Source organism: Theropithecus gelada, chromosome X (genome assembly GCF_003255815.1).
Source record: "Theropithecus gelada isolate Dixy chromosome X, Tgel_1.0, whole genome shotgun sequence".
Lineage (NCBI taxonomy): Eukaryota > Metazoa > Chordata > Mammalia > Primates > Cercopithecidae > Theropithecus > Theropithecus gelada.
The window spans coordinates 89,918,737-90,207,094 of record NC_037689.1 but is presented as its reverse complement, the minus strand read 5'-3'; the positions used below and the strand labels follow the sequence as shown (position 1 = coordinate 90,207,094).

At 41.0% G+C, this 288,358-nt stretch overlaps 4 protein-coding genes and 1 pseudogene across 5 annotated transcripts; 2 read left to right on the top strand and 3 right to left on the bottom strand.

Moving 5' to 3' along the window:
- Positions 1-7,914: 7,914 nt before the first annotated feature.
- Positions 7,915-24,355, bottom strand: AMER1 (APC membrane recruitment protein 1). Its single transcript, XM_025372957.1, has 2 exons — positions 24,181-24,355; positions 7,915-11,446 (listed from the first exon to the last, which is right to left on the bottom strand). The coding sequence occupies exon 2, from the start codon at positions 11,346-11,348 to the stop codon at positions 7,944-7,946; it is 3,405 nt and encodes a 1,134-aa protein (XP_025228742.1). The 5' UTR covers positions 11,349-11,446; positions 24,181-24,355; the 3' UTR covers positions 7,915-7,943.
- A 16,385-nt stretch (positions 24,356-40,740) lies between these two features.
- On the bottom strand, positions 40,741-47,206 carry ASB12 (ankyrin repeat and SOCS box containing 12). Its single transcript, XM_025373437.1, has 3 exons — positions 47,040-47,206; positions 41,381-42,227; positions 40,741-41,017 (listed from the first exon to the last, which is right to left on the bottom strand). Exons 2-3 carry the CDS (start codon positions 42,201-42,203, stop codon positions 40,884-40,886), a joined length of 957 nt encoding a protein of 318 aa, XP_025229222.1. The 5' UTR covers positions 42,204-42,227; positions 47,040-47,206; the 3' UTR covers positions 40,741-40,883.
- Positions 47,207-89,145: 41,939 nt separating this feature from the next.
- On the bottom strand, positions 89,146-202,334 carry MTMR8 (myotubularin related protein 8). Its single transcript, XM_025373436.1, has 14 exons — positions 202,221-202,334; positions 169,296-169,418; positions 166,051-166,213; positions 164,647-164,804; positions 159,831-159,959; positions 158,516-158,650; positions 154,923-155,055; positions 153,481-153,590; positions 147,063-147,188; positions 145,888-145,937; positions 143,369-143,569; positions 140,268-140,396; positions 92,030-92,156; positions 89,146-90,124 (listed from the first exon to the last, which is right to left on the bottom strand). The coding sequence occupies exons 1-14, from the start codon at positions 202,242-202,244 to the stop codon at positions 89,600-89,602; spliced, it is 2,133 nt and encodes a 710-aa protein (XP_025229221.1). The 5' UTR covers positions 202,245-202,334; the 3' UTR covers positions 89,146-89,599.
- On the top strand, positions 183,442-184,476 carry LOC112616462 (40S ribosomal protein SA-like). 2 transcript variants are annotated; one of them, XM_025373439.1, is made up of 2 exons: positions 183,442-183,638; positions 183,758-184,476. In XM_025373439.1, the coding sequence occupies exons 1-2, from the start codon at positions 183,636-183,638 to the stop codon at positions 184,391-184,393; spliced, it is 639 nt and encodes a 212-aa protein (XP_025229224.1). In that variant the 5' UTR covers positions 183,442-183,635; the 3' UTR covers positions 184,394-184,476. The 2 variants fall into 2 exon arrangements, with proteins under 2 accessions (XP_025229224.1, XP_025229223.1); XM_025373438.1 differs by having other exon boundaries at positions 183,446-184,476.
- Positions 202,335-244,383: 42,049 nt separating the features above from the next.
- LOC112615755 lies at positions 244,384-246,121 on the top strand (annotated as a pseudogene).
- The last annotated feature ends 42,237 nt before the right edge of the window (positions 246,122-288,358 follow it).

Sequence of the window (288,358 nt, the reverse complement as noted above, 5' to 3'; positions counted from 1 at the left end):
TCAGAATTCAGTTACTTCAAAGAAAACAAACGATGGCTGTTTCTTGCCCTAACACATCTGAGTCTGAAGATGCAGATGGATGCCCATCCCGTTTTCGGCCTCTTAAAGGACATAACAATACTTAGAGCATCCACTTCCTGTTGGTGATGGGTGCTGCACAGGAGCCCTTGGAAAGCTGCATGAAGTGCCCCACGGGCTGGAAGGAGCAGAGAAAATGTTCTCGGGCATCCAGAGGGAGCAAGTGGGAAAGTAGGAGAGAAACTGAGGGAACAAAGAGCAGCCTTCAAGAGCCCATCAGATAGCAATTATTCCCCCAAAGAAAGAGACTGTTTCCCACTGTGGCTATTAAGTGATTTACAATTAAGTAGCTCCTCATGAGGCAGCGCTCCAATTGATGATAAAGGTCTGAGCGGTGAAAGCTGAGTGGTGGGAGGCCCTGTCTCCAGGCATCTAAGTGCTCATGTCTATTGACTCACTCTGCCATTCATCATCTTTCCCAGGCCACTTATTGGAAGATTTAAGTGAGAGTAGTGTTGAGCTCACCTGGAGGGAAACAATTCTCAGAGATCCAAGACTGGGGGTTGGGAGGGGGATGGGAGTCCCACCCTGGACTCCACCAGGGCCACAGCCACCAAGCTCCCCTGCTGACTGGGGGTAGGGGCCTTGGAGCTTGGAGGCTGGGCTGGGCACAGTGGGATAGGGAGGCAGCTAGCAGTCCCTTTCAGCTTTTGGATGCTCTGACCTGAGGCCAGCTACCGGGACCATTGCTGTGAGTTATCCCTAATGTTCAGCTGAGAGCTTCACTAAAAGTGCAACGGTAAAAGCACAAGATTTGGAGTCCAGTGAGCTAGTTGGGTGAATTTTGGAAAGGGTCTTAACCTCTCTGAGTCTCAGTTTTCTCATCTGAAAATAGGGATAACAACAAATGTCAACGTCATAGGGTTAAGTTGAAGATTACACAAGAAAATGTAGTGTTTAGTGTCCCGCACATATCAATGATATTATTCATTCTGTGCTTGGAGAATTATTAGCAGTAAACTTTCTCTTCTACCACCTCTTCTAACCCAGCCTGCCCTACCATCTTTTCCACAGTGACTTGCAGTCAGTATTCTGTATAACCATGAACAAGTCACTCTACTTCTCCATGACTCTATTTATTCATCTACAAAGTGGGGATGAAATTACCTGCTCTTTTCACCTACTTTGTAGGGCCATTTAGAAGATAACAAAGATGGAAGGAGTTTGCAAACTACAAAATGTCACCCTCCGGTCACTTGCTCTTACTGGCTAGTTTTGGCTCCCAGAAGCCAGGCAGCTCAGCTAAAGCCTAGGAGTTGTTAAGCAAAGGAACAACATGATCAGTAGGGCCCACAGCCCAGTCAACCTCCTTGGGAGTGGGGCAGTGGGAAACTAGCAGCTTGCCCACAGCAGTTTCCAAAAGGCTTACAAAAAGCTCTCTTATCTGTTGGATTTACGTCTGCTTTAAACATTAACTGGGAACAAGGGCAGACCACTTGCTAGGCACAACCCCAGCCCTCAAGCAGGCCATAGAAAAGTGCTGGAGCTGACCAAAGTGAATTTCTTGATGATAAAAGGAAATTCTTAAGAAATTCCCTCCATTAATACCACCCACCCCTCCGGCCCCCCACCCCAAAAAGCACTGCAAAGCACTCCTCAGGGGACCACAGCAAAGGCAGCCATCTGTCATGGCAGAACAGGAAGAGCTCTTGTGCAGCAGGTTCAACACACCAGCATCATGTGGGTAAAACAATAAATACTCCCTCCCAGGCCACCTGAGTCAGAATCAGGGTGAGAAATCCTGCACTTAGGCAGTTGAAAATGTCCTGAGTCATTTGAGGTAGCCCAGTCTTCTGACTTACATATGGGAACTAGTCAAGTAAAATCTAGCCCAAGATTTGCCAAAGATGAGATTTGCCCACGGCCCAGTTGATTAACTGGGGGCAAAAATTGGGCAGAAACCCAGGCCTCTCAGACTCCAGGACCCCTATGAATTTCTAATGGATATAATGAGATTTTATGGACTTTCCCAGAGGTTCTTGCTCCAAAAGTTCCTTTAGCAACCATGCCTGCTCCTTCCCTCCCTGGACAGCCCAAGAGAGTTAATCCAATTTCTATGAAATATCAACTCCCCTCCCATAAGTTTCTCTTTTTTTGTCTTGCTAATTTGCTTTTAATTGCCTTTGCTTGATTCATGAAATACCGAGGGCCACCAAGCTTCTTTGTTGGTCTGGGAAGGGGCCCTAAGAATCCCTTCAATTATATCCATGGCAGCACTGCCCACAGCACTTTCAAGCAACTGTGGCTTGCTTAGAGATTGCAGTTGGGGGGAACTCAGGAATGCATCTACAGCAGGTGCCAGATGCCCTTGCTTGCCAGGGACCAAGGGTAAGAATCTGGATTAGAGAAACCAAAGCCATGAGCACAATCACCTTCTCTTGGTTGGTGGCACAGGTAGGCATTTGTGTGGTAACAGAAAGTGGCAAGTGATTCCTACCTAGGCTAGGACAGGCCTGGAAATAAGCACATGTCCCCAAGGTGACTGATTGTTGCTGTGGTATACCACTGGTGCTCACTGGATAAGATGTCCTGCAATAAGTGGCAGAAGCCACATTCCCCCACCCAGCCCAACAGCTGAATAGGTGGGGCAGGCAGCTATCTGGCCAGCATCTCTGCCCATAGGCCTGGATAAAAGATGCCATTCCTGCAGCTTGGCCTGCTGGTCCCACCATTAGACATAACCTTTTGATTGAGCCATCAGCAGGAGGTACACATCTTTGTCTCCTGGCTGGTAGGGAGATCGCATACTTGCAGAAATTGAGGCTAATTTTAGAAGTGCTAGCCAGCCCCTGGCAGTGCACAGGGACTTCAGGGGCAGGTCTTAGGGCATAGAGGGTGTGATAGAGTTTACCAATATGGCATCTGACTGGGATGTAAGGCATGGCTTGGATGAAAAACTGCAATTTCCTCTACTTTCAATTTTAGCCCTGGCTTCTGTTTCCCCTGCTAGGTTCTCCCCATTCCACCTCCACCCACCACCTCCTTGGTTTCTCAATTTCTCTCCAAGGGCAATCTCAACAACCATGGGTTACAGGCACGCTACTGTGGAACAAACCACAAGAGTGCACATTAGTGACTGAGGGGTTCCCTCTTGAACCCAGAAGTTTATTAGCATTCAGCAAAGATGTTGTTACAAACAGGCAGTGCATCCAGATATCCAGATGTCAGTGAGAGCTAGAAGTGGAGAGGTCAGAACCCAGGTGATTCTGTGATGTCTCAGGGATGGAGAAGAGGAAGCTCAGGTACAGCCAGGGGCCACACTCCCCTTTCTGCACTGGGAGAGAAATAACTCTTACACCTGGGGTGATGATGTACTGCAGTTCCTAATTTCTTCCCTCCTTCCTCCAGCCATTTTATTTAACATGACCTAAATATACATTCCTGTTTTATTCCCCCACCCCCACCCCCATATACAGCAGGAAAAATAAGCACCAATAATAATAACAATAATTAAAGTCCCACCTCTCAATAGACCCAACCCTCACACATATACATACCATGTGGATTTTCTTCTTTGGAGTGACTATAGGATTGGAAAGTTGGGGATCAGGCCAGCAAGCCATCACCCTGAAAGTCACTGTTCCCCAAAGTACCATCCACGTGTGAGCTGGAGCAGGGCAGGGGAGGGGGAATGGTGGTAGGGGAGGATATTCCCCCAAAGCAGCAAGAGGGATGAAGGAGTTCCCCAAAGCCTCTTCTGGGCAAATGTCACAATCAACTGAGCTCCTAGGAAGTCCTATGCAAAGGTTTCCTCAACGAGATAGTAAATTCCTGATAGTGCAAGCATCATTGTCATCTGTCTCCCACAGCTTCTCGGGGAAAGGGGACATGGTTGAAACCCCCTGCCTTCCCCATTGGGTGGAGAATGTCCCCAAAATGCTCCTTTGGAGAAACTCAACAAGACAAATAGCACAACATGGGCACTCTGATTTCAAAACAAAAGCACAAAACATAAAGAGGAAAAAAAAAAAAAAAAGGCACATGAGTACTCTCAGAAGGTCTAGACATGGGGAAGGAGGGTTCAAAAGAAAGAAAAACATAAAATAAAGCCAGAAAATGACAAGCTATCTACCAGGTCCCACACGCCTGAGTCACCTGGCGTTTGTCTTCAGTACCTGGGCATCTTCTGCTGTCCCTATCATGAGGGGAGGGAATGGACAGTGTGATACAGCTAACGTAGGGAGAGGGGAAAGAGGGAGGGCCCTAGGCAGTTGAGATGCCAGCCCTCTGCACAAGCAGCAGCAATTTTTGTGTCATCTTTGTTTTGTTTAAAACTGTAAACAGCACCGCTTAAAAATAAATCAGAAAAGAACAATTGATAAACATTGTTTTCCATGAATATAAAATGCAAACAATATAAAAATATATAATTGACTTTTGATATATATATATATTAAAAACAACTTGAATGCAACATACACATGGGTAAACTTGAAGTCTCCCTGCTAAACCCCATGCCTCCCTCTAGCAACTGGGCCTGGGGGCTGAGGGCAGGTGGGGTGGTGGCACTGGCACAGGTAAGGAAAGCTGCTGGCAGCAGGATGAAGGGTACATACCCAGCCTCCTGAGTGTGTGAAGCTACTTCCCTTCTTGTCATAGGACTAAGGAGGGAGAGAGACTGGTGTTTACTGAACCCATTATCCGGGCAGTCTTGTGGCCTGGTACCCAAGTTGAGGCCAGATAGGTAGGGCTGGCTTGAACTGGGCCCCAAGGCAGTGCTTCCTTGGAGACGCTAAAGCACCAAGAAACTGGCATCCTGGCCCTGGGAGAGGCCTACTAGGTAGCCTTCTCTATCCACATTCACTGGTTCTCCAAGGATCAGTCTCATCTGGGAATTCTCAGGATCACAGCTGTCTGGCACTAGGCCTACTGGGTAACAAGATTAAGGCAGCTGCTTTCACTAAGTCCCATTTTCCCTTAAAGTCACATCCAAAAGCGTTATTCTAGGACCTTGCAATGGAGACATGGTGTTCATTTAGTCATAGTCTTGGAGGTGTGGACATGATATCAACAGTTTTAGTGGTCTGGGGCGTATTTGCTGCCAACCAAGTCAGCACTGGTCTGTGTTTGGAAACAGGCCTGAAGCTTGGCTGGCTCTCCCAGTGTCACCTTGTGCTGTCATCACCATGGGTGCCCAGACAGGTCTTCCTTCCTCCTCTAAGCTGCAGTTGGATTTCAGCCATAAACTGCTGAGCGCTAGAGATTCAAAGGAACCTGCTTCTGCAGCCACATATCTTGGCTGCCCCACTTCAGGTGGTAAGGATCCTATCCCTGGGCTGGCTAGGGCAGTGAAGGGACTTGCAGGCAGCAAGGCTGTCCAAACCATGAACTCTCACTCAGCCCCAGGCCCTACTCTGTGGTGTGTGACCTTCCAAAGCCCAGCAAAGTGTGTCAGGGCCATGCCAGTGCCCCTCAGAGACAATGCCTCATGCTGCCTTCCTGACCCTGAGGGCAGCTCTCAGCCCTTAGCCAAAGGTTGACCACCTCCTTTTTCTCTTCCCAGATAGGCTGATGGCCCTTCTCCAGCAGGGTCCAGAGGCTGGTGATGGCTCTACTGCCTGCTGTGGCTGGCACAGTCCACATGTAGACAGGAGCTCAAGCTGCCCTGAAAGAAGAGGCAAGAGGTGGGTTTTTCCCTGTTGTAAAGGCATTTGGTGAGTGTTTACTTCCTGCCAAACAGCCAGGCCAATTTCAGCCCCACCATCCCAGAGCAGCTTTGGTAAGAGGCCAGAAAGTTGGAATTTGGGCACTTCTCTCTTGGAATGCTCTGCTTGGGGTAAGGAGGGCCTTCCTCACCCTCTTTCATTCTCCAGCTCCACAATAGACACATTTCTTCACAATGTATCTGTAGCCAAAGTCAGCTTGAAGAGCTGGTCTGGGTCCCTTGAGTGGTGGTGTTAGTGCCATGCAAATTCATGTGGTGCTTCCAGGGGTGCAGCTTCTACCAGCCAGACCTTCTACCAGGTCTGCTATTTGTGAGTAACGGCCAACCCCAATCTGAGAAATGGTGACAAAGACCAGCATGGACACATCTCCTGGCCAAGAAACAGTTTGCCCACAAAGTCACCTTGACTTAGAGGGCAAACAGCATCTGTTTCCAAGCTAAAATGCTCTATCTCAGGAATGGCAAGAACCCTGTTGACTTCTTCTCTCAACAGGCATGGAGATGGTGGGATGTGGGGGTGGGGGTGCAATAATCATAATTTGAGTGAACACAGCCAAGCAAAAAATGTTCCATATGCCATTTCCAATAAAGACATGTAAAAGGAACCCTCTCCTATAGGTGACTAATGAGAGGTTGGGCTTGGCAAGATTAGCCTGTTCCAGTGGCTTCCTGACAGCAAGCTCTTCCCCACCAGTATTTCCAACCTAGTTTAACATGAAAACTGCATGGATGCAGGAGAAGGGAGGGTGCCATTCATTCCATAAAGGGCTGCAACTGCCAAGAAGCCCTGTCCTTTGATGATGCTGAGGACTTGGCTAATTGGAAGATAAAAGCTCTTTAAAGGGCCTAGAACAGCAGCTGAGATGCCTTTGGTATCCTGTCTTGGGAGTGCAAAGCTGGGGCCTTATTGCAGAGTTCAAATGATGGGGTGGGCAAGGCTTAAGGAACTTTTTGTGTTGGGAGGCTTGAGAAGGGAGTAGTTTTCCCTTTTAAGAAACTGAGATACCTCAAGCTCTGCAAAGTCTGAAATCCCCTCTCTTGCTGGCTGTGATAAAAGGACCCTCATTTTCTATCTTTCCCCTACACCCCACAAAAACCCCAGCCCCTATAGTCAAGCCTAATTTAGGTTGCTTCTCTTCCCTTATCTCAATTAAAAGACCAAGTTCCTTGTGATGAGATTATGAAAACTTCCTTTAGAGGAAAAAAGAGCAAAAATTCAAAAGTTTCTGCAACTCAGGTAGTCACAGGCTTAAAAGAAAGAAAAAAAAAATCCTATCATTCCAGAGCTCAGGACTCTATGGCAGTGTCCACAACAGAACTTTGTTTTGTCTTCTGTTTGCAAATCGATGAATTTTATCGCTCCATCAAGGGGATTAGCGTTTTTGTCTTTAACCCAAGCTATGGCAGGACAGGTTAAAAGGCCCCCATCTGGTCATGATGCCGAAGTCCACAGTGATAGGCTGTGAGACACATGCTACTTGATCCTAAGGACAGCTAGCTGGGATGAATAGCTTATAGTCATCTGATATAATGATGGCAGCTATGCCAAGGCTAGAAGGAATAGGGGTGGGGAGGATCTGTACCATAATTTCACATTGCTAATAGCAAATAAGCCCCACTTCCCCAAGTGGGAGGCAATGCAGACTTGGCTGCTAATCAGTGGTTCATCATTCACTGGGGGAAACGGGCAGGGAGCGCTAAAGGTTTAGCCTGTGTCAAGGATGCATGCTAAATATGTGTGTGCGTGTGTGTGTGTGTGTGTGTGTGTGTGTATATACATATATATATGTGTGTGTGTATATATATATACATATATATATAATCACTAACTTGGCAACTGGAATAGGCACAAAATTACAGCATCCCAAACCCAGCATGGGGTCACAAGAAGAAACCTCAAAAGCAAAAACTGGAGTGCAGTAGCAGCAGCAGCCTCCCTGGGCAGATGCACTTGAGTTGAACGTGGCCATAGATGGCAGAAGAGGGAAGTGGGAAAACCAAGGTGAAAACTCATAGGAGTTTTCCTTGGCCCAAAGGGTTTTCAAGTTAAACAGCAACCCCCACCCCCCCACNGGAGTTTTCCTTGGCCCAAAGGGTTTTCAAGTTAAACAGCAACCCCCACCCCCCCACCCCTCTGCCCAACCCCTGATCCCCATTCACATGCTCAGGCCCCGTGCCCCTACTCCAGAACTGATGATAACTACTTGGCTAGGTTTCCATTCACGGCAGTGGAGGAGTAGCTGGTGGCAAGAGAGGCACCTTGCTCGGACCTCTCCTTTGACAGGTCAAGGCTGGAAGGTCCATAGTGAGTGGGCTGAGGCTGGGGGTGCTCAGGCTGGACCCTGGGCAGCTGAGGAATGCCATGGGTGATGCCCACAGGCTTGGCCTGTGGTAGAGGGCTGGGGCTGAAGCCTCCAGAACTGGAAGAGCAACTGGGCTCATCAACAGGCAGCAGCACATCTCGAGGCCTGGCCCTCACACTCTGGGAGGCCTGTGGCTGGAGGTTATAGCAAGGGCCCATGGGTAGGTGTAGGTGTGAGGGACGAGCTAGCTGAGGCCCGGATTCCCCAGGTGCCCTTGACTCTGGCACTGATAGTGACATTGACGTGGTCATAGGAGGTATGCAACAGGTTGCCTGCTCATATGGAGACTGGCTGGAAGGTCTGTCCAACTGGTTAGGGCTTACCCAGGCAGGACCTGGCCCCACTGGAATAGGGCAGGGAGCCCAAGCAGGCCAATCATAGGCCCCTGGGGGTTCAGTATAGAGGGAAAGGGGACTGTCTCGGCTCCATTCTCCTTCTTCCTCCTCTTCGTCTTCTTCATCTGAATCTTCCTGCTGGGCCTGCAGCTCATCAGACTCCAGGTAGCCCTGGGCCAAGTGGGAATTGGAGAGCTCCATCTCCAGGGTCTCTGCAGTGTCGAGAGAGCGGCTTCTCCTGTTGAGGGCCATAGCAGCAGGTGGAGGTCGAGGGTGCAGGCCAGGCAGTCCCAAGTATCGAGGGAGGCTGCTCACACCCCAGGGCAGGCCTTGGTAGAATCGACTATGGTAGTTGTTGAAGGCATGTTTGTGATAGTAGCCCAGCTCAAAGGCTTCCAAGGAGGCTGCAAGATCTTCATCATTGTGGAACTCAGGATTCTCTTCACACTTGCCTTCCCCATCCCGTTCCACATCAGCGATGTCAAAGGTCACCATGGGAGGCAGCTCAGGGAGGTTTTGAGTGAAAGATGAGTCAGAGTCAGAGCTGCAGGACATGCTGGAAAAGAGGTTCCCATTGCTGGTGAACTCTACCAGGGCCTGTGAGAAACTCACAGTGGCATTCCCTTCCTTCTCAACCTCCTCTTCCTCTGGATCTTCAGGGGGTGAATAAGTAGGGTAGGCCCTCCTGGGAGATCCTCCAAAATTTGCTTCTTGCATATCTGGCTCAAACATGGCATCACTCTGGAAGAGCTGCATTAGGCAGGTACTTTGATCTTTCTTGGAGCAGGTTCCTTCATAACGCTTCTCAAGAGGACGGAAGTCCCTCCAGTCTGGCTCGCTGCTCGCAGTGGTGGGAAAAGCTGAGGTAATTCCCCGGTGGGAAATCTGAGAGGTTCCTGAGAGCCCTGCTGCCAGGCCCATCACTGATGGGCCTAAGGGCCTCATCTGATACTCTAAGACGCGCTTCTCCTGCCGGGCCTGGGCCTCTCGGACTTGAGTCTCTCTAGAACGAGCCTCTCGGGCCTGGGTTTCTCGGGTTCTGGCCTCCCTGCCACGAGCTTCCCAAGTGTGTACCTCCCTGGCATAGGCTTCCCTGCCATGAGACTCTCGAGTATAGGCCTCCCTGGTGTGGGCCTCCCTGGCATGAGCTTCTCGGGCACGTGCCTCCTGGGCCTCAAGCTGCTCCCGCCGAAGCTCCCAATACAACAACTGTTTCTGGATGGTCACTAGCCGTTCTTCCTCTGTCTCCATTGCCCCAGGTGGCCGGGAGGAAGAAAAGGGCTCAAAGTTTAAGAAGGGGTCAAACATCTCAGAGCTTCGACCATGGAGGTCATAAAGGCAGTCATCTCCAGGTGGAGAGTTCTCAAGGCTGTCATCTGGCTCATAGAACTCATATAGGGCATCTCCACTGTAACTGTCTCGGGGTAGACAATCCCTGTGGACAAGCCCCAGGGCCTCACCTGAATCATCCTCAAATCCAGGTGTGGTGGAGTCATAATAACCTTCATCACTATTGGGGGCGGATTCTTGCTGGTCACTCTGAGGAGTCAAAAGTTCCCCAGGGGCTAGGCCAGGATAAGACCTAACTGGGTCAAGGAGCATGTAGCCGTGGTGGCCTGGGGATGTGGTGGGATGGTAGCCCAGGTTCATATTGGGCCTTGGATACATCTGAGCAGTTGCCCACAGATATTCTAAGTCATCATCTTCTTCCTCCTCCTTAACCTCCTCTTCTTCCTCCTCTAATTCTACCTCTTCTTCCTCTTCCTCCTCCTCGTCATCATCTGGCAAGGCCATCTCCTCCCCACCTCCCTGGTAGGTCACCAGGCAGGAACTTCGCTTGGTCCCATCTCGGTTTGCTCTCTGGCCCCCAGAGGCCATGCTGTCTGTCATACTGTCCATGTCCTGTTCTGCTATAATGTCACCACAACCTGTCAATGAGTCAAAGCTTTTCAGGGATGTCACATCCCCAAACAAGAGGCTCAGCTGGTCCCCCACAGGGCCACTGGGTGGGTTTACCTCTCCTGCTACTACCTTCTCCCCTGTTTCTGGGCTATGGGGTTCCTCTAGGCTACTGGATTCAGGGGCAGATTTGGGTTGCACATGTGCTGAGGCACAGACCTCCATGGGTTTTTCTGGATCTTTACAGGCCATTGTCTCAGTAGTTGGTGGAGAAGGCTCTGGTGTTGGAGAAACTTTTGGCCCAGGGGCATCTTGGGGGTTAGCATTTTCCTTTCTAGGGGCTTGGAAGGTCTCCTCAGGGCAGGGCACCCGAGGGGCTGAGCTCACGTGCTCATGAGGCCTGGCTTTGACCCTCTCAGGCCCCTTGGCCCCTGGCTCACTTTGCTCAGCCCCAGTGACCTTGCTCTTCCGGTGACGGCGGATACTGCTAAAAAAGCCTTTTAGGCCTTTCTTTGGCTTGGGCATAGATGGAACCTTCTCAGCCACAGCTTTCTCTGTGGCTCCAGCCACAGACGGCTTACATCTGGAGCCTGTCTCCAAAGCCCCATGGGCACTCTGAGAGCTGGGAAATCGGCAGGGTAATTCAGGCAAAGGCAGGGAGAAGCCAGTTCCTTCACTGACAACATCTTCAGGGCCATGGGCTGCTTCACTCAGGCCATCGTGGGTCTTGCTCTTGCTGAGACCTTTCTTGGAGCTGCCTTTCCCAGAACCTTTGCTCCGTCCCCCTCCAAAGAAACTAGGCAGAGTACAGATACCCTTCTTGCCACCAAAGAGTTTCATGGCAGTTTTCTTCAGCCTACCTGGGCCGGATGAGGATGGCTCTGATGTTGGTCCTTCTATCGCCTTAGCTGCCTTGTTCTTGGCTCCTTTTTCTGTCGTTTGTTCATGGGTACTCCCAGAGGCTGCAGCTCCCTTGGCCTGAGCAGCTTCATCCTTTTGGGTCTCCATGATGATGGGGACAACTGAGGTACGTCCAGCTGGAAATTCAGCCTCAGGCTTCCAGGCACTGTTATAACATTATCAGTCAGGAAGCATCACAGTGCGGTCTGGAGGAGATAGGAGAGACAAAGACAGAGAGACAGATACTAGTGAGCAAGCATCCAGGCTGGGTTTGCTTTCACCGGACATCAGGCTTGAGCGGAACGAGAAAGAAAGTAAGGGAAAATGTGGGGTAAATCTTAATCCACTCGATATGCTTGGCTTGCTGGGCCAGCTCCCTCTGGGCCCCAAGGCAGCAAAACTCTACACTGAGCAACAAGAAGCCTTCACCCACTACCTTCTTGCTGGGTCCACTCCCTTCAGACCATCCTAAGCTCAGGGGACCACTGGCAGGGGGACCTGCAGTTGTGTGAAAGGCCTAGTGGTGCTATTGGTTGCGGGAGGTATTGTCAATTATCAAAGGGGATGAGGATAGGGAGAGACAAGAAAGGAAAAAGGGATGTTGGCTCCAATATCACAGAATTTTTGAAAGGTATCTGGCAAAACAGTCTATTGAGTCCTCACAGGGTTCTGTTGGAGTCAAGCTTCAGTTTCACATTAGTCTGGGCTCTCACTGACATTTCATCTGAGACTGAAAAGTGGACCTGAAGTTTCACCTCCCATCCATAGCTTCCTAAATTGCCTACAGAACCATGCTCAGGCTTCAGAATCTCAGAACAGGAGCCTCACAGATCCGAAAACTAGGTTTGCAATCTAGGACCTGCTAAGACCGTGAAATGGGAGCCTCAAGAAAGGTACTCTCTGGGCTTCAATATTCGCCATCCAAGAGGCCTACCAACATCTCTCCCTCAGAGAGGTGATATGAGGGTGGGTCTAAGCCAGACCCTCTATTGGCTGTCCTGTTGGGAAGATATTTTAATGTGGTCAGCAATGGAACCCCAAATTCCCCCTTGAGAACCATGAGGTGGACTGTTTCTCCTCTACTCTCCTCCTCTTATTATTTTTGTCCCCATCTAGTTCTCTATCTAGGAAGGGAACTTCTTGAAGGCCCTACGTGTTTCATATTCCTGGTGTGTGAGCTAGGTTCCCAATAGCTTTTTAAATAAATAAATCTGGTGCAAGCCACACCCTTCTGGTTAAGGCTCTCAATCCTCCAAATGCCCAAATACCAACAAAGACGGAATAAAAACAAGACCTAGCCACTACCCACCACAATATACCTCTGCACCTCTGGTCATTGGCTAGCTCAGTGACCAGCCTGCTAAAACCCAATGACCCCTCCCTGGGAAGTCCCTCACCAGTGTGTCCCCTCTCTGTAGAGTGGCACCAGCAGATGGGGGATCTGGGAGGAGAGGAGAGAGGGGAAGGGGAAGGGGAAAGGGAGGGAAGGAAGAGGAAGAGAGGGGGAGAGAAGCAAGCACCCTTGGTTCAGGAACAGCTGGACAGTACACCAGGCCTGTGATTGCTTGCCACAGTAATAAGATTCACACATTCACCTGAAGTGGAAGACTGTGGACCAGCAATGAGCGTGGAAAGAGGCTGGCAGCTACACTCTAGCCTTGGAGCTCCTGCTTCTGTCTGGCAAACATTAATTTTGTGCCTGCTGCCTTGCTTGGCTTGACACTTGAATCATCAGTGTGATAAAGAACACTACATAACTGTATATTAAAACTGGAGGAAGGTAACAGCTGGTTATCCAGAAAAGAAAAGAGCAGGTGAAAAGGAAAGTTCATTTGAACCTCTCTCCGCAGAGATCTGCATTGCCATTTGCTCAGGTTAGAGATTTTTCTGTGACATATTTTGACATCACACTATTCCAACTCAGCCCTGCAACTGATAGTCCCACAATAGACAGCGCCCCCTCCCACCTCAAAATACACACACAATCATACCTAAACACACAATCACCCAGTTTTCTGCCCCTGGGTCTGGTGGGAATAGGAGTCCTATCATGTCTGAATGCCCCACTTTCCACAGCACATTTTTACCTCAGCCTTAAAATTACTGGTAAGGTTATCATCACGGTGTTGGGGATAGGGGAGTTGGGGTGGCAGTACTGGAGTTGTTTGTGAAATTCTATTCCTCTCTGGAATTCAGTGCTGCAGGGCAGGCCAAGAAGGGAGAACTCCCAGCCTTTGCTTCTAGGGAGCTCCTAGGCTAACAGGGAGAGTCCTACATGTAACAGTCTGTTAGAAACTGGACCACACAACAGGAAGTGACTAGCAGGCAGGAGAGCGAGGTGAGCATTACCTGAGTTCCGCCTTCTGTCAGATCAGCAGAGGCAGATTCTCATAGCAGCGTGAACCCTATTGCAAACTGCACATGCAAGGATCTAGGTTGCACTCTCCTTATGAGAATCTAACAAATGCCTGATGATCTGAGATGGAACAGTTTTATCCCAAAACCTTCCCCCTCTCCATCCGTGGAAAAACTGTCTTCCACGAAACAGGTCCCTGGTTCCAAAAAGGTTGGGGATTGCTGCCTTAAAGAATAGCCCGTTATTTCTTAAGCTGGTTGGTGGAGTATCATTCTTTATACCTTGTAAACATATTCAAAGATAAATGTGAAAGGGAGAAAGACACTTCTTGGACAGTAAGGCTGGGCCTCAAGGAAAACCTCAGAGTCAAGTGAAAAACTTTATGGACCTAGACATCCTTGTGAATCACAGGCTGACTTGTCCTGCTGGGTTTGGGGCTGGAGTTCCTGGGAACAGAGTGATCAGGCAAATTGAATCACAAAGAAGGCTGCTTTCCGGAGCCTTGATGCCCCAGTTGGAGGACAGTCTCTTTGGGCTTTCCCTTGCCCTTGCTCCTATGCTCTGTGGGGTAGAGGCCAGCCCACCCACCTCTCTCTGTATTGTCCCCTTTCCTGCCACAGGGAGCTGCAGTTTGTTGTGGAAGGAGCCATGGACCACAGGGCTGGGGTCCAGGCCATGTCAGCCTCCCATCTGCCAAGGGACCCTGAATGTGCCAATGTAGCCTGCTGAAACTCAGGTACTTGTGAGCTATTTTGAGATCAAAACAGCTCCTCTACCTATCCTTCTACCTGCCCACTACAGTGGTGTGACGATTTTATGTGATAATAGGCACAAAAAAAGCACTTCATAAACTGTATAGTACAGTGCAAATGAGAAAGACTGTCATTACTGTTGTTATTACTCCTTCTAGGTCAGATCCCAGTTTCTTAGGAAGCGACTGACCATGTGTTAAAGGCTGTTCATTTGGGAAAGCTATTCACTCACTGTGGGAAGCTCAGGGACTTGCTGCCTTGGTCCACGCTGAGAGGGAGACAGATATGAGGGGATTTTAAAGAGGCGTGTGTATCTACACAAACTCCTCTGCTAAGAGGTTTGAAAAGTCCTCTGTGTGTGTTATGGGAGATAGATGAATTAGGCAGGGTGTCCCTGGGATGGAGTTTCTCTCCCTCCAGTTCAGGCCCTTCTCCTAACCAAGTCCAGGGTCATCTTTGCTGGCAGGTACCAGCCTTAAACTAGTACTCTGCGTTCTCTCTCCCAGAGCCATGTACCCCTACAGCCATTCAGTGTCTCTGCCTATGTCACCCAGAACACTGGGAAGGAAGGTAGCAGGGTCTAGCTGGTAGCTCCCTAGCCTAGCCCCACCTAGCTACCTCTGCCCTAGGCCTCTTCTCCATCCTCTTTGCTATCCAAACAGGTGCCAAAGCTATCCTTCCTCAATGGGTTATGCTGCCTTTACTTAGGACCACAAGAGTTCACCAGGAGAGTCAGGTGGGGCAGAAAGTAAAGGAGACAGCAAAGGATAGACTCTGCAGATCCCCTAGGCTGGGACTGGCTTTCCCTGGGGGTCCTGCCAAGAAAGTGACACTGCCAAATGCAGGGCCCCACAACCCTCATGTTCCTTAACCAGTGTGGCTGAGTTTCAGGTGGGTTAGGGGTTAAGAGAACCCTCCCAAGCCACTCTGTGGTCCCTTGCAGGGGTTGCCTGCTGCAGTTGCTGCTATCATGGCAGAAAGCAGACTGTGGTAGAAAGTGCTGGGGCCATTCCAGCTCCCTGAGCCAGATTTAGGCCATTCTGGGGCGAGTGGAAGGCTGGCTACAAAGGAAGAGCTTCTTCCTTCTCCTCTCCACTTAAAACATAGGCAGGAGGCCAACCACATACCCGCCCTAGAGACCCTTCTCAAGGAGAAGGGACAGCTGCAACATGAGCCTTGCACATTCTGCTCCAAATCAGCTTCCTGGGGCCAGCTTGGCCAACTTAGAGAGGGCTGAATTGGGGAAGAAACAGAAGCATGTGGATTTATGCAGTAGCTCCAGAGACATGGCCTTGACCAGCCATAGTTCCTCAGGCCTGTTCTAAGCAGTTTTCCTGAAAGCAAGCCCACTTCAGGCCCACCTGCCCTTCTGTATGTTGGGGAGGGTTGGTTAAAGAAAAAATGGTGAGGATGGCCCTCCAGAGAGCTGGCCAGTTCTGCGCTGGAATCAACTCTGCCCAGCTAGGGGAAATCCAGAAAGTTTTTTTTCCCCATGTTTATGCCTCAGTTTCCTTAACTGCAAAATGAGGCCACTGAGAGTGCTTACCTCTTAAGGCTATTGTAAGAAGTAAAACCAGCCCACATAATGTACCAAATCAAGTGCATTACATAGCAGAAGCTCAAAACATTATAGTAACTAACTTTTATTCATATTTTATTCAAACTATGGTAGAACAATTTCTAGAAGTAAAATCATCTCAGGTTCAGTAGGGTGCTCCCTAGGGCTCTGTGGGTAAGTCACCAAACTTCTTTGGGGCTCAGTTTCCCCAAATGGCAAATGGTAAATGAGGATAACTGTATGGTCATGTCATAGGAGGCTTTACTTGCTCATTTAGCCAACTTTCAATATTTAGGAACCTAAAAGAGTCAGCTAGCTACTGGCTAGCAGCCCAGGATTATGTGGGACTTTCAACTAGCCAGGTTCTCTAGCCCAGGTCAAACTCAGCTAAAAGTACCAACATCAAAGGAAATGCAAATCAACAGACATTCTTCACTCTCAGGGTATTTACCACTTTACAAAGCACTTCCTACTCCCACACCCCGCATTTGCCCTCCTCAGCCACCCCATTAATCAGGCCTGGTGGGGGATGGCAACTCCTTGTCACAGAGAAGGAAACTGTGCCTAGAGTTGGGAAAAGACTTGTCCAAGGTCACATAGTGAAATGGTGACAGAGCCACACTAGTTCCCAGGACTGTTGAGTCTCAATTTCATGCCATTCTGCTGCACCGTGCAGGCTACCAATCAAAGGAGGAAGACTGAGCGAGAGAACTGCAAAGGTTCCCCTCACACCAGCAAGAACTATAATCTCCCACTCCCATCCCACCTCTGTACCAGCCCTGCTAAGCCTTCTTTGCCACATTTCCAGTCCTCACTGGTTGCCACTGTTTGGATCCTACCAAACACATTCTAGAAAGCCTGGTGACGTTAGAATCTAGGGGCCAACAACCCAGCCTGTGGCTGCTCTCCTAATCAGCAACCCTACCACCACTCCTCTCAAACTACAGGACATGTCACTCTACTCCCCTTTTCCTTAAGAGATAGGTTTGAGTGGCCCAAAACCCAGAAACCTGCCAACATGGACAAAGATGCAGAATTTGAGCTATTTAAAGAAAATGACTTATCAGATCATCTGGAACTTGAATGATCCATTTCTAACACCCATAGCCAAGTACTGCTCTCAAGCTATTTGGTCAGAGCCTGAAGGAAGGGCTGCTTGGCTTGGTACCCTCTGATGGAGTTGTAGAGGCAGCTGGCAGAGCCCCCTCAGCTACCCCTTCATTCACTCCTCCCCTAATTTGCAGCCTTCTTGCTGAGGGGCACCTCCTGCCCAGGGGGCATCTCACCAACTCCAGATTCAGCAAGACCCCAAACTGGGACTTCTCTCTCCTGTCCCTATTCCCCCACGAGCCCCCCTCAATTGACTTGTTCACATACTGAGCTTTGTGTAATTCATCCTGACAGGCTTTGGTCTGTTCATTCATCTCTCTCAAATGGACCCTCCTTCATCTTACAGTCACTACATCTAGCACATAGCAAGAGCTCAAACAATGCTGATTCAACTGAATTCTAATTCGGCTGAAGTTTCTTGGTCCGGAACTGGAATGCCAGTCTCACCTTCTATAGGCTGTGTGGTTTGAGAAAGTGACCTAACCTCTCTGACACTCAAATGCCTTATCGGCAAAATGAAGAAAATGCTATGTACCATGCAGGATTGTGGTAAGGATTAGAGATGACCAATGTAAAAGCAAACTGGTAACTACATACTAAGCAGATATTCAATAAAGGGCTCTTGTGATGAGGCCACTTGCAGGCACCTTTTCCCCTCCAGCTCCTCAATTGTCACTCCACATTCTCCGAAGATGACACAAGCCTCTTAGCTGAGCTCCCTCTAGTCCCTCCCTGTCGCAACACCCCCTGGCTCCCCTCTCCCATCTCATTCATCCTGTACGTTGTTGCCAGGTTCATTTTCTTACAACTCCTATTTCAGCACATCACTCCTCCACTTACCAAATTATTCTGCACTGCCTATAGGATAAGGGCCAAACCCCTATGTCTGACGTTCAAGGCTTGCTCTCCCTGAGTGCCCCTTGCAAGTTTCTCAGCCTTGTTTCTCTGCCTCTTGGCCCCAGCTCCAAATACACAGAGGTTTGCCCAGTCTGGGAGATGTGGTCACCCAGATACCACCTCTCCCTAGAAATGGGCTTTCCTGGTGAGTCCTCTCAGTGCCCCAGCTTTGTCCTCAGGCTCTTGAGGTCCCCTCCCTGCCCAGCTTGCCTTGAATGACAGGGGCTTTGGGAGCCACTTACTTGCCACTCCCATCTCAGGCTCCCAAACTTTCTTAGAGAGAAGTGTATCTGAAGTGGGTACCATGCCTGCCTGCATAGGCTTCCACTAAGTCAGTACTAGCCCAGCTAGAGTGAGATCAGACAGGTGCCAACCCTTCCCCAACCCCTGTTCAAATGAAGAACAGGAGAGGAGTTAACTCCAGAGAAACAGATGTGACAGAGCAGCCAAGGAAAGCCTACAGAGGAGCAGCTGGGTCAAGTGAACAACAGATACCTCTGACTTTCCTATGTGTCCACTCCCTTCTACTAACCATGCCCTGTATGAGAGGCTAAGTGAGGAAACTGAGGCTTGGGAGGGGACTAGGAGAGTGTAATTTGAGGAAGAACTCTGGAACTGAATTGGGGACCAGGAGCTTTGGACTTCTGAGTAAACTTGAGCAAATCCTTTCCCTGTTCTGGACCTCAGTTTCTTCATCTAGAAATGGGAGATTGGACCAGGCAGTCTGCTTGCTCCAGGTTGCCCTGAGAGGCTGGGGGAGGAGTGGTCCTGTGCCCAGTTTTCTAATGGTTGCTGAGTCAGAAGGCATAGCAGGGGGCACTGGATTGGCTTTGGGACCCTCGGTCTTACTGGTAGGCCTGGTTACCTAGCTGGTTGGACCTAGTTCACCACTTCAGGACAGAGGTGCACTGTGGCCCAGCCTCACTCCTTGCACCACCCCTCAACATTTTGCTCTTTCAAAATGCACTGAGTCTGGCCTGTGAATATTTCCAACATATCCAGAAAGGAGGGGGCCCAGAACTGGTCATGCCATTCCTCATTCCCCTGAAAAGAGCCACAGCCCCCAGCAAGAAGGACTGAGCAGATGGAGAGGGAGGCTTGAGGCATGCTCACTAGGGATGGAGGATTAGTATCCACTTGGAAGCCCAGCAGGGGGAAAAACTGTAGGAGATGAAACTTGGGAGCTTCATAAGGGGAACCTTTCACTCGTTTCATGTCTCTTTTGCCTCTTGGTCTTGGTCTGCAGCTTTGCCAGGACTGAATATTTCAAAAGGAGAGGAGGTAGTTGGAAGAATTTGGCAGTCTAATGATCCCCTCCTAGTATAGTGGAGGTGTTAAAAATTCCTTAAGGGCCAGGCATGGTGGCTCACACCTGCAATTCCGGCACTTTGGGAGGCCTAGCCAGGTGGATCACTTAACCCCAGGAGTTCGAGACCAGCCCTGGCAACATGGCAAAACCTCATCTCTACAAAAAATACAAAAAATTAACCGGGTGTGGTGGTGTGCACCTGTAGTCCCAGCTACATGGAAGGCTGAGGCAGGAGGATCTCTTGGGCCTGAGACATCAAGGCTGCAATGAGCCATGGCCACGCCACTGCACTCCAGACTGGGCCGCAGAGCAAGACCATGTCTCAAAGAAACAAAAGTCCCTCAAGAACTGTTACATCTCCACTCATAGGCAGTGTGTATGGGAGAAACAACCCTGCTCCAGCAGTGAAATCTCTATTTCAAAATACAGATCAACGGATCACAAAGGCCACTGCAGCACCAGTATGCCTGCCTATGACCACACCAAGCCCCTCAGGTCATTTCTCCATTGTTCATATTTTCCCCTGATTCCAAAAGGGGAGGTGGAGGGAGCAACGTACTCTTACTGGGCTAGCACCTGTACCTCTGTAGTGGTTCTGATTTCCCTGCCTGCCTTTGCTAGAAATAACACTTACACATGCACAGGTTTGAAAAATAAGACAAAGCAGAGGAGACGGAAGACTCTGAGATTATTTAATTCAGAGAACAGAAGTTGGGGGGTGGAGAGAGAGTTTAATGCCTATGAAATCTCCAATAGATTGTTAAGCAGAAGAGCAATGGAGGCCAGCTATTCGCAGCTCCTTCCCCCAACACACACACACACACACACACACACACACATATGCAAGGTTTAACTACAGCATGACAGGCTCAGATTAGCCCTGAGAAGAACTGGGCAATGAGGCAGGTGACCCAGGAATGAGTGACACAGAAAGGCTATGAAATACTGCCTCAGGGGCTTAACCCTTTATCACCCACACTGTATCTTCCCAGACAGGATTCAGGTAGGGAAATTGAAATAACGTTGGACATTCTTCTAGCCTCAGATAGCCTATCTGTTAAGCAAGGGGGCTGGAAACCCCTTCTCCCTCTTGGTTCTACCTGCCAGGCTTGCTGCTGTTTCCTAGTGGAGCAGGGTTGTTTCTCCCATACACACTGTCTACGAGTGGAGATGTAACAGTTCTTGAGGGAATTTTGTTTCTTTGAGACATGGTCTTGCTCTGCTGCCCAGTCTGGAGTGCAGTGGCGTGACCACGGCTCATTGCAGCCTTGATCTCTCGGGCCCAAGAGATCCTCCTGCCTCAGCCTTCCATGTAGCTGGGACTACAGGTGCACACCACCACACCCGGTTAATTTTTTGTATTTTTTGTAGAGATGAGGTTTTGCCATGTTGCCAGGGCTGGTCTCAAACTCCTGGGGTCAAGTGATCCACCCGGCTAGGCCTCCCAAAGTACTGGAATTGCAAGTGTGAGCCACCATGCCTGGCCCTTAAGGAATTTTTAACACCTCCACTATACTAGGAGGGGATCATTAGACTGCCAAATTCTTCCAACTATCTCCTCTCCTTTTGAAATGTTCAGTCCTGGCAAAGCTGTAGACCAAGACCAAGAGGCAAAAGAGACATGAAACGAGTGAAAGGTTCCCCTTATGAAGCTCCCAAGTTAACTCAGTCCCCATTTCCTCTTCGGGAATGAGGGAGGTAAGATGAAGGGGATGGTTAATGAAATCTGCATTGATTGGAAGCTGCTGTTTCCATGGGACACAGTGGAAAGAGTCACTGCACAGGAAGCAGGAGCCTATCCTTAAATAGCAGTGTGACCTTAAGCAAGCCCCTGATGCTTTCCAAGGCTCAGGATTCTCATCTGTAAGCACAGCAGTTCAAACTGGTGCTCCCCAAGGACTGCCTATCTGAGAGGAAGGTGTTCAGCAGAGGCCTGGGGAACACTTCTCGGTCCCAATCATGTTGGTATTTAGGCCCCACTTCCCACCTCTTCCTGCCCTTTCCCCTGCAATGCCAAAGGGAGGCTGACATAGTAAAACTTTCCTTTGGAGGTAGCCTGCCCACAGCTCTACTTCCAGATCCAAAGGTGGCCTCTTAACTGGCTGACTTTGCAGCATGCTTCTGATCCCTTTTTAAGACCCCATTCTACCACTCATTCAAAAACCTTGTTTGTATTACAGCATATTTATATACAAAAATAGCAACTCCCTGCCAATTCCCTACTCTTTGATGCCCCCTTCCCCTAAAAGGATCAGATTCCCATTCCACAGCCTGTCATCTGGGAAACCCCATCACTGAGCCTCAACCTTTTCTCTACCTCTGAGCCACACCATCTCAACCAGAATAGACTCATTCACTCCCCTCACCCTGCCTGTCAATCGCTTTCTCTCCTCCCATTCCTGGGTCTGCTTACCCTTTGCCTACCAAACCCCTCTACTTTCTGGCAGCTTCCAAGGATGATCTCCCTGCTTATACAGATCTTTCATCTCTCTTCACATAGTTTGTCTCTAGGCTCATGAATCAGCAACCAAAGATATGCATGGTCTGGGATCTGAGCATTCCAAATCCTGAGCCTGTTGTTGGGGGAGGATATATCATTATTTTTTTTTTCTTGTAGTTGCAATCATCCCCCTTCTAATCCATCCTCATTAGGCACACTCAATACAATACATATCTGAGCCTTGACTACCATTTCTCTAGTCACTTTGATATGAATCAGGACAAGCACAAGTTGGAAAGGTAAAGGTCTACTCGAAAACTCTACAAAGAGAGCAAGTCCTTCCGGAACAATCGTTAACTGCTCTGCACTGCTTGGCTTTGAGAGGGTTGTGGCTGAGGTCCAGGTTTTATTTACTCCTCCAAAGGGTTCTGAGAGAACCCAGACATCCATGATATCAGACAAAACAGAGGCAGGCCAACTTAATTATAGTCTGCATCCTATTATAATTTAAGCCTGAATATGCCCAGGAGAAGGAGGCAGCCCTGGAGGAGTTCCAAGAAGAAAGAAGTCATCATGGGTGGGCAAGAGCCAGGGAGGAAAGGCACCAAGGAAAAGGTAGGCCCAGAACTGGGGTCTGAGAAGGAAGAAGATTTGGACAGGTGTAGGCTGAGTGGGTTTGGGTGTGGGCAAGGGAGTTACATAGAGCAGATACATTAGGTGCCTGTTGGCCTAAGACAAGGCAGAGGGCAGGTCCAGCCCTGGGCTAGAGATGCCCAGCTGCAAGTAGAGGTTTGTGTTGGGGCCTAATCAAGGTGGGAGGAGGTGACTGTAGTGTGATATCTGTGGTCCTGGCTCCTGTCATAAAGATCCAGAGCTAGCCTTCTTCCAAGTGAGGAATTTACTGGGTCTCATTGCCCCTCCTCAAAGTGCCCAAGCTTTGCTTGGGCCCTGCAGCCCACAGGACTCTCCACAACAGACATTAATCAAAGGTCCAAGAAGAGCCTACCAAGTCCCTCAGTGGCTTTCTCTGTCCTATTCCTCAAAAAGGCCTAGAGAGCCCACTGCCAGAGGTGCACCGTGGTGCAGTGACTGTGCAGTGGGTGGGGCCGAATGAGGGGAGCCGCACTGGGGGAGGGGGCTCTGCTGGAATCCTGGTGGGGCAGGCAGTCCAACAGTGCAGTGCCCTCTGCCTTGCCCATGCCCACGCCGCTGCAGCAGGCAGGCAGGCAGAGCCGCAGAGAGAGGTATTTGTGTGTTGAACAAGGCTCGCCTTGACCCCGCAGCCCTTGCCAAGAGGAGCCTGGCCAAACGGAGACCAGCTCTGAGGGACCAGTCCAGCTGCTGCCTAGGCGCTTGGGCCGTGACGCATGTAGCGGGCGCAGCCCCTCACCACTGGGGGAGCCAAGCAAAGTCCAGCGTTCGGGCGGTCACCAGTGTCAGAAGTGTCTCCAGGAGACAATGACAGTGGCCTAGAGAGCTGGGTATGTTAAGTAACTGCGAAGTTGGAGGGGTTAGCCACCTCGATAGCTCTCCTGTACACACAGAGACGGTATGATACGTTACGTACTACAATGAGGGCTCCTTCGGCCTCAGGCAAGGAAATGCCCCCCAAACACCGTGCCTATCGCTATTTTTAAACGGGAGGCTGGAGAGAAAAACGCGGCCAGTATCCTCCAAGGGAAACGGAGGTGAGGCGAGGCGGGAGACAAAGCGGCCTTGCAGCTCTAACTCAAGGACTAGCTTGCGCCGCTGCTCTAACCCAAGGACCAGCAAGAGCCCGGCTGCCAGCCAGCCTGCCCGACCGCGGGGGCGGGCGCCAGATGCGCCGGGAGGCCCAGGAGGAGGGGCGCGGCTAGTTGGGGCCGCAAGGCCAAGGTTCTGAAGGGAAGTGTGCGACTGAGCTCAGCCCACAGGCCCAACTGAGCTCCTCTGGGGAGGGGGCAGTCTGTGGATGTCCTAATCCACGCCAAAGCCGGTTTCCGTCGGGCCCAAGCCAGCACGCCAGCTTGAGTCCGCAGAAAGGAGGGAGAGGCTGGAGATGCACAGGGGAGGGGAGGGGCGGCAGCCAGGCAGCCAGGGTGAGGGGTGAGCGGTACCCGCGTTACACAGCTGTTCCAGCAAATGTGCTATAACAAAGCTGCAGAGCTCCCGGCCTACAAATGCATGGCTTGGGGTGCTGGCTGGCGGCGCCCTTCCCGGGACTGTGCGGCAGCACGTGCGGGCCCATCCCCGCCCCCCCGAAAGCCGGGAGGCATGGCTCAGGCTAGCCTGCCTTCCTACCCTCCCTCCCCAACCTCCCCCCTCTCCCCAGCCGTGGTCGCTTGTGCCCAGGGGACTCAAGGCCGCTCGGCCTCTCCACCGGACACTCCGCAAAGCGGGTTCCAAAGGAGAAGGGCGAGCGACCGGGACTCCGATCCGCCCAGTCCTTAGCGCCCTTCTCCAGTTCGTAGGAGCAGAGCACGCGGGAATGCACCCGACCGCGGGCAGGCGGAGGCTCCTAGCTGTACGCAACGCTTACCCGGCCGGGTCAGGTTCCTAGCCTGGTTATTGTCCGCTGAGCCGCCCTGGGCCGGGCTGCAGCCTCGGCTGCCGCGGCTGAGAGCGCCGCCACCGCAGCTGCTGCCGCCGCCGCCGCGGCTCCAGTCACCTCCAGCACTGACTCCCCTTCCCCAGGCTTTGGGTAGCTCCCCCATACCCCCTCCCCCAGTACTCCAAGGCCACCGGGTGGGGCATCTGCGTCTTGATTGGCAGGCGTATGGTCCAATCGCTATGGTGGGAAGGCGTGCCCCGGCCCGCCCACTGTTTTCCTTGGTGCGTTTCTCTTTAAATGCAAATAAGTGCAGGCGTGGTGTTGGCAGGGGGCGGAGAGGGTGCGGAACCACTGGCTGCGGCTCCCCACTCCCGCCCCCATGCCGGGCTGGTAGTGGCGTGGCTGCACCGTGGCTTCAAGGAGCCGGTCCTGCCCGGATGGGGCTCGCCGGATCCCTGGAGCTCGGTTTCGGTTTTCACGCACTGCCATTTCCGTGGCCGCTGTGCATTCGCGTGTGCCCTGGACGCCAGCAGGCCGTTTATTCCTGAGCTAGAGGCCGGCGGGGAGTAACGAGGCAGAGAGGTTGAGGAACCTGGGGAGACTGCAGAAACCCTTAGCACCTCCGCCGGCCCTTCCTTAGTCGTAGAGACAAGGCCCTGCGGATCGCGCCGCCAGGCCACCCAGAGGAGGGACTCACCTGCCAGGAAAGCCAGCTGCAGCGCCTGCGCCCTAACTTCGTCCGCCTCTCTGGCACACCGGTGCCCCTAAGACCATAGAGGCAAACTTCCACCCGTTACCGACGGGCCCTCTGCTGCCCCGAGTAGGGAAAGCCCCTCCCCACAGTTACCCAGCCGGCCTGCGACATGGGCCAATTTGGAATACAGAGGCCCGGGCTCCCCTTCCAGGATTGCTTTCACTTTTCTTCTCTGAGATGATACCTGTTTTCCATAGATTGACCCTCACCCAAATTTCCCACCTTCTATGGAATGTGGAGGGAATCCCCAAGGTCTTCAGAGTCCCCCTTCCCCCTATCCTTTGTGAGCCTGGCTTTGTGCAGGCCTTTTTTCCTGAAAAGTCTAAATATCGAGAGGAAAATCTTGTCTGGGCCCAAACCGGAGGTCAGGCTGAGGACAAAATGAGGAGGCCTGTACCAGCCTTGTCTGCTACTGTGTGTGGGATGTGGCAGGGAGCCAGCCGAACTTGGGTCTCTAGCCTAAGGACATTAAGTGGCATCAGTGGCTGCCAGGGCCAGGTGAGCGGAGGCAACAAAGAATCTAGTTCCACCTCTAGTTCAAGAATATCCAGAAGGCCCAGCCCTAAAACTCTGTGCGTGTCTAAAAAGGGAGGTGGGTGGATTAAAGTTGAGGATAGAAAGAAGGATTAGAGAACAATGCGTGCTATTTTTGCATTGCAGGAGTGTTCTCTGCTGCTTCTGGGTCCTGACAGTCTTGAAAAGATCCAGCTGCTGAACTGGTAAGAGATGGACTTCTGCCTCTGCATGTGTAGAGCACAGGAACTGACATGGCTGCTAGGGATCTGACTCTAGCTCTACCTCAGACTTGCTGGACACCTTGGCCAATTAGTTTTTTTTTTCTCTGGGCCAGTCCATCACCCCGCCTCCACAAGGAGAGGGTAAGCATCATCAGGCTCTCTTGATATCTTTGAGATCTGAGAGTTCAACTCATTTTTTTTTCTATAGTATTCCATGACCTTCCACGGAATATTATAGGAAATATAGATGTTCCGTGACCTTCCATGACATTCTATACATTGCCAACAAAAATCAATATTGAACATCAGACTCCCTTCCTAGTACCGAGTCTAAATAAATGGTGAGGAGTAGGGAGCTGCTGCTGGCTCATTATGTAACTTTTTTCCCCATCTGAATGGCTGGACTATAAAAGTTTCCCTGGGGCTATGCTTTCCTGCTTCGCAAAGTCCTGATTCTCATTTGTAGGCCTGATTTGGAAGTTTATTTTGTTTTCCAGAATCTCCATTATAGACTTCCTCCCTACCTCGTGCCTCTGGTCACTGCCACTTGCTTGCATTTCACTCAGAACCTTGATTCTCTGAATTAGACCAAGATTATGATTTGGAGAAGGCAGTTTGCAAACCTGGGGTCCACGGAAACAAAGGGCCAGAGCAGTCTCAGTTGTGGAAGCAGGGAGAGAGGAGGTGTGCAAAGTAGTCAGGTGGCAGGCTTGAAATAGTCCCAGGCACTATTGTGCTTCTCCTGTCACAGGGACTAGTCTTCTATGCCTTCTGCCCAGTCACCAAACATTCTGTCACACCAGGATGGTCTTTATCTCCTGACCTCGTGATCCACCCGCCTTGGCCTCCCAAAGTGCTGGGATTACAGGCATGAGCCACTACGCCCAGCCGAAACCAGTTTTTAATATAAACACACATGAGCCTATGATTTCTTATGCACAGATTCACTTTATTGTGCAGACCTAGACCCAGTTTTCCAGGGCAGAATATTTTGTTCATCTTCATATCCTCGGCACTCAACAGAGAGTTTGGCACAAACTTGTCATGAGCATGTATTTACTGAACATAGTCAAATGAGGCATTTCAGGCCTAATATCAAGCTTAAGTGCCAGCATCCACCAATAAAGTGTGATGTTACCACTCATTGGGCATCTCCTTTGTGCCAGGCCCTGTGTTAAGTGACACACTCATTACCCAGAATGATGGACTACACACAGCTTCTGGTCTCAAGGGCAACCAGTCTAGTGGAAGAGGAAGAAAACTCCTGAGTTTCTTGCTTGGGCAAGGGACTGCTGGATGGTGTTGTCATCAACTGAACTGAGGAATATAAGAACACAATTAGGAAAATGTAATGATTCTGTTTAGGACATACTGAATTTGACTTGTCAGAAATCCCACCTCAGGGCCTTTGCACTGGCTGTTCCTTCTGCCTACAGTGTTTGTCCTCTGAATATTGGCATAGTTTGCACCTCATTTCCTTCAGGTGGCTGCTCAAATGTCATTAATAGTGACACCTTCACTGAACAGTTGATGTATAAAATAGCAATTCCCATTTCCACCCCCTTCACTCTCCAATTCTTTAATTGGCCTTTGTTTCTTATCCATAGCATTTACCACCTCTTGGTATATTTCTTATTGTTATTTATTTTAGAGTCATTTTTGAATTTTCTGTTTCTTATCATGAAAATGGAAGCTCTGTGAGGGATAGACAATGAACAAATAAGTACATAAAGTATACAATAGGTCAGATGGCAATAAATGTGATGGAGATCCTGGGGCAGTGGCACATGCCTGTAGTCCCAGCTACTTGGGAGGCTGAAGCAGGAGGATAGCTTAAGTCCAGGAGTTCTGGGCTGTAGTGCACTATGCTGATAGGGTGTCTGCACTAAGTTCAGCCTCAACATGGTGACCTCCCAGGAGCAGGGGATCACCAGGCTGCCTAAGGAGATATGAACTGACCGAGATCAGAAACGGAGCACATGAAAGCTTCCATCTTGATCAGTAGTGGGATTGCGCGTACGAACAGCCACTGCACGGCAGACTGGGCAACATAGTGAGACCTTGTCTCTTGAAAAATAATGCGATGGAGAAAAATAGAGCAGGGAATGGGTACAGGGGGTACTGAGGGGTGCTGTTTTAAACAAGGAAGTTGGAGAAGGTGATATTCTAGCAAAGACCTAGAGGAACTGAGAGAACAAACCATGAGGATATCTGGAGGAAGAGCATTCCAGGTAGAGAGGCCAGTTAATACAAAGTCCCTGAGATGGTGACATGCTGAAATATTAGAGGAGCATCTAGGCAAGCCAGTGCACCTGGAACACAGTGAGTGAGGAGGAAAGTGGTAGGAGAGGAGGTCAGAGAGGACATAGGGAAACACAATGTATAGTTTTGTGAGTCATTTTAAATACTTTAGATTTTGCAGGATTTTGAGCTGAGGAATTACATGACCTCAGTAAAGCATTTAGGGTGCTATAGCAACAAAGGAAGAAGCAGAGAGGCCAGGAAGGAGGCTCTGATAGTGATCCATATCAGAATAGAGGCAGTGGAGGTGGTGGAAACTGATTGGACTCTGGATGTATTTGGAAGATAGAACTGGCTGGACTTGGTGTTGATAACTCAGATGAATGATGTGAGGGAAAGAGAAGAGTGAGGAATAGAAGCCCACAAAGCCCTGAGACAGAGGGATTGGCAATGTGAAACCAGAGGAAAGAGAATTGGCTCTCCTAGAAGCCAAGTAAAGTACTGGGATTTTATACAAGACAGAGTTACCAAGAATGTATGTGTCAGATGCTGCCCAGAAACCCAGCAAGATACAGGCAGAAAAGATGCCACTGGATGGGCAAGTCACTGGTGATATGGGCAAGGCCAGTTCAGGACAGAGTTGTAGATATACACCAGACTGCGCTGGGGTGTCAAGAGAATGGTCTGTGAGAAAAGGGAGAATGTATACAGCTTCCTTGTTCTAGAAGTTTGACCACAAAGATGTGGTAGCTAGAGGGGGCCCTGGTGTTCAGGTTTGTTTTTACAAGATGGAAGGATGTGAGTTTGTTTATGTGCTGAGAGGAAAAGAAATCAATCAAGTAGAAGATACAGGAAACAAGATAATTGATGGGTGGGGGCTGCAGGTGGGAGTGGGGGATGGAATCCAGAGCCCTTACAGATGAATTAACCTTTGCTGGGATGAGGGATCAAGACAAGAGGGAAAAATGGGTGGATTCAGCAGAGTTTGTTGTTATGGAAGGTTGAAGATGTCACTCCTTATGACCTGTACCTGCTCTGGGAGGAAGGATGCAAAATTCCTAGTTGACAGTGAGAGGAAAAGCAGTTCTGGAGGGAGGTTCAAGGAAGTCTGTCAATATTGGACAAGGTTTGAAATAGCCACTGCAGACAATGGGCTAGTTGGTAAAGGTCCAGCTAGGCTGTCACCCAGGAATGTATAGCCACCCCACTCTGTAGTTTTGTGACATCCTGCTTCCTAGCTATGTGACCTAGAGCAACTTCACTTAGCCTACTTAACTTCACTGCACCTCAGTTTCCTCATCTATAAAATGGGCATGAGTAAAACAAAGCCATTGAAATAAATGAGTTAATCCATGTGAAGTAATTACTGAGGACACTGCCTGGAACATATAAGTGCTTGATGGAAATCAACTCTTTAGAGTTATTTTTATTTTTGATTGACAAATCATAATTGTATGCACTTATGGGATATAATATGATGTTTTAATATATGTATACAATGTGGCATGATTAAATCAAGCTAATTAACATATCCATCACCTTGTTTACCTGTCATTGTTTTATGGTGAGACATTTGAAATTTACTCTCTTAGTTACTTTGAAATAGATCATGCATTCTTATTGACTGTAGTCACCCTACTGTGCAATTGATCTCAAAACCTATTTCTCCTGTGTATTAGTCAGTGTTCTCTAGAGGGACAAGACTAATAGGATATATGTATATATGAAAGGGAGTTTATTAAGGAGAATTAATTCACATGATCACAAGGTGAAGTGCCACAATAGGCCTTGTGCAAGCTGAGGAGCAAGGAAGCCAGTCCAAGTTGCAACACCTCAAAGGTAGGGAAGCTGACATTGCAGCCTTCAGTCAGTGGTGAAGGCCCGAGAGCACCTGGCAAACCACTGGTGTAAATCCAAGAGTCCAAAAGCTGAAGAACTTGGAGTCCGATGTTCTAGGGCAGCAAACATCCAGCACAGGAGAATGATGAAGGCTGGAAGATTCAGCCAGTCTATTCCTTCCACGTTCTGCCTGCTATATTCTAGCCCAGCTGGCAGCTGATTAGATGGTGCCCATCCAGATTGAGGGTGGGTCTGCCTCTCCCAGTCCACTGACTCAAATGTTAATCTCCTTTGGCAACACCCTCACAGACACACCCAGGAACAATACTTTGCATTCTTCAATCTGATCAAGTGGACACTCGATTTTAACCATGATAAGTCCACCCTTTGTCGACTTGAACCCATACACATCTCCTGAAATCATATATAATCTTTAAATAAAGACAATAATAAGGTCAAAATTAAGCCTAACATAATACAGCTATCCTTTGTACAACCGGAAGCTGACTAGTCCTTAGCCTAAATGCTATTTCATAAAGATAACAACACTTAAATGCTGATAGGAAGTCAATAAATCTTATGTCACATGATGAAGGAAAAAGAAAGGAAATAAAATGGATATTCTCTTAGTACAAGTGTATACTTGCACAAACATGCTCTTAACGAAATAAGGAGGAAATACACATGACAATTACAGTCCTTATTTCTGCAACTGATCTGAGCTGTTATTGATGACTATAATCTTCTAATACCCATTTGGCATCCCCTTTGCCTTCAGCAAGCACCTCAGCAGGTCGTGGTTTTTTGCCTGATGGAGTGACCCAAACTTCCATTCCTGAAGTGTCTGGGCTCTTTGTAGTCCTACCTGGATTGTGTTGTTGTAGTTTCTCATTGGCCTTAATCACAGGATATGGTAATACTAAGAGATGCCCGAAGGGACCTCCCGTATTCCACACATACTCTTCCTTACCTCCACTGTGGAGTAGTAGATTGATTTCATCTTGATGGTCCAGGTCGTTCACACCAGCCAACGTTGGAACTCCCTTCTTAGCCTGTTGACTTAGGGGTAGGAGGAGCCCAAAGTGTCCAGGTGGCAATCTTAACTTCCAGTTTAATGGAGTCATTGTTGTGCCTCCTGGTGGCAGTATTCCTCCTTCTGGAACTAAGACCTCTGGGCCAGTAGAAAGTAATGAACAGGAAGCAAAAATTTTGTTAGTGGGTCATTAGGGGTAATGGTGAGTGGTGCCACCCATTGATGACTGGACCTGTGAATCCTGGCTATGAGAGGAACAGTACCATATACTGGACACTGATTCAGAGCATACACAGCATTCTGGAGAATTTTGCCCCAGCCCTGCAAAGTATTGTCACCTAGTTTGCATTGTACTTGTGACTTCAAAAGGCCATTCCACCGTTCTATCATTCCAACTGCTTCAGGATGATGGGCAACATGGTAAGAAGAGTGAATTCCATGAGCATGAGCCCACTGCTGCACTTCTTTAGCCATAAAGTGAGTGCCTTGGTCAGAGGCAATGCTGTGTAGAATACCATGACCGTGGATAAGACATTCTGTGAGCCCACAGATGGTAGTCTTTGCAGAATCATTGCACACAGGATATGCAAACCCATATGCAGAATAAGTGTCTGTCCTGTGGAGGACAAACCACTGCCCTTTCCATGATGGAAGAGGTGCAATATAATCAACCTGCCACAAAGTAGCTGGCTGATCACCCAGAGGAATGGTGTCATATGGAGGGCTCATTGTTGGTCTCTGCTGCTGGCAAATTGGGCACTCAGTGGTGACTGTAGCCAGGTCAGCCTTGGTGAGTGGAAGTTCTTATTGCAGAGCCTATGCATAACCTCCATCCTTGGCACCATGGACACTTTGTTCATAGGCTCATTGGGCTATGACAGTGGTGGCTGGGGAAAGAGGCTGAGTAGCATCCACAGAATGAGTCATCCTATCCACTTGATTATTAAAATCCTCCTCTGCTGGGGTCACCCTTTGGTGAGCACTCACATGAGATAAAAATATCTTCTTAATTTTAGACCACTTGGAGAGGTCCATCCACATACCTCTTCCTCAAATTTCTTTGTCACCAATTTTCAAATCATGCTTATTCCAAGTCCCTGACCATTTAACCAAATTATTGGCTATAACTCATGAAACAGTAAAAAATCGCACATCTGGCCATTCCTCCTTCCAAGCAAAGTGCGCAACCAGGTGCACTGCTCCAAGATCTGCCCACTGGGAAAATTTCCCTTCACCGCTGTCCTTCAGGGCTGTCCTAGAAAGGGGCTGCAGCTGTTCACTTTTGGGTGATGCCTGCATATCATGCAGAACCGTCTGTGAACCAGGCCCTAGTTTTCTCTTCCTCTGTTAACTGATCATAAACTCCCCATGAGGCCACTGGTGCAGGCTCGAGGAGAGAAGGCAGGGTGGCAGGAGTGGGGACCCTGGACATTTGAGTCATTTCTTCATGTAACTTACTTGTGCCCTCCGGACCTGCTCAAGCCCAATCATGTATATACTACCACTTTCATTTGATGATGGAATGCTACTATGCATGCCCCACTTTATGGCCAGATGGGTCAGAAAGCACCCAGTTCATGACAGGCAGTTCAGGTCGCATGGTGACTTGATGACCCAGAGTCAAACGTTCAGTTTCCACCAAAGCCCAGTAACAGGCCAGGAGCTGTCTTTCAAAAGCAGAGTAGTTGTCTGCAGAAGATGGCAGGGCCTTGCTCCAAAATCCTGGAGGCCTCCACTGTGGCTCACCTGTGGGGGCCTGTCAAAGGCTCCAAACAGCATCTCTATCTGCCACTGACACCTCGAGCATCATTGGATCTGCTGGGTCATATGGCCCAAGTGGCAGAACAGCTTGCACAGCAGCCTGGACCTATTTCAGAGCCTTCTCCTGTTCTGGACCCCACTCGAAACTGCCAGCTTTTCAGGTCACTCAATAAATGGGCCAGAGTAACACACTCAAATGAGGACTGTGTTGCCTCCAAAATCCAAATAGGTCCACTAGGCATCGTGCCTCTTTCTTGGTTGTAGGAGGGGCCAAATGCAGCAACTTATCCTTCACCTTAGAAGGAATATCCTGACAGACCCCACACCACTGGACCCCTAGGAATTTTACTGAGGTAGAAGGTCCCTGAATTTTAGTTGGATTTATTTCCCATCTCCTGGCATGCAAATGTCTCACCAATAAGTCTAGTGTGTTTGCTACTTCTTGCTCAGTGGATCTAATCAGCATAATGTCATCAATGTAATGGACCAGTGTGATATTTTGTGGAGCGGAAATGTGATCAAGGTCTCTGTGAACAAGATTATGGCATGAAGCTGGAGAGTAGGTATACCCCTGAGGTAAGACAGTGAAGGTATATTTCTGGCCTTGCCAGCTAAAGGCAAATTGCTTCATATGGTCCTTATGGACAAGAATGAAGAAAAAGGCATTTGCTAAATCAGTGGCTGCATACCAGGTGCCAGGAGATGTGTTAATTTGCTCAAGCAATGAAACCGCATCTGGTATAGCAGCTGCAATTGGAGTCACCATTTGGCTAAGCTTATGACAATTTGCTGTCAGTCTCCAAGATTCATCTGTCTTCTGTAGAGGCCAATTAAGAGAGTTGAATGGGGTTGTGGTGGGAATCACCATCCCTGCATCTTTTAAGTTCTTGGTGGTAGCACTAATCTCTGCAATCTCTCCAGGGATGTGATATTGTTTTTGATTTACAGCCCTCACCCTATCACCCAAGGAACCAATGTGGGAATTCTGCCAACTGGTAAGTATGTCTATGCCAATTATGCATTCATGCACTGGGAAGATGACCATAGGATGAGTCTGGGGACCCACTGGACCCACTGTAAGTCAGACCTGGCCTAAAACTCTATTAATTACCTGACCTCCATAAGCCCCTACTTTAACTGGAGAACCACAATGACGTTTTGGGCCCCCTGGAATCAATGTCAGCTCAGAGCCAGTGTCCAGTAGTCCCCCAAAAATCTGATCATTCCCCTTTCCCCGATGCAATTATTCTGGTAAAAGGCTGGAGGTCTCCTTGGGGAAGGATGGGAGAAAGATTAACAGCATAAATTGTTGGTATTGTAGTTGGGTCTTTCTTCAAGGGGATTCGGCTTCCCCTTCATTCAAGGGGTTCTGGGTCTGTAAACTGGTTCAAGTACGGAAATTGATTGAGGGGCTGTGATTCTGTATTTTACAATTCAAATTAGTCTTTTGTCCACTTGACCTCGAAGTTTTCTGCTCATACAAATTAAGAAAGAATGCAGTAGGCTTTCTATCAATTTCACTTCCAGGAACACCGTGTTTCCACGCAGAGCCAGAGCTCTGCACAAGTCAGACTATTATGATGGCTGCTTTGCCTCTGCTGTCCATTATGGTAACTACACCCATCTTGCCTTTGACGGTTGAGAGTCGCCACTTGACCCCTGCCACCTCAGGATCCAATTATTCCCACTGCATTTAATTTTTTCTAATTTAGTTACTGCAGTTCCCAGTGTAAGTTCTGGCATACAGAGAAGAGCAATCACAGAGCTCTTCAAGGATGCAGGTGCTCCCATCACAAATCTGTTTCACAAACTACTGGTGAAGGGTGTGTCTTCTGGATCCTCCCAGCTGGGTTGAGTAGGTCTAAAGTGATTAATCCACTCTAGCATTCCAATCCCCCTAAGCCTTTGGATCCCTTCCTCTATAGTAAAACAAGGGAGATCAGGCATTTCCAGCTTGCTCACAGTAGGCCATCTTTTGATCCATATTTCAGCTAACCAAGCAAATAAACTATTAGAATGTTTATTAACTCCCCAAGCTGCAACATTAAATGCAGGATCTCTGCTTAGTGGGCCCAGATCAATAAATTCAGCCTGATCCAACTTTATGTTCCTTCTACCCTTATCCCACACCGTTAATATCCATCCTCATGCCTGTTCTCCAGATTTCTGCTTATATAAATTAGAAAACACAAGCAGTTCTTTTGGAGTGTGTAGTGCACCTCCTTGTGTGTCACACTGTAAACCTCATCTCTAGGGTCCTGCCGGGACTTAAGTCTAGTTATAGGTCTAGAAGCAAACAGTGGTATTGCAGGTGGGTCCTGGGAGAATCAGCATTGTCTTGCCTGGCAACTGCCTCAAGGCAGGACATTACTGTTGCCTCAGGCAGTTCATGGTTAATCTCCTCAGACAAAGGTGGAAAGGCTGATGGCAGCGTGGGTAGGGAGGGGATCTTGCCACCACTGGGGGTAGGGAGGCTGTTTTCTCTGGCAAAAAATTGCTCATCAAAATTTAGGGGCTCAGTGCCTGCAGCCTCATCAGTGTCCTCCCGCATGTCCTCATTCCAAATTGCAGGGTCCCACTCTTTTCTAATCAATGTCCTCACTTTAACAGTAGACACCTGGTGAGGCTGTGCATGCACCTTTCATTGCAGGTCAGCCACTCGCATGACAAGAACTTGTGTCTGACTTTACACAATTTCAGCTGTTTCTCTATAGGAGATAAGACTCTCACTCAAGGCAATCTTAGAAGATTTGAGGATCAGTATGTACTTCTGGAGCTGGGAGTTACAATCCCTGAGTTCATCATTTTCTTTCATCATTTTGTCCAATTAACTTAGGAGCAACCAACCAACATTATTATATTACTTCGTTCTCCACATATGGTCAAAGGTATTATGTATAGTCACTAAACTCCTTGCCTCTCACAAGCAGTGAATCAGGAGTATCAAATGTGTTTATTTTTGCATAACTCTCCAAACAGTTCACCCCAAGGACTATCAATCTTCTCCATACTATTAGAAGTAGAGTCCTTAGCATTTGGGGGCCTAATCATATTAAGCAGCCAACTCCAGAAACTCCCAAACCACCTAAAGAACTCCATCCTTAACATTCTGTTTCTCTAGAACCACCCCACATCTGGTACCAAACTCTGTAATAGGGTTCTCTAGAGGGATAGAACTAATAGGATATATGTATATATAAAAGGGAGTTTGTTAAGGAATATTATTGACTCCCACAATCACAAGGTGAAGTCCCACAGTAGACCTTGTGGAAGCTGAGGAGAAAGAAAACCAGTCTGAGTCGCAACACCACAAATGTAGGGAAGCCAACATTGCAGCCTTCAGTCAGTGGCTGAAGGCCTGAGAGACCCTGGCAAACCACTGGTGTAAGTTCAAGAGTCCAAAAGCTGAAGAACTTGGAGTTTGATGATTGAGGGCAGGAAGCATCCAGCACAGGAGAATGATGAAGGCTGGAAGGCTCAGGCAGTCTATTCTTTCCATGTTCTTCTGCCTGCTTTATTCTAGCTGAGCAGGCAGCTGATTAGATTGTGCCCAACCAGACTGTGTGAGGCTGGGTCTGCCTCTCCCAGTCCACTGACTCAGATTTTAATAATCTTTTTTGGCAACAACCTCACAGAAACACCCAGGAACGATACTTTGCATCCTTCAATCCAATCAAGTTGACACTCAATATTAACCATCACATCCTATTTATCTGAAACTTTGTACCCTTTGATGAATAATCCCCCTTTTTTTTCCCCCAAAGTCCCTCAGCCTCTGGTGACCATCACTCTTCTATCGATTCTTTAGATTTCTATGATGATTAGTCATTTCTATTTCTTCTATGGTATTCCTTAGACCAGGCTTAGGAGAGGACAACGGCTTGATCCAAAGTTAGTGTGGAGAATGAAGTGATTGAAGACAGAGTCAAAGATGGACAGTGAGGGAAGGGAAGACAGGGGAAAGGGGAAATGCAGATAAATTAGGTTATGTGGTTCCTGAAATGCAGTTCCTGACACAGAATAGGTACTCAATAAATATCTGTTGAATTGATTCTGTGGAATCAAACCATAGAGTTCCAGGAATGTAACTTCTGGGAAAGCAAGCAAATCTGACTAGAAAGGGGAACCTGCATTTCCAGGTAAGGCCAAGGATACTAAAATGGGGAGTGAGGGGTGGTGTGAGAGTCAAGGAGGTGAAGGAACTGCAAGCCAGAGCATTGGAGGTATCAGTGGACCAGATTCTGCCACTAGCCTAGCCTCTGCTTTTCTCCTGGGAAGAAGCAGCCTACTTGGAGACTGGCAAAGTAGGAGCTGGCAAGTAGTCTAGTAGCTGGAAGCTAATGTCTTCTGTGCCTATAGGTGGATAGAGCTCAGAAGATACCAGGATGAAGCAAATGGTCATTGGCTTGACTGTTTAGGAACAGGGTTTCCTCAGGGTTGAGGGAAAAATGAAACCCCTTTAGAGTTTGGAAATTACCAGTAAAGTAGGATTGGGGCCCCTCTGAGCCCTGGGCAGGGAGAGGGAGGCCTCTGATCTTCCCATATGCCCAGCCCCTCACTGCAGGCTTACCCCAGCCCCTTTAGCTTATCCCCAGTCACTGGGGCTGCCACCTTTTCCTACCTCGCTACATCACTCCTTAGTGCCAAGCTCTGTCGGCGGGAGGGCGGGGACCCAGGCCTGCAAAATGAAGTCAGAGCTTGCAAACTCCATGCACCACCCTGCCTCAGTGCTAACATTCACACGTGAGGCAAAGCAGCATCTTGGGAAAGGACAGTGGCTTGGGTATCAGGAGTCTTGTGGGTTCAGTCCTGGCTCTGCCACTGCCTCACTGTGTCAAGTCCCCTCCCTTCTCTGGGCTTTAGTTGCGACATCTGTACAAAAACTGTTCTGCTTACTTCACAGAATTGTTCTAAGAAGTAAATGAAATTATAGGTGTGCAAATAACTTGTAAGTAGTAAATTGATATGTGCACACAAGACAGTGGTTTAGTTAATGCTAGCAGATATGTCCTGGGAAGTCAGGGAACATGTTCTCCATATGCTCAGGAAGTCATTCCTGCGACTGTAAGTGTCCCATTCTAAGAACTGAAACCTTCAACTCTAAAAAACTAAGGTATTCATGGCTCTCTTTGGTCTAGTCTGCAACCTAGCTCCTGTTCAAATTCACTGAACTGAAACCAAGCTGCCCTGCATTTTCCCACTTCTATGCTTTTGCTCATTGAGTTCCCTCCACTAATACCTTTTGCTTCCTCTCTGCTGACTAAATTTTTTTCCACTTTTCAAAGCAAATATCAAATACCCCTTCTCCATCAGGCTTTCTGTCAAGTTAGTAGCTGAATGGAGATCTCTCTGGTTTCTGGAGTCCCATGGGCCATTTTACACTTTGGATCTAGTCCTTGGGGGCCATCTTTTTGAATAAAGCAAAATAATTTTCCCATTGCAGGAGAGAGTGCAGACTGATAGTGGCATGTAGAAAGCAGAACCAAGATCTAGGATAATGGCAATGTCAGGAAGGAAGAAAGGGAGGTGTCTTAGTCTGCTTGCACTGCTATAACAGAATGCCTTACACTGGGCAATTTATAAACAACAGAAATTTATTTCTCTCAGTTTGGGGGGCTGGAAAGTCCAAGATCAAGGTGCCAGCAGATTTGGTGTCCGGTGAGGGCCCACTTTCTAGTTTATTAACAGCATCTTCTTGCTGTGTCCTCACATATGGTGAAAGGGGTGAGGGGTGTCTTTGGGGCCTCTTTTATAAGGTCACTAATCCCATTCATGAAACTGGAGCCTTCATGATTTAATCACTTCCCAAAGGCCTCACCACCTAATACTGTCACACTAGGGATTAGGTTCCAACATATGAATTTGGGAAGTACCACGTTAAGATGATAGCAGGAGGGAAGAAAGGAGGGAGAGAGGAAGGAAGAAAGGCAGAAAGGAAAGGGAGGTCAGGAGGAGAGATAAAAGGGAGATAAGGGGCCTAGCTTACCTGAAGTAGTTAAGATTTGGCCTTCTGAAAGCTAGTGACTGTGCTGGGGGTAAGGGAGATTGAGGAAACTGAGCTTTCACCTGGACAAGACACTAAAGGCCAAGAGGAAGATTTCACTCTAGGTACAGTAATAGCATCTCTGCTTTCTCCTCATACTTCCTAGGCAAAATTGCCTTGGAAAAGTCATCATCAGAATTTGAGGTGATTAATTCCAACTCCTGGCCCATTTTCTGGATGGGAATGATGAGGCCTGGGGAGGATAAAATATTAAGGCACCAGGTCTTAAAGTTGTCTCTTCTCACTAACAGCACAGGCAACCGGAGAAAGAACAGCTAGGAATGTTCTGAAGAGCTGGACCGTAAATAATAACATGGGCACTTACCTTAGTTGGGTTCTCAATTCCCTCATCTGGGAAATTGAAGCTAAGAGTTTTGGCCCTTCCTCTTTACCTAGAATTTTGTACATTCCTATAACCTCCTCAAGCGCATGAACTTTGAAATGCCTAAAGTGTCCATGTGCCTTCATGAGTCAACCAGATTCTGTGTCCCAGATGCCATGGAGGAGGCCACCTTGCCCAGACCCCATTCGAAGGGTGTACTTTCCTGGGGAACTATAGCAGATAGGGCTGCTGAGGTTGACTCAATCCCCAAGGGCCCTAAGAGAATCACAGGCAGGGCTAGGGGTGAGGTTTTGCACAAACTACCACTTAGGAGCCCAGATTGAAAGAAAGATAGAAGAGAGCTGAGGATGCCTACCCTGAAGCCCTGAGTTCTTTAGTTCTCATGCTCCTTGGAGAAAAACAGTTGCACTGTTTCCCAAAGTGCCTAAGAATGAAAATCTGAAAGCTGGGTGGGGTGGGAGCATGGAGATAGATATCCAATTTTCTCACCTTCTTTCCTAAAGTCTCTCAGGCAGCAGTAGCTAGGGAGAATGGGGGAGGTGAGAGAAGTAGGGGGCAAATCAGATTAAGACTCCGTGCTCTGTCTCCCTTTCCCAGTGATAGGGGAGCATGATGTAGGAGACCATCAAAGCAGCTCCCAGGAGGGGCTCTAAATATGTAAAGTGCTTCCTGGGTACAGATTATCTGGGCTCTCCTCCTCTACCCCTTAATCTTGTGTCCCTTTCACTGCTCACCCATGTTCTCACCCACAGTTGTACAGGAGAAATACAAGAAGGTCCTGTGGAGGGATTAAAATTTAGTAAAATGAATTTCCCTGGATTTAAGTGGATATCCTCGCTGGTCCAGGGTCTGTTTGCCTCCTTCCCCTGTTCTCCACATTATAGGGGGTCTGACCCCTACAGGCTGTGTTTCCCAGGCTCCCAAGTCAACTACCTTCTGGCTGGGTTTAACCAATAGAAGGCACTGGTGGGAAGGCAGGGAAAATGGAGAAGCCAGGGTACTTAGCCTCTGCCTTCTCTGCCTTGGGTGGTGCCCCTGCTGTGTCTGCTCTGTGGTTCCTGCTATCAGCATACTTCCAATTCTGCTGTGTGATTCCAGCTCCTGGTTTAGGTCATACTACCTCCTCCCATGGTCCCTCCATTCTTCACCACCCAAATCATGGGCAGGCCTGTGATTTCACTTTCAATCAGATGACCCCTGTCCCTCCTCCCTTACCCCTGAAGCCTAGAAGTTACGCTGGCTTCCTGCACTTGCTAATCTCTAGGTTATCTGCTTGTCTTACTTGAATTCCCAGCCTATCACCTATGTAACCAAATTATTTTTCACATTAGATACTCTGTCATAAATATTTGATAGTTTGCTTACCCAGGTAGATCTTGAACATAAACTGGACTAGCGGAAATGCAGCCTATGATTCAAGGTGAGTGAATGGGAGGCTCCTCAGTCACTTGACTCAAAGTAATATGAGACTAGGGGACAGCCAATGAAAAGGTGTCTTGCAGCAGCCAGAGAATTGAAGGGAGGCACAGGGCTGGGCAAGCTGATGCTACGCTTCTACCCACTTGTATTATTCAGGACCTTGCTTCCAGGGCAACACAGCTCCCAAAACTCTCTAAAGGATCTTGGTGTGGAGGTATAGGCCATTGGGTTATTTTCCTCTTTTGGTCTTACAGACTCCTGTGCCTGTCAGATACCAGACCATTTGCTATCCTTCCCCATGGCCAATCATACCCCTTCCCTCAATAACGCCCACGCCCCCATCCATGCCCACACACACCAGACACAACAGACACTGGGACTTATTTTCTGGATAATTTTATTGTGGAGGATAATACAGGAGAGCAACTCCAGGTAAGTGGATGAGGCTGTAATGCCCTCCAGCTACCTGAGTCCCCAGGTGGTTTTTGGAGGCATCATAAGTTCCTGGGGAGACTGCAAGATTACAGTTGGTGTTTTAGATAGCTAATCAACATGGGAGGAATATCCAGCTGGTTGATGGCTTGTGGCTGGCCAGCCTGGCACAGGGCTCTGCGGATGACTAAACGGGCCTGTGATAGAAGTGACCGTGGAGTGGCTACAGCAAGAAGAAACAGGTCATGAGGAGCAATTATCAGCATAATTCTCCCACACAAGCCTACATCCACCCTCCCCTGGCTACTACAGCCCTAATGCTCTATCCTTTCCAAGAAATAAAACAGTCATTGGCAGAGCCAGAGCCAGAACCAGAAATTGGGCTAGTGCTCCCCACCCCTACCCAACCTTATCTTAGTGACCTTTCTCTAACATGGAATACATAACCTCTTCTCTACTGGGGCCACAGGAGAGGGAGGAAAATGGAGTTTTCTCCATTGCATCTCAGAGGATTGGCTTTTACAGTGATTTGGGGCCCTGAGATCTCCAAGCCTTGTGACCCAAGGCTGGCCTGTTCACCACTCACCTCGGGCCTGTAGCAGCAATGCAATGCCTTTATCATCTTGTGAGGTCAGGTCAAGGGATAGAGATGGAAGGTAGATATTAGCACCAAAATCTATTAACAGCTGGATGTACTCTGGCTCACAATTATGGTGTAGGCAGATTTCAAGGAGGGTGCGGGGTCGTGGGACACGAGCCAATAGGCCCTGGTCAGTGCAGTTGTAGTCAGGGTCTGCCCCGTGGAGCAAAAGCAGGCGGAAACAGTCAAGGTGCCCGTAGACTGCGGCCAAATAGAGGGGGCCAGAACATGAAGCTATGTTTGATGCCCAGACTGGTAGTTTAGCTTTGACGTTGGCCTCTGCACCATGGCCTAGGAGCTCCTGCAGGATAGCAACAGCACCATCACGGGCAGCTGTGAGCACGGGAGAACAGTTGTTGTAGATGCTACCACCAGGGCAGGCACCAGCTTCCAAAAGCACACGTACGCAGTCCAGATGGCCATGACTGACAGCAGTGAAAAGTGGCGTCTGTGCCTTGACATCCAAGCTGTCAACATCAGCGCCATGTGCTAAGAGGACCTGCAAACAGCTCAAGTGGCCATAAGAAGCAGCCAAGCGCAAGGGTGTCCCAGGAACGCCCCAGCCACTCCTGCTGTTGATGAAACGTTTGTAACGCTCCTGGCGCAAAAGCTGGTCCAAGGTATAGGAGTCGTTGTCATACACTGCTTGATTGAGAGCCTGCTTCTCCTCCGTGTCGGTGTCCTCCTCCTCCTTGTCGGGCTGCAGGAGGGAGAAGATCTTGGTGATGTCCATGAGGTTCATCTTGGCTAACTGGAGAACTATTCTCATTATGAGCACAAGGAAATGCCAGATCTGTGGGTGACAAACAAGTGGGAGAGAATGAGGGTACCCATCAAAAGCCTGACCACACACCCTCCTTGAAATCTGCCTCCATTTCAACCCCTTGCCCCCTGCCCTTCACCATCAGGCTACTCATTCATGGGTCTCCTACTTCTCACTCCCAATCCCACTGTCTTATTTCAGGCCCCAAAGACACTGCCAAAACAGGTCAGGGCATTTTATAGTTTGATGCCTTTGCATATACTCTTCTGCCTGCCCCTCAAACTCCTACTTCTAGGAAGCCTTCCCTAATCTCTTCTTCCTGCTCAGGGATTCTGAAGGATCACAACTAAACTTCAGCTATGAACTTTCAAACCACATTTCCGCTTATCTATATTCCATTAGTGTATAAACTCCAGGGCAAGGACCCTGTATTCATCTTGTATTCCTCTACCCCTAGTAGGGCTATATCATGGCTGGAAATTTGGTAGATGCATTTTTTTCAGATCAGAATGTGTGGATTAGTAAGGTGGCTCTGGCCTGGCACTGGCTAGGCCAATAGAACCATACTTTGTGGTGTCAAGCTGTCATCCCTGAGCTTTCTGACATCAGTCTTTTGGGGCAAGCCCTTAACTCCATTTTCAGATAGTTTAACTCTTCACAGCCCCTCATATATGACTAAAGCTCCCTCACCCGAGTGTTCTGTAACCTTCCCTCAGATGAAGGCCCCACATTTCAGGAATAGAAGTATTCAGGAAATTGGTATCGAATGATATTTACTGATTAAATGAAGAGGTGGCGTTACAAAGAACGTATTTCAAGTAAAATGAAGACAAATGGCAGGAAACAGTCGCGGTTCCCAGGGCAAATTTCCTCTCTGATTACAACTAGATTCTCCCCCAGGGCCAATTTAATCCAGGAGTCCCTTTGATTGCCAACGCTGCCTCCCCATTCCTCTGGTTTAACCCTTTTTCCATCCTCTCTGTCTGACCCAGCCTAGAGCCTTTGACTCAACCTTCAACTCTTCTCTTCCCACAATCCTCAGGCCCTACAAAACCACTCATGGCTCAATGTCTGACTCAACCTAACCTCTGACCTTACCAGTCCTATTCCTAGTGCTTCAGTGTCAAGGTCACCCACCTCAGTTTGTAATGTCATCAGGGTGAGCTGGCAGGTTTCTCAGAGCTTAAGTTTCCCTACTCTCCCATACCCTGCAGCCGAGGTCTCAGGGCCTCATACCTCCTTTTATTCACTGTCTACCCCCACCCCTCTTTGTTAGTCTGGGACCTCAGGTACCTACCTCATAGAAAGAAAATTATGAGGTAGGTGGGTAGGGTCACCCTAAACTTTAGGCCCCTCCCCACCCACCAGCATCAGCTCCATATATGGTCTTATTATTTATTTATTCTTGGGGTGCAATGGGAAGGACAGGAGTTTAGAAATCCAGCAGACCCAGATTTGCAGCTCAGCACTCTCAGTTCCTAGCTGAGTAATCTTGGGTAAGTCTCTTCCCTTCTTTGGGACTCAGTTTCCTCATCTATAAGACAGAAATGAAAGTCCCTTTCTCATGAAGTTGTTAGGAGTAAGAGGGCTACTACATACTCTGTACCTTCAGCCTCCTCACACTGGCTCCTCCCCCTCAACCATCTTAGGAGACCAAACAATAAACTTCTATGGTCCTTTGTCTCACTCTAGCTATCTTTCTCTTCATCTCTCCCTTCTTAACCAAACATATCCAAAGAGTTTTCTACTATGTACTTCACCACCTTCCATTCACTTATCCAATCTCTGTAGTCTGGCTTCACCCACCTCAAACACACACCAAGAAAGCTCTTCAAAAGGTCATCTTTGTAGTTAAATCCAGTGGATGTCTTGAAGATCTTTTCTTCCCTGACTTTTCTGGAATATCTATCCCTACAGACCACTCCTCCCTACAAACTCCTCCATCAGCTTCCTTGCCAGCACACTCTCCTGATTTTTCTCCTTTCTCATTCTCCCCTGAAATATTTATGTTCTCTTCTCCATCCTCTTCTCTCCAGTCACGCTCACCTTTATTCTGATTATTTTAAACCTCTCTGTCCAAGCCCCCAGCTCTCTCTTTAGCTCCAGGCATGTATCTACTAAGTTTCTTCAAGCACTTCAAAGACAGCAGTATCACAGCACCACCACTACCACCATGATGAAACTTGATCCATATATCATTTCCTCACCATCTACCTGGTCAACCAAACCAAAAACCAAGACTCCTGTCAATCCTCTTGTGTCTTTATCTCACTCTCATCAAATCCCATTAAGTCCTGTGGATTTTACCTACTAAAGACCTCTCCAGACCATCTGTCCTCTTCAGGGACCATTCTCATTGACCATGCTTTATCTAGGCCCCCACTGCCTTTTGCCTCAGCAGTTATAGTGGTCTCATAGGTAGTTTCTCTTTTCATTATTTTCTCAACATTGTTGATAAAGAGGTAATTTTAAAATACATATCTGATCTCTGCCAATCATCTGTTTTAAATACTTTAATGGCTCCCCTTTCTTTCCAGCTACAGCCCAGATACTTTAGCCCAGCTCAGAGGTCCTTCATGAACAAATCTTGGCCAATCTCTCCAACCTCACTTCCTACTACTCCTTGACTTATACCTTGAGATCCAGTGACAAGAGACAAGAAATGATGGCTCTCCATATACACCATGTTTCTTTCTGCCACAAGCAACTCCTTCTGCCAAGTTAATTCCTCCAGAGAATTGTAACTCCTATATGGGTCTTTGTTTGCCCCCAATGCAGATAAAGAGGCCGTATGTGGTAGTGGCAAAACATGGGAGTTCTGCTTCTACCCCAGCTCTAGCATTTAGTAGCTGTGTGACTTAGGGCAGGTCACTTAATCTCTCTGTGCCCATTTCTTAATCTGTAAAGACAAAATAACAATAGTACCTGCCTTGGAAGGTTGTTAGGATTAAATGAGTTAGTACATAGTAAGTGCTTAGAATAGTGCCTGAAAGTAGTTCTCGGTAACTATTTTTACTATGAGGATGATTATTACTTATGTCTCCATTTTCTATGGCTATTGCTCCCTACTTAATGTTCTAGAACCTCAGAGCTGCAATGGACGTTGTAGATAACTTAATTTATTTTTTTCAATTTAGAGATGGGGAAACCAAGGTTCAGAGCAGAGCAGGGACTTTAGTAAGGTCACATGGTTGTTATTGTTAGTTGTCTCATGAACAAGAACTCAGAACACACTTATAATCCTGTACTTTTCAAAGCAATTTCATGTAACAAAATAGGTAATATTATCCCCATTTTTTGGATGGAGGAAACTGAGTCCAGAGAGGGTAAGGGGTTTGCCATATGCCTTACATCAAGGCAAGAGCAGAGTCAGAAACAGAATCCAGGTTTCTCTACTCCTCCTCCTGTTCTTTCTGTTACAAGATGAAACACAAACACATAACCCCCTCCCTTGACTCCAGCAGAGTCACATTGCAGCTCCCAGGATCTTCAGCTTTTCAGTGTCATGATGAATTCCAGGGTCTTCAGTAATGGAAGGTTCTTTTACAAATAATTTATTCTGAAACTGGTAGGAATTCCCTCCTTAGTATTTTATTTTGGGGACTAGGGTCTGGGGAGATAATGTGGCAGGGAGTGGCAGAGGAAAATGCTGAAGCTCTTGCAAAGGTCATACCAAGAGCCCACAGCAGAGCTCATATAATGAGCCTCCAGAGGGAGACCAAGCCATGCTCTCCAGCTGGCTTTGGCACTGGAGTGAACTGTGCCTCCGTTAGATAAGGACAAGAAAATCCAGCTAGCCTGTTGTCTAACCTCACTTTGCTGTAGTTTATTAATCAAATAGTTATTATGTGCCTCCTATGTGCACGGAGCTCCTTCCTGATCCTAAAGATGTAGGAATTTTAAACCTTTGTTTGTGATACTGGTTCCTGTGACAAACTAGTGAAGTCTGTAAACGCCTTTCAGAATGGTTTTTACTACATAAAACACATAAAATTAAAGGAAACCAATTATAATAAAATGCGACTGTCAAAATATTATTAAATGTATGATATAGTAAGAGATGTTCTTTAGTAACACATTAAATTAAAAGGTCTAGTAATAATTTCTAAGTGGTAATAAATGACATTTCAAGATATCTGCCACAACTGTAATATGATATGAAATATCTGTGGTTTCTTCTGGTAACCAAGTTACAGGAACTGGTTATGCTACTGCCATTTGCTACCTGCATTCATCCTTGAAGGAAATAGTAAATTTTAGTTAGAGGTTAGGGGAAAAAAAGGTAATTGTCTACTCATCCAAGTTTCTAGACCCCTTGAATTCTATCTAAGGTCCTCTTGGTGTCTGTGAATACAGGTTAAGTACTCCTACAGGAAAGTGATTGGTTTCTGTGCACCCTAGAGCACTCCTTCAGGCATTAGTAGAACGTTTTTAAGCCTTATCTTCCTTCTCCCACCCTTAGGAGTTCTGCCCTTATGCCCTTAAACCCACTCCAAGGCACCCATACACACAGACTAGCCAACACCACCACACAGGGACACAAAGACAAATCTCCACACTTCCTGTAGTGTATAATCTCAATTGCTCTCAAGAAGCAGGTCTGTTTAGACTCGAGGTCCTAGGCAGACATATCCTCTTGGGACACACAAGGCAGGGAGCTGGCATTATATCCCTCCTCTCTCCTCCTGGTGGGTTACCCTAACGACCTCCCAAGCGCCTCCCCCAACTCCCACCACGTCCCAGACCCAGCGGAAACAGCCTACAACGGGTAGTGGGTGATCACAGGTCTGCGGCCCGCAGTGGTCACTGTTCTCAAACCAGTCCTAGGCTCCAGGTACTCACCGGGCTTCAGCCTGAGGCCGTGCTGCCCGGGGTCACTGCCCCCACCCGTCTGTGAAACATTGGGGCCTTGGTGTCCTCTCCTTAGGGAGCCTCTACAGCCCCAGCCTGGAGCAGCTGGGGCTTTCGGTTCCCACTGTTAACAATGCCGCTGAAAGACTAGGAGTCAGCCCCTAGTCTTGGTCCAAGGGGCTAATTTTAGGCTACCCTCCACCCCCTCTTCCCAGGCCGTGTTATCTTACCAGTGCCATTCTGGGAGCGATTTCAGTAAGAGGAGGGGCTCGCCTGCGGGGAAGTCCTGGAAGGACTGACTGACAGATAGACAGGTGCCTGGCGAGGCTAGGGTTCCTGCTCCCAGCCTGTCCTCTTATATCCCTCCCTGCCACTCAAATGGGAGACAGGGTGAGGCCCCTGAGCTGTGGGTGTTCCCACACCTCCACCAGGAAGCACTGAGAAGGCCCAGCCTCAGCCTAGCACACATTTTTTTTTTTTTCTCTTGTGAACTGAGCCTCTCTGCATATCCTCCAACTCATTGCCCCTCTCCTTCCCCCACTGCTCAGAGTGAGGAGGAGGGTGGGAAGGAGAAGCCTCCATAACAGAATGTGTTCTCATTCAGCTTTTCTAAAGCTTAAGAAGGGCTTGGTCATTTATAAAGACCTTCCCAGTCCAGCAACCCACCAGGCTCAGCCTGAAGAAAATGCCCACAAACTCCCACTCTCCTCACCCTAAAGCATCACCATTAGTTTAATGTGTCCAGCACTGGGAACTTTGTCAAAAACTCAGCTCTCACTTTTTCTGCCCCCAAAACAGCCCTCTAGGGATCTGAACCCAGGTATTATATCCTCCATGTCACCTTGTTTCAGGGAAAACAGCCCCAGCTCCTTCATCTTTCTTTCAATCTGGTATCTATTTAGTTCCCTCCCCAGTCTTGTCTACCTCACTCATGAAGTGGTCAAGCAATCTGCTTGCACATTGATAGTGCCAGGGAGCTCGCAGAAGACCAGATCACTCCTCTGGGAAATGTTGGAATGTCCTAGTGTGATCAGTGACTCTGAAGATCAGAAACATCAAAAAGCATACCAGTTTCAGCTTAGCTTGAGCCAGTGGACTTTGAGGCCTCATGCAAGCCCATTTGCAGTCAACAAATAAGCTATTATGATCCTCAAGATGATAGAGTAAGGTGTTATTCTTGAAAAAAAGATTTGCAGGATTTTTTAATGTAAGCTTTTGTTGAGATAATTGTAATTCACATGTGGTTGTGGAATTAATACAGATTCCAAGTACACTTTACTGAGTTTCTCCCAATGCTAACCTCTTGCAATACTATAGTGCAATATCTCAAGTATGACATTGGCATTGATACAATCCACTTATCTTATTTAAATCTCCCCAGGTTTACTTTTACTTTTTTCTGTCTGTGTGTTTACATTTAATTCTATACAATTTTATTACATGCAGCTTGTGTATACCACCTTAGGCAATACACAGAATAGTTCTGTCTCAATTAGGATATTTCACATTGCCTTTTATAGCCATATCTACTTCCTTCCTACTTCCTTTCCATTCTTCCCACCTTAGTCCCTAACCTCTGGAAACCTCTAATCTGTTCTTCATATCTATAATTTCAAACTTATATGAATGAAACCATACATTATATAAACATTTGGAATTAGCTTTTTCACTCAGTATGTCCTTGAAATTAATTCAAGTTGCTGTATGTATCGTTTGTTTATTTTTATTACTAAATATGATTTATAGTAGGTATGTAGCATAATTTGTTTAATTATTGACTGATTGAAGGACATGTGGGTCCTATTTACTATTTGTCTACTATGAATAAAGCTGCTATGAACATCTGTGTACAGGTCCTTATCATTGTAGTTATATAGTAGGGTAGAGTGACTCCTTCAGCTTTACTATTTCATTTCAAGATTGTTTGAGCTATTTTAGTACCTGCATCTCTTTATATAAATTTTAGAATAAGCTTATCTATGCCTACAAAAAACCTCTTTGAGATTTTGATAGAAATTGTGTTAAATCTATATATCAGTTTGGGGAGAATTGAGTGCTTTGTTATACTGAGTCTTCCAGTGTATGCACATGGTGTGTTTTTACATTTATTTAATTTAGGTCTTCTTTGATTTCTTTTATCAGCACTTTGTACTTTTCAGCATATGGATTGTATGTTTTGTTAAGAAAATACCTAAATATTTCAATTTCTGTGGTGCAAATGTACATGGCATTGGATTTTGATTTGGGTTTCCATGTATTTGGTTCTTCTGTTCCAAATGTTTGTTTCTTCTTAGAAATGCAGTTGGTTCACATGCACTCGTATGTTTATTGCAGCACTATTCACAATAGCAAAGACATGGAACCAACACAAATGCCCATCAGTGATAGACTGGATAAAGAAAATGTGGTACATATACACCATGGAATACTATGCAGCCATAAAAAAGAGTGAGATCATGTCCTTTGCAGGGACATGGATGAAGCTAGAAGCCAAATCCTCAGCAAACACAGGAACAGAAAACCAAACACTGTATGTTCTCACTCATAAGTGGGAGTTGAACAATGAGAACACAGGGACACAGGGAGGGGAACAACACACACTGGGGCCTGCTAGGAGGTGGGTGGCAAGGGGAGGGAGAGCATGAGGACAAATATCTAATGCATGTGGGGTTTCAAACCTAGATAATGAGTTGATAGGTGCAGCAAACCACCATGGCACATGTAATAAACCTGCATATTCTGCACGTGTATCCTGGAACTTAAAGTAAAATTAAATTAGATTTTAAAAAAAGAAATGTGATTTTTTGTGTGTGTGTTGATCTTGTATCCTAACTGAACTCCTTAGTTACAGGAAAGATTTTGTAATTGTTGATTGTTTACTTTTGTTTTTGTTTTTTGGTAAGTTTATTGGGATTTTCTACATAGCCAATCATGCCATCTGCAAATGAGGGCAATTTTATTTTTCCTTTTCCAATCTGTATGCCTTATTTGTTTTCTTTGCCTTAATACAATAGCCAGAACATCCAGGACTATGTTGATAAAGAGTTGTGAGACAGGACATGTTTGCCTTTTCCCAGTCTTAGAGAATTAGTATTCAGTTGTTCACAATTAGGTATGATGTTAATTGTACTTGTTTCAAAGATGCCCTTTATCAAGCTTATGAAATTCTCTTCATAGTTTTCTGAGTTTATCAGGAATGAATGTTACATTTTGTTAAATGCTTTTTTTTCTCCATCAGCTGATGTGATCATTTCATTTTTCTTTCTTTAATCTCTTGACTAGTGGATTATGTCTGTTAGTTTCAAATGTTGAACCAGACTTGCATTCTTGAAATTAGCCACATTTGGTAATGGCATATAATTCTTTTTTATGCATTGTGGGATTCAGTTTGCTAATACTTTTGGTGAGGAATTTTGCATCTGACTTGATGAGAAATATTGGTTTATAGTTTTCTTTTTTTGTTCTGTCTTCGGTTTTAGTATCAGAGTAATAATGGCCTCACAAAATGAGTAGGGAAATGTTTTCTCTTTTTCTATTGCTGGAAGAAATTGTGTAAAATTGGTGTTAATTCTTCTTTAAATTTTTGGTAGACTTGTCCAGTGGAACTGCCTGGACCTAGAGATTTCTTTTTCCAAAACCTTTAAATAATAAACTGCATTTCTTTAATGGGTATAGAATTATTCATATAACCTATTTCACCTCTTTTAAAGTTTTGATAGTTTGTGGTTTTTGAAAAATTGGTCCATTTTTTCTAAGTTGTTGAATTTATGATGGTAAAGTTATTCCTAGTATTCTTATTTGTAATTAATTATTTTATTATGGCTATATATGTACACACACACATATATATTACCGATTTAACCATTTATAAGTGTACAATTCAGTGACACTAACTACATTCACGGTGCTGTGCAAACACCATCATTATCCGTTTCCAGAGTTTTTTTTAAAATCATCTCAAACAGAAACTTTAAATAAAAATTCCCCTTCCCCCTCCTCCTTTCAGCATCTTATAACTTTCTGTCTCTATGAATTCACCTATTCTAGGTACTTCATGTGAGTGGAATAATACAATAATTTGGTTGTGTGTGTGAGTGTGTGTGTGTGTGTGTAGCTTATTTCACATAGAATAATGCTTGCAAGCTTCATCCATGATGCAGCATATATCAGAACTTCATTCATTTTTAAGGCTGAATAGCGTTCCATTGTATGTATGTGCCATATTTTGTTTATCCAATAATCCTTTGATGGATGCTCAGATTGTTTTTTCTTTGAGGCTATTATGAATACTACTATGAACATTCATGTGTAAGTTTTTGTATGAACTTGTCTTCATACATTTATCTTGTGTATATACCTAGGAGTAGAACTGCAGGGTTATATAGTAGCTTTATAATTTTTTTGAGGAAAAGAGACACACTGTTTTGCCATTACAGGTGCACCATTTTATATTCCCACCAGCAATGTATGAGTTCCAATTTTTCATATCCTAGCCAATATTTGTCATTTTCCTTGTTTGTATTATAGCCATCTCAGTAGGTGTGAGGTGGTATCTTGTGGTTTTGGTTTTCATTTCTCTAATTACTAATGATGTTGGCCTCTTTTAATGTGCTCATTGGTCATTTATACATCGTCTTTGGAAATATGTCTATTCAAGTACTTTGCCATTTTTTTTAAATTTTAGAACATACTCATGTTTATTAGCTGGTTTATACTTGAGAAAGCAAAGGTAGGTACACAAAGAGCTGTTTGACAAAGTCTCAGTTATCAAAAAATAGTATTTATCTGTCTGCCCTACTCAGAGGGCACTTACGTCTACTCCTAGGTGACTGTCCTCTGGAATGCAACCATTCAGTTTATGACATTGCACTGCTGTTGTATTGCACACAGAATGCAGACTTGTGTGCATCTAGTGTCAAAGAACTGGTCCATTAAACACACTAAAAGCACTAGTTCTAAATGTCAAATTTAAATGTTAGTAACTACCAAACACTAATTATGTAATAGAATGGTCAGAAAAACAAGCTTTGAATACTGTGTAAACTATAGGCTCTTATAAAATATAGGCTCTCATGAGCTGCCTCCGACTTATTTCCTTCCTTGGCCAAAGCCTGTGCATTCACGCCAAATCAAGTACCTATAATGCAACACTTTTATTTAAAAATTGTGATAAAAACAAATAACATAAAATTTACCATTTCAACCATTTTAAAGTATACAGTTCAGTAGTGTTAAGTATATTTACATGTTGGTGCAACAGATCTCCAGAACTTTTTCCCACTTGCAAAATTGAAACTCTATATTCATTAAACAACTCTCCAACTCTCCTTTCCCCCAACCCCTGGAAAGCACTATTTTACTTTTTATTTCTATGAATTTGACTCCTGTAAATATGTAATATAAATGCAACCATGTGATATTTGTCTTTTCATGACTGACTTACTTCACTTAGCAGATGTCCTCAAGGTTCATCAAAGTTTTCATTAGTAGTATGTATTAGTCCGTTCTCACATTGCTATAAAGAACTACGTGAGACTGGGTAATTTATAAAGAAAAAAGGTTTAATTGATTCACAGTTCCACAGACTGTACAGGAAGCATGGCTGGGGAGGCCTCAGGAAACTTACAATCATGCCAGAAGGCAAAGAGGAAGGAGTCACATCTTACATGTCCAGAGTAGCAGGAAGAAAACAAAAGGGTAGGTGGTACACACTTTTAAATGATAAGATCTAATGAGAACTCACTCACTATCGTGGGAACAGAAAAAGGGAAATCCACCCCATGATCCAATCACTTCCCACTAGGCCCCTCCTCTAACACTGGTGTATTAGCCAGGGTTATCTAGAGGGACACAAGTAATTGAATATATATTCATAAATACATATATATAGAACATATATATATATAAAAATATATATGCTATATATATGTGTGTATATATATATATATATATATATATAGAGAGAGAGAGAGAGAGAGATTATTACTAAGTATTAACTCACACAATCACAAGATTCACACAATAGGCTGTCTGCAGGTTGAGGAGCAAGGAGAGTCAGTCTGAGTTCCAAAACTGAAGAACTTGGAGTCTGATGTTCGAGGGCAGAAAGGATCCAACATGGGAGGAAGATGTAGGCTGAGAAACCAGGCCAGTCTCACATTTTCACGTTTTTCTGCCTGTTTTATATTTGCTGGCAGCTGATTAGATTGTGCCCACCAGATTAAGGGTGGGTCTGCCTTCCCCAGCCCACTGACTCAAATGTTAATCTCCTTTGGCAACACCCTCACACACACACCCAGGATCAATACTTTGCATCCTTCAATCCAATCAAGTTGACACTCAGTATTAACCATCACAAGTCCACCCCTTGTCAACGTGAACACATACACATCTCTTGAGATCATACATAATTTTCAAATAAAGACAATAATAAGGTCATGATTATGCCTAACATAATACAACTATTCTTCCTATGACCAGAAATGCGCCAATCCTCAACCCAAATATGATTGTGTAAAGTTAACAATACTTAAATGCTGATATGATGTCAATAAAGCTTATATCACATGATAGAGGAAAAGGAAATAAAATGAAGATATTTTCTTAGTACAAATGTATACATGCACAAACATGTTTTTAGCAAAAGAAGGAAGAAATACTCACGACAGTTACAGTCTTTCTAGCTGCAGCTGGTCACGTGGTCATAGTTGGTATTGATGACTACCTTCTACTACCCATTCTATATTCCCTTTTCCTTCAGCAAGCACCTTAGCAGGTGGTGGTTTTTTTCCTGGTGGGGTGACCCAAACTTTCATTCCTGAGGGATCGGGACCATTTGTAGTCCTGCCTGGATTGGGCTGTTGTAGTTTCCCATTGACCTTAATCACAGGGTATGGCAATACTAAGAGACACCTTAATGGATATCCTGTATTCAATGATTCTTCCTTACCTCCATTATGGAGTAGTGACTGATTTCATCTTGATAGTCTGAGTCAATCACCCAAGCCAACACTGCAACTCTCTTCTTAACCTGTTGACTTAGAGGTAGGAGGAGCCCAAAGTGTCCAGGTGGCAATCTTAACTTCCAGTTTAATGGAATCGTTTTCACGTGTTCTGGTGGCAGCCTTTCTCCCTCTGGTACTAAGTTCTTTAGGCCAGCAGAACATTATATCGCAGGAACATGAAGCAAAAATTTTCCTAGTGGAGCAAGAGGGGTAATGGTGAGTGGTGCCACTTCCACTTCCACCCCTTGATTCCTGGACCCATGAATCCTGGCTCTGGGAAAAACAGAACCATATACTGGATGCTTATTCAGAATGTACACAGCCTTCTTGAGAACTCTGCCCCACCTCTGCAAAGTATTGTCACTTAGTTAGCATTGTACTTGTGATTTCAAAAGGCCATTCTACCATTCGATCAATCCGGCTGCTTCAGGATGATGGAGAACATGAAAAGACCAGTGCATTCCATAAGCATGAGCCCACTGCCACACTTCTGTAGCTGTAAAGTGAGTGCCTTGGTCAGGGGCAATGGCAACGCTATGTGGAATACCATGACGTTGGATAAGGCATTCCGTGAGTCCTCGGATGGTAGTCTTGGGAGAAGCATTGAGTGCAGGATAGGAAAACCCATATCCAGAGTATGTGTGTATTCCAGTGAGGACAAACCTCTGCCCCTTCCATGATGGAAGAGGTCCAATATAATCAACGTGCCACCAGGTAGCTGGCTGATCACCTCGAGGAATGGTGCCATATCGAGGGATCAGTGTTGGTCTCTGCTGCTGGCAAACTGGGCACTCAGCGGTGGCCATAGCCAGGTCAGCATTGATGAGCGAAAATCCATGTTGCTGACCCCATGTGTAACCTCAATGTCTGCCACCATGGCCACTTTGTTCATGGGCCCATTGGGCAATAACAGGGGTGGCTAGGGAAAGAGGCTGAGTGATGTCTACAGAACAGGTCATCCTATCCACTTGATTATTAAAATCCTCCTCTAGTGAAGTCACCCATTGGTGACCACTCACGTAGAATTCAAATATCTTCACAGTTTTTGACCACTCAGAGAGGTCCATCCACATACCTCTTCCCTAAATTTCTTTGTCACCAATTTTCTAATTATGCTTTTTCCAATTCCCTGACCATCCAGCCAAACCATTGGCTACAGCCTATGAGTCAGTATATAATCACACATCTGGCTATTTCTCCTTCCATACAAAGTGCACAATGAGGTGCACCGCTCGAAGTTCTGCCCACTGGGAAGATTTACCTTCACTATTGTCCTTCAGTGATTTCCTAGAAAATGGCTGTAGTGCTGCAGCTGTCCAGTTTTGGGTGTTGCCTGCATATCGTGCAGAACCATCTGGGAACCAGGCCCTAGTCTTCTCTTCATCTGTCAACTGATCATAGGGAACTCCCCATGAGGCCATCAGTGCAGGCTGAGGGGTGGAAGGCAGGGTGGCAAGAGTAGAAACCATGGACATTTGAGCCACTTCCTCATGTAACTTAGATGTGCCTTCGGGACCTGCTCGAGCCCAATCATGTATATACCACTTCCATTTGACGATGAAATGCTTCTGTGCATGACTCACTTTATGGCTAGATGGGTCAGAAAGCACCCAGTTCACGAGAGGCAGTTCAGGTCACATGGAGACTTGATGACCCATAGTCAAACGTTCAGTTGTGGAAACTGAAAGCCCAGTAAAAAATCCAGTAAAAAGCCCAAGTAAAAAGCTCCACCAAAGTCCAGTAAAAAGCCAAGAGCTGTCTCTCAATAGGAGAGTGGTTATTTGCAGAAGATGGCAGGGTCTTGCTCCAAAATCCTAGAGGCCTCTGCTGTAATTCATCTATGGGTGCCGCCAAAGACTCCAAACAGCATCCCTACCTGCCACTGACACCTCAAGCATCACTGGATCTGCTGGGTCATATGGCCCAAGTGGCAGAACAGGTTACACAGCACCCTGGACTTATTGCAGAGCCTTCTCCTGTTCTGGACCCTACTCAAGCTGGCAGCCTTTCAGGTCACTCAATAAATGGGCCAGAGTAACACACTCAAATATGGAATGTGTTGCCTCTAAAATTCAAATAGGCCCATGAGGTGTTATGCCTCTTGCTTGATTGTAGGAGGGGCCAAATGCAGAAACTTATTCTTCACCTTAGAAGGAATATGTCATCAGGCCCCACACCACTGGATCCCTAGAAATTTTACTGAGGTGGAAGGTCCCTGAGTTTTAGTTGGATTTATTTCCCATCCTCCAGCACATAAATGTCTCACCAATAAGTCCAGTGTTTTGCTACTTCTTACTCACTGGATCTAATCAGCATAATGTCATCAATGTAATGGATCAGTGTGATATCTTGTGGAAGCAAAAAGCGATCAAGGTCTCTCCGAGTAAGATCATGACACAAAGCCGGAGAGTTGATATACCCCTGAGGTAAGACAGTGAAGGTATAGTCCTGGCCTTGCCAGCTGAAGGTAAATTGCTTCAGATAGGACTTATGGACAGGAATGGAGAAAAAGGCATTTGCCAAATCAGTGGCTGCATACCAGGTACCAGGAGATGTGTTAATTTGCTCAAGCAATGAAACCGCATCTGGTACAGCAGCTGCAACTGGAGTCACCACTTAGTTAAGCTTACAGTAATCCACCGTCATTCTCCAAGGTCCATCTGTCTTCTGCACAGCCAAATGGGAGAGTTGAATAGGCAAGTGTTGGGAATCACCACCCCTGTATCTTTCAAGTCTTTGATAGTGGCACTAATCTCCACAATCCCTCCAGGGTTGAGATATTGTTTTTGATTTACTATTTTTCTAGGTAGAACCAGCTCTAATGGCTTCCATTTGGCCTTTCCCACTATAAGAGTCCTCATCGTACCAGTCAGGAAGCCAGTGTTGGAGTTCTGCCAGCTGCTAATTATGTCTATGCCAATTATGCATTCTAGCACTGGGGAAATGACCACAGGATGAGTCCAGGGACCCACTAGACCCACTGCAAGTCAGACTTGAGCTAAAACTCCATTAATTACTTCATCTCCATAAGTCCATACTTTAACTGGAGGACCACAGTGATGCTTTGGGTCCCCTGGAATCCACATCAGCTCAGAGCCAGTGTCCAGTAGTCCCTGAAATGTCTGATCATTTCCCTTTCCCCAGTGCACAATTCCTGTGGTAAAAGGCCCAAGATCTCCTTGGGGGAAGAATGGGAGAAAGACTAACAACATAAATTTTGGTAATGTAGTGCAGTCCTTCCTAAAGGGTCCCAACCTCCCCTTCATTCAAGGCATTCTGGGTCTGTAAACTGGCTGAAGTCTGGAAATTGATTGAGGGGCCATGATTCTCTGTTTTTATAATTCATATTAGTCTTTTATCCATTCGACCTAGAAATTTTCTACTTGTATAAATTATGTAAGAATTCAGTAGGCTTCCTATCAATTTCACTTCTAGGAATACGGTAATTAATTAGCCTATGCCAGAGCTCTACACGAGTTAAATTATTCTGATTGCCGCTTTGCCTCTGCTGTCCATTATGGTAGCTACACCCACCTTACCTTTAACAATTGAGTGCCACTACTTGGCCCCTGCCACCTTGAGATCCAATTATTCCTACTGTATTTACATTTTGTACTTGAGTAACTGTGGTTCCCACTGTTAGATCTGACATACAGAGAACAGCAATTACAGGGCTCCTCAAAGATGCAGGTGCTGCCCTCACAAATCTGTTTCTCAAGGCATTGGTCAAGGGTATATTTTCTGGATCCTCCAAGCTGGGATGAGTAAGTCTGAAATGACTAATCCACTCCACTGTCCCAATCTCCTTAAACCTTTAGATCCCTTCCTCTACATTAAACCAAGGGAGATCAGGCATTTCAAGTTCACTCACAGTGGGCCATCTTCTAATCCATATTTCAGCTAACCAAGCAAATAAAATATTACAACCTTTTTAAACTCCCCAAGCTGCAAAATTAAATGCAGAGTCCTTACTTAGTGGGCGTGAATAAATAAATTCAGTCTGATCAAACTCTGCTCCTTCTGCCATCATCCCACACCCTTAATATCCATTCCCATGCCTGTTCTCCAGATTTCCATTTATATAAATTAGACAACTCTCTTTCTTTTCAAATGTAGCACACCTCCTCATGGGTCACACTCTCAACCTCATCTGTAGGGGCCAAGTGGGACTTGAGTCTAGTTATTGGTCTAGTAGCAAACAGGGGTGTTGGGGGTGGCTCCTGAGGAGAATGAACATTACCTTGCCTGGTAACTGCCTCAGGGGAGGCCATCACTGTTGCCTCAGACAGCACAGCGTTTATCTCCTCAGACAAAGGTGGAATGGCTCATGGCAGTATAGGTTAGGGAGGGGATGTTGCCACTACTGAGGAGGGGGAAGCTGTTTCTTCTGGCAAAAATGTTCATCAGAGTTTACAAACTCAGTGTCCCAAGCTTCATCAGGGTCTTCCCATATGTCCCCAATCCAAGTTGCAGGGTCCCATTGTTTTCCAAATCAATGCCTTCACGTTAACAGTAGACACCTGGCAAGGCTGTGTGTGCACCTTTCGTTCCAGGTCAGCTACTCACTGATAAGAGCTTGTGTGTACTTTTCCACAATTTCTGCTCTTTCTCTACAGAAGATAAGACTCCCACTCAGGGCAATCCTAGCAGATTTAAGGCTCTGTATCTGCTTCTGAAGCCTGGAGATAGAATCCCTGAGTTCATTATTTTCTTTCATCACTTTTGCTACTGAACTTAGGGACAACCAACCAGCTTCATTATGTTCCTTGGTTCTCCACATATGGTCAAAGGTATTTTGTATAGAGTCACTAAACTCCTTGCTTCTCAGAAGCAATGATTCAGGAGTGTCAAATGCATTTATTTTGCAAAACTATCTAAACAGTTCAAGGGAAGAACTATCAGTGTTTTCCATAATATTAGAAGTAGAGTACTTAGTATTTTTGGTTTTAATCATATGAAGCAGCCAACTCCAGAACCTCCCCACTTCTGGTACCAAAATCTGTATTAGGGTTCTCCAGAGGGACAGAAGTAATGGAATATATGTGTATATATATGTGTGTATATATATATATATACACACACACACACACATACATACACACACACAGACACATATATACACATATATATGTGTATATATGTGTATATGTACATACATGTGTGCATATATATAGCAGATTTTATTAAGTATTAAGTCACACAATCACAAGATCTCACAATAGGCCATTTGCAGGTTGAGCAAGGAGAACCAGTCTGAGTTCCAAAACTGAAGAACATGAAGTCCTATGTTCAAGGGCAGAAAGCATCCAGCATGGGAGGAAGACGTAGGCTGGGAGGCTAGGTCAGTGTCGCATTTTCACATTTTTCTGCCTACTTTATATTTATTGTCAGTTGACTCAATTATGCCCACCAGATTAAGGGTGGTGGGTCTGCCTTCCCCAGTCCACTGATAGAAATGTTAATCTCCTTTGTCAACACCCTCACACATACACCCAGGATCAATACTTTGAGTTCTTCAACCCAATCAAGTTGACACTCAATATTAACCATCACAACTGGGGATTACAATTCAACATAAGATTTGGGTGGTGACAAAAATCCAAACCATATCATAGTATGTTACAGAATTTTCTCCCATTTTAAAGCTGAATAATATTCTATTGTATGTATATGTCACATTTTGTTCATTCATCCATCACTGGATGCTTGGGTTGCTCCCACCTTTTGGCCTTCATTAATAATGCTACTATGAACATTGGTCTACAAGCATCTAGTTGAGTTCCTGCTTTCATTCAATTCTCTTCGGTATATACCCACAGAAGTGAGATTGCTGGATCGTGTGGAAGCCCTATTTTAAAGTTTTTAGAAACTGCCATGTTGTTTTCTATATCGGTTGCAATATTTTAAAATCCCATCAATAATGCACAAGGGTTCAGATTTCTCTACATCTTTGCCAACATTTGTTATATTCTGATATTTATTTTATAGTAGCCCTTCTAATGGGTGCAAGATAATATCTCATTGTGGTTTTGATCTGTATTTCCCTAATGATTAATGATATTGAGCATTTTTTTTCATGTGCTTTTTTGCCATTTGTATATTACCTTTGGAGAAATGTCTATTCAAGTTCTTTGCACATTTTAAATTTATTTATTTGGTTTGTTTCATTGTTGTTTTGTTGTAGGAGTTCTTTATTATTCTGGGTATTAACCCTTTATCAGATATATAATTTGTAAATGTTTTCTGCCATTCCATAAGTTGCCTTTTCACTCTGTTATTAATTTTTGATGAACACAATTTTTAAGTTTGATGTATTACCATTTGTCTATTTTTGCTTCTGTTGCCTGTGCATTTCATGTCATAGCCATGAAATCACTTCCAAATCCCATGTCATGAAGTTTTGGCCTATGTTTTCTTCTGGGATTTTTATATTTTGAGGTCTTACATTTAGGTCTTTAATTCATTTTGAGTTAATTTTTGTATATAAGATAAGGGTTCTTTTGTATGTCAATATCCAGTTTTGTCAGAATCATTTTTTGAAAAGACTCTCCTTTTCCCCATTGAGTGGCCTTAGCATTTGTGGAAGATAATTTAACCATATACATGAGGATTTATTTCTGGATTTCTATTTTCTTCCATTGGTCTGCATGTCTGTTTTTATGCTAGTACTACATTGTTTTAATGCTAGTACTACATTGTTTTAATTACTATAGCTCTGCCTCGGACTTCCAGTACTGTTTTGAATAGAAATGGTGAGAATGAATATCTTTGTCTTATTCCTGACCTTACATGAAATGCTTTCAATCTTTAATCATTGAGTATGATGTTAGCTGTGCACTTTTCCCATTTTTAAATTAGGTTTTTGTCTATTTGTTGTCGAGTTTAGGAGTTCATATATCTGAGACACTAAACCCTTATTAGATAAAAGTCATCAAATATTTCCCACCATTTTGTGGGTTGTCTTTTCACTTTATTTGGTTCTCTTTCTGTGCTGCCATCCCAAGTTTCAATATTTGAGAATGTTTTTATCATCTCCTTGCTGGAATTACAGCGTTCTCTTAAGTGTGGTTTTTTATTGCTAAGGTCTTTCTTTGTGAATGAAAAGAGCATGAGACACGTCTAGTCAGCCATCTTGATAATGTCTCTTTCACTTTCTTAATAATGAGCTTTGATACATAAAATTATTTAATTTTAATGAAGTTCAATTTATCTATTAACTGCTTTGTGGTTTGTGCTTCTTGTGTCCTCTACAAATGCGTTGCTAAACCCAAGGACATGAAGATTTACACCTTTTTTTTTTTTAACAATAGTTTTACAGTTTTATCTATTATACCTGGGTCATTGATCCATTTGAGTTAATTTTTGTTTATGTTGTGGGGTAAACATCCAACTTTGTTACTTTGCATATGCAAATTCAGTTTTTCTAGTATCATTTGTTGAAGAAACTTCTTTTTTTTTTTTTTCACTCATTGAATATACCTTGAAGCTTTGTCCAAAAAAAAAAAAAAAGAAAGAAAGAAATGGCCATAGATGTGTTGGTTTGTTCGGACTCTCAGTTCTACGTCACTGGTCCATATGTCTATCACTATGTGAAAATCACACTTTTAAAAAATTTATACAAATGTATAGGGTACATGTGAAATTTTGTTACATATATATACTGTGTGGTGATCAGTTCAGGGTGTTTAGGGTTTCCATCATGTGAGTATAACATAGTTTTGTTAACTGTACTCACCCTACTCTGCTATCAAAAATTGGATATATTCCTTCAATCTAACTGTATGTTTGTACTCATTAACCCACTTCTCTTCATCCTCCTCAATTCTCCCATTCACCCTTTCCAGTTGATATACTTTGGATATTTGTCCTTTCCAATCTCACGTTGAAATTTGATCTCCAATGTTGGAGGGGGTTCCTAATGGGAGGTGTTTGAGTTATGGGGATGGAACCTTCATGAATGGCTTGGTTCCATCCCCATGGTAATGAATGAGTTGTTACTCTATCAGTTCATGGTAGAGTTGGTTGTTTAAAAGAGTATGATACTGCTCCTCACCCTCTCTTTCCTCCTCATCCCTGATCATGTGTTGCCTGCTCCACTTCACTTTGCACCACGATTGGAAACTCCCTGAAACTTTCACTAGAAGCAGATGTTGGTGCTATGCTTTTTGTACAGCTTGCAGAACCAGGAACCCAATAAACCTATTTTTTAAAATAAATTACCTAGCTTCATGTATGGTAATGCAAATGGACTAAGGCATCAGTCTCTGTTATCTATCTTTTCCCTCTCTACTTCCACGTAATCAAACTTTTTAGCTCCCACATATGAGTGAGAACATGTGATATTTGTATTTTTGTACCTGGCTAATTTCTTTTAAGATAATGACTGCTAGTTCCATCCATCTTGCTGCAAATGACTTCATTCTCTCATATAGCTAAGTTGTATTCCATTGTGTATACATACCACATTTTCTTTATCCATTCATTCATTGATAGACATATTGATGGAGTGCATGTATTACTTGATATATTTCTTTCCCTTTGGATAGATACATAGTAGTGGGATTGAATGGTAATTTTACTTTTATTTTTTTGAGATCTCTCTCTACTTCTTTCCATAGCGTCTGTACTAATTTACATTCCCACCAACAGTGTATAAGAGTTCTGTTTTCTCTGCATACGATTTTTTTCGTATTTTTAATAATAGCCATTCTGACTGGGGTAAAATAATATCTTATTATGGTTTTGATTTGCATTTCTCTAATGATTAGTGATGTTGAGAATTTTTTAAAATTATACTTTAAGTTCTAGGGTACATGTGCACAACATGCAGGTTTGTTACATATGTATACATGTGCCATGTTGGTGTGCCGAACCCATCAACTCGTCATTTACATTAGGTATATCACCTAATGCTATCCCTCCCTCCACCCCCACTCCACAACAGGCCCTGGTGTGTGATGTTCCCCTTCCTGTGTCCAAGTGTTCTCATTGTTCAATTCCCACCTATGAGTGAGAACGTTTGGTGTTTGGTTATCTGTTCTTGTGACAGTTTGCTGAGAATGATGGTTTCCAGCTGCATCCGTGTCCCTACAAAGGACACAAACTCATCCTTTTTTATGGCTGCATAGTATTCCATGGTGTATATGTGCCACATTTTCTTAATCCAGTCTGTCACTGATGGACATGTGGGTTGATTCCAAGTCTTTGCTATTGTGAATAGTGCCTCAATGAACATACGTGTGCATGTGTCTTTATAGCAGCATGATTTATAATCCTTTGGGTATATACCCAGTAATGGGATGGCTGGGTCATACGGTGTTTCTAGTTCTAGATCCTTGAGGAATCGCCATACTGTCTTCCACAATGGTTGAACTAATTTACAGTCCCACCAACAGTGTAAAAGTGTTCCTATTTCTCCACATCCTCTCCAGCACCTATTGTTTCTTGATTTTTTAATGATTGCCATTCTAACTGGTGTGAGATGGTATCTCATTGTGGTTTTGATTTGCATTTCTCTGATGACCAGTGATGATAAGTATTTTTTCATGTGTCTGTTGGCTGCATAAATGTCTTCTTTTGAGAAGCATCTGTTCATATCCTTCGCCCACTTTTTGATGGGGTTATTTGTTGGTTTTCTTGTAAATTTGTTTGAGTTCTTTGTAGATTTTGGATATTAGCCCTTTGTCAGATGGGTAGATTACAAAAATTTTCTCCCATTCTGTAGGTTATCTGTCCATTCTGATGGTAGTTCCTTTTGCTGTGCAGAAGCTCTTTACTTTAGTTTAATTAGATCCCATTTGTCAATTTTGGCTTTTGTTGCCATTGTTTTGGTGTTTTAGACATGAAGTCCTTGCCCATGCCTATGTCCTGAATGGCATTGCCTAGGTTTTCTTCTAGGCAATATGTCTGGGTTCTCTATTCTCTTCCATTGGTCAATGTGTCTGTTTTTAAACCAGTACTATGCTGTTTTGGTTACCATAGCTGTGTAATATATTTTCAAATTTGGTAATGTGATACCTCCTGCTTTGTTATTTTTGCACATGATTGCTTTGGCTATTTGGGCCCTTTTTTGCTGCTATAAGAATGTTGGGATTGATTTTTTTCCATTTCTGTGAAAGATGTCATTGATATTTTGATAGGGACTGTATTGAATCTGTAGATTGCTTTGGGTAGTATAATTACCTTAACAATATTAACTCTTATTGCTCAGCATCACTAGTTTGTGTCCTCTTCCGTTTTGCTTCATTGGTATTTTGTAGTTTCCTTGAAGAGGTCCTTCACCTCCTTGGTTACATTTATCATTTATTCCTAGGTTTTTTTTTGTAGCTAGTGTAAATAGGATTTTCTTCTTGATTTATTTGTTTCAGCTAATTCATAATAGGTATATAGAAACACTGCTGATTTTTGTATGTTGATTTTGTATTCTGGGACTTTACTGAGTTTATCAGTTCTAAGAATTCTTTAGTGGACTCTTCAAGGTTTTCTAAATATAAAGTCATGTCATCTGAAAAGAAGAAATTTTTGACTTCCTCTTTTCCAATTCAAATGTCTTTTATTTCTTTCTCTTGCCTCACTGCTCTGCCTAGAATTTCCAGTGCTATGTTAAATGAGAGTGGTAAAAGTTGGTATCCTTGTATTGTTTTAGTTTTTATGGGAAATATTTTTAGCTTTTCCCCATCTGGTATGATGTTAGCTGTGGATTTTTCATATATGCCTTCATTATGTTAGGGTATGCTCCTGCTATGCCTACATTGTTGAGAGTTTTTATCATGTAGGAATGATGAATTTTATCAAATGTTTTTTTCTGTACCTGATGAGATAATCATATGGCTTTTGTTCTTAATTGTGTTGATGTGTTTTATCATGTTTACTGATTTGTGTATGTTGAACCATCCTTTCATCCCTGGATTAAATCCCAATTAATAATGATATATTGTCTTTTCTTGTCCTGTTGGATTCAATTTGCTCTTTTGTTGAGAATTTTTTCAGCTATATTCATCAGGAATATTGGCCTATAGTTTTTGTTTTCTGTTGTATCTTTATCTGGTTTTGGTATCAAGGTAATGCTGGCCCTGTAGAATGAGTTAGGGAGAATATCCTCTTCAACAACTTTTGCAATACTTTGAAGAAAACTGGTGCTAGTTTTTCTTTATGTGTTTGGCAGAAATAGGCAGTGAAGCCACCCAGTACTGGGTTTTCTTTGCTGAGCGACTTTTAGTTACTGAATAAATCTGGTTACTCATTATTGGTCTGTTCAGGTTTTCTATTTCATCATGATTCAGTCTTGGTAGGTTGTATGTGTCTAGGACTTGATCCATTTCTTTTAGGTTATCCATTTTTTGGCATATAATTATTCATAATAGTCTCTTATAATCTTGTTTTATATGTGATACCAGTTTTAATGTCTTCTCTTTCATTTATGATTGTTTTAACTTTTATTTTAGGTTCAGGGGTACATGGGCAGGTTTGTGATTAGCAATGTCGAGCACTTTTTCATATGCTTATTGGCTGTGTGTATATCTTTTTTTTTTTTAAAGTGTCTGTCCATGTCCTTTGCTACTTTTTAATATTTTTTAACTTGTAAATTCGTTTAAGTTTCTTGTAGATTCTGGATATTAGACCTTAGTTCGATGCATAGTTTGTAAATATTTTCTCCCATTCCGCAGGTTGTCAATTTACTATGTTGATAGTTTCTTCAGCTGGGGAGAAGCTCTTTAGTTTAGTTAGATCCCATTTGTCAATTTTTGTTTTTGTTGCTATTGTTTTTGGCATGCTCATCATGAATTCTTTACAAGACCTAATGTCCAGAATGTTATTTCTTAGGTTGTCTTCCAAGATTTTTATAGTCTTAGGTATTATGTAATGTAAGTATTTAATCCATTTTGAGTTGATTTTTGTATATGGTGTATGGAAGGCATCCCATTGCAGTCTTCTGAATATGGCCAGCCAGTTATCCTAGCACTTTTTGTTGAACAGGAACTCCTTTTCCCATTACCTGTTTTTCTCAACTTTGTTGAAGACTATATGGTTGTAGGCCTGCAGCATTATTTTGGGGTTCTCTGTTCCAATTTTCTATGTCTGATTTGCTTTTTGTAATATGCTATTTTGTGTTTTGGTTAGTGTAGCTTTGTAGTATAGTTTGAAATTGGGTAACGTGATACCTCCAGATTTGGTTTTGTTTGTTGTTTTTTATATGTTTTTGCTTAGGATTGCGTTAGGTATTCGGGTTCTCTTTTGGTATAAACTTCAAAATAGTTTTTCTAATTCTGTGAAGAATTTCGTTGTTAGTTTGACAGGAATAGCATTGAATCTGCAAATTGCTTTGGGAAGTATGGACATTTAAAAAATATTGACTCATCCTGTCTGTGAACATGGATGGAATGTTTTTCCATTTGTTTGTCTCATCTCTGATTTCTTTGAGCAGTGTTTTATAATTCTCATTGTATAGTTCTTTCACCTCCCTGGTTAGCTGTATTCCAATATATTTTATTTTATTTTATTTTATTTTTGTGGCTATTGTGAATGAGATTGCATTCTTGATTTGGCTCTCAGCATGGTTGTTGTTGCATAGGAATGCTACTAATTTTTCTATGTTAATTTTGTATCCTGAAACTGCTGAAATTGTGTGTCAGATCAAGTTGTTCGTCAGCTTAAGCAGCTTTCGGGAAGAGAGTGTGGGATAGCATTATATCTAGTATTATATTCTAGGTACAGCATATTATCTGCAAACAGAGATTGTTTGATTTCCTCTCTATTTGGATGCCTTTTATTCCTTTCTCTTGCCTGACTTATCTGGCTCGTACTTCCAGTACTATGTTGAATAGGAGTGGTGATAGTGGACATCCTTGTCTTGTTCCAGTTCTCAAGTGGAATTATTCCAAGTTCTGCCCATTCAGTATGATTTGGGGTACTGCTATGTCATAGATAGCTTTTATTGGTTTGAGGTATGTTCCTTGAATGTCTACTTCCTTGGGATTTTTAACATGAAATGATACTGCATTTTATCAAAAGTGTTTTCTTCATTTAGTGAGATAATTATGTGGTTTTAAAAATAGATGTTTATGTAATTAATCACATTTATTCATTTGTATATCTTGAATCAACCTTGCATCTCAGGGATAGAGCTTACTTGATTGTGGTAGATTACCTTTTTGATGTGCTGCTTGATTCAGTTTGGTAGCATTTTGTTGAGGATTTTTGCATATATGTTCATCAAGGACGTTGGCCTAAAGTTTTTTGTTGTTGTTGTTGTTGTGTCTTTGCCAGGTTTTGCAGTCAGAATAATGCTGGCTTCAAAGAATGAGTTAGGGAGGAATCACTCTTCCTCAACTTTTTGGAATAGTTTCAGTAAGAATGCTGGTACCAGCTCTCCTTTATACACTTGGTAGAATACAGCTGTGAATCTGCCTGGTCCTCGGTGGCAGGCTTTTTATTGCTGAGTCAGTTTTATAATTCATTATTGGCCTGTTCAGGGATTCAATGTCTTCATGGTTCAATCTTGAGAAGCTGTATTTTTTCAGACATTTATCTATTTTGTCTAAGTTTTCTAGTTTGTTTACATAGAGGTGTTTGTGGCAGTCTTTGAGGATTTTGTATTTCTCTGGGGTTGGTGGTAATGTGCCCTTTGTCATTTCTGATTATGTTTATTTGGATCTTTTCCCTTTTGCTTATTAGTCTAGTTATCAGTCCATCAATCTTATTTATTCTTTTAATGAATCAATTCATGGATTCATTGACTTTTTTTTTTTTTTTTTTTTTTTCATCTCAGTATCTTTCACTTCTGCTCTGATTTTGGCTATTTCTTGTCTTCTTTTATCTTTGGATTTACCTTGTTTTTGTACTTTCTCTAGGTGTGATGTTGGGTTGTTAATTTGAGATGTTTCTACCTTTTTCATGTGGGTGTTTAGTGCTATAAACTTCCTTCTTAACACTGCTTTTGCTGTGTCACCAAATTGAACAAAGCTAAAGCAGTGTTAAGAAGGAATGTTGTATCTTTGTTCTTAGTGGTTTCAAATAATTTGTTAATTTCTGCCCTAATTTCATTATTTACCCAAAAGTCATTCAGGAGCAGGTTGTTTGATTTCTATGTGTTTGTATAGTTTTGAGTGATTTTGTTAGTATTGGTTTCTATTTTTATTGTGCTGTGGTCCAAGAGTGTGTTTGGTAAGATATTGGGGTTTTTTGAATTTGTTGAGGATCGTTTTATGGCCGATTATGTGGTTGACTTTAGAGTATGTGCCATGTGCTTCTGAGAATAATGCATATTCTGTTGTTTTTGGGGGTAGATTTCTGTAGATGTCTGTTAGGTCCATTTGGTCAAGTGTCGAGTTTAGGTCACAAATATCTTTGTTAACTTTCTGCCTTGATGACCTGTCTAATATTGTCAGTGGGTTGTTGAAGTCTCCTACTATTATCATGTGGTTATCTAAGTCTCTTCATAGGTCTCTAAGAACCTGCTTTATGAATCTGGGTGCTCCTGTGTTTGTGCATATATTTATGAAGGGTGGGTCTTCTTTTTAAATTGAACCCTTTACCATTATGTAATGCCCTTCTTTGTTTGTTTGATTTTTGACCATTGTTGGTTTAAGTCTGTTTTGACTAACAGTAGAATAACAACCCCTACTTCTTTCTGTTTTCTGTTTGCTTAGTAGATTTTTCTTCATCCCTTTACTTTGAGCCTATAGGTGTCATTGCATGTGGATGGGTGTCTTGAAGACAGCATACTGTTGGTCTTGCCTTCTTTATCCAACATGTCACTCTGTGCCTTTTAATTAAAGCACTTATCCTGTTTACATTCAAGGTTAATATTGATATGTGTGGATTTGGTCCTGTCATCAAGTCGTTAGCTGGTTATTATGCAGACTTGATTGTGTGGTCACTTCTCAGTGTCATAGACCAAGTGCATGGTCTATGCATTTAAGTGTGTTTTTGAGGTGGCTGGTAACAGTCTTCCCTTTCCATATTTAGTACGCCCTTCAGGGCCTCTTGTAAGGCAAGTCTGGAGCTAACAAATTCCCATAGCATTTGCTTGTCTGAGAAGGATCCTATTTCTCCTTTGCTTATGAAGCTTAGTATGGCTGGATATGATATTCTTGATTGAAATTTTTCATTAAAGATGCTGTATATAGGCACTAATTCTCTTTTGACTTATAGGGTTTTTTGCTGAAATGTCCTTTGTTTTCCTAATGGGGTTCCCTTTGTAGGTGACCTGTCCCTTCTCTTTGGCTGCCTTTAATATGGTTTCTTTAATTTTGACCTTGGAAGATCTATGTGTCCTGGGGATGATCATCTTGTATAGTATCTTCAGGGGTTCTCTGCATTTTCTGAATTTGACTGTTGGCCTCTAGCAATGTTGGGGAAATTTTCTTGAATGATATCCTTAAATATGTTGTCCACATTGCTTGCTATTTCTCCCTCTCTCCTAGGGACACCAATGATTCATAGATTTGGTGTCTACATAATACCATCTTTCTCAGAGCTTTCGTTCATTCTTGTGTTTTCTTTTTGTTGTTGTGGTTGTTGTCTGGGTTATTTTGTAGAACCAGTCTTCAAGCTCTGAGATTTGTTCCTCAGCTTGGTCTATTTTTGCTGTTAATACCTGTAATGGTATTCTGAAATTCTTGGAGCTTTCTGCTTTATCAGATCAATTTGGTTGTTTCTTAAAATGGCCATTTTGTCTTTTATCTCCTGTATCATTTTATTGTATTCCTTAGATTCCTTGAATTGGGGTTCCACTTTCTTCTGAATGTTGATGATCTTCATTTCTCTCCATATTCTGAATTCTATTTTTGTCATTACAGCCTTGTTAGGAACCACTGTTGTGGAACTAGTGCAGTCATTTGGAGGTAAGACACTCTGGGTTTTTGAGTTGCCACAGTTTTTGCACTGTTTATTTCTTATCTGTGTAGACTGTTTTCTTGATATTTGAAGCTGCTATCCTTTTGGTGTTTTTGCTATTATCTTCTTTGATGCCCTTGAGAGTTTGATTGTGGTATAAGGTCGGTTTGACTGTCTTCATTTGTGGAAGATTGTATGGGGCCCAGGCTCAGCTCAGCACTCCTGATCTGCATGCTCTGACTCTGGGGGCAAGTACTAGGCACCTGGCTTTCTTCTCCAGCTCCTTGCAGTTAGAAGCCTGCTGTGCTGGAGGGGGCTGAGGTGTTCCCACTCCACTGGGCACAACACTCTAATGGCTGGTGCCAACCAAAGCACTTCATTGGGGCAGTGACAGCACAAGCTGTGGCTGCTTGAATGTGCCAGTAGCTGTGGCAGCATGGTGGAGTGCATGTACATTGGCTGGGGTGGGATACTGGTAGAAGCGAGGTTGAAGCATTCCTGTGCATACTCCTGCTGGCGGTGGGCCATAGGCAGGGGAAAGGTTGCCAGTGCCTGTGCTTGCACTCATGCTGGTGGCAGTGGCAGTGGGGCACTGGTGGATGTGGGGCTGCTGGCCTCCATGTGTGCATTTGCACTGTTGACAGTGTCAGGGTATGGAGCTGCCAACATTCAGCACTTATTCATACCAGTTGTAGTGGCAGCGTGGGAGAGTTGTGATCACCAGTGTGTGTGCACATTCACACGAAATTGTTGCACAGCTGAATGCTGAAACATTAGTGGTGGTGGTGGGGCAATGGGTTACACTCACACTGGCAGCAGTGGTGGGGTGCATGCATACTTGCACACTGACAGAGGAGAGGAGGTGAGGTCCACTTGTACATGTGCACCAGCAAAGCAGTTGCAGGGTGGCCATGAGCAAGAGTGTCCTGGCAAAGTGGTGTGGGGAAGGCTGTAATGGGGAGGGTGTGTGGGGGAATGGTGTACTCTGTCAGTGGATGCTCTGCTGGGGACTTCCTGTGGTGAGGCACGGTCTGCTGGTGAAGGAGATATAATGACGGTCCCTAGGAAGCACCTTGGTTGGGCATCCAAGGCTGCACTGCCAGCAGGTGCAGTCAGGCTGGGGTCCTGGGAGAGGGCAACAGACAGGTGGACACTCAGATTGAACTGGCCTCATTTCACAAGCAAGACAGCCCTGTTCTGTCCAGGTCTGACATTCATTCTATGACCAAAGTATCCTAGAAAAGCATGGGAAGCCTTGGAGGATGGGCATCCCTGGCATTGCTCCCATGCAGATATTCCCACACCAAACCCTCTGGGCTCTGTGCAAGCTGGAGTCCAGGTCCTAGCACATCTCTAAGAAGTACTCCCTGCCAGCTTAAGTGTCCATGGGGGTCATGGCATTTCCTGCTGCCCAGATTTCAGAGGTCCATAATGGGAGCAGGCTGCTTCTTGCCTATTCCCCCCATTGCTCATCCCCATGAGGAATGAGTCCCAGTGCTTTGTATTCCCTTGCAGGGTTCCCAGATACCTACCCCTTCAGCCCAGCATCTGCTCCTTTCCTCCATCTACTCTTAATGCCTTCCCTCTGAAGATTTGCTTGGAATTTTCCAGTCTTCCTGATGTTCCAGTCTCTCAGTCGTAGATGTTCCTCCTGGCTGTGTCTAGTTGGCCATCTTTGGCCTATCACTCTCAATCTTGAAGGACAGTTTTGCCAGATACAGAATTCTCAATTTTCAGAGTACTTTTTTTTTTTTTTTCTTTCAGCACTTTAAATGTGTGAATTTTCTGTTTTCTGGTCTTGAAGGTTTCTGCTGAGAAACAAACTGATGGTCTTATTGAGAATATCTTTTATGTGATAAATTGCTTTTCTCTTCCTTCTTTCAAGATTTTTCTCATCCAATAATTTGATAATAATGTGTCTTGGTGTGAGTCTCTTTGGCTAAATCCTACATGGAATTTGTTGAACTTCTTATATTTACATATTCATTTCTTTCCTCAAATTTGGGAGGGTTTCAGACATTATTTCTTCAAATAACCTCCTTGACCCCTTTCCTTTTTCTTCTGGAAATTTTATGATGCATTTTTTTTTTTTTGGTCTCCTTAATGGTGTCTCATTAATCCATTAGACTCTATTTACTTTTCTTCATTCTTTTAAAATTTTTGCTCCTCAGATTTGACAACTTTAAATGATCTGTCTCCAAGTTCTGATTCCTTCTGTCTATTAGAGTCTGATGTTGAACCACTCTAGCAAGTATTTCAAAGGAGTTCATTTTTTTAGCCCACAACTTTTTTTAAAAAAAATTCTATCTTTCATTGATTTTTAAAATTTTGCTCACATACTGTTTTCTTGATTTCCTTTAGTTCTTTTTACATATTTAAAGAAGTGTGTTAAAGTCTTTATCTAGTACGTTTGATGCCTATGTCTCTTTTTGGATGATTTCTGTAGATTTATTTTGTTTCTATAAATAGACTAGGCTTTTGTGTTTTTTTCTATGCCTTGCTATATATTTTTTGAAAATTAGGCATTTGAAAAAAAAAAAAAAACAGTATTTTTCTGGTCTTTGCAGACTAGTTCCTTGCAGGTATAGACTTTTATTAATTAGCAGGGTATATTTTTGTCCTTGGGATTGGCCCAGGCAATCCCAGCCTTAGAAGGCCTTTTCTCAGCCTGTATTTTCCCTGAGCTCTTTTTCTCCAATTTCCCCACATATAGCCAACTTTTATGTGTCTTAGTTTCCCTGAGTCTCACTGTGGCTTTTTTTGGGGGACATGGCAGTTAAATTGTTTTCCCCTACCAATAATCTCCTCATCTTGGGGTCTATGGGTCTATAGTCCCCCTGTGGTTTTCATGAGCTGTACTCACTGCTTCTAATGACTTTTCTTAGCTTGAGATCTGAACCGTATCACTTTTGGCCATCTAAGCTCCAGTTTAGGTGACAGAAATCAATCCACCAGGTTGCCCTCAGACAGGTTAGAACATGGAAAATTAGTTCTACTCTTCTCTCTCTGGTCTGAAGGAGAGCTGGGGACTGAGCCACCTCTTCCCCAAAAGCATGTAACACTAGGGAAGGTGTGGGTCAAAAGTAAGTAACAATGCCATGAAATTTCCTAGCTTTTTGAATGTGACTTTTTCTTCATTGGGCATTTGCTTTGTTTCTATTAATCACTGACTGATTTCCAGAACTCCTATACAGCTATATAATTTTTAGTAGTTCCTTTTTAATGTTTTTTAATGGGGGAAAGATGGTTTGAATTTTCCTAGTTCACCATTTTTCTTTAAGCTTTTAACTTTTGAAGCATAATTTCATTGGACACAAATTTCTAGATTGGGGCTTTTCTACTTTTGATACTTTAAATTTTTGATTCACTACCTTCCTTCTGGCATGGCTCTGAGCAGTCCAATGTAATTCTTATCCTTGCTACTCTAAATTTAAGTTTTCTTCCCCCTCTAAAGCTCCTTTCAAGATTTTTTCTTTGTCTTTGATTTTCTGCAGTTTGAATATGATATGCCTAGCTATGGAGTTTTGGGTATTTATTCTTCTTGGAGTTCTTTGAGCTTCATAGATCTGTGGTTTGGTGTCTATCATTACTTTTGGGAAATTCTCAGTCATTATTGCTTCAAATTTTTCTTCTCTTCATTTTTCTCTTTCTCCTTCTTCTGGTATTTACATCTTTATGTAATGTTATGCTACACTACATAAAGTTATGTTACACATTTTCTAATTGTCCCACATTTCTTGGATATTGTTATGTCCTTTTCACTTTTTTTCTGGTTTCATTTCAGTTTAGGAGGGTTCTATTGACATTTCTTTAAACTCACTGATTTTCTTTTTCCTTGGCCATGTTCAGTCTAATAGTCTATTAGTGAGCCCATCCAAGCCATTCTTCATTTCTATTACATTATATTTGATTTGTAGCATTTATTTTTCCTTCTCATATTCTTGCACACTGTCCATTTTCTTCATTGGTTCCCTAAGTATATTAATCATAATTCTTCTAAATTCTTTCAGATATATTACCCTGTTATTATGCAAGAGCCTAACTGATGTGGCGGTAAGATATGGAGGAAGTAGAGATGTTCTATTGTCCCATGATAGGGTCACAGTGTTTTAGTGGGCTTGTGCCCCAGGGCTGTGACTTTCAGAAATGCTTTTTATACTTCTCCACCCGCTTTTTTGAGACAGAAAAGCTACGTATTTTCCTCCCCCACATGTGGAAGGCTAGAGAAGACTGGAGGTGGGTATTACTCTTCTCCCAGTTCGATTAGACTGTGGCAAAACTCAAGCCAGTTATGTTCCAGTGAAGTAGTTTGATGTCAGGTCTTTTTTTTTTTTTTTTTTTTTTTTTGAGACGGAGTCTCGCTCTGTCACCCAGGCTGGAGTACAGTGGCGCGATCTCCGCTCACTGCAAGCTCCGCCTCCCGGGTTCACGCCATTCTCCTGCCTCAGCCTCCCGAGTAGCTGGGACTACAGGCGCCGCCACCTCGCCCGGCCAATTTTTTTTGTATTTTAAGTAGAGACGGGGTTTCACCGTGTTAGCCAGGATGGTCTCGATCTCCTGACCTCGTGATCCGCCCGTCTCAGCCTCCCAAAGTGCTGGGATTACAGGCTTGAGCCACCGCGCCCGGCTAGGTCTTCTTAAGAAGAACAAAAAGCTTGGTGTATCTCAAAATGGTTACTTTCAAAATGGCTTTTTCTTTTCCACTGTGAGAATCTGGTAGCGCTCCTGGTGAAAATGCTCACAAAACAATGGAGTCATCCCTAAGATGGTCTCCTGGAGGGTTTGTTTTTTTTGTTTTGTTTTTTTTGTTGTTGTTGTTGTTATTAACCCTTAAATTTGTCCACACTGAGCCTCCAATAATTGTTCAATTTAAGTTTTCCCTACTCTTGTACTGATTCCTATTGCAGCGTTCTGCTCACGGATTTCTGCTCTGTTTGATAAATTGTGGTTCTTCTGTATTTACCTGTCTGCCTCTAATTTTGAGGGCAGCAGTTTGTCCTGTGAACTCAGTTCTCTGACAGATTTGAGAAAAGTTGTTAATTTTCAGATTGTTAGCTCTTTTATTGCTATTCGGATGGGAGTGATGAGTTCCAAACTCTTTACATGCTAGACTGGACAGAGGAAAGTTTATGGTGTGTTTTTAAATTTTGAGACTTCCTCTTTGTCCCATGGATTATTTAGAAATGTGTTGTCAAAGTGTTCAGCGAGTTTTGTTACTATCTTTTCATTTTTAATTTCTAGTTGTTTTACATTGTGGTCATAATGCAGTCTGTAATGATTATGCTTACTTTCAATTTGTTGAGGCTTGTTTTAGGGCCAGGATATGGTTTTTTTTTGTTGTTGTTTTTTGTTTTTTTTTTTTGTATATGCTCTATCTGAGCTTGAATATCTATACTGCTGTTGAGTATAGCACTCAATATATGTCAATTAGATTGTGTTGGGTGACTGTATTTTTCACTTTTATATTATTTAAGAGACAGGGTCTCTGTCACTCAGGCTGGAAAGCACTGGTATGATCATAGTTCACTGCAGCCTCAAACTCCTGGGCTCATGTGATCCTCCCACCTCAGCCTCCCGACTAGCTGGAACTACAGGCATGTGCCACCATACCCAGCAAATTCTGTTACTTTTTGTAGACAGGGTCTTGCTATGTTGCCCAGACTGGTCTCAAACTCCTGGCTCCTGGCCACAGACAATCCTCTCGCCTTGACTTCTCAAAGTGCTGGGATCACAGGTGTGAGCCAGCATGCCTGGCCTTTCAGTTCTACATTCTTGATGATTTTCTACCTAGTAGCTTTATAAACTGGTGAGAGGTGGATGTTGGAGTCCCCAGATATAATTGTGGGTTTCTCTCTCTCATTTCACTAGTTTTTCTTTTATGTATTTTGAGATTCTAGTTTGTACACATTTAAGATTATTATGCCACTCTGATAGAGTGATCCTATAATAATTATGTTATGTCCCTCTAATAATTTTTTTGCTCTAAAGTATATTTTATTAGATATTAATATAGGCAATGTTTTCCCACTCTTACTTTTAATCTATCTGTGTTGTTAAATTTGAAATGATGTCTGCTCTTCTCATCTGTCTTTTGATTGGTGTATTTAGACCATATACATTTAAGGTAGTTGGTGGTATTTTAGCACGTAAGTCAGACATTTTAGTATTTGTTTTCTACTCATTTCCTTTGGTTCTTGTTCTCAATGTCCTGTGCATTACTTGAACTTTTAAGGATTTCATTTAGATTTATTTATAGTGCTTCTGAATGTATGTCTTTGTACAGTTTTGTAGTGGTTACTCAGGGTATTAAAACATATCTATGTGACTTAGCCTCTGAGTATTAACATTTTACCACTCTGTGAAGTGTGGAAACCTTACATCCATTTAGGTCCCTTTATTTATTCACTTTTAAAATGCCATTGCCTTGCATACCAGATGGTGTTACAATTTGTTTTAATAATCAAGTTTGATCTATAAAACTTAGGAGAATAAGTCATTGTACATACCCATATTTCTTCTCTATTGTTCCTCTTCTTTCCTGATTTTTTCCTTCTTTATTTCCTTTCTGTTTGAAGAATTTCATTTAGCCAATCTCTAAGAGTAGGTCTGCAAGCAACAAATTATTTTAGTTTTCCTTCAACTGAGGATATCTTTATTTCCCATTTATTCCTGAAAGATAGTTTCGCTGATAATGCAATTTGAAGCTGATAGTTTTTTGTTGTTTCCTGTCAGCAGTTAAACACTTTTGTCCCATTTTTGTTTTCTGGCTTCCAGTTTCACATGAGAAATCCACTTTCATTTGATATTCTCCTGTCAATAATACATCATTTTTCTCTGGCTGTTTTCAATAATTTTCTTTCTTTTTAGTTGTCAGAAGTTTAATTATCATGTATCCTGATATGAGTCTTTTGGTGGTTTACTCCCTTTAGGGTTTGCTCAGCTTCTTGTATCTGTAGGTTTATATCTTTCACTGAATTTGGAAAATTTTCAGCCATTATTTCAGCCCTGCTCTTTCTCCTTTCTTGAACTTCAAATATATGAATGGTTTTTAAATTTAAATTTAATTATTTTTTATTACACAAGTCCCTCATGCTTGATTTTTTGTTTTGTTTTGTTTTCTCCTTTTATAAGACTGGGTAAATTCAATTTATATATCCTCAAGTTCACTGATTCTCTTATCTGTTATCTCCATTCCACTAGGAGCTCATCCAGTGAGTTTTTTGTTTCTCTTCTGTTATTGTTACTGGTGGAGGAGATCCAAGTTATCCCAAGTTACCAGTGGCATATTCGAATGGGTCTGCAGCAACTTCAGTCCTCCTCAGTAGAAATAATTTGACTGAGGGGCATAAAGCAGAAGAGACCAAGGCAAGTTTCAGAGCAGGAGTGGAAGTTTATTTAAAAAGCTTTAGAACAGTAAGGAAAAAAAGGAAAGGAAAGAAGGAAAGTACAACTTAGAAGACAGCCAAGTGGGCGACTTGAGAAACCAAGTGCACAGCTTGACCTCTTGACTTGGGGCTTTATAGGCTGCCATACTTCCAGGATCTTATTGGGAAGCTGCTGATCAGTTTTAGGTGTTTTCTATCTATTAGGAGAATGCCTTTCCCTGGCACTGGCTATGAACAATTATTACTTTAGAGAAACTGTTAACCACCTGACCATCAGCTGAAGGTCACCCAACACTCCTGGTGTGTGTGTGGTGGGGAGCCCTGTTCTGCCCTGCTCATACCTGATTAGTTACCTACTGTAACATTATTGTATCTTTCACCTGTACTATTTCCATTTCAGTTGGTTCTTTTTTTGTTTGTTTTTTGAGTCAAGGCCTCGCTCTGTCACCCAGGCTGGAGTGTAGTGATGCGATATCACAGCTCACTGTAGCCTCAACCTCCTCAGCTCAAGTGATCCTCCCACCACAGCTTCCTGAGTAGCTAGGACTACAGGCTCACACCAACATGCCCAGTTAATTTTTGTATTTTCTGTAGAGAAGGGGTGTTTTGCCACGTTGCTCAGGCTGGTCTCAAACTCCTGGGCTCAAGCAATCTACCTGCCTCGGCCTCCCAAAGTGCTGGGACCATGCCCCATGTTCATTTGTGTGTGTGTCTGTGTGTGTGTGTTTTGATGGAGTCTTGTTCTGTCGCCCAGGCTGGAGAGCAGTGGCATGATCTTGGCTCACTGCAACATCTGCCTCTCGGGTTCAAGCAAATCTCCTGTCTCAGCCTCCTGAGTAGCTGGGACTACAGGTGCACACCATCACACCCAGCTAATTTTCGTACTTTTAGTAGAGATGGGGTTTCACCATATTGGTCAGGCTGGTCTCTAACTCCTGATCTCAGGTGATCCACCCGCCTCGGCCTCACAAAGTGCTGGGATTACAGGTGTGAGTCACAGCGCCCAGCCTCATTTAGTTCTGTTTAAAAATAACTTTTATTTCTTTGCTGAAATTTTCCAATTTTTCACCTGTTTCAAATGATTTTTTATTCCTTTTTGAATCCTTTTTATGATGGCAGTTTTAAAATCCTAGTAATTCCAACATCTGATTTATCCCAGTGTTGACGTTACGTGATTGTCTTTTCTTACTTAAATTGTGAGTCTTCTATTATATCCTGGACATTTTGTTTATTATGTTAGGAGACTCTATTTAAACTTTCTATTTTAGCAGGCACTCATCTCGTTTAGCTTTAGCATGCAGATCCTCTCCTACTTTTGTCAGCTATCATTCCAGTGAAGTTTGGTTTTTGAAAGCTTTTTGGTGCTGTTTTGGTCTGATTGGTTTGTCTGCTGCCACTGGGGCTCCTCCTGTTTTCTGCTTGTGCTGCCTGAGGGGAGCAGACATGGTTTCCCTAGGCCTGTTGCCCAGGGTCTCTTAGTTGGTCATGGAACTTTCAGGCTTGCAATGACAAAGAGGCTTCCCTGCCTAGTCCCTGGTTTTGACAGGGTCCCCATCTGCCTGTGGAGATGAAGTAGTCGTCCTGGGATGAGCACTTGTGGCAGGGCCTCTTTTGCTGATGTCTCCTGCTTCCCATGTCTCTGAGCAGGGAAGGGTAGAGACGGAGAGCCCTTTGTCTGGCTGCTTATTGTTAGTGGGGAATGAGGGAGGTCTTGATGTCTTGATTAATCCCTCTTGATGATGCTGTCAGGCTCACCTCTTGTTGGAGGGAATCCTGCTTGATCTAGGGGAGGAATAAGCCTACCTGGGCTGCCTTCTCTTGTTAGGTTGGGGGTCAAGAAATACCCAGCCTGGACTGCCACTTTGTTGGGTGACAGGACATAAAACATCTTGCTGCTGTGTTTTTACTCTAGCCCTGGGATCCCAAAACAGCTCTCCTTCATACCACCTTTCAGAGTTCTCCTTTGGTTGCCACTTGTGTTATTTCCAGGCCTTATGGTTGTACTTAGTGGGAAGGAATAGTGAGAAATGAATCTACACTGTCTTGTCTGTACTGGAAGTCCAATCAATCAATAGGGTTTTAGAGTATGAAATTCTCAAGATAGACAATATTTTAGTCAGTCTTATGTTTCAGTAGCCTCCATACTAGCTTGTTGACTTTGAACAGGACTTCAGTTATGTCATTCACACAAAATATATTTAAAGCTCCCAGCCCAAGACCGGGCACGGATGAACCACTCAATAGGTATTCAGTCTTTTCCTAGAAATCATCTAGTTCAAACCACCTGTCTTAAATATAAGGTAACAGAGGCCTAGAGAAACAAGGTAGCCTTTCAAATGTGCTGTGCCTTACATATACCCAAGTAGCATTTTCCCCCGAAAGGCCAAAAGCATACTCCATTCATTCTTGATTTTGTTCCTTACTTCTAGAGGTAGTTCTAGTTCAGTTGGACAGGATTTGAAGATTGAAACTAATCATACCAATTTGTATTTGAAAAGTACTTCCAAATTTGCAAAGTGCTTTTGCAGTAACAATTTCCCTTGGTTGTCATAATCACAGCATGAGTCTGGCAGGGTAGAGATTATTCCTGTTTTGCAAATAAGGAAGCACAGTAAGTCAGAGGGCTGACAAATCCAGAAGCGCTTTCTCATTTAGGGGCTTCCTTTGACACCATCTCTCCTGTGAAACTAAGCCTTTACTGAATGACAGGAGGCTGTGAACATAGTTGATTTCAGAGTGCCCAGCTTGCCACACCCTCAGCCACAGCTAACACAGTGCATTACCTTGGGACTACAGAGTGAATAAATTCCAAGATCAGGCTTATGTTCTATACATAGTACCATGAAAATTTGGAGCTCAAATTACCCTTAGAGTTTGATATGGTTTGGATCTGTGTTCTAACCCAAATCTCATGTTCAATTGTAAGCCCCAGTACTGGAGGTGGAGATCCTTCATTAATGGTTTAGCATCATCCACTTGGTGTTGTTCTCCTGATAGTGAGTTCTTGTGAGATCTGGTTGTTTAAAAGTGTGTAGCACCTTCCTCTTCACTCTCCTGCTCCTGCTCCTGCCATGTGAGATGCCTCACTTCCACTTTGCCTTATGCTCTGATTGTAAGTTTTCCCAAGGCCTCCTCAGAAGCCAAGCAGATGCCAGCATCATGCTTCCTGGACAGCCTGCAGACCTGTGAGCCAATTAAACCTCTTTTCTTGATAGATTACCTACTCTCAGGTATTTCTTTATAGCAATGGGAGAAAGCACTAATACAGAGTTTGTTTGTTAAAAAAAAAACAAAACTCCTACCAGAATAGATGAAATTACCCATCTGTATAGGTCACCTCAGGGAAGGTGGTTACCTCAAATTAGAAAGCAGGTTGCTGAATTCTAACCAAGGAAAATAGGGTATAGCTCAGAAAGGCAAGATTGAAATTTGATATAGAAGGCGGCTGTAGCGTGTTTAACAATAGGAGCCTGGTTGAATAAACTATAGCTCATATAGTGAGATACTATGTGGCCATTAAAATAGCAAAATAAACCTCTATTTATAGAAATGGAAAGATGTTCAAAATTAAGTGAGACTATTACATAAGAGTGAACAGTACAGTCCTATTTTGTTCTCTGCATGTAGATTTCTCTCTGCATAGAAAAATTATGATGTGTTCTTTTTTGGTTCTCTATATTTTAAAAACATTATACAATGAACAAAGATTTGTTGGTTAATTCAGAATATATTATATTGGAATCTGACTGTATATAGACATTATGTGAAGAGTAGGAAGGGGCTGAATGGAGGTGAAAAAAGAGGCATAAGAGTGAGAACTTGTCAGTGTAATCAGCAGCATCAGGGCTGAAGGTAGGAGGAGGCTGACTAATGCTTTTTGACTTTTTTATGTGCCAGGGACTTTACCAGGTAGTACTTTACATGTTAGCTCTGTTAACTTGCATAACGACCCTGTGTGGTAGGTACAATTATCATTCCCATTTTATAGATAAGACGTCTGAGGCTGAGAGAGAGAAAATGACTTGCCCAAAACCACTGGGCTAGTGAATGGCAGAGACAGGACTAGAACCCAGGTCCCTCTGTGTTCCACCCACTGGAGGCCCAGATCACGTAGTCCCCAGAGAGGGAAGCTCTTTTGAGGCCTGGAGGAATAACCTCCAAATTCATGAGTGAGGTTGCTGGGAGAGGGGGTGGTGGGGGCAGGAGAGAAGGCCCTGAAAGGGGATGAAGAGCTTGGTCCGTAAACAGGTCTGTCCCCAATGTGAACGGACAAACTGATATACTGTCAGCACTCTTTTGTGAGTTAAGTTGGTGTCAGTCTTGCCCTCACAGCTGGTCACTGACAGTGCTCTTCAGAACCAGGTGCCCGGATACCTTTCTTGTCTTATTTTAACATCAACAGAGTATTTTAACCTACGTGCAGATTCTGTCTTTGTAAAGTGGTTCATCTGTTGAGGCTAGGTCAGTGTACCACTTTTGGAGGTATGCCATCTTTTCTTTTATTTGTAGCTAATACACAGGAACCTCACACATGCAAAAGACTGAAGGTTTTTAATTTTGGATAAAAAACACTGTATCGTCCAAACATTTACAAACTGTAACATAACTGCAGTAGAGGGCCAATGGGCTCTGTGGCACTGGACAAAACAACTGGCAGTGAACGTCGTCACTGGGTCACACATCCATATCGCAGTGGTGTGACAGGCTTAAGATAACACATGACAGGGGATTAAAGTCAATCATTCACGCTGTTGTACCTTGGCAAGTTCAGACTTGAGCTGCTGTGACAGTGTCAGTCTGTAAACCTGGAGCTAATAAAAAGTCAGGTTCTCAAAGAACCTATATAGTTCAATTCTGAATTATACATCAGTTGCATGATCTTCATGCAGGTATGTGGCTGACATTAACGTATTACAGATAACACTGGTCATATACTTGAATCTTACTTTTAAAGCTGCCTGATAATATATCCCAGAGAAAAGGCCAATTGCTTCACTTTGGTTTGTATCTCTGGCTTGGCATGTCCCAAAGTACTCATTAAACTTAGCTAGACAATATCAAAGTAAGAGGCTTAGCACTAAAAGAGTTTCTAATTTCTTGGACAAATTCTCTTCATCTGAATGCCCAAATAACCTATGAGACCAGATGCTACTAAAGTTCTAGTACACACACACACACACACACACACACACACAGCTACACTATGAGCTATATTCCAAAAGGACTGAACTTGTTAGCTGTTCCTATGCCAGAGGCATTGTCAAACTATAATATACAACATGCTCTGTTTCAGAAGTAGAATATGTGCTCTGCATTCTCATTGGCATTCACAAAATGAAGAAACCACCCTGTCTGCAAATGCAAGTGAAGTGGAGACTTGGAGACACTTTATGTGAACTGGTATGGCCAAATGCATGTGAAGTGGGACCAGAAGACAAGGGTCTTTGAACACTGATTATCTATGATTTTGGGGCATGTTTCTCACCTGACAGGTGAGAAATCCAATGTTGCTTCAGCAAAAGAAGCAAAAGAAAGCTAAGGACTGATCTGCCTCAGGGACATGTTAAGGGGGGAGAATACCACCCATCATCCTTCACTCTCTAAAAGAAGAGAAAACCTAGGACTACATATCACAACAGAAAAATGTTGACAAAGAAAATACACAACTCATAGCATTCTTAAGGAGAGTTTCTACCAGTGTAAAAGCCTTAAAAAGAAAATATAGTAGTCTCAGTACCACTTGGAAAAGACTTTTGGACCTTATTGTGAACAATTTAATCTCAAGGAGCACATGAAATTTTAAATAACTGGAATGCTGGTAATCATGGATAGGTATATACTCTTTTTGTTGAACTGGCCAGGTATGTTTCTGTATTATTCTCTTCCCCTGACCCTTCCCACCTCCTTCTCCACAACTGGGATTCTGTAAGGGCTGATGTAGAGCCCTCTAAAAAGTTAAGTATGAAACCATGAAAATGGTTGAAAGGTTAACAAAGCTGTGGAAGACAAAAAAGCTTTCAGGTTACCCCCAATGCTTTAAAAAGCACCAAGAGATAGGACACCAGACTTAACATGGAAGCCATTGGTTTCACACATGCCAACTTCTCAGCATATGTTTGTTCAGTTCCTGCAACATTCATGGGTCTAAATGAGACAGCTGTTTTCAAAGCACACTTCTCTTTTGTGAAAACAGTCACAAATCACAGAGAATGTAACATGCTTTTACTTGCATTGACATGTAAAGGAGACATGGGCTGCCAAGACTGGTGACAATCCTAGTACTTCCTATTTCAGGGGAAGGCAAAGACTGTCAGTCCCACAGCCAGGGAATCAGAGAAGACATGTTTTATAGGGCTTGAAAAGCACATTTTGCGTTTTTGTTTTTTGTTTTGGAAAAGTTTCTATGCCACCATCAAATACTCTGAAATCACAACTGCCTTTAAAAGGACGAGAAAACAAGAGTCCGTTATGACCTCACATCTTTCCATTTGTCTGTTACTGCCTGACACCTCAACCATTTCTTCACAGTATATTAAAACAAAAACAAAAACAAAAACATAGGAACAGCATGTAAGGCTTAAGCCTTGTCTTTTTGTTTTTAAATGTGTACATCAAAAGGAAGGTTTTGATTTGGCACTTAGAATAAAGCAATCAGACTTGGTTGGAATCATATCTGCCTGTATCATACAAACAATTCTGAGAGTGAGATGCCTGAAGGTGAGGTAAAAATTTAGTTTAGAGATCACTAAATCATAAACATTGGAAAGTAATAAAGTGAGAATTATCTTCCTAGGTATAAACCAATCTGGAGTACAGTAAGCCCCTTTTGAGAGGGATATTTTAATGTAAAGGTAATTTACGTTACCCTACACAATTGTTTAGAAAAAGTACACTTAATAAAATACTCTCATAGAAAGATTTCCCAATAGTATATCAAAGCCTAATTAACATCAAGAAGAGTTGGGTGTTTAATAAAAGCCAGTATGTAACAAAGAACTAACATGATCATCTTTAGTTATTAAACTTCTCTTTCTACTAAATTAAGGCCAAGCTTAAATAGTTACCAATTAGGTTTGAAAAGCACCTCTTAAAAAGACTTGGATTCCTTTTTGGCTGGAAGTGTTCTGAGAAAGGTCTCACTTCCAGTGAAGTGTGAGGGGTATCTCAGACAAAAGGTGTTTCATGTATGTTGGCAGGCAATGACAACTGACTTGCTGGTAAATGAACATAATTTCTAAGGGTACTTTCCAAAGATACACATGTCTAATATATTCACCATAAGCTTTAGATTCTTTTAATTAGTTCTATATAGAGTTTCAGGTTTTCTTTCATAGAGCAAACCTTATTAGTGAATTTCTTCTTTAAAAAGTCAAACTGTTAGCTGTTATTTAAGTTTGTTATTTAAAATTGTTTTATTTATTACTGTGATAAATCTGTCATTCCATAAACTAAGTAAATAATTAATGCATTTTTAAAACGGTGGCCATGGTAGACTCTGAGCATGGCCACAAGCACAGGGACAGAGCCTGCCTCATGCTTAGAAAAGATAAGCAGTAACCCCAGGCCTGTGAAACTTGTGTAGAAAGCAGGCAGAGGTCAGATTAGTGGATGACAGTGGCAGGTGGTTAAATGCCTTCCTATTTAAGTAGAGTAGTCACATGAGAATGGAATTTCTGCTTGGGGAACTGGAAAGGTAGGACAGTGGGGGAAGGGAGTCACATTTCTTTCACAGGATAGGTGCTATATCAGAGTATGAAGTGAAAGCCATTAATAGATCATCTTTTCTAGTACTCCTGGCAACTTACCTTCAAGAGTCTCCTCACTATTGCTGGGCTCCTACCTATAGATAGCTAATCTGCTTTTAATAGTGTATAAATACCTGGATTCCATCTTTTTCTTCTCAGATTTTTATTTTTTATTTATTTATTTATTTATTTTCCTATCTTGAACGCTTTGTTCTTCTTCTTTTTTTTTTTTTTTTTTTCCGTGGTGAACAGGTTTTATTTAGATAGAGTTTTCACGGCAAAGGGAAACAAAAGAGATGGATAAACAAAATCTTTTCCCTAATAGATAGTTCAGGTAACATTTTCAAATGTCTCATCTCTTGTTCCAACCAAACCACTGCAGAACATCTAAAAGTACAGCATCTGAATCCATAAATTTCCAATCTCATTCCTGGGGAAAGTGTAGAGTAGTAGCTGGTATTATTGGAACATATTAAAAATTTTGGGATTTTATCACTGTGGGAGAAATGACTTTTCCAACTCTCTTTTGCCATTCAGGTCTTCAACAATGACCTGCCTCTCAAATATTCCTCTCCAGCTGAAGTTACCCAACCTTCTAAGACAACTAATTAGCCAAGGACCAATCACCTGAGGGCTAAAGTAATTATCAAGACTATATCAACTTGTTCCATGTATTAAATTAGATCACTGGAAAGCTACAGATCCCAAGTTATGGCCTTCTCACTGCATGACTTAATACTCTGTTGTTGAACTTTGAAGTTTAATGGTAAAGATACAGCCATATGGAAAACATTGCATAAAACAACTGTGACATATAACTGCTTACTAGATAATCGGATGTCAAGAATATTAAGATATAAGAATTGTTGAAAGACAATACCTTAAAACTTTTTTTTTCTAACGAGCTGGTACAAACCTTGTCTTAAGTAATGCAATCCATGTAACTCCTTACATTTCTTCTTTTGTCTTATTTTCTAATTTTAACTGCAATTGCAGCAATCATCTTTACCTTAATTTTTCTGGAACACATATTTTACCCAACTGTTACTTGTATTAATTCTTATTTTAATGGTTCTTTTATATTTTTATTGGTTTTGATGAAGCCAGATCAAATCTAATTTGGATTTAGAAAGGTATAAATAATAGATAAAACCTGCCTACTTTCTTCTATGTTGTCTTTGAAAGTTGATGGAGGGTTATTTTTTGAATTAGAGTATTTTTCACATCAGGAAAACAAAATTAGCTAGGTGTCTGGGTTAGGATGGGGTATCATGGGTATAGCAGAGAAAGAATGGAATAGTTCACTCTAACTTACGCAGAGAGAGAATGGAATAGTTCACTCTAACTTACGCAGAGAGACAATGGAATAGTTCACTCTAACTTAGGCCAAGATTGATTTTCCGAAATGGCTTTGGAAATATGCTACCTTTCCAACACTATAGCTCCCTCTTCGGCATTGAAAAGTCTTAGGTTAACTTTATAAAAAGGTGACTTATACTCCTGGTTTAACAACAGCCTGTATATATATATATCTTTTAGGATTACTTTGCAGATGGGACATAGGTAAAAAAGCATGGACTGAAGTGAGGAGAAGATGAATGACAAGGGTGTGAACCCTCAGGCACCATTATTTTAGACGGTCTTTCAGTGATCAGTGACTATGATGAGGAAACAGTCTTAGCAGTGAGAGAGGTCTTAGAGAAGATTTAGGTTCTCTTGTTTCTTGTGTGTGTGTGTGTGTGTGTGTGTGTGTGTGTGTGTGTGTGTGATAGAGTTTTGCTCCTGTCACCCAGGCTGGAGTGCAGTAGCGTGGTCTCGACTCACTGCAACCTCCACCTCTGGGGTTCAGCGCTTCTTGTGCCTCAGCCTCCTAAGTGGCTGGGACTACGAGCACCCACCACCACGCCTGGCTAATTTTTATATTTTAATAGAGACAAGGTTTCACCATGTTGGCCAAGCTGGTCTCCAACTCCTGACCTCAGGTGATCCACCCGCCTCGGCCTCCCAAAATGCTGGGATTACAGGCGTGAGCTACCACGCTTGGCCTAGGTTCTCCTGTTTCTCTTTCTTCCTTTGTGGCCAGGCTCTTCTCAGATTTTTAAATCCAACTGTAAAACCAAAAGGTGTTTTGTGTTGAGAATAAATAGGTGATTTTCATGCAGTCTTTTTTTTTAAGTTCTGTATATTTTATATGTAAGTAATAATGTGGCATGTTAGGGAATAAAAATATCAAAGACCAAACAAACTGGCCTCACAGATTTTGAGACTGAGATCAATCCCATGGCCTTAGATAATTAACAAAATAATCCAGTCTTTTAAAAATGCTGTTTTCACCTTTGGAAATACCAGAGTTGTGGTTTACTACTTCTAGTATAGAATTATGTTGAAAAGACCTTCCTTTCACTATTGATTAATTTTGTTTTTGATCTAAGAAATAAGATTAGGTACTATGTACTGTACCTGTACAGATCTTTAGGAATAAATCAAGACTCTTCAGTCTTTTATAGAATTTGCAAAAACTACTACATCTTGTCATTTACCTTTTTACTTTCTCTGAAAACTCAACACACTCTATCCAGAACATCATGCTAATTAATAAACTGCAAAATGCAGATTGAGATATGGGAGAAAGATCTGGGAGCAAGATCCAGAATGGCTCACTGGTGGCAGATTGGTACTGTCATCCTTTTTGGCAACTTCCTTCACAAAGCCAGGAGTAGATGTAGCCTCCAGATCAAAATGGCGTGCACAAACCCCATTTTTTTTGTTCCAAAAGAAGTCAAATGACAACTGGCAACATCTGATGATTTAGGTTATATAAAGCAAGGACTAAATCATGGAAAGAGGAGGACCAGCGAGATAAAAAAAGGAAAGCATCTTGATGCTTTAAAATTACAGGATCAAGGTAGCTATCAAGAACATGTAAGTAAAATATGGCCTTTATTTATTAATGGGGAAGACCCAAATAAATTAAGACTTCTTTAAAAACAAAAAATTAAACATTTACCAAGAGGAAGTAAATAGAAAAATGACTCCTGTTTACATACAAAAAAAGACAACCAAGATGATTTAGAGTTCTTCCACTAAAGAGGATATTTTGGGTCTACAGTTCAGCTAGGGATAAGAAATCAAGGAGCTATCCTGGCACTCCTCTCCTACATTTAAATTAAACCCTTAAAAAGTTCCTCTTTCTCTCAAAGAAAAGCACCTAATGAGGTAATCCTTTAGATATTTCTACGTGCACAACTGGATGTGATAATCAAGGGATGCCTCTTTAAGTCATCTAATTTTTTAGCTTAAGCCAAATATAGAGTATTTGGAACAGACATTTTGGGTGAGGACCTGGATTCTGTTGGTATTAAGAGTTCTGGAATTGCTGAGAATATACAGAGCATGACCCAAACTGACTGAGGCCTATCCTACTCTCAGTATGTGGAAGTAGCAAAATCATGACTGAATATCCAATAGGACAGATGAAAAACCCATCAAGTATATCAACCCCTAGGAGAAAAGCTGGTGTTTAAATAAAAATACATCCCTTTCCCCAGGAGTATCTGGATCTGCTATCAGAATGGACTTTTTTCAAAACTGTACATTAGCACAAGGTGATAAACCCACCAGATTTAAAAGTAGTGCCAATTGTGTCTAAAAAATCCACAAACCTCATGAGATATCTAGATAAGCAAAACCATTGTCTTCATAAAAAGACCTAAAAAGGGTCCTATTTTCCACAAAACCAGATGGGCACACAGACCATGTCTCAGTCTGAGTCTGAAGCACTGAGATTTTCAGTTACTTCCTGAACTGATGCAATTAATGTTACTAATTCAAACCCCATTAATTTGAAATTTATAATTTTAGACTGTAGTGGATTCAAGTTTACCTATGGACTATCTATGAAAAAGGGAATTGGCTAAGTATTATAACAAGACCTAGCTGGGGTGTGGGTTGGGGAAAGCATGTGTTGTAACTTAAGCAAACTTTCCTTATATATTTCAAACCACCAAACACTCATGCACTCATGCTAACAATTAAGCATCATTTTGATTTCCTTTTCAGGAAAACATTATATGTCTCCATTGGCAATAATGTTAGCTAATATTCCATGACTAAGCATACCTGAAAGTAAGATTTTCTTTTAATATATTCTGCAATTCAGTTACCTGCTGTATACCATCTCTCCATACCCTCAAAAGGGTCATTATTGACCACTGTGACAATATTTCCACTTCACTCTCACATTACAGCAGTTAGGATAGAAAATAGGGGCGGTCGATCATTAAGGAAAACAGACAGTAGAACCAGCTTAATATGTGTCTCACCTGAGAGGCAACATTTCTATAGTTAAATCCCATTTTAGAACAATAACATATTCTTTCTCTTGCCTACACTCTGTACTGCTTAATATGAACATATTGGTCACTTAATCAGTGAAGTAATTCCCTTCCAGACTTAAGTGGGGAGAGGGATGCCTTGGCTTCACTCACTTAAACCAATTGGAAAAGCAGCATAGCCCTCTCTGGGACAAGAATCATTGTAGCTGCTGTAGGTATACCTAGCATGGAAGATGAGTAACTAACTCACTGATGCTTGGAGTAGTCTGCCTCCTTGGTGCTGGCCTTGGAGATGCTTGTGTCCCCCAAGAGGCCCATGTCCCCAGAGAAACCCCTGGCCTCAGAAATACCCGTGTTTCCAGATATGTCAGTGGCCTCAGAGATATCCATGGCCCCACAGATTCCTAAGTCTTCGGAGAAGCCCATAGTCTCAAAGGTGCTCATGTCTCCAGAGATGCCCATGGCCTCAGAGATGCCTGTCCCTCCAGAGATGCCCACATCCCCAGAGATATTTATGGCCCTAAGGCTGCTCACAATCTCACAATGGTTATGGTGGAGGTCTGCACACTGGGTTTTTACTTGATCCATCTGAGCTCGGAGGCCTCCTTCCCTGGAGAGGGTGCCATTCTCCATCAAGGTATTCAGGTCTCCATCGATACCCATAAAGCCAAGAGGATTGGTCAAAGGACTTCCCAGATGCTGGGATAATAAGTTTCCTAATTGAGTGCAGGTACAGATCTCTTCTGGTGGCTCATCACGGGCTTTTAGTTTCTGCCTCAGGAGCAAGAAAGGGTTAAGAAGAATTAGAAACAGGAGAAAAACTAGGCAAACATCACCTTGATCTGCAGAGATCCTATTGCTGTCACTTATAATGGTAGCAAATGACCTTTTGCTCGCCCCCTCCCCCACAACATCTTTCCCTCATCACATGCCATAGTACTTTAGAAGCCCTACCATTGAAGAATCTCAAAGGTCTTATATCTATAAAAGTCCTCTTTTATGATAAGTGCAATTTTGTTCATGGGATGGGGAGAGGGCGGGGGAATAGATCACTAATATTTATTGAATACTTCTATGTGCTAGGCACTTTACGCACAGTATTTCCGTTTATCCTTATAATAAACCTATTAGTTTAGGTATTAGCTATATTTTACAGATGAAGAAACTGAGGCTCAGAGAAGTTAAGTAAGTCACCCAAATTTGCACATGTACGAAGTAAACAACTAGTATCTGACCCTGCATCTACCTAACGCCAAAGTCTATGACCTGTCATCTACCTCATGCTACCTCTAACAGATATTTTCACTTTCAGAGATAATATAATGATTCACTGATACTTTACAACAGTGATTCTTTGGGGTCATAAGTCCCCATTGAAAACGTGATGAAAATTATGGACCTTCTCTTCAGAAAAATGCATACATTTTTCTGAAGGTGATGGGGGGAGTCTTTTAAATTTTCATTTTGTACCTTATTATATTCTGTATTTTCTAACTTTACACTTGTATTGTCTTTTAAAAAAAGTAAACAGGGTTATCTGGGTGATACTATCAGCCATTTTTGTTTTTCTGCTCTGTATTAAAAAAAGAAAGTTAATAACACACATACATAACAACACATACACACTTCAAAAAGAAGTCTTTCCAGAGTGATCTGAGTCTATGTGAAACGAATCTGATTCTCTCTCAGGAGTCAGGCAGGGATAAGTGAAAGGGCTGGGTCAAGAATAGGGCACCTTCCCTGAGGGCCTTGTGGAAGAATCTGCTAGTAGCTAAAAGAGGAGCCCTAAGAAGAAGTTTCTCTACTACATCTAATCTACTTAAGACTGGGCCTTCTCGGGGATGCATGCTTCCTACGATTTTAAGTTATGCTTTAGTTCGCCCTCCCACCTTTTTTTTAAAATGGAACCAAGTAACTGGCTGTTGCCTCCCAAGAGGACATTAAAAAGTTTGGGATCTGATGTAATCACAACACATTTATTTTCACAATAAAATGACATTTGTTTACTTACAGGAAGCAGAAAAGCTATGCCTTATCTGGCTTAAAGTGGGTTCACATCCAGTTCCTAAATAGCACACCATTTCCAATAATTCTTTTCTAAGAGGTACCTTTCCCCTGTCCTTCAAACAAACCCTTAGGGATCCCTACATTTCATAAGCAGCTCAGTTTATGAAATCAACAAGAAATAATTTTTGAGTTCTGTAACCTGTAATTAAAAAACAAGTGTCCAACATGGTCACTCAATAAGCTGAGTTTGCAGTCTACATGGGAAGGAAATAAGAACCTTCTTTTATAAGATTTTTAATTGGAAAACAGCAATTGCACTGTTCTTATCAGTATACCCAAGATGTTATATTTATTCTCTTGATGGATAACAAATGCTATGTGATTTCCCTAGTCATTCCCTCTTGTTCCTCCTACTCATTCCATCCAGATCCAAAAAGAGATAAAAAGAACAACTTTACTTGTTTATCTAGTTGAGTGACATATTTACCACATTTTGGGAAGTAAGAAAAGGAGTTATGCTGAAAGCTTTGTAGACACGGGACACATGAAAAGCCAAAGAGTATAAAAAAGCCAGTCAGGGAGCTTTCCACAAGTATCAATTCAACTCCAAGCAGGCTGGACCTACCCAGAATGGGCAAGAAGATCTCTCTTTGGGACTTTTCTCCTCACCTTTTCTAGTTCATGCACATCTGTCTCCAGCATTGCTCTCTGTTTCTTAATTTCCAGGAGGTTCTCTAGTATACTCTGCTTGGCCTGCAGCCCTTTGTCAAAGCGGTTATACATCCCACACCAGAACCTCAAATAGACAAAAAGGGTGGGGGGGGGGGGGAAGTGGGTTAGTTTAGCTGGAGTGATTGATTACCAATGTTTTCCTTGTGCCAAGAAAATATTAGCCTAGTAGGTGGGAAGATCTCATGAGTACTGTAATTTGATGACATTAAAAAGAATGGACATGCTCATAATTGGAAAGAGTAAAGATACCAGCAGAAAAATCTCAGGTGAAGGAGACACTTTAGACTTTAGCAAACTTGAGGTTCTTTTAAACAATCAAATTATGCTTTTACTTTGAGATAATTATAGACTCACATGTAGTTTTATGAAATAATAAGGGAGAGGAGTGACATCACCAAGATGGCAGAATAGGAAGCCCTGGACTCTCCTTCCCCCAATGGATACACTAATTTAATTGCAACACAAGGATCAATTCCCTTTATGAGAAATCCAGCAACTCATGGAGAGGCTTCTGCAGCCTGGATAAGTATGAAACCAACCAGATTGTAAATAAAACATCTGTAGAAAAAGCAGAAACATCCACTCATTATAATCCCTACTCCCAGCACAGTGCCATAGGATCAGGAGGAAACCCCCATTCCCAGCTTCTACCTCAGAATGAAAGAAGCTGGACTGCACATCTAACATCCCAACTTCTCCAGGTGCCACCTGAAAGACCGGCTTCTTTCTCACCTATTTCAAAGAGTTGAAAGGGTCTGGCATGTGATAGTATCCGGAGGGCTACAGAGAAGAAAGTGGCAGTTTCAACTAGCATGTAGGCATGTACCACAGCTCCTGTACCTGGCTCAACACAGGGTAGGGGGAAAATCCCAGTTCCCAGCTTCTCCCTGGGAAGGGGAAAAGTTGGAACATGCACCCAGCATTCTAAATTCTCCAGGATCTACCAAGGGAATGGCTTTTGTGCCACCTGTCTAGGAACATTGATGAAACTGGACGTACTCTGGATGCCTGGGGGACACTAATAACAAAGACAGCAGTTTAAACAAGGACAATGGGTTGAAAGGCCCACAGAAGCTCTGGCTTGGTTGGCTGGTGAATGTCTTCTCCTATACAAGGCCAATTCATATGACTGGGAGTGATAGTGGATTTTTCTAATGTGGAGAAAAAGGGTAACACAATCTGAGCAAAGAAAGAAACTAAAACTCCAGAAACTGACTCTAATGAAAATATATGAATGACCCGACATAGAACTCAAAGTATCCCTCATGGAAAATCTCAACAAGCTCAGGAGAACAATCCATAAACAAAGTGAAAATTTCAACAAAGAGACAGAAAATGTAAAAGAATAGGCAGATGTCTTAAAGCTGAAGAATACAATAACTGAAGTAAAGAATCCAATAGAGGAGTTCAACAACAGACTAGAGCAAGCAGAAAAAAGACTAAGCAGACTCAAACACAGATTATTTGTCATTATCCAGTCAGAGGGACACAAAGCAAAAAGAATAAAAAAATAAATAAAATAGCTTAAGGGACCTATGGGACACCATTAATTAGCAGACCAATATATGCATTATGGGAGTCCCAAGAGAAGATAGGAAGGACTAGAAATCTTATTTAAAGAAATAATGACTGAAAACTCTCTAAATCTGGGGTAGGAAATGGATATCCAGATCTAGGAAGCCAAAATGACCCAAATACGATGAATCTAAAGAAATCCACACTGAGACATATGATAATCAAATTGTCAAAAGTCAAAAACAGAATTTTGAAAGCAGTAAGATAAAACCAACTTGTCATATGCAGGAAAATCCATTAGGACCATCAGCAGACATCTCAGCAAAAAAAACTTTCAGGTCAGAATAGAGTAGAGAGTGGGATAATATATTCAAAGAGCTGAAGGAAAACTAAAACTATGAACCAATAATGATATATGTAGCAAAACTGTTCTTCAAAAACTAAAGAGAGAACACGACTTTCCCAGACAAACAAAAGCTAAGGGAGTTCATTACCACTAGACCTGCCTCACAGGAAATCTAAAGGGAAGTCTTCTCTTTAGATTGAAAGGGAAATGAAAATGAAAACAAAAATGAAAGAATGCTAAATAGCAACACAGTAGCATAAAAAAGTATAAAAGTTGTTGGTGAAGGTAAGTATATAAACTAATAAAGAATACTATATTACTGTAATGATTGTGGGTAAGTCACTTTTAATTGTAGTATAAACTTTTTAAAACGTATTAACATAATTATAAAGTATGCCAATGAGTATACAATATAAATAGATGTAAACTTTGACATGAATAACATAAGGGAGAAGAAGAAAACGTGTAATGTGTGCATAATTGAAGTTAAGTTGTTACTTGCTTAAGACAGGAGTGTTAGACTGTTAGATATTTTATGTAAGCCCCATGGTAGCTACAAAGGAAATACCTACAGAAGTTAAAAAAAAAAAAAAAAAAAAAAAAGTGAAACAAATCAAAGCATAAACTAAACAAACAAACAAAACAAACAAAACATAAAGGAATAGAGCAAGAAATGAAAAGAGGAACAACAACAAAATCCCTACAAGGCAAACAGAAAACAATGAACAAAATGGCAACAGTAAATCATCCCCTATCAATAATTACTTGAAATATATTCATAGATTAAACTCCTCAATAAAAATACACAGAAAGACTGAATAAGAAAAACATTCTATTATATGCTGTCTATAAGAGACTCACTTTAGATTTAAGGGCACACATAGACTGAAAGTGAAGGGATAAAAAAAGATATTCCATGCAAATTGTAACTTAGAAAAAGAAAAAATGCACGTGTGGCAATAGTAATATCAGACAAAATGAACTTTAACTCAAAAAATGTCACTGAGACAATGAAGAATTTTATATAATTATGGAAGAATCAATACACCAGGAAAATGTAACAATTATAAATATATATGCATTCAACATCAGAGTACCTAAATATGTAAAGCAAACACTGATGGAACTGATGGGAGAAACAGACAAAAATACAGTAATAGATTACTTCGATACTCTACTTTCAATTATGGATAGAACAATCAGAGAAAGAAATCAAAAAACAAATAGCAGACTTGAACAACTCTATGGAACAAATGGACCTAATAGATATACAGAATATTCAACCCAGTAACAGTACAATACACATTCTTTTCAAAAGTACATGTAACATTCTTCAAGGTAGATCACATGTTAGGTCATAAAATAGAGCTTATCAAATTTAAGAAGATTAAAATCATACCAAGTATTTTTTTCTGTTCACAATGGAATGAAACTAGAAATCAATAGCATAAAGGAAACCTGGAAAGTTAAAAAATATATGGAAATTAAAAAAACACACTCTTAAACAACCAGTGGGTCAAAGAAGAAATCAAAAGGGAAATTGGAAATTATCTTGAAACAAACAAAACCACAACATACCAAAATATGTAGGATGCAGCAAAGGCAGTACTAAGAAGGAAATTTATAAGCACAGCTATTACAGAAAACGGTATGGAGGTTCGACAAAAAATTAAAAATGGAAGTACCATATGATCCAGCAATCCCACTTCTGGGTAGAGGAACTGAAATCAGTATTTTGAAGAAATATCTGCACTCTCATGTTCATTCTGGCATTATTCACAAAAGTCAAGATATGGACTCAACCTAAGAGTCCATCAATAGATGACTGAATAAAGAAAATGTGATATATATATATAATGGAATACTATTCTACCTTAAAAAAGAAATAAATGCTGTCATTTGTGACAACATAGATGGAACTGGAGGACACTATGTAAGTGAAATAAGCCAGACACAGAAAGACAAAAACTCTGTTCTCACTTATACATGGAAGCTAGAACAATCAAACTCATAGAAACAGAGAGTAAAATTGTGGTTATCAGAGGTTGAGATAGGAGAGAATGGGGAGATGCTGGCCAAAGGGTAGAAAGATGCAGTTAGATAAAAGGAATGAGTTTTTGAGGTCTTCTGCCCAGCATGCTGACCATCGTTGACAATAATGTATTGTATATTTCAAAATTGAAGAGAGTAAATTTCAACTGTCTCACCACAAAAAATGATGGCTAAATGAGGTGATGGATATGTTAATTAGCTTGATTTAATCATTCCTCATTTTATTAATATATCAAAACATCACACTGCACACCTGAAATATATACAATTATGACTGGCCAATTAAAAATATTAATAAAAAGAGAAATTTATAGTGATAAATTATAGTGATAATTTACAGTGATACTAAAAAAGAAGAAAGATCTAAAATGAAAAACCTAACTTTATATCTCAGGAACTAGGAAAAGAACAAACTAGTCCAAAAGTAGTGGAGGAACGAATAATAAAGACTAGAGAAGAAATAAAAGAACTAGTGAATATAAAATCAAAGAAGCTAAGAGGTGAGGCCAGATGCAGTGGCTCACTCTTATAATCCCAGCACCTTGGGAGGCCAAGGCAGGAGAATTGTTTGAGGCCAGAAGTTCAAGACCAGCCTGGACTACACAGAGAAACCCTACCTCTACAAAAAAATTTAGAAAATAGCACATGCTTGTAGTCCCAGCAACTTGGGAGCTGAGTTTGAAGGACTGCTTGAGCCTTGTCCTGTCTGCAGCCAGGCCAGCAGAGTGAGTCTCTGTAAAACAAACAAACAAACAAACAAACAAAGAAACTAAGACGTGTTTATTTTTCAGAAAAAAAAATTCCAAAATTGATAAAACTTTAGCTAGACTAATAAATAAATAAAATCAGAAATGAAAAAGGAGACATTACAACTGATGTAACAAAAATTTAAAAGATCATAAAGACAACAATGTACCAATAAATTGGATAACCTAGAATAAATGGATAAATCCCTAGAAACATACAACCTACCAAGACTGAATCACAAAGAAAAACTGAACAGACTAATATTGACTAAAGAAATTGAATCAGGAATCAAAAACCTCCCAGCAAAGAAAAGCCCAGGGCTAGAGGCTTCACTGAAGAATTCTCCCAAATATTTAAAGAATTAATGCTTTTTAAATTGTGTCTATTTGATTCTTCTCTCTTTTCTTCTTTATTAGTCTGGCTAGTGGTCTATCTATTTTGTTGATCTTTTGAAAAAACCAGCTCCTGGACTCATTAATTTTTTTGAAGGGTTTTTCATGTCTATCTCCTTCAGTTCTGATCTGATCTTAGTTACTTCTTGTCTTCTGCCAGAATTTGTTTGCTCTTGCTTCTCTAGTTCTTTTAATTGTGATGTTAGGGTGGTGATTTTAGATCTTTCCTGCTTTCTCCTGTGGGCATTTAGTGCTACAAATTTCCCTCTAAAGGCAGGTTTAGCTGTGTCCCAGAGATTCTGGTATGTTGTGTCTTCGTTCTCATTGGTTTCAAAGAACTTATTTATTTCTGCTTTAATTTCATTAATTACCCAGTAGTCATTCAGGAGCAGGTTGTTCAGTTTCCATGTAGTTGTGCAGTTTTGAGTGAGTTTCTTAATCCTGAGCTCTAAATTGATTGCACAGTGGTCTGAGAAACTGTTTGTTATGATTTCCGTTCTTTTGCATTTGCTGAGGAGTGTTTTACTTCCAATTATGTGGTCAATTTTAGAATAAGTGCAACGTGGTGCTGAGAAGAATGTATATTCTGTTGATTTGTGTTGGAGAGTTCGTAGAAGTCTATTACTTTGGCTTCGTCTAGAACTGAGTTCAAGTCTCATTGCTCCGTCTAATATTGACAGTGGGGTATTAAAGTCTCCTGCTATTATTGTATGGGAGTCTAAGTCTTTTTGTAGGTCTCTAAGAACTTGCTTTATGAATCTAGGTGCTCCTGTATTGGGTGCATATAAATTTAGGATAGTTAGTTCTTCTTGTTGCATTGATCCCTTTACCATCATGTAATGCCCTCCTTTGTCTTCTTTTTTGACCTTTGTTGTTTTAAGACTGCTTTTTTTTTAATTTTAATTTTTATTTTTTGCTTTCCATTTGCTTGGTATATATTCCTCCATTCCTTTATTTTGAGCCTATGTGTGTCTTTGCATGTGAGATGGGTCTCCTGAATACAGCACACCAATGGCTCTTGACTCTTTATCCAATTTGCCAGTCTGTGTCTTTTAATTGGGGGCATTTAGCCCGTTTACTTTAAGATTAATATTATTATGTATGAATTTGATCCTGTCATTATGATGCTAGCTGGTTATTTTGCCTGTCAGTAATTTCTTCATAGTGTCGATGGTCTTTACCATTTGGCATGTTTTTGCAGTGGCTGGTACTGGTTGTTCCTTTCCATGTTTAGTGCTTCTTTCAGGAGCTCTTGTAGGGGAGGCCTGGTGGTGACAAAATCTCTCAGCATTTGCTTGTCTGTAAAGGAGTTTATTTCTCCTTCACTTATGAAGCTTAGTTTGGCTGGATATGAGATTCTGGGTTGAAAATTCTTTAAGAATGTTGAATATTGGCCCCCACTCTCTTCTGGCTTGTAGGGTTTCTGCAGCAAGATCCGCTGTTAGCCTGATGGGCTTCCCTTTGTGGGTAACCCGACCTTTCTCTCCCTTAACATTTTTTCCTTCATTTCAACCTTGGTGAATCTGACGATTATGTGTCTTGGTGTTGTTCTTCTCGAGGAGTATCTTTGTGGTGTTCTCTGTATTTCCTGAATTTGAATGTTGGCCTGTCTTGCTAGGTTGGGTAAGTTCTCCTGGATAACATCCTGAAGAGTGTTTTCCAACTTGGTTCCATTCTCCTCATCACTTTCAGGTACACTAATCAAATGTAGGTTTGGTCTTTTCACATAGTCCCATATTTCTTGGAGGCTTTGTTCGTTTCTTTTCATTGTTTATTCTCTAATCTTGTCTTCATGCTTTATTTCATTAAGTTGATCTTCAATCTCTGATATCTTTTCTTCCGCTTGGTCAGTTCAGCTACTGATACTTCTGTATGCTTCATGAAGTTCTCGTGCTGTGTTTTTCAGCTCCATCAAGTCATTTATGTTCTTCCTTAAACTGGTTATTCTAGTTAGTAATTCATTTAACTTTTTTTCAAGGTTCTTAGCTTCCTTAAATTGAGTTAGAATATGCTCCTTTAGCTCAGAGGAGTTTGTTGTTACCCACTTTCTGAAGCCTACTTCTGTCAATTCATCAAACTCATTCTCCCTCCCATTTTATTCCCTTGCTGGCAAGGAGTTGTGATCCTTTGGAGGAGAAGAGGTGTTCTGGCTTATGGAATTTTCAGCCTTTTTGCGCTGGTTTTTCCTCATCTTTGTGAATTTATCTACCTTTGGTTTTTGAAGCTGGTGAGCTTCAGATGGGGTTTCTCTGTGGATGTCCTTTTTGTTAATGTTGATGATATTTCTTTTGCTGTTCCTTTTTTTTTTTTTTTTTTTTTGACGGAGTCTCACTCTGTCCTCCAGGCTGGAGTACAATGGTGAGATCTCAGCTCACTGCAACCTCTGCCTCCTGGGTTCAAGTGATTCCCCTGCTTCAGTCTCCTGAGTAGCTGGGACTACAGGTGGGCGCCACCACGTCTAGCTAATTTTTTGTATTTTAGTAGAGACAAGGTTAAACCATGTTCATCAGGCTGGTCTTGAACTCCTGACCTTGTGATCCACCTGCCTCAGCCTTCCAAAGTACTGGGATTACAGGCATGAGCCACCGTGAACAGCCAATGTTGATGCTATTTCTTTCTGTTTGTTAGTTTTCCTTCTAACAGTCAGGCCCCTCTGTTGCAGGTCTGCTGGAGTTTGCTGGAGGTCTACTCCAGACCCTATTTGCCTGGTTATCACCAGTGGAGTCTGCAGAATAGCAAAGATTGCTGCCTGTTCCTTCCTCTGGAAGCTTTGTCCCAGAGGGGCACCTGCCAGATGCCAGCCAGAGCTCTCCTGTATGAGATGTCTGTTGACTCCTGCTGGGAGGTATCTCCCAGTTAGGAGGCATGGGGGTCATGGACCCACCTGAGGAAGCAGTCTGTCCCTTAGCAGAGCTCAAGCACTATACTGGGAGATCCACTGCTCTCTTCAGAGCTGGCAGGCAGGAATATTTAAGTCTGATGAAGCTGTGCCCACAACCGCCCCTCCCCCCCAACACTTCTCAAATTATTTCAAGAAATCAAAAAGGAGGGCATGCTTCCAAACTCATTTTATGTTAGCCAGAGTTACCCTTATACCAAAGAAAATTATAGGCTAATATTGCTGATATTGAATATAGATGCAAAAATCTTCATGAAAATACTAGCAAACTGAATTCAACAGGACATCAAAAGGAACGTATACCACCATCAAGCACAATTTATCCCTGCAATGCAAGGATAATTCAACATGTGCAAATTAATTAATATGAGACACCACATTAACAGAATGAAAGATAAAAATTACATGATTACCTCAATAGATGCAGAAAAAATGTGGCAAAATTCAATCCTCTTTCATAATTAAAATTCAGTAATTTAGGTATGGGAGGAATTTATCTCAACACAATAAAGTCTATATATTACAAACACTCAGTAAACATCATACTCAATGTTGAAAGACTGAAAGCTTTACCTTTAAGATTGGGAATAAGACAAGAAAGCCTGCTTTCACTAAACCTAAGCATGCAGGTAAGAGACTTATACACAATAAACTACAAAACATTGTTGAAAGAAATTAAAGATGATACAAATGAATAGAAAGACATTCCCTGTTCATGAATTGAAAGACTTAATATTGTTAAGATGTCAATACTACCCAAAGGGATTTACAGATTTAATGCAGTTTCCATCAAAATCACAATGGTGGTTTTTTATAGAAATGGAAAAAATACATCCTAAAATTTATATGGAATTGCAAGGCACTCTGAATAGCAAAAACAATCTTGAAAAATAAGACAAAGTTGCAGGTCACACACTTCTTGACTTCAAAACATATTATTAAGCTACAGTAATCAATACAATATGATACTGGCATGAAGACACACATATGGACCAATGGAATAGAACAGAGAACCCAGAAATAAACCATTGTATATACAATGAAATGATTTTTGATAACAGTGCCAAGATAATTCAATGCAGAAAGGACAGTCTTTCAAAGAAATGGGTGCTGGGAAAACTTTATATCCACATGCAAAAGAATGAAATAGAAATGAATAAATTCCTGGACACATACACCCTCACAAGACTAAACCAGGAAGAAGTTGAATTATTGAACAGACAAATAACAAGTTCTGAAATTGCAGCAGTAATAAATAGGCTACCAACTAAAAAAAGCCCAGGACCAGATGAATTCACAGCCAAATTCTACTAGAGGTACAAAGAGGAAATGGTACCATTCCTTCTGAAACTATTCCAAACAATTGAAAAGCAGTGACTTCTCCTTAACTCACTTTATGAGGCCAGCATCATCCTGATAGCAAAACCTGGCAGAGACACAACAAAGAAAGAAAACTTCAAGCCAATATCCCTGATGAACATCGATGCAAAAATCCTCAATAAAATACTGGCAAACTGAATCCAGTAGCACATCAAAAAGATTATCCACCACAATCAAGTCGGCTTTATCTCTCAGAGGCAAGGCTGGTTCAACATACACAAATCAATAAACGTAATTCATCACATAAACAGAATCAATGACAAAAACCACATAATTATCTCAATAGATGCAGAAAAGGCCTTCAATAAAATTCAACGTCCTTCATGTTAAAAACTCTCAATAAACTAGGTATTGATGGAACGTATCTCAAAATAATACGAGTTATTTATGACAAACCCACAGCCAATATCATACTGAATGGGCAAAAGCTGGAAGCATTCCCTTTGAATACAGGCACAAGACAAGGATGCCCCCTCTCACTACTCCTATTCAACATAGTATTGGAAGTTCTGGCCAGGGAAATCAGGCAAGATAACGAAATAAAGGGTATTCAAATAGGAAGAGAGGAAGTCAAATTGTCTCTGTTTGTAGATGACATGATCCTATATCCAGAAAACACCATCGTCTCAGTCTAAAAGCTCCTTAAGCTGATAAGCAACTTCAGCAAAGTCTCAGGATACAAAATCAATGTGCAAAAATCTCAAGCATTGCTATACCACCACCAAAAAATAGACAAGCTGAGAGTCAAATCATGAATGAACTTCCATTCACAATTGCTACAAAGATAATACAATTCCTAGGAATACAGCTAACAAGGGATGTGAAGGCCCTCTTCAAGGAGAACTAGAAACCACTGCTCAAGGAAATGAAAGAGGACACGAACAAATGGAAAAACATTTCATCCTCATGGATAGGAAGAATCAGTATCATGAAAATGGCCATACTGCCCAAAGTAATTTAGAGATTCAGTGCTATTCCCATCAAACTACTATTGACATTTTTCATAGAATTAGAAATAACTACTTAAAAATTCATATGAAATAAAAAAAAACAGCCCATATAGCCAAGACAATCCTAAGCAAAAAGAACAAAGCTAGAGGTATCACACTAGTTGACTTCAAACTATACTACAAGGCTATACAGTAACCAAAACAGCATGGTACTGGTACCAAAACAGACACTTAGACCAATGAAACAGAATAGAGATCTCGTAAATAACACCACACATCTACTACCATCTGATCTTCGACAAACCTGACAAAAGCAAGTAATGGAGAAAGGATTCCCTATTTAATAAAAGGTGCTGGGAAAACTGGCTAGCCATTTGCAAAAAACTGAAACTGGAGCCCTTCCTTATACCTTATACAAAAATTAACTCAAGATGGATTAAAGACTTAAATGTAAAACACAAGACCATAAAAACCCTAGAAGAAAGTCTAGGCAATATCATTCAGAAAATAGGCATGGGCAAAGACTTTATGATGAAATTGCCAAAAGCAGTTGCAACAAAAGCTAAAATTGACAAATGGGATCTAATTAAACCAAAGAGCCTCTGAACGGCAAAAGAAACTATCATCAGAGTGAACAGACAACCTACAAATTGGGAGAAAATTTTTGCAATCTACCCATCTGACAAAGTTCTAATATCCAGAATTTACAAGGAATTTAAACAAATTTACAAGGAAAAAAACAACTCCATCAAAAAGTGGGCAAAGGACACGAACAGACACTTAAAAAAAAAATGATATTTATGTGGCCAACAAACATATGAAAGAAAGCTCAACATCACTGATCATTAGAGAAACACAAATCAAAACCACAATGAGATACCATCTCACGCCAGTCAGAATGGTGATTACTAAAAAGTCAAGAAACAACAGATGCTGGCAAGGCTGGGGAGAAATAGGAACACTTTTATACTGTTGTTGGGAATGTAAATCAGTTCAACCATTGTGGAAGACAGGGTGAAGATTCCTCAAGGATCTAGAGCCAGAAATACCATTTGAACCAGCAATGCCATCACTGGGTATATACCCAAGGGAATATAAATAATTATATTATAAAGATATATACACACGTATGTTTATTGCAGCAGTATTCACAATAGCTAAGACTTGGAACCAACCCAAATGCCCAACAATGATAGGCTGGATAAAGAAAATGTGGTACATACACACCATAGCATACTATGCAGCCATAAAAGGAATGAAATCATGTCCTTTGCAGTAACATGGATGAAGCTGGAAGCCATCATCCTCAGCAAACTAACACAGGAACAGAAAACCAAATACCGCATGTTCTCACTCATAAGTGGGAGCTGAACAAGGAGCACACATGGACACAGGGAGGGAAAAAACACACACCGAGGCCTGTCAGCAAGGGCAGGGGTAGGGAGAGCATCAGAACTAATAGCTAAAGCATGTGGGGCTTAATACCTAGATGACAGGTTGATAGGTGCAGCAAACCACCATGACACACGTTTACCTATATAACAAACCTGCACATTATGTACATGCATCCTGGAACCTAAAATAAAATAAAATTAGAAAAACAGAGACAAAATAAAAAAGAATAAAGTTGAACCCTTACTTTACACCATAAACAAAAATTAACTCAAAGTGTATAAAAGACCTAAAGAGTGAACATTGTAAAATTATTTACATTGAACACAGGATAAAACGTCATGACACTGAATTCAGCAATCTTATATCACAGATATAAGACCAAAAGCATAGGTAACAAAATAAAAATGGATAAATTGGGCTACATCAAAATTAAACTTTCGTGTATCAAAATACACTATCAGAAGAGTGAAAAGGAAACCTGCAGAATGGGAGAAAATATTTGAAAATCATGTATCTAGTAAGGAGTTATTATCCAGAATATATTAAAAACTCCTACAACAACAAAATTATAAAGTGTGCAAAGGACTTTAATAGTCATTTCTCCAAAGAAATTAAAATGGACAAGACACACATAAAAAGATGTTCAACAACACTAATAGAGAAACGAAAATCAAAACCACAATGATATATCAACTCACACCCATTAGAATGGCTACTATCCAAATAAAAGGAACAAAGCACAAAGAATAACAAGTGTTGGTGAAGATGTGGAAAAATTGGAAACCTTGTCCACTGATGATGGTAATATAAAATGATGCAGCCACTATTTAAAACACTATGGTGCTTCCTCAACAATGTAAAAACAGATTTAACGTATAATCCAGCGATTCCACTTCTGGATACATATCAAAAGAGTAGGAGCCTGAACAACATAGCAAGACCCTGTCTCTACAAAAATAAAATAATTAGCTGGGCGTGGTGGCACATGTATGTAGTCCTAGCTACTCGGGAGGCTGAGGTGGGAAGATCACTTGAGCCCAGGAATTACAAGTTACAGTGTGCTATAACTGTGCCACTGCATTCCAGCCTGGGTGACAGAGCGAGACTCCATTGCAAAAAAAAAAAAAAAAAATTGGAAGCAAGGACTCAAGATACTTTTACAAACATGTTCCATTCAGTATTATTCACAAAAGCCAAAAGGAGGAAGCAACCCAATGTCCACTGCCAGATGATTAAAAAAAAAAAATACGGTATATACAACCAATTAAATATTATTCAGCCTTAAAGAGGAAGGAAATTGTGACACATGCTACAATATGGATGACTTTTGGGGACATTATGCTAAGTAAAATAAGCCAGATACAAAAGGAAAAACATGGTATGATTCCTCTTATATGAGGTACCTGGATTAGTCAAGTTCAGAGATAGAAAGTAGATTGGTGGTTGCCAGGGACTAGGTGGCATGATTTGTTTAATGGATCGGGTTTCAGTTGAAATGATTTGTTCAATGGGTAGGGTTTCAGATGAAAAAGTTCTAAAGATTGACCTAACACTACTGAACTAAAACCTAAAAATGGAACTAACCTAAAACCTAAAAAAGTGAACTAACACCTAACAATGGTCAAAAAGGTAAATTTTAAGTGTATTTTACTACACTTAAAAGTAAATTTAAAAAGAAATAATAGCGTTCCCATGGACTCTTTACCCAGTTTCCCCAATGGGTAACTGCAGTACAATATCCCAACCAGGATACTGAAACTGATAGTCAAGATACCAACAATTCCACTAGACAAACTCCTGTTCTCCTTTAGTAGCCACACCCACCTCCCTCTCATATCCACCACCCCCTCAGAGGGTGGACTCTGTCCTTAGCCCTTCGTAACCATTAATTTGTTCTCTATTTCTTTAATTTTGTAAAGAAATTTATGTAAATGAAACTATACAGTAGATAGCATTTTGAAATTGGCATTTTTCATTTAACATATTCTCTGCAAGGTGCTGCATATATTTAGTTTGTTCTTTATTGCTGAGCAGTATTCCATGGTACAGATGGACCACAGTTTGTTTAACCATTTACCTGTTGAAGGACATCTGGGCTGTCTTCAGTTTTTGAGTATATGAATAAAAATGCTATAAATATTCATGTAGAGGTTTTCATATAAACAGAAAGTTTGATTTTTTTTTCCGGCATATATGGCCAAGAGTACAATTTGTGCAATTGTTGGGGCATATGGCATTTGCATGTTCAGTTTTTTAGAAAACTGACAAACTGTTTTTCAAAGTGGCTCCATACTATTTCATATTTCTATTACATAAATGAGCCAAAGGTAGCCTCTGCATATGGACCTTATGTTGTTTATTTTTTCTGAGCATGCTGGGAACCCATTCGCTCAAAAGCCTACCAGTACCAAAATCAAATTTTTACACATCCAATTGTTTTAAATAGCCAAAGTAAGCATTTTTTAACCCTTTAGAGCCTTCCTGTCTTGCATACCCCACAAAACTGCACCCAACATCTGCTAACCAAAGATAAGATTAACCCTGGAGTAATAAAGACCTCACATCACTGTTGCCCTTCAGAACCCTCTGACCCAGCAACTTCCTGACATGCTGCCTAGTGATCTAGACATGTAAACCCCTCTGATATTCCTCTTTCTTGAAGAGAAGTTTTCTTGCCTTTCTCCCCTTCTGAGTGCTGGCCTCCACACTCATGCAAACATTCCTGCTGAACACCCTACACCCGCCCCCCTCAAAAAGCTTGTTGTGTGCTACGGCGGTCATATCTTTTCGTTTTCTCCTTGATCAGTCCTGAAATCCCTCAACTCATTACAAGTGGCAACAAGGATGGAATTTTAGTGATGACCAGGAAATCAATATGGGACCTACCAAGTCAATAGGAGGATTAATGTCAAAACAATCCTGGATGACCTTAAGTACTTAGGACTCAGAATTTGGAACACCTTCGCATAACTTTGGCATGGCATTCTTCTGTACTGAATTGCACTCTACATTTTCTATGGTCTCCCCCATGCCTCATGAGACTGGAGAAGTGGCAGTGCCAGTATTTGAGTAAATCCTCGCCATCAGAACTGACTTTTGAGAGAGAGGCACCAAGCTGCCCAGGGAAGGGCAGTCTGCTCACCTGGGTCTCCCACTAGAAAAGCACTAGGTCGGCACTTGTGGGCCTGAATAGAAAAAGGGAAAGTACACACCTATGGATCACATGTGGGTTACCCCAGATCCTATAATGGTCTATAGTGGGAGAGTTCCCCATGGCCAGACTGGTAATATGTGATGAGAATACTCTGAGATGAGAGAATATCCTTGTCCCTGGACACTGCTATGGCAGGCAAACAAGCTGATAAGGCAGAGATGTCAGTCTGATGTGGTCTCCTAAGTACAACTGGGAGAGACACTTGCAAGCAGCTAGTAGTCCTCTGCTATCATGACAATAATGCTTTTGATACTCTCATTCTAGTCCTCTGTTGGAAGTATATTGAGCTCTCCATCTTTTGGCTGAGCCGACTAAAGCATTATTTCAGTGACTAAATCAAGGAAAGTTATATCCCAGGACACCAAAGGAAGTGACTATCCTACTCAAGGGATGCTCCAAACCATAAAGTAGGTGCATGTTGGACCTCGCTGTTGGTTGCTTTTCACCAGGGTTTGCCCAGAGAGGAGGCAGAAACTCAAACTCCTGCAGGAGATGAGTTGGAAGGGAAGATCCTGGGGAAGAGAATTGGTGACCTCTAAAGAAGAAAGCAGCAGCATGGTGTCATCATGCTAGGGACTAGGGCCATTTACCCTCTGCTTTGCCAGTAACCACCAGCAAAGTCATAAAACAGAAAAACAAAAGAAGATGGCCACTTCTCTTTTGGAGCAGAAAATGCATCCTCTTTCTTGCCCTTACATCCAGTCTCTCCTTAAGGACCTGACCCAGGAACTGAACGAAAAAGGGGCTGTCTGACTATATATACAGAATATATCTGGCAGGGAGCAAACTCCACCTAATAGGGGAATTAAACAATTGGCTGCCATAGTACAAGATGGAAAAAAATGGTGTCACTGCTAAAGGATCCCACATAATAAGCATGGAAGGTAGGAATGACCCTCAAAAGAGGCTTTGTGCCTCAGTCCACATATACCTTGTTGATGTGGATTTTTATGGCTTGGTGGGCTTCCCATCCTATATTAGGCCTTATAAAGGCCTGGGAAGACTGTCAATGGAAAATGTTAACCAAGGCTAAAGATCTCCTCCATCAGCTGGGGATGTTGAGGTGGGTTTATCAGGCAACAGATGACCTGCAGCACGATGACTTGGCAAGTCCAGAGGAAACTGAATTCAGTCCCACGTCTAACGACTTATTTCTCAGGAGGGTTCCTGACAAGTGTAAGTCCTCCTTTTGGGCAATAATGGCTAATGCTAAAACAATTTAAGAGTTCATAGCTTCACTCGATTTAGTAGAAATACATGAAAGACAAACTCAAGTGTTGCCTGTTAATTTTATGAATATAACTCCATCTAGCCTAAATCAAAATTACTACCAACAGTTATGCTGCACCCTTCTAGACCAAGCAAACCACATAGAGCCAGGTCCATGGTTTAGCTTAAGCCCTGAGATAAACAAAAGGGGTTACACTGGACTCTAATGGACAAAGGGGCCCAAATCGGATGTTCTCTCATACATTGGTGAAACAAGTATTAACATTTACTAGGGTTAGATTACAATCTGCAGCAGGTATTCAAAGTCAGTCTCATTTGGGAAACCTGCTCCTGATCTCCTTCAGTGGCAGGGACCCACCCCCACATAGGGATCTGGTGGTTGCAGAAGGTGGCTACTTCCAGCAGACAATCACCCTTTTACCATATTAACTGTAGTTTGGCTCCACAACATTGGCTGGCTTTGTTGGACATCGGTGCCCAAATCTCCCCAATCCTAAGAATCACTCATGCTTTAAAGGAATCCCCTCAACCCTCACCCTGTCCAGGAGGATGATTATGTAAAGGAGCAATTATTTACTTAACTATTAAAACTGATCCAGTTCTGCTAAAAGATGCTTTGAATCTGGTTGTACCCCTGAGACTATCCCTTTTCCCATTATTTGAATAGACTTCTTCAATCAGCTAGTAACTCCACAGAACCTAATGCTTTTATGGTATTGGTGGCACTACCTGGTAGGAACCAATTAACTTTCCCCTACCAGTGCAGGTGGTAAATATGGCACAGAACAAGCTAAGGCAAGACCCTGAAAGATTATAGGCCATCATAGCTTAGTTAAATAACATGTACTGATTCTTACCATCTCACCTGTCAATTCCCTGGTAAAGCCTATGTGTAAAGCCACTATTAATAAAGAGAGGTTAACTACAGAGAGTTAAATAAGAGCACCTTTTTATTGGAGCACTTCTACCAGATATCATCACCTTAATGGACGACATTCAAAACAACATAGATAAATTGTACGGAGTTATAGACTTGCCTAACATGCTCCAATTGGGAAATATTTTGTAGAAGAGCTTATCACAATTTGCCTTCACTTTTGAGGGTGAAGAGTGTATTTTTTTCCCAGCAACCTATGGAATACTCAAATAGCCCTGTGATCAAACATGTGCAGACATGACTTAGATGCCTGCCCCATATTTCCACCAGAAATTCAGCTTTGGCATTATATTGATAAAATCCTCCTTACTAAACCTTGCCAAGATTCTGTCTCAGAGGCTATCACAACTGCGAGCAAACACTTCAATGAGAGGGGATGGTGTCTTAGTCCACTTAGGCTGCTATAACACAATACCATGGATTGGGTGACTTATAAACAATAGAAATTTATTCCTCACAGTCATGGAGGCTAGGAAGTGCAAGATCAAGATGACAGCAGATTTGGCATCTGGTGAAGGTCCTCTTCCTGCTTCATAGATGGTTGTCTTTTTGCTGTGTCCTCACATGGCAGAAGGAGCAAACAATGTCTCTGGGGTCTCATTTATAAGGGAACTAATCCCATTCATGAGGGCTTTGCCTTCTCGGTCCCAACTCCTAATACCATCACATTGGGAGTTACGATTTCAACATATGAATTTGGGAGAACATAAATATCGTCTACAGCAGATAGGAAACTGCCCCACATAAGGTACAAGACCTCTCTATTAAATCTCGGGGTTACCTTTGGAACTCAGAAGGCTGAACTATTCTCAATCTGGTAAGACAAGCTCCTAGTGCTCCAACCTCGCACACTGGTAAAGAAGATCCAACATTTGATAGGAATGTTTATATTCTGGCTCCAACACACTCCTCACCTCCAATATTTGCTACTGAGTCACCTGTAAGTCTCATTTTTCAGTGAGAACCTGGAGCAATGAGGTACTAGATAAACTAAAGGATGCTATCACTTTGGCTCTCCTGTTAGTGTACCTCAGATAAAACTTAAAATGAGATGTTTCTGACACACACACATACACTCTCTCACACACACACAGACACAAATTGTTTCCTAGATTCTCTGGAGGTAAACTTAAATGCAAGAACTAAAACTGTAAAATTCTTTTTTTTCTCACAAGAAGATTTAGAAGACTAAAACTGTAAAATTCTTAGAAGAGAACATAGAGGGAAATCTTCATGACATGGAAGTTGGCAATGATTTCCTCAATATGACACTAAAAGCACAGGAAACAAAGAATAAATTGATAAACTGTACTTTATCAAAATTTTGTGCACCAAAAGATACTATAAAGAGAATAAAAAGGCAATCAGAGAATGGGAGAAAATATTTGCAAATCATATATATGGTAAGGGATTGATATAACGAATATATAGAGAATTCCTAAAACTCAACCACAAAATCAAACAACCCAATTCAAAAAAGGGCAATGGACTTCAATAGATATTTCTCCAAAGAAGTTATACAAATGGACAATAAGCACATGAAAATAGGCTCAATGCCACTAGTCACAAGGAAAATGCAAATCAAAACTATGAGATACTACTTCATACCCACTAGGATGGATACTATCTAAAAAAAAGGAAAAATACAATTATTGGTGAGGATACAGAAAAAATGGAGCCTCTGTGCATTGCTGGTAGGAATGTAAAATGGCACAGCCACTGTGGAAAACAACTTGGAAGTCATTTAAAAAGTTAAATATAAAATTACCATATGATCCAGCAATCCACTTTTAGGTATATATCCCCAAGAACTCGAAGCAGGAAATCAAACAGACAGTTTAATACCAATGTTCATAGACAAATTATTGACCAAAGCCAAAAGATGGAAGCAACCCAGTTGTCCATCAATGGATGAATAAACAAAATGTGCTATATCCATACATTAGAGTATTTTTCAGCCTCAAAAATGAATGAAGTTCTGATACATGCTACAACATGGATGGACCCTGAAAATACTATGCTAAGTGACATAAGCCAGACATAAACACATACAAAAACAAATATTGTATGACTTCACTTACATGAGCTACCTAGAATAGGTAAATTCATAACGATAGAAAGTAGAATAGAGGTTGCCAGGGGCTGCTGGGAGGGGAAAATGGAGAGTTATTTTGTGATACTATGGAGTTTCTGTTTGGGATGATGAAAGAGTTCTGGAAATGGATAATGATGGTAGATACACAACTTCTGATTGCTGATTACACCGTACACTTAAAATGATTAAAATGGTAAATTTTATGTTATGTATATTTTACAAAAAGCAAAACAAGCAAAAAATACCATGGGACCAGAGGACAGACTGTTATATAAATGAACCACAGATAGCCTCTGTATATGGACCCTATGCTGTTTACTTCTTCATCATAGGTTAGGAACCCATTAGCTGAAAAGCCTGATGGTACCAATCTGAAAATTTTACACATCCAATTGTTTTAAATATAGCCCACATGAGTATATTTTTAGGCATTAGAGGCTGCCTGCTTTACATACACTACAAAACTTCACAAAACATCTACTACCCATAGACAAGAAAAACTGTAGGGCAATAAAGACCCCAAGCTGCTGCTGGTCTTCAGAGTTTCCTGACCCACAGACTCCTCGCTGTGCTGCCTAGCAACATCATATATTAATAGATATGTCAGCTCCCTCTCCTTCATGAGTTCCTTAGCCCTCCTCCCCTTATGGGTTATGCCCTCAGGCCTATACCAGAGAGTCTGGATGGCCTCGTGCTGTGAAGGATTTTCCCAGGTGCAAACCTGTCAAAGGATCACTTCAAGTTTGCTGTGTGTTAATGCCATCTCATGATTCTTATCAGAGGTAAAATCCTTCAAAGTCACTATCATCCCCACCAGGAAGGCAGGAAAAATTCAGCTTTTCGATATCTTTGACAGCACTTTGTACTGTCACCATGTTTTTTAAATTTTAACCATTCTGATAAATGTGTAGTAATACCTGATTGAGCTTTTAATTTGCATTTACCAAATTGGCTAATGATGTTGAACATTTTTCTTTTTTTTTAAGTTTTAATGTTTATTTCCCCAAGACAGCCTAGCTTGCACTCAACTTGGATAAATTTCATAAGCTAGTTTTCTGCTGTTACTAGTTTTAAACTTGAATTATATTTCTGATGACAAGACATGCTGCAAAAAATACTCTAGTTTCAACAGAGTTATGCTCACAAAACAATTTTTATCCATTCTACAGTGTTTCAGAATTACTAGTTGATTTTTAAACACAAAGTATATATAGAGGCTAATGGTGGTTAATGTGATATATTTCTTATAGCAAACTGTGGTTCACACAATACTTGTGCTCAAAGGGGAAGGCACAGGATTTCCTAAAATGAGCCCTCTTATAAAGAGCTCTTACTGTACAAATTACATCACATTTACTGTACGTAACCTCGAAACTGAGGTATTATTCAATTTATAAAAACCACTTGATCAGTCTTTATGAAGCAGTACATATGTGACAAATTCCATTTTAGAAGTTTCCACCTCATTCTCATATAAAACAAAATTTGAAAACAAGTAACATTTAAATACAGCATGGTATTCTACCACAACTGAAACTTTTTCTTCTCTATAGGACCCAACAAAATCCGAAAATGAATTATGCTGTAGATTTACCTCATGCAAAGATCTTTATGTTCTCCCGGAAAGTGAAAAGCATGGCCTTTTAAGTACATTTTAGTGTTTTATACTATTATGGCAACTTGTGTACTGCAGCACAGTCTCTTTTGAGAAAAAGTTATGTTTTTTTTCACGCAAAAATATACACAAATTAGCTTTGATAAGGAAAGGCTTTCATAGCATCAAACATTCATTCAGTGCAAATGCACAGGAAAACCTTCCTGAAATGTTTTCTGACTTGAGAGTCACCTAAGAAGAAAGTCATACTAGGTAAAGTAAATAAAAACTTGTAGGGGTGGGGAGGAAAAGGGGTAAGGGGAAATAGAAAACATAAGTTGCAGAGTAAACAAATGTCTGCTGCTGATCCGGTATTTGTTTTTATGTCCAGTGTACATTAACACTCATGATCACATTTTGACGATTTACTAGGTTATCAGCCACCTGAAGGCAAAACAAGCTTGCCTGTGTTCATATACAGCACCACTACCACACTCCTGTACATAGTCACTCCAGGACTAGGAGTCTAATTCATGAATGAGAGCCCCAGACTTTAAAGATGATCCTGACTGTCCATCACTGAGCCAGATATTCATTCAACATTTTCCATTCAGACACTGCTTCATAGCAAGGCCTAGGCTCATTTTCCTTTTACTTATACGGGCATCCAATTATCTTTTCTGCTTACAAGCCTTGAAGATAATAGTACTACACTTTCCCCTCAGTTTATATAGAGTAAGTCAATGTTCTTTCTCAGGCACTGAAGATCTGTGACCTGTAGCCCTTTTTACTATGAACAGCCTAAATAAGCATTCATGTAAAGTTTTCATTACATTTTGCCACTCATTCTCACTCATACCCATTCACCATCTTGACCACATTTGGGCATTTTCTGTGATTCCAAATGAAATCTTCACATTTTCTTTCCCAATTTAATGCAGAAGCAGATCCCATGAGCTACGCTTGATGGATCAAACATACATATACACATATATATATAATATTTTATATACATTTATATATACTATATATAAAATTGTACCTAACTTCCACAATACTGTTCTAAAACTGGAACTGTTCTACTGGTATACTGGCAGATAAACTGAAACCAAATGTTCCACCTTGAATTGCCTCTGGATCAAGGCTAAGATCTTCATCAACATCATTTGAAGAGAACTGAGCAATGATTTCATAGGCCAATTTGTAGATGTTTCCATTTTCATGATTTTGAAGTTTTTCAATTTTCTCCAATCCTCCACATTTTTCTATAAGATTGGCTATGGATTCTGCCTCATTTTTAGCCATTTTTAATATATTACTTAGTCCATCCAGTACTACTTGTACAACTTGTACATCTTTTACAGTCAGCTTCTGAGTGCCAATATCCCCTTATCCAAAAGGTTTATTATTCTTGGTACAATACTGGCATCAATTACTGCCTATATCTGCTGCTGATTACCTGCAGTAATGTTACAGAGGAACCATACTGCCTCTTTATTAATTTTCTCTTTGGGATGTGTCAGGATTGCCCACAAGTATGAAAGAGCATCATAATTCAAAACTACTTCTGTTTGCTCTTCAATTCCAGTGGCCAAGTTGCCCACAGCTTGAGGTGCAGCAGTCTGAACTACTTGGTGGCTGAACAGAGGAACCAAATGAGGAACTATTCCAGAGTCTATTACTATCTGTATTTGTTAATTGCCAGAAGTGTCTGTTCATATGCTTTGCCCATGTTTTGATGGGGTTGTTTTTTTCTTGTAAATTTGCTTGAGTTTGTAGATTCTGGATATTAGCCCTTTGTCAGATGAGTAGATTGCAAAAATGCTCTCCCATTCTGTAGGTTGCCTGTTCACTCCGATGGTAGTTTCTTTTGTTGTGCATAAGCTCTTTAGTTTAATTAGATCCCATTTGTCTATTTTGGCTTTTGTTACCATTGCTTTTGGTGTTTTAGTCATGAAGTCCTTGACTATGCCTATGTCCTGAATGGTATTGCCTAGATTTTCTTCTAGGGTTTTTATGGTTTTAGGTCTAACATTTAAGTCTTTAATCAATCTTGAACTAATTTTTGTATAAGGTGTAAGGAAAGGATGCAGCTTCAGCTTTCTACATATGGCTAGCCAGTTTTCTCAGCACCATTTATTAAGTAGGGAATCGTTTCCCCATTTCTTGTTTTTCTCAGGTTTGTCAAAGATCAGATGGTTCTAGATGTGTGGTGTTATTTCTGAGGACTCTATTCTGTTCCATTAGTTTATATCTCTGTTTTGGTACCAGTACCATGCTGTTTTGGTTACTGTATCCTTTTAGTATAGTTTGAAGTCAGGTAGCGTGATGCCTCCAGCTTTGTTCTTTTGACTTAGGATTGTCTTGGCAATGGGGGCTCTTTTTTGATTCCATATGAACTTTAAAGTAGTTTTTTCCAAATCTGTGAAGAAAGTCATTGGTAGCTTGATGGGGATGGCATTGAATCTATAAATTACCTTGGGCAGTACGGCCATTTTCACGATATTGATTCTTCCTATCGGTGAGCATGGAATGTTCTTCCATTTGTTTGTGTCCTCTTTTATTTCGTTGAGCAGTGGTTTGTAGTTGTCATTAAAGAGGTCCTTCACATCCCTTGTAAGTTGGATTCTGAGGTATTTTATTCTCTTTGTAGCAACTGTGAATGGGAATTCACTCATGATTTGGCTGTGTTTGTTTGTTATTGGTATATAGGAATGCTTGTGATTTCTGCACATTAATTTTGCCTCCTGAGACTTTGCTGAATTTGCTTATCAGCTTAAGAAGCATTCCCTTTGAAAACCAGCACAAGACAACGATGCCCTCTCTCACCACTCCTATTCAACATAGTGTTGGAAGTGCTGGCCAGGGCAATCAGGCAAGAGAAAGAAATAAAGGATATTCATTTTACTAATGAATAGGAAAATGGAAGTCAAATTGTCCCTGTTTGCAGAAGACATGATTGTATATTTAAATGTAAATGGACTAAATGGTCCAATTAAAAGACACAGACTGGCAAACTGGATAAAGAGTCAAGACCCATCAGTTTGCTGTATTCAGGAGACCCATCTCACACGCAGAGACACACATAGGCTCAAAATAAAGGGATGGAGGAAGATCTACCAAGCAAATGGAAAACAAAAAAAAGCAGGGGTTGCAATACTAGTCTCTGATAAAACAGACTTTAAATCATCAAAGATCAAAAGAGACAAGGAAGGCCATTCCAGAATGGTAAAGGGATCAATTCAATAGGAAGAGCTAACTATCCTAAATATGTATGCGCCCAATACAGGAGCACCCAGATTCATGAAGCAAGTCCTTAGAGACTTACAAAGAGACTTAGACTCCCATACAGTAATAATGAGAGACTTCAACACCCCACAGTCAACATTAGACAAATCAACGAGACAGAAAGTTAACAAGGATATCCAAGAATTGAACTCATCTCTGCACCAAGCGGACCTAATAGACATCTACAGAACTCTCCACCCCAAATCAACAGAATACACAGTCTTCTCAGCACCACATCACACTTATTCCAAAATTGATCACATAGTTGGAAGTAAAGCACTCCTCAGCAAATGTACAAGAACAGAAATTATAACAAACTGTCTCTCAGACCACAGTGCAATCAAACTAGAACTCAGGACTAAGAAACTCAATCAAAACCATTCAACTATGTGGAAACTGAACAACCTGCTCCTGAATGACTACTAGGTACATAACAAAATGAAGGCAGACATAAAGATGTTCTTTGAAACCAATGAGAACAAAGATACAACATACCAGAATCTCTGGGACACATTTAAAGCAGTGTGTAGAGGGAAATTTATAGCACTAAATACCCACAAGAGAAAGCTGGAAAGATTGAAAATTGACACCCTAACATCACAATTAAAAGAACTAGAGAAGCAAGAGCAAACACATTCAAAAGCTAGCAGAAGACAAGAAATAACTAAGATCAGAGCAGAACTGAAGGAGATAGAGACATAAAAAACCCTCCAAAAAAATCAATGAATCCAGGAGCTGGTTTTTTGAAAAGATCAACAAAATTGATAGACCGCTAGCAAGACTAATAAAGAAGAAAAGAGAGAAGAATCAAATAGATGCAATAAAAAATGATAAAGGGGATATCACCACCGACCCCACAGAAATACAAACTACCATCAGAGAATACTATAAACACCTCTACGCAAATAAACTAGAAAATCTAGAAGAAATGGATAATTTCTTGGACACTTACACTCTCCCAAGACTAAACCAGGAAGAAGTTGAATCCCTGAATAGACGAATAACAGGCTCTGAAATTGAGGCAATAATTAATAGCCTACCAACCAATAAAAGTCCAGGACCAGACAGATTCACAGCCAAATTCTAGCGGAGGTACAAGGAGGAGCTGGTACCATTCCTTCTGAAACTATTCCAATCAATAGAAAAAGAGGAAATCCTCCCTAACTCATTTTATGAGGCCAACATCATCCTGATACCAAAGCCTGGCAGAGACACAACAAAAAAAGAGAATTTTAGACCAAAATCCCTGAAGAACATCGATGCAAAAATCCTCAATAAAATACTGACAAACTGAATGCAGCAGCACATCAAAAAGCTTATCCACCATGATCATTGGGCTTCATCCCTGGGATGCAAGGCTGGTTCAACATATGCAAATCAATAAACATAACCCACATATAAACAGAACCAAAGACAAAAACCACATGATTATCTCAATAGATGCAGAAAAGGCCTTTGACAAAATTCAACAGCCCTTCATGCTAAAAACTCTCAATAAATTCGGTATTGATGGAACGTACCTCAAAATAATAAGAGATATTTATGACAAACCCACAGCCAATATCATACTGAATGGGAAAAAATTGGAAGCATTCCCTTTGAAAACTGGCACAAGACAGGGATGCCCTCTCTCACCACTCCTATTCAACATAGTGTTGGAGGTTCTGGCTAGGGCAATCAGGCAAGAGAAAGAAATCAAGGGTATTCAGTTAGGAAAAGAAGAAATCAAATTGTCCCTCTTTGCAGATGACATGATTGTATATTTAGAAAACCCCATCATCTCAGCCCAAAATCTCCTTAAGCTGATAAGCAACTTCAGCAAAGTCTCAGGATACAAAATCAAAGTGCAAAACTCACAAGCATTCTTATACACCAGTAACAGACAGAGAGCCAAATCATGAATGAACTTCCATTCACAATTGCTTCAAAGAGAATAAAATACCTAGGAATCCAACTTACAAGGGATGTAAAGGACCTCTTCAAGGAGAACTACAAACCACTGCTCAGTGAAAGAAAAGAGGACACAAACAAATGAAAGAACATTCCATGCTCATGGATCGGAAGAATCAATAATGTGAAAATGGCCATACTGCCCAAGGTAATTTATAGATTCAATGCCATCCCCATCAAGCTACCAATGACTTTCTTCACAGAATTGGAAAAAAACTACTTTAAAGTTCATATGGAACCAAAAAAGACCGCGCATTGCCAAGACAATCCTAAGTCAAAAGAACAAAGCTGGAGACATCACGCTACCTGACTTCAAACTGTACTACAAGGCTACAGTAACCAAAACAGCATGGTACTGGTACCAAAACAGAGATATAGACCAATGGAACAGAATAGAGCCCTCAGAAATAATACCACACATCTACAGCCATCTGATCTTTGACAAACCTGAGAAAAATCAGAAATGGGGAAAGGATTCCCTATTTAATATTTCCCATCTGGTGCAGAGAAAATAGGCTAGCCATAAATAGAAAGCTGAAACTGGATCCTTTCCTTACTCCTTATACGAAAATTAATTCAAGATGGATTAAAGACTTAAATGTTAGACCTAAAACCATAAAAACCCTAGAAGAAAACCTAGGTAATACCATTCAGGACATAGGCATGTGCAAGGACTTCATGTCTAAATCACCAAAAGCAATGGCAACAAAAGCCAAAATTGACAAATGGGATCTAATTAAACTAAAGAGCTTCTGCACAGCAAAAGAAACAACCAGCAGAGTGAACAGGCAACCTACAGAATGAGAGAAAATTTTTGCAATCTACTCATCTGAGAAAGGGCTAATATCCAGAAGCTACAAAGAACTCAAACAAATTTACGAGAAAAAAACAACCCCATCAAAAAGTGGGCAAAGGATATGAATAGACACTTCTCAAAAGAAGACATGCATACAGCCAACTGACACATGAAAAAATGCTCGTCATCACTGGCCATCAGACAAATGCAAATCAAAACCCCAATGAGATACCATCTCACACCAGTTAGAATGGCAATCATTCAAAAGTCAGGAAACAACAGGTGCTGGAGAGGATGTGGAGAAATAGGAACACTTTTACACTGTTGGTGGGATTGTAAACTAGTTCAACCATTATGGAAAACAGTATGGCGATTCCTCAAGGATCTAGAACTAGATGTACCATATGACCCAGCCATCCCATTACTGGGGATATACCCAAAGGATTATAAATTATGCTGCTATAAAGACACATGCGCACGTATGTTTATTGCAGCACTATTCACAATAGCAAAGACTTGGAATCAACCCAAATATCCATCAGTGACAGACTGGATTAAGAAAATGTGTCACATATACACCAAGGAATACTATGCAGCCATAAAAAAGGATGAGTTTGTGTCCTTTGTGGGGACATGGATGCAGCTGGAAACCATCATTCTCAGCAAACTATTGCAAGAACAGAAAACTAAACACTGCATGTTCTCACTCATAGGTGAGAATTGAACAATGAGATCACTTGGACTCTGGAAGGGGAACATCACACACCAGGGACTATTATGGGGAGGGGGAGGGGGGAGGGATGGCATTGGGAGTTATACCTGATGTAAATGATGAGGTGATGAGTGCTGACGAATTGATGGGTGCAGCACACCAACATGACACAAGTATACATACGTAACAAACCTGCACGTTGTGCACATGTACCCCAGAACTTAAAGTATAATAATTTAAAAAAAAAAGAGAGAGAGAAGGGAAACAAACAAACAAAAAAGAAAACCCCATCGTCTCAGCCCAAAATCATGAATATTCTTAATGGCATCTAGAATAGTGAATCATTCCCAGAAATTTATTTACTTGGCCCATATCCATTAGAGGAATGACAATCTATGGCAGCTATGGCCATACAAAATGTATTTCCTAAATAATAAGACCTGAAAGTCAAAATTACTCCTTGATTCATGGGCTGCAGAATGGATATTATGTTAGTGGCCATAAAAACTTTCATCTCCATGCAGATCTCCATAAGAGCTCCTGGATGACTTGGGGTATTGTCAGTGAGTGGTAATACTCTGAAAGAAACCTCTTCTTCTGTACAGTGCATCTCAACAGTGACCTTAAAATATTTAGTAAACCATGCCGTGAACACATATGCTATCATCTAGGCTTTTTTGTTCTATTTATAGAGCACAGGCAGAATAGATTTATTATAATTGTTAAGGGCCCTAGGATTTTTGGAATGATAAATGAGCCCCGGCTTCATCTTAATGTCACCAGCTGCATTAAACCCTAACAAAAGTTAGGTTGTCCTTTGGAACTTTGAAGACAGACACTGACTTCTTCGATTATGAAAGTACTAGGTAGCACCTTCTTCCAATAGAAAGCTGCTTCATCTATATTGAAAAATCTGTCATTCAGTGTAGCCATCTTCATCAATTATCTTAGCTAGATCTTCTAGATAACTTGTGCAGATTCTACATCAGTACTTGTTACTTCACCTTGCACTTTTGTGTTATGGAGATGACTCCTTTCCTTAAAGCTCATGAACTAACCTCAGGTAGCTTCCAACTTTTCTCCTGCAGCTTCCTCACCTCTCTCAGCCTTCAAAGAATTAAAGAGAGTTAGGAAATTTTATCAACAATAGGACTGTTTTGCTTTCTTATCGTTTGTGTTTTCACTAGAGCAGCACTTTCAATTTCCTTCAAGAACTTTTCCTTCACATTCACAACTTGCGCTGTTTGGTGCAAGAGCCCTAGCTTTTGGCCTTTCTCAGCTTTCGACACGTCTTCCTTGCTGAGCTTAATGATTTCTAGCTTTTCATTTAAAGTGAGAAACGTGACTCTTCGTTTCACTTGAACACTTAAAGGCTATTGTATGGTTATTAATTGGCCGAATTTCAATACTGTTGTGTCTTGAATCCAGAGGACTGAAAAGATGGAGCAATGATCTTCATTTCTTTCCATATTCTGCATTCTATTTCTGTGATTTCAGCCATCTTAGACTGGTTAAGAACCCTTGTTGAAGAACTAGTACTGTCATTTGGAGGAAAGAAGACACTCTGGCTTTTCAAGCTGTCATAGTTCTTGCACTGGTTCTCATTTTTATCAGCTGATGTTCCTTCAATCTTTGAAGTCACTGTCCTTTGGATTTTTAAAAAAATTTTATTCTATTTGATGACCTTGCGGTTTGATTGAGGCAAAAGGTGGGTTCAGTTGACTGGGTTCATTTCTGGAAGATTTTAGGGGGTCAAGCCTCAGCTCAGGACTCCTGAACAGGATGTGCTAACGCTGGATGACTGGTATCAAGCCTCTGCTTTGTTCTTTGGCTCCTTGAAATTATGAACCTGCTGTGCTAGAAGGGCCGAGGTGCTCATGGACCGCTGGTCACTACACTCTAATGGGTGGTAACAGTTAAAGTGTTTCATAGGGTGATGGCTGTGGGATTCATCTTTGTTTGCATGTGCCAGCAGTGGTAGCAGTGCCAGCACAGTGGGGCGCATGCTTGTTTGCTACAGCAGGGTGCTAGGAGGTGCCAGGGTGCCTGCCTCCATGAAGGCATTCACAGTAGTGGCGGTGGAGGCTCAGGAGGGCAGGGGCACGACTGGTGACTGTGTGTGTGGTCCTGCTGGTGGTGTTAGCATGGGGGTAGGGCACTGATGGGTGCAGGTCTACCCTCTGTGCATGTTCATGCAGGCTCAGGTCAGGGGAGAGTCTGCTAGTCTCCATGCCTACTTTCACTTGCAGGGGCAGAACTGCCTGGCTTTGTGCCTGCCAAGGCTCCAACTGCAATGGCAGTACAACAGCGGTAGAAGGTAGAGGGTTGTAGTGAACTCCTGCTGGTAGCAGTGGCAAAGCAGGGTTCAGTGCATGTATATGCTGGCCAGGCAGGGAAGAAGGCAAGATTGGCCCCATGTACACATGTGCTGTCAAGGCAATGTAGGAAGTGGCCCTGGGCCCAGGGGAAGCTGTATTGTGGGTATGGAGTGGGTGGGATGGTACGTGACCTAGAGGGCCACCCTACTATAGCTCATCAACAGTTAGGTGCAGTCCACCAGCTCAGGAGCTATGATGCAGACCCCCAGGGAACCGAAACTGCACTGCAAACCAATATGGCCTGGCTGGGGTCCTGAGAGGCCAGAAGACCAAGGGGTGCACAGATCAGACTGGCCTGTGTGATGGGCAAGACCACCCTGCAGAGTTCAGGTCCACTAGTTCCCCTAGAACTAAAGTATACTATGAGAGCAAGTCGAGCCTAGGGCAATGGGCATCCCTGGCTCTGCTCCAATACAGATGCTCCTGCACTAAACCCTCTGTGCTCTACAACTGGCTGGCATGCTGCCCCTAACACTTCTGTAAACTGCTCTCCCTGCCAACTCAAGTGTCCATCGTAGTCTGGGGGTCTCCTCCGGCCAGGATTCTAGAGGCCCATAGCAAGAGACGGTTGCTCCTTGCCAGTTCAACTCACCCATTCCCCCATTGTTGTTAGGAGCCAGTAACAAGTCCCAAGCATGGTGGCCCCATGCAGAGTCCCCAGCTTCCTCCCACTTCAGCCCAGCTTCTGTGTCTTCCCTCTGCCTACCCTCAGTGCCTTCCCTCTGAAGATCGGCTAGGAGTGCACCAGTTGTCCCAGTTCCCTTGGTGGCAGCTGTTCCACCTGGCTTTGTCATCAGCCATCTTTCCCAAATAAATTTCCTCTGAAGTCTATTTAATCTGATATTATGTGATATGGCCACTGCTGCTTCCATTTATGTTTTCATGATGCTTCTCTTTCCATCTTTTTTACTTTCAACTTGTCTATTTTATTATAATTGAAGTGTAATTCTTGTAGACAGCATATATTTTTTATCCACTCTGCTTAGTTTTGTCATTTAATTGGTGTATTAAGATCATTTACATTTAAGATTATTATATGTTAGAGCTTAATTCCCCATGTTATTGTTTTTGCTTGTTCAATCTGTCATTTCTGTTTTCTTGTCATGCCTTCCTGTGGGTTACTTTTGTACAATTTTATTTTGATTAATCTAAAGTGTTTTTGAGTGTATCTCTTTGTATAGGTCTTTCAGTGGTTTCTCTAGGCAGTATATTATATGCGTGCCTATACATACTTTCTCTGTGTGCCCGTGTATCATGGCGTACTGGTGTCAGCATTTTATAAGTTTGAATGAAGTCTACAAATCCTCCTTCCTTTTACATTCCTTTTCCCTCCCCTATTTATAATATAATTATCTTAAACATTTCCTCTCTACATATTTAGAATCATATCAGATAGCATTATAATTTTTGCTTCCACTGTCATACATTTGAGACAATTCAAGAAGAGATGGAAAGTCTATTGTATTTATACATATTTCTATTCTTTCCATTCTTCTTTCTTCTTTTCTGATGTTCCAAGCTTCCTTCTTTTATCATTTCCATTCTCTTTAGATAATTTCCTTAAGTCTTCCTTTTAGGGTAGGTCTGTTGGTGACAAACACGTTTTATTTCATCTGAGAATATCATCACTTCCCCTTCATTCCTAAAGAATATTTTTGGGCTAGATGCAGTGGCTCACACTTGTAATACCAGTACTTTGGGAGTCTGAGGTGGGCAGATCACTCGAGCTCAGGAGTTCAAGACCAGCCTGGACAATGTGGCAAAACCCCGACTCTGCAGAAAATACAAAAATTAGGTGGGCATGATGGTGCATGCCTGTTGTCCCAGCTACTCAGGAGGCTGAGGTGGGAGGATCACTTGAGCCTGGGAGGTCAAGGCTGCAGTGAGCCATGATCGCACCACTGCACACCAGCCTGGGTGACAGAGCGAGGCCCAGTCTCAAAAAAAAAGACTATATTCACCAGTTATAAGATTTTGCATTGTTATTTTATTATTATTATTATTATTATTATTATTTTGGCACTTAAAAATGTGCAACTTCCTTCTGGCTTCCTTGATTTCTGATGAGAAATCCACTGTCATTTAAACTGTTTTTCCCCTCTAAGTAAGGTGCCATTTCTCTCCTGCTGCTTTCAATAGTTTGTTAGGCCAGGTGCAGTGGCTCACGGCTATAATCATAGCACTCTGGGAGGCCAAGGCAGGTGGATCACTTGAGGTTAGGAGTTCGAGACCAGCCTGGACAATATAGCAATATCCCGTCTCTACTAAAAGGACAAAAAATTAGCCAGGCATGGTGATGTGTGCCTGTAGTCCCAGCTACTCGGGAGACTGAGGTGGGAGGATCACTTGAACTTGAGAGACAGAGGCTGCAGTGAGCCAAGATCATGCCACTGCACTCCAGACTGGGTGACAGAGCGAGACTCTGTCTCAAAAAAAAAAAAAAAAAAAAAAAGAATATTTTAGTTTTCATAAGTTTTGCTATGATGTATTTTATGTAAATTTATTTGGGCTTTATCCTGTTTGATGTTCACTCAGCTTCTTGAATCTATACATATAAGCCTTTTGCCATACTGGAATATTATCAGCCATTATTTATTTGAGTGCTTTTTGAGGTCTTCCATTTTTTCTCTATCCTTCAAAGTTTCCAACTATACAAGTGTTAGAACTTTCATTATTGTCCCACAGACCTCTATGATTCTGTTTATTTATTTATTTTTTCCAGTCAGTTTTCTCCCAGACTGGGTAGTATCTATTTTTTTTTCTTTCTTTTTATTTTTATTATTATTATACTTTAAGTTCTAGGGTACATGTGCACAACGTGCAGGTTTGTTACGTATGTATACTTGTGCCATGTTGGGGTGCTGCACCCATCAACTCGTCAGCACTCATCAACTCATCATTTACATCAGGTATAACTCCCAATGCCATTCCTCCCCCCACCCCCCTCCCCATAATAGTCCCTGGTGTGTGATGTTCCCCTTCCAGAGTCCAAGTGATCTCATTGTTCAATTCCCACCTATGAGTGAGAACATGCAGTGTTTGGTTTTCTGTTTACCAGTATTTTATTGAGGATTTTTGCATCGATGTTCATCAGGGATATTGGTCTAAAATTCTCTTTTTTTGTTGTGTCTCTGCCAGGCTTTCGTATCAGGATGATGTTGGCCTCATAAAATGAGTTAGGAGGATTCCCTCTTTTTCTATTGATTGGAATAGTTTCAGAAGGAACGGTACCAACTCCTCCTTGTACCTCTGGTAGAATTCAGCTGTGAATCCATCTGGTCCTGGACTTTTTTGATTGGTAGGCTATTAATTATTGCCTCAATTTCAGAGCCTGCTATTGGTCTATTCAGGGATTCAACTTCTTCCTGGTTTAGTCTTGGGATAGTGTAAGTGTCCAGGAAATTATCCATTTCTTCTAGATTTTCTAGTCTATTTGTGTAGAGATGTTTATAGTATTCTCTGATGGTAGTTTGTATTTCTGTGGGGTCAGTGGTGATATCCCCTTTATCATTTTTTATTGCATCTATTTGATTCTTCTCTCTTTTCTTCTTTATTAGTCTTGCTAGCGGTCTATCAATTTTGTTGATCTTTTCAAAAAACCAGCTCCTGGATTCATTGATTTTTTTGGAGGGTTTTTTATGTCTCTATCTCCTTCAGTTCTGCTCTGATCTTAGTTATTTCTTGCCTTCTGCTAGCTTTGGAATGTGTTTGCTCTTGCTTCTCTAGTTCTTTTAATTGCGATGTTAGAGTGTCAATTTTGATCCTTCCTGCTTTCTCTTGTGGGCATTTAGTGCTATAAATTTCCCTCTACACACTGCTTTAAATGTGTCCCAGAGATTCTGGTATGTTGTATCTTTGTTCTCATTGGTTTCAAAGAACATCTTTATGTCTGCCTTCATTTTGTTATGTACCCAGTAGTCATTCAGGAGCAGGTTGTTCAGTTTCCATGTAGTTGAGAGGTTTTGATTGAGTTTCTTAGTCCTGAGTTCTAGTTTGATTGCACTGTGGTCTGAGAGACAGTTTGTTATAATTTCTGTTCTTGTACATTTGCTGAGGAGTGCTTTACTTCCAATTATGTGGTCAATTTTGGAATAAGTGTGATGTGGTGCTGAGAAGAATGTATATTCTGTTGATTTGGGGTGGAGAGTTCTGTAGATGTCTATTAGGTCTGCTTGCTGCAGAGATGAGTTCAATTCCTGGATATCCTTGTTAACTTTGTCTCGTTGATCTGTCTAATGTTGACAGTGGGGTGTTGAAGTCTCCCATTATTATTGTATGGGAGTCTAAGTCTCTTTGTAAGTTTCTAAGGACTTGCTTTATGAATCTGGGTGCTCCTGTACTGGGTGCATATATATTTAGGATAGTTAGCTCTTCCTGTTGAATTGATCCCTTTACCATTCTGGAATGGCCTTCTTTGTCTCTTTTGATCTTTGATGGTTTAAAGTCTGTTTTATCAGAGTCTAGTATTGCAACCTCTGCTTTTTTTTTGTTCTCCATTTGCTTGGTAGATCTTCCTCCATCCCTTTATTTTGAGCCTATGTGTGTCTCTGCGTGTGAGATGGGTCTCCTGAATACAGCAAACTGATGGGTCTTGACTCTTTATCCAGTTTGCCAGTCTGTGTCTTTTAATTGGACCATTTAGTCCATTTACATTTAAGGTTAATATTGTTATGTGTGAACTTCATCCTGCCATTATATTAAATGGTTATTTTGCTCGTTAGTTGATGCAGTTTCTTCCTAGCCTCGATGGTCTTTACATTTTGGCATGTTTTTGCAATGGCTGGTACCGGTTGTACTTTTCCATGTTTAGTGCTTCCTTCAGGGTCTCTTGTAAGGCAGGCCTGGTGGTGACAAAATCTCTAAGCATTTGCTTATCTGTAAAGGATTTTATTTCTCCTTCACTTATGAAACTTAGTTTGACTGGATATTAAATTCTGGGTTGAAAATTCTTTTCTTTAAGAATGTTGAATATTGGCCCCTACTCTCTTCTGGTTTGTAGAGTTTCTGTCGAGAGATCTGCTGTTAGTCTGATGGGCTTCCCTTTGTGGGTAACCCGACCTTTCTCTCTGGCTGCCCTTAAGATTTTTTCCTTCATTTCAACATTGGTGAATCTGACAATTATGTGTCTTGGAGTTGCTCTTCTCAAGGAGTATCTTTGTGGCGTTCTCTGTATTTCCTGGATTTGAATGTTGGCCTGCCCTACTAGGTTGGGGAAGTTCTCCTGGATGATATCCTGAAGAGTGTTTTCCAACTTGGTTCCATTTTCCCCCTCACTTTCAGGCACCCCAATCAGACGTAGATTTGGTCTTTTCACATAATCCCATACTTCTTGCAGGCTTTGTTCATTTCTTTTTCTTCTTTTTTCTTTAGATTTCTCTTCTCGCTTCATTTCATTCATTTGATCCTCAATTGCTGATACTCTTTCTTCCAGTTGATCGAGTCGGTTACTGAAGCTTATGCATTTGTCACATATTTCTCGTGTCATGGTTTTCATCTCTGTCAGTTCGTTTATGTCCTTCTCTGCATTAATTATTCTAGTAATCAATTCTTCCAGTCTTTTTTCAAGGTTTTTAGTTTCTTTGCACTAGGTACGTAATTCCTCCTTTAGCTCTGAGAAGTTTGATGGACAGAAGCCTTCTTCTCTCATCTCGTCAAAGTCATTCTCCGTCCAGCTTTGATCTGTTGCTGGCGATGAGCTGCGTTCCTTTGGAGGGGGAGATGCGCTCTTATTTTTTGAATTTCCAGCTTTTCTGCCCTGCTTTTTCCCCATCTTTGTGGTTTTATCTGCCTTTGGTCTTTGATGATGGTGACGTACTGATGGGGTTTTGGTGTGGGTGTCCTTCCTGTTTGTTAGTTTTCCTTCTAACAGTCAGGACCCTCAGCTATAGGTCTGTTGGAGATTGCTTGAGGTCCATTCCAGACCCTGTTTGCCTAGGGATCAGCAGCAGAGGCTGCAGAAGATAGAATATTGCTGAACAGCGAGTGTACCTGTCTGATTCTTGCTTTGGAAGCTTCCTGTCAGGGGTGTACTCCATCGTGCGAGGTGTGGGGTGTCGGTCTGCCCCTAGTGGGGGATGTCTCCCAGTTAGGCTCCTCAGGGGTCAGGGACCCACTTGAGCAGACAGTCTGTCCGTTCTCAGATCTCAACCTCCGTGTTGGGAGATCCACTGCTCTCTTCAAAGCCGTCAGACAGAGTCGTTTGCATCTGCAGAGGTTTCAGCTGCTTTTTGTTGTGGTGGTGGTTGTTTAGCTGTGCCCTGTCCCCAGAGGTGGGGTCTACAGAGACTGGCAGGCCTCCTTGAGCTGCTGTGGGGTCCACCCAGTTGGAGCTTCCCAGCGGCTTTGTTTACCTACTTAAGCCTCAGCAATGGTGGGCGCCCCTCCCCCAGCCTCGCTGCTGTCTTGCCCTTAGATCGCAGACTGCTGTGCTAGAAATGAGGGAGGCTCCGTGGGCATGGGACCCTCCCAGCCACGTGTGGAATATAATCTCCTGGTGTGCCCGTTTGCTAAGACCCTTGGTAAAGCGCAGTATTGGGATGGGAGTTACCTGATTTTCCAGGTGTTGTGTGTCTCAGTTCCCCTGGCTAGGAAAAGGGATTCCCTTCCCGCTTGCGCTTCCCAGGTGAGGCGATGCCTCGCCCTGCTTCAGCTCTCGCTGGTCGGGCTGCAGCAGATGACCAGCACAGATTGTCCGGCACTCCCTAATGAGATGAACCCAGTACCTCAGTTGAAAATGCAGAAATCACCTGTCTTCTGTGTCGCTTGCACTGGGAGCTGAAGACTGAAGCTGTTCCTATTCGGCCATCTTGCTCCGCCCCCCCATAGTATCTATTTTTATATCTCGAGCTCATGTATTTGTTCCTCTTTCTCTTCCACTCTGCTGTTGAGCTGATCCATTTAGTTTAGTTTTCTTCATTTCTATATTATTCATTTGAATAATTTTCATTTGGTGCTCCTTTATATCTCGAATTTCTTTGCTGAGACTTTTTTGATTTGTTTCAATCATGTTTGCAATTGTTTCTTGAGGCATCATAATGATGGCATCCATTGACTACCTTTTTTCATTCAAGTTGATAGTTTCCTTGTTCTTGGTCTGATGAATGATTTTCAACTGAAACCTAAATATTTGGGGAATTTTGTGACGAGACTCTGGATTGCATTTAGATCTGCTGTTTTAGCAGGCTTACTATAACACTGTTTTGGCAGGGGATAATAAAGAAGGAGGAGTGCCTCCTCATTATTGCCAGGTGGGAATATAAGTCAAGGTTCTCCATTTAGTTTCCACTGACACTTAAGTTGGGGAGATGCCCCATAGTACCACTGGGTAGAAGTGGGGATTCAGGATTTCCACTTGGTCTATGCTAATAACACCCTAGCTGCATTGGATAAAAGTGGCTCATTGCTTTTCCCCATGTGACCTCCAATGACAACACAGGGCATGGCCATATTAATGCTAGGTGAATGTCCAGACTCTCCACTAGGCTTCTTCTGATCATATCCAAGTGGGGAGGGGAAGAGTTACCTTATTACCACTTAGTGGAAGTCCAGACTTTCCATATGGTCTCCACTGACACCTCAGGGACAGAAGTGTCTCTTTTAGGGATTTAAATTCCAACTCCTCACTTGGCCTTTTCTGACACCACACTGGCAGGGGGCCATTTGGGTATTTTGTGATAGCTCGATGAGGCCAGAAATCTAGACTCCTGACATGGCCTTTTCTGACCAAGTAGAGCCATAGTGTTTTCTGTAGTGTTTGACACAGAGCAGTTATTTTCTCAAGTTTTCTGTCTTACTAGGCTCTTTTCTGGTCCTTTGGCTAGAAAGAGATGACTTCTATTTGTGGTTTTTTTTCTGTTCCCATGTTATTTCTGGGTTGCCAGCTTCTTCATCTCCAAGTCTGGGTTATATGAGGCAAAAAGAAAACCCATGAAACTCACCATCGTGTTGTTCCTTAGGTCCTGTGGACCCTAGCCAATCTGCCTTCTACTCTGAATTTTTCATGATGGGTTAATATTTGTTTCATAATGTCCATGGGCTTTAGTTTTACTTAGTGGGGGGAGTAGGAAAAATATGTTGACTCCATCTTCCCCTAAATCTGATTTTTTGTTTTGTTTTGTTTTGTTTGTTTTTCTGAGATGGAGTCTCCCTCTATCACCCAGCCTGGAGTGCAGTGGCGCAATCTTGGCTCACTGCAACCTCCGCCTCCTGGGTTCAAGCAATTCTCCAGCCTCAGCCTCCCAAGTAGCTGGGGTTATTTTTGTATTTTTAGTAGAGACGGGGTTTCACCATACTGGTCAGGCTGGTCTCGAACTCCAGACCTCAGGCCTTCCAAAGTGCTGGGATTACAGGCATGAGCCACCACGCCCAGCCTAAATCTGGTTTTTATATCTGAAGGAAATGCAGAATTTCTGGCACTACAGTTGTCAATAAGTACATGTAAAATACCTTCACTTCACTGAGAAGTTCCCATTTGGAATACTCAAAGCTAAAAAGAATAATTGGTGGCAATGAAAAATACCTATCATTGGTGATAACACCAAAAATGGTGGAGTAGGGAACTCCATACCTCCATGAAAGCAATAATTAAGCAGGAAGAAACTGTAAGAATAAACATTTTCAAATTCTAGAATCTAATTTAAATAAACTTACACCAACTACAAAAACCAGGAAAATACTTAGTTAAAAAAAGAGACTAATAAATTTTGGTAAGAGGGTGCTACAACATGTCGACTTCCCTCTCTGCCATCCCCTATTCCCCAGCTTAGTGACGGCTTTGGAGATGGTAGACTACATTACTGATGTGGCTTGCTGCTGCAAGGGAAGCAATATAAATCTTGATCTCAGAAAACTATGGTTATATATTTTGGCCTGCCTGGTAGATCCCTAAGGTATAGGCTCAGGACCTTGACTTTATTTTTGTCCACTTTGGAACTTTCTCAGAGCTGGAGTGGCCTTTTTCATGATATTTGTTGAAAGCACTTAAAGGCAAATATACTAGCCACAGCCACCTGAGGCAAGGGATAATAGATGGAGCGAGCAGCAGACAGAATAAAAAGCCTGGGAAGAAAAAGGCTGGGGAAGCAGATACATAAGAAAAAAAATTGCTCTGGAAAGCTCTTGCAAATACCAGGGAATGTAGGAGGTCAGACACATGCCGAGGGCTGGACCTATTCTCAGAAAATATGTGAGGAGACCCTAAGCTTTCACCTGTGGCTTACTTTTAGGCTCCACAGAAGCAGGACATGGCTAAGATACAAGTGGCCCAGCTAAGCATTGAAGATAATACATCAACAAAAAGCCAACCTGCAAAGACTAGAATAACTATTGTTATTTTTCTGGAATTTAAGGAAATCTCTGTGAAATCACTATCTGAGAACTAAGCTAACTGACAGAGAATTCACTGACTACATGTGGCAAATAACACAATCTTTAAAAACATAGTTTAGAAAAACTACGAAACTAACAATTACAACCCACAACAAGGCGCAACAAAAAACCCTAGAGAGAGGTAAAAATCTGATTTCCACTACATTATAATATTGAAACTACCTAGTTTTCAACAATAACAACAAAAAAAATCATGAGGCATTAAGAAAAAAAAAACAAAAACATATGCCCCATTCATAAGAGAAACAATTAATAGAAACTGTTTATGAGAAAACCCAGATACTAGCTAGTCAACAAATTTAAATCAACTGTTTTAAATATGCTCAAACAGCTAAAGGAAACCATAGAAAAATAACTAAGGGAAACCTGGAGAATAGTATCTCACCAAATAGATAGCATCAATAGACAGAAATAATAAAAACGAAACAAAACAGAAATTTTGGATATGACAAGTACAATAATTGAAATGAAAAACTCACTAGAATAGTTAAACAACAGATTTCAGCAGGTAAAAGAATGAATTAATGAACTGGAAGATAGGTCCACTGGGGTTACCCTGTCTGTGAGACAGAAAGAAAAATGATGAAAAGAGCCTCAGGGGCCCGTAGAAGATTATTAAGCAGACCAATAAGTGCATAGAGAGAGTCCTAAAAGGATAAGAGTGATAGAAAGGAGGGAAAGAATATTCCAAGACATAATGAGAGAGTATGTCACAAATTTGATGAAAGACATGAATCTAGATAACTACAAAGCTCAATAAACTCCAAGTAGGTAAGCTTTAAACTTTTCCCTGTTGTTACCTGTGGGTTTGTCATATATGGCCTTTATTGTACTGAGGTACATATTTTCCATATATAATTTGTTAAGTTTTTATCATGAAGAGATATTAAATTTTGTCAACTACTCTTCCTTCACCTGTTGAAATGATCATATGGTTTTGTCCTTCATTCCACAGCATTCTGTATCACATTTATTGATTTGCACATGTTGAGCCATTCTTGTATCCCTGGGATGAATTCCACTTGATCATAGTGAATCATCTTTTTAATGTGCTGTTGAATTCTGTTAGTTTTTTTTTTTTTTTTTGAGACAGGGTCTTGCTCTGTGACCCAGGTGGGAGCGCAGTGGTGCAATCATACCTCACTGCAACCTTGATCTCCTAGGCTTCAGCCATACTCTTGCCTCATTTTTAAATTTTTATTTATTTTTTTGTAGAGATGAGGTCTCACTATGTTGCCCAGACTGGTCTCAAACTCCTGGGCTCAAGTGATCCTCCACGTTAGCCTCCCAAAGTAATGGGATTACAGGTGTGAGCCACCATGACTAGGCCCTGTTTCCAAGTATTTTGTTGAGGACTTTTGCGTTCGTGTTCGTCAGGGGTATTGGCCGGGGATATTCCTTTTACTGTTATGTCCTTGTCTGGTTTTTGTATTAGGGTATGCTGTTTTTATAGAATGAGTTTGGAGGTACTGTCTCCTCTTCAATTTTGTTGACTAGTTTGAGAAGAATTGGTATTCGTTCTTTAAATGTTTGGTAGAATTCAGCAGTGAGGCCATCGAGTCCTGGGCTTTTCTTTGATTGGAGACTTTCTATTATGGTTTCAATTTCATTACTCACTGTACATCTTTCTCTTACCATAACCCAAGCTGCAGCTATACAGTGCCGTCTTGAAACCAGAGCCACAGCTAGCGTGTATCCTGCTCCAGGAGCCAGCAATAACTGCATCTTTTCATTGCTGAAGCTGCACTGCCATTACACCACCTTAATGGTGGTGCACCATTCCCCAGCCAAGCTGTCACAGCACTCTATCCTCTGAGAACAAGCTGCCTAGGAAAGGCTCTGTCTTGCACATTTTGGTGACTGCAGCAACCAACCCTAGCCTCTCAGAGTCTAGGTCCACTGCTCCAGCACAAAGGCAAGTGGTACTCTGTCCCTAGAGGAATAGGTAATCTTGCCCAGTAAAGAAACTGAGTACTGCCCAGTGATGTGCGCACACTCACCAGCCAGGTTCACTGTCCATGTGCAACCCTGTGCACTCACTAGCCAGGCATATTGCTTCCAGGTGCCCCTGCCCCAAGTTGGTGATTTGGCCCCCATGTGACAATGGTATACCAGCCAGAAATGTTGCTTCCGTGGAGCCCTGCCCCAAACTGGCAGACCTCTGCTGCCTACATACTTACCAGCCAGGCATATCAATTCCAGGGGGTACCTGCCCAGAGTGACATGCACACTGAAAGTGAAGAGATGGAAAGTGATATTCCATGCAAATGGAAACCAAGAAAGAGCAGGAGTAGCTATAATCATAACAGATAAAATAGACTTTAAGGCAAAAGCTATAAAAAGAGAAAAGAAGGTCATTATATAATGCAAAGGAGTTATTTCGACAAGATGATACGAAAATTTTTAATATGTATACACCTAACACCAGAGTACCCAAATAAATGAAGCAATTATTATAGATCTAAGGGAACAGACTGCAATAAAATAATATAAGGAGACTTCAGCATGTCACTTTCGGCAATGGACAGATCATCCAGACAGAAAATAAAGAAACATCACACTTAAATGACACACTAAATCAAATGAACCTAGCAAACATTTACAGCATATTTGATCAAATTTTTGCAGAATAAACACTCTTCTCAACAGAACATGAAACTTTCTCTAGGACAGATCTACCTGTTCTACAGGTAGCCTGTAGAACAAGCCTTAACAAATTTAAGAAAATCAAAATAATTTCCAGTATATTTTTTACCAGAATGGTGTAAAACTAGAAATCAGTAACAACAGAAACTTCTGAAAATTCACAAATACATGAAAATTAAACAACGTGCTCTTATATGACCAACAGGTCAATGAAGAAATTAAAAGGAAGTTTAAAAATTTCTTGAGAGAAATGAAAATTGAAATACAACATACCAAAATTCTTGGGACACAGCTAATGCAGTTCTAAAAGGAAATATTATACCAATAAATGTCTACATTGAAAACGAAAAAAGATCACAAATAAAAACCTAACAATGCACCAAAGGAATTAAACATTTTAAAACCCAAGTAAACCTATAACTAGTAAAAGCAAAGAAATAATAAAGAGTAGAAATAAATGAAAGAGCCCAGGCACAGTAGCTCATGCCTATAATTCCAGCACTTTTGGGGAGGCCAAAGTGGAAGGATCACTTGAAGCCAGGAGTTTATACCAGCCTGGGCAACAAAGCAAGACCCCATCTCTACAAAAAATTAAGACTAGCCAGGTGTGGTTGCATGTACCAGTAGTCCCAGCCACTTGGGAGGCTGAAGCAGGAGGATCATGTGAGCTCAGGATTTTGAGGCTACAATGAGCTATGATTGCATTACTGTATTCCAGCTTGGTCAACAGAGTGAGATCCTATCTCAAGAAAGAAAGAAAATAAAGAAAAGAGAAGAGAAGAAAGAGGACGGACCTGGTGGCTCACACTTGTAATCCCAGCACTTTGGGAGGCCAAGAGGGAGGACTGCTTGAGGCCAGGAGTTCAAGACCAGCCTGGACAACATAGTGAGACCCCAACTCTACAAAGAAATTTAAAAACTAGCCAGATGTGGTGGCATGCACCTGTAGTCCCAGATACTCAGGGGGGCTGAGGCAGGAGGATCACCTGAGCCCAGGAGGTCAAGGCTGCAGTCAAACATGATTGTGCCATTGCACTGCAGCCTGGGTGACAGAGCAGGACCCTGTCTCAAAAAAAAAGAAAAGAAAAGAAAAGAGAGACTTAAAATAGATCAATGAAACAAAGAGTAGTTTTTTTGAAAAGATAAAATTGAGATGCCTTTAGCTGACCTAAGAAAAAACAGAGAAGACTCAAATAAAATCAGATTTAAAAAAAGAGAGATACTACAATTGATGCCACAGAAATAAAAAGCATCACAAGATAGTATCAGGAACAATTCAATGCCAGAAAACCCAGCTAACCTATAAAAAACGGATAAATTCCTGGTCATATACAACTTTCAAAGATAATAAAATACCTAGGAATCCAACTTACAAGGGATGTAAAGGACAACAACCCCATCAGAAAGTGGGCAAAGGATATGAAGAGACATTTCTCAAAAGACATTTATGCAGCCAACACACACATGAAGAAATGCTCATCATCACTGGTCATCAGAGAAATGCAAATCAAAACCACAATGAGATACCATCTCACACCAGTTAGAATGGCGATCATTAAAAAGTCAGGAAACAACAGGTGCTGGAGAGGATGTGGAGAAATAGGAACACTTTTACACTGTCAGTGGGACTGTAAACTACTTCAACCATTGTGGAAGACAGTGTGGTGATTCCTCAAGGATCTAGAACTAGAAATACCATTGGATCTAGCCATCCCATTACTGGGCATATACCCAAATGATTATAAATCGTGCTGCTATAAAGACACATGCACACGTATGTTTACTGCAGCACTGTTCACAATAGCAAAGACTTGGAACCAACCCAAATGTCCATCAATGATTGACTGGATTAAGAAAATGTGGCACATACACACCATGGAATACTATGCAGCCATAAAAAAAGGATGAGTTTGTGTCCTTTGTAGGGACATGGATGAAACTGGAAACCATCATTCTGAGCAAACTATTGCAAGGACAATAAACCAAACACCGCATGTTGTCACTCATAGTTGGGAATTGAACAATGAGAACACTTGGACACAGGAAGGGGAACATCACACACTGGAGCCTGTCATGGGGTGGGGGGAGGGGGGAGGGATAGCATTAGGAGATATACCTAATGCAATTGATGAGTTAATGGGTGCAGCACACCAACACGGCACCTGTATACATATGTAACAAACCTGCACGCTGTGCACACGTACCCTAGAACTTAACGTATAATAAAAAAAAAAGAAAAAATAACTTTTCTACAGAAAAAAAAGAAGAAATAGAAAATCTGAACAGACCAATAGTGAGTAATGAAATCGAAACAGTAATAAAAATCTCCCATCAAAGAAAAGCCCAGGACTCGATGGCTTCACTGCTGAATTCTATCAAACATTTAAAGAACGAATACCAATTTTCCTCAAACTAGATGACGCAATTGAAGAGGAGACAATATTTCTAAACTCATTTTATAAGGACAGCATTACCCTGATAGCAAAGCCTGGCAAGGACACAATTGAAAAAGAATATCCCTGATGAACACAAATGCAAAAATCATCAACAAAATACTATCAAACAGAATTCAACAGCACATTAAAAAGATTATTCACTATGATCAAGTGGAACTCATCCCAGGGATGCAAGAATGGCTCAACATATGCCAATCAATAAATGTGACACAGAACACTAAATGGAATGAAGGACAAAAACCATGTGATCATTTCAATAGATGAAGAAAAGGCATTTGACAAAATTCAATATCCCTTCATGATAAAAACAACATATTATGTATAGAAAGTATGTACCTCACTACAAATAAGTCATATATGACAAACCCACAGCTAACACCATATTGAACAGGGAAAAGTTGGAAGCTTTTCCTTAAGATCAGGAACAAGACAACAATGCCTACTTTTACCACTTCTGTTGTACTTAGTATCTGAATTCCTAGCCACAGCAATTAGGTAAGAAAAAGAAATGAAAGTTATCCAAATTGGAAAGGCAGTTAAACTGTCCCTGGTTGCAGATGACATGAGTGTATATAGTTGACCCTCAAACAATACCAGTGTTAGAATTGTCAGACCCTTGCACACTGGAAAATCAATGTATAAGTTCTCACTTACCAATAAACTTAACTACTGGTAGCCCACTGTTGACCAGAAGCCGGATCAATAACAAAAATCATTGATTAACACCTATTTTGTATGTTATATGTATTATATAGTGTATTCTTATAAGTTAAGCTAAAGAAAAAAATATTATTAAGAAAATCATAAGAAAGAGAAAATACATCTACTATTAATTAAGTGAATGTAGATCATCATAAACATCTACATCTTTGTCATCTTTGCGTTGAGTAGGCGGAGGAAGAGGAAAAAGAAGGGTTGTCTTGCTGACTCAGTGGTTGCAGAGGTGGAAGAAAATCCACATATAAATGGACTCACACATTTCAAATCCGTGTTGTTTAAGGGTTCACCGTATACAGAAAACCCAAAAGACTCCACCAAAAAACTGCTAGAGCTAATAAACAAATTCAGTAAAGTTGCAAGATACAAAAATCAGCAGTATTTTTATACATCAATAGTAAACTATCCGAAAAAGAAATCATGAAAACAATCCCACTTACAATAGTTACAAAAAACATATACCTAGGAATAAGTTTAACAGAGGAGGTGAAAGATCTTCACACTGAAAACTATAAAACATTGATGGAGAAAATTGAAGAGGACACAAATAAACAGAAGGATATCCCATCTTCATGGACTGGAAGAATTAATATTGTTAAAGTGTCTACACTATCCAAAGTGATCTATAGATTCAATGTAATCCCTAATGAGAATATCAATGGCATTCTTCACAGACATAGAAAAAAGAATCCTAAAATTCATATGGAACCACAAAAGATCCCGAACAGCTGATGCAAACTTGTGGGGGGGGGGGGGGAAGAAAGAAAGAAAGCTGAAGATATCACACTATCTGATTTCAAAATGTATTACAAAGCTATAGTAAGCAAAATAGCATGGTACTGATCTAAAAATAGACACACAGACCAATGGAATAGATACCCTAGAAAAACAAATGCATATACAGGCAAAGGTGTGAAGAACAAACATTGGGGAAAGTACAGTCTTCAGTAAATGATGTTGAAAAAAAAAAATGGATACCCATATGCAGAAGAAAGGAACTAGGTACATATCTCTCATCACATAAAAATATCAACTCAAAATGGATTAAAAACTTAAATGAAAGACTAAAAGCTATGAAATTGCTAGAAGAAAACATAGGGAAAACACTTCATAATATTGGACTAGGCAACGATTTTTTGGCTATGACTCTAAAAGCACAGGTAACAAAAGCAAAAGTAGACAAATGGGATTACATCAAACTAAAAAGCTTCTGCTGCACAGTAAAGGAAACAATCAACAAAGTGAAGAGACAACCCACAGAATGGAAGAAAATATTTGCAAACTATCCTTCTAAAAAGGATTAATAACCAGAATATATAAGAAACTCGCCGGGCGCGGTGGCTCAAGCCTGTAATCCCAGCACTTTGGGAGGCCAAGACGGGCGGATCACAAGGTCAGGAGATCAAGACCATCCTGGCTAACCCGGTGAAACCCCGTCTCTACTAAAAAATACAAAAAAACTAGCCAGGCGAGGTGGCGGGCGCCTGTAGTCCCAGCTACTCCGGAGGCTGAGGCAGGAGAATGGTGTGAACCCGGGAGGCGGAGCTTGCAGTGAGCTGAGATCCGGCCACTGCACTCCAGCCTGGGCGACAGAGCGAGACTCCATCTCAAAAGAAAAAAAAAAAAAAAAAAAGAAACTCAACTAAATAGCAAAGCAAACAATCTGATTTTAGAATGGGCAAAAGATCTGAATAGACACTTTTCAAAAGAAGACATACAAATGGCCAATAGGTATATGAAAAAAATGCAACATCACCAATCATTATGAAAATGCAAATCAAAACCACAATGAGATATCATTTCGCCAAGTTTGAATGGCTATTCACAAAAAGACAAAACATACCAAGCACTGACAAAGATGTGGAAAAAAGGGAATGCTCACATACTATCAGTGGAAATGTAAATCATACATTCATTATGAAAAACATTATGGACTTCCTAAAAATATAAAAATAGAACTGCCCTATGATCTATCTGGCAATCCCACTACTGGGTATATATCCAAAGAAAATGAAGTCATTGTGTCGAAGAGGTATGTGCACTCCCATGTTTATTGCAGCACTATTCACAATAGCCAAGATATGAAATCAACCTAAATGTTCATAAACGGATGGATTGAGAAGGAGAATGTGATATATACACACGAGGAAATATTATTTTAGCAATATAAAAGAAAGAAAAGCTGTCATTCACAGCAACACAGATGAGCTTGGAGAAATTATGTTAAACGAAATAAGCCGGGCACACAAAGGCAAATACAGCATAATCACTCTATATCCCATATGTAGTACAATTATTGTGTCAATTAAAATTTAAAATATAATAATAGCAAAAAAAAATACAATGAGCACTCAACTGGAAACAGAAGAGAACATCCGAAACATGAAAAAGGAAATTTGTGAAAAACCTACAGCTAACATCAATACTCAATAGTGAAAGACTGAAAGCTTTCCCCCTAAAAAAAAAAATCAGCAACAGGACACAGGTGCCTCTTTTCACTACTTTTACCCAACACTGTACTGGAAGTTCTAGCCAGAGCAATTAGGCAAGGAAATAAAAGACATCCAAATTGCAACTGAATAAATAAAACTCTCTATTCAGAGATGACATGATCTTACATTTACAAAATCCTAAAGAATCCACAAAATGAGCTATTAGAGCTAATAAATATATTAATGTCTGCTTTGCACTCTTTGTGAGTGCTTCAGCCTGCAGAAGCTTTGGAAAAATATAACAAACATTACCAGCACTCTCCTGGTTTCCTTTATTTTTCTTTTCTTTATTGGGTAAGGGACAGAAAAGTAGAAGATACAGAGGAAGAGTAAATGAATCAAACAAATGTTATCTTGACTGGCTGTATTCCTACAAATCAACTACAATTTCTTATCTATTTCCCTAAGCAGGTAACAGCAAAGCCCTGAAAATCAAAAGGAATTGGGCTCTTGTTTTCAGAAGCAGCAAGGTATGGGTGATATGAGGACAGAGTATCCTACTCCATAGCCAGGCTTGTACAGATGATGGCAGCTATCTAAGGAGAAGCAAGGAAGCTGAGACCCTGGGACCTGCTATAAGAAAGGAGGGAAAAACTTAAGAACTTACTTAATGTTGTAGGGCACAGTACTAGGATTGAGTACCCCATACATAGTGAAGCCTTTATAGAGAGGGTTCCTGAAGTCTGGTTTCCTCTGAACCAAGAAAGGCCACACAGAATGTGTTTTCTCATAGACTCTGTTAGAAAAGAAAAACAAGCCAAAAAATTAAAAGCAGTAAGCAAGTAATCTCAATAGTCCTGTTGAACTGATAAGCAGCAAATTTTACTAACAAGTAACCCAACTCAAGAAAGGAGGACAGGATATGACAGAAGAAAAATAAGTAGATAAAAAGTGTTGATGGAGTAACAAATTATCTGGGCTTCAATTTATCCATCTTTAAAATAAATGAGAGGCTAGAAAGAGTTCCATATTGGAGAACAGGAGATTCTAAGTCCAGTCTCTCTGTGGAACAGCTGTGTGATCTTAAGAAAATCCCGAGTTTTTTCTGGGCCTATTTTCCTCACTGTTAAATGTGACCTCTAAGTTATCTTCCAAATCAAGGATTTTATGAACTAATGACTTTTCTGGTTTTAAAAATTCTGGAATTGCTTTTAAAAGTCTGGTAAGTTAAGAGATAGGTTCTACGGGGTGAATTTGTGGCTCTTCTATTTTTCATTTTACTTAAAGCCAGCTTCTCCTCCCTTCAGAAGGTTTAACATAGTTAAAGACAATTGGAAATTTATACTAGAAAATGCTCATGAGCTATCCCAGGTGGGCAGCTAAAGACTATGGCATTTATATTACAGAACTGATTCTTATACTTTAGTTGAGACCATGGGGAACCTGCTTAACCAGTAAGCAAGTCCCTTAGTTAACACCTCAAAATACATGAGATCCACTGGTTCCCAAAGAGAGCTGCTGTATAACCATTCATGAGAAGGTCATTTGCACACACACCATGTCAAAGGAAGCTAAAGGAGAAATGAAGAGTGATATAAGCAGTAAGACCTAAAATTGTGGTCTTGTAACTTTTACAATTGTCAGAGCATTCCAGTGAGGCCAAAGGCTCTGTATATCCATCTTTCTCATTTGCTGTTGGTTTATAACAGAAAAAAAATTCCGTTGGTAAAGTAACTAATTTGTTGAGTATTTACTATGTGTTCAAACACTGTTCCAAACTCTTTACCTAAAATACCTCCTTAAATTTTCCCAATAAAACCTTTTGAGATATTTTAGCCCAAAATTACCGAGAAAATGAGGCTAAATATTATTTTGCTCAAGGTCACATAGTTAGTAGGTAACAGAGCCAAAGTTTGAACCCAAGTCTGCCTGATTCTAAAGCCCGTGCTTTTCCGTTCATGAATGAATGACACTTCTGCTTATTTTAAGTAATCACTATTTTAAAATATGTTAAAATGTTCAACTGTTATGTTTTTTAAATGGATATCCAGATTTGTGTGAAAAATACCACATATATTGACTTGATTTTAAGAGAAGGAAAAAGATTATGGAAAAGATTCTCGGTTTTAATGCATAGGTAAACAAAGACAGAATGAATATCTTAAAAGAATTTGGGGAGAAAGTGACAAAGGTCTAGTTGTAGAGAGAGAGAGAGAGAGAAACATGCATGGCATCAAGAGAGACACTACCAAATAAATACAAATGTTGAAACAGAAAGACTTATTATTGTTCTCTATGTTGACAGGAAAACCAAATCACAGAGAAGTAATGTCATCCTGGCTATGCTATAAAGGGCCCTGTGGGTTGGGCTAACTACTAACTCAGCCAACAGCTGTGAAATAGGAGTGAGTTGTGAAACAGCTACTTTTCTATTTCTTTTTCTCTGTCTCTAAAATAACGAAGATACTGTTCATAGGAGCTCTACCTTGTCAATTTCAAAAAGTACTTATGTCTCATATATTGCCAAGATGTTAGTTTAAGAGAGGGGTGCAAACTCAATTGCCTGCTAGAACTAGGCAGATAACATTAGAAATGGGCTAAGAGGCCGGGCGCGGTGGCTCAAGCCTGTAATCCCAGCACTTTGGGAGGCCGAGACGGGTGGATCACGAGGTCAGGAGATCGAGACCATCCTGGCTAACACAGTGAAACCCCGTCTCTACTAAGAAATACAAAAAACTAGCCGGGCGAGGTGGCGGGCGCCTGTAGTCCCAGCTACTCGGGAGGCTGAGGCCGGAGAATGGCGTGAACCTGGGAGGCAGAGCTTGCAGTGAGCTGAGATCCGGCCACTGCACTCCAGCCTGGGCTACAGAGCGAGACTCCGTCTCAAAAAAAAAAAAAAAAAAAAAGAAATGGGCTAAGAATAAACTATGGAGAATGGTAAGAACTGCAGTCAACAAGAGTGAGTTTGCCTCATCCAAATGGAACAGCTACTATTCACCTCTAGCTTATTATTATCATGAGAAAACACAGTCTAGTGTTGCCAAAGCTCCTGATTTTTCAGAATATTTATAAAAAACATTCTAAAATAACTGGATTTTTATGTGAAATCTACTGATATTTAAATGTTAGCAACTAGGCATAAGAATGACACAATGGACTTTGGGAACTCAGGGGGAAAGGGTAGGAAGCGGGTGAGGGATAAAAGACTACAAATTGGATTCAGTGTATACTGCTCAGGAGATGGGTGAACCAAAGTCTCACAAATTACCACTAAAGAACTTATTCATGTAACCAAATACCACCTGTTCCCCAAACACCTACGGAAATAAACAAAAATGCTGGCAACTAATTAGGAGTTTAAAAAAATACTCCACAGACTAAACAAATCATGCCTGTTGGGTTGGGTTCAGCCTATGAGCTGCTAGTTTGTGATCTCTGATATAAGTGAGAAAGGACTGTAGATAATGACTACTTGTACCTGCACAGCAATTAATTATTTGCAAAGGCCTTGTACATCCATTATTTTATTGGATCCTCATGATTGCTCTAAAAAGTAGGCATTATTATCCCTATTTTACAGATGGGAAATCTCAGGATTCTGAGAGATCTCTGTGCAAACATTGAGTGCTTTATGCTTCAAAAGTTCTTTTTATTATTGTTATCTCCTCCCCTTTCTTGACTGCTATGTCAAATTCAGGGTGGTAGGTACATTCTTTTTGCACTGACCCCCTTCTCCCTGTTCAGTGTCTTCTCACAAAGTAAATTCACCTTAGATCTTCCCGATCCTTCTGGCAGTTACCAAGGAAGTTTCCAAACTGGCAGGAGAAAACATGGTCATGAATCTCTAGCAGGAAGTTTTCATTAAACTCAAAGGCACAGGGAAACTGTTCCATTAATTGCCAGATACAGTCTAGGAACTGGGTGAAGATAGGGGACACTTCTTTAGAGTCCCCATCGAGGTGGCCACACCTGAGAGATGCAAATAAAGGTAAAGGAAGACACTAGTTAGCATTAAGGATTACACTGTTGGGAATAGGCTGTAGGAGGGTCATCTTTTGTCTCTGTTGGCAGCAGCAAGGAAACACCTCATACCAAAATGCCAGCCAGAATTTCAAAGCTAGTTAATCCCAGCAGACCTCTTAGCTGCTGGTGTCCTTCACTGTCATCTATACTCTAAACCCTTTGGTCATCTAGTCTATTTTTTTATACACCCTCTTTCCAATAGAACTTTCTGCAATGATGGAAAATTTATACAGTTGTGTTGTCCAATATAGCAGCCACTAACTGTTAAGCACTTGGAATGTGGATACTGTGACTGAGGAACTGAATTTTTAATTGTATTTAATTTTAATTAATTTAATTTAAATAGCTACATTCAGCTCTATGTGAGCAATGACCACATCTATATTGTTTACTGCATAGTGTCTGGCACAAAATTAGTATTTAAGAAACATTTATTAAAGTACATGAATGAAACCTCATCCTAGAACTGTTTAATGTTTCCTCCCATCTTCTGGTGAGTTCTACTTCCTGAATACCCTTGAATCTATCCCATTGCTTCTGTCTTTTTTCAGGCCCTCATCAATTCTGGTAGCCTACTAATTCAGCCCCTTGCCACCAATTTCAATCTTCTGCATGCTGTCAGAGGGATATTTGTAAAATATAGATCTAAACATCATGTCACTGCCTTGTCCAAAGTCCTCCGATATAGCTTTACTATGTACACAAAACACTCAAGTGTTTTAGCTTGTTTTTAAAAAAAAAAACAAAAACAAAAACAAAAAACCAGGGCTCTGAATGATCTTCTCCTCTGGCTCCGCTTCCCTGGCCTCATTTCCTCTATTCTCCCTAAACACCCTTTGACCCAGTCACACTGAATTGCTTGCAGCTCCTCAAACACATAATCCTGTTTAATGCCTTTATGGTTTAAAACACATCAGTAGCTAGAATGCTTTTTCCCTTTCTAAATAACATCTACTCATACTTTAAATCTCAGTTAAAATGTCAGCTATTACAGGAAGCCTTCTTTGCCACAGAATGGGTAAACTTCCTTAGTTTATGTTTTCCTCTGTCTTAAGCACTTACCATACTACACTGTCATCACTGATTTTTCTTTTCTTTCAAAGAAGAGATAGGGACTATATCTGATTCAACTCCGTCTTCTCAATACCTAACATAATGACTGGTCCAAAGTTTGTGGGTGAAGGAAGAATAAATACATGGACCCAGATGGCTAGAGAGTGGCAACCAAATGAAATTAAATGAACACATATTAATGGGGGAAAATAAGACCTGAATTATAATCTCCTTGGGGTAAAACTCAAATTTTTTTTTTTTTTTTTTTTTTTTTTAAGACAGAGTTTTGCTCTTGTCACCCAGGCTGGAGTGCAATGGTGTGGCCTTGGCTCACTGCAACCTCCACCTCCCAGGTTCAAGCGGTTCTCCTACCTCGGCCTCCCAAGGAGTCGGGATACAGGCACTCGCCACCATGTCTGGCTAAATTTTTGTTTTTTTAGTAGAGAAGGGGTTTCACCATGTTGGCCAGGCTGGTCTCAAACTCCTGACCTCAGGCAATTCACCCGCTTTGGCCTCCCAAAGTGCTAGGATTACAGGCATGAGCCACTGTGCCCAGTCAAATCTCAAATTTTATTTGCCTTTGGAATCAGCTTAGTGTCTGATATAATATACAGCACATTGTTAGGCATTTGACAAATATTTATCGATTGTTCTGATAACACAGATAAAGCCTTAGTGAAGCAGTTTGGTTTATGGCAGACAACAGATAAATATAAGCCCTTATCCTCACCCCTTAAAAAAGAACAAATCTGCACCTTTTATCTTTCAAAAGGTGCACCTTTTAAGGTGCATTATCTTGATATTAGTCCCTCTGAATGACCTCCTCATTCCCTTGTTCTTCCTATTAAATTTCTTCTCATTTCCAAAAATTCATCCTTAAATGCTGTGTACTCCTGGAAGCCTACCCTGACCTCTTCGTGCAATGTTAAGCACTTTTCCTTCTGTAGCCTGTGATGCCTTTTTCTTCCTTGAAATATTTAACAATTTGATATAATTACTTGTACTCCTTAAAAACAGGGATAATATTCTGGTTACTTTTGTCACCTTAGTGCCCTAGGATAGTATCTAGAATACTTGTTTCTTGATGAAAAGAGATTTATGCAATGTTCAACTTCCTCTTCCTTCTTTTACATGTACATACTGAGGTTTTGACATACTTCACCCTAATGAACTATCCTCAGCCTCTTCCTTCAAAATGAGTATATTTTTACCTTTGGGAAAACTTGTGGCCCATGGATATCCATTCCTTCTCTATCAAGATCTTCATTTTATACAAAAGAAAGAGTTTGCATTAGGAAAATCATAAAATGAATTAATTATACACACAAGAATGTCAAAACACTTTGCTGAAATGGTTGAACTGATCATAAAATAGTTAATTTCCTAAATGATAACTAAGTAAGTAACTTAGATTTCATTCACAGGCCTATACAGGGTGCCTTAAAATTTCAGATGCTCTCAGACATATCCAGAGTCAAATTTCCTTTGGCTTTCACATGATGTGTGACAAGCCACTGAGCCATAACTAAATGCAATCCTGACAAGCACGATATTAAACTGAAACTTTGAAAAACAGAAATCCAAAGGCAGCTCTTAGCTTTATACTAGTAACAAAACCATTTTTAACCATCAAAAAAAAATTTCCAGCCAGGCATGGTGGCTTACACCTGTAATCCCAGCATTCTGGGAGGCTGAGGAGGGCAGATCACATGAGGCCAGGAGTTTGAGACCAGCCTGGCCAATGTGACGAAACCCAGTCACTACTAAAAATACAAAAATTAGCCGAGCTTGGTGGTGCACATCTGAAATCCCAGCTACTTGGGAGGCTATGGCACAAGAATCACTTGAACCCAGGAGGCGGAGGTTGCAGTGAGCCAATATTGCACCACTGCACTCCAGCCTGGGTGACAGAGCAAGACTCCATCTCAAAAAAAAAGAAAAAGATTTCCAAAGAAATGAGAATAAACCACTATGGTGAGTTCTGTTTCTTAGAAAGATCAACTAAGAGGCCTTAGATTCAGCACTAGAAAACAATCATGAGTCTGACATTCAAACAGCTGACATGTTAAAGATGATGAGCCCCTTGGACAGCCTATTTAACAGTCATCCATTAAGTTTTGCAAACTTTTTGAGCTTTTCCTACTCTGTACAGTAGTCTATTACATATAACTTATGTTCTGATAGGTAAGAAGTATGTTGAACATACAAAAGAAAGTATACAGATAGTACACACCTAAATTTAATGAAAAGAAGCTAAATTGAAAAGGCTATTTTTGTAGACTTAGAGTTAATTCTGGCAAAAAAAAAAAAAAAGTTGTTTGAGAGTTCTTTTTATTTTGTCGCAATCTGTCTCTTACACAAAGTAAAATACAGCGTGCTCTCTTACCATGAGTCCTTTGAATGTCCTATAAAATGGATCTAGGAGGATGCTAGCCACCGAGCAGACTTGTGCTGTGCGGTCCCACCCATCAGAACAATGGACTAAGACACTGGCCTTTTCTACCTTCACTGCCTGTGAAGACAAGAGGCAAAAAAAAGTACCATAAGCAACCCTTGCATAGCTTGTTGGGTTAAAGAGTTGCCAAATACAGTCCCTAAAGCACAGAGAACCTGGTCTTATGGGCTACATTAATTTTTTCTCATAAAGTTAGCATCTTCTATGGGGAATGAAAAGGAAAACAATGGAGTACAAGAGAAGGATAGCTTACCAAATAGGAAAAGAATATCAAAACTAACCCATAATGCAGGGCAAAAAGAAAAATGAGGGGATTTCTAAATTCACTAAGCTTCTGAAGAAACCAAGGATCAATTCTCAGAGGAATAGGTGAACTGGAGGAAGAATTCACACTCAAAAACACAGACAGCTCTGCATTCTAGTCCCAGATCTGACAACAATCTCCTCTAGCTGTTTTAGTCTTACTAACACAAATGCTTTCAACATAAGATGGAGGTGCTCACCTGTCTTAGGTCACTTTAATAAGCGATTATATAAATACAATCAGAATGATGTAAAAATCTGGTCACTCAACCTGGGAAATTTTGGCAATGGTACATATTGACCATTCACTTATTCATTCTAACAATTTTGCGCCTCTATGTGCCAGGTATTAGAAATACAAAAATAAGACTCAGTTTCTGTTTTCAAGGAACCCACAAACTAGTCAGGGTGACCGAAGATAAATAAATAATTAAAATACAATGGAAAAACTACTGGTAATATACAGTAATGTATAGTAACAATATTCTTTTGCAGGAGCCAGGGAAGCTCGACCCTTGAAGAAAGAGTAGGATTTCCTTAGGTGAAGAAGGACATTAATTCACTCATTCATTCATTCATCCATACACCTAGCCAATAATTGAGTGACTGTACAAGAGGCACTATGATGTGCACTGGGAATACAAAAGAGACAAACACTTACATGCATGGCTGCAAACTAATGAAAAATAAAAGGTAAAAATCCATGCCAGGTATAACAAAGGCACAAAAGATAACCAGGGAGGAGGAGACAACTAAGGTGGGTCTGGAAAGATGAACAGGAATTTATCAGATGGACCAGGAGGAAAGGACATTTCAGGCTGGAGAATGATGTAACAGAGTGTACACTGCAAGGAGGCATGACATAGAGGAAGAACACTTAATGGCTCAGCCTAAGCTGGAAGTGAGAGAACAAGGAGTGATAGAGCCGGCTAGGAGGACAAGGGTCAGACAAATCAGGTATACATTTTATCTGATGGCAATAGGGAGTTGATAGCAGAGGAGTGCCATGATCAGATGTACATCGTTGAAAGATCCCTGTGGTGGCAGTAAGGAGAATGGATTGAGAGGACATGAGTTTGGATATAGGAAGACCAGTTAGGGAGCTACTAAAATCGTGAAAGTCCATATAGGCCTGAGGTAAGGTAGTAGCAGTGGAGCTGAAAAACAGAAGAGGGATTTTAATTATGAACATTTTAACAGGACAGAGTGAGAGACTAGACATGGGATGAAAGAGAAGGAAAACTTAAAGATAACTCTGAAATGTGTGGTTTAGCAACCAGGTGGATGGTAGTGCCATTAGACTAAATAATGAACACAAAAGAAAGTTTTAGGTAGTAGTGGGGATATGTAAGATTTCTGTTTTGGCCATGGTGAGTTTGAGGTAGTTCAGGGACATCTAATGGAAAGTCCAGTGGGACAATTGGACATGTGGGTTTAAAGATCAGAAGAGGGAAAGATCTGAGCCAGAGTATAGATTTCACCACTATCTGAATAGAGACAGTAGTATACACTGTGTGCATAGTTGACGCTGTCCAGGCAGAGACCAAATGTGACAAAAGAGAAGACCTTAAAAAGCAGTGACCCTTAAAGGGCATGTAGAGGAAGGAGGATTATCATAAGAGTCAGCCTGTTCAAAAAAGCCCAAAAGGTTAAAAAAAAAAAAAAAAAAAAGATCCAGGAGGGAGTAGTTGGATAAAAGTCAGGACTAAAAAGGGTTCAAAGTGAAAAGGAGTGAACAGTGCCAAATGCAACAGAAAGGTCAAAATAGAGTGAAGACTAACAAGTGAGTCTTAGATACGACAAATCAAAGGTCATAAGACCTCTGGAAGAGCAATATATGAAAATTGGATCATAGTGGGCTGAAAGGTGAAGGGAGATGAAGTACTAATAGGAAAGACTAACTACTTTTCAGAAGGTTATAACCAAGAGGAAAGAGGGCAGTAGCTAGAAGACTGAAAAAGTACTTTTTCTTTAGGAATGAGAAACCATTTGAGCATACTACTGAGGGAAGAAGCCAGTCGAAAATAATAGGTTGAAAATGTAAGACAAAGAGGGTTTAACCGATAGAGTTGGTTCCTTAAAGTAGGAAGAGATGGAATTTCAAATATAGGTGGAGTGAGTATCCTTACACAGAAGATGGGGCACCATGCCCTCTGAGATAGCGAAGAATGTGGTAAGGATAATAGTGAGAAGAGGTATTACATACATTTTTCCATGAAGGACATGTTTCAATATGGGCTTATAGAAGGGAAGTTACCATGATGTAGCCAGTTTGAAAGCAAGGTACAAGGAATATCTGCTTGGTGAAACAGGACTGGGAGCCAACCAAATACACATAAAACAACTGTTCCGTGGCCCTGCAACTACAGGACCTCAGCTAATACTATCAAGCATAAACCTGTGATAGTACCAACTAACATATCTATGGGATATATTTATTTGCAGCAATGCTTAGAGGTCAGGGTGTAAGAGCAGAGAATGACCGTGGCTAGCAGGGCAGGTAGAGTGGAAGGATAAGAGACAAGGTGGAATGGATGAAGTGCTATACTATCCGGTCTTGGTATACAGGGAAGAAAAAAGAAGTTTGGAAAAAGAGGAGTTAAAAGTGCAGAGGTTTCCATGAGATAGAAGAACTATGCTAGCTGGATTAAGGATGTGAAAGCTGGAATTATAAAAAGTCCAAAGAACTATAAGTGCAGAATGTTTGATAAATTGTACATTGACATTCAAATCTCTTCAGATGACGGGAAGAATCAGGATGGAAAAGAAGGTGGCAAGGCTGTTCCCAACATCCTTAATGGAGGGGGAAGAGTAACTAGGAGGTGTATAGGGTGGTATAGCTAAATGAAATAGATCTGAAAGGAGGAGGGGCTTTTGTAAGGAGCAAGAATAGTGAAACTGCCCTTGGTCATGTGGTTCATATGATGCGGGACAATGAATAATCTCTGTAATGGGGTACAAGAAAAAATGGTATTCCTAGAAAGGTAGTCAGGTTGCAGGTAAAAAAGGAGTTAAAGAGATCTGGAAAAAAGTTTTTCAACCTTTTTGACTTCTCAATTAAGCAGACACCTCAGGTAGTAGGCAGAGCATGATGGCAGCAACCATGTTCTTTGTTTAGGGCTCCAAACGGAGTCAAAAGTCACTGGTGGACAGAAAAAGATGCTGGATTTCACTAATGATTAAAGAAATACAAATTAAAACATAATATAAAATGTATCACCTATCACACTGGCAAAGATCAAAAAGATTGATGATAACCATTGCTGCCAAAATGGAAAAACAGGCACTGTTGATAGGAATGGAAACTGGTATTACCTACTTGGAGGGCAATTCGGCCACATCTATTAAAATTTGAAACATTCATACTCTTTGACTCAGAAAATCCACTTCTATAAAGATACATGTTTAAGAATATTTGATGCAGCAATATCTGCATTAGCGAAAAATTAGGAACAACTAAATTCTTCATCAACAGGGGACTATGGTAAATTACTACAATGGAATATAACATAGTTGCTGAAAAGAATGACGTAGTACTGACTGAACTGTCTTAACAAATGCTCATTAAATAGTATAAGTATAAAAGGTCAATTAAAGAACAGTATGGGACGGGTATGGTAGCTTACACCTGTCATCCCAGCACTTTGGGAGGTCGAGGCTGGTGGATCACCTGAGGTCAGGAGTTCAAGACCAGCCTGGCCAACATGGCAAAACCCCGTTCCTGCTAAAAATACAAAAATTAGTCAGGCATGGTGGCATGCTCCTGTGATCTCAGCTACTCAGGAGGCTGAGGCAGAAGAATCCCTTGAACCCGGTAGACGGAGGTTGCAGTGAACCGAGATCAAACCACTGCACTCCAGCCCAGGCAACGAGAGCAAAACTCTGTCTCAAAAAAAACAAAAACAAAAACAAAAACAAAACAAAACCAAAAAAACCCAGTATGCACAGTATGAGCTCATTTCACAAAGTATTAATATGTGTAACTCTATACGTTGAAAAATTCTATAACGGCACTGTCTAATATGGTAGTCACTAGCCACCTATATCTACTTAAATTTGAATTTGTTAAAACTAAATAAAGTCATAAATTCAGTTCCTCAGTCTCACTAGCCACATTTTAAGTGCTCAATTTCCACATGTAGTGGTACTGTATTAGACAGTACAGATAGAGAATATTTCCATCATCACAAAAAATTCAAATGGACAGTGCTGATCGAGGAACATAAACATTAAACTACTATCAGTGATGTGTGTGCACTGTGGGACAAACTATGGGGAATGTTTACATTTTATGTTATATATTTCTGAAATGTTTACTTCTTTGATAATATACATGTACTGCTTTTGTAATGAGAAAACAAGTAAATATAATAAACATTTAAAAAAGAGAGAGAAAAAGAAGTAACATAGTATGTTAGAGAATAGCAAGAGGTCCACTACAGCCAAGTTGGGGTGACATTGTGAAAGACTCTGAATGTCAAGCTTATGAGGTCTTATTGGCAATAGAATTGATAACCAATGGAGGATTTTGAGTTTAAAGTGACGTGATCAGACATGTTCAAGAAAAATAACTTTAGTAGCAATTTGGTTCCCAAACTAAAGAGTAACTACTAGAGCCAAGTAAAGCAGTTAAGAGGTTATTATACTGTGGGCAATGTGTTGTGGCTATCTTAACTAGAGAAGTAGCAGTGGAGACTGGGAAGAAAGGACAGATTTGAGAAACAGTTTTGAAGCAGTACACATGGGACTTGGCAATAGCCAGATGGAGGAGAAGAGGTAGAATTCAAGGCTGACTGAGGTTCTCAAGCTTGGGATACTGGATAGGTGGTAATAGAGATAGGGAACACAGAAACACTGTGCAATCCAAGCCTATCCTTTTGGTTCATTCATTTTAATTCAACCAATATTTATAAGGCTGTACTGTCTATCAGATCTCCCTCTTATCCATCCTCACTCTCTTTGGTCTAATAAACTTGGTTTCAGAAAGGGACTATAGATATATGGATGTAGAATCTATGAAAAAGGAACAGAACAAAGAATAGTTAGAATAGTGCGCTTGAAACAACTGACAGGGTCACATAGTGAACATCAGTAACAATGAAAAGTGCAGGCAACAGGACTAGGAAAGCAAAAAGCATTAGGGCTTGGATATTTAAGGCAGTTAATTACATACAATCTTCAAACCTTTTAAGCCAGAAGCTATATATAACATTGCCTTCAACTGAGAAAATTATAGCAGATGGATGAAAAGTCATTATCTCCTTTACTTTTAACAAATAATGGGGGTGGGATGAAGAGGGAGAGTTCTCATGTAGAAATACATAAAAACAAAATGTCAAAATGAGAAAATATACACTGAATTTTGTTTTTGTTTTTGTTTTTTGTAAGAAAACAAACCACTTAACAAAGGCTACAGAGCCTAGGGTCCTACAGATCAGAAAATAAATGGGTCAGCATAAATACAGGGTGACAAAGCCTACCTAGACTGCATTTGGAGGCAGATCTATACAAAGACGTTTAAAAAAATAGGTCTTTGTATTCAGAGTTCTGAAAACTCATAGATACGTAAGCTCTGCATTTATTTCACACACACTCTTGTACTTAATACCTTAGTATCAACACAAAAATATATCATAGAATAACTGAGCCAGAGATCAATTATTATCACTTATCGATTAGAGATCACCTAAGAGTTTTTAATGTGAAGTCCAGGGTTCTGTGGACCCTCTGAAATTGAGGTTCATTTTCTGTATGTACCATCATATGTTCATTTTTCCAGTTGGGGAGAGGGTTAATAATATTCCCAAAGAATTCTGTGGCCGCTTGAAAGTTACATCATTAGATTTTAGTTCAACCACCTTGTTTAAAGATGGAGACACTGAGACCCAGAGAAGAAAAGAGACTTGCCCAAGGGCACACAGTGAATTAGTGGCAGAGCTGAATCTAGAAACTAGATTTTCTTTTCAATATTCTTTCCATGGCACACTACTACTTCAACATATCTCATAATTAAAGTCAGTGCAATTTTAAAAGTCCTGATTATTACCTTTGTAATGAAAATTCCAGCATCCATAATAGCTTTAATGTGTCTTAACCACCCTGAGCTCTCCAGGCCGCTAAGAAATTCACTCATTGTTGGAGTTTTCAATTCACAAACTAAGGTAGAAAAGGAAGCAGAGATTGAAATTCACGATCAACTCGATTTATTCATTAAGAAAGGGGAGAAAGTGGATCTCCATATCGTAAGTGAGGAAGTTGAGGCAGAAAGGTTAAATGATTAGTTAGAAACCACACAGTGAGTCAGGGACAGAACTAGGTCTAAAGCCTACCAGATCTCTTAGCCTGGGCCCCTGCTTTATTACGCTGTAGAACCCACTCTCAAGCCCTTAGAAATCTCTCAAGAAGAGAGCCAGAAGACTGAATTAGCATCTACAGGAAAACATACCTCCCCTGATTAGAAAACATATTTGATCCCTATCCTAATCCCACCCACTTATGCTAACTCTGAAGGCCCTCAGCATCTGTCTCTACTCCCACATCCCCATCTACTCCCTGTAGCCCTGTTCTGTCAACAAGTTGAAAAAAAAATTACCAGTTAATTTTTATGCACTCTGCAATAATTAGCCAGCAGAGGGAAATCTTTTGCCTTAAAAATCTGTAAAACAAAGTCTTTTTCCATAACATATTCTGGGGCAAAAAAGAAAGGAGTAAGAGACCTAAGGAAGAGGGACATTAATATTTTAAAAGGGATGCAGACTGAGCAGATGAGATCTGGCAAGGGTGATGTAAAGGGGAGGTCATGGCAGACTACACAAGTAAGAAATTGAAGAAAGGAGAGGAAGAACGGGGAGTTCACTAAAGAAGGCAGGTTTTCACTATCTCTGCCTGAAGTGACATTGAACATCATGGAATCTGGGTAGTGGTTTTAGGAGAAATGTTCTACACCCAAGAGTCTTGTAAGGCCCCAATCCCACCTTGCCTCCTTTCTGACCCTAATCATTTTGTAGTCGATAACAGATCACCAAAACTGTCTGATATCAACTTTATTCTTTTGAGGTCTAAATTCAGCTTCATCAGCATAGTGATGAAATCAGACTAAATCCTTATACCAAATTAAATAAGGTAATTTCTTACCTTGAGGATGATAAAATCAACCCCAAATTTATTTAATACTTATGTTGGTTTGCCTATCCCTGAAAATCAACCTCTGTATTTCTATGGAGAGAAATAATTTTCATACCAACTAGACCAGACCCAGATGAACTTTATCGAATTATGAAACTGAACATCTTACTCCTTTTTCCAGACCAACACTGCTGTAATTCAGTACTATGTAAGCTAGATTCGTACGACAGTTAAACACCTAACCACTTACTGACTCTGCTCACCTGCTTGCTTTTATATTCCACCTCAAATCAGGCATGCTTTCTGCTTACATAATAATGCAAAGCTATGGCCGCTTGCCTAGCCAAGGTGAAATCCCTGTACCTTCCAAGAGTTTCTGCAGACTGTTCCGCATTACATGGATGTTCTCAATGCCCATGAATCTGAAGCGAATGTTGGCATAATTGTCTTCATTTTCATATCCCTTCCCAGCTGCTCGGTTGGCCATGGCATTCAACTGCAATAGTGGATAACATAATAGAGCAGATAGGTCAGATGATGAAAGAATGGAGTTCATCAATCTCAATGCCTCATTCTGAACAGTTTAAAATCATAATTCTTTTTAATCCCAATTAAAAAGAAGTTAAATCAGATGAGATACATTCTGGAATGGAGAGAATTTCACTAGTTTTTACATCAGGTACTTTTAGTAACAGACTCATATAGGGGAAAAATAGGGAGACATAGTGTTTTGTTTCATTATGAAAACCTTTCTTAAGAGATAAAGGATATAGCAGCTATGAGGATACCTGATCTAAAAAACTGAAATAATAATTTTGAGCTGCCTACCACAAATGTTTTCTCAGCTGAAAGGGTTTTATACTGAGAAACATGCAAAAGTTCAAAAATATTTACAACTGAGAAGCTCTAGAAAGAAGCTTAAGAGCTTTAGGATGAATTAATTGTATTTATTTTTTAAGAGACAGAGTCTCACCTGTCATTAAGGCTGGAGTGCAGCAGCACAATCACAGAGTTCCTTCCAGCCTCGAACTCCTGGGCTCAAGCAATCCTTTTGCCTCAGCCTCCTGAACAGCTAAGACTACAGGCGTGCACTACCATGCTGGGCTAATTTTTTTTACAATTTTTTTTTTGTAAAGATGCAGTCTTGCTGTTCCCCATGCTAGCCTTGAACTTCTGGACTCATGTAATTCTCTTGCCTTGGCCTCCCAAAGTGCTGGGATTATAGGCATAAACCACCACAAAAGCCCAATTAGTTTCAAATAGCTGTTCTAGAAAAATGTCTAAAATGTGACTGCATGAGATAAATGACTTTTACTCACTGACAAAATTGAAATGGAGACACCACCAATTGTTTTAACACTATGTTCAGCTTGTGGTAATCAGAAAATATCTAGGTCATATGAAGAATGCTGGGTGGGGTAGGGAGTAAATGAGACTTGCGGAGATATGAATAGACTAACTAGAAGGAAGCCAAGAGACTGTCTATGATAATGACCATCTTACTAATTAAGTGATTTTCTATTTTCTGGGCCTATTTTCTCATCTCCCAATATGGTGCATTTCAGAAGGCAGGAGGAGTATGTATGTGGACAGGGTATAATTTTTGTATTAAAAGAATACAAAAATCTCAAAGCACAAACTATTCAAGTTAGAACATGCAGAGGGAAAAAAGTCAGTGTGCTAAATATATTCTGTTTACAATGCAAGACATCTGTTAAAAGGGGAAATGTGATGGTAATTTTGATCTTTTATCACATTGATAGTGTTACTGAGCTTTCATTAAATTAATGACAAATGTCAAAGGAACACCTGTGGAAGCATAAGCAATAGTCACCTAGTAGCAAGGATGTTTGTTATGAGTGATGCCTCAGCAAAAATAACAATAATAATAATAATTACAGTAGTCACTACCCAGGTCTGGGTAGGCCACCTAATGCAGATAACGAGTTACCTCATACCAGTATTCACTCTTTAAAAATATGTCTGGCAGATCTGAGTAACAGATACCTATTTAATATTCAGGTGGCAAACTGAGAGGAAAATGGAACCTGTTAAAAGGGGCTTTTTGGTGTTGGATTTGAACAAAAGGCACCAACCCTTTTGTTTCTTCAAAAGTCTGCTGTAGTTCTCTTTACTATTTTAAGATTATTTAATCTTTAAAGATACAGACGCGATTAAACTCTTTCCAATTGCAGAATGTCAGATGTAATATTTATTGTAATGTAATATTTACTGAGCTCCTACTATGCGTGACACTGTGCTAAATCCTTTATGTACATTATCTCATTTAATCCTCATTACAGCCTCTCAAAGTGGGTACTAATATTATCCCCAAAAGAAAACAGGCTCAGAGAGATGAACCAATTTGCCCAAGATGATATGAATAAAGGCTGAAAGCAGGATTTGACCACAGGTTTGACTGACTCCTAGAACAAAATTTTGTCAGTATAATCTAGTTCCTACTAAAAGTACAGATCTAGCCATCCAGAAGAGAGGGAATGCCAGATATTTCTAGGCCTGTCTCAATTTGCTCAAATTGGAGAGAGGAAAATGGAACATAAAAGGGGCTTTTTGGTGTTAGATTTGAACAAAAGGCACCAACTGTTTTGTTCCTTCAAAGCTTGGTATATTTCTCTTTACTATTTTAAGATTATTTAATGTTTAAAGATACAGACGCGATTAAACTCTTTATAATCACGGAATTTCAGATGTGGTTATGGTTGAAACAAGACAGCAAACTTCTGAGAAACTGAAGGATGGACCTGAGCAGAAAGGGAAATTATTTTCTCTCCTGAGCTCAGTCAGTCCTAGGTAGCTCTGGAGAATAGCCACTGAGGGATCACAAAGATGGGGCAGAAAGCTGTCTAAGGCAACTATCTGGTTTCATGTACATCCAACTGCTCAACTCTTAAGTCACCACCATCTGGCATAGGCTTAGATGAAAATCACCAATTTAGTAATCACTAGAATCAGCAATGAAACCTTTTAGTCAGCCACACTTTACATACCAAATTATAAGCAAAATCATTTCTTTCTGGGGCTGTTTGTAAAAAGGACAACATTTAAGAATAGGGAATCTATTCTTTGTGGGACACAATGAGTTCTTCTACAGCCCATATAGAGCTAGACAAAACGTTGAAGGTTAAGGAATTAATGCAGAGAGGAGTGTAAGCTGACACTTAGGTTAATATGAGGACACTCTATTCAGCAATGTTCACATTTGAAAGAGACAAAGCCTGAGAAAACACATTGCAACAAATCATGCAGTATTAAATTATTGGAAAGATCAAAGGATTTGACTAGGTCTATCCATGTCCACTGCCAAAATCCATGGCAAATTTATGAACTTGGTCTTTTTTATTCTCTGGGACCAAGATTTAAACCGCACTGTAGTAAACTGGAAAAAATTTAACCAGCTAACAGTGCTAGATGCTAAAAAAGAATTACTGCCACATGAGCTAAAGATTTTTTGTTAATCGTATAGCAGTAAAATTTGTGAACCCTGGTGCTTTGGGAGAACCAAAGTATTATTAAACTACTGTGACCTAATACATTTACAGAAAAAAAATACGCTGGTTGTAGTAAGTTTCCAATGTCTAAGTTGAAGCTCTTTCTCGGACAGTAAATTTGGACCCCAGAATGGGAATACTGAAAATTCTGGTTAAGGAATAGACTTGGTAAAAAAGATGAGGGATGCTAATAAGCCTTCTATGCAGGACGTCACACTGAGGTGGCAAAGCCGGGTTGTTCGAATTACCCTCTCATAACCTCACTTGTCAGTGACCACCTTATAAAAGGAGCCCCGAATGACTTCCTGAAACGATTTTACACAATGTCCGAAGTAATAAACACACATACACAAACCTAACTTCCCCAATAACACTGCATGTCTCAATATATGAGGAGGAAGACTGCAAGAGGCAGAAATATCAAAGACATCACTGACAAATAGATACCTTTGGTCTTGTGTCTACAACATACATAAACTGGCTCCCTGGGTTTGTTTGGCTAATGGCCTCCAACAAGAGCTCATCATCTACACAGCGAGTGTAAAATCCAGAGAGAGGCTGGCTACAGCGGCAAATGGCAGCCTGTAAGGAAAAAGTGTGTTAGTTGAGTGATTATATACACAAATGGTCAAAAATCTTCCTTGACCCTGGCCAGGTTCCATGAGTAGAGGGAGAGGCTAAGCCAACTTAAGATAGTGTCCAAAGCAAAGAGAAATGTGATTCTAAAGTCATTCTCCACTGACATTGCGCTTAACCTCCTGCCTACCCTGGGCATGTGGCTCTAATTACCAACCCAGTCTTGGCAAATCAGACTACAGAAAAAAAAAAAAAAAAAGAAAGAAAGAAAGAAAATCACATCATTGAGTATTTCCTTAGTGAAATTCTATTCTCGATACATAATGGGCTATTTTTCTGAAACTGCCTCACTTTTTACAGTCCCAGTGATATTGCCCACATAAACCATAAGCTTGTAGAGGCAGCAGAATTCAAGATAGAGCAAAGATCTACAGCGTCTTAAGAGAACAGGGTTCACTAGTTTCAGAAGTTAATGCCAAATCAGAAGGGTGGTTTATTTCAAGCCACTTTAACACAAAACCAACGTAACTATTTAACATGAATGTCTGGTAATGATTAGTTAATGAAATTGATTACACTTTGATGTGGTTTTTAAGGGGTCGACTCACTTCAATAGTATGACACCCAATTGCATTACTATACTCTTTAGCACTTGAATGGCTGCCCACTTGACAACTTGCCTATTTGTCTAACCCCAGATCTCAGAGTGATTACAAGAGGTGATAAATATTATCACTTCCTACATAAGTAAGGGGACTGAAACACAGAGAAGTCAAGTGCTTTCTTACTACTACCTGAAATTACATGAAAAGCAGTAAGAAAGTATCAAGGATATCTGTATTCTACCGGGAGGCCACAGTCCCAAAAAATCCTGTATACAACTAATTTCCGGTCATTTCACAACTTTCCACCAAGCTGGATCCCATAGAAAAGGAAAAAAAGAAAAACAAATAAACACACTAAAATGCCACTTAATATCTGCATGACATTTTACAATTTACAATTTACAAGGTACACATATATTATTCCCTCCTGAGATCCTCTCAAAAAACTTCAGAAGTATGAAAGTCCAGAGAAGTTAAGGAACTTGCTTGAGGTCACACAGCTACTAAGTGGCAGCATGAAACTTAAAACAGGTCTTCCAGAGCCAAGTATAATTCTCATTAGAGAAATTTGCTTAACTCACATTGTTCTCTTTGTAGAGGTAGGAGAGCACAGGGACACGTTCTTTACTTCTGAACTTTGAACTTCCAACCACCGTTCCCAAGGTAACAGATTTAGGAACCACTATTTCAGGAGGGTAGGTGCTGCATATCTAAAAGAAAATAAACACAATATATAAAAATATATATTTATATATAACTCTCTCTTTGGAAATACGTATTTTGGTAACCACTAAAAGCTGATAAACTTGAGAAAATATGTCAGTCTTTTCATAGAGTAAGTCATACCTAAAATGCAACAGCTCTACCCCCAGACTAGTGTTTTAAAGGCCATCCAGATATGAATACTAGGAATCTAGTATGCAGTTTATGAAAGAGTACATCATATTTTCTCCTCCTTCACCTGTCTGCTTCATATTTGCATCTGTTCATATTAATTTACTTGTTTACAGTTATTGTTTTTGCTCTGATAGGCACACGCAGGAATTTCAAGATGGGGTTTTATATGTGTTTCTATGATTTTTGTTATTCTAATTCTAAAAGTACATTTTGTTTTTATATGTCTCAATCCCTTCCTTTCTAGAAAATAACAGCATACTTGGAAAAGCTTTTATACCAAGGATATTTTGATTTCTATTTCTGAGGAATAGATGATTAAATACCAGCTAGCTAATGCTTGAGTGATTGCGAATTCCAGCCTGTTGCTAGCAAGGGAAAAAGTTATATATGTAAACTGCATACTAGGTTCCTAGTATTAATATCTGAATGGCCTTTAAACCACTAGTCTAGGGGTTGGAGGTGTTGACATTTTAGGTGTGACTTACTCTATGAAAAAACTGATATATTTTCTCAAGTTTATCAGCTTTTAGTGGTTACCAAAATACATATTTCCAAAGAGACAGTGACAAAATATTATAACACCACAGACCTGACATTGCAAAATTAATTCTAAACACTCCCCTAAGTAAAGAACACCCCTAAACATTTAACAACACATGAAACAAATATAAACTGAACTGGCAAAAATAAAAAAAAGTTAAAGGTAGATAAGATCAAGAATGCTCTATGTAACTCATTAAAGTCAATGTCCCCAGAATGTAGACCATTTAAAAATGTTTTCTACCCACCCCCTTACCCGGACTTAAACTTTGGAGAAGACGGTCATACAAAGAAAAATAAATGGAGCTCCCCGTTCAGCTTAGAAGGTTATACACATCAAAAAGACCAACAAGAATATTTCAGACCTTCTTTGGAAGACTCAGACACACATTTGAGGTGGACAGATTTTACTTCCAATCTCTGCTCATTCCTCTCAAGCATGACCCTAACAAGTCACCTCACAGATGACCCTGCGAAGTCACAGCTCATCAATCCCCATACCTAGTAGACATTCAAAGCTATGTTACCATAAAGTCATTGCAATTACAGTCTTACTATGATAGTAAAAACACTGTTAAAGATGAACAATTCAGGGATATCACTTAAACACCAACGACTCTCTCTGCAGAAAAATTATCCTAGCAGGCCTGATTGCTACCTGTATTAGTCAGGGTTCTCTAGAGGGAGAGAATTAATAGGATATATGTATATATGAAAGGGAGTTTATTAAGGAGAATTGACTCACACGATCAAAAGGTAAAGTCCCACGGTAGGCCGTCAGAAAGTTGAGGAGCAAGAAAACCAGTAGTGGATCAGTCCGAGACCCAAAACCTCTAAAGTAGGGAAGCCGACAGAGCAGCCTTCAGTCTGTGGCAGAAGGCCTGAGAGCCCCTGGCAAACCACTAGTGTAAGTCCAAGAATCCAAAAGCCGAAGTACTTGAAGTCTGATATTCACGGGCAGGAGGAATTTAGCATGGGAGAAAGATGAAGACCGGAAGATTCAGCAAGTCTGCTCATTCCACCTTCTTCTGCCTGCTTTTTCTAGCTGCACTGGCAGCTGAGGGAATGGTGCCCACCCAGATTAAGGGTGGGTCTGCCTCGCCCAGTCCACTGACTCAAAGGTTAATCTCCCCTCTAGTAACACCCTCATAGACACACCCAGAAACAATACTTTGCATACTTCAATCCAATCAAATTGACAATATTAACCATCAGACTACCCTTAGAAAGGCCTACTTGCATTGTGTTTAAAACTGTTTGTACAATGTGGCTTATTCTGAATACCTGCTTTCCTTCTGGACATCTGGACTTCTGGCATACACTAGGCAGAACTTGCCTATGTGGGCAGGTCCCAATAGAAGCCCTGAGCACTTTGCCTCTAATGAGCATCCTGGTAAATAACATTTCATAAGTGTTGTCACAGTTTCTGCTGGAGGAATTCAGTGTGTCCTATGTCACTCTGCTGAGAGAGGACTCTGGAAGCTTGTTCCAGTTTTGTTGACTTTCTCCCCTGAACCTTTTCCCTTTGCCGATTTTTGCTTTGTATCCTTTCACTGTAATAAATCACAGTCATAAGTATGACTATACACCGAGTCCTATGAATTTTCCTAGTAAATCACAAAACCTGAGGAACGGTCTTTGGGACCTCCAACACATTCCCAGATGTCCATATTTGGCCCAGAGCTCTTTCTTGAGATCCAGACCCAAATGTTTGAAATCAAATACTTGATATCTGTTTAATCACCTTGAAATCAAGTGTAAAATTGAAGATACCATCTGCCCCTCTTCTTGTAGTCCTTATCTTTGTTAACATCACCACTACTCATTGGTCATCAAAGCCAGAAACCAGGAAAGCTGGGATGCATATTAAATTCCTCCACTTTTCTAGTCACATTTGATCTGTCACCAGTTGCTTTCAATTCTACCACCTAAATATCTTTCAAAACCATCTCCTTCTCTCCATCTGCAGCCATTGCCTTAGTTCAGGTTCTCATAACTTCACATATCATTCTCCTGCATTCTTAGCTCCAGCAAACAAATTCTCCACACTAATAACAGTTATCTTTCTAAAACACAAATATACATATGTTCCTTTTAAGCATAAATACTCTTGTGACTCACAACTGTCTTCATGATAAAGTTCCAATTCCTTAATTTGGCCATGAAGCCCTTTATGATATGGTTTCACTTCCTGACCTCCTTCCTTCTCCCCCTGTATAAATTAGGAGAGAAACTCAGAAATAATCCACACATTTACAGTTCACTCATTTTCAACAAAGGCACCAAGAACACATATTTGGGGGAAAGGAGTCTCTTCAATAAATGGTTCTGGGAAAACTGGACATCCATACGCAGAGAAACACTTCAGGATATTGGTCTGGGCAAAGACTTCTCGAGTAAGACCTCAAAAGCATATGCAACCAACCAAAGCAAAAATGGACAAGTGGGATAACACTGAGCTAGAAATCTCCATGGCAAAGGAAACAACCAACAAAGTGAAAAGATAACCCACAGAATAGGAGAAAATATTTGCAGATTACCCATCTGACAAGGGATTAATAACCAGAAAATATAAGGAGCCCAAGCAACTCAAAAGAATGAAAACAAATAATCCAATTAAATATGGAGAAAGTATCTGAATAGACATTTCTCAAAAGAGGACATACAAATGACCAACAAGTATATGAAAAAACATTCAACATCAATAATAATCATAAAGATGAAAACCAAAATTACAATAAGTTATCATTTCACCTGTTAAAATGGCTTTTATCAAAAAGGCAATAATGGATACTGGTGAGGATATGGAGAAAATGAAATCTTCATACACAATTGGTAGAAAGGTAAATCATATAGCCACTACTGGCCAGGCGTGGTGGTTCACACCTATAATCTCAGCACTTTGAGAGGCCAAGGAGGGAGGATCGCTTGAGCCCAAAAGTTCAAAACCCCCATCTCTACAAAAAATGAAACAAATTCACCAGGCATGGGAGTGGATGCTTGTGGCCCTGGCTACATGGGAGGGTGAGATGCGAGGACCACTTGAGCCCAGAGATTGAGGCTACAGTGAGCTATGATCATGCCACTACACTCTACCCTGGGCAACAGAGTGAGGCCTTGTCTCAAAAAGAAAGAAAAGAAAACTGTGGTATATATGCACAATGGAATATTACTCAGCCACAAAAAAATGTAATCCTGTCATTTGCAACAACATGGATGGAACTGGGGGACATTATATTAAGTGAAATTAACAAAGCATAGAAAGACAAATATTGCATAACCTCACTCACATATTGTACGAGCAAAAAAATAAAAATGAACTCATGGATAGATGATGGTTACCAAAGGTTGGTAAGGGTAGTGGAGTGGGGTGATAAAAAGAGGATCCTCAATGGGTACAAAAATACAGTTAGATAGAAGGAATAAGATCTAGTATTCAGCAGCAAAACAGGACAACTACAGATAACAATAATAAAATAACTGAAAATGGAATTGGAATGTTCCTAACACAAATAAATGATAAATGCTTGTGGTGATGGATACCCCAGTTACCCTGATCTGATCATTACATATTGTATGCCTATATAAAAACATCACATGTACCCTATAAATATGTACAACTATTATATATCCATAATAATTAAAAATTTAAAATGTTAAAAGTAAATTAGCCTTCACAAGGCTACTCCGCAAAGCATCAGGCTGTTTCTGGCTTCCTAGGTTGATTTTCATGCCCTGCACCTATGCTCACATAGCACCCTATGCTTTAGGCCATGAGATCTCTTACTCAGTCCCTATTGCACAGTAGGTACTCAATAAATGTTTGTTGAATGGCTGAATGTTGAATGGAAAGGAGAGAAGGATTATGAATCATTTCTCTCTTTTTTCAAAATCTTGTTTCCTGATATTCTGCCATTTTAAATGAATGCACCAAAAGGCAAACAACAAGGACAAAATTACCTCATAGTTTCTGTTGGCATCTGTTATGGTCCAGTATCTGTTGGGTATTCCCATACGCCCAAAGTCTGATATTGCTTCAATCAGTTTCCATCCACTTTCCCTCATCTCTTTTGAGGATTTGGGATTATAAGAAAAAGCATAAAGATCTTCAGGTAATGCTGGAGAAGAGAGATAGGCATGGAAAACAAAATGATGAATGAAACCTAAAAATCATCAAACAATGCAAATAAATGCTAGATTTCCTTTTCCCAAAGGGAATGTTTATCAAACAGTCCCAGAAAAAGACTGTGATGCGTGCAAGTTTGCCTTTATGTAAGGAATAAAAACTGGAATACTGTTTGGGTTCTTTTAAAAAATGTTTTAATTTTTTGTGGTATCAATACAAAGTGGGATCTTTCTGCCTGGCTTCCTATAAAAAAAAGAATGCTGGATAACTGACTGAACTGAGGCTTCAGGGTTTCACATGTTAGGAAGAGTCCTTACCAAAAGTTTTTAACTGGGCTCCCATGTCCTAACAGTACTGCTTATTGTAACATGTTGCACACATCTTCAACAATGTTTTTGCATTCTACTTGTCAGGCCAACAGCAACTTCTGACTTATAAATGGCCACTTCCTCTCTTTTCTCTGTCAGTCCTGCTTCCTCCCTTCACAAGATACAGCATCCAATCAAATAACTCATTTGACCAATTTATGTGGCAACAACTTCTCTAGAGATGAATGGAGCCTATCAGAGACTTGTAAAATGCTGGGTCATCCAGCAGGTAACTTTATCCATAAAAATCAGCAAATATTGAGGAATTATTTTGGGGGAATAGGGGAAAAATGGGGGAGAAAATGTAAGAGCATGATTAAAATCAAAGACTAAAATCAGAGGAAGCTGACGGTTAATTGCCAGGGGTGGGGGATGGGGAATGAAAGGGTGAAGCTGGAGGAAGCATTAAGTCCTACATTAATGAGGACTTTGATGAACTGCCTTAGTCTTCTAGATGGAATTAAAAGTAGGGGTGGACATCGTGGGCCAAACAAAAAGTCTGCAGGACAACAGGAAACAAATTTTGTTCCACAGCAGTCTTCCTTCCTGAACTGAGGAAACATTCACAAGTTGATACTTAAAAGGAGGGAGGGAGAGAGAAGAAAATATCTACTAAACATCTACTATATACTAATACATGAAGGTATTCAAGGCTCAAAATAACCCCCATTGGAGAGCTTTTACTCTCCTTACTTTTACAGGTAAAGAAAATGAGTTCAGAGGTTATATAACTTGTCCAAATATAATGGAGCTAATAAGGGGTAGAGTCCAGATCCAAACACTCCTCTGACTCCATAGCCCTGATCTTTCCATTATGCCATTTTGGAAAAACATTAAAATGGTTTTAGATAAAAATACTATCACAACCACCTGGCTGAGAAAGCTTGAGCAGTGAAATATAAACCTCCTGGCACACAAGGTCAGAGTCTAAAACAAAGTGGGCCACCCGGAAATTCTTGCAGCGGAGGGTCAGGGGACAGCCCAGGCTAGTGATGGGTAACTTCTCCACGGTGGCAATGTGATGGAGTGCAATCTGAAAAACATAAAAGAAGCAGCGTATACATACAGATGTGCAATATCTCTATCACTATCAGTATTCCTGACTCTCTGTAATGGTAACAGCATGACCAGATCTGTAGGCTACATCTATAGCCTACAACCATTCTTTGTAAGACACAACTGGGGTTCTCTCAAATAGAACTAAAGCATAATAGTGGTAAAGCAACAAGAAGCAGACTGCAGTGTTAGAAAACTTCTCTCTCCTTAAGGATACAAGATTACCAAGTTGTGGGACAATTTTGGTGGATCAGCTCAGAATAGATGACTTTTAGCATGCTGTGAGAGAGTTCACAATCACAGAATAATTGTTACAGAGGAAAATAAGAATTTCTTTTCTTATATCAAATTACTAATTAAGATAGTTATTAATAGCTGGTATTGTGCTTTATTATAAACAAAGTAGTCCATGACCGTTAGCTATTTAAGAAGAGCCATTTGACGTGTAATCATCCTATTTCAGGAATGAAAAAAAACAAAGCTCTGAGAAGTGAATTCCTCTTCAGATATCATATAGCCAAGAAGTGGCACAAACAGAATTTGAACCATAGCAGTCCGTATAAGGCCAGGATTCTTCTCTGGGAATTCTAAAAACTCTAGTTCTGGAATAAGGATTTAACTAGAAATGTTAGGGAGGAACTATTCCTCTACATTTTAAACTCTAGTGACAGTAAAGCAAAGAATGTAGGATGATTACTTCTGTTCATGCTGATGCCAGCAAAGAAATGCACAGAAAGGGAACTGATGAAACAAAATGTGTCCAAATAATATTAATTCTCTCTTAATTGATTCAAAAAGCCATAGAATCATGGTTTTGCATTTTGATCTTTGATGTTCTCCTCCTATCCCTATCTGATGTTTCTGCAACTATGGAGCCTGGATGTGCTCTTTCTATTATCTAGACTCCCTGTCCTGTGCCTGGAATGGTCTTGCAATCAATAGTGCCTTTTCTGCTCTCCCACCACCTCAATGTCCCAGTCCCTAATTTATTTGGAAAAGTCATCTCTTCAATGAACTCTTTCAATCATATCCACCATCTAAGAATGGAGCAAGTGTGGAAATGATTCAGATATTCCTAGGATAAATTTTCTATTTTTTTAAGGCAGGGTCTTGCTCTGTTGCCTAGGCTAGAGTGCAGTGGCTTAATCATGACTCATTGCAACCTCAACCTCCTGGGCTCAAAGGAGATCATCTTGCCTCATCCTTCTAAGTAAGTTAGGAATACAGTTGTGTGCTACCATGCCTGGCTAATTTTTTAACTTTTGTAGAGACTAGGTATTGCTTTGTTGCCCAAGCTGATCTCAATCTCCTGGCCTCAAGTGATCCTTCTTCCTTAGCCTCCCAAACTGCTGGGATCACAGGTATGATTAATTTTTATCTTAACTGTTTTGTCACACTCAGGTCCTGCCATGGCAGTTCTGGAGGTATTACAAAATGTAATATGAATTAATATATTCAACCTCAAGAAAATCAAAGATCTTCCAGTTAACATGAGAGATGTGTGTTTTGGTAGTACAATACTGATAATCGAGATCAGGGCCCAGGCAAACAATTGTGGTGAAACTGGGAAGGGTCGGGGGAAGGTAGGCAGACTAAGTCTGGGAAGAACTTCCCTAATTGGGTAAATAAGCCTCCTTTGACATCAGAAATAGTATAAGTCCTCCATTCCAGATATAGTCCCCTGGATTTGAAATCATACCCAAAAGGAACAAATCTGGAGACATCTGTACTGTCTATAAATGCAGGTAGATAGGAGATAGGCTCATGGCACAGTACTAAAGAACTGGTTCCTAAACTGTTAGAACTGCAAGAATCCTTACTAATTATATAATCTAACCACCTCATTTTACAGATGAAGAAACAAGCCCGGAGAGTAAGAATCACTTGCCTAAGGTTACGCAGCCAGTTAGCATCAGAGCTTAGTCTAGCCCAGCTCTCACACCTCTTTTGACATTCTTATCATCACAGCACAAAAAGCAAGATACATACGGGGAAAGTTCAGTTTTAAAAGGAGGTATTAAGATACTTTTTTCATATACATACTCAATTCAATTTATTTTATACTTTTATGATAGTATTTACCATGTTTCAGGCATTGTTATAAGCACTTATAAACATTCACTTTATAATTCTTGTATCTTGACTTTTTAAAACTCTTTAAAAATATTCAAGGTATTATTTTATCTCTATTTTACAGATGAAGGAAGCGAGACACAGAAAAGTTAAACAACTCGCCCAAGGTTACAAAAGTAGTAAATGTTGAAGCCGGGATTTTAACCTGAGCAGACTGGCTCTAAAGCTTTAATCACTAAGCTATGCTGTATAAAAGAAGCATGTTGTACTTCTTATAAATGAAGAGGTCTAAGCATAAATCTAATGATTAAGATTAAATTATGATCTTTAGGATGGGTAAGGCATAAAGTAATGTTGGGGTGCTGAAGTAATTAGAAAACATTACTTACAGGTGTAAAAATAAACACACACACATGCCTGTGCATGCACACACACACACACACACACACACATATATATATATATATATATACCTAGGTAAAATCCTGTCTTAGGACAGAGAGATGGTCTAAATTAGTGCTGCCCAAAGTAAAGTCAATAAGGCCTTAGCATCAGCATAACCTGAGCCCTTTTTATAAATTCAAAATCTTATGCTTAAGATTCTGCATTTTTATCAAGTTCCCATATGCTACAGATACTGCTGGTTCTTGAACTACATTTTATGGATAGCAGGCTTTAAATTACTTCAAGATGCTTACAAACATAGTTCAGGAAGTTAGCAGAAACTATTCTACCTAAAAATAATTTAGCTAATCCCCAGGAATATTACAATGTAGAATAAAATGACTACGATGACCAGAGTCAATAACTTGAAAAAAGAGGAGTAATACAATTCAGACCACAAAAAGATTATTACAATAGGTCCTTTGAAGAAAAGGTTTTACAGCAATTTAAAAATTATATTTGAAATTGCAAGAAACTACCATATAGACAGCATGTATGCACAACTCTTTAAGACCCTTTGATACTTCTTCTCATGAACATACCCATGTTTCTTTCCGGGCTGCACCAGAAGCCTCCACATAGATCAGGTGGGTTGCAGTAAGATAAAGAATCCCATTAGCTGGTTTCTTACTCACATAACGATCCACCAATTTCACATTTTCTACCTGTTATTGGAGTAAAAAATACTGATTAAGTTACCAACTCACCACCTGTGATTGAAGTGGGGCCATTCAAAGCAAGATAAATGCTGTTAATTTGCTACAAAACTTGAGTTTTTCCAGTTCCTACCAAGGTGGCAAACTAGTATGATCCGTATTACCTTTTCTGAAATCAGCACTGGAAAAACTATGAAAGTGAGAGGAAAACCTGTATTCTAGAAAAGATAAAAATTCTAGACAAAGTTTACAAGATGAGGTATGTATAACTGGAAACTATATAGAACCTGAGAGCTTGCTGAGGTACTTATCTTGTTGGAAGAAGGTACAGCTATTGTATGTGTAAAAAAATCAGTAAAGGTAAATAACATGAAGATAGATCTTACATTACAGGGCAAGAATAGAATAAAACAGAAAAGGAGAAAAACAAAACAAACAAACAAAAAAAGGAGTACCATAAATAAAACACATAAAAAGAAATGCCAGAATTAAATCCCAATATAAAAGTAATTGCAATAAATGTACATGAATTAAACTTACCAATTAAAAGAAAGACACAGACTAAAACAAAATATTCAACAATATTCATACTAGAAGAGATATACTTTAGAATCACAGACAAACTGAAAATAATAAGATATGCCAGGCAAATATAAACTAAAATAAAGCTGAGGTAGCAGTCTCAATATCTGACTAAATAGAATTTACATGACAAAAATCAATAGGACAAGAAGATACAGCCATCATAAATATAAACATATTGTATAATACAGTCTCAAAGTATATCAAGCAACTAGCAGAACTGCAAAGAGAAAAGGAACAAGTGCATATGGATACTTTAATACTCTTCTTAGGAACTGATAGGTCAAGCAGACCAAAAAAAAAAAAAAAAATCAAATGAAGATACAGAACACTTACACATTACAACTAAAAAACTCAAGCTATTATATACAGAGTAGGACTCTATATCCAACAAATCGAACATTCAAGACAACAACAAAAAAAAAATTCCAAAAAGAGACCATGATTACAGCCGTAAATGAAACATCAATAAATTCCAAACGTTGAATATCATACAGTTTAGGCTCTCCAACCACAATGCAATAGCACTGGAAATTAATAACAAAATAATAGCCAAAATTTAACAAATGTTTGAAAACACAATAGCTTATTATTAAATTAACCTTGAGTTAAAAAGAAAAAAGAAAGGAAACTAAAAAAGATTTAAAAGTGAATGATAATAAAAACACAAATAAAAATTGTAGGACGGAGTTAAACAAGAACTAAGTAGTAAATGTACAGCAGTAAGTTTATCATGAAATGAGAAAGGTTAACGACATACTAGTTAAACAGTCAATGTAATGGAAATAGCAAAATTACAGAGAAATAAGATGGTAAAGGACAGAAATTTAAAACCAGAGAATCCTCCTCCACAAATACACACACACAGCCTGAACAGAAAAGATTAACAAACCAGAATTTAATTATGTCAAAAGGTTAATAGGATAGATCGTTGCTAAAAAAGAGAAAAGATGCAAATAAAATACAGAATGAAAAAGGGAAAACATAAAAAGTTAAAACTATGAGTATTATGAAAAACAATATGCTAATAAATTGGAAAACTTACAAGAAATATTTTTAAATATCAAGAAAAAAATAAAATGGCAATGGTAGTTAAAGATTTTCCCTAACAAAACCCTCAGGTCCAGATGACGTTATAGGTTTACTCTACCGAACTTCCAAAATATAATTAATTACTACCTTATCCAATTGACTCCGGTCACTGGAAAAAAAATAAAGTTACTCAGTCCATTTTATGAGGGCAATTTAATCTTGATTCTAAAATCAAATAAAGACAATTATAAAGTAAGAAAGTTTAGGGCTATATTGAAATATAGACACAAAAAATGCTAAATAATGTTAATGAACCCAACAGTATATTTTTAAAAATACATTTTGATCAAGTGCAGTTTATCACAAGAAAGCATGGGGAGTTCAACATCAGAAAATGTCAATGTAATATATCAGCAAGACTAAACAGAAAAATTATATGCTTTATCTCAATTGATACAGAAAAAGCAGCATTTAATATAGCTTAATTCTATTTATAATGATAATCCTTAGTGAACAAGGAATAAAAGTAAACATCCTTAACTTGGTAAAAATTATATACAAAAAGCCTACAAAGAATGTTATGAATAATGAAGAAACTAACTGCATTAATTTAAAATCATGAACACGACAAACTTGACTCTATCACTGCTACTGTTTTAAATATCGTGGCTAAATACTATGAGGAAAGGGGGCGTGGAATTAAGAAATGCAAGGATCAGAAGGGAAGTTCTATATTTGGCACCACTTACAGAGAAGGTAATCATTCAACCAGAAAAAAAAAAATGAAAGAAAAGAATCAACCAAACTCTCAGAGCTAATATAAAAGAGTTCAACAAGGATACCAAATATAATATCAACCTACAAAAGTCAATAACATTTTCCTACACCAGCAATGACCACTTAGAAAACATAAAAATACCATTCATGATGGCAACAAAAATTATATAGAATCTAGAAATTAGCTTAATTAACCAAGCATATACAAGACCTTTACAGAGTAAACTTTAAAAGTCTAATGAAGGATATAGAATACAATCTAAAGAAATAATGTCTATGCTCTTGGATAGGACAACTTAATATAATAAAAATGGCAATTATCCCTCAAATTAATCTATAAATTCAATACAATTTCAATCATATTTCAAAGTGGATTTTCTAATAAACTTATTCTAAATTTACATAGAAGAACAAAACCCCACAAATTGCTAAATCAAACTTAAAACAAAGTAAAGAGGGTAAGATTTGCTCTACTAGGTATTAAAACATACTCCAAGCTGTGGGGAAAAAAAACCACCACCACCACCAACAACAACAACAAAAACCTCTAGTACTATTGCAAAAACAGAAAAATAAACCAATGGAAAAGGACCAGAGCTCAAAATCAGACTGATGTGAAAAATGGGAGTCTAACAGAGCACAAACATGGCACTACAAATTGACAGACAAAAGAGTATTTACTAGATGTGTTGGGGAAACAGTATTAGTACACGCAGTAAGATAAAGCCATATCCCTACCTAACACCATATACAAAACTAGATTCTAGATGCATCTATATGTAACTTTTACATAAAACTATAAAGTTATTGGAAAATGCAGAGTACCTTGGATCTATGAACAGGGAAAGACTTTTTAAAAATTAATAACAGAATGGGAGAAAATAGGTGCAACTCCTAAAACTAACAAGGAATTATTATCTAGAATATACAAGGGACTTTTGTAACTCAATAAGAAAAAGAGGCCCCAAAAGAAAAATATATGAAGCATAAGAACAGGCAAGTTGCGTAAGAGACAATCCCAGAAGCATACAACCATGAAAAGAAGCTTAAAACATTGGGAATAAAATAAAGTTAAATTAAAATAAGATATTGCTTTAAGACTACAAGATTTGCAAAAACTAGAAAGCAAGAAAATGCCAAGTGTTGGTAGGGTTGAAGGCATATAGGAATCCTCATCCACTATAACCAGGGGGTTACAGACAGGTGGGGTCATTCAGAAGGGCAATCTGGAACTACTTAATCAAAAAAATATATATATATGTTTCCTACGACTCAGCAATTCTATTCCTGAAAATGGGCCCAAAGAAATGTTCATGTAGGTCTACAAGAGGACATGTAAGGATGAATATGTCCATCACTTTGAGAATAGTCAGGTAACATAGTCTGGATACTTGTCCCCACCCAAATCTCATGTTGAAATATAATACCCAATGTTGGCGGTGGGGCCTGGTGGGAAGTGAATGGATCATGGGGGTGAATTCCTCATGAATGGTTTAGCCCCATCCTTTGGTGCTGTCCTCATGATAATGAGTGAATTCTTGTGAGATCTGGTTGTTTAAAGGTGTGTGGCACCTCTCACTCTTTTGGTCCTGCTCCAAACATGTGAGATGCCTGCTCCTCACCTACAATTTATGCCATGATTGTAAGCTGTCTGAGGCCTACCCAGAGGCAGATGCCTGTGTTATGGTTTCTCTACAGACTGCAGAACTGTGAGTCAATTAAACCTCTTTTCTTTAAAAATTACCCAGTCTCTTCCGTTCTAAGATGGCTGATTAGGAACAGCTACAGTCTACAGCTCCCAGCGTGATCGACGCAGAAGACAGTGATTTCTGCATTTCCAACTGAGGTACCTGGTTCATCTAATTGGGACTGGTTGGACAGTAGGTGCAGCTCATGGAGGGCAAGTCAAAGCAGGGTGGGGCATTGCCTAACCCAGGAAGTGCAAGGGGTGGGAGATTTCCATTTCCTAGCTAAGGGAAGCCATGACAGACTGTACCTGGAAAATCGCGACACTCCTGCCCAAATACTGCACTTTTCCAGCAGTATAAGCAAACGGCACACTAGGAGATTATATCCCATGCCTAGCTCAGTGGGTCCCATGCCCACAGAGCCTTGCTGACTTCTAGTGCAGCAGTCTGAGATCAACCTGCAAGGCAGCAGCCTGGCAGTGGGAGGGGTGTCCGCCATTGCTGAGACTTGAGTAGGTAAACAAAGCTGCCAGGAAGCCCAAACGTGGTGGAGCCCACTGCAACTCTGCAAGGCCTGCTGCTTCTCTAGAGCCCAACTCTCGGGGGACAGAGCAAAGCTGAACAAAAGGCAGCAGAAACGTCTGCAGACTTAAACATCCCTGTCTGACAGCTCTGAAGAGAACAATGGTTCTCTAAGCACGGTGTTTGAACTCTGAGAAAGGACAGACTGCATCCTCAAGTGGGTTCCTGAACCCTGTTTAGCCTAAGTGGTAGACACCTCCCAGTAGGGGCCAAATGACACCTCATACAGGTAGGTGACCCTCTGGGATGAAGCTTACAGAAGAAGGATCAGCCAGCAATATTTGCTGTTCTGCAATATTTGCTGTTCTGCAGACTCCGCTGGTGATACGCAGGCAAACAGGGTCTGGAGTGGACCTCCAGCAAACTCCAACAGACCTCCAGCTGAGGGACCTGACTATTAAAAGGAAAACTAACAAACAGAAAGGAATAGCATTAGCATCATCATCAACAAAAAGGATGTCCACACCAAAATCCCATCTGTAGGTAACTAGCATCAAAGACCAAAGGTAGATAAACCCACAAAGATGGGGAGAAACCAGAGCAGAAAAGCTGAAAATTCTAAAATCCAGAGCATCTCTTCTCCTCCAAAGGATCGCAAAATTGACCACATAATTGGAAGTAAAGCACTCCTCAGCAAATGTACAAGAACAGAAATTATAACAAACTGTCTCTCAGACCACAGTGCAATCAAACTAGAACTCAGGACTAAGAAACTCAATCAAAACCGCTCAACTTCATGGAAACTGAATAACCTGCTCCTGAATGACTACTAGGTACATAATGAAATGAAGGCAGAAATAAAGAAGTTCTTTGAAAACAATGAGAACAAAGATAAAACATACCAGAATCTCTGGGACACATTTAAAGCAGTGTGTAGAGGGAAATTTATAGCACTAAATGCACACAAGAGAAAGCAGGAAAGATCTCAAATTGACACTCTAACATCACAATTAAAAGAACTAGAGAAGCAAAAGCAAACGCATTCAAAAGCTAGCAGAAGGCAAGAAATAACTAAGATCAGAGCAGAACTGAAGGAAATAGAGACACAAACAACCCTCCAAAAAATCAATGAATCCAGGAGTTGGTTTTTTGAAAAGATCAACAAAATTGATAGACCGCTAGCAAGACTAATAAAGAAAAAAAGAGAAAAGAATCAAATAGACGCAATAAAAAATGATAAAGGGGATATGACCACCGACCCCACAGAAATACAAACTACCATCAGAGAATACTATTAACACCTCTATGCAAATAAACTAGAGAATATAGAAGAAACGGATAAATTCCTGGACACATACACCCTCCCAAGACTAAACCAGAAAGAAGTTGAATCCCTGAATAGACCAATAACAGGCTCTGAAACTGAGGCAATAATTAATAGCCTACCAACCAAAAAAAAGTCGAGGACCTGACGGATTCACAGTCGAATTCTACCAGAGGTACAAAGAGGAGCTGGTACCATTCGTTCTGAAACTATTTCAATCAATAGAAAAAGAGGGAATCCTCCCTAACTCATTTTATGAGGCCAGCATCATCCTGATACCAAAGCCTGGCAGAGACACGACAAAAAAAGAAAATTTTAGACCAATATCCCTGATGAACATCGATGCAAAAATCCTCAATAAAATACTGGAAAACTGAATCCAGCAGCACATCAAAAAGTTTATCCATCATGATCAATTCAGCTTCATCCCTGGGATGCAAGGCTTGTTCAACATAGGCAAAATAAACATAATCCATCATATAAACAGACAAAAATCACATGATTATCTCAATAGATGCAGAAAAGGCCTTCAACAAAATTCAACAGTCCTTCATGCTAAAAACTCTCAATAAACTAGGTATTGATGGGTTGTATCTCAAAATAATAAGAGCTATTTATGACAAACCGACAGCCAATATCATACTTAATGGGCAAAAACTGGAAGCATTCTATTTGAAAACTGGCACAAGACAGGGATGCCCTCTCTCACCACTCCTATTCAACATAGTGTTGGAAGTTCTGGCTAGGGCAATCAGGCAAGGGATGTAAAGGACCTCTTCAAGGACAAGTACAAACCACTGGTCAACGAAATAAAACAGGATACAAACAAATGGAAGAACATTCCATGCTCACGGATAGAATCAATATAGTGAAAATGGCCATACTGCCCAAAGTAACTTACAGATTCAATGCCATCCCCATCAAGATACCAATGACTTTCTTCACAGAATTGGAAAAAACTACTTTAAAGTTCATATCGAAACAAAACAGAGCCCGCATTGCCAAGACAATCCGAGGCAGAAAGAACAAAGCTGGAGGCATCAGGCTACCAGACTCCAAACAATACTACAAGGCTACAGTAACCAAAACAGCATGGCACTAACACCAAAACAGAGATAGACCAAAGAAACAGAACAGAGACCTCAGAAATAACACCACACATCTACAGCCATCTGATCTTTAACAAACCTAACAAAAACAAGCAATGGGGAAAGAATTCCCTATTTAATAAATGGTGCTGGGAAAAATGCCTAAGGATACATAGAAAGCTGAAACTGGATCCCTTCCTTACACCTTATATAAAAATTAATTCAAGATGGATTAAAGACTTAAATGTTAGACCTAAAACCATACAAACCCTAGAAGAAAACCTAGGCAATACCACTTAGGATATAGGCAGGGGCAAGGACTTCATGACTAAAACACCAAAAGCAATGGCAACAAAAACCAAAATAGACAAATGGGACCTGATTAAACTAAAGAGCTTCTGCATGGCAAAAGAAACTACCATCAGAGTGAATAGGCAACCTACAGAATGGGAGAAAATTTTTGCAATCTACTCATCTAACAAAGGGCCAATATCCAGAATCTACAAAGAACTTAAAGAAATTTACAAGAAAAAAACAAGCAACCCCATCATAAAGTGGGCAAGGGGAATGAACAGACATTTCTCAAAAGAAGATATTTATGCAGCCAACAGACACATGAAAAAATGCTCATCATCACTGGTCATCAGAGAAATGCAAATCAAAACCACAATGAGATACCATGTCACACCAGTTAGAACGGCAATCACTAAAAAGTCATGAAACCACAGATGCTGGAGAGGATATGGAGAAATAGGAATGCCTTTACACTGTTGATGGGAGTGTAAACTAGTTCAACCATTGTGGAAGACAGTGTGGCGATTCCTTAAGGATCTAGAACTAGAAATACCATTTGACCCAGCAATCCCATTACTCGCTATATACTCAAAGGATTATAAATCATGCTACTATAAAGACACATGCACACGTGTGTTTATTGCGGCACTATTCACAATAGCAAAAGCTTGGAACCAACCCAAATGTCCATCAATGATAGATGGGATTAAGAAAATGTGGCACATATATACCATGGAATACTATGCAGCCATAAAAAAAGGATGAGTCCATGTCCTTTGAAGGGACATGGATGAAACTGGAAACCATCATTCTCAGCAAACTATCACAAGGACAGAAAACCAAACACTGCATGTACTCACTCACAGGTGGGAATTGAACAATGTGAACACCTGGACACAGGGCAGGGAGCATCACACATGGGGGCCCGTCATGGGGTAGGGGGCAGGGGAAAGGATAGCATTAGGAAAAATACCTAATGTAAATGACGAGTTGATGGGTGTAGCAAACCAACATGGCACATGTATACCTATGTAACAAACCTGCACATTGTCCACATGTACCCCAGAACTTAAAGTATAATTTAAAAAAAATTATCCAGTCTCAGGTATTTCTTTATTGCAATGTAATAACAGGCCAATTCAGAAGGTCAAATGTGGTGGGATATTATGCAGCTATTAGAAGCAATGGGTTAGACATACATACAGCAAAATAAATATGACAGTGAAAAAAGTAACAAAGAGAATGACATACAGAAGGCATCACTATATAAACTAAAAATTCATGTGTATAAAACAACTATCATGTTTTGAAAGACACATTCTAATTCAAATCACATTAATCATATTAGAATGCTTGCCTGTGATGGGGGAGTGGAATGGGGAAAAAACAGGCTAATTAAATAAAAATGAGAGGTAGCTTTTCATGGACTAATGATGATAAGTACCAAGAATTGAGGAGTACGTGATGAACTCAATGCAATATACCTGAGGTTAGAAAAATAGAACAAAACAAACTAAAATACCACCTTTTCTTTTCAGAAACATGAGAAACAATCTTAGATATTTAAACGGTGTTGTATGATGTTGGCCTCTTTAACTCAGAGGTGAATGAGTGGTTCAGAACTCATGCTATTTACATGTATGTCCATACCCTTAGGTGTCATGATTTTCATTTACATACACACAAAAAAAGGAAAGGCAAGATGCCTGTGAACATAAAGTCGCCAGCCTAATGATCTTTTCATTTCATATATTCTCTTGTTGACATCCACAAGTCATTAGCCCAAAGTCTATCGGTGTGACAAATTATGTAGGCAAATTACATATAGCTAAAAGGGATAACACAAAAATGGCATCAGCTTTTTCCCTGAAGACATTTAAGAACAGGATATTCATTTATCTACTGAGGCCTTGATGCTTTCTCTTATACAGTCAAGTACCACATAACAACATTTCAGTCAACGATGTACCACAAATACAATGGTGGTGGGAGCAATAGATTATATACCATATAGCCTAGGTGTGTAGTAGGTTTGTGTAAGTACACTCTATGTTGTTCACGCAATGACAAAATTGCCTAGTGAAGCACTTCTCAGAACATATCCCCATGGTAAAGTGATGCATGACTGTAACTATAAATGTGCTCTAATTAGGGATCCTCAATATCCAAGACAGACCAGATATGGTGGATCAAGCCTGTAATCCCAGCACTTTGGGAAGCCAAAGTGGGAGGATTGCTTGAGCCCAGGAGTTCAACACTATCCTGGGTGACATAGCAAGAACTCGTCTCTACAAAAAACAATAAAAATAATTAGCCAGACATGGTGGTGCATGCCTGTAATCCCAGTTACTTGGGCGGCTGAGTCAGAAGGATCACTTGAACTCAGGAGTTTGAGGCTGTGATTGCAACATGCCACTCCACACCAGCCTAAGTGAGACAGCAAGACCCTATCTCAATCAATTAACAAATCAATCAATATCAAAAATATTCTCCTTATTATTCTTCTAAAGTATAAATAGCTTATTTACATTTATAAGAAAAGCATTACAAGCTCAACAGATGAAGGAGCCAAAGAACATGAACAGATAATTCACATATGAGAAAATAAAAATGTGATGAGTTAAATTTCACTAGTAATGACAGAAATGCTAAATTTAAATGACATGGAGCTACTATTTTATACATATTAAATTTGCAAAACATCAAATACTGCATGGTTGTGGTAAAACTGCTATGCTTATACATTGCTGATTGCAATGCTATATCACTTTTAGAAAGCAATACGGAAAAACTGTCAAGAACATGTAAGTATGAACCAGTATCCTTTGACCCAATACCCCATTCTTAGCAGTTTATCCTCTGAAGTCTATCCTTATACATTGCTGATTGCAATGCTATATCACTTTTAGAAAGTAATATGGAAAAACTGTCAAGAACATATAAGTATGAACCAGTATCCTTTGACCCAATATCACTACTCTTAGAAGTTTATCCTCCGAAAATCAAATTTATACACATGAGAATATTCCCTGAGATTCTGCCAATAATAGGAGAAAACTAGAAATACCTATATGTCCAATAATAGGGGAAAGGATTCGGTAAATTTAAGAACATTATATTAAAATTGACTATTAAGTAGATATATAATACTAAGGTTTCTAGATAGGTGCCTTTCACATATTAAGTGTCCAAAAAATTAATTAGATCTGAAATTTGGTGCCGTTAAAAATCTTTCAAGAACTGTATAAAAATACTTAACATAATAATAAATTTAAAAGTTAAGTAAAACTATGACAAATATGTTAAACAATGTCGGTATGCATACAAAGACTGAATGAGAACATAATGGAATGAAAACGGTAGCCTAAATGTAGAATGACAGGATTTGGTGTAATCCTTAATGTTAAGATTTTTAAACCTTATTTTTTATTATGAAATAATTATAGATTCATAGGAAATTGTAAAAAAAAAAATTTACGGGAAGGTCCTAAGGACCTTTTGCCCAGTGTCCCAAAATTTAACATCTTACAATAACTATAGTAAGCCATCCAAACCAGGAAAATGATATTGGTACAATCCACAGATCTTACTCAGATTATACCAGTTATATATGTAGTTATACATGTATACTATGTACAGTTATAAATTGTGTGTGTATGGCTATATGCAATTATATCACATGTACAGCTTTGTGTAACAATCACCACAATCATGATACATACATACATACCACAAAACTCCCTTCTGCTATTTCTTTAAAGTCACACCCATCCCTTCTCCATCGAACCCTTGGCAAACACTAATCTGTTCTTCATCTCTACAATTAATTTTTAAAGAATATTATACAAACAGAACCATTCAGTATGTAACCTTTTGAGATTGGCCTTATTCACCCAGCATAATTCTCTTAAGATTCATCCAGGTGTTTGCATATATCAATAGTTTACCTCTTTTCATTGATTAGCAGTATTGCAACTGTATGGACATATCACAAGTTATCTAACCATTTATTCACTGAAGGGACATATGGGTAGTTTCCAGTTTTGGGCTATTATGAATAAAGCTGCTATGAACATTAGTGCACAAGTTTCCGCATGAAAACAGGTTTTCATTTCTCTGGGATAAATGGTCAAGAGTGCAATTTCTGTAATGTTTTTCAATGACAAATTAAAATGCATACGTATGCACTTAAAGGAAAAGAGTACTTCATTGTCAGACAAATAACTCTAACAGGGCTGGGCCAATCAATCCACAGACACCAATAACACCAATCTAGGGAGTATGTCCAAGCCAAAAGTGGGAACAAAGAGAGATGATAAACACTGTGCTATACTCTACATGTGTTATCTCATTTAATCCTCATAATAACTATTTAAGATAGATGATATTGTTAATCCCATTTCATATATGTGGAAACTGGGTCTCAGAGAGGTAAATTAACTTATCGAAGACCACATGGGTGGTTAAGTGGTGAGGTAAAGGCAGGCAGTGAGAAGCAAGAACCCAAACTCTTAACCATTTGATATGGTTTGGATTTGTGTCCCTTCCCAAATCCTATGTTGAATTGTAATCCACAGTGTTAAAGGAGGGGCCTGGTGGGAGGTGATTGGATCATGAGAGCAGATTTCCCCCTGGCTGTTCTCATGATAGTGAGTTCTCATGAGATCTGGTTGTTTAAAAGTGTGTAGTATATCCCTCTCTCTCTCTCTCTCCTGCTCCAGCCATGTGAAAATAAGCCTGCTTCCCCTTCACCTTCTGCCACGATTGAAAATTTCCTGAGGCGTCTTCAGCCATACTACTTGCACAGTTTGCAGAACTATGAGTCAATTAAACCTCTTTTCTTTATAAACTACCCAGTCTTCGGTTATTTCTTTATAGCAGTGTGAGAATGAACTAATACGCCATTATACTATACTGCCACAGACTTATTAACTGTGTGTGCTTGGGGAGAGAAAGGGAACTGAAAAAAATCTTCCACCCCTATGGCCCACCCTCTAAAAGAGAAAAGTAACAAAAATGTAGTCAAGGCATGGAGGCTAGGGGAAGATGCCAAGATACCCGAATCTAAGCACACCACATTATATTTGGGCAGGGACAGATTAGAAGACCAGGTAGTAATAATGGGAACTTCCTGCCAAAGTAACTGAATCTGAAGAATACTGATCTTGTAGTAAGATGGTACAGCACTGGGCTCAAAGAAAAAAAGCCAAATGGACTCAGGAAGTTTTCTTTCAGCCAGATATCTTGATGTTCACTCTACCACAGAGTCAGACACCAGTAAAAATACAAACAACTAAAGCTAGATTTAATTCAATAATACTTTTTTGAATGCCTACTATGTACCAGATTCTGTGCTAAAACATCCTATGCAAAATAAAAGTAGAATGTATGAGACATTGTAAATTATAACTTATAAACTCTTGGGAGTTTATAATTTGTTGAAGAAATGCAAACATGAACCCAACTCAACATAACATAACCAAAGACACCCTGTGGTAAATGTCAAAACAGGTGCATGAGCAGAGTACTAGGGCAACCAGAGGTCCAGGTTTCAGAAAGATTCCCCTGGGAGACAGATAGAACTGAATATTCAAAGTATTCTTTCTTTAATTCAAGATTCTTGAGTATCTACTATTTTCAAAGTATGGAGTTAGGCATTTTAAGGGAAAATGAAATAAACAAGGCATGATCCCTCCCTACAACTATCCATTTAACAAACATTCACTGAGAATCTACTATATGCCAGGCACTGTGTCAAATGTTATAGAATTAAAGATGTCTAAGCACGCTCTTTACCCTAAAGGACTAACAGAGTTAGTGCTCACAAATCAGTCAAGGAAGTACTATCAGTATTTAGGAAACAGAATAAGGATTATACTCAGCCAAGCGTGGAATGAAAGTAGTTAAAGAGAAGTGGAAAAGGTTGCTGAACACCTATAGTGGGTTGAACGGCAGCCTCCTGAAAGACAGGTCTTTTTTCTAATACCTGGACCCTGTGAATGTGACCCTATTTGGAAAAGGGGTCTTTGCAGATGTAAGTAAGTTAAGGATCTAAGACGAAATCATCCAGGACTGCCAAGGCGGGCTGTAAATCCAATGATAAGTGTCCTTATAACAGACAGAGAGGAGACGGCACACAGAGAAGGCCATGTGAAATGGAGGCAGAGATTGGAGCGATGGATACAGCCACCAGGAATTCCGACAGCTACCAGAAACTGGAGGAGGCAATAAAGAAGGATTCTCCCTTAAAGCCTCCAGAGAGAGGGCAACCCTGCCAACACGTGAATTTCAGACTCCTGGGCTCCTGAACGGTGAAGGAACAAATTTCTATTGTTTTAATCCAAAAAAAAAAAAAAAGTAAAGGAATGGCCAGCTGTGGTGGCTCACACTTGTAATCCCAGCACTTTGAGAGGCCAAGGCAGGAGGATCATTTGAGCCCAGGAGTTTGAGACCAGCCTGGGAAACACGGCAAAATCCATCTCTACAAAAATTAGCCAGGCATGGTGGTGGGTGCCTGTAGTCCCAGCTAATCAGGAGACTGAGGAGGTGGGAGGATTGCCTGAGCATGGGAGGCAGAGACTACAGTGAGCTGAGAGCACACTAATGCACTCCACTCTGGGTGACAGAGAGAGACTGTCTCAATAGAAAAAAAAAAAAAGTAAAGGAATGGAGAAAGATATACCATGCTTACACTAATCAAAAGAAGTTGAGCCTTTCCACGCTACCTACAGAGGGGTCCATACGGCATTGTTCTGGATTCCCGTCATAACTTAAAAGGAAACTTTCACAATGTCCGGATCCCTTGATGTCCTGCAAATAAAGGAGTAGGATGTCCTTAAGTTCCTTGCAGCAGGAACCCACTTAGGTGGCACCAATCTCGACTTCCAGATGGAACAGTACATCTATAAAAGGAAAAGTGATGGCCTCTACATAATAAATCTGAAGAGGACCTGGGAGAAGCTTCTGCTGGCGGCTCATGCCATTATTGCCATTGAAAACCCTGCTGATGTCAGTGTTATATCCTCCAGGAATACTGGCCAGAGGGCTGTGCTGAAATTTGCTGCTGCCACTGGAGCCACTCCAATTGCTGGCCACTTCACTCCTGGAACCTTCACTAACCAGATTCAGGCAGCCTTCTGGGAGCCACGGCTTCTTGTGGTTACTGACCCCAGGGCTGACCACCAGCCTCTCACGGAGGCATCTTATGTTAACCTACCTACCATTGCTCTGTGTAAGAGAGATTCTCCTCTGCGCTATGTGGACATTGCCATCCCATGCAATAACAAGGGAGCTCACTCAGTGGGTTTGATGTGGTGGATGCTGGCTCAGGAAGTTCTGCACATGCGTGGCACCATTTCCCGTGAACACCCGTGGGAGGTCATGCCTGATCTCTACTTCTACAGAGATCCTGAAGAGATTGAAAAAGAAGAGCAGGCTGCTGCTGAAAAGGCAGTGACCAAGGAGGTATTTCAGGGTGAATGGACTGCTCCAGCTCCTGAGTTCACTGCTACTCAGCCTGAGGTTGCAGACTGGTCTGAAGGTGTGCAGGTGCCCTCTGTGCCTATTCAGCAGTTCCCTACTGAAGACTGGAGTGCTCAGCCTGCCACGGAAGACTGGTCTGCAGCTCCCACTGCTCAGGCCACTGAATGGGTAGGAGCAACCACTGAATGGTCTTAAGCTGTTCTTGCACAGGCTCTTAAGCAACAAGGAAAAATGGCTGATGGAAAATAAACATCAGTTTCTAAAAAAAAAAAAAAAAAGAAGAAGTTGAAGTACATATATTAATACAAGACATACAAGACTTCAGAGCAAGGAAAGTTATCAGGAATGAAGAGAGGTGGAATAGTCCGAATGCTGGTGTCCCTCAAAAATTCATATGTTGAAATCTAACTCCTGCCAATGCAATAGTATTAACAGGTGGAGTATTTAGGTGGTGATGAGCTCATGAGAGTTCTCTGCTCACAACTGGGATTAGTGCTCTTATGAAAGAGGCTTAAAGGAGCCTGTTTGCCCCTTCTGCCATGTGAGGAGGCAGCAAAAAGACCACTGTCTATGAGCCAGGAAGTAGGACCTCACCAGATACCAAATCTGCATGCATCTTATCTGGGACTTCACATCCTCCAGAACTGTGAGCAATAAATTCTATTGTTTCACTGAGTGATATGGTTTGACTCTGTGTCCCCACCCAAATCTCATGTTGAATTGTAATTCTCGGTGTTGGAGGACAGCCTGGTGGGAGGTGACTGGATCGTAAGGGTGGACTTCCCCCTTGCTGTTCTCATGATAGTGAGTTCTCACACAATCTGGTTGTTTAAAAGTGTGTAGCACTTCCCCTTCACTCTTTCCTGTTCCACCATGTGACCATGTGCCTACTTCCCCTTTGCTTCCACCATGATTGTAAGTTTCCTGAGGCTTCTCCAGCCATGCTTCCTGTACATACAGCCTGCAGAGCTGTGAGTCAATTAAACCTCTTTTCTTCATAAATTACCCAGTCTCAGGTAGTTCCTTATAGCAATGCAAGAACAGACTAATACAGAAAATTGGTACCAGAAAAGAGGAATATTGCTAAAAAGATACCTGAAAATGTGGAAGCAGCTTTGAAACTGGGTAATAGGCTTTGGGTGGAAAAGTTTGGAGGGCTCACAAGAAGACAGGAAGATAAAAGTTTGGAACTTCCTAGAGTTGTTGAATGGTGACCAAAATGTTGATAGTGATATGGACAATAAAGTCCAGGCCGAGGTGGTCTCAGATGGAGATGAAGAACATATTGGGAACTGGAGTAAAAGTCACTCTTACTATGCTTTAGCAAAGAGACTAGCGGCATTGTGCCCCTGCTCCAGGAATCTGTGGAACTCTGAACTTGAGAGTGATGATTGAAGGTATCTGGAGGAAGAAATTTCTAAGCAGCAAAGTGTTGAAGATGTGCTCTGGCTGCCTCTAATAGCATATTCTCATATATGTGAGCAAAAAGATAATCTGAAACTCTAACTTATATTTAAAAGGGAAGCACAGCATAAAAGCTTAGAAAACTTGCAGCCTGGTCATGTGGTAGAAAAGAAAACCCATTTTCAGGGGAGGAATTCAAACTGGATGCAGTAATTTGCATAAGTGAAGAATAGCCAGATGTTAATAGCCAAAACAATGAAGAAAATACCTCAAAGGCATTTCAGAGACCTTCACAGCAGCCCCTCCCATCACAGGTCCGGAGGCCCAGGAGTGAATCAAGGTTTTATGGTCTGGGCCCAGGGCCCTGCTGCCCTGTGCAACCTGGGGACACTACTGTGTCCCAGCCACTCCAGCTCTATCCATGGCTAAAAGGACCCCAGATATGTCTCAGGATGCTGCTCCAGAGACTGCAAGCTACAAGCCTTGGCAGCTTCCACATGGTGTTAAGCCTGCCGGTGCTCAGAGGGCAAGAGATAAGGCCTAGCAGCCTCCACCTAGATTTCAGAGGATGTATGGAGATGCCTGGATGTCCAGGCAAAAGTCTGCTGCGGAGCCAGAGCCTTCATGAAGAACCTCTACTAGGGTAGTGTGGAGGGGAAATGTGGGATTGGAGTCCTCACAAAGAGTCTCCACTGGGGGACTGCCTAGCGGAGCTGTGAGAAGAAGGCCACCATCCTCCAGACCCTAGAATGGTAGATCCACCCACAGCTTGCACTGTGCACCTGCAAAAGCTGCAAGCACTCTACACCAGTCTGTGAAAGCAGCCAAGGGGGCTGTACCCTGCAGAGCCACAATGCAAAGATGCCCAAGGTCTTCTGAATCCACCCCTTGCATCACTGTGGCCTGGATGTGAGAAATAGTCAAAGGAGATTATATTGGAGCTTTAATATTTAATGACTACCCTGCTGGGTTTCAAACTTGCATGGAGACTGTAGCCTCTTAGTTTTGGTGAGTATATCTCCTTTGGAGTGGGAGTATTTACCCAATGCCTGTACCTCCATTGTATCTTGGAAGCAACTAACTTGCTTTTTTTATTTTACAGGCTCATAAGTACACGAGATATGTCTTATCTCAGATGAGACTCTGGACCTGAACTTTTGAATTAATGCTAGAATGAAGTAAGACTCTGGGGAACTGTTAAAAAGGCATGATTGTGTTTTGAAATGTGAGAAGGACATAAGATTTGGGACGGGCCAGGGTGTAATGATATGGTTTGGCTCTGTGTCCCCACCCAAATATCATGTCGAATTGTAATCCGCAATGTTGGAAGAAGGGCCTGGTGAGAGTAATTGGATCATGGGGACAGACTTCCCCCTTGCTGTTCTCATGACAGTGAGTTCTCACGAGATCTCATGGTTTAAAAGTGTGTAGCACTTCCCCTTTTGCTCGCTCTCTCTCCTATTCCGCCATGTGAAGATGTGCTTGCTTCCCCTTCATCTTCTGCCATGATTGTAAATTTCCTGAGTCCTTCCCAGCCATGCTTCTTGTACAGTCTGTGGATCTGTGAGTCAATTAAACTTCTTTTCTTCATAAATTACCCAGTCTCAAGTAGTTCCTTACAGCAATGTGAGAAACAACTAACACACTAAATCTATAGTATTTTTGTTATAGCAGCCTGAACAGACTAAAACAACAAGAATTATATAAAAATAGAGGGGTCAGTTCTCTAAGAACATATTTTTTAATATGATCATGGCTCACTGCAGCCTCAACCTACTGGACTCAAGTGATCCTCCAATCTCAACCTCCCAAGTAGCTGGGATTACAGGCATGGATCACCATGCCAAGGTAATTTTTTAACTTTTTGTAGAGAAGAGTTCTTACTATGTTTCCCAGGCTGGTCTCAAACTTCTGGCCTCAAACGATCCCCCTGCTTTGGCCTCCCAAAATGCTAGGGTCTCAGGCATAAGCCACTGTGCCCAGCCTGACACGTGAATGTAACAACGCAGTTCTAAATAACACATGGATCAAACAAGTTGCAAGAAAAATGTTTTTAAAACATTTCAAAGTAAAAGAAAACACACCTTAAAAAAATTTGAAGGATATAGCAAAAGCAGTGCTTAGAAGAACATCTATAGCACTGAATGCATATATTAGAACAAAGAAAAATCTAAAGTCAATAATCTAAGCTTCTACTTTAGAAAACTAAAAAATACAAGAGCAAATTTAATCCAAAGTAAACTTCTGAAATATTACAGAGTAGAAATCAATGAAATTGATAACAGGAAATCAATAGAGAAAATCAACAAAACCCAAAGCTGGCTCTTTGAAAAGATCAAGAAATTGGTAAGATGCTAGCCAGGCTACCTGAGAAAGAGAGTGAAGACACAAATAACATCAGAAATGAAAGAGGGGTCATCACTACTGATCCCATGTACATTAAAAGGATAATGAAACAATATTATAAATAACTATATGTCTGCAAATTTGATAATCTAGGTGAAATGGACCAATACATCAAAAGACACAGTCTACCAAAACCCATACAAGGAGAAACAGATCATCTGAGTGGTCCATATCTATTAGAGAAACAAAATCCAAAATTAGTAATCTTCTAAAACAGAAAGGTTTAGGTCCAGATGGTTTCACTGGTGAATTTCATCAAACAATTAAGAACACAATTACAGCAATTATCTACCATCTCTTCAAAATAGAAGCAAAGAGAATACTTCCTAACTCATTCTATAAGGCCAGCATTACCCTAATTCCAAAACCAGAAAATACATTACTAGAAAGGAAAAGTACAGACTAATATTTTTCATGAATATAGATGCAAATATCCTCAACAATATAATGGTGTATTAGTTAGGTAGGGCTGCCATAACAAAGTACCAGAAACTGGGCAGCTTAAACAAGAGAAATTTATTACCTCACAGTTCTGAAGTCCAGACAACCAGAATCAAGGTGTCAGCAGAACCGATTTCTTCTGAAAGATGTAAGGGAAGGATCTAATCCAGTCCTTTCCCCTTGGCTTATAGATAGACATCTTCCCCCTCTGTCTTTTCACATCAGCTTCCCAATATGCATGCCTGTGTCCAAATTTCTCCTTATAACCCAGTCACATTGGGTTAGGGCTCACCCTAATGACATCATTTTAACTTGATTACCTCTGCAAAGTCCCCATCTCAAAAAAAGTCATATTCTGAGGTATGGGAGGTTAGGACTTCAACATATGAACTTTTTGGGGGACACAATCCATCCCGTAACAATTAGTAAATTGAATCCAACAATGTATAAAAATAATGAGGCCGGGCGTGGTGGCTCACGCCTGTAATCCCAGCACTTTGGGAGGCCGAGGCAGATGGATCACGAGGTCAGGAGATCGAGACCATCCTGGCTAACACAGTGAAACCCCGTCTCTACCAAAAATACAAAAACTTAGCCGGGCATGGTGGTGGGCGCCTGTAGTCCCAGCTGCTGGGGAGGCTAAGGCAGGAGAATGGCGTGAACCCGGGAGGCGGAGCTTGCAGTGAGCCGAGATCGCACCACTGCACTCCAGCCTGGGTGACACAGCGAGATTCCATCTCAAAATAAATAAATAAATAATAATGATACACCACAACCAAGTGGGATTTATTCCAGATATGTAATGTTGGTTCAACACTTAAAAATCAATTAATGTAATCCATTACATCAACAAGCTAAAAAGGAAAAAAATCACAGAGTCATACCACTAGATGCAGAAAAGCATTTGACAAAATCCAATCCCCATTAATGATAAAAACCTCTCAACAAACTAGGAACAGAGGTGCATTTCCTCAACTTGATAAATAACATCTACACAAAACCTACAGATAACATCAGTGGCTTAGCCTCACAAACACAAATCTCCTTTCAGTTAAACCAGGGAACTGACTTCACTGCACTATGCCAATTTCCCAATCATGCCTGCCACTGAGGTTATTGCAAACACCAAATGAATATGTGTCTGACTTCACTTTGTAAACCACAAGAGAGAATTATTCCAGAACAGTGTTACCCAGAAATGCTCACACATTTCAGAGTTCCACTAAATAATTATGTTATGGCTGTAGCAATTAAACTCTGCAGTGACTTAGCCTTACAACACAAACCTTCTTTCAGTTAAACCAGTGGTACTACCTGGGCTATATGCCAGGGGAGATTTTAAAAAACATATTCAGGCTCCACCCTCAAAGGTTAACTTAATTGGTCTGAAGTGAGGCATTTAAATTTTTTAAGCTCCATCTATTGTGTAGCCATTGTTGAGAACCACTGAATTAATCCAAACTTCATCTAAATAAAATTTTTATTTGAGAAAAATTAAGGACATGGAAAAATCCATTGATCCGGAATTATTTTTAAAAACAACAACAAATTTAGTGCAATGGCTCTCCTGCTTAGCTGAATATTGGAACTGGAGAACTTCAAGAAATACTGATTCTTGGGTCTCACCCCTAGATAGTCTAACATAAATGATCTCAAGAGTCTGAAAAAGTTCCCCAGGTTATTCTAGTATGCAGTCAAGGATGAGAACCACATTCATCCCATTAATCCTCTTATTTTCCAGGGCTAGGTTCCAAGGTTCACCCTTAAATACAGAAACAACAACAACAACTATAATAACAAAAGAGAGAAGTTACTATACACCAAGTATTGAGCTTTACATGTTATATTTCATTTTAATCCTTACGCTTCAAAGAAAAAAGATCTCTTTTGATCACCTGCCCCTAGGATTCTGTCCTTCAAAGTCATTCTTAAAACTGTTTTCCAATCCCAAGAAGTCTTATTTTCATGTACAAGCTAGGAAGGCATTCATTTTCCAGCATAGATCCATCCTTCCTGGAGGCATATAAATACAATTAGATATATAGATAGATATACATATATTTTAACAAAATTACTGGAGGCAGTATTATATATATTATATAATTTATAATTATATATATATAATTCCAAAACCAAAAATTATATATATGATATATTTAAAATCAAAATCAGAAATTATGTATATTATTATACATACATAATTTATTATATATAATTTGGCTCATGGTTCTGCAGGCTGTACAGTAAGCATGATGTTGGCATGTACTCAGCTTCTGGGGAGGCCTCAGGAAACTCACAATCATGGTGGAAGGTGAAGAGGGAGCAGGCATTCACACGGCGAGAGAAGGAGCAAAATGGGGGGAAGGAGCCATACACTTCCAAATGACCAGATTTCATGAGAACTCACTCACTATTATGAGAACAGCACCAGAAGGATGGTACTAAACCACTCATGAGAGATGCACTCCCATCATCCAATCACCTCCTACCACTCCCCACCTCCAACACCGAAGATTATAATTAAACATGAGGTTTGGTGGGGACAGATCCAAACTATATGAGTCTGCCCCGGTCCCCCAAATCTAATGTCCTACTCACATTGGAAAATACAACCATGTCTTCCCAATCGTCCCCAGAAAGTCTTAACTCATCCCAGCATTAACTCAAAAGTCCAAAGTCTCATCTGAAACAAGGTAAGTTCCTTCTACTTTCTAGCCTGTAAAATCAAAAACAAGTTAGTTACTTCCAAGATACAATGGGGTTATAAGCATTGGGTAAACATTTCCATTCCAAAAGGGAGAAAGCTGCCAAAAGAAAGGAGCTATAGGTTTCATGCAAGTACGAAACCCAGCAGGGCAGTCATTAAAACTTAAAACTCCAAAGTAAATAACATCCTTTGACTCCATGTCCCACATCCAGGGTACATTGCTGTGAGGGGCGGACTCTGAAGGCCTTCGGCATCTCTGCCCCTGTGATTTTGCATTGTTCAGACCCTGCAGCTGCTCTCACAGGTTGTAGGTGAATGCCTCCAGGTTTTTCAGGTGCAGGGTACAAGCTACCAGTGGATCTACTATTCTGTGGTCTAGAAGGTGGTGGCCTCCTTCTCACTGCTCCACCAGGTAGGGCCCTGGTGGAGACTCTGTGTGTGGGCTCCAACCCTACATTTCTCCTCCATACTGCCCTCGTAGAGGTTCTCTGTGAGGGTTCCGCCCCTGTAGCAGGCTTCTGCCTGGGTACCCAGGCATTTTCATACAACCTCTGAAATATAGGCAGAGGCCCCCAAGCTTCCTCTTTTGCAATCTGTGTCCCTGCAGGCCTAATACCATGTGAAAGCCACCAAGGCTTACGGTTTGAACCCTCTGGTGCTAGAATCCGAGCTACACCTGGGCCCCTTTGTGCCAAGGCTGGAGCCAGAGTAGCCTGGATTTGAGAACCAATGTCTTAAGGATGCCCAGGGCTGCAGGGCCTTTGGCTTGACCCACAAAACTATTCTTCCTCCTAAGTCTCTGGGCCTGTGATGGGAGGGGCTGCCATTAAGGTCTCTGAAATGCCTCTGAGGTCTTTTTCCCATTGTCTTGGCTATCAGTACTTGCCTCCTTTTTAGTTATGCAAATTTATCCAGCAAAGGAAGCTTATAACCCTGGTGGAAGGTGAAGGGAGAGCAGGCATCTCACATGGCAGAGCAAGAGCAAGGGTAGGCCGTGAGGTGCCACATACTTTTAAACAACCAGATCTCATAATTCACTCACTATCATGAGGACAGCACCAGAAGGATGGTGCTAAACCATTCATGAGAAGTCCATCCCCATGATCCAATTACCTCTCACTAGGCCCTGTCTCCAACACTGGGGATTACAATTCAACTTGAGATGTGGTGGGGACAAAGATCCTAATCACATCAGAGGCCATTGTTTTAGACAGAGCTCCTGCACTTGGTCCCAAGAGGCCAGACCAAACCAACAGAGAGTCACTCAAGTTAAATGTCTCATAATCAAACTGAAACTTTAAGGAAACATATAGATCCCCAAACGGACCAGTTTTTCCTGAAAACAGGAGACTTCAATCTACCTGAATCAGCTTAATAAGAAAGTCTTCTCTGCTTTAACCCTGACAAAAAAAAAAAAAGTAACCTGAAGTAACCTCATGTTAACTGATTAGTTTTTTTCTTCTATTGTTTTCTGGTTCCCACCTTACAAAATATACTGTTCTGCTAATGCCCAGTGGGAACATTCATTCTACTTTGTAAAATGGAGGTTCCCCAATTCATGAATTAGATCTATAACTAAATTTTGTTGTAATTTTGTCTTTTCACAATATAGAAGGTGGCTAAAGGGTGGCTGGAGAAGAAGAGGCAAGTGAAGTCAGCTACAAGGGGCCAGCTATAGAAAGGAGGGAGCAAGGTGGGACAAGGCCAGAGAAGGATTAAAAAGTTAAGTGAAAAGCCAGAGGGACCAGTGTAAGATAAATGCAAAATAACTCTCAGAATTCAGGGGGCACTTTAAAACCAAAAACCCACATGGGGATGAGAGGGGAAAAAAGAACTCACAGGGACCTTCAGGCACAGAATAGGCAGAACGCTCCCCCTACCCCCATGGAAAATACTTATGGGAAAAGCTGCAAAGAACTACAGCAAGAGAACCATGAGTACATACCATTTCCTTACGTAATGGGGAAGCTGCAAGGAGGTACTGTGCTAATCTCAATGCAGAAGGATATGTAAACATGATAGAAATAGTTTGGTGAAAGCATGTCATCAGTTCAGCCAACTAAGTCAAAAGGGGCCAGGTACAATGGCTTTCACCTGTAATCCCAGAACTCTGGGAAGCCCAAGCAGGATTGCTTGGGCCCAGGAGTTCAAGACCAGCCTGGGCAACATAGTGAGACCTCATATCTGCAAAAAAAAAAAAAAAAAAAGTTTAAAAATTAGCCACGTGTGGGGCCACGCTCCTGTAGTCCCAGCCACTCAGAAGGCTGTGGTGGGAAGGATCGCTTAAGCCTGGGAAGTTGAGGCTGCAGTGAGCCAAGTTCATGCCACTGCACTGCAGCCCAGGTGACAGAGCAAGGCACTGTCTCAGAAAAGGAAAGAAAGAAACTAGGCTTGCCCTTGCTAGACAAAGTGTAGTGTGATTAGATTGAAAGAAAAACAAATCAGTGTCAATTGCACAGGGGCTCACTCAATAACACTCAGGAAAAGAAGTCACACTTCAGGGGAAAAAATGGTTAAGGGATGAGTAGTAGGAATTGAAAAAAAACAAAGCATCTTTAGCTTTCCCCTGACTGTCCCAGAGATCCTTATGCAGTCCTGAATGGTAGGAGACGCTCAACAAGAGGAAAAACTGGCCACTCAGAAGAAATTCCCGCTAAGGCCCAGGGCACTACCTACCAAAAGGCTACATTATGCAAGTACAAAGAGTGCTGTGCGACGCTTGGAGAACAGTCTTTGAGGAAGCCTGAAGGGAGGGGAAAATTATTGAAATCCAGGCTAGACTTCCTATACAGTGTCTCCCCAAGGCAGGAATCCTGTGCCTATTAGTAGGTAGGACCTTCTAGGAGACTTGAAGTTACTCAGACCCTCCCTCTTTCTACTCAAGGGCAGCAGAGCCCCATCTATTTCTGACACAATGTTATAAGAGGGTTCCTCTACCTGTAGTGCTTTTACCTGGCAGAAACTGAGGTCTCACACAATATGTGTGTGGGGTTGGGGGTGAGGGGAAGAGAGAAAGAAAAAGAGAGACTGGGGGGAGAGAGAAAGAAAAGACAAAAAGGAACGGGAGAGAAGGGGATGCAAGAGAGAAGGTAAAAAGAGAAGGGAGGAGAGAGGAAAGGAGGGAGGAGAGAGAAGAAAAACGAGAAGAGAGGGAGAGTAAAGAGAAGGAGACAGAGAAAGATGAAAAAAGAAAGAAAAGGGGAGAAAAGAGGCTGACCACCACTAAGTATGGTACAGATTTTAATTCCCAGGTAGGCCACCCAATTGTTTTGTTATTTCTCCACTCCTGAGCTGTAGATAGAGCACTCTGACATTTATAAGATCTTTGCTCTTGGAGAAGCTGTGAACCATAATCCATGTTTGTTTGTTTTTCTCATTTCCTTTCTAGGAAGGGAGGAAGAGAGGAAATCAGGTGTACTTCAGAGGTCTCTGAATCCATCTACTGTCCTGATTTGCTACAATTATTGGTAACAACTTAGATGCACTGCAACAATAAATAAAAGAAGTGACACCTGGCTCTAGAATACCAACCAGTGTAATGATATTCATCAGTCACACCCATGTCCCAAGTAAGTCCTGCCCCTTGTGTCATTGCCTCCAACAGCAGAGAGCATTCATCATGAAAACAACCGCTGTGTCCTGTACGTATTAAAAAGGACAGGCTTTCATGACAAGCCTCTCTAATTTAGGTCTCTTCTTTAAAGTAGTAAGTGAGAAAATATGTAACAGGAGGAAGGAAGGGGAATGGTGGAATACTTTTGTGTCAAGACGTACAAGGTCATTGAAGGTAAGTGTTAAAAATATAATCCAGAATAGCTTTGAACTTATGCCTGTCCACACCCTACTTCTCCGTGTCCCTCCAACTACAGCAAATTTCAGACTTGGAAAGGAATCCTGCATCTTGTGGTCCCCACATCTATCATTTTTAAATGCTGAAAGCACTCAAGAGTTAGAATGAACCTTCCAGATTGATACCAGCATTCTTAAGGCATTTTCTATGAATCCTAGTTCCACAGGATGTTAACAGGCATGTACACACATGTACATACACAGTTCTGTGGTCAGCATAGGGGAACACTGGGTGAAACAAACACAAACAGGTTTATTGCAGGGCTTCTCAGAGTCTGTAATAGGTGAACATTCACTATGAATCTCCACAGTGTTTGTTGTGTTAATATATTTTACCTTAGAATCATTTTTTAAAACAAATTATCTTGTGGGACTAGTGTTCATCAGGAACATAGTTTAGGAAATGCTAGTATACCCACTCAGCTCATTTTATTGAAGCACTATAGTACATGGGTAAAGAGCACAAACTTGGGTCACAGACTGTTTGGCTTCACATTTCCAGCTCTGGGCAAGTTGCTTAAGCTTTCTGGATGCTTTCTTTATATTTAAAATGAGGATAACAGTATTGTTGCAAGGGTTAAATTAGTATATAAGTATGTAATATTTATTAATTCTAAGTGTAAAGCACTTAGAATAGTACCTGGCACATAGCAATTGCTCTATAAAGGTTAAATATTATTTTACTGATGAAGAAAGTGAAGCCTAGAGAGGTAAAAAGGCAGTCTAAGGTCATATAGCATGTCAGTACCAGAACTGGGGCCAGAATTCAGGTCTCCTAACTCTCTGTCTAGTATTGGTGTCTCGAATGATGAAAATGTCTTTAGAATTTAGCAAAAAATCTCTCTAAACCACTTAAGTATTTTACCACAAAAACCAGAAAATGATATCTAAAAAGACACAACCCTAAAACAAATCCCAGTGGTTTCTAGGAGTAACTGCTTAGTTGGGGTTTCCCAAGTACAAAGTGAGGTTGAAGAAGTGCGTTTTGGTGGCGAGGAAAATTATTCCAATGCCTACAAAACAGTGTCTAAAATTCCAGACCACTGCCACCAGGGCTTCCTAGGTAGTCTCTTTCCTTGCAATGTAGTACCAAGAGTCTTTCTGGATGCTCAGGCAAATCTCCCTGAGACAGGCTGATCTTTGAGACCTCCCACAACTAATGTATACTAAAACCTGTACTATTGTTTGGCTCTGATGGAGGGAGGAAAAAACACAGTTATAGAGCACTTATAATGTGCCAGGCCCTCATCATACCTTATCTTAATCTTCATCATAGTCCCAACAGACTCAGGGTGTTTAAGTGATTTGCCCAAGAACTCAGAGCTAATAAATAATATAGCTTGAATTCAAATCCAGCTTTGTCCATGCTTTTTCCATTATATCACACTATTTCCTAGACTGGAAGGATCACAGTGAAGCCAACTGGATTTGCAATTTTGGGAATTGGAAGGGGAGCACAATTCTCACCTCTAGAAATCTCATTTCTTTCATAATGAAAAACACTTCTTTTTTTTTTTTTTTTTTTTTTTTTGAGACGGAGTCTTGCTCTGTCACCCAGGCTGGAGTGCAGTGGCGGGATCTCAGCTCACTGCAAGCTCCGCCTCCTGGGTTCACGCCATTCTCCTGCCTCAGCCTCCCGAAAAACACTTCTTTACCCAGTTTTATCTTTCTTTATTTTGACGCTGCCTCTTGTCTAAATGCATTTCAGGTTGTTTATAATAAAAGACATATCTACAATTAGGTTATTAGAATAGAAAACCAAAGCCATGAAGAGGGGGAGAAAGCAATTATGCTAAGTACAAGGGCTAAGGTAGTTAACATGACTGAATATTTGGTCTTAGTTTCCTGGAAGTAAAGGCAAAAAGTATCTACTTTTAAGAAAGCTTCATACAAATTGTAATCTCCTGTGTAGTACTACAAAGTGCTACAAAGTGTTATTAACATACTAGAAAGTATTATTATTTTTTTTTATTATTACCCAAGATAACATTCTGTACCCATCTGGCACTCCAATTATTTTGGATGTTGTTTCTGTGATAACTCCACAATTTATTACAGTCTGAACAAGTTATGCATACAAACAACTAAAAGACAATGCTACCTCTGCTACTTGCTAGATGTTTAACCTTGGATAAAAAACTCTAGCTCTCTGGGACTCAGTTTTCACATCTGTGAAATGAGAGGCTTGGACCATCACAACACAATCCTTATTTATTAATTAACTTAAGTATTAGCAGCTTTATTGAACTATAATTTACATACCATAAAATTCACCCTTTTTTGTGAAACAGGGTGTCACTCTGTTGCCTAGGCTGGAGTGAAGAGGCACTATCAGAGCTCATTGCAGCCTCAACCTCCCAGATTTAAGCCATCCCCCACCTCAGCCTCTTGAGTAGCTGAGACCACAGGTGCAAGCCACCACACTCAGCTAATTTTTTTTTTAATTTTTTGTACAGATGGGGGTTTCACTATGTCACCCAGGCTGGTCTCAAACTCCTGGGCTCAAGAGATCCTCCCACCTGGGGTTCCCCAAAATGTTGGGATTACAGGCTTGAGCCAACCGGGCCCAGTCAAATTCACTCTTTTAAGTATACAATTCAAATAGTTTTAGTAAATTTGGAGTTACACAACCATCATCACAGTGTAATTTTAGAACATTTCCATCATTCCGAAAAGAAACTTCATCCCCATTCCTCATTTAGATAATCTTTTAAAAGATCCTTTCTAACTTTTCCATTTCTAGACTTATAAAGTTTTAGTAGCTCTTTGGCTATTTACAAGTTCAAATTCCTCAGTGTAACATTCAAGGTCCTTTACAATCTATAAAACCTTCACTGTCTTTTTTTTTACCCATACAAATGTAGAAATTACTTTTTTGTGTTAAAACATTCCTTAATGAGCTAGCAATTATTTATGTGAAGGAGAGTCCAGAAAACAGATTTTTGACTAAATTATCCTTGTCCTTGATTAAAGAGATTCATGAATTAAACACATAACGCTATTCTCTAGAGTAGTTACTGAGGTCTAAGAGGCTGTAAACTTGGAAGAGCTTCTCCCTGCCTGTCAGGCTGCTCCCATTAGATCACAAGACAGAATGGACATATTTCTCAGTCTCTTTCATTTTTGGACCTTATGCTTGGCATCTCATCACCTTACTTGATTAAGAGATCCCGGAGGGCAGTTGCCATATCTATATCCAATTATGTATCCTTAACTCCCAATGTGGGATTCTGCATACAATATTTAATAATGATAATAGTAACTGGTAGCTAAATTAAGCATCTACCATGTGCCAGACACTGTTCTAAGCACTTTACAGATACTAATTTATTTAATTCTTATAACAACCCTGTGAGATAGGTACTATTTTTAACACTGTCTTATAGATGAAGAAACTGAGGCAAGAGAGATTACATATTTGCCAAAATCACAAAGCTAGTTAAGTAGCAGAGTTGAGATTTTATTTCAGACAGTCTGGCTCCAAAGTACGCACTCTTAAACCACAGCAAATTGTCAAACCAGTTGAAGCTCAATAAATGTTAATTGCATAAAGCCTTATTATTAACGTTCCATCCCAGGAAAGAAAAGTAATTAAGAATTCTGGGTGCCAACTGACACAGATGTAATGAGGGTAGGGAAAAATACATAGAACAAATTCTGATTCAGACAAGAGAGTCACCAAACTTTAGGGTAGGTCTGAGATGCTCCAAAAAATAGTTGTTGAACCCTAAACTATATCTTAGAAAGACAGATCTGTTCTCGGCCGGGCGCGGTGGCTCAAGCCTGTAATCCCAGCACTTTGGGAGGCCGAGACGGGCGGATCACGAGTTCAGGAGATCGAGACCATCCTGGCTAACATGGTGAAACCCCGTCTCTACTAAAAAATACAAAAAAAATTAGCCGGGCGAGGTGGCGGGCGCCTGTACTCCCAGCTACTCGGGAGGCTGAGGCAGGAGAATGGCGTGAACCTGGGAGGCGGGGCTTGCAGTGAGCTGAGATCCGGCCACTGCACTCCAGCCTGGGCAACAGAGCCAGACTCCGTCTCAAAAAAAATAAATAAATAAATAAAAAAGAAAGATAGATCTGTTCTCATACATAGGTGGTGGGAATGTAAAATTGGTAGTGTCTAGCTGAACATGTGCATGTTCTATGACCCAGATATTCCTCTCCTATGGCATATACCAACAAAAATATATATTTAAATCTGTCAAAATGTACTACTGGTAATAGGCAGAACTGGAAATTCCCCATCAACAGAAGAATGGATAAATCGCATGTGGCATGTTAACAAAACATAATATAGCAATGAGAATGAGTTATAACTTCAAAAAATAATATGGATAAATCTTTCAAACAATGTTGAGCAAAAGAAGTCAAACACAAAAGGGACTGTATTAATCCATTTATATTAAAAACAAAAAGGTAAAATGAATGCATCCTGTTACAGGTCAGTATAGTGGTTTACCCTTGGGAGGGGTACTGACTGGAAGGGGGCATGAAGCAGACTCCTGGTAATGTTCTTTTGAGGGGGGGCGGTTGTTGTTGTTCTTTTTAATCTCAGTAGTGGTTGCACAGGTGCGTCGAGTATATAAGTTTATAGCACAATGAATACTTCCAATCTATACACTTTTCTTTACGTGTACTGTACTTCAATAAATTCTTTATAGTCTTTCTGAGTAGAGAAAAAGACTCAAGCAAGAGCCAAAAATAAAAGTCACTTTTGTACTTGACATGCACAACTAATGACTGACAAACTCAAAGTTATCCCTTTGACCTGAGATGGACAAGGCAGATGTTTCTCTCTTTTGTGGAAATAGTGAGTTAACAAAAGGGAGGCCATTTTAATCCCGAGCCATTAATGCAACCCTAATCCTTTCTAAAAACTGAGGAAAAAACAGATTCACAGCAGCATACCACCTGTGAGCACTCACAGCCCTGCCAGGCAACAAAACAAATACTAATTCTGTTTAAAGAATCAAGTCTTCATTTGGAGTTTTTATTTATATTTCAAGACTAATGACACTATCCATGCAGTACAAATGGATTCTGACCGTGATGCAAATTTAAGTTTTCTTGAGCACAAACCCTATCCCAGCGCCAGTCTGAGCACACCTATCTTTATTTATTAGGCAAGCATTCCACATCTATGGATCTCAGTTTCCTTATCTGTAACATGGGAATAATAATAGTATCTCCTAATAGGTTAATGTAAGGATTGAAGGCATATTTCATGTAAAATATCTAACACAGGGCCTGCCACATAGTTAAATATTCAATATGTATTAGTTGCTATTATAATTTTCATATGGGCCCATTAATGGTTTCTTCTCCCTTCCAATTTTCATGCAGCAAGCCCAGTTTATAGTTTCAATCCTTAACAGGGGAATTTTAATATTTTAACACTCAAGGACAAGGGCAGTTCTGCCTCCCCATCTCCCCCAGTTGTCAAAAGAGAGAAAAAAGGAGTATTCAAGTGAGCTGATTTTGAACTAGAGCTTAGGTAGGTTGGGAGAAAAGGGAGTCTGGACAACAGAAGTTCCTTTCTTTTAATGGTACCACCTTCTTATACCATGTCAGAGCACCTCGTACAAATGACATGATCTGGAAACAAAGGGACACAGAAAAAGGCAAGGCTGGCTGTTACACGGGATGTGGTTATCCTCCACAGAGAAAGGCCCTGAAGAGGAGGGAGTCAGAAAAAGAGGTTGAAGGTTGGAGTTTGTGCTTTGCCCATCAGGCAGCATCAAGGTCTTATGCTAAAAAGTGGGCAAAACATTACTAGTTACAAAAACTCTTTCACACACATCCTCTTATTTAATCCCACACCCATCTTGTGAAGTGAGTCAGGCAAATTTCATTATCCTCATTTGGTAGGTGTATCAGTCCGTTTTCAGGCTGCTGATAAAGACATACCCGAGACTGGGCAATTTATTGCAGGTTTATCGGACTTAACAGTTCCACATGTCTGGGGAAGCCTCACAATTATGGCAGAAGGCAAGGAGGAGCAAGTCACATCTTACGTGGATGGCAGCAGGCAAAGAGAGAGCCTGTGCAGAGAAACTCCCGTTTTTAAAACCATCAGATCTCATGAGACCCATTCACTATCACAAGAACAGCGCGTGAAAGCCCTGCCCCCATGATTCAACCATCTCCCACCGGGTCCCTCCCACAACACGTGAGAATTATGGAAGCTACAAGATGAGATTTGGGTAGGGACGCAGAGAAAACCCCTATCAAAGCTAAGGCTCAGAGAGGTTAAATTTGTCCAAAGTCATTAGCTAGTAGTTGGTGGGGGTGCAGTGGGCAGCACTTTAATTCAAGTCTTCTGGCTTCAAAATCCATGTTCTTTCCATTAAAAACACGCTGGATTTTTTACCAGGACTTTAATTAGCCTGGGCCACGTGTGTTACGATCAACAGGAAAAAATAACGACAGACTAGTTGTGAACTTTTTACTGTTCCCCAGCCCCAAAGAGGAGAAGGAAGGGAAGTGGATTTGAAACAGAAAGGGGCTGGCGTTGGGAAAGGAGGGAGTAGGATCTGGAAAGATGAGAGGAAAAAGTAGCAGAAGCAACTTTAACTCGGGGCTGGCTAAAAACAGGCGACAACTGGCTAGATAAACCTCTTGGGTTTCTCCTACCGGCTGAGCAGGGCCAGATCCACTCTGCCCCAGTCCCCTTCCTTTTCTATTGCCCAGCTTTGGCCGAAGAGATGCTGTAGCCCCACAAACCCTCACAGGCATGCCGTGGAGCTGGGGCGAGAGTGGGGGTCTGAGCAGCCCCTGGGGAAGGTTAGTGGCTGGAGGAGCCAAGAGGATGGTGAAGAAACGCTGGATAAAGGAAGTAACTCTGCAGGAGGCAGTGCCATGTGGGGTATTCGCGAATGGCGGTTACAAGTGCGGCTAGTATAAAAAGCTGAGATAAGGGTGGGTGTGAGGTCAAGGCTAGGGAGGAGCTGGAGTCAGAGGGCCAGAACAGGTGTGCACCGGGCGCGGGGGCGCAGACCACCTCTTTCCCGGCCGCCGACGCCCGCAAGCGGATCCTGAGAAGGGGTGTTTGGTTGAAAAGGGGTGTGGACCCAGAAAGAGAACCCAGGACCCCGCACGGGAAAGACGCGTCAAAAACGGCTGAGAAGGCTGAGGAGGTGTGTCTGGGCTCCCAGGTAAGCACCAAGAGGAAGCTCGCCGCTGTCAGCCTCGCTTAACTCTTCTCCTTACCTTGGGTACCGTAATATGATCCATGACCGCAGTTCCCGCCACCGGAAGATCTCAGTGCTACTCCGGATGCCGCCGCCACCGCTCTAGCCACCCCCTGGCCCAACCCGGGTTTCTACCCCGCCCTCCCGGTCGTATCTCAAACTCTCGTCACCTGATCCTCGGCGGCAGCTCCTATCGCGACACTTTGACCGCAGCCGTTTCCGCCATCTTGCTTCCTGGCAAGTGCCCTTTTCTTCGGGGAATTGATTATTCTGGTTCAGGTTCAACGTTTGGCCCAGTCTTTAAGTCCCAGATTCGAGTACTGCCACCCTTCTCACACTCCTTGATGCTATAAGGGCTCTGAACACAGATGTCAGTCCTTTACTCTAATATTACAATGATAGCATCCTGCAGTGGTAACACAGGCTGCCCCATGCTGGCAATTGGGTTTCTGAAGAGCTTCCTAGATGTGAGACCTTAGGCAAGTCACCAGAGAATATTTTTTGAAATATGGAAAGGTATATCCTCCTCTGTGTCTCTCCTTTATGTGTCTGCTGCCATCAACCTAGTTAAAATCTGAAATATTACAGTAACCTCATCACTTTTGCCATCATAGATATGGGAAGAGGACCAAGGAAGGGCCCACTGGACCAGTTATCAGATGAGGGGTAAATAGGTGCAGACCCTCAGTGATGTGCTCCAAGTCAGACTTGTGATGGGAAAAAGAACAATCTGAGAGTTGGGAAATCTGGGTTCTACTCCTCTCAGGTCTGCCACTAACTTGCTATGTGACCTTGGGGAAATCACGCCACCTCTCTGAGTCTTAAGTTGACCAAGGTTACAGTGAGGGTATTGTCCACTATCTCAGGGTAATTTCTAGCTCTACTATTGCAGTGTTATGGTTTGCAGTCTCACTGCCCCTACAAAATAATTTTGTTCTTCTTTGAGTTCTTACAACATTTGCTAGCAAAACTATCCGTTTATCATATTCTGCCTTTTTCTCTAGCCTGAAGGCCCTTCCCTCGATCCATGACACTATTCTCCCTTGTACCATCGTTCCATCATTTTCAGCCCTTTCACTGCCAAATATCTCAAAAGAATAGTCTACTTATCATCACCTTCACTTCTCCGTAACAACTCACTCCTCCCTACCACTCCACTCAATTGGCTCTTTCACATCATCCTGAATTCCAGCTGCTGATTCCAAACAGCTCTTCTCAGTGCTAATTTTCTGTTTGTCTTACAGCATTTAAAACTATTGATTCATATTCCTTTTTGACATTCTTTCTTCTCTTGACCTTTATTATAAAGCAAACTCACTGCCTGCATCCCCAGCTGTTCCTTCTCTGACTCCTTCCCAGCTCCTTTCTCCTTTTTTAAAGCCATTTTCCTGGCTTCTATCCTCATTCCTCTTCTGTTTTCTTTCTTTTGGTTATCGTGATCTCTTCCACAAGTGAAACCCTTACTCCCGGATATGGCCTGGATCTGTGTCCCCACCAAATCTCATGGCTAATTGGAATCCCTAATGTTGGAAGTGGGACTTGGTGAGAGGTGATTGGATCATGGGGGTGGTTTGTTCTGAATGGTTTAACACCAGCCTCTTTGGTATTGTCATTGCCATAGTGAGTGAGTTCTCACGAGATCTTATGGCTTAGAAGTGTGTGGCACCGTCCCCTGCCCACTTTCCTCCTGCTCTGGCCATGTGAAGTGCCTCACTCCCCATTTGCCTTCCACCATGACTGGAAGTTTCCTGAGGCCTCCCCAGAACCAGAAGCTACTATGCTTCCTGTACAGCCTGCAGAACCGTGAGCCAATTAAACCTCTTTTCTTTATAAATTACCCAGTCTCAGGTATTTATTTATAGCAGTGTGAAAAGGGGCTAATGCACCCTCAGTAGGGAATTCTCAACTTCATATCTCAAGTACCATGACCTTTTTCGTGAGTTCAAATTTAGAACTTCCAATTGCCCTCTGACAGTTCTACTTACGTGTTCCTGCTAGCACATTAAAGGCATCCTGGCCCAAAACAAACTCATCTTTCACACTCTCTCACAACCCCCTTGCATTTTCCTACCTCTACCACTTGCTCCTTCTCAATTTTTTCCTATCCCTACTGATTGCACCACCATATACCCTGTTACTCAGACTCAAAACCTTATTTCGATGCTGTTTAGGATAGTGGAAAGGGTGTGTGGACTCTAGTCAGACCAGGTTCAAATTTTGGCTTAGCAATATGCTAATAATACATGGCCCTGGGCAAATTACACAAACTCTCTGTGCCTTAGTTTTCTCATCTATAAACCTATTCTCATAAATTTCTTGTGGGAACTCAAAATGTAATGTATGTGAGGTTCCGGGAACATTGTAAAGACACAATGAATATTGATAGGTTCCTTCCTTTCCTCAACTTTATCATCAAATATCTCTGTTTTCTCTCTCAAATGCTTACCTTGCTTCCTAGTTTGCTGATAAAATAGAAACTATAAGAAGGGAACTTCCACATCATCCCACAACCAAATTTGCTTGATGCCTTGCATGTGAGCTCATATAATCTGTCTTCAATTAACGAACTCTTCCTGAGCATCCCTAAGGCAACCCTTCCACTTGTCCACTCAATTTCATTCTCTTTATCCTGCTCAATTGTTTCCTTGCCTTTATTACTAAATGTTTCCACTTTACTGGATCACTGCCATCAGCATGAAAGCATGCCATAGAATTTCCAATCTTAAAAAAAATCTTTTTGGATCCACATTTCTGTCCCCAACCTGCCATCCCCCCATTCCTCTTATACTTTATAGCGGAACTCTTCAAAAGATTTATCTAAATCCATTCTCTTCTATTCCTGTCCTATTTTCACTTTAAATCTCTCTAATCAGGCATTTCTTCCACCACTCCACCAAACTATTCTTGTCAAGGTCACCAATATTCTCCCCATTGCAAAGTCTATTGGTCATCCTCAGATCTCTTTTTGTCCTCTCAGCAGTATTTGATCACTCCCTTCTCATTGAATACATTTTGTTCACTTGGCTCCAGGGATAGGGATACCACTCTCTCTCCTACGTCACTGACTTCTCATTCCCAATCTCTTTTGCTGTTTCACTTCATTTTACCTATCTCTATATGTTGTAATGCTGCCAGAGCTCAGAATTATCCTGTTCTTTATTTACTCTTATTCCTTGGGTGCTGTCATCCAGTGCCATGGCTTTAAATAGCATCTATTTGTGGACAACTCCCAAAATTTTATCTCTAATCTTTATCTGTCCTCTGAACTCAAAACTTACATAATATTCAGCAGCCTACTGACATGTCTCCTTAGATATCTTAAAGACATCTCAAACTTATTACATCCAAAACAGAATTTTTGACTCTTTTATTTTACTTTATTTTATTTTTATTATACTTTAAGTTCTAGGGTACATGTGCACAATGTGCAAGTTTGTTACATATGTATACATGTGCCATGTTGGTGTGCTGTACCCATTAACTCATCATTTATATTAGGTATATCTCCTAATGCTATCCCTCCCCCCTCCCCCAACCCCACGACAGGCCTCAGTATGTGATGTTCCCCTTCCTGTGTCCAAGTGTTCCCATTGTGCAATTCCCACCTATGAGAGACAACATGCGGTGTTTAGTTTTCTGTTCTTGCTATAGTTTGCTGACAATGATGGTTTCCAGCTTCATCCATGTCCCTACAAAGGACGTGAACTCATCCTTTTTTATGGCTGCATAGTATTCTATGGTGTATATGTGCCACATTTTCTTAATCCAGTCTGTCACTGATGGACATTTGGGTTGATTCCAAGTCTTTGCTATTGTGAATAGTGCCTCAATGAACATACGTGTGCATGTGTCTTTATAGCAGCATGATTTATAATCCTTTGGGTATATACCCAGTAATGGGATGGCTGGGTCATACGGTGTTTCTAGTTCTAGATCCTTGAGGAATCGCCACACTGTCTTCCACAATGGTTGAACTAATTTACAGTCCCACCAACAGTGTAAAAGTGTTCCTATTTCTCCACATCCTCTCCAGCACCTATTGTTTCTTGATTTTTTAATGATTGCCATTCTAACTGGTGTGAGATGGTATCTCATTGTGGTTTTGATTTGCATTTCTCTGATGACCAGTGATGATAAGTATTTTTTCATGTGTCTGTTGGCTGCATAAATGTCTTCTTTTGAGAAGCATCTGTTCATATCCTTCGCCCACTTTTTGATGGGGTTATTTGTTTGTTTTCTTGTAAATTTGTTTGAGTTTTTTGTAGATTCTGGATATTAGCCCTTTGTCAGATGAGTAGATTGCAAAAATTTTCTGCCATTCTGTAGGTTGCCTGTTCACTCTGATGGTAGTTTCTTTAGCTGTGTAGAAGCTCTTTAGTTTAATTAGGTCCCATTTGTCAATTTTGGCTTTTGTTGCCTTTGCTTTTGGTGTTTTAGACATGAAGTCTTTGCCCATGCCTATGTCCTGAATGGTATTGCCTAGGTTTTTTTGTAGAGTTTTTATGGTTTTAGGTCTAACATTTAAGACAATCCTAAGCCAAAAGAACAAAGCTGGAGGCATCATGCTACCTGACTTCAAACTATACTACAAGGCTACAGTAACCAAAACAACGTGGTACTGGTACCAAAACAGAGATATAGACCAATGGAACAGAACAAAGCCCTCAAAAATAATACCACATGTCTACAACCATCTGATCTTTGACGAACCACACAAAAACAAGAAATAGGGAAAGGATTCCCTATTTAATAAATGGTGCTGGGAAAACTGGCTAGCCATATGTAAAAAACTGAAACTGGATCCCTTCCTTACACCTTATACAAAAATTAATTCAAGATGGATTAAAGAATTTTTGATTTCTACCTGAATCCTCAAGCCTGCTCTTTACACAGTATTACTCATCTCAGGAAATTGCAACTTTATCCTTCCAGTTTATCCTGGTGCATTTGTGCTGCTAAAACCAAATACTCTAGACTGGATAATTTGTACAGAACAGAAATGTACTTATCACAGTTCTGAAGGCTGGCAAATCAAGCTTAAGGAGCCAGTAGCTTCAGTGTCTGGTAAGAAGGGCTGTCTTTACTTCCAAGATGGCATCTTAAATGCTCTCTGGAGAGATGAACGCTGTATACTCACATAGCAGGAGATACACACATGGCTAGTTCCATCCAGCCCTTTTATAAGGCACTAATCCTATCCATAAGACTACAGCCCTCATGGCCCAATTACCTTCTAAATGCTCCTTAATCATTAGTTCTTAATACTGTTGCATTGGGGATAAAGGTTCAATACGAATTTTGAAGGAGACACAAACATTAAAACATAGCACAGTCATTCAGGACAAGAGTCTTGGAGGCATCCTTTCTCTCATATCCCATACCTGATTCATCATCAAATCCCATGAGTTCTCCCTTCAAAATTGTCTCCAAATTCAATCACTTCTCACTCCTATATCCTGGCCCAAGCCTCTATTTTATTTTATTTTATTTTATTATTTTTTGAGACAATGTCTCTGTCACCCAGGCTGGAGTGCAGTGGTGTGATCATAGCTCACTGCAGCCTCCAACTCCCAGGCCCAAGTGATCCTCCTGTCTCAGCCTCCCAAGTAGCTGGGACTACAGGTGTACCACCATACCTGGCTAAATTTTTTTCTTTTTAATTTTTTTTAGTAGAGACGATGTCTTTCTATGTTGCCTAGACTGGTTTCCAACTCCTGGTCTCCAGCAATCCTCCCACCTCCACCTCGCAAAGTACTGGAATTATAAGCATGAGCCACTGTGCCTGGCCCCAAGCCTCTGTTATCTCTTGCCCGGATTGCTGCCACAGCCTCTAGCTGGTCTGCATGTTTTGGCCTTGGTACCCCTAGAACCTATAATCTACATAGCATCTTCTATGGGACTAGAATCTAGAATCTAGAATGGTATAATTCCTTGGTTTAAAACTGTCTACTAGCTCCCCATCTTAGAGTAAAAGCCAAATATTAACCATATTCTGTAAATCCCTACATAATATCTAAGCCCAGTACAACTCTTATTATCTATTATATCTTCTATCACTCTTTTTTCTGTCTCCTCAAGTCATATTGGTTTCCTTGCTGTTTCTTAAATATACCAGACATACTTCTGCCTCAGGGCCTTTATGTTTGTTATTTCCTTTGCCTGGAATGCTCTTCCCTCAGATATTTATATGTTTACTCCTTCATCTCTTTCAGGTCTCTGATCAAATGTCTCTGTATCAATCCTTACCTACCTGAACACCATATATAAAATAAAACTATCACTAATTCTTCTCCAACATTCTCTACACTCCTAACTTTTTTCCTTCATAGTTATCAATACTACCTGATATATTATAGATGTATTTGTCATTTATTACCTCTGTCTCTAGTATGTCATCTCTATGAGGGCAGGGACTTTTTGTTCACTGTTGGATTTCCAAAGTCTGGAATAGTCCTAACCCATAGTAGGTACTCAATAAATATTTGTTGAATTTAAAAAAACAAATATTTTTAGTAGTAGCTCAAATTTTTCCCACCATTAATATTAGTGATTTCTCATAACATTCCCTTTTTAATGCAAGTTGTCATTTCAGAGTAAATTGATGCACACACTGACTTGCCAAAGGTTACAGAAGAACCACAAGTCAGAATGTACCCCCATAGGAGTAGAGAAAGCCTGGCAATAAGAGAGAAAATCTGGAAGAAAAAACTACTAGGCTAATAAAAATATTTTCATTGAAAGAGATACTAGTAGCATCTATTATTTGTTTCTTCCCTGTAGAATGTCAGCTCCATGAGGGCAGCAGTTTGTCTCTGTTCTGTTCACTACTGTACCCTACTGCCTAGACAAGTTCTTGGCAAATAGTAAATGTTTGATAAATAACCAAATGAATGACTAACAGCTAATGTAGGTCAGAGGGTAAACTAAAGGAAAGAAGTCTGGAGGCAAGGAAACCAAGAAAGAAGCTATTGTGATCATCTCAAAAGAAGTTGTGAACTGACAATCCTGTGGGCTTTTTGACTTTGTACCTAAAGCTCAGGTCTCAGTAAGATTAACCAACATATGAGATACTAATTGCTGCAGTAACTCTCACCTGTCCTATTTCACATCTAAGCCTTCAACTCAATTATGTTCTACTAAAGCCTTTCCTACTGTTGGGGGTTGGTATTTTTCCCATGGTACACCAGGGAAGTAAGTAAGTACACTTTGCACCCACTATCTTTATAGCTATAGATACAGCCTCAGAAAGGTACTGGAAGAGATCACCAATGATGTAGTTGATTATGACTCTTTAAAAAGTCACAGAACCTTTGTGACCTCACTCCTATTCTTGAGATAGCTTGATAAATCACAGCAGATAGCAGCTGAGGCACAACTTTATTCAAGTCACCAAGACCTCCTCTACCTTGCTTCTGGGGAAAGGCCATGAGAAATAGACTGTATTTTTAGTTTACTTCAGTCTCAGCTTATCAGACTTCTTGAGCCAAGTGCTAACAAGTTTCCTTTGAAGACCAACTTGCTAGAGACAGCTTACCTGAATCATGCAGTGGATACAGGATATCAGTGAAGAGGTCTGGCAGGACTGCCTCACTCTCTTTCTACCAACTGGTACGTGCTGTGATGCAGCAATTATCACCAATTCCCCACCTTGGTTATTAGCATCTTACTCTGAAGGCAACTTGTTCGAGTTGACCCAGGAAGAAATTCAGATTTTACTGGCAAGAGAGGGGAGAGAGAAGTTGTTTCTCCAAGGAGTCACCCTTGCAGGAACCAAATGCTTGTTGATTCGGGACAATCTGTACACTGAAGGCAACAACACCATGGACCTGCGCACCAAAGGCCAGAGTCAGGGCAGCAGGGCAGTGACGGTAGTTCAGATTGAGTCTGTATGTCTTGTGGTGATTGGACGAAAAGGAACAGGAGGAGGGCCTCTCAACTTCGAAGCTTTTGAGATGGCAGGTTATATCAGAGAGGCCATTCAGCAGCATGTGGCCCATTTATAACTAAATAAAAAATAATTGGTGTTTGACCTGTAGTTTGAATTCAGTGTTATGTGTTTCACCTACTAAATTAATATGTTCTTCAGGAAAATAGAAGATTCCAGACCAGGTTTGGAGGGGTGTGTGTGTGTGTTTGTGTTGGGAAGAGGTATGGGTTGGAGAGTGAGTAGTTTCTTCAAGGGTTTGGGATCTGGTCCATTATTTAAAAATTGTGTGCCCCTGGAATACTACCTCTTCTGTATTAGTCTATTCTTGCATTTCTATAAATAAATATGTGAGACTGGGTAATTTATGAGAGAAAGAGGATTAATTGGCTCATGGTTCCACAGGCTGTAGAGGGAGCATGATGCTGGCACCTGCTTGGCTTGTGGAGAGAACTAAGAAAACTTGCAATCATGACAGAAGGCAAAGGGCAGACACTTCGCATGGTTGAAGCAGGAGCAAAAAAGTTTGAGCACAGAGGTGCAACACACTTTTAAATGACCATATCGCATGAGAACTCACTGACTATTGTAAGGACAATATTGAGAGAAACGGTGATCAACCATTCAGGAGAAATCCAGCCCCATCATCCAATCACCACCCACTAGGCCCCACATCAAACATTAAGGATTACAATTTGGCATCAGATTTGGTAGGGACACAGATCCAAACAATATCATTCCACTCCTGGCCCCCAAATCTCATATTCGTTTAACATCGTGAAATACAATTATGCCTTCCCACATGTCCCCCAAAGTCTTAACTCATTCCAGCATTAACTCAAAGTTCAAAGTCTCATCTGAGACAAGGGAAGTCCCTTCCACCTATGAGCCTGTAAAATCAAAAACAAGTTATTTACTTACAAGATGCAATGGGGATATAAGAATTGGGTAAATATTCTTATTCCAAAAGGGAGAAATTGGCCAAAAGAAAGGGTCTACAGGCCCTATGCGAGTTTGAAACCCAGTAGGGCAGTCAGTAAATCTTAAAGTTCCAAAGTAATATTCTTTGACTCTAGGTTCCAAATCCAGGGCATACTGGTGTGAGAAGTGGGCTCCCAAGGACTTGAGCAGCTCCACCCCTGTGGCTTTGCAGGGTTAAGCCTCCACAGATGCTTTCATGGGCTGGTTTGAGTGCCTGTGGCTTTTAAAGGTGCAGAGTGCAAGTTGATAACGGACCAACCATTCTGGGACTGGAAGATTGTGACCCTCCTCTCACAGCTCCACTAGGCAAAGCCACAGTGGGTACTCTGTGTGGGGGCTCCAATGCCACATATCCCCTCTGCATTGCCCTAGTAGAGGTTCTTTGTGGGGGTTCCAACCCTGCAGGAATCTTCTGCCTGGACACCTAGGCTGTTTTGAACATCTTCTGAAATCTAGGCAAAGGCTTCCTAGCCCTAACTCTTTCACTCTGTGCAGCAGGAGGCTTAACACTACGTGGAAGCCACCAAGGTTACGGCTTGTACCCTCCAAAGCTGCAGCCCTGAGCTGTGCCTGGGCATTTTTGAGCTGGAGCTAGAGTGGCCAGAATGCAGAAAGCAGTGTCCTAAGGTTATGTAGAGCATTGGGGGCTGTAGGCCTGGCATACAAAATCATGTAGTTCTCCTAGTCCTCTGGGCCTGTGATGAGAGGGACTGCTGCAAAGGTCTCTGAAATGTCTTTGAGGACTTTTCCCCATTGTGTTGGCTATTAGCACTTGGCTCCTTTTTACTTATGCAAATTTCTGTAGCCTGCTTCAATTACTTCCATGAAAATTGGCTTTTCTTTTCTACCACATGGCCAGGCTGCAAATTTTTTAATCTGCTTTACACTCTGCTTTACCTTTACATATAAGTTCTGACTTTAGATCATTTCTTCACTCACACATATGATGATAGGATGTTAGAAGTAACCAGGACACATCTTGAACACTTTGCTGGCTAGAATTTTTTTCTACCAGATACCCTAAATTGTCACTCTAAAGTTCAAAGTTCCAGAAATCCCGAGGATGGGAAAACAATACAGCCAAGTTCATTTCTTAGGCATAAAAAGTAACCTTTGCTCCAGTTCCAAATAAGTTCCTTATTTTCATCTGAGACCTCATCAACCTGGACTTACATATTACTATCAGCATTTTGGTCAGAATCATTTGGCCAATCTCTAGGAAGTTCCAAACTTTCCCTCATCTTTCTGTTTCCTTCTGAGCCCTCTAAACTCTTGGCCTCTTAACCAATTCCAAAGCTGCTTCCACATGTTCAAGTATTTTTATAGCAATGCCCCACTCCTGTTGCCAATTTTCTGTATTAGTCTGTTCTTGCATTACTATAAAGAAACACTTGAAACTCAGAATACAAAAATCAATGTGCAAAAATCACAAGCATTCCTATATACCAATAGCAGACAAACAGACAGCCAAATCATGAGTGAACTCACATTCACAATTGCTACAAAGAGAATAAAATACCTAGGAATCCAACTTAAAAGGGATGTGAAGGACCTCTTCAAGGACAACTACAAACCACTGCACAACAAAATAAAAGAGGATACAAACAAATGGAAGAACATTCCATGCTCATGGATAAGAAGAATCAATATCTTGAAAATGGCCATACTGCTCGAGGTAATTTATAGATTCAATGCCATCCCCATCAAGATATCAATGACTTTCTTCACAGAATTGGAAAAAAACTACTTTAAAGTTCATATGGAACCAAAAAAGAGCCCGCATTGCCAAGACAATCCAAAGTCAAAAGAACAAAGCTGGAGGCATCACGCTCCCTGACTTCAAACTATACTACAAGGCTACAGTAACCAAAACAGCATGGTACTGGTATCAAAACAGAGAGATAAACCAATGGAACAGAACAGAGTCCTCAGAAATAGCACCACACATCTACAACCATCTGATTTTTGACAAACCTGACAAAAACAAGAAATGGAGAAAGGATTCCCTATTTAATAAATGGTGCTGGGAAAACTGGCTAGCCATATGTAGAAAGCTGAAACTGGATCCATTCCTTACACCTTACACAAAAATTAATTCAAGATGGATTAAAGACTTAAATGTTAGACCTAAAACCATAAAAACATGAGAAGAAAACCTAGGCAATACCATTCAGGACATAGGTATGGGCAAGGACTTCATGACTAAAACACCAAAAGCAACTGCGACAAAAGCCAGAATAGACAAATGGGGTCTAATTAAAGAGCTTCTGCATGGCAAAAGAAATTACCATTAGAGTGAACAGACAACCTACAGAATGGGAGAAAACTTTTGCAGTCTACCCATCTGACAAAGGGCTAATATCCAGAATCTACAAAGAACTTAAACAAATTTACAAGAAAAAAACAAGCAATCCCATCAAAAAGTGGACAAAGGATATGAACAGACACTTCTCAAAAGAAGACATTTATGCAGCCAATAGATATGAAAAAAATGCTCATCATCACTGGTCATCAGAGAAATGCAAATCAAAACCACAATGAGATACCATCTCATGCCAGTTAGAATGGCAATAAAAAGTCAGGAAACAACAGATGTTGGAGAGGACTTGGAGAAATAGGAATGCTTTTACACTGTTGGTGGGACTGTAAATTAGTTCAACCATTGTGGAAGACAGTGTGGCAATTCCTCAACAATCTAGAACTAGAAATACCATTTGACCCAGCGACCCCATTACTGGGTATATACCCAAAGGATTATAAATCATGCTACTGTAAAGACACATGCACATGTATGTTTATCGTGGCACTATTCACAATAGCAAAGACTTGGAATCAGCCCAAATGTCCATCAATGATAGATTGGATTAAGAAAATGTGGCACATATATACCATGGAATACTATGCAGCCATAAAAAAGGATGAGTTCATGTCCTTTGCAGGGACATGGATGAAGCTAGAAACCATCATTCTCAGCAAACTATCACAAAGACAGAAAACCAAACACTGCACGTTCTCACTCACAGGTGGGAATTGAACAATGACAACACTTGGACACAGGATGGGGAACATCACACACTGGGGCCTGTTGGGGGGTGTGGAACTGGGGGAGGGATAGCACTGGGAGAAATACCTAATGTAAATGACGAGTTGATGGGTGCAGCAAACCAACATGGCACGTGTATACCTATGTGTCAAACCTGCCCGTTGTGCACATGTACCCTAGAACTTAAAGTATAAAAAAAGAAAAGAAAAGAAAAGAAATACCTGAGAGTGGGTAATTGATAAAGGAAAGAGGTTAAATTCACTCATGGCTCCATAGGCTGCACAGGAGGCATGATTCTGGCATCTGCTCAGCTTCTGTGGAAGCAACCAGAAACTTACAATCATGGTGAAAGGCAAAGGGGAAACAGGCAGTTCACAAGGCCAGAGCAAGAACAAGCGAGAGTAACGGGAGAGGTGCCACACACTTTTATGTGACCAGATCTTATGAAAACTCACTCACTGTCATGAGGACAATACCAAGGGGGATGGTGCTAAAACATTAATGAGAAATCCACCCCCATGATCCAATTACATCTCACCAGGGCCCACATCCAACATTGGGGACTACAATTCCACATGAGTTTTTCTGGGGACACAGATCTAAACCATATCACCCCACTTCTCAACACCTGGTAAGCAGAGCAGTGGACTGGGAACCCAAAATCCTTAGTTCTTTTGTTTTTTTAAAAAAATTTAACTTATTTTAGGTTCAGGGGTACATGTGCAGGTGTGTCATATAAATAAATTTGAGGCCATGGGGGATTGTTGCACAGATTATTTTGTCATCTGGGTAGTAAGCCTAGTATCCTTTCATCACACATGTATTAAGCCCAGTACACAATAGTTACATTTTCTGTTCCTCTCCCTCCTCCCACCCTCTACTCTCAAGTAGAATCCAGAGTCTGTTGTTCCCTTCTTTATGTTCATGAGTTCTCTTCATTTAGCTCCCACTTATAAGTGAGAACGTGCAGTATTTGGTTTTCTGTTTCTGCATTAGTTTGCTAAGAATAATAGCCTTCAGCTCCATCCATGTTCCCGCAATGACATAATCTTCTTTCCTATGAATGCATAGTATTCCATGGTATATATGAACCACATTTTCTTTAACCAGTCTGTCATTAATAGGCATTTAGATTGATTCCATGTCTTTGTTATTGTGAATAGTGCTGCAATAAAGATTCTCATACATGTGTCTGTATGGCAGGATGATTTAAATTCCTCTGGGTATATAACCAACAATGGGATTGCTGAGTCAAATGGTACTTCCACTTTTAGCTCTTTGAGGAATCACCATACTGCTTTCCACAATAGTTGAACCAATTTATACTCCCACCAGCAGTGTATAAGTGTTCCCTTTTCTCCACAAACTCACCAGCATCTGTTATTTTTTTGGCTTTTTAGTAATAGCCATTCTGACTGGTGTGAGATGGTATCTCATTGTGATTTTGATTTGCAAATCATTCTGTAACGATCAGTGATGTTCAGCTTTTTTTATATGTGGTTGTTGGCCGCATGTATGTCTTCTTTTGAAAAGTGTCTGTCCTTGTTGTTTGCCCACTTTTTAATGTGGTTGCTTGTTTTTCTCTTATAAATGTACTTAAGTTCCTTACAGAAACTGGATATTAGACCTTTCTTGAATGCATAATTTGCAAATATTTGCTTTCATTCAGTAGGTTGTCTGTTTACTCTGTTGATAGTTTCTTTTGCTGTGCAGATGCTGTTAAGTTTAATTACATCCCATTTGTCATTTTTTGCTTTTTATATGGTTGCTTTTGATGTCTGTGTCATGAAATCATTGTCCATTCCTATGTCCAGGATATGTAGGTTGTCTTCCAGGGATTTCAAAGTTTGGGGTTTTTCATTTAAATCTTTAATCCATCTTGTGTTGTTTTTTTGTATGTGTTGTAAGGAAGGGGTTCAGTTTCTACCTTCTGCATATGGCTAGATAGGTAACCCAGCACCATTTATTGAATCAGGAGTCTTTTCCTCATAGCTTCTTTTTGTCAGCTTTGATTAGATGGTAATAGATATGCAGCTATATTTCTGGGTTCACTTTTACCTCCCTGGTTAGCTGTATTTCTAAATATTTTACTATTTTCATGGCTACTGTGAATGGAATTTTCTTCCTGTTTTGGCTCTTGGCTGGGTTATTGTGGTTGTATAGGAATGCTAGTGATTTTTGTACATTGATTTTGCATCCTGAAACTTTGCTGAAGTTGTTTATCAGCCGAAGGAGCTTTTGGGCCAAGACTATGTGATTTTCTAGACATGGAATCATGTCATCTGCAAGCAGGGATGGTTTCATTTCTTCTCTTCTTATTTGGATGCCCTTTATTTCTTTCTCTTGCCTGATTGCTCTGGTTAGAACTTCCAATACAATGGTGAATAGGAGTGGTGAAAGAGGGCATCCTTATATTGTGCTGGTTTTCCAGAGGCAATGCTTCCTGTTTTTGCCCATTCAGTGTGATATTGGCTGTTGGTATGTCCTTGATGACTCTTATTACTTTGAGATATGTTGCTTCAGTAACTGGTGTATTGACAATTTTTAACCTGAAAGTGTGTTGAGTTTTATCAACAGGCTTTTCTGCACCTATTGAGATAATCGTGGGGTTTTGCCTCTAACTCTCTTTATGTGACGAATCACATTTATTGACCTGCCTATGTTGATCCAACCTTGCATCTCAGGGATAAAGTCTACTTGATTATGGTGGATTAGCTTTGTGATGTGCCACTGGATTCGATTTTCAAGTATTTTGTTCAGGATTTTTGCATTGATGTTCATCAGGGATATTGACCTAAAGTTTTTGTTTTTTTTTTTTCTTTTTTATTGCGTCTCTGCCAGTTTTTGGTATCAGGGTGATGCTGGCCTCAAAGAATGAGTTGGAGAGGAGTGTAACCTTCTCAATTTTTTTGCATAGTTTCAGTAGGAATGGTGTCATCTCTTCCTTGTACATCTAGTAGAATTTGGCTGTGAATTCATCAGGTTCTGGGCTTTTTTTGGTTGGTAGGCTATGTATTACTGATTCAATTGTGGGGCACATTTTCAATCTCTTCAGGAAACCTATCTTTTCCTGGCTCAGTCTTGGGAGGGTGTGTGTGTGTGTCCAGGAATGTATCTGTCTCTTCTAGGTGTTCTAGTTTGTGTGCATAGAAGAGTTCACAGTAGTTTCTGATGATTACTTTTATTTCTTTGGGGTCAGTGATAACATTCCCCTTGTCATTTCTAATTGTGTTTATTTGGCTCTTCTCTCTTTTATTCCTAATTAGTCTAGCTAGTGGCCTATATATTTCGTTAATTTTTTAAAAACTCCTGAATTTATTGATCTTTAGAATTTGTGTGTGTGTGTTTCAATTTCCTTCAGTTCATTTCTGATTTAGGTTATTTCTTGTCTTCTGTTAGCTTTGGGGTTGATTCATTCTTGCGCCTCTAGTGTTTTTAGTTGTGATGCTAGGTTGTTAATTTTAGATCTTTCTAACTTTTTGATGTGGACATTTAGTGCTATGAATGTTCCTTTTAATACTACCTTAGCTGTGTCCCAGAGATAGTAGTATGTTGTATCTTTGTTTTCATTAATTTCAAAAAACTTCTTGATTTCTTCCTTAATTTCATTATTTACCCAAGAGCCATTCTGGAACATGTTGTTTAATTTTTATATAATTGCATGGTTTTTAGCAATATCTTAGTCTTGACTTCTATTTTGATTGTTCTGTGGTCTGAGAGAGTGTTTGATATAATTTAGGTTCTTTTGCATTTGCTGAGTATTGCTTGATGTCTAAATAGGTGGTCAATTTTAGATTATGTGCCATGTGGCAATGAGAAGAGTATGTATTTTGCTGTTCTTGATTGGAGAGTTCTGTAGAGGTCTATCAGATTCATCTGGTGTAATGTTGATGCCCAAGGCCTTGGAAGTGCACCCCTTGCATCAGCGTGGCGAGGATATGAGACTTGAAGTCAAAGGAGATTATTTTGGAGCTTTGAGATTTAATGATTGCCCTGCTGAGTTTCAAATTTGCATGGGGCCTTTGGCCCCTTTGTTTTGGCCAATTGGTCTCTTTTGAAACAGGAACATTTACCCAATGCCTGTACCTCCATTGTATCATGGAAGTAACTAACTTGTTTTTTAATTTACAGGCTCATAAGCACAAAGGACTTGCTTTGTCTCAGATGGGACTTTGGACTTGGACTTTTGAGTTAATGCTGGAATGAGTTAAGATTTTGGGGGACTGTTGGGAAGGCATGATTGTGTTTTCAAATATGAGAAGGACATGAGATTTGGGAGGGGCCAGGGGCAGAATGATATGATTTGGCTCTGTGTTCCCACGCAAATCTCATGTTGGATTGTATTTCCCAGTGTTGGAGGAGAGACCTGGTGGAAGGTGATTGACTCATGGAGAGTGGACTTCCCCCTTGCTGTTCTCATGATAGAGTTCTCACAAGATCTGGTAATTTGAAAGTGTGTAGCATGTCCCCGTTTGCTTTCTCTCTTCCTCCTGCTCTGGCCATGTGAAGATGTGCCTTGCTTCCCCTTCATCTTTTGCCATGATTATAAGTTTCCTGAGGCCTCCCCAGCCATGTGGAACTCTGAGTCAATTAAAGCTCTTTTCTTTATGAATTACCCAGTCTCAGGTGTGTCTTTATAGCAGTGCAAGAATGGACTAATACATTTGAGTTCAGGTCCTGTTTATCTTTGTTAATTTTCTGCCTCAATGATCTATCTAATATTGGCACTGGAATGTTGAAGTATCCCACTATTATTGTGTGGGAATCTATTTCTCTTTACAGGTCTCTAAATACTTGCTTTATGAATCTGGGTGCTTCTGTGTTGGACATATATATATATATTCAACAAGAAAGACTAACTATCTTAAATATGTGTGTGTATATATATATTTATATATTTTATATTTATATATTTAGAATTTTTTTGTGTGTGTTTCAATTTCCTTCAGTTCATTTCTGATTTAGGTTATTTCTTGTCTTCTGTTAGTTTTGGGGTTGACTCATTCTTGCTTCATATATATATTATATATATATTTATATATATTATATATATATGTATGATAGTTAGGCTTTCTTGTTGAATTGAACCCTATACTTTTATGTAATGCCCTTCTTTGCTTTTTGATCTTTGTTGTTTTAAACTCTGTTTTGTCTGAAATTAGGATTGCAACCCTTGTTTTTTTCTGTTTTCCATTTGCTTCATAGATTTTCCTCCATCTTTTTATTTTGAGCTTATGGGTGTCATTACATGTGTGATGGGTCTCTTAAAGACAGCATACCTTTGGGTCTTGCTGTTTTTATCCAGCTTGCCACTTTGTGGGGGCATTTATCCTGTTGACATTCAAGGTTAGTATTGATATGTTTGGATTTGACCCTGTCATTGTGTTGTTACCTGGTTACTATGCTGGCTTTAAGAATATTGAATAGGGCCGGGCGCGGTGGCTCAAGCCTGTAATCCCAGCACTTTGGGAGGCCGAGACGGGCGGATCACAAGGTCAGGAGATCGAGACCATCCTGGCTAACACGGCGAAACCCCGTCTCTACTAAAAACACAAAAAATTAGCCGGGCGAGGTGGCGGCGCCTGTGGTCCCAGCTACTCGGGAGGCTGAGGCAGGAGAATAGCGGGAACCCGGGAGGTGGAGCTTGCAGTGAGCTGAGATCTGGCCACTGCACTCCAGCCTGGGCGACAGAGCGAGACTCCGTCTCAAAAAAAAAAAAAAAAAAAAGAATATTGAATATAGGCCCCCAGTCTCTTCTGAATTGGAGTATTTCATCTGAGAAGTCTGCTGTTAGCCTGATGAGGTTTTCTTTGTAGGTAAACTTCCCTTTCTCTCTAGCTTCCTTTAACATTCTTTTTTTCATTTTGGCCTTGAAAAATCTGAGGATTGTGTGTCTTGGTGATGGCCTTCTTGTGTAGAATCTTGCAGGAGTTCTCTGTATTTTCTGAATTTGACTATTGGCCTCTCTCACAAGGTTGAGGAAGTTTTCACAGATGATATTTTGAAATATGTTTTCAAGTTGCTTGCTTTCTTCCCTTCCTTTTCAGGTATGCTAATGATTCTCAGATTTGGCCTCTTTACATAATCCTGTACTTCTTGAAGGTTTTGTTCATTCCTTTAAAAAAAAAAATTTTTGTCTAACTCTCTTCTTTCAGGGAGCCAGTCTTCAAGTTCTGAGATTCTTCTCTCAGCTTGGTTTATTCTGCTGTTAATACTCGTGACTGCATCGTGAAACTCTCGTATTGTGTTATTCAGCACTGTCAGATCCATTAGGTTCTTTTTTATCCTGGCTACTTTGTCCTTCACCTCCTGTAACATTTTATGGTGGTTATTAGTTTCCTTGGATTGCATTTTTCCATTCTCCTGAATCTTGATAATCTTTGTTCTCATCCATATTCTCAATTATAGTTCTGTTATTTCAGCCAGCTCAGTCTGGTTAAGAATTCTTCTTGGAGAACTGGTGCAGTTGCTTGGAGGACATACAACACTCTTTCCATTTGAGTTACTGGAGTTCTTTCTCATTTCTCTCTCTCTCTCTCTCTCTCTCTCTCTGTGTGTGTGTGTGTGTGTGTGTTCATTTAATTGTAGTGTTGATTAATTCCAGTCAATAGACTTCTTTTCTGGATGTTTTCACAGGGCTGATTCATTGTGAAGCATCTTTATTTTAAGCTGATTTATTGTCTTTGGTTTCAGTGGGGGGTATGTTAGCAAGGTATTTCTGGTGTTGAAGCTTTGGGGTGGCACTTAGGTGTATTGGTCAGTTGATAGACTTTTGCTCAGTTGTGTGCTTTCCCTAAGTTTCCTCACAGTTGCAGCCATGTTCCTTCTGAATGCTCTGAAAGTATGGATTCCTCTCCCCCTTGTGTGCTGGCTGTAGATTGTAGCATGGCACTCCTGGGCTGCCCACTGCAGCTCTGGAGTGATATCAGTGCTTATGTTCCTTTCCAAACCTGGAGGCAGCAGAGGAAGGGACCTTAGTAGTGGTTATAGCTAAGAGTCTTTTGCTTGTCTCCTGGAGACACCACCCCAGAGAGATGCAGGTAAGTCATCACTCACTGCAATCAGTCGAGGATAGAGGGTCTGTGTTCTGTGCCCAAACTGGGGGTTTCCTGTCTGGTGACAAGTAGTGGGGGTGGGTGAGACCTGTGGGAGATGGACTGGCCTTCTCTCCTTGGCTCGACTACAGCTTATTGCAGGTGTGGACTTAGGTTCTTAGCACCTTCATTAGTCCGAGGATAGCAAGGGCAATTCCACTGCATAGGTGGTGGCAGAAAGGCTTTCAGTTGCCCCTGGAGACTCTGTCCAGGAAGTTGCAGAGCTGCTACTGGCTCCACAGCTCTGGTGGGGACTGGTTGGAGACCCAGGCCTGGAGGACCTGCCTGATGAGGAGTTATAGAAATGGGCACTCACGTAACAGTCTGGCCAATTTTCCATAGAGCTGCTATGGTATGCTAGTGTATTTTCCAGTACATGGAGGTATATCAACAGTGAAGGCTGTAAAATAGTAAAGACAACAGCCTGCTCCTCCCTCTGCAAGCTCAGTCCCAGGGAGGTATGCACCTGCTGCTGGCTTGAACACACTTGTAGGAGGTGGCTGGAGACCCCAGTTGAAAGATCTTACCCAGTGAGAAAGAATGGGATCAGGGACTCGCTTTTAAAAACCAGTCTGGCTACATTTCTGTGGGGTAACTGTGCTATACTAGGGGTCTGCTTCAGCCCCTGGTCATATCAGAGACTCCAAAGCCCAAAGGCTGGAACAGCTAAGTCACCCAAACAGCAAGGATGGTGGCCCACCCCTTCTTCTGGGAGCTCTATCCCAGGGTGATTGGAAACGTTTCCTGGCTAGAGAACACTAGCAGGTGTAGCTGGAGAACTTGGTTGGGAGGTCTCACCCAGTGAAGAGGAATGAGATCAGGAACCTGCTTTAAAAAGCAGTCTGGTCACATTTTCATAGAGGAGCTGTGCTGTGCTGGGACTCTGCTCCAGCCCTCGGACACCTTGGACTCTCCCAAGTCCAAAGACTGAAACAGCTAAGTCACCCAAATAGCAAAGATGGCAGCCCACTCCTTACTCTTGGAGCTTCATTCCAGGGAGGTTTGAAACCTCTGTCAGCTGGAGAACACCACTGGGGGTAGCTAGAGACCTTAGTTGGGAGGTCCCACCCAGTGATGAGGAACAAGATGGGGAACTTTAAAAAGCAGTCTGGCCACATTTTCATAGAACACCTGTGCTGTGTTGGGGGTCTGTGTTAGCCCCAGTTCATTTTGGACTCTTCAAAGTCCTAAGGCTGGAATGGCTAAATTACTCAAACAGTAAAAATAGTGTCCTGTCCCTCCCACTAGAAGCTTCATCCCAGGGAGGTTTGAAATCTCTGCAAGCCAGAGACAACTGGCGGGGACGGCTGGAGACCTTGGTTGGGAGGTCCCACCCAGCGATAAGGAACAGGGTTGGGGACCTGCTTTAACAAGCAGTCTGGTCACGTTTTCATAGAGCAGCTGTGGTGTGCTGGGGAACCGGTTCTGTCCCCAGATGGCTTGGACTCTCCAAAGTCCTAAGGCTGAAATGGCTAAGTAGCCCAAACAGCAAAGATGGTGTCCTGCCTCTCCCCCTGGGAGCTCTGTTTCAGGGAGTTGCATCACTCCTACCAGTGGCTGGCTGGGATTCCAAGCCAGTGGGTCTTATCTTGTGAGGTGCCATGAAAGTGGGACCTGAAAACTGTTGCTACCAGCCCCTTGGTCTCAACTCCTTTCCTAGTGGTATGTACAGGGGTTTAACTTCCGGCTCTACTGGAGTTGCAGCTACTTTTGCTGAGAAGTCCAGAAACCCTGGGTATCTAAGGCTCCCAGATCTCTATGTGTGCCTGAGTGGCTGCCCTGCTGACACTCCATGTAGCTGTGTGTATCAGACTGAAGGCCCTAATGGAGTGGCTTCCAAGGAGATCTTCTGACCCTAGGGTTGCAAAGATCCATGGGAGAAGCATAGGTTTCTGGGGTTGCACAATTACTCACTGCTTTTCTTGAATGGGGGAGGTTCTTCTGGTTCTATGTCACTTCTGGGTAGGCTGTCATCTTGCCTTGTGTTTCTCCATTCCCTGTGGGTCAAGTTGTTTTCTTTTTTCTTTTCTTTCCTTTTTTTTTTTTTTTTTTTTGAGACAGAGTCTTGCTCTGTTGCCCAGGCTAGAGTGCAGTGGTGCAATCTCAGCTCACTGCAACCTCCACCTCCCGGATTCAAGCGATTCTCCTGCCTCAGCCTCTGAGTAGCTGAGATTACAGGCCTGCAACCATGCCTGGCTAATTTTTGTATTTTTAGTAGAGATGAGGTTTCACCATCTTGGCCAGGCTGGTCTCCAACTGACCTGGTGATCCACCCGCCTCCATCTGCCACAGTGCTGGGATTACAGGCATGAGCCACCACTCCCAGCCGAGTTGTTCTCTTGATTAGTCCCAGTGCATGCACCTGGATGTTTCAGTTAACGTTACTATATCTAGTCGCCCCTTGCATTCCTCTCTGTGAGAGCTGTGCGCACTAGCTGCTTTTAGTTAACCATGTTGGCAAACCCCCAAATAGTTATTTTTTTCTGATACTCCCCCTCCTCTCACCTTCCACTCCCTGATAGGCCCCAGTGTGTTGTTCCCCTCTATGTGCACATGTGCTCTCATCACTTAGCTCCCACTTATAAGTGAAAACATGTGGTATTTAATTTTCTGTTTCTGTGTTAGTTTGCTAAGGATAATGTCCTCTAGCTCCAACTACGTTCCTGCAAAAAACAGGATTGTATTCTTTTTATGGCTGCATAGTATTCCATGGTGTATATGTACCACATTTTCTCTACCTAATCTGCTATTGATGGGTGTTTGGGTTGATTACATGTCTTTGCTATTGTAAATAGTGTTGCAATGAACATACACATGCATATGTATTATGGTAGAATTATTTATGTTCCTTTGGGTATATGCCCAGTAATAGAATGGCTGGGAATAATGGTAGTTCTGTTTTTACCTATTTAAAGAATTGCCATGCTGCTTTCCACAATGACTGAACTAATTTACACTCCCACCAGTGGTTTATAAGCATTCCTTTTTCTCTACAACCTAGCCAGCATCTGTTATTTTGAAATGTTTATAACAGTCATTCTGACTGGTGTGAGATGGTATCTCATTATGGTTTCGAGTTGCATTTCTCTAATGATCAGTGGTATTGAGATTTTTTTCATATGCTTGTCAGTCACATGCATATGAAAAGTCTATGTTCATGTCCATTACCCACCTTTCAATGGAGTTGTTTGGTATTTTTTATTGTAAATTTGTTTAAGTTCCTTGTAGATGCTGGATATTGGACCTTTATCAGATGCATAGTTCATGAAACTTTTCTCCCATTCTGTAGGTTGTCTCTTTACTCTGTTAATAGTTTTTTTTGTTTGTTTGTTTTTGGTTTTTTTTTTTTTTTTGCTGTGCAGAATATCTTAAGTTTAATGAGATATTTGTCAATTTTTGCTTTCGTTGTGATTGCTTTTGGTGTCTTTGTCATGCAATCTTTGCCAGTTTCTATGTTCAAAATGGTATTGCCTAAGTTGTCTTCCAGGGTTTTTATACTTTTGGGTTCTACATTTAAGTCTTTCATCTATCTTGAGTTAATTTTTGCATATGGTGTAAGAAAGCGTCCAGTTTTAATCTGCTGCATATGGCTAGTCAGTTATCCCAGCATTATTTACTGAATATGGAGTCTTTTCTTCATTGCTTTTTTTCATTGATTTCATAAAAGATCAGATGGCCATAAGTGTGTGGCCTTATTTCTGGGCTCTCTATTCTGTTCCATTGGTCTATTTGTCTGTATTTGTCCTGGTATCATGTTATTTTGGTTATGGTAGCCCTGTGGTATAGTTTGAAGTCGAGAAACATGAAAAAAATCTTAGTACTAATCTTAACATTTTCCTGTGATTTTATTTCTCTCTGGGCCTCAGTTTTCTTATCTGTACAATGAGAAGTGCACTATGTCATGTAAGGTCCTTCAAGCTCTGGAAATCCTGGATCTTGAAACATCACACACGTTCTTCAAGGAATAGCTCAAGTACTACCCCCTCCAAAAAGCTTTCTCTGACTGTCTTAGCCCTTGGAGCTATCCCTTATTTGAACTCCTAGAGCACCAACTTTCTGGGTCATTTGTTTGCCTCTTAATCACTTTTTTCCCATCATTTCTTGGATGACTGTTCTTTATTCTTGTTTAACTTTTCACCCACACATGAGCTTCAGTTCCCCACTTTCTAATTTCCTAGAGGATAATTAGAAAACGTCTCTTACTTTTCTATTGCCTTTTTGGGATAACCCAGCATAAGGATCTGCTGCAGGAGTTGGTTACAGGCATAAAATTACCCATGAGGCAGAGATATATTTTCTGAAGTGGCAGATTTTGCAAGGTGTGGATGGTTCGGAGTGCTTGTGGCTAGATATTCTTCTTCCAATTTGTAGCTCACCTTTGTGCCATTTACGTGTGCTTTAATGTCACCATCGGGGAAACATAGGTGGGCAGGAGTAAGAAAGAAGGTTAAAAAAATGTAGCCATTTATTCTGGCTTGTGGCTATCAGCTCTGTGACAAGCTTAGATGACAAATGGCACAAGTGAGAAAGATGAGGTAGAGTAATAAATCATAGTACTTATTTGACCCTGCTGTCACCAGTCCCTAGTAGCAGTGATTATGAAGAACCCTCTTCTGTGTAAATTACAAAGAACTACCTCTACCACACACACACGCACACAAGCTTGTAAAGGTCACAGTTTAAACATGGAGGTGGTCAAAATCTCCAAAGCAGTGCTACTTAATACAGATATGATGCTGGTTACATACAGAATTCTAAATTTTCTAGTGGACACATTTAAAAAGAAAAAAGAAGCAGGTGAACTTAAATTTAGGAATATATTTTATTTAACCTAGTACATTCAAATTATTATTTAAATATATAATCAATAAAAACATGATTACAGAAATATTTTACATGTTTTTATGCCAAAGCTTCAAAATCTGGTGTATATTTTACGTTTGCAACACATCACAACTCAGACAAGCCTCATTCCAAGTGCTCAATAGTCACATGTATCTAATAACTACCGTACTGGGTGGTGTGGGTCTAGGCAAATCCCCATGCAATGTTTAAACCCCCCTGCAACATCATTGCCAATATATTCATCAATTTATCCAATACATACCAATTCAGGCATTGGCTAAGTAATTAGTGAAAATGTCAAGAAAGCCTAAAAAGAGGCTTCCTAGGTAAATTTCCAGCTGGCTCCAATATTTGTCAAGTATTGTTATAGACACAACAGTGGACAAAACACACAAAACCCTATGATAAGCGTACGTTCTACTGGGATAAACAGATAATTTGAATTAGAAGATTATAAGTGCTATAAAGATAATGCAGTATAAGAGAAGAGAGACAATGATGGGAGGAACTATTTTAAATAGGGGGTTTGAGGCAGCCTCTCTGGAGAAAATGTATCTGTACACAGGCTTAAGGAAGTAAGGGAGTGAGCCATGTCAAAAACTGCAGGAAGTGTTTTAGGCATAGAGAATGGCCTATTCAAAGCTCTTTAAGGCAGGAGCATTCTTGGTCTGGTGAGAAACCAACAGGAGGCCAGTGTCATTGCAGTCTCCCAGGACAGTGCCCTTTTTTCTTTCCATCTGCAGCATCCTTAATCATGGCGGTGAAGCAGCAGGCACTGCCTCCCAGGGTGGAGCAGCAAATCAGCATAAAGCTCTTGCCACTTTCCTTCTGGGCCCTGTTTTCTGATTAAATTGTATTAATTTTTTTGGCAGCCACATCACACTTCTGACTCATATTGAGCTCCTAGTTAACTAAACCCCTAAGGTTTTTTCACACTGGTGTTGTTAAGAAAAGAGCTCAAAACAGTGGTGAGACAATGAGCCGGAGAAATAATTTAATGTGAAAGTGCCTTCACTAGAGTCCTCATCTTGGACAGAGCATCAATATGGCATGACACAGATCCCTGGAGGGAGAGGGAGGTGAGCTGGAGAGAGAGGAAGATGAATTCTTAAGATAATTGAGCCTTCTACATTAGTATTTGAAGCCTGGATCTCTCAAAGAGACAAAAATAGAGCCACTGAAGAAAACGGACCTTGCCAGTTCACTGGAGGGGCCCAGCCAAATCATTAGAGCTCAAGCTAAAGCAACCAGATGCCCCATTGAACAAGAAACTTAATTGGTCCTAAGGCTGACTGAGGCTCACAGCTGGTAGGCTGGGAAAGGGAAAGGAGCCCAGGTGGTGGCCACCCAGGAGAAATTCTGCCTTTTCCAGCAAGAAAGAAGTACTTCACTACTGGACCAGAAAATGGCCCTAGCCTGTTTCTATGGTGAATTCGTTCGCTGGAGACTGAATGTTGTTTGTACAAATAAGCTTGAACTGAATATGAAGAGAAACCGATGAGGCTATCCTATGTCCAAAAAGTATCAGGGAAGGCTGTAATAGGAGGGGTAAAGGCCAGAATAGAAAAGCTTGAGTCTCACTGAGAGGACCCATCTCCTCTCTCCATCCACCATTAACCCATGGTGTTTTGGGTGCCCATAATGGAATTCAGGTCCCTTCAGAAGCTGCTCTTACCTTCCTCTGCTGCCTTGGCACCCACTTTTTCTCTGTAGCATTCTGCAGTCCAGTCACATCAAACTCTTCACTGTTTCCAGGACATGCATTTCAGTTTCTCCCATGGTGTTGTAAGAATTGATTCTTTCTGATTGCCTGTCTCTACTCCTCCTTTCATTCTTTAACGATCTCAAGTCCATGTCTGTAACCACCAGACGAGTTCTTTCTACTTGCTGCACAAACAAAGACCATGGAATTGCAGTAAAGGAAGTTTAATTGATGGGAAGTCAGGCATACCACACAGGAGATGGGGTAATTACTCAAATTAATCTCATCGAAGTCTGGGAGGTTAGGGGATTTTCAAATACAGTTTGGTTGGCAGAAGGCGAGGGTATGGGGAGTGCTTATTGGTTAGGTTGGAGGGGAAATCATAGAATGTCAAAGCTGTCCTCTTGCACAGAGTTGTTTCTGGGTGGGGCCACAGGAGTGGTTGGTGAGTCTAGATGGAGCTATTAGTGTCAGACATGAAAATAATATAAAACAGGTATCTCAAAAGCAGGGCAGGAGAGGGCCCCTTTTTCCAACCAAGAATGTCAGGCAACCATCAGGTGATGGTCAGGCGATTGATAACTGTCTCTCGAAAATAATAATTGATCATAGCCAGCACCAGGAAAAGACAGTCTCCCAATAGATAAGAACATCTGAACTTGGTGATCAGCAGCTTTTCAATAACATCTCAGGAGTTGCGTGAGTGGGCTCAAGCATGTGCACTAACAGGCAAAATGGCAGATGAACTTCTTTTAGGAACACTTGACTTATACGGGAAAAATGCCACAAGTGAGCATGCGTACAACTTTAGTAAATCCGCTGCACATGTGACCCCTCCCAAGTGCTGGCAGGCTACTGTGTATGTGGACAGCCCACTTCATGGGAAGAATTAGGGAAGAAGAAACAAAACCCTCTGGAAGCATGCCAACATATAAAGACCCAAGTCAAAGGTCAAACTGCACACACTTGATCTCTCAGGTTACCCACTCGGCCCTCTTTGAGGGTATTTCACTTCCTTTTATTCCTGCCCTAAAACATTTTAATAAACTTTCACTCCTGCTATAAAACTTGCCTTTGTCTCTTCTTCTGTCTTTTTTACCCCTCAGTTGAATTATTTCTTCTGAGGAGGCAAGAATTGAGGTTGCTGCAGACGCATATGGATTCGCTGCTGCTAATACTTACACATTACCTCACTAAAGATACATACTCTTTGCTAATTAAGAGTTCTACAAGTTGCATATTCACTTATTTATGTTTGTTTTCACATCAAATTGTCTACAATGGCATTTACAACTGAGTGAAAAGGCTTGAAATCTGAATCCTAGCCACGTCACCTCTCCTAGCCTCTGGTTCTTCACCTAGAATATGAAAATGTTCGTCCCTGCAGGGTTGGTATGGGGATAAAATGAATGAATGGAAACAAAGTACTTTGGAAAATGTAAAAATGCTGTAGGTATTGTAAATCCAAAATATTGGAGTCAAGTCTCAGTCAGCTAAGAAAGTTTATTTTGTCAAGTTTAAGGATGCACCCATGACATAACCTCAGGAGGACCTGACAACATGTGCCTAATGTAGTTGGGGTACAGCTTGCTTTTGTACAATTTAGGGAGACATGAGACAACAATTACTACATGTAAGATTTACATTGGTTTGATCTGGAAGGGCAGGATAACTTGAAGCAGAGGCTTCCAAGTCATAGATAGATTTAAACATATTCTGATTGGCAATTGGCTGAAAGAGTTATTATCAGTAGATAGGAATATCTGGGTTAAGATAAGGGGTTATGGAGACCAAGGTTTTATCATACAGATGAAGCCTTCAGGTAGCAGACTCCAGGGAAAATAGATTGTAATTTTTTTTTAAATTATACTTAAGGTCTGTGTTAATGTTAATGCTGGAGGGGTATAATGAGGCATGTCCAATCCCCTCTTCCATCATGGCCTGAGCTAGATTTTTAGGTTAATTCTGAAATACCCTTAGCCAAGAGGAGGTGGAAATTCAGATAAGTAGGGCAGGGCTTAAAATTTCGTTTTTGGTTTACAGTATCAGGTAGGGGGAAGGAGGCAGACTAAACTCCCGTGTGGTTGACAACAGAATCTAGAAACCTTGGATTTAAAGCTCCAATTACAGCAAAGGCTTTAATTGATATTGAGATGATAGGGGAGGGGTAGAATGAAGTGCTGCCTTTTGTGTAAAGTGTTGGGGCAGCTCTGAGGAGCAGCAGCAAACAGCCTCATCCTTGTGGCCTAGAGGGAAACAGAATGGCCATTTGTTAATGACAAAGCACGATTTAGCTGGTTGTGGTGGCTCATGTCTGTAATTCCAACACTTTGGGAGGCTGAGGCAGAAGGATGGCTTGAGCCTAGGAGTTCGAGACCAGCCTGAGCAACATATTGATACCCCCATCTCTACCAAAGAAAATTTAAAATTAGCCGGGTATGGTGGCACACACCTGCAGTCCCAGTTACTCAGGAAGCTGAGGCAGGAGAATCCCTTGAGCACAGGAGTTTGAAGTTATAGTGGGCTAATTGTGCCACTGCACTCCAGCTGATTGACAAGAGAGAGACCTTGTCTCAAAAAAAAAAAAAAAAAAAAAAAAAAAAAAGTTTGTGAAAGGAAAGTATCTTCGGCACCCAAAATCACTAAGCTAAAAGGAAAACTCAAGCTGGGAACTGCTTAGGGCAAACCTGACTCCCTTTCTCTTTAAAGTCATCCTTCTGCTGCTCACTGAGACAAATGCATATCTGATTGCCTCCTTTGGAGGCTTTGTCACGGGCACACATCTTCAACCTTGGTAAAATAAGCTTTCTAAATTAACTGAGCCCTGTCTCAAATTTTCAGGTTCACATTTGGTTACCACGAAGGGATTTGGAGTGGAGATGCCCCTGACCTTTGACAAATCTCCTATCAGTGCTTGGTACCAGCATGAGCTAACTTTATGGCTCAAACCAATAGGAAATTTTGCTGAGGTCTGAGAGAACACCCTCCAGAGAACCCCTGTTCTCCTCAGATTTGGTCAAGATCTAAAGTTTATTTTGCAGTACAACTCCACTTCCTTTTTGGAGTGTTACTTGCTTCCAACACAAAAAAGGCAAGTTTTTCCTGCTTCCATGACAATGGAAGGGAGTTAACTCCTTTATGGAGTTTGAGCTCACTTCCAACAGGGAAGATGAGGGTTCTTTTTCTGCTTCTCAGGTGGTAGAGTGCAGTCTTCAGCCTGAGACCCATCCCTAGGCAAGTAATTGAATTGGGGGTTGTCTTGGCTAAAGTTAAGTTTTACAACCAGTTGATATTAATTTCTCTTTACCATTAGAGCACTCAGTGATCATATAGTTGGGTTTTGTTGTTGTTTGTTCCAGTGTTTCTCCCATCAGATTTGACCAACTCTGCCTGACTTGGTCAAATCCGAGTGAGAATTCTAAATTGTGCGTAACAAGTCCTGTCTAGTTTGGCTAAAATTCCTTGCAGCTGCAAAAGAAAAAAAAAAAAGGAGAAAACAAAAAACCATGTGTTTGGTTTCTGTGTTTGCTTCCTGTCTTAAAATAATTCCATAATTGTCATTTTAATTTACTTTTCTTTCACCCTATACCTCTTTCCACCTTTGCCATCTGCAGTACCAAAAAATCTAGAAAGGGCTTCTAATGACTTGAACCCCTTTGAAGAATTCAGATTATTTTTAGGCTTAAACCTCTGTTTTCCTGTATTACATGACCTGACCTTTTTGGTTTTTGCATTGTGAGAGGATTTGACCTTGGCATGTATGATGGCACACAATAGCTACAAAGTTTTGGGTGACTGAGCACAGTTTACAGGAAGTGGTCTTGGCTGGGTTTTTTTTTTTTTTTTTTTTTTCCCCTTTTCTCTCCTAGGAAGTTGTTGTTTAAGGATCCTAATTCTTGTTCAGAGATACATTCTAAAGGGTCTTCTCTAGTGATTTTTCTCTCAGAATTAATCTTAATTCAATTTGTCTGTGCACATTTGCATGAGGAACTGAACTGTTGTTTTCATACGTTAATGATAGGCTGAGATTCTCGCAGCTCCAAAGAGAAAGGGCATTTGTTCTTCCCAGCTGAAAGGCACCCTTGGGTGATCAGGAGCCTTGTTGGAGTTTCTAGGGGGTTGACCCCCATGACATACAGTGACCCTGTAGGGAAATCCCCAAGAAAAATTAATTTTAAAAATGTCTCATCTGGAAAACGCATATAAGGGTTGATCATCTGGCATTTTGAGCCCTCTCAGAGTAAGGGAGGAGACCACCCCTCATATTGCCTTATGCCCAATTTCTGCCTCCAAAGAAACAAAAATTCAAAACTAAAAGGCAGAAATGAAATCTACAAGCAGACAGCCCCGCACCACACCCTGGGCCTGGTAGTTAAAGATTGACCCCTGATCTAATCAGTTATGTTGTCTATAGATTACAGACATTACATAGAAAAGCACTGTGAAAATCCCTATCCTGCTTTGTTCCAATCTAATTACTGGGGCATGCAGCCCCTAGTCATGTACCCCCTGCTTGATCGATCAATCACGACCCTGTCACACACACCCCCTTAGAGTTGTGAGCCCTTAAAAGGGACAGGAATTGCTCACTCGGGGAGCTCGACTCTTGAGACAGGAGTCTTGCCTATGCCCCTGGCCGAATAAACCCCTTCCTTCTTTAACTAGGTGTCTGAGGAGTTTTGTCTGCAGCTCGTCCTGCCACATTTCTTGGTTCCCTGACCGGTAAGTGAGATGATTGCTGGATGGTTGAGGTAGCTCCTTAGGCAGCTTCAGCCTGTCCTGTGGAACATCCCTGTGGGGGATTCCGACCAGCCTGAGCTACGTGGATCCTGAAAGCACTCACAGGTAGGCATTTGCCCCGGTGGGATGCCTTGCCAGAGCGGTGTGTGTCAGGTCCCCATGGAGGATCAAGGCAGTGGCTGAACACTGGGAAGGAACGGGCACTTGGAGTCTGGACATCTAAAACTTGGTAAAACTAGTCTTTGAAACTTGCCCACTCCATTTGAGTGGAAGTGTGGCCTGATCACCCATGGTGTGCCTTTATCAGTACTTTGGTTTTGGTTTTGACTTGGTTTGAATTGCTTGACAGGACCAGTCTTGGGAACTTGCCCACTCCATTTGAGTGGAAGCATGGCTGGATCACCCATGGTGTGCCTTTATCGGCACTTTGCTTTTGGTTTTGACTTGGTTTGAATTGTTTGACAGGACCTGTCTTGGGAACTTGCCCACTCCATTTGAGTGGAAGCATGACCTGATCACCCACAGTGTACCTATACTGGCACTTTGGGTTTTGTTTTTGACTTGACTTGGATTGCTTGACACTTTGGTTTTGGTTTTGACCTGGCTTGGGTTTCTGGATACTCTGATTTTGGTTTTGATTTTGGTTTGGTGCAAACTGCTAAAGTGTGTGTGTGCCCTTTTAACCCATTCTTTGTTTTATGGTGTGCGTGTGGTGTGAGCATGGTGTTTCATCTCAAAGAAGTGTAGGTCAGGCACAAATAAGCCCACCGTACTAGGAATTATGTTGAAAAATTTCAAAAAAGAATTTAAAGGAGACTGTGGAGTACTATGACACTAGGAAAACTTAAAACGTTGTGTAAGATAGACTGGCCAGCCTTAGAGGCAGGTTGGCCATTAGAAGGAAGCCTGGACAGGCCCCTTGTTTCAAAGGTATGGCCAAGGTAGTAAGCCAGGGAACCCAGACCAGTTCCTGTACATAGACACATGGTTACAGCTGGTTTTAGACCCCCCATCCCCAACACACAATGGTTGAGAGAACAGCAGCATAAGCGGCTGGCAGAGGCAAGGAAAGACCAGCAGAGAGAGAGAAAGGAAAGAGACAGAGAGGAAAAAATGGCAAATAGAGAGAGGAAGAGACAGAGAGGAAGAGACAGACAAAGAGGGAATCAAGGAAAAAGAGAGAGATATATATATACAAGTAGTTAAGAAAAAAAAAGTGTACCCTATCCCTTTAAAAGCCAAGGTAAATTAAAAACCTATAATTGATAATTGAAGTTATTCTCCGTAACCCTATAACACTCCAATACCACTTTGTTGTCAGTGTAAACAAGAACATATCCCAAAAGCGCTGAGGCCTTGCTATCAAAAATCCTTAACCCAGTAACCTGCAGATGGCCCAAATGCATTCAATCTGTAGTGGCAATGGCTTTGCTAACAAAAAAAAAGTAAAAAAAAAATAACTTTTAGAGGAAACCTCATTGTGAACACACCTCACCAGTTCAGAAGTATCCTAAGGAAAAAAAAAATGGAAAAAAAGCGGGGAGGGGGCGGAATTTATATAAAAAGAGTATTTATTATATGGCAATTCTTGTCGGGAAATAAACTAACTGGTTGTTTAAAGAAAGAAATATTTGTAATAAGTCAGAAAGTTGAGGCATGTCAAAGAATTGTTTGTGAAAGTCATGAAAGAGAAAAATGTTATAAAAAAGAATTTATGCAAAAAAGTTGTATAATTTAAAAGTAACTAGGCCTCCTGAATGTAAAACTATTGAAAAAAAAAGTTTATGTGCAAGGTGTATAAGAAAAGTAAAATATACCTTTGGTAAAAGGATTATAAGAAGGCATAAGAATCTACATTTTTACCTACATTAAAAAGTTTACAAAATTATTGTTTTGAAGGTTTAAGCAAGTTTTAAAATGTTAATTTTAAAGAAAATTCTGTGTGTAAACATATTAGCTAAAGTTAAAGAAGTATCATCCAGTTTTTCTGTGAACTCTACATTAAAGTAAAACCATAACAGGTTTTTCTTAAAGCACCAACCTGTTCTTTAGCAAAAATTATAAAAGGTTTAAAAGAGTCTATAAAATCTTACCTTATGGTCAAACATTAAAAATTAGATAAATATGTCTACAAATTTTATTAAAATTAGGTTTAACATTAATAACACACTAATATAAAGATAAAATTTAGCTTATCTGGTATAAAAGTCATACGAGAAGCATTGTTAAATGTACAATGGTATTTGGTTTTCTTTGGTTTAAAAACTAATAAAAATAGGTGCTAAAGGAAATTTCTCAGGCACTAAGGACTATAAGTCCACTCCCAAGGTCCCTACATTTAAAACAAAAGGTCAACTTCTTAAAAATTATATACTTGGTTTATCTTCCACTTTCCTTTCTCTCAAAAACAAAAAGTCTTTTAGCACATGTACCACCCCTAGAATTTCTGATAAGCCTGCACCAGCCTGAAGATCACATTCTCATCAAAGGGTGGAAAGAAGAAAAACTTGGGCCAGTCTGGGAAGGACCCTACCTTGTGCTGCTAATCACCAAGACTGCTGTTCATACAGAAAAAAAAAAAAAAAAAAAAAAAGGATGGACTCATCACACCCGAGTCAAGAAAGCGCCACCCCCTCCAGAGTTGTGGGCCATAGTCCCAGGGAAAACCCTACCAAACTAAAGCTAAGAAAAATTTAACTCTTTTCATCTATTCTATTACTCTTTTTTCTTTCCTCGTTCTATTGCTGACCATCTACTTATTAACATAATCAAGTCATTTTGCCTCAAACTATTGCATTTAATACTTGCCTTGTTATACCCTGTGAGGACTTACTAAGTCAAAGACAGCTTTCTACTTCAGAAAAGTACTTCTGTCCCTCTTGATTCTCCTCAGACTGGGCCTTAGTAAACTAGGACCATTTAATCCAGGGAGATTTTGATAAAGACCCCAGTGCCAACCAGGAGTCTTGCCCCCCAATGTAGAGCTTTCATGCCATAGTTAGTCCAAGGTTCTGTGGACCACTAAAGAGCAAGGATGGACTGCCCCAACCAGTTTTTGTAATTTTCTAAAACCATACATTCATTTTACTAGAGGATCATAGAAGTTAAAGACTTAAAAAAACTTCAGCAATTAAGGCAAGACACCAAGATGCAAATGCCTGGATAAAATGGATCAAATATTCCATCTGCACGTTAAACAAAAGCAATTGTTATGCTTGTGCACATGGCAGGCCAGAGACCCAAATTGTCCCCTTTCCACTAAGGTGGTCCTCCAGTCAACCAGGTGTGGGCTGCATGGTAGCTCTTTTCCAGGATTCTACAGCCTGGAGTAATAAGTCGTGCCAAGTTCTCTCTGCTATATCCCAAAGTCCAGCACCCTGTGGGTCAGCCCCTGAGGGCCATCCAGCCTCTGTCTCCCAACACTAAGTTCACTTCGTGTCTCTCATGACAGGGAGGAAACTTAGCATTCCTTGGAGACCTGAAAGGATGCAGTGAGCTTAAGTATTGTCAATCAGTCAGCTTATCAATCACTGCCTATCACTGCTTATCAATCAGTCAGCCTGTGTTCATCCCCGAGCGGATGTGTGGTGGTATTGTGGTGGACCTTTACTGGGTACTCTGATGAATAACTGGAGTGGCACTTGTATTTTAGTCCAATTGGCTATCCCTTTCATCTTAGCATTTCATCAACCAGAAGGAAAAAAAAATAAGACATCGTAAAGTGAGAGAAGCCCCTCATGGGTCTTTCAACTCTTATGTCTATTTATGCGCAATTGGAGTCCCATGAGAAATACCGGATCAATTTAAAGCTTGAAATCAGATAGCCGCAGGATTTGAGTCAATATTTTGGTAGGTGACAGTTAATAAAAATGTAGATTAGATAAACTACATCTATTACAACCAAAAGCAATAAACTTTTCATGAGTTAAAAGAAAAACTCATGTCGGCCCCAGCCCCAAGGCTACCTGACCTGACAAAATTCTTTACACTCTATGTATCAGAAAGAAAAAAAAAATGGCAGTTGGAGTTTTAACCCAGAATGTGGGGCCCTGGCCAAGGCCAGTGGCCTATCTCTCAAAACAACTAGACAGGGTTTCCAAAGGCTGGCCCCCAGGTCTAAGGGCCCCAGCAGCAACAGCCCTGTTAGCACAAGAAGCAGAAAAACTAACCCTTAGGCAAAACCTGAATATAAAGGCTCCCCATGCTGTGGTAACTTTAATGACTACCAAAGGACATCATTGGTTAACAAACACTAGATTAACCAAGTACCAAATCTTGCTATGTGAAAATCCCCACATAACCATTGAAGTTTGCAACACCCTAAACCCCACCACCTTGCTCCTGGTATCAGAGAGCCCAGTTAAACATAACTGTGTAGAGGTGTTGGACTCAGTTTATTCTACCAGGCCTATCTTCCGAGACTATCCTTAAACATCATTAGACTGTGAGTGGTACATGATGGGAGCAGCTTCACCAACCCCTGCAAAGTGACTCTGAAGAAGATGACAAGCCCTACTCCAGTCACACCCAGAAGCTGACTGGTCCACGCACGGCCAAAGCATGAGAAAACTCATTGCAGGACTCATTTTCCTTAAATTTTAGACTTTTACAGTAAGGACTTCAACTGACCTTCCTCAGACTGAGGACTGTTCCCAGTGTATACATGAAGTCACTGAGGTAGGACAAAAGGTTGCTACAGTCCCATTATTTTATGGTTATTATAAGTGTACTGGAACTCTAAAAAGAACTTGTTTGTATAATGTTATTCTATACAAAGTATGTAACCCAGGATATGACCAACCTGATGTGTGTTATGACACATCTGAGCCTCCCATGACCACAGTTTTTAAAATAAGATTAAGGACTGAGGACTGGTGGGGACTCATAAATGATACAAGTAACATGTTAGCCAAAACAGAAGAAAAAGGGGTGCCCAAACAAGTCACCTTAAAATTTGATGCCTGTGCTGTCATTAATACTAATATGTTGGGAATAAGGTGTGGTTCTCTTAATTAGAAAAGAGGTTATATGGCAAAAAATAAGTACATCTGTTATAAATTAGGACTTTCTAGAAATAAATGTAAATACTGGTCTTGTGTCATTTAGGCCAGTTGGATTAAAAAAAAAACTGAAAAGGATCCAGTCCACCTTCAGAAAAGAAAAAATGAAAGAAAAAATGGCCCTTCCTGTACTAAGGGACAATGTAACCCCTTAGAGTTAGTAATAACCAATCCCTTTGATCCTCGCTGGAAAAAAGAGGAGCATGTGGCCTTAGGAATTGATGGGCCAGACTGGATCCTAGAGTAAATATCTTGGTTCAAGGAGAAGTTTATAAATGCTCTCCTGAGTCAGTGTTTCAAGCTTTCTATGATGAACTAAATATGCCAGTACCAGAAATTCCAGGAAAAACAAGAAATTTGTTTTTGCAATTAGTCGAGCATGTAGCCCAGTCTCTCAATGTCACTTCATGTTATGTAGGTAGAGGAACTGTAATAGGAGATCAAAGGCCATCGGAAGCCCGAGAATTAGTACCTACAGACCCAGTTCCTGATGAATTCCTGGCTCAAAAGAATCACCCCGATAATTTCTGGGTCCTAAAAGCCTCAATTATTGGACAATACTGCGTAGTAGAGAAGGAAAAGAATTCACGCACCCTGCAGGACAACTTAGTTGTCTGAGACAGAAACTGTATAATGGTACCACAAAAACAGTCACTTGGTGGAGTTCAAATCACACAGAGAGAAATCCATTTACTAAATTCCCAAAGTTGCAAACTGTGTGGACCCATCCGGAGTCCCACAGGGACTGGACAGCCCCAACTGGATTATACTGGATATGTAGGCATAGAGTTTATGCCAAATTACCTGACTGGTAGGCAGGTAGTTGTGTTATTGGCACTATTAAACCATCTTTCTTCCTACTGCCCATAAAAACAGGCAAACTCCTGGGCTTCCCTGTCTATGCTTCCCCCGAAAACAGAAGCATAGCTATAGGAAATTGAAAAAATGATAAATGGCCCCCTGAGAGAATCATACAATATTATGGGCCTGCTACTGAGGCACAAGACGGCTCGTGAGGACACCGGACCCCTATTTACATGATCAACCAAATCATATGGTTACAAGCTGTCTTAGAAATAATCACTAATAAAACTGGCAGAGCCTTGACAATTCTGGCCAGCAAGAAACTCAGATGAGAAATGCTATCTATCAAAATAGATTAGCTCTCCACTACTTGCTAGCAGCTGAAGGAGAGGTCTGTAGGAAATTTAACCTTACTAATTGCTGCCTACATGTAGATAATCAAGGGCAAGTAGTTGAAGATATAGTTAGAGATATGACAAAGCTGGCACATGTGCCCATGCAAGTGTGACATGGATTTGATCCTGGGGCCGTGTTTAGAAAATGGTTTCCAATGCTAGGAGGATTTAAAATTCTTATAAGAGTTATACTAGTAATAGGAACCTGCTTTCTGCTCCCTTGTTTGCTACCTTTACTTCTTCAAATGATAAAAGCTTCATCACTACCTTAGTTCACCAAAATGCTTCAGCACAAGTGTACTACATGAATCACTATCGATCTGTCTTGCAAGAAGACATGGAGAGTAAAAATGAAAGTGAGAACTCTCACTATTGAGTGAGAGTCTCAAAGTGGGGAATAAGGGAGGAGACCACTCCTCATATTGTCTTATGCCCAATTTCTGCCTCCAAAGAAACAAAAATTCAAAACTAAAAGGCAGAAATGAAATCCACAAGCAGGCAGACTGGCGCCACACCCTGGGCCTGGTAGTTAAAGATTGACCCCTGACCTAATCAGTTATGTTGTCTATAGATTACAGACATTGTATAGAAAAGCACTGTGAAAATCCCTATCCTGTTTCGTTCCGATCTAATTACCAGTGCATGCAGCCCCCAGTCACATACCCCCTACTTGCTAAATCAATCACGACCCTGTCACACACACCCCCTTAGAGTTGTGAGCCCTTAAAAGGGACAGGAATTGCTCACTTGGGGAGCTCGGCTCTTGAGACAGGAGTCTTGCCAATGCCCCTGGCTGAATTAACCCCTTCCTTCTTTAACTCGGTGTCTGAGGAGTTTTGTCTGTGGCTCGTCCTTCTACAAGAGGTTATAGACCTCTGGAGTGAAACTGAGACATGTAAGAGGGTGGAATTGACTCAGCTGTGACCAACTGTGGAGTCCTGCCCACAAGCAGCACATATTGATCCACAACACAAAACCCCTAGGCCATAGCTCAGTTTCTCCTTCTAAGAAAAAAAAAAAAAAGTGGGAAATGAATAATCTGAAAATAAGGAGAATGACCCCCTTTTGAGCACTCTGTAGGTCTTATGGCAACTCTACTTGCCAGAGTAAAATAGAAGTAATATGGTTTTGGTGCATATTTACATTAAAGTAAAAGAGTCCCAAGGCTGACCTGCAGACTATAGAGTTTGTAGGTCCCAATTTTCCCTATTTTTCTTTTCTGCCTGCTTTAAATCTGCTGTTATTTTCTACTTAAATGAAAACCACTGTTTGGATCTAACTTTTTTTTTTTTTACAAGCTAGTGAATTTGTATTTATCTCATGGCTAAAGCACTGAAGTAAAAGCTACAGTATCTTTGTGTGTGTTTATGTGTGTATGTATATGGGTATGCATATGTGTGTAATAGACTACTATAATTTTATGTTCAATTGGCAATTAAATCCCTTTTAATTTCCCTCTAGCTCACCAGACAGTGTCTTTGTACCTTATAATGTAAATTTTGCTATCTGATTTTCACCAGAATTGTTTCCTTTAATATGCAGATTTAGGGCTATGTAGCTGACAACTGCCAGGGTAAGGAAACAAGGTATCAAGAGTTTGCAAGTTTAAGACAGGAAAAAAAGAGGAGGTTTTGGAAATCTATAAGATGTACTTCTATCAGCATGCCTAATACATCTATGTATTTATGTTTTGTGTACAAAGTGTTTCACTACTGAAAATATATAAAGAGCTCTAATGAATTGGCTTAAGAAAATAAAAGCACTTGAATCAAATACTTTGCCAAGAAAAAAGAAAAGATTAGTCAAATGCTTTTTCAAGTTTATGTAACTTAAGTTAAAATCTTTATTAAATAAGCTAGCTTTAAAATTATTGGTAAAGTAATATTAGAAATGTCTTAAGAATTGCCAGCATACCTTTTGTTTACATTTATTAATCAAGCAATTTCATACTTATTCCTGCCAAATACTGCAAGTTGTCAAAATTTGGCATAGGGATTACAAAATTATAAACCCAACCTTAAACAGAATAATCTTTGCTTGTGTAATTTTAATAAATAAGAGTGACATTGGTTTATAAGACTGATACTGGTTTAATGAAAAAAGTTGCATCTAGAATTTAGTAAGATTATTATAACTTCTAATCCTGTAGTTTTAGACAGTCTAGTTCACTGGCAATAAGCAGGTTTACTAAGTTCCCTCCCAAAGTTAGTTCAGCCTATGCCCAGGAATGAACAAGGACAGCTTGGAGGTTAAAAGCAAGATGGAGTCAGTTAGGTCAAATCTTTTTCTCTGTCTCAGTTATAATTTTGCAATTGCGGTTCAATAACTTTAAATGACGACTATCACAGTTTTCATAAATAATCTAGGTAAACAATTAAAATAAAATAAGTAAATGTAATGGGATAAATACTTGTAGACAAACTTCTCATAATTTAGAATACAAAGCTATATTAAATTAAATAGTAGACATTGCATTATTTGAGTATTTTCCAATAAAAATATATTGTAGGAAAACATTCTTGCTAAAAAAAAGTGTGTACTTTTTTAAAAGATGAAAAGTTTTGTGTAATTTGAAGCTTATTTAAAGGTTATATATAAAACAAGGAAAAGGAAGCAGGAAATAAGAGATGTAAAGAAAGTTATAAAAATAGAGGTTTTCTGTGGTAAGAAAGTTTAACGAGAAATAATTTTATATGAGAAAGAATTTTGTATGGTAAATTTAGACCTAAAATAAAATGACTAGTTGTTTTAGAAAGAGTGATATTCAGGACAAACCTGAAAGTTCCAGCGTGTCATGAGTGGTCTGTGTAAGTCATAAAAGAGGATTAAAAAAAAAAAAAACCTTTTATATGATCAAGTTGTATGTAACTAAAGAAAAAATATAATGCTCTTTTAGAGATTGGGCTTGATGTAAAAAAAAAAAACACTTATACACTAAATTATTTGTTAGAACAATGAAATTTTCTTAACAGGTTGATTTACTCATTATAAATTATAAGATATATTAATTTCTTTTAACCCAAAGTTCAACTTTTATTGCATCTCACTGTTTTTCAGCTTTCTCTCACTCCCATTTTAAAAGGTACATTTTCTTAAAGGTCTAAAGGAAATGTTTTCATCCAACATAATATTCTCTGCACTGCAGAAGGTCTTTTATTTTGCCTTTTGGTAACTGGCCTAATAAATTGTATGTTTTATCAAAATAATTTCTATGCCATTATTATTAAGTTTGGTTTGCTTAGGAAAAAAAACTGAGATTTAATTTTTTTTTACATTAATGTTATTACATTCATGTATCTTCCTGTATGTGCTTTTAATGTCATTGTGACATTGAGTTACAGGGCTTTGACTCCTGGGTGTAAAAGGGGCACCAAGTCTTGCTAGATCTTAAACACTGAGAGAAACTAAAGTCTCATCTTCAGGCCCCATAGAAGATACCAATCAAAATAAACTGTATCCCTGAGATACAGGCCAAAAATTGAAGCTGTGTCAACTCAAGGCCCAGAGACTATCATGGAAAAGTTGGACATGGGAGATTGTAAGGGCTGATTTTGAAAGAGAAAATAAATTCAGTTTCTCTATAAATTAATCATTAATTTCAAAGACACACTGATGCAAGACCAGCATATGGGCCCCTGTGTCAGATTAACAAGGTTTTCTTGAAGCATTAACCAAGTCCTTAATAAAAGTTATAAAGGCTTATGGAGGTTATATCTGATGGTCAAAAATTAAAATGCTATAGATCGTTTGTAAAATTTTGAGAAACAAATTTATTTGGCTTCATGCTGTTATTATTAGGAGTTATTTTGAAAATCAAGTCTCCTCCCACAACAAATAACGGTTTTTGCCTTTTTTTTTTTTTTTTGAAACCCTTGAGTTATCACTTTGGTAATTCATTTAGAATGACATATTTTACAATGACCTGTTATTCTATTTTGTAATATCAAGTGTTTTAAACCTTTTATATTTGACAAGGTTTCCAAAATGAAATGATAAATTATGTATTTGTAGACCTAATTAATTCTTTAAGATATTAGGTTCCAGGCCGGGCGTGGTGGCTCAAGCCTGTAATCCCAGCACTTTGGGAGGCCGAGACGGGCGGATCACGAGGTCAGGAGATCGAGACCATCCTGGTTAATATGGTGAAACCCCGTCTCTACTAAAAAGTACAAAAAAAAAAACTAGCCGGGCAAGGTGGCGGGCACCTGTAGTCCCAGCTACTTGGGAGGCTGAGGCAGGAGAATGGCGTGAACCCGGGAGGCAGAGCTTGTAGTGAGCTGAGATCTGGCCACTGCACTCCAGCCTGGGTGATAGAGCGAAACTCCGTCTCAAAAAAAAAAAAAAAAAAAAAAGATATTAGGTTCCCTAAAGTTCAAAAATGACATAATTTGGCTTATTTGGCGCAAAAAGTATACAGGAAGTGTTGTCAAATATGAAATTGTGTTTGGTTTTCTTTGGGGTGTATTTGTATAAATATGTTATTGGTATGTTTTCCAAAATTATGGGAAACTCCTGTAATTCTGATATGATTTAGTGTTCATTATCAGTAATAATCATAATTGTTATGTTAAAATTATTGTGTGTCACAGAAGTAACACATTTCCTTGTCAGTTGTATCTTTGAGTATGGCTGCCCTAAAATTTTTGTTATCCATGGACAATTGTCATGTTGTTTTGTCCTCTTTAGAAGGTGATTTTATAATTAGCTATAAAGTTCTTAACAAGTGCTCTTGAATGCAGGTTTCTGATAAGTTTGGAGATTATGACATGAGAATAGAGGAAACACTTTCAGGATTCATGGAGAAGCTAAAATTTTTGTGAATATCAAGCAAAACAGGAATTAGTGGCATGGACTGGACGAATCTTTTTGACTTTTCACTAAAAATGTTGCTGATCCTTTGTTTTGTTTTCTAGTCTTGAAACTTTTCTTTAGAGCTATTGACAACTTTTACCAATTTAGTGTGCTCCTATGAACAAAATTTGGAGCATATTTTTTCTCTCTATCTGATTTCTCCAGGATTTGGAAACTATTTTTAAATATTCTTAACTTATAATAATATAGTTATTTGCATAAAGAATCTGTTTTCATTTGTAACAGGACACAATTGGAGAAACTGATTATTTTACCAGGGCTTTGACTGGAATAGTGTGCTTTCCTTTAAGGAATAAAAACTGCCCTCATACCTTTGCTACACAACCCTTATACAGGGTTTCTGACCTGTGGTAGGTAAAGAATGCCATTTTCTGACAGGTTCAGGAGCCCCAGGTTTATCTTGGAACCTCAAGAGGAGAGGAAACTTACCCCACTTATAGGTATTTGGTGATACAAATCCATGGCTGGGCTCAGCTTTAAAACGTTTTATCTGAGGAAGAGGCTCCACATTGGTTGGGGATAGGACCCAAAACTGTCTGGATCTGAGCTGTGGAGCAGAAACCACTTATCCCTCTCATTCCCCAGGACTTCTGTGACTCCTGGGCCACAGAGGTCAGACCAGGCTAAGGGCCTGGGCATAATCCCTGCCTGGCCTCCTTGCCCAAACTGACAGAGGGGCCAGGCTGAGCAGTAGCCCCTCTCTCACCTCAGCTAGGGATCTCCTGCCCCCCAAGCCCAAGTACAATCCACTGTGGAATGAGTCTCTGTCATCACTGGAGGAGGGGCCTTCAGGGTCCACCCCGCCAGAGGAACTGCCTTCCCCATCAGCCTCATCCCTGGGACCCATCCTGCCCCCTTTGTCTGGGGACGATAGTCCCACTACTCTGTGCTCCTTCTTCCCCTGGATGAGCAACCAGAGGCTGGCCAATTGGGCCGGGGGACACCTGGGGCCTAAGGGGGAGCCAGGAAGGGCAGCCGATGATGGGGAGGGCATCATAGGGGCAGCCATGCCAGACTCATTCCCCTACCCCTCCTCCAGGACATGAACAAGCTGAGTGGAGGTGGTGGGTGCAGGACTCAGGTGGAAGCGGGCCAGCTGGGGGGTGAGGAGTGGACCCACCATGGGAGCTCTGTCAATAAGCCCATGCAGGGCTGGCTGCATCCCAATGACAAAGTCATGGGACCCGGGGTTTCCTACTTGATTTGGTACATGGGCTGTGTGGAGATCCTGCAGTCAATGAGCACTCTGGACTTCAACACCTGGACTCAGGTCACCAGGGAGGCCATCAATCAGGTGTGCGAGGCTGTGCTGGGTGCTAAGGGGGTGACAAGGAAGAGAAAGCCCTGTAGCCATCCACTCAGCTCTATCTTGGGAAGGAGTAACCTGAATTTTGCTGGAATGCCAATCACTCTCACCACCTCCACCAGCAGCCTCAACCTTATGGTCACAGACTGCAAACAGATTATCACTAACTACCACATGCAATCTATCTTATTTGCATCCAGTGGGGATCCGGACACAGCCAAGTATGTTGCCAATGTTGCCAAAGACCCTGTGAATTGGAAAGCCTGCCACATTCTGGAGTGTCCTGAAGGGCTTGCCCAGGATGTCATCAGCACCATTGGCCAGGCCTTTGAGTTGCACTTTAAACAATACCTCAGGAAACCACCCAAATCAGTCACCCCCCATGACAGGATGACTGGCTTTGATGACTTAGCTTGGGATGAGGAGGAGGAAGAGCCACCTCACCATCAGCACTATAATGACTTCCTGGGAAGAAACCCCCTCTTGGGCATGTGGTATACATGAGGCTTCGGGAAGCAGCCACTCTAGGGGCTGCTCAACCCTCTCTACCCAGTGCCCAGACCCCCAGCCACTTGGGAGCTACACTGCCTGTAGGATAGCCTGTTGGGGGAGATCCAGAAGTTTGCAAACAGATGTCACCTCCACCACCCTGTCCAGGCAGAGAGCTCTTTGATGATCCTTCCTGTGTCAACATGCAGAACCTAGACAAGGCCCGGCAAGCAGGGAGTGGTGCTGGGCCCCCCAATCCTGCCATCAGTGGCAGCACAACCTGGGACCTGTTTGACATGAAGCCCTTTGAAGATGCTCTTCATGTGCCTCCTCCTCTGCAGTTGATGTCATGGCTGAGCAGCTCTGAGGGGACCCCTGGTTCCATGGGAAGCTGAACCAGCAGGGGGCTGAGGCACTGCTGCAGCTCAACAGGGACTTCCTGGTGAAAGAAAGCATGACCACACCTGGCCAGTATGTGCTCACTGGCTTGAAGAGCGGGCAGCCCAAGCATCTGCTGCTGGTGGACCAAGGGTGTAGTTTGGACAAAGGATCACCACTTTGAGAGTGTCAGTCACCTTATCAGCTACCACATGGACTATCACTTGCCCATCATCTCTGTGGGCAGCAAACTGTGTCTACAGCAACCTGTGGAGCGGAAACTGTGATCTGCCCCAGCACTCTCTTCCAGAAGATGCCCTCCAACCCCTTCCACCCTATTCCCTAACTCTCAGGACCTCAGTTGGGAGTGTTCTGTGGGCATGGCCTTGTGTCAGAGCTGGGAGTAGTGTGGACACTGGGTTTCATATCCAGCTGAGTGAGAGGGTTTGAGTCAGAAACCTGGGGAAGAATCCTGCTTCTCCCCAAGCATTAATCGTCAAAGTATTAATGTACAGAGTGGCCCTTTACCTGGGTCTTTTCTGTGTCAACCTGATGCCCCTTCCCCAAGAAGGTGAGTGCTTGTCATGGAAAATGTCCTTTGCTGACAGGCCCAGTGGAACAGTCACCCTTCTGGGCAAGGGGGAATGAATCACACTTCTGGGCTTCAGGGTACCCCAGACCCCTCTCAACACCCCTACCCCTATGTTTAAACTTTGTGCCTTTGACCATCTCTTAGGTCTGAAGATATTTTACATAAAGAGTTATTGGGACCCTGAGTTCAATGACAGGGATGCCAGCACCTTCTTGGCTTCTGGGACCTGTCTTCTCCTTGCTCAGCACCCTCTCCGGTTTGGGTTGGGAGAACAGAGGCAGGAGTGGCAGCTGTCCCCTCTCTCTGGGGATATGCAACCCTCAGGGTTTGCCCCAGGGCCCCCTCCTGGCCAGGGAGGAGATGGATCCCTCCCTTGCTCAGTGGCTCCTGGCTGGGGGCCCCTCACCCCAAGGTGTCTGCATATACATTTCATAAGGCCCACCGTCCCATGTAGCATGCCTATTGTACTCTACAGCCAAAGTGTAGCCCTCCCTCCTGGAGCCTCTGCCCTGCCTCCCTTTCTGGGAGGGGGGTGGGGGTTATTGAATTTGGGCCTCTTGTAAGTTAACTCTCCCAGGTGGATTTAGTGGAGGTAGGAAAAGGGGCATTGAGATTCTAAAGCAGTAGACAATCCCCAAATACCATCTGTAGAATTGCAACTGCATTCTTTCAAAATTTTGTATGCATATATTTTAGGGCTGTAGACTTACTTTTCTAATTTTGTTTTCCATGGTTTATTCTTGAGCACAAAATGTTAATCAGTTATTACATTTATATATCACCTTTTTGACTTTTCCAAGCCCTTTTACAGCTCTTGGCATTTTCCTCCTCCAGGCCTGTGAGGTAACTGGGACCGGCAGCATTATCTTTTATACCAGAGACCTGAGGCAGATGAAATTGATTTCCAGCTAGGACTAGAAAAACTTGGGCCTCTTACCGCGAGGCTGAGAGGCAGAAGTTTGCCTGAATGCTGGTCAGTTTCACGGATGGGAAACGCAAGACCTACAATTCCTGAGTACCTTCTACAGGCCTGGTACAGCCTAGGCCCGGGGTGGCCACACCACAGCAAACAGGCTCCTCTCTTTCGGCCTTGTGGATAAGGGAGAGTTGACTGTTTTCATCCCACCCTCCTTTTGTTGTTATTTGGATGTTTCCACGGTCTCGCTTATACCAAAGGGAAAACTCTTCATTAAAAAGTCCGTATTTCTTCTAAAAAAAAAAAAAAAAAAAAAAAGTTTTATCTGAGATTCCTTCTATGGAACAAAGTTTCATCAAAGCCAATTTAAAAGTCTATGTAAAAATGATTATTCTTGCTGCACGGTATACAAATAATTAGGCCAAGTATAATAAAGCTAACCAGTCCTACCGTAATCTGTCTTTAGTTAAAATGGAAATCTGGAGAGAGAAAAGTTATGTTTCAAAAACTGTAGTACATCTGTTGTTAGATTCTAGCCTTACCTAATTTTTTAAAAATTTTTATTATTTTCTACAGTTTGAACCAAATTCTAATTTTTCTTGACTATAAGACTGCTAAATAATGTTTTTATTTTTTTTCCTTTTTCCCCATTTTTCCTAATTTGAAATTACTGGAAACTAAGCTGTGCTTTCATAAAGCCATGAATACTGAAGCTGGACAACTTAAACTTCAGAAGAAAATAATAGCATCCTATGTACATACGTAAGTGACTTTCATATCTGCCTACTGATGTATGAACTTCAGACTATGTGGCCTATATTGATTTTCCAAGATTGTTCTTTTGTTTGTTGTTGTTTTCCTCCCTTTTTTACCCCTATTTTCTCTTCACAGGACCTTCTAAAAATGAGCTTTCCTAATAACTCGGGGCCTACCTTTCTAGGAATAAAACGACCTAGCCATGAGAGATCAGATGAAACCTGAGACCAAAGACTCATTTTTTTCTACTATGCTTTCTCCAAAAGATTTTTAAAAAGAAAAGGGGGAAAATGTGAAAGAAAAATATCTTGGGCCCCCAAAATCACTGAGCTAAAAAGGAAAATTTAAGCTGGGAACTGCTTAGGGCAAAACTGCCTCCTATTCTATTCAAAGTCATCTCTCCTGCTCACTGAGATAAATGCATATCTGATTGTCTCCTTTGGAAAGGCCAATCAGAAACTTACAATAATGCTGCTATTTTTCTCTCATCTACCTGTGACTTGGAAGCTCCCCCTCTGCTTTGAGTTGCCCCTCTTTTACTTCAAATTGTCTCACCTTTCTGGATAGACCAATGTTCATTTTACATATATTGATTGATGTCTCATATCTCCCTAAAATGTATAAAACCAACCTGTGCTCTGACCACCTTGGGTACATGTTATCAGGACCTCCTGAGCCTGTGTCTTGTGCAGACATCCTCATCTTGGCAAAATAAACTTTCTAAATTAACTGAGACCTGTCTCAAATTTTCGGGTTTCATAAGATAAAGCATTGTGTAAGTGCTTCAGGGTTCATAAAAGACTTTTATTATTTATTAATTCAACAAATATTCATTGAGTGCCTATTATACACTTAGTGTGAAGAGATAAATTACAGTATTATGTAGTAAGTTACATTAGAAAATGTATTTATTTATTCCTTCAAATATTTACTGAGTGTTCACTATGTTTCAAGCACTGTTTCAAGCACTGACAACATAATAGTACACAACATAGGAAAAACAAAACAAAACAAAAACCTTGCTGTCATGGTGTAGCAGGACGAGCCGCAGACAAAACCCCACAGACACAGAGGTAGTGAAGGAAGTCACTTTAATCAGCTGGAAGCATCAGCAGACTAATGTCTGAGCTTCTTGAGTGCACAATTTCTGTCCCTTTTAAGAGCTCACGACCCTAAAGATTTTACATGAAAGGGCCGTGATTGATTGAGCACCCTAGGGGGTATGTGACAGGGGCTGAATGCACCGGTAATCAGAGTGAAACAGAACAGAATGGGAAGTTTCACAATGTCCTTCCATACAGTGTCTGGAATCTATGGATAACATCAGTTGCTAGGTCAGGGGTTGAATTTTAACTACCAGGTTAGGTCAGGGAGGCCCAGGCCTGGTTTTGGGTCTGGTTTGGGGTCTGGTGCCTGGTGCTGGGCTGCCTGCCTTTGGTTTCACTTCCTCGTTTCTTCTTAAAACAGGTACTGAGTATAAAACAATATAAAACAATATGGGGGGGGGGTCTCTTTCTCTCTTCTCTCAATGGAACTTACATTTTAACCTGGGAGATAGATAGTACACAAAATAAATAGTACACAATGTGTCAGATGATGATGAGTTCCAAGAAAGAAATCAGAAAAGGTAAACAGGGAGTGCTGGAGCAGAGTGGGGGAAGTTTTACAATTTTAAATATTGGAGTTAAGGAGTGCCTTACCTATATCTAGTGTGTATCTAGGGGAAAAATATTCCAGACAAAGCAAAGGCTATGAGGTAAAGGCAAGATTGGTATGTTTGAAGCTGGAGTAAAGTGAACAAGGAAGGGAAGGAATATAGGGAGATGAGATAAGTTATGTAAGGTAGATCTCATAAAGTCTTACAGGACTTTATGTTCAACCTCAGATTATTTGGGGAGTCTTTGGAGAATTTTGAGAAGAGGGTTGTTATGATCCGACTTGTGTTTTAATGAGATGACTCTGGTTTCCATGTTGAGAACAGACTGCAGAACGGAAGAGGAGGAAGCAGGGAGACCTGTTAGGGGGCTACTGCAAATGATCCAAGTGAGAGATGATAGCAGCACAGACCAGGTGATAGTAAAACGGCCTTTGCAAAAATTATAGCAGTGAGAAAATTATGACACTGTAAGAGATCTGATCTAACCAACCCTTATCTTGCCTTTTTTTAAAAAAAAACAGGTGGGGTCTCACTCTGTCACCCAGGATGGGGTGCAGTGATGCGGTTATAGCTCACTACACCTTTGACCTCCTAAGCGCAAATGATCCTCCTGCCTCAGCCTCTCAAGTAGTGGGGACTACAGGTACATGTCACCACACCTGACTAACTAAAAAAACAAATCCTTAAGACATGGTTTTACTATGTTGCATAGGCTGATCTTAAACTCTTGACTCAAATGATCCTTCCCCCTCAGTCTCTCAAGGTGCTGGTATTACAGATGTGAGGAACCACGCCTGGCCCACATCTTGCCTTTAACCTTCAAATGTCCCTTAATTATTCCTGGGCTTGCACCAAGCTAACTTTGAGAGAAATTTAGTTTATAGTTTAAATGATAACAGCCCTTCCCCCAAAACTAAGCTGCCTTTATAAAGCTAATGAAAGGCCACCAGGTTGGGAGGATGTGAGAATCCTGAATTCTGCTAAGGTGTAGACATAAATGATTACCAGTAATGATTCCAGAGGTCACAAGATTTGCAACTTCCCCAATTATTCCTGCAGATAACATCACTGTTGTAGAACCTAAGATTGGCCTTTTGAGATGTCTTTTCTGGTTTTTGCATTTCTGACAACTGATGGACCAATGGCTGCACCAGGACCTCTGATTCCCACTGACCATTCCTGTGGCCCCACCTAGAAGCAGATTCCCATGCCTTCCAAACTATCCTTAAAAAATGTTAGCCTCCAAATTTGGGGGGAGAATGATTTGAATAATAATAAAACTCCAGTCTCCTGTTCAGCTTGCTCTGTGTGAACTAAGCTCTTTCTCTATTGCACTCTGTCTTGATAAATCAGCTCTATTTGGGAAGCAGGCAAAATGAATCCATTGGGTGGTTATAGTAGCATGGGATATAGTAATAAACAGTTTGATTCTGGATGTATTTTGAAAGTAAAGCAAACAGAATTTGCTGATGGATTGGATGTGGGGTGTGAGAGAAAGGGAACATTGAAGGATAATGTAACCACCTGATGGGTTCTTCCTGCTCACTGCACAAACAAAATCAACTCACAGAGACCATGGTGTTGCAGTAAATAAAGCATTTAATTGATGTGAGACTAGCCATGCCACGTGGAAGATGGACTTATTACTCAAATCAATCTCCCCAAAGGCTCACAGGTTAGAGATTTTTCAAAGATAGTTTGGTGAGCAGGGGACTAGTGTAGGGAGCATGCTTATTGGTTGGGTCAGAGGTGAGATTACAGGTAATCAAAACTGTCCACTTATGCTGAGTCAGTTCCTGGGTGGAGGCCTCAGGACTATTTGTGGGTCCTGGTGGTGAAGGCATCTGGTTGTCAAAAATGCAAAAATCTGAAAAGACGTCTCAAAAGGCAGTTCTTAGGTTCTATAATAGTGATGTTATCTTGAAGAGTAATTGAGGAAGTTGAAAATCTTATCACCTCCAGAATAATGACTGGCAATTATTTAAAATTCAGGTTTCCCTCATTCTCCTAACTTGGTGTTCTTTCATTAGTTTTAAACAGTTTAGTTTTTGTGAAAGGTTATTATCATTTATACTGTAAACTAAATTTATCCCAAAGTTAGTTTGGCCCATACCCAGGAATGAGCAAAGACAGCCAACTTGTGAGGCTAGATGCAAGATGGAGTCAACCATGTCAGATTTCTCTTACTGTCATACTTTTGCAAGGGTAGTTTCAATAACACCAAGGTTCAGACCTTAACAACTGGAGGAATTTGTTATTTGCTAAAATGGACAAGACAGCAGGGGGAAATTTTGTGATGGGGAGCATAAGGGGATTGTAGATTGGGAGGTCAGTTTAAGTCATGTTAAGTTTAAGATGACTATTAGACATCCAAACGAAAATACAAAATGTTAAAGAGGCAGTTGGTTATACAAGTCTGCTATACATGTTTGGCATCCAGAAGATATGTCTGGATTGGAGATATCAATTTGGGAACTTTCAGAATATACATGGTATCTAAAATCACAATAATGGATGAGGTTACCAAAGATGTGAGTGCAGACAGAGAAGCCAGCCACATGGTCAGTCTGTGGCAGTGATACAGGAGCTAAGAATAAATTACTTAGGCAGATAGTAAGGGTATGGGAATCCTTGGTAAGGCTTTTCTTTTTAATGAAAAGCAGCCCCAAGTCATTTTCCTTTTTAACAAAGAACAGCCTGTAAAATTGAGCTGCAGACATAGATATCGGAAGTTGGGCCAGTCATGTTCAAGATGGTGCCTCCATCTTCCCTTCTCTTTGTTAGCCATGTGTACAGTAAGAAGCAGACAAGATGGTGCTGATCAACTGGAATGCTCATTTACATAATAAGATTAGGGTGGGGCAACCAACCTTCCCCACCCACTATGTGGACATCATAACTGATTGAACCAATCTACGAGCCCCATGTAAATCAGACACCACCTCCTCAAACTGGACTATAAAACTCAGTGCATTCACACCAGCCAGTTCTTTTTTCCACTCTGACATTCTCTTTTGGGTTTTCTCAACATGAGGTAGCTTTTTCTCTCTCTTTTCTTTTTCTATTGAACCTTCTGCTCCAAAAGCCACTCCTCATGTGTGTTTGTGTCCTGAATTCCTTCTCGACAGACCAAGAGCCAGGTTACATACCCCAGACAACAGAGCCATTTCAGCAGGACTGAAATCAGTGATGTGCTAATGAATGTTTAACAACAAATTGTCTAAAGGACAGAAGCCCTAATTTATAGCATTTGCCAGTTTTTGTGATGTAAATTCTTCTACTGTGGCCAATTTCAAGCTACAAGGTGATGCCAACTAGTCACGAAATTCCTGAAAATTTACCAATTATCTCCCACTAGCTGATATAGGTGAGTTCCAGCATACCACCAGCTGGGATAGAATGTGGATCCCAGACATGAGATCTGAGTCCCAGTCTTCCTGACATTTGGGCCAAATCAGAGGTGTGTTTTAAAAAAAAGAGGTTAGAAGCAGTATCTGAGTCTTGAGTCCTTTTGGGTTTGGCCTACTGTTACTTACCAGAGGGATATATATTACTTCACCCTTTGTTGGGAAAAAAAACCTTCCTATCTACAAATCAATTTTCAATTTTCCACACTGCCTCCTTTAATAAAAACATCCTCTTCAAAAGACTATTGGCAAAATGCCAAGATGAGTTCTACAAAGGTTGGCATGTTAACTCCTTAGCACTAATTAATATTACTTAGCTCTAGTCAGTTACTCCGCTGAGCACAAGGGTCCTGAGGAAATGATACCCAGGAAACGCAAATTTTGACAGGATATTAGGGTAATGGAAAGACAGTAGGAGATAGAAGTGACTACAATAAGGTCTATATGATTTCAGCATTTCTTCTCTCCAGAAATGCGCCACCATCTTCCCAAATGCTTAAGAAAGGCACTTGGCGATCATCTGTAACTATTCCTTCTCTTGCAAATCTACCACCACTCATCATCAGTCACCAAGTTCTGTTGATTATATTTCCTAAGTTTCTCAAAAGTCTGTCCACTTCCTTTTCATTGCCACCTGCACTACGCTAATACATGCCACCCTCATCTCATTCCTAATTTCACCTTCCAGCTAGTGTCTCCCCCTTCAGGCTATGTATCCCACTGCCAGCCTATTCTCCACAAAGTAGCTAGAATGATGTTTTTAACATGCAAATCTGATGGCACTCTCTTACCTAAAACACTTCGGGGGCTTCCACTTACCCTTAGGATAAAAACAGAAAACCCCACCATAGTCTACAAAAGCCTGGCAACATTATGTTCTATCTACCTATTCAACTTTACTTTTCACTACAATCCTTTCCTGTAAACATTAGTCATACCTTTGGGAGCTGTGCACATATGATTCCTTCTGCCCAAACCCCTCTTTCCCTCCCCTCATTAACTTCTGCCCTCTGGTGTCTCTTGATTATGCTTTCTTTTTTTTTTTTTTTTTTTTTGAGATGGAGTCTCGCTCTGTCGCCCAGGCTAGAGTGCAGTGGCCGGATCTCGGCTCACTGTAAGCTCCGCCTCCCGGGTTTACGCCATTCTCTTGCCTCAGCCTCCCAAGTAGCTGGGACTACAGTCACCCGCCACCTCGCCTGGCTACTTTTTTTTTTTTTTTTAGTAGAGACGGGGTTTTACCCTGTTAGCCAGGATGGTCTTAATCTCCTGACCTCATGATCCTCCCATCTCGGCCTCCCAAAGTGCTAGGATTACAGGCTTGAGCCACGGTGCCTGGCCTTGATTATGCTTTCTCAGACTTCAGATTTCATTTAAAAAGTTGAACCAAGGACAAAAACCATATGATTATTTCAATAGATGCAGAAAAGGCCTTTGAAAAAATTCAACAGACTTTCACACTAAAAACTCTCAATAAATTCAGTATTGATGGAACGTATCTCAAAATAATAAAAGTTATTTATGACAAACCCACAGCCAATATCATACTGAATGGGCAAAAACTGGAAGCATTCCCTTTGAAAACTGGGACAAGACAAGATGCCCTCTCTCACCACTCCTATTCAACATAGTGTTGGAAGTTTTGACTAGGGCAGTCAGGCAGGAGAAAAAAATAAAGAGTATTCAATTAGGAAAAGAGGAAGTCAAATTGTCCCTGTTTGCAAATGACATGATTGTATATTCAGAAAACCCCATTGTCTCAGCCCAAAGTCTCCTTAAGCTGATAAGCAACTTTAGCAAAGTCTCAGGATACAAAATCAATGTGCAAAAATCACAAGCATTCTTATACACTAATAACAGACAAACAGAGAGCCAAATCGTGAGTGAACTCCCATTCACAATTGCTTCAAAGAGAATAAAATACCTAGGAATTAAACTTACAAGGGATGTGAAGGACCTCTTCAAGGAGAACTACAAACCACTGCTCAACAAAATAAAAGAGGATACAAGCAAATGGAAGACCATTCCATGCTCATGGATAGGAAGAATCAATACTGTGAAAATGGCCATACTGCCCAAGGTAATTTATAGATTCAATGCCATCCCCATTAAGCTACCAACGACTTTCCTCACAGAATTGGAAAAAAACTACTTTAAAGTTCATATGAAACAAAAAATGAGCCCGCATTGCCAAGACAATCCTAAGCCAAGAGAACAAAGCTGGAGGCATCACGCTACCTGACTTCAAACTATACTACAAGGCTACAGTAACCAAAACAGCATGGTACTAGTACCAAAACAGAGATATAGACCAATGGAACAGAACAGAGCCCTCAGAAATAATACCACACATCTACAACCATCTGATCTTTGACAAACCTGACAAAAACAAGAAATCGGGAAAGGATTCCATATTTAATAAACGGTGCTGGCAAAATTGGCTAGCCATATGTAGAAATTTGAAACTGGATCCCTTCCTTACACCTTATACAAAAATTAATTTGAGATGGATTAGAGACTTAAATGTTAGACCTAAAACCATAAAAACCTTAGAAGAAAACCTAGGCAATACCATTCAGGACATAGGCATGGACAAGGACTTCATGTCTAAAACACCAAAAGCAACGGCAACAAAAGCCAAAATTGGCAAATGGGATCTAAGTAAACTAAAGAGCTTCTGCACAGCAAAAGAAACTACAGAATGGGAGAAAATTTTTGCAATCTACTCATCTGACAAAGGGCTAATATCCAGAATCTACAAAGAACTCAAACAAATTTACAAGAAAAAAAAAACCAAACAACTCCATCAAAAAGTGGGCAAAGGATATGAACAGACATTTCTCAAAAGAAGACATTTATGCAGCCAACAGACACATGAAAAAATGCTTACCATCACTGGCCATCAGAGGAATGTAAATCAAAACCACAATGAGATACCATCTCACACCAGTTAGAATGGCAGTCATTAAAAAGTCAGGAAACAACAGGTGCTGGAGAGGATGTGAAGAAATAGGAACACTTTTACACTGTTGGTGGGACCGTAAACTAGTTCCACCATTGTGGAAGACAGTGTGGCGATTCCTCAAGGATCTAGAACTAGAAATACCATTTGACCCAGCAATCCCATTACTGAGTATATACCCAAAGGATTATAAATCATGCTACTATAAAGACACATGCACACATATGTTTATTGTGGCACTATTCACAATAGCAAAGACTTGGAACCAACCCAAATGTCCATCAATGATAGACTGGATTAAGAAAATGTGGCACATATACACCATGGAATACTATGCAGCCATAAAAAAGAATGAGCTCATGTCCTTTGTAGGGACATGGATGAAGCTGGAAACCATCATTCTGAGCAAACTGTCACAAGGACAGAAAACCAAACACCGCAAGTTTTCACTCATAGTTGGGAATTGAACAATGAGAACACTTGGACACAGGAAGGGGAACACCACACACCGGGGCCTGTCATGGGGTGGGAGGAGGGGAAGGGATAGCATTAGGAGATATACTTAATGTAAATGACGAGTTAATGGGTGCAGCACACCAACATGGCACATGTATACATATGTAACAAACCTGCACGTTGTGTGCATGTACCCTAGAACTTAAAGTATATATATAAAAAAAAAGAATGAAAAAGAAAAAGAAAAGTTGCTTTCTCTAGAAAGCCCTCAAAGAATATTCATACTAGGTTAGGTCCATCCAGGATATGCTCCTAAGCACCTTGCACTTGTCTTTCAGATTTTCAAAGAACTTGATCATTGGTCATCCTTCTCTATCAGGCTGATAGCATGAGAAGAGTTGAAATTAGTTTGCCTCATTCACTATTTCACCTCTCCACAATCACATAATAAATGACCAGTAGATATTTGTTTAATGAATCAATGAATTGATCGTTTTTAGGATCCTAATTCAAGCACATTCGGAGGCTGAAGAGGAAGAATTGCTTGAGCCCAGGAGTTCAAGACCAGACCAGACAACATAGGGATAATCCATCTTTACAAAAAATAATTTTAAAATTAGCTTGGCTGAGCTCAGTGTCTCATGCCTATAATCTCATCACTTTGAGAAGCCAAGCCCAGCATATTACTTGAGGTCAGGAGTTTGAGACCAGCCTGACCAACGTGGTGAACCTTGTCTATACTAAAAATAAAAAAATTAGCCGGCCATGGTGCTGCGCCTGTAGTCTCAGTTACTCAAGAAGCTGAAACAGGAGAATTGCTTGTACCCAGGATTTGGAAGTTACAGTGAGCTGAGATTGTGCCACTGCACTCCAGCCTGGGTGACAGGGTGAGACTCCATCTCAAAAAAATAAATTAATTAGTTAAAATAAAAATTAGCCAGGCATGATGGCACATACCTGTAGTCCCAGCTACTTTGGAGGCTGAGGCAAAAGGATGCTTAAACTCAGGAGTTCAAGGCTGCAGTCAGCTGTGATTGTGCCACTGAACTCCAGCCTGGGTTATAGAGTGAGAATTTCTCTATTATCTATCTGTCTGTCTGTCTATCTATCTATCTATCTATCTATCTATCTATCTATCTATCTCTATAATCCTGCTCACTTTTGGTTTCCATTTGCATAAAATATCTTTTTATGTGACATTTCTATTACCTTCACATCCTATCAAAATTTGCTTTTCCTGGGTCTCATTCCCTCAGGACCCTTGTGCTCAGCAGAGTAACTGATATATACATATTTCAAAGTACATACAAAGATTTATATATATATACACACACACACACATACACAGAGAGATTTTTCATCACATAAAAAGATATATGTATATTGATGTACATGTATAAATATCTTTCTCTGTACATATATACATACACATACATTTATATGATATATATATCTACAGATAGATATACATACATATATGTACAGATAGAGACAGAGAGAGGCAGCATATGTCTCACTCTCTTTCTGTCTATATATATATATAGAGAGAGAGACAGAGAGAGAGATAGCAGATTAAAAATAACATAGACAGCATAAACAAAAAGCAGTAACAACTTCTGGAAATGAGGGACACGCTTAAAGAAATGCAAAACGCACTGGAATGTCTCAGAAATAGAATAACATAAGTAGAAGAAAGAAATTCAGAGTTCAAAGAACAGGCTTTTGAATTGACCAAATCCAACAAAGAAAAGAGAATTAAAATAAATGAACAAAGCCTCCAAGAAGTTTGGGATTATGTTAAATGACCAAATCTAAGAACAATTGATGTTCCTTAGGAAGAAGAGAAATCTAAAAGTTTGGAAAACATATTTGAGGAAATAATCGAGGAAAACTTCCCTGGTCTTGCTAGAGATACAGATATCTAAATACAAGAGCTGAAAAAAACACCTGGGAAATTCATCACAAAAATGTCACCGCCTAGGCACCTAGTCATCAGGTATCTAAAGTCAAGATGAAGGAAAGAATCTTAAAATCTGTGAGGCAAAAGCATCAAGTAACCTATAAAAGAAAATACAGCATATTAACAGCAGATTTCTCAGCAGAAATCCTACAAGCTAGAAGGGATTGGAGTCCTATCTTTAGTCTCCTTAAACAAAACAATTGTCAGCCAAGAATTTTGTATCCAGCAAAAGTAAGCTTCATAAATGAAGGAAACATAGTCATTTTTCAGACAAATGCTGAGAGAATTTGCCAATACAAAGCCAGCACTACAAGAACTGCTAAAGGCAGATGTAAATTTTAAAATAAATCTTTGAAATACACCAGAATAGAACATTCTTAAAACATAAATCTCACAACACCTACAAAACAATAACACAATAAAAACAACAACAACAAGGTATTCAGGCAACAAATAGCACAATGAATAGATGAATAGAAGAATACCTCACATCTCAATACTAACATTGAATGTAAATGACCTAAATGCTCCACTGAAAAGGTACACAATGACAGACCAGATAAGAATTCGCCAACCAAGAATCTGCTGTCTTCAAGATACTCACCTAAAACATAAGGACTCATATAGACTTATGGTAAAGGGATGGAAAAAGATATTTCATGCAAATGGAAACCAAGTGTGAGCAGGTGTAGCTAATTTTATGTGAGACAAGACAAGCTTTAAAGCAACAGCCCTTTAAAAAGACAAAGAGGAACATTATATAATGATAAAAAGACTTGTCCAACAGGAAAAAATCACAATTCAAAATATATATACACCTAACACTCAAGCTTCCAAATATATAAAAGTATTATTACCAGACCTAAGAAATGAGATGGACAGCAACACAATAACAGTGAGGGACTTCAATACGCTGGTGGGAATGTAAACTATTACAACCCTATGGAAAATAGTGTGACAATTTCCTAAGAAATAAAAGTAGATCTACCATTTGAGTTAGCAATCTCACTACTGGATATCTACTTAGAGGAAACTAAGTCATTATACCGAAAAGATACTTGCACACACATGTTTATAGCAGCACAATTTGCAATTGCAAAAATATAGAACCAGACCAAATGCCCTTCAATCAACAAGTAGATAAAGAATTCCTGGATGGAATTGAAGATTATTATTCTAAGTTGAGTAACTCTGGAATGGAAAAACAAACATCATATGTTCTCACTCATAAGAGGTAGATAAGCTATGAGGGTGCAAAGGCATAAGAATGATACAATGGACTTTGCAGACTTGGGGGAAGTGTGGAAAGGGAGTTAGAGCTAAAAGATCATTAATTGGGTACAGTGTATACTGCTTGGGTGATAGGTCACCAAAATCTCAGAAATCACCATTAAAGAACTTATTCATGTAACCAAACGTCATCTGTTTTCCAAGAACCTATTGAAATACAAAATTAAGAATTGTCTTCCTGAACATCATTCAGAGGCTAAAGTGTATCAGAAGATACACTTTATCCTATCAATTTGCTTTCTCTACTAATTGAATGTTGCTCCTGGGACCATTAATTTTCTCTGCATTTCTAAGCTACTTTTGAGCAAGCTCTACAGCATCAGAAAAGGCAGTAGGGAAGAATGCAGAAAGATGTTTATTGTGTTCTTGAGGTAGGACATTAGTAGCTTCAGGTAAGTCAGAGCTGTCAACCACAGCTGCAGGTAGACTCAGAGGTAGCTCAAAAGGATGTGATGTGGGTTCCAAAGGTTTCTGCTCAACTACTGCATTAATTTCTATTGATGTGTAAAACAAATTACCTACCATCTTAGCAGTCTTGTTTCTTTGTTTGTTTGAGACAGGGTGTTGCTCTGTCACCCAGGCTGGAGTTCAGTGGTGCCATCATAGCTCCCTGCAGCCTCAACCTTCTGGGCTCAAGTGATCCTCCCACATCAGCCTCTGGAGTAGCTAGGGCAACATGCACATGCCACCATGACAAGCTAATTTTTTAAAAGAAAAAAAGTAGTAGTGAGGAGATTTTGCTGTGTTGGTGAAGCTCATCTCAACCTCCTTAGCTTAAATGACCTTCCTGCCTCAGCCTCCCAAGTGCTAGGATAACAGGTGTGAGCCACAGAACCGGTCCAAATGTAGTGGTTTAAAACAAAACTCATTTATTAACTTGCAGTTCTGTATGTCAGAAATCTAGATGGGTTTAACTGAGTTCTTTGCTTAAAGTTTTACACTGCTCAAATCAAGATGTCAACCAGGCTGGACTCCAATCTTAAGGCTCTGAGGAAGAATCCACTTCCAAAATCATTCAGATTACTGGCAGAATTCAATTTCTTATGGTTATAAGACTGAGGTACCTATTTCATTACTTGCTGTCAGCTGCTGAAGATCACTATCAGATCCTGGAGGCCATTCTCAGGCACTTTCATATGTCCTCCCCCACATAAGAAATGAAGAATCTTCCTCATTTTAAATTTAACTCAATTTGAATCACTCTGGCTTCTTCTTTTGCTTCCTTTTGGATCTGCTTTTGAAGGGCTCATATGATTAGGCTAGGCCCACCTGGATAATCTTCTTTCTTAAGGTCAACTAATTAGTAATATTAGCAATATCTGCAAAATCCCCTTAGCAATGTAATGTAACATAATTACGGGAGTAATACCAAGGAACAAAGGTTATGGAGGTCATCTTAGAATTCTTCCTACTTTAACTATCATCTACTTAGTTGCATCCTTTTTCTCCTCTCTCCCCATATTCAATCACTACATCATATCAATTCTACCTTGCCTCCAGTTTTTTCTATTTCTACCCTCTCCTCTCCATCCCGCTACTACCCGGAGTCAGGCCCTTATCTTCTCCTACCTGTACAATTGAAACAATCTCTTGAGTGATCTCTCCACTTTCAAGCTCACTCCTCTCTGGTTCATTTTCCACAATACAGTCAGTCAGAATTGTGTTTCTAAAGTGTTGTCCAAATCATGTCACTCTGCTTTTAAACTTTTTTATTGTTTAAAGGAGAAAGCTCAAATAATTTACATTTTATTTATGTATTCATACTCTGGCTTTCCAACAAACAAATGATAGCAACTTATAAAATATCTCATACAATATTATAGTAAATAATAAAGTCACAACACACAATAATGGAAGACAAACAGAAAATGAGGATCAAGGGAAAGAAAAAATATAAAATGAAGATTATAGGGCTAGTTGAGTTTTACCCTAGGTTCTGAGCTTCCCCATAAGCAAGACAATGGTGGGATATGATCAATTACATTTAATCTCCTTATCCAGAAAGGAGGAAGTAAATATGTGGTTATCACTTGGTCATGAAATAAATGATGTTTTGCCCCAACCTTTTTATGGTATAAGCAGCAATGAGATTTCAAATAACTATATATGAAACAGCTGGGCAGAACACAGCACGTTCTTTGCAGTCCATCTTTTACTTTCTTTTCAGACCCACTTCTGCCATTCCTTAAGAAAACAATTCTGCCTTGAGGCTGGGCGTGGTGGCTCAAGCCTGTAATCCCAGCACTTTGGGAGGCCGAGGCGGGTAGATCACCTGAGTTCGGGAGGTCGAGACCAGCCTCACCAACATGTACAAACCCTGTCTCTACTAAAAATACAAAATTAGCCTGATGTGGTGGTGTACGCCCGTAATCCCAGCTACTCGGGACGCTAAGGCAGGAGAATTCCTTGAATCTGGGAGGTGGAGGTTGCGGTGAGCCGAGATTGTGCCATTGCACTCCAACCTGGGCAACAACAGTGAAACTCTGTCTCAAAAAAAAAAAAAAAAAAAAAGAGAAAAGAAAAGAAAAGAAAACAATTCTGTGTTAGCTCTCAAGAATACTTTCTGCCCTGCAAACATAGCTTGTGGGTTGATGCATCCATGACTTTGCTTGAGTCTGTCCCTCTGCCCTATTTTTTAAGGCCTAGGTCAAATATTTCCTCTGTGAATTGTTTTTGTCACCTACTCTAGAGTACTCCCCTTTATAATAGAGGTTGAAAACTCAAATGCTTTCAGGAGTCAGACAAATATAATAGCAGCCGTGGAGAGATTATTACATTAACTCTTTAAATGTTCACAACTATAAGTTGGCACTATTATCTTCCCCATATACAGATAAGGAAATTGAAGGACAGATAGTAAGTGAGAGGTGCAGGCTATGTAAGCAGGAGATCTGACACCAGAGCCCCAGTATTCTTAGCCATTGCACATACTGGCTCTCAGAAAGCAGGTATGACAATAGGGAGTGGGATGGACTCCAGAGTGTATACCCCACGTAAAAGCCATCAGGCTACTATTTTTTAAAACACCATGCTGGCAAAACATACACGACCTCAGGTGATTAGGACACTAATTACTAGTTTGCCACCTTTGCTTTATCCTCTTAACCATAAGCTGTTTTACATTACTCTTAATGAGCTATATCCCACACCAGGTGCATCCTGAGGCCAAGTCTGCTTTCATGAATATTTCCTCCTTATGGTCCCCCCCTCACCTCTTATCCAGGTTTCAGCCAGCCAGAGGGTGAAGCAGCTGTATTGCCAATTGCCACTTCCAATGGGCCAGGAGTAATACAGAGCTTAAGCTCTGCCTTTTTTTTTTTTTTCCAAGATAGTTTCTGGAACTGAGCCTATGAGAAGGGGATCTTATGTCTAACGGCGTTCTATCCATCTAGCAGATCTGCTGTTCAATTTCCTTTGACTAAATAAATTTCAACACCAAATGCTGGTAACAAAAATAGCCACATTGCTGCTTGTGGTCTGGGTCTTTCCTCCTTCTCTTCCTCACTACTTCATTTGGTGCAGCATCCCAGGATTATGCAAGACTCTATTCAATCTCTCTTTGTCGTTCTCCATGATCACCCTCCACAAAAATGGGGTCTTATTCTACTTCTGGCATGGCCCAACAAGAGAGAGAGATATGCACTTTTCTTCAGATATTGAAACCTATTTGCGGAGGAAGAATTCCCTTCTTTAAGCAAACCAAGAGGATAACCCAGATTGTAATTGATTCAACAAAGAGCAAGCCAAACCACCTCTCAATTCTAGAAATCTGCTCTGAATCTGTTTCAGTTTAGAAAACAGAAAATTCTATGACTTTCCTGCCTCAAGCAGCTTTCAGATCATTTTCATGGTTGAATTGTGGGTGTGCCAAGTCCATACACTTGGCTCTACCTGGGACATAGGCAGTAAGCACCTGGGAAATGGGGTGGGTGTCTGAAGATCAGTGAACAAAAAGTGATTAGTTAAACCTAGAAGGTGAAAGCCCTGTGCCTGAGGTGAGCCGTGGAGTCTAAATTGGCCATAGGCTTAGTATTCTTTCAACAAGCCCTGCTGCTTCTACTCCATCAGTCTTCTATCCTCACCTTTTAAATTTATTTTTTTACTCCATTCTTGTCAACAGATTCTAAGAGATTTGACTCTGCACTACTCTGACCTTGTCTTTTGACACTGGTTTTCTCACTTATGGGTAGAATGTGAATGGGAAGGAAATACCTTCTTCACATGGTGGCCTGAGAGAGGAGAGTGTGTATAGGAGGAAATACCAAACACTTATAAAACATAGAAATATGGATGTTTGAGTGTTATAGTTACTGCTGTACCCCAGTAATCAGCACAGTGCCTGCCACATAATAGGTACCCAATAAATATTTGTTGAAAGAATGAATGAGTAAAAAAATAAACAAAGATTTACAAGGGCCTACTATGCTGCAGATGTTATGTTAGACTATGCTGAGAAAATGAGATGGAAGGTATATTAGTCAGGGTCCTTTTCCTCAGTGCAGTTACCCTGGCGAAAATCCAGAGGTCTCCTTGGAGAAAGGAGATTCACTGCATACATTGTCAGTAATGTAGTGGGATCCTTTCTCAAGGGAACTCTGCCTGTCCTTTATTCAAGAAGTTCTGGGTCTAAAAACTGGCTCAAGTCTGGAAACTGAGGGGCCATGATTCTCTGGTTTTATAATTCAAATTAGTCTTTTGTACATTTGACCTAGAAATTTTCTGCTTGCATGAATTAGGTAGAAATGTATTAGGCTTCCTATCAATTTCACTTCTAGGCACACCGCGATTAATTAGCCCTATGCCAGAGCTCTACACAAGTCAGACTATTCTGATTGCTGGTTTGTCTCTGCTGTCAATTATGGTAGCTATGCCCAGCTAACTTTTGACAGTTGGGTGCCACCACTTGGCCCCTGCCATCTCGCTATCTAGTTATTCCCATTGTATTTCAATTTTATGGTTTAGTGACTGCAGTTTCCCCCATTAGATCTGACTTACAGAGAAAAGCAATTACAGGGCTCTTCAAAGATGTAGGTGCTGCCTTCACAAATCTATTTCACAAGGTATTGGTCAAAGGTATGTCTTCTGTACCCTCCCAAATGGGATGAGTAGGCCTAAAGTGACTAATTCACTCCACCATCCCAACCTCCCCAAGCCTTTTGATCCTTCTCTACAATAAACCAAGGGAAATCAGGCATTTCCAGCTCACTCACAGTGGGCCACCTTTTAATCCATATTTCAGCAGACCAAGCAAAGAAACCGTTAGAATCTTCTTAGCTTCCCGAGCTGAAACATTAAATGCAGAGCCCCTACTTAGTGGGCCCAAATCAATAAATTCAGCCTGATCCAACTCCATGTTCCTTCCACTATTTTCTGAAACCCTTACTATCCATTCCCATGCCTGTTCTCCAGATTTCTGTTTATATAAATTAGAAAACTCAAGCAGTTCTTTTTGCATGTAGTGCACTTCCTCATGGGTTACACTCTCAACCTTACCTCCAGGGGTCTACCAGGACTGAAGTCTAGTTATAGGTCTAGAAGCAAAGAGGAGTGTTGGAGGTGACTCCTGAGGAGAATCAACATTACCTTCCCTGGCAACTGCCTCAGGGGAGGCCACCACTGTTGCCTCAGGCATTGCAGGGTTTATCTCCTAAGACAAAAGTGGAAAGGCTGATGGCAGCATGCATAGGGGAGGAGACATTGCCACTACTTGCAATGGGGAGCTGTATCTTCTGGCAAAAAAGTTTCATCAGAGTTTACAAACTCAGTGTCCCCAGGTTTATCAGGGTCTTCCCACAAGTCCTCATTCCAAGTTGCAAGTTCCCACTCTTTTTCGATCAATGCCCTCACTTTAACAGTAGAAACCTGGCGAGACTGTGCATACATCTTTCATTGCAGGTCAGCCACTTGCATGATAAGAGCTGTGTCTGTTTTTCTACAATTTCAGCTCTTTCTCTACAGGAGATAAGACTCTCACTCAGGGCAATCTTAGCAGATTTGAGGCTCAGTAAATGCTTCTGAAGCCAGGAGATAGAGTCTCTGAGTTCATTTTCTTTCATCACTTTGCCCTCTGAGCTTAGGAGCAACCAACCAGCTTCATTATGTCCTTTGGTTCTCCAAGTATGGTCAAAGTTATTATGTATAGAATCACTAAACTCCTTGCCTCTCATGAGCAATTAATCATGAGTGTCAAATGCATTTTTTGTATTACTCTGTAAACAGTTTACACAAAGGACAATCAGTGCTCTCTATACTATTAGAAGTAGAGTCCTTAGCACTTTCGGGTCTAATCATATCAAGCAGCCCACTCCAGAAACCCCAAAACCAACAAAATAACTCCATCTTTAATATTATGTTCCTCTAGAACCATTCCTGGTACCAAAATCTGTTTTAGTCAGGGTTCTCTATAGAGACAGAAATAATGGAATATACATATATGTAAAGGGGAGTTTATTAAGTATTAACTCACACAATCACAAGGTCCAACAATAGGCTGTCTTCAGGCTGAGGAGCAAGGAAAGCCAGTCCGAGTTCCAAAACTGAAGAACTTGGTGCCTGCTTATATTCTAGCTGTGCTGGCAGCTGATTAGATTGTGCCCATTCAGATTAAGTGTGGGTCTGCCTTTCCCAACTGACTGACTCAAATGATAATCTTTTCTGGCAACACCCTCAGACACACGCCCAAGATCAATTCCTCGTATACTTCAATCCAATGAAGTTGACACTCAATATTAACTGTCACAGGTGGAGATAGAGTCTCTGTCCTGTTATTGAAAGAGATGTTATAAATCAGTCAGGCAGCCAAATCTACCCATGAGTAGCTCTCTTGAGGTACGATGTGGTAGCTGCCATGACAAGAGCCAAAGAATGCTCAATGGGAGGACACAGCTGAGACAAATTAATCCAGAATGAAGTAATTTGTGAAAAATTTTGAAGGAAATGGAATTTGAGTTGTGGTTATGGTGATAAGCAGAGCGGTCAAAGCAGAGAAGCAGCAAACAGAAGAGAATTTCAGGTATAGAGGGGATAGTTTTAGCAATGGCACAAAAAATGGTAGAAACATTTGGACAAACAACAGGTTGTCTATGATGGCTGACTGAAAAGTAATTTGCACTGATGGAGGCTAGAGTGAATGAGAAAGGCTGACTAGGGTCAGGGAGAGAGATGTCTGGCCCTTTAGACAAATAATAAAAATTAACAGACACCTGAGAGAGATAAATAGTGTGCATTTATAAAAGCAAGCAGTAAGCATACTGGCCTCATTCTTTTTTTTTTTAACTCTAACCTTTTTGCCCAATTAATTCAATGAAACACCAGAAAAGTCCATGCAGGAATACTTGTGGATGTTGAAATATATAGAAGATATTTTTCAGGCTCTTTGATTTTTCTGAACCTGAGTAGAAGCCTGATTTTAGATGTCTCAAAAGGCTGCTACCTCATTCTCACAACTTGAGACAAATTATTGCCACCAAAAACATCTGTATTTTTTTTTCAAATGACCCATCATCCATGAAATCTGGAAGAATTGCTTGCTATTTATAAAAAAATTCCATGCCCATTTCTAGTTTAAAATCTCCCAAGCCTCCATTGCTTTCTTGTAATGTCAGCTGTCTAGTATATTCTGCCCCATCACTGTCATCTTTGTTATTGCCATCATCACTGCCACCACCATATTTATGCTATTATTTCTTTAGAGTAAGAAGAGGGAACAAGGAGTGTTTCAGGGCTTACTTGAAGATGCTCTTTATCCTTGAAGATCTTTCCTCTCTCAACTAAGAAGGACTTTAGTATGAGCATCTTTGTATGAGTGTTTGTTTTTACATTCCCAGTGTCCTTTTTTTTTTTTTTTTTTTTTTGCCTTTTGGTAACAGGCTCCTCAATTTCCTTTTGGGGAACATCCCCTTTCATTGTAAATCCATGTGAGTCAGATGGGCTAATACACTTCCTCCTCCTGACTCCAATGGGTTGGTACATAATATAGCTCTGGCCAATGAGATCTCACAGTGAATGTTCAGGGATGGAAAATGACCAAAACTGAGCCAACTCTGGGAATTTTGCTGGGACTATTGGTAACAGTATGTTTTATTTCCATTGGAATTAATAGATGTTAAAATTAAGATAGTCACAGCAAGTACTTGTTGAATATTTATTATTATTCTAAATCCTTTATGTATATTAACTTGTTTCATCATTATAAAAACTCTGTGAGGTAAATAGTAGTATTATCCAGATTTTATAGAGGATACAGAGTCAAGTAACATTCAAAGTCATACAGCGTAAGTGGCAGAACCAGGATTCAAACTCCAGCAGTGGGACTCCAGAGCTCGTGCTCTTTACCACAATGGTATATTGTAGATGAATGTATGATAAAAGCCTGAAGTTGCTGAGGGTGGAGCTGGAGATGACTGAGGGTGAACGTGAACTATGAAGAGAGAGGCCAGGTTCTAAAGATGTAATTGAACTTCTGAATCCAAACTTCCTTGGTCTATTTAGGTATCTGAATTAATACAGTTTTTTGTTTCTTTGTTTGTTTGTTTTTTGTTTGCTTAAGCCAGTTTGAATTGAGTTTCTGTCACTGGCGGCCAAAATAATTTTGACTAGCCTCCCTTCCCTTCTTTCTTTTTATCTTATTCACAGCCTCAGATTTCTGTGAGTTGGAGGGAGGAAGGAAGAGTCCTGCATAGCATCAGGTTCTTACTGGCTTCCTCATCTCTCACATCTGGAGCCACATGTCCTCTGCCTATAGGTGGAAGGCCACACTGGCCTTTGGAACTATCACTGACTAGAGATGAGGGAAGTGAAAGCAAAGCTCATTAGATTCCTCATCAAGTGTCGTTTGCTGGGAACCTTGCTTACATCTTGAATCACAATACTATTCACTGGGCTTTCGAATTGTTATCCAGACACTGCCCCTACCTTAAATCTTGGTTTTAGTCAGTCTTTCACTTCCTGGATTACTTTTTTCCCCCATTGCCTTGGAAATCTGCCTAAAATTCCAAGCTCTCACTAACAAGGGTCAAGGATTGTTCTTGTCATTTACTCTTAGCTACTGGAGTCTATCTCGAAGCCCCAAGTTGATGGCTGGGGTTCTGCTATCTGCTGAGAGATATCCCAAATGCCAAATATCTGCCTGAATTTCCTTGTATCTCACATATCTGTCTTCCATATGGGTCTTGCTATCAATCTGTCTTTGGTCTCTTGAATATGGGACATGCTCAGTAAAAGATAGCTGATTGTGATGGACACTTATTGTTTACCTTTTAAACAGCTATTGTGCAACAATTAACAACCCCGTTCTCAACAATTCCAGATTTCTATTTTTTTTTTAAGACCCACCATTTTCATGGCATATATTTATAGGATACAATGTAATTTTTAAAACATTTATTATAAGTTCAGGGGTACATGCTCAGGTTTGTTACACAGGTAAACTTGGAGGATGGGGGTTTGTTGTACAGGTCATTTAATCACCCAAGTATTAAGCCTAGTACCCATTAGTTATCTTTCCTGATCCTCTACCTCCTCCCACCCTCAACTCTCAATAGGTACTATTGTGTGTTGTTCCCCTCTATGCATCCATGTGTTCTCATCATTTAGCTCCCACTTATAAGTGAGAACATATGGTATTTGGTTTTCTGTTTCTGTGTTAGGTTCCTAAGAATAATGGCCTCTAGCTACATCTATGTTCTTGCAAAGAACATGATCTCATTCTTTTGTATGGCTGCATAGTATTCTGTGGTGTATATGTACCACATTTTCTTTATCCAGTCTAACATTGATAGGTATTTGTGTGGATTCCATGCCTTTGCTATTGTAAATAGTGTTGGAATGAACATACATATGCATGTGTCTTTATAATAGAATGATTTATATTTCTTTAGGTATATACCTAGTAGTGAGATTGCTGGGTCAAATGGTATTTCTGTCTTTAGGTCTTTGAGGAATCACCACACTGTCTTCCACAATGGTTGAACTAGTTTACACTAACAGCAACAGTGGATAAGCATTCCTTTTTCTTCAAAACCTTGCCAGCATCTGTATGTTTTTAGCTTTTAAGAATAGCCATTCCGACTGGTGTGAGATAGTATCTCATTGTGGTTTTGAGTAGCATTTCTCTAATGATCAGTGATGTTGAGCTTTTTTTAAACATGCTTGCTGGCCTTCTGTATGTCTTCTTTTGAAAAGTGTCTGCTCATGTTCATTGCCCACTTTTTAATAGAGTTGTTTGGGTTTTTTTGTTCTTGTAAATTTGTTTAAGATCCTTATAAATGCTGAATATTAGATCTTTGTTGGATGCATAGTTTGCAAATATTTGTTCGCTTTGTACAGGTTGTCTGTTTACTCTGTTGATAGTTTCTTTTGTTGTTTAGAAGCTAATTTGTTTAATTAAATTCCATTTGTCAATCTTTGCTTTTGTTGCAATTGTTTTTGCTGTCTTTGTTATGAAATCTTTGCCTGTGCCTATGTCCAGGATTGTATTACCTAGGTTGTCTTAAAGGCTTTTTTTAGTTTTGGGTTTTACACTTAAGTCTTTAATCTCTCTTGAGTTATTTATTGTATATGGTGTAAGGAAGGGGTCCAGTTTCAATCTTCTGCATATTGCTAGGCAGTTATCCTAGCACCATTTATTAAATAGAAAATTCTTTTCCCATTCCCTGTTTTTGTCAAGTTTTTCAAAGATCGGGTAGTTGTAGTTGTGCAATCTTATTTCTGGTTCTCTATTCTGTTCCATTGGTCTACATGTCTGTTTTTGTCCCAGTACCATGCTGCTTTTGTTACACTATCCTGTAGTATAGTTTGAAGTCAGGTAGCGTGATGCTTCCAGCTTCGTTCTTTTTGCTTAGGATTGCCTTGGCTATTTGGGATCTTTTTTGACTCCATACACATTTTAAGATTTTTTATTTGAGTTCTGTGAAGAATCTCAATGATAGTTTATTAGAAATAAAGCATTGAATGTGTAAATTACTTTGGGCAGTATGGCCATTTTAACAATATGATTTCTTTCTACCTATGAGCATGGAATTTTTTTTTTCATTTGTTTGTGTCATCTTTGATTTCTTTGAGTATTGATTTTTCACTTCCCCTTGTAGGGATCTTTCACCTCTCTAGTTAGCTGAATTTCTAGGCATTTGATTCTTTTTGTGGCAATTGTGAATGGAAGTTCATTCCTGATTTGGCTCTTGGCTTGATTGTTGATGGTGTGTAGGAATGCTAGTAATTTTTGCACATTGATTGTGTATCCTGAGACTTTGCTGTAGTTGATTATCAGCTTAAGAAACTTTTGGGCTGAAACTATAAAGTTTTTTTGATATAGGATTTTGTCATCTGCAAACAAGGATAGTTTGACTTTCTCTCTTCCAATTTGGATGCCCCCCCAATTTTTTTTTTTTTTTTTTTGCATGATTGCTCTAGCCAGGACTTCCAATACTGTGTTGAATGTAAGCAGTGAGAGAGGGCATCCTTGTCATGTGTTGATTTTCAAGGGGAATGCTTTCAGCTTTTGCTCATTCTGTGGATGGCTGTGGGTTGGTCATATGTGCCTCTTATTATTATGAAGATAGTTTTTTTTTCTTTTAACGTGAATGAATGTCTAATTGTACTGAAAGACTTTTCTGCATCTATTGAGATAGTCACGTGGTTTTTGTCTTTAGTTGTGTTATGTGATGAATCATGTTTCTTGATTTATGTGTGTTGAATCAAACTTGCATCCTGGGGATGAAGCCTACTTGGTCATGGTGGATAGAATTTTTGGTGTGGTGCTAGATTCAGTTTGCTAGTATTTGTTGAGAGTTTTTACATTGATGTTCATCAAAGATATTGGCCTGAAGTTTTCTTTTTTTGCTGTATCTCTGTCAGGTTTTGGTATCAGGATGGTGCTGGCCTCAGAGAATGAGTTAGGGAGATGTCCATCTTCCTTAATGTTTTGGAGTAGTTTCAGTAGGAATTGCACCAGCTCCTTTTTGTAAATCTGATAGAATTCAGCTGTGAGTCTGTCTAGTCCTGGGCTTGTTTGTTTATTTGTTTGTAGGCTATGTGTTACTGTCTTAATTTCAGAGCTCATTATTGTTCTGTTCAGGGTTTTAATTTCTTTCTGGCTCAGTCGTGAGAGGGTGTATGTGTCCAGAAATTTGTCATTTTTTTCTAGATTTTCTAGTTTGTGTGCGTGGAGGTGTTCATAATATTCTCCGATGGTTGTTTGTATTTCTAAGGGCTCAGTGGTAATGTCTCCCTTGTCATTTCTGATTATGTTCATTGAAATCTTCTCTATTTTTTATTTTTCTAGCTAGTAGTCTATTTATTTTATTACTTTTTTTTTTTAAAAAAAACAGCTCCTGGATTCATTAATTTTTTGAATCTTTTTTTGTGTGTGTGTCTCAAGCTCCTTCAGTTCAGCTTTGATTTTGTTTTTTTCTTGTCTTCTGCTAGATTTGGGGTTAGTTTGCTCTCGGTTCCCTAGTTCTTTCAGATGTGATGTTAGATTGTTAACTTAAGCTCTTTCTAGCTTTTTGATGTAGGCATGTAGTGTTATGAATTTCTCTCTTAACACTGCCTTAGCTGTGTCTAAGAGATTCTGGTATGTTTTATCTTTGTTCTCGTTAGTTTCAAAGAACTTCTCGATTTCTGTCAATTTCATTATCTACTCAAAAGTCATTCCGGAGCAGGTTATTACATTTCTATTTAATTGTATGGTTTTGGGCAAATTTTTAAATCCTAAGTTGTAATTTGTTTGTGCTGTGGTCTGAAAGACTGTTACTATTTCAGTTTCTTTATATTTACTAAGGGGTGTTTAACTTCCAACTATGTGGTTGATTTTAGAGTATCTGCCATGTGGCAAAGAGAAGAATGTATATTCTGTTGTTTTGGGTGAAGAGTTCTGTAGATATTTATCAGCTTAATTTGATCCAGTGCTGACTTCATGTCCTGAATATCTTTATTAATTTTCTGTCTCAGTGATCTGTCTCATGTTGTCAGTGGCGTATTAAAGCCTCTCACCAGTATTGTGTGGGAGTCTAAGTCTATTTGAAGGCTTCTAAGAACTTACTTTATAAATCTGGGTGCTCTGATGATGGGTGCATGTATATTTATAATAATTAGGTCTTGTTGAATTGAACCCTTTACCATTATGTAGTGCTTGTCTTTTTATTTTGTTCTTTGTTGGATCAAAGTCTTTTTTTTTTCAGAGACTAGGATTGCAATATCTGCTTTTTTTTTTCTGTTTTCTATTTGCATGGTAGATTTTTCACTATCTCTTTATTTTGAGCCTATGTGTGTCATTGCATGAGAGATGGGTCTCTTGAAGACGGCATACCAATTGGTCTTGGTTCTCTATTCAGTTTGCCACTCTGTGTCTTTTAATTGGGGAATTTAGCTCACTTAAATTTAAGGCTATTATTTATATGTATAGATTTGTTCCTGTCACCATGATGTTAGCTGGTTATTTTGCATAATATTCTAAAATGTTTTTCAAGTTGGTTTCAATCTTTTCATCTCTTTCAGGTACACCAATCTGTCATGGATTACATCTCTTTACATAATTCCATATTTTGTGGAGCTTTTGTTTATTTATTTGTATTTTTTCTCTATTCTTATCTGCCTGTTTTATTTTGGAAAGGCAGTCTTCAAGCAGTTAGATTCTTTCCTCTGCTTGTTCTACTCTGCCATTAATACTTATGATTGCTTTATGAAATATTTGTAGTGTGTTTTTTAGCTCTGTCAGGTCAGTTACATTCTTCTCTATACTGGCTATTTTGTCTATTAGCTCCTGCAGTGTTTAATCATTATTTTTAGCTTCCTTGCATTAGGTTATAACATACTCCTCTAGCTCAATGAATTTCATATTTATCCTTATTCTGAAGTCTACTTCTGTCAGTTCAGCCATCTCAGCATCAGCCTGATTCCAAACCCTTGCTAGAGAGGTGATGTGGTCACTTGGAGGAAAGAAGTCACTCTGGCTTTTTGTGTTTTCAGTGTTCCTGTGCTGATTCTTTCTCATTTTTGTGGACTTATCTAACTTCAATATTTGAGGTTGCTGAGTTTTTGATGTTTCTTTTTCTTTTATCTTACTCAACGACCTTCAGGGTTTGATTGTGGAATTAGGTGGATTCAACAAACTGTCTTCATTTCTGGGAGATTTTTAGGGGGCTAATGCTCAGCTCCCAATTCCATGATTGCATGCTCTAACTCTGGGGGTCTTTTATTGGGCCCTGACTTTGTTCTCTATCTCCTTGAGGTTTAAAGTTTACTGCGCTGTGAAGGTCGAGGTGTGGCAGCTGCTGCAGAGTACTAGCAAATGCAAAGATGCCTATTTCCCTGTGGATGTTCACCACAGTGGTAGAGGCAAGGCAGCTTGGGTCGGGGGGTGCAGGGGGCCCCTGTTGGACACTGTGTGCACTGTTGCACTTGAGGTGGTATTGGCTTAGGACAGTGTGCTGGCTAGCACATATCTGGGTACCTTCTCTGTGTCCTGTAAGCAGGAGTGATTGGTCATTTTGTGGGAGGATCCCCTGTTATCTCTGCAGTGTTAGTGCAAGGGCAGGGCACTGGCAGCGGCAGGGCTTTCTGGCTTGGTGCCGACCAAGGCTGTCTGCAATGGTGGTTGGCAGGGATGTAGAAGTGTACTGCAGTACCACCTGCTGGCAGAGTAAGCAAAGCAAAACCCACCCAGGCAGACTTGTGCCAGCAAAGTGATGTGGGGAGTTGCCATGGGCTTGAGGTAAGCTGCAGTATGAAGAGAAAACATGTGGACTGGTGTGTCACCATAGGTGCCACCTTGCTGGGGCTCTCCACTGCTCAGGTATGGTCTGGCAGCACAGAAGCTATGGTGTGGATGCTCAGGGCACTCAAGACTGCCCTGTAAGCAGGTGTGGCCAGACTGGGACCCTGGGAGAGGCCAGCAAATGAAGGAGTACTCAGGTAAAACCAGCTTTGTCTGATGTGCAAGACCACCCTGGAGAGATCAGGTCCAAGAGTCCCGCTAGGGCTAATGTCTCTTACGGGAGCAAGTAGAGCCTAAAGGGATGGCTGTCCCTGGCTGTGGTCCACTACAGACATTCCAGCACCAAACCCTCTGGGAACCATATCTGCTGTCTTGCTGTGCCACCATGTTGCTTGTCTCCTGAGTGTTCTACCCCAGAGAGATACAGGTCATCAATTGCTCATGACAATCAGCCCAGGATGGAGACTTTGTGCTGTGGGCCCAAGCCAGGGGTTCTTTGTCTGGTGATGAGCACTGGGGTGTGTATGGGACCCAGAGAAGATGGACTGTCCTCCTCTCCTTGGGTTGACTGCAGCTTTTTAGAGATGTGGATAAAGCATTTAAGTTCTTGGCACCTTCGTTAGTCTGCGGGAAGCAAGGACAGTTCTACTTCAGAGGCAGTAGCAGAGAGGCTTTCTGTTGCCCCTGGATGCTCTGTCCAGAGAGTTGCAGAGCTGCTGCCACTGGTTCAATAGCTCTGGTGGGGGCTGGGTAGAGGCCCAGGCCTGGAGGACCTGCCCAGTGAGAAGATATGGGAAAGTACATCCACATAACAGTCTGGCCACTTTCCCATAATGCTGCTGTTGTATGCTGGAGGTTCCTAATCATCTTGGATTTTCCAGTACCTGGAGGTATCACCAGTGAAGAGTGTGAAACAGCAAAGATGGCAGCCTGTCCCTCCCTCTGGGAACTCCATCCCAGGAAAGTATGGACCTGTTGCTTGCTCAAATGCCCTGTAGGAGGTGGCTGGAGATCCTGGTTAGAAGGTCTCACCCAGTGAGGAGAAATGGGGTTTGGGTCCTGCTTTAAAAAGCAGCCTGGCCACATTCTCATAGAGCAACTGCGCTGTGCTAGAGGTATGTTTCAGCTCCTGGTCGCCTCAGACACACCAAAGCCCAAAGGCTGGAATGGCTAGGTCGTCCAAATAGAAAAGATAGTGGCCTGCCCCTCTCTCTGGGAGCTCTGTCCAAGAGGTCTGAAACCTCTGTCAGCTGGAGAACACTGTTTAGGGTAGGTGGAGATTCTGGTTGGGAGGCTCCACCAGTGATGAGGAATGGGATTGGAGACCCACTTATAAAAGCAGTTTGGCCATGTTTTTGTAGGACAGCTGTGCTGTGCTGGAGTACTCTTGCCCCCAGTCAGTGTAAACTCTCCAAAACCTGAAGGTCGGAATGGCTAAATTGTCCAAACAGCAAAGATGACAGCCTTACACTCCCTCTGGGAGCTCTGATCCAGGGAGGTTTCAAAACTATGTTGGCCGGAGAACACCGACAGGGGTGGCTGGAGACCCCAGTTGGATGGTCTTGCCCAGTAAAGATGAAAAGAATTGGGGACCTGCTTTAAGAAGCAGCCTGACCAAGTTTTCACAGAGCAGCTGTGCTGTTCTTGGGGACCACCTCTAGCCTTGTTTGACTTGGACTCTCCAAAGCCTGAAAGCTGGAATGGCTAAGTCACCCAAACAGCAAAGATGGTGGCTTAACCCTCTCTCTGAGAGCTTCATCTCAGGGAGGTTTCAAAACTCTGTTGGCCAGAGAACACTGTCAGGTGTGGCTGGAGACCCTAGTTGGGAGGTCCCACCCAGTGAGAAGAAACGGGATCAGGAACCCACTTTAAAAAGCATTTGTAAAGCAGCTGTGCTGGGATTTTTTCTGTCTTTGATTGGCTTGGACTCTCCAAAACTCAAAGGCTGGGACAGCTAAGTTGCCCAAACAGGAAAAATAGCAGACCAAACCTCCCCTTTGGAGGCCCATCTCAGAGAGGTATAATGCTACTACTGGTGTCCAGCTGGAATCCCAAGCCAGAGGATCTTATCCTGAGAGGCACCATGGAAGTGAGGCCTGAAGATTCTTGCTGCTCAGACTCTGTGGATTTAGTCTCTTTCCTAGGAGTATGTATGAGAGTCTAACGTCCTGCTTTAATGGAGTTGCAGCTGCTTTAGACAGAAAGCCTGAGTATTTAACGCTCTTGGGTTTCTATGTGTGTCTGAGCAGCTGCTCTGCCAAGCCTCCACATAGCTCTGTGTGTCAGACTGAAGGTCCTGGGTTCATGAGGTGATCTCCTGACCCGAGGGTTACAAAAATGCATGGGAGAGGCATGGGTTTCCAGGTTCCCACATACATTCACCACTTCCCTGGGCAGGGGAGGTTCTCTTGGCTCTGTGTCACTCCCAAAAGGGGCATCATCCTGCCTTGCTTTTCTCTATTCTGTGTGGGTTGTTTCCTTGATTGTTCCTAATGGGAGTACCTGGATATTTTGATTGACAGTTTTGATTGACAGTTTACTTGCCTCTTTCAGTTTTTTACCTGCCTTTAATTGACCATCTTGGTCACCTCCCCTTTCTGATTTCTTTTGGGGATCTATGTGATGTGGATTCAAGGAGGTTAGCCTATCCATAACTCTAGGGATTGAGCAATCAATAAATTGTATCCCCCATACACAGAGATTAATGGGTGGTTATGTGATTCAAGCTGGTCAAATCAGAATGAATCTCAGGAATATAAAGGGAACACTGGAATGATGATGCTTTCTTTTTTTTGTAGAAAATTTTGTAAAAATTGAATCAGGTAGCCTTTGTAGATATTGTCAGCCATCTTGGGATTCAACCTTAGTTTGAAGCCAACATCATGGCAAGTTGGGTGGAGAGAAGGAAAGAAATCAAGTCCTTTTAGACAATGTTGAGCTGCCAGATAAAGCCTCACCTGAATCTAACACTATCTCTGGACTTCTCAGTTATGTGAAATCATTTTATTTCTTAAATTGGTTTGGACAGGATTTCCTTTTACATGCAACCAGAAGAATCCTAAATGATATACCTATTTTTTATTGTGGGCCAAAGTATTTCTGGCCAGGTGCTAACCAGAATACTCACAATAGCTTTGAGATATAAGATGCTAACATATGCTTTATGAAAGGCAGAAATGAGTGGGGACAGTGTATGGAAACAATGTAAGGACAAGATACTTGAGTTAGAGGATGGCTATTTTTTAAAGTCTAGAGATGTACTGTCTAATCCAATAACTGTTAGCTACATGTAGCAATTCAAATTTAAATAAATTAAAATTAGAAATTTTGTTTCTCTATCTCACTAGCCACATTTCTGGTTTTTGTTGTTGTCGTTGTTTTGAGACAGGGTCTTACTCTATTACCAAGGCTGGAGTGCAGTAGAGCAACCACCAATCACTTCAGCCTTAACATTTTGGGCTCAAGTCATCCTCCTCTCAGCCTTCTGAGTAGCAGGAACTACAGGTGTACATTACCATGACTGGCTAAATTTTATTTTATTTTTTGTAGAGATGGTGTCCTCACTATGTTACTCAGGCTGGTCATGAACTCTTTGGCTTAAACAATCCTCCCACCTCGGCCTCTCAAAGTGCTGGGATTACAAGTGTGAGCCACTGTGCCTGGCTGATAGTCATATTTCTAGTGCTTAACAGCCACATGAGTGGTAACTATATTGGATAATGCAAATTAACCAACTTTTTCATCATCAGAAAAAGTTCAATTGGACAGTGCTGCTCTAGAGTAAGAAGCAAGAGCAATGATTTTCAACCATAACTGCACACTGGAAACATCTGGGGAGCTTAAAAAAACAGAAATGCTAACATTCACACTCCAAAGAAGATCAAGTCAATCAGGGTTTCAGGGGCTGGGGCACAGTATCAATTTTTTAAAAAGCTTCCAGGATGTTTCTAATGTGCATCCATGGCTGCAAAACATTATGAGCCTTGCGATTTAAAATGTGGGCAAAGAAAACCAGCAGCATTGATGTTAAGGCTATAAAATCTTAGACACTGCTTCAGATCTACTGAACCGGAAACTGAATTTTAACAGAATTCCTACGCGATTTATATGCACATTAAAGGTTGAGAAGCACTTTTCTATGAGAAATCAGGAAGGGCCAATAAAGAAACTGTATTAAAAGGTATGAATCTTAGGGGATACCCAAGCCAAACTGGAAGGTGTTGCTTTTCTCTCTAAGCTTCCATTTAATCTAACTGTAAAATGAAAGGGTCAGACAACATATCTATGGTCCTCCAATTTGCTTGGCTTTGTGTTGACAGGGACCTTAAAAGTCTGTGGCTCAAGGTTTCCAAGCCTAAACTAGACTTCAGACCAGTAAGTGGTCTACTATGAATCCTAGGAATAAGGAACAGAAATTGAGGAGCAAAATATTTGAGATTGAACGGTTTTCACCTTGAAAAGGGTGAGAGAGGGAACAAGCTTGAATAAGTAAAAATCTGCCTCAGTGAGTTAAGGACCAGTGGCTGGTAAACAGTACTTGTCGCTAACTGCTCTCAACCTAAAGCTTGAATTCATCTATGGCATTTCATCTAACTGGCTGTTCTACCCCTTTTTACAGATCGCAGTGATCAGATTTCCCCTAACTCATCAACAAGGTCCCTCATTCCAACCATGGTCAGCCCTGCAAATTCTTCCTTTTGTTGAGAACTCGATATCCCTATGTTTCTAACTATGGGTCCTATAGCTCTGGCCCTTGAGTTACACAGACTGCACCGCTGTCAGGTGAGAGCACATCAATGGTTCAAAGACAGAGACCTTGTTCCCCTGAGTCTTTTCTACTCCAGACAAGATACTCTTGGTTTCTTCAATTAGTCTTCATGGAGCTTGGCTTAGAGCCCTCTCCCCAACCTGCTCACTACCCTCTGGACATGCCCCACATTTTCTTTTTCTTTTTTTAATTATTATTATTATACTTTAAGTTCTAGGGTACATGTGCATAACTTGCAGGTTTGTTACATATGTATACTTGTGCCATGTTGCTGTGCTGCACCCATCAACTCGTCAGCACCCATCAACTCGTCATTTACATCAGGTATAACTCCCAACGCAATCCCTTCCCCCTCCCCCCTCCCCATGATAGGCCCCGGTGTGTGATGTTCCCCTTCCCGAGTCCAAGTGATCTCATTGTTCAGTTCCCACCTATGAGTGAGATCATGCGGTGTTTGGTTTTCTGTTCTTGTGATAGTTTGCTAAGAATGATGGTTTCCAGCTGCATCCATGTCCCTACAAAGGACACAAACTCATCCTTTTTGATGGCTGCATAGTATTCCATGGTGTATATGTGCCACATATTCTTTTTTTTTTTTTTTCACAGATGAATTCTTTTTTTTTTTTTTTTTTAACTTTGGTTTTTTATTGCCTTGCCTTGTAGAGTTAAAGTTTTATTTTTTTATTTTTATTTTTTAAAAATTTATGTATTATTATTATACTTTAAGTTGTAGGGTACATGTGCATAACGTGCAGGTTTGTTACATATGTATACTTGTGCCATGTTGGTCTGCTGCACCCATCAACTCGTCATTTACATCAGGTATAACTCCCAATGCAATCCCTCCCCCCTCCCCCCTCCCCATGATAGGCCCCGGTGTGTGATGTTCCCCTTCCTGAGTCCAAGTGATCTCATTGTTCAGTTCCCACCTATGAGTGAGATCTTGCGGTGTTTGGTTTTCTGTTCTTGTGATAGTTTGCTAAGAATGATGGTTTCCAGCTGCATCCATGTCCCTACAAAGGACACAAACTCATCCTTTTTGATGGCTGCATAGTATTCCATGGTGTATATGTGCCACATATTCTTAATCCAATCTGTCACTGATGGACATTTGGGTTGATTCCAAGTCTTTGCTATTGTGAATAGTGCCGCAATAAACATACGTGTGCATGTGTCTTTAGAGCAACATGATTTATAATCCTTTGGGTGTATACCCAGTAATGGGATGGCTGGGTCATATGGTACATCTAGTTCTAGATCCTTGAGGAATCACCATACTGTTTTCCATAATGGTTGAACTAGTTTACAATCCCACCAACAGTGTAAAAGTGTTCCTATTTCTCCACATCCTCTCCAGCACCTGTTGTTTCCTGACTTTTGAATGATCGCCATTCTAACTGGTGTGAGATGGTATCTCATTGTGGTTTTGATTTGCATTTCTCTGATGGCCAGTGATGCTGAGCATTTTTTCATGTGTCTGTTGGCTGTATGAATGTCTTCTTTTGAGAAATGTCTGTTCATATCCTTTGTCGACTTTTTGATGGGGTTGTTTGTTTTTTTCTTGTAAATTTGTTTGAGTTCTTTGTAGGTTCTGGATATTAACCCTTTGCCAGAGGAGTAGATTGCAAAAATTTTCTCCCATTCTCTAGGTTGCCTGTTCACTCTGATGTAGGTTTTTCTGCTGTGCAGAAGCTATTTAATTTAATGAGATCCCATTTGTCAATTTTGGCTTTTGCTGCCGTTGCTTTTGGTGTTTTAGACATGAAGTCTTTGCCCATGCCTATGTCCTGAATGGTACTACCTAGGTTTTCCTCTAGGGTTTTTATGGTATTAGGTCTAACATTTAAGTCTCTAATCCATCTTGAATTAATTTTCATATAAGGAGTAAGGAAAGGATCCAGTTTCAGCTTTCTACTTATGGCCAGCCAATTTTCCCAGCACCATTTATTAAATAGGGAATCCTTTCCCCATTTCTTGTTTCTCTCAGGTTTGTCAAAGATCAGATGGCTGTAGATGTGTGGTATTATTTCTGAGGACTCTGTTCTGTTCCATTGGTCTATATCTCTGTTTTGGTACCAGTACCATGCTGTTTTGGTTACTGTAGCCTTGTAGTAGAGTTTGAAGTCAGGTAGCGTGATGCCTCCAGCTTTGTTCTTTTGACTTAGGATTGTCTTGGAGATGCGGGCTCTTTTTTGGTTCCATATGAACTTTAAAGCAGTTTTTTCCAATTCTGTGAAGAAACTCATTGGTAGCTTGATGGGGATGGCATTGAATCTATAAATAGCCTTGGGCAGTATGGCCATTTTCATGATATTGATTCTTCCTATCCATGAGCATGGTATGTTCTTCCATTTGTTTGTGTCCTCTTTGATTTCACTGAGCAGTGGTTTGTAGTTCTCCTTGAAGAGGTCCTTTACATCCCTTGTAAGTTGGATTCCTAGGTGTATTATTCTCTTTGAAGCAATTGTGAATGGAAGTTCATTCCTGATTTGGCTCTCTCTTTCTCTGTTACTGGTGTATAAGAATGCTTGTGATTTTTGCACATTAATTTTGTATCCTGAGACTTTGCTGAAGTTGCTTAACAGCTTAAGGAGATTTTGGGCTGAGACAATGAGGTTTTCTAAATATAAAATCATGTCATCTGCAAAGAGGGACAATTTGACTTCTTCTTCTTTTCCTAACTGAATACCCTTGATTTCTTTCTCTTGCCTGATTGCCCTAGCCAGAACTTCCAACACTATGTTGAATAGGAGTGGTGAGAGAGGGCATCCCTGTCTTGTGCCAGTTTTCAAAGGGAATTTTTCCAGTTTTTGCCCATTCAGTATGATATTGGCTGTGGGTTTGTCATAAATAGCTCTTATTATTTTGAGGTACGTTCCATCAATATCGAATTTATTGAGCGTTTTTAGCATGAAGGGCTGTAGAATTTTGTCAAAAGCCTTTTCTGCATCTATTGAGATAATCATGTGGTTCTTGTCTTTGGTTCTGTTTATATGCTGGATTATGTTTGTTGATTTGCGAATGTTGAACCAGCCTTGCATCCCAGGGATGAAGCCCACTTGATCATGGTGGATAAGCTTTTTGATGTGTTGCTGAATCTGGTTTGCCAGTATTTTATTGAGGAATTTTGCATCGATGTTCATCAGGGATATTGGTCTAAAATTCTCTTTTTTTGTTGTGTCTCTGCCAGGCTTTGGTATCAGGATGATGTTGGCCTCATAAAATGAGTTAGGGAGGATTTCCTCTTTTTCTATTGATTGGAATAGTTTCAGAAGGAATGGTATCAGCTCCTCCTTGTACCTCTGATAGAATTCAGCTATGAATCCATCTGGTCCTGGACTTTTTTTCGTTGATAGGTTATTAATTATTGCCTCAATTTCAGAGCCTGCTATTGGTCTATTCAGGGATTCAACTTCTTCCTGGTTTAGTCTTGGGATAGTGTAAGTGTCCAGGAAATTTTCCATTTCTTCTAGATTTTCTAGTTTATTTGCGTAGAGGTGTTTATAGTATTCTCTGATGGTAGTTTGTATTTCTGTGGGGTCGGTGGTGATATCCCCTTTATCATTTTTTATTTCGTCTATTTGATTCTTCTCTCTTTTCTTCTTTATTAGTCTTGCTAGCGGTCTGTCAATTTTGTTGATCTTTTCAAAAAACCAACTCCTGGATTCATTGATTTTTTGGAGGGTTTTTTGTGTCTCTATCTCCTTCAGTTCTGCTCTGATCTTAGTTATTTCTTGCCTTCTGCTAGCTTTGGAATGTGTTTGCTCTTGCTTCTCTAGTTCTTTTCATTGTGATGTTAGAGTGTCAATTTTAGATCTTTCCTGTTTTCTCTTGTGGGCATTTAGTGCTATAAATTTCCCTCTACACACTGCTTTAAATGTGTCCCAGAGATTCTGGTATGTTGTATCTTTGTTCTCATTGGTTTCAAAGAACATCTTTATTTCTGCCTTCATTTCGTTATGTACTCAGTAGTCATTCAGGAGCAGGTTGTTCAGTTTCCATGTAGTTGAGCGATTTAGATTGAGTTTCTTATTCCTGAGTTCTAGTTTGATTGCACTGTGATCTGAGAGACAGTTTGTTATAATCTCTGTTCTTGTACATTTGCTGAGGAGTGCTTTACTTCCAATTATGTGGTCAATTTTGGAATAAGTGCGATGTGGTGCTGAGAAGAATGTATGTTCTGTTGATTTGGGGTGGAGAGTTCTATAGACGTCTATTAGGTCTGCTTGCTGCAGAGATGAGTTCAATTCCTGGATATCCTTGTTAACTTTCTGTCTCGTTGATCTGTCTAATGTTGACAGTGGAGTGTTGAAGTCTCCCATTATTATTTTATGGGAGCCTAAGTCTCTTTGTAAGTCTCTAAGGACTTTCTTTATGAATCTGTGTGCTCCTGTATTGGGTGCATAAATATTTAGGATAGTTAGCTCTTCCTGTTGAATTGATCCCTTTACCATTCTGGAATGGCCTTCTTTGTCTCTTTTGATCTTTGATGGTTTAAAGTCTGTTTTATCAGAGACTAGGATTGAAACCCCTGCTTTTTTTGGTTCTCCATTTGCTTGGTAAATCTTCCTCCATCCCTTTATTTTGAGCCTATGTATGTCTCTGCGTGTGAGATGGGTTTCCTGAATACAGCAGTCTGATAGGTCTTGACTCTTTATCTAGTTTGCCAGTCTGTGTCTTTTAATGGGAGCATTTAGTCCATTTACATTTAAGTTTAATATTGTTATGTGTCAACTTGACCCTGCCGTTATGATATTAACTGTTTATTTTGCTCATTAGTTGATGCAGTTTCTTCCTAGCCTCGACGGTCTTTACATTTTGGCATGTTTTTGCAATGGCTGGTACCGGTTGTTCCTTTCCATGTTTAGTGCTTCCTTCAAGGTCTCTTGTAAGGCAGGCCTAGTGGTGACAAAATCTCTAAGCATTTGCTTATCTGTAAAGGATTTTATTTCTCCTTCACTTATGAAACTCAGTTTGGCTGGATATGAAATTCTGGGTTGAAAATTCTTTTCTTGAAGAATGTTGAATATTGGCCCCCACTCTCTTCTGGCTTGGAGAGTTTCTGCCGAGAGATCTGCTGTGAGTCTGATGGGCTTCCCTTTGTGGGTAACCTGACCTTTCTCTCTGGCTGCCCTTAAGATTTTTTCCTTCATTTCAACTTTGGTGAATCTGGCAATTATGTGTCTTGGAGTTGCTCTTCTCGAGGAGTATCTTTGTGGTGTTCTCTGTATTTCCTGGATTTGAATGTTGGCCTGCCCTACTAGGTTGGGGAAGTTCTCCTGGATGATATCCTGAAGAGTGTTTTCCAACTTGGTTCCATTTTCCCCCTCACTTTCAGGCACCCCAATCAGACGTAGATTTGGTCTTTTTACATAATCCCATACTTCTTGCAGGCTTTGTTCATTTCTTTTTCTTCTTTTTTCTTTTGGTTTCTCTTCTCGCTTCATTTCATTCATTTGATCCTCAATTGCTGATAGTCTTTCTTCCAGTTGATCGAGTTGGTTACTGAAGCTTTTGCATTTGTCACGTATTTCTTGTGTCATGGTTTTCATCTCTTTCATTTCGTTTATGACCTTCTCTGCATTAATTACTCTAGCCATCAATTCTTCCAATTCTTCCACCTTTTTTTCAAGATTTTTAGTTTCTTTGCGCTGGGTACATAATTCCTCCTTTAGCTTTGAGAAGTTTGATGGACTGAAGCCTTCTTCTCTCATCTCATCAAAGTCATTCTCCGTCCAGCTTTGATCCGTTGCTGGTGATGAGCTGCGCTCCTTTGCTGGGAGAGATGCTCTCTTATTTTTTGAATTTCCAGCTTTTCTGCCCTGCTTTTTCTCCATCTTTGTGGTTTTATCTGCCTCTGATCTTTGATGATGATGGTGACGTACTGATGGGGTTTTGGTGTAGGTGTCCTTCCTGTTTGATAGTTTTCCTTCTAACTGTCAGGACCCTCAGCTGTAGGTCTGCTGGAGATTGCTTGAGGTCCACTCCAGACCCTGTTTGCCTGGGTGTCAGCAGCAGAGGCTGCAGAAGATAGAATATTGCTGAACAGCGAGTGTACCTGTCTGATTCTTGCTTTGAAGTCTTCCTCTCAGGGGTGTACTCCACCCTGTGAGGTGTGGGGTGTCAGACTGCCCCTAGTGGGGGATGTCTCCCAGTTAGGCTACTCAGGGGTCAGGGACACACTTGAGCAGGCAGTCTGTCCCTTCTCAGATCTCAACCTCCGTGTTGGGAGATCCACTGCTCTCTTCAAAGCTGTCAGACAGAATCGTTTGTGTCTGCAGAGGTTTCTGCTGCTTTTGTTGTTGTGTAGCTGTGCCCTGTCCCCAGAGGTGGAGTCTACAGAGACAGGCAGGTTTCCTTGAGCTGCTGTGAGCTCCACCCAGTTGGAGCTTCCCAGCAGCTTTGTTTACCTACTTAAGCCTCAGCAATGGCGGGCGCCTCTCCCCCAGCCTCGCTGCTGCCTTGCCGCGAGATCGCAGACTGCTGTGCTAGCAATGAGGGAGGCTCCGTGGGCATGGGACCCTCCCGCCAGGTGTGGGATATAATCTGGTGTGCCTGTTTGCTTAAAGCGCAGTATTGGGGTGGGAGTTACCCGATTTTCCAAGTGTTGTGTGTCTCAGTTCCCCTGGCTAGGAAAAGGGATTCCCTTTCCCCTTGCACTTCCCAGGTGAGGCGATGCCTCACCCTGCTTCAGCTCTGGCTGGTCGGGCTGCAGCAGCTGACCAGCACCGATTGTCTGGCACTCCCTAGTGAGATGAACCCAGTACCTCAGTTGAAAATGCAGAAATCACCGGTTTTCTGTGTCGCTCGTACTGGGAGTTGGAGACTGGAGCTGTTCCTATTCGGCCATCTTGCTCCGCCCTCTGCCCCACATTTTCTACCTCATTGAGTTGCAAATCCTAAAGCTGAACAAATACTCTTGGAGGTGTCAGACCAGTACAGAATCAATTATTTAATGTAGACCTACAGCAGAGATGGCACATGTATCAGCAGGCAATATTATTTCATGAGTAAAAGCTAAGGCATTGCTGAGATCTGTCACCAATTCAAGATCCCCATCCTTGGCCAAGCATGGTGGCTCATGCCTGTGATCCCAACACTTTGGGAGGCTGATGTGGGAAGATTGTTTGAGCCCAGGAGTTTGAGACCAACCTGGGCAACATAGTGAGACCCCCATCTCTACAAAAAAATTTAAAAAGTAGATGGGTATAGTGTCATTCACCTGTTGTTCCAGCTACTTGGAGGCTGAGGTGGGAGGATAGCTTGAGCCTGGGAGTTCAAGGCTGCAGTGAGCCATGATCATGCCCCTGCACTCCAGCCTGGGTGATGGGGTGACACCCTGTCTCTAAAAATAAAAATAAAAATAAAAAATTACAAAGGATTCCCATCCTTAAGTTGTGAGTCAGCCAGCTATGTTAATATCCTGATGATTTCTTCCCCAAATGTCAGAACCAAAATTCATGCTTTCCTGCCCTAATGAAGATCAATAATTCTGTAAAACCAAATGATCTAAGTTCACGTAGGTGCATGTGTATTCCCTTGTAGAAAACCGTATGGATTTGTATTAAAACATTAATTCAATTAACACAATTACTTGGCAGCTCTTTTAAGGGGTATTGTGTCTGCTGGCAGTATTTCAGAAAGACAAAGTGCAGGAGGAAGAGTATTAGTCTACTCAGCCCAGGAAGCACCTGTAGTCACTGTCAACAACATTACATTCAATCAAATTGTTAGTTTTTTTTTTTTTTTGTCAGAACCTATGATTCCTTTCTGCAAAGGGAGTGTCATCTGAGAATGAGGATTTTTAATGCAAGTGGAAGTTACAATATGTAATTTTGGATCTGGATCCCCAAACCTTGATAGACTCACCTGCATTTACTGAGCACCAAGTATTTGCCAAATACAGTGCTAAGCACTTTACATACACAAGCACACCTAATATTTACCATCTATGGAAGGTAGATATTAGGATCCCTGCTTTTCAGATGGTCTAAAGTTCAAGGTCTATAGATGCCATGAGTCTTTCAAGATTACCTTCCCAGTGTGGTGGAGCTACAACCCAAACTTAGTACTGCCTGTAAAGATCATGCTTTTTTCCTATTATACCACAGATATGCCCTTCAAAATTAGCTAGTATTTCTCAATGACAACCAGTAAGCCTACCCAACTTGAATGATCATGATTTGGATATTACACTGATGGCTGCAATTCTCAACCAGCACTATATTTTAGGTGGGCCGATGGGTCTGAGATAGCAGAGGATCTAAACCAGAACAAGTTTGTATTCATGTAGTGATAGATTGAAAGTTTCCTCTGTCTTCTAATACATAAAACACTTAGATAATAATTTTACAGGTGTGAATTAAATAGAACTGGAGTCCAGCAAGCCTCAAGAATTTGACAAAATCTGGATTTAGACAAAGGAGTAACTGGAGAGGTAGAAGAATGGTTGGTAGGCATGGCTATAACTAAGCATGAGGGCATGATTAACCAAGACAAAATTCTACGCTGGCAGATAAGTGGTAGAGTTACGGCTGATAAATCAGAAGGGAGGATTCAGAAGGCCTTACATATACATTATCATTTGATCCAGCAATGCCATTTTTGGGAATTTATTTTACATATACATTTGCACAAGTATGAAATGATGCATGTATGAGGTTATCCATTGTAACGAACGTAAAATTTGCTTCTAATAGCAAGAGACTGAAAACAACCTTAGTTCATCAATAAAAATTTGGTTAAATGCTATATATACATACTATACTATAATTAGTATGATCATACAAATAAATATTATGAAACTACAGAAAAAATATGAAGACATTCTCTGTAATTATAGGAAAGATCAGCAAGGTATATTATTAAGGGAAAACAGAGGACAAACAAACAATACATTACATTTGTTTAAGAAATGGAGAAAATAACAACACATATTTGTATTGGTTATATTTGGTTATATTTCCATAAGTAAAAGCTCTCTGAAAGGCCACAGAAGAAAATTAATAAAAGTGGCTAATTGTGCAAGTGGGGTATGGGGAAGAAAAGAA

Bases quoted from the DNA above. Each gene is read 5' to 3' on its own strand.
- ASB12 (XM_025373437.1), bottom strand. From the start codon at position 42,203: ATGAGAATAGTTCTCCAGTTAGCCAAGATGAACCTCATGGACATCACC. The intron at 41,018-41,380 runs GTGAGTGGTGAA...TTCTTGCTGTAG, and splicing joins ATTGCTGCTACAGGCCCGAG to CCACTCCACGGTCACTTCTA.
- AMER1 (XM_025372957.1), bottom strand. From the start codon at position 11,348: ATGGAGACCCAAAAGGATGAAGCTGCTCAGGCCAAGGGAGCTGCAGCC.
- MTMR8 (XM_025373436.1), bottom strand. From the start codon at position 202,244: ATGGATCATATTACGGTACCCAAG. The intron at 166,214-169,295 runs GTATGTTCATGA...TATGTTTTTCAG, and splicing joins CAGCCCGGAAAGAAACATGG to ATTGCACTCCATCACATTGC. The intron at 147,189-153,480 runs GTAATAATCAGG...TTGTCTTCACAG, and splicing joins CTGGAATTTTCATTACAAAG to GCAGTGAAGGTAGAAAAGGC.
- LOC112616462 (XM_025373438.1), top strand. From the start codon at position 183,605: ATGGAACAGTACATCTATAAAAGGAAAAGTGATGGCCTCTACATAATA.